This window comes from Bufo bufo, chromosome 5 (assembly GCF_905171765.1).
Source record: "Bufo bufo chromosome 5, aBufBuf1.1, whole genome shotgun sequence".
Lineage (NCBI taxonomy): Eukaryota > Metazoa > Chordata > Amphibia > Anura > Bufonidae > Bufo > Bufo bufo.
Window position 1 is genome coordinate 209688279 of NC_053393.1, and position 288358 is coordinate 209976636.

Genomic DNA, 288358 nt, shown 5'->3' on the forward strand with positions numbered 1-288358 from the left:
TTCACCAGCAGGTGGCAGCAAACATGGCAGAGCTACAAGTACATAGAATGGAGCTTTACATTCCATTCTAACTCTCCCTCTAATTAGGGGAGGGGACTAGTTAGTTAGAAGGTAGTCTAGCTTAACCCCTGCTAGGGGAAGGAAGCAAGAGCTGGGCACGTCTCTGCTGGACATGCCCAGACCAGGCAAAGCCAAGCCAGTCAGAGCACCTTCCGCTCTGCTGGAGGTCGATGCCACAGCTTAGAGCCTCAGGAGCCAGGAGGAGAATTCCCATGCATAATAAAGAGACAGACTACAAAGAGAGAAGTTGCAGCATAAAGAAGAAGCCAAGTTATACAGCCAGCCTGTCAGCACAGAAGATCCAGAGAGCAACAAATGTAGCAGAGACGAGTTTGCCTGCCAGAGTTTTAATGCCTAAGCCTGCTGGGACCAAGAAAAAGTTAAAAGATTGTGTCTGATAAAAGTTTATCAAAGTAAAGCTGCTATTCAACTTCATCACAAGGTCTGGACTCAATTATTTCTTCAAATTCCTCAACTATTCCCCCCTATTTGTCTGCTTCAGAGCCAACGCCTGGGGTCCAACTGTAGGAGCACCCTATACCACTCGGCCATTCCTACACCTGGGTAGTCTGTCCCTCTAATAGGGCCCCCGGGGGCGGCCCGCTGCAACTGGTGTCACGAACACCAGGGACCCTGCCTCCATGGCACCTTAAACCCACACCACCAAGGGCACCTCAACCACCATCTGGCGAGAGTCCCTGGACAACATAGTGTGCCTAGAAGGAACTGGTGCTGTCCTTCCATTCACTGCACGCTGACCCAGGGAGCGCTACTAACCGTAAGTCAAACTGCTACTACCTCCATCGGCCCACCATAACTGACACATATTGCCCCTGCGGCCCAGTCGCTGCATGTACACTGAAACCTTATTTTGCATAAATAATAAATGCCACAACCGATTTTCACAAGATAAGTATCATTTTAATCATCAGGGTCATCCCTACCAGGCATTAGGCTCAGTTGAACAGGGTTGATCCTGCTGACAGGCACTCTTTAATGACATTTCAGGACACCTCACTTGATTCCTGAAGTTTAACTGTTTCTGATGTGATACACAGTGCACATCGGAATAGTGAGCTCTGCACTAGCTATACATAGTATGAAATCATTTAACATTAAGGGTATGGTCACACTTTCAGGTTTTCAAAAACAGGTGTAAATTTTAAAAAAATAGAAGTAGTGATCTCTGCTTCCAACCCTGCATCAGAAAACTTGACCTTGTGGCCATACCCTTATTGGCTGTGATAATGACTCCAAATGAAACTCTTTTTGATACAGGAATGCACATATTAGATTACATAGCAGTACATGTTATCTTCATCAGCAGTAATAAATCAGAACAATGGATTTCATTAACGTTCTATCTTGCTTGTACAGTTTATAATCAAATGTAAAACTGGATCCTTACTGAATTTAGAACTTCAAACACCGCTCTGAACTAAATCCACCATCACACCAGATTCCTGTAAAGTTGAAGTGGCCAATATCAGTGTCGGGGAAAGTGTACTCATTGATGTCGTCACTCAGATTATCGGATTTTCCAGACCACTGCATGCTTTTAAGAATGCCCAGGTTAACGCGGGGCATTTCAGCACATATACAGCTTGTGTCCCTTCTCTAAGAAAGACAAGAACATTGGTTAATTCCTTCCAGGAAACCTTCTATTAGCTTTTGGATTATTTGATGTGGGATACTAGATTAGCGCAAATAGTGCAACATAAAACCAGAGTTATATTGTCACCAATAATAAAGAAAGTTCAGGCGGCACTACACCCCTATAGGTCGCTGGTCACAAGATTCAAGTATAGTCCTCTGTGTATACCGGGTAATATACTGTGCAAAATGACGGTGGTGCCTGCTTAGCCAAGTAACAATAATCGCATCCACATGTGAAGAAATAAGAAATTCAGCGGGACTCACCACTTGCAGGATATCATCATTCGATTCTTTATTGCAGTTTACAATTCGTGCATAAGAGCATCAGGGCTGGGGCGGACAAACCATTCACTTAGAACAAACAACCGCCTAAGCGGTATACGGCAGCGACGGCCGTTTCACACGATTGTGCTTCTTCCGGCTACCCGCTTAGGCGGTTGTTTGTTCTAAGTGAATGGTTTGTCCGCCCCAGCCCTGATGCTCTTATGCACGAATTGTAAACTGCAATAAAGAATCGAATGATGATATCCTGCAAGTGGTGAGTGCCGCTGATTTTCTTATTTCTTCACAGAGTTATATTGTGGCATGTGATATATGCTTCCTGGACTAAAACACTATCAAAGGGGTTATCTCAGCAAGTGGCATTTATCATGTGGAGAAAGTTAATTCAAGGCACTTACTAATGTACTGTGATTGTCCATATTGCTTCCTTTGCTGGCTTGACTAATTGTTTCATCGCATTACACACTGCTCATTTCTATGGTTACGACCACCCTGCAATCCAGCAGAAGTGGTCATCCAGCAGAAGTGGTCTGTGGTAATGTGGGGCTGTGGTAATGGAGACTGCATACAAGAGCTGCTGCTCATGAGCCACATCCCCACCTTCTCTCCATACTTCATGTCTCCTCATGAACTCCATTCCTACAGAGATTCAGCTGAAGATCTTACCATCTGTATTCAGGATCATAACCCCTGACAAGCAGGGCAGAGAGGAAGACGAGGCAGCTCTTTACCTTAGTGTTGTGAAGTAATATTGTGTGTGATAAGGACAGGTTTTATGTTTACTAATAGGCTGGCAGACATTTTATTTCTCTTGATCATTGCTTCTCAGACAAAACAAGCCATTATAACTAGAGTTGAGCGGACACCTGGATATTCGGGTTCGGCAGGTTCGGCCGAACATGAAAAAAAAGTTCGGGACCCAAACTTGACCCGAACTTGACCCCGAACCCGAACCCCATTGAAGTCAATGGGGACCCGAACTTTTGGGCACTAAAATGGCTCTAAAATAGTCCTGGAAAGGGCTGGGGGCTGCAAAAGGCATCAAAATGTGCTTAAGAGCATGACAACTGTTCTGCAAACAATCCTGTGGATAAGGAAATGACTTAAAATAACATAAAATACAGAAAAATTTAAAATAACAATCTGGATCTAGGAGTAGGAGGTTGAGGAGGCGGTGGATGGGTGGATATGGCGGTGTAGGTTGACGTGGCGGTGTAGGTGGAAGCGGCGGTGAAGGAGGAATAGGTAGCCAACACTGATTTGTGTTATTTTTTATTTTTAAATTGGGGTATCCCCCAAAATATTGGGACATATAACAAAATAAAACAAAGAATAAGTGCACTTGAGTACAAGAATGGATGGTTGAGGCTGGTATAAATGTCTATTCTGCCCAAGGTACGGACAAGTCCTGTGGGATCCATGCCTGGTTCATTTTAATAAACGAAAGCTTGTCCACATTGGCTGCGGCCTGTGATAATGCTCTCTGCCGTGCTAAACACACGTTCACACTATACACTGGCTGCAGGGCAGGTCAGCACCTCCAAGGCTGACAAAGCTTTTCCACATTTTGGCCATGCTAACCCTGCCTTCTCAGGTGCTGGTGGTGCCCCAGCTGCGTTGGCGACCTTTTCCTCCTCCTCTGCTTTCGCCTTGTGCTTCCACTGTGCCCCCGCTGTCAGGTGGAAATGCTATCATCAGCGTGCGCTTGTAGTCGCGCATCTTCCGATCAGTAACCAATGTTTTCACTAAATTTAGTTCCCTGTCAGCAATGCAGAGCAGGGGTTCATTCACGGCAAAAGGGGGTTCATGTCACCCAGCAATACAACAGAGGATTTTGAGAGATTTAGGCCCCAGTCACCCAGGCACAGCAGGGGTTCATTCACAGCAAAAGGGGGATCATTTCACCCAGCAATAGAACAAGATTTTGAGAGATTTAGGCCCCTGTCACCCAGGCACAGCAGGGGTTCATTCACGACAAAAGGGGATTCATGTCACCCAGCAATAGAACAGAGGATTTTGAGAGAATTAGGCCCCTGTCACCCAGGCACAGCAGGGGTTCATTCACGGCAAAAGGGGGCTCATGTCACCCAGCAATAGAACAGAGGATTTTGAGAGATTTAGGCCCCTGTCATCCAGGCACAGCAGGGGTTCATTCACGGCAAAAGGGGGTTCATGTCACCCAACAATAGAACAGAGGATTTTGAGAGATTTAGGCCCCTGTCAGCAATGCAGAGCAGGGGTTCATTCACGGCAAAAGGGGGTTCATGTCACCCAGCAATAGAACAGAGGATTTTGAGAGATTTAGGCGCCTGTCAGCAATGCAGAGCAGGGGTTCATTCACGGCAAAAGGGGGTTCATGTCACCCAGCAATACAACAGAGGATTTTGAGAGATTTAGGCCCCAGTCACCCAGGCACAGCAGGGGTTCATTCATGGCAAAAGGGGGATCATTTCACCCAGCAATAGAACAGAGGATTTTGAGAGATTTAGGCCCCTGTCACCCAGGCACAGAAGGGGTTCATTCACGACAAAAGGGGGTTCATGTTACCCAGCAATAGAACAGAGGATTTTGAGAGATTTAGGCCCCTGTCACCCAGGCACAGCAGGGGTTCATTCACAACAAAAGGGGGTTCATGTCACCCAGCAATAGAACAGAGGATTTTGAGATATTTAGGCCCCTGTCACCCAGGCACAGCAGGGGTTCATTCACGGCAAAAGGGGGTTCATGTCACCCAGCAATAGAACAGAGGATTTTGAGAGATTTAGGCCCATGTCACCCAGGCACAGCAGGGGTTCATTCAAGGCAAAAGGGGGTTCATGTCACCCAGCAATACAACAGAGGATTTTGAGAGATTTAGGCCCCAGTCACCCAGGCACAGAAGGGGTTCATTCACGGCAAAAGGGGGATCATTTCACCCAGCAATAGAACAGAGGATTTTGAGAGATTTAGGCCCATGTCACCCAGGCACAGCAGGGGTTCATTCAAGGCAAAAGGGGGTTCATGTCACCCAGCAATACAACAGAGGATTTTGAGAGATTTAGGCCCCTGTCACCCAGGCACAGCAGGGGTTCATTCATGGCAAAAGGGGGTTCATGTCACCCAGCAATAGAACAGAGGATTTTGAGAGATTTAGGCCCCTGTCAGCAATGCAGAGCAGGGGTTCATTCACGGCAAAAGGGGGTTCATGTCACCCAGCAATAGAACAGAGTATTTTGAGAGATTTAGGCCCCTGTCATCCAGGCACAGCAGGGGTTCATTCGCGGCAAAAGGGGGTTCATGTCACCCAACAATAGAACAGAGGATTTTGAGAGATTTAGGCCTGTGTCATCCAGGCACATCAGGGGTTCATTCGCGGCAAAAGGGGGTTCATGTCACCCGACAATAGAACAGAGGATTTTGAGAGATTTAGGCCCTTGTCACCCAGGCACAGAAGTGGTTCATTCACGGCAAAAGGGGGTTCATGTCACCCAGCAATAGAACAGAGGATTTTGAGAGATTTAGGCCCCTGTCACCCAGGCACAGCAGGGGTTCATTCACGGCAAAAGGGGGATCTTGTCACCCAGCAATAGAACAGAGGATTTTGAGAGATTTAGGCCCTTGTCACCCAGAAACAGCAGGGGTTTGTATACGCCAAAAATGGTAAAATGTCACCCCGACAATTGAAAATGAGAATTTTTTCAATTTAGGGGACTAAAATTGCCACTTTTTTAAAATTAAAATGGCTCAAAAATTGTCCTTGAAAAGGCTAGAGGGATGTAAAAGGCAGTAAAATGTGCTTAAGAGCATGGCAACTGCTCTGCAAACAAATGTGGATAGGGAATTAACTTAAAATGAAATAAAATAACTAAAAATTACAAATTATTAACCTGCAACTCAGAGAAGGAGGTGGATATGGAGTCGGAGGTTGAGGAGGCGGTGAATGTGATGTTGTAGGTGGAGGCAGCAATGGAGGAGGAACAGGTAGCCAACAATGTTTTTTTTAATTTTTTATTGGGGTAGGTAGCCCCCAAAATATTGGGACAAATAAAAATAAAATAAAACAAAGAATCATTGCACTTGACTTGAGTACAAGAATGTATGTTTGATGGTGGTATAAATGTCTATTCTGCACAAGGTACAGACAAGTCTTGTGGGATCCAAGCCTGGTTCATTTTAATGAACGTGAGCTTTTCCACGTTGGCTGTGGATAGGCGGCTGCGTCTGTCTGTAATGACGCCTCCTGCCGTGCTAAATACACGTTCAGAGAGTACACTGGCTGCAGGGCAGTCCAGCACCTACAAGGCGCAACAGGGCACACAGGTCTCGCATGGAGGCCCAGTCATTGGTGGTGAAGTGGTGCAGTTCCGCAGTGCGACTCACCCGTGTGTGCTGCAGCTGAAACTCCACTATGACCTGCTGCTGCTCGCACAGTCTCTCCAGCATGTGCAAGGTGGAGTACCGCCTGGTGGGCACATCGCATATGAGGCGGTGAGCGGGAAGGCCGAAGTTACGCTGTAGAGCAGACAGCCGAGCGGTGGCAGGATGAGAACGCCTGAAGCACGCACAGACGGCCCGCACTTTATGCAGCAGCTCAGACATGTCGTGGTAGTTGTGAATGAATTTCTGCACCACCAAATTCAGCACATGCGCCAGGCAAGGGATGTGCGTCAAACCGGCTAGTCCCAGAGCTGCAACGAGATTTCGCCCATTATCGCACACCACCAGGCCGGGCTTGAGGCTCACTGGCAGCAACCACTCGTCGGTCTGTTGTTCTATACCCCGCCACAACTCCTGCACGGTGTGGGGCCTGTCACCCAAACACATCAGTTTCAGAACAGCCGGCTGACGTTTACCCCTGGCTGTGCTGAAGTTGGTGGTGAAGGTCTGTCGCTGACTGGTGGTAGAAGAGGAGGAGGAAGCCGAGTAGGAAGAGGAGGCAAAGAATGATGCCCTGCGTCCTTGGCGGCGGAAGGACGTGCGCCAAACAGCTCTCCGCCTGGGGCCCAGCCGCCACTACATTTACCCAGTGTGCAGTTAGGGAGATATAGCCGTGCTCACTGGTCCATGTATCTGTGGTTAGGTGGACCTTGCAACAGATGGCGTTGCGCAGTGCACACTTGATTTTATCCGATACCTGGTTGTGCAGGGAGGGCACGGCTCTCCTGGAGAAGTAGTGGCGGCTGGGAATGACGTACTGTGGGACAGCAAGGGACATGAGCTGTTTGAAGCTGTCCGTCTCCACCAGCCTGAATGACAGCATTTCAAAAGCCAGCAGTTTAGAAATGCTGGCATTCAGGGCCAGGGATCGAGGGTGGCTAGGTGGGAATTTACGCTTTCTCTCTAAGGTTTGTGAGATGGAGAGCTGAATGCTTCCGTGTGACATGGTGGAGATGCTTGGTGACGGAGGTGGTGTTGTTGGTGGCACATCCTCTGTTTGCTGGGTGGCAGGTGCCAACGTTTCTCCAGAGGCGAAGGAAGAGGCCGAGGGAGCAGCAGAAGAGGTAGCAGGAGGGGCCTGAGGCCTTTTTGGGTTTTGAAGGTGCTTACTCCACTGCAGCCCGTGTTTCGCATGTAGATGCCTGGTCATGCAGGTTGTGCTAAGGTTCAGAACGTTAATGCCTCGCTTCAGGCTCTGATGGCACAGCGTGCAAACCACTCGGGTCTTGTCGTCAGCACATTGTGTGAAGAAGTGCCATGCCAGGGAACTCCTTGAAGCTGCCTTTTGTGTGCTCGGTCCCTGGTGACGGTGGCCAGTAGCAGGCAAACTGTTGTGGCAACGGCTGCTCTGCTTTTGCACCCTGCTCCCGCTTTTGCTACGCTGTTGACTCGGTCTCACCACTGCCTCTTCCTCCGAACTGTGAAAGTCAGTGGCACAACCTTCATTCCATGTGGGGTCTAGGACCTCATTGTCCCCTGCATCGTCTTCCACCCAGTCTTCCTCCCTGACCTCCTTTTTAGTCTGCACACTGCAGAAAGACGCAGCAGTTGGCACCTGTGTTTCGTCATCATCAGAGACGTGCTGAGGTGGTATTCCCATGTCCTCATCAGGAAACATAAGTGGTTGTGCGTCAGTGCATTCTATGTCTTCCACCCCTGGGGATGGGCTAGGTGGATGCCCTTGGGAAACCCTGCCAGCAGAGTCTTCAAACAGCATAAGAGACTGCTGCATGTCTTGAGGCTCAGACAGGTTCCCCGATATGCACGGGAGTGATGTGACTGATGGGCATGGGTTTCAGGCGCCACTCATGGGTGTAGGAACCCCCAAAAATCTGGGGGGGACAGCATTTTTGCTCACCGGGTATATTCTTATTCAGTAAACTGCGAGTTGTTTATATCGTTAATTTTTAAGTGTGTGTGTGAAAAATCTCACAACAAAAAAATATGCAAAAGGAAGAGTTCTTTGTTTATCAGGTCACAGAAATTAAACAAACGTTTGGCATATATTTCAGTTATTCCACTTAAAACTAGTGGTAATGATGCCTGACTGGTGATAAAGTGATCTCTTTTTGTTGACATGCTTCTGAGCTTGATGAGGATGTATTTGCTTTACTAGGCTTTGTAAAAAAAAAACTTGCGGATATCCATTCTGACTTTCTTCACTCAAACTGACTTTTAAGCATAAAGCTAAGGTTCCAGAAAATACAAAATTTAAAGAAGAATGATAATACTGAATGATAACAAAAGATTTAGATTCCTAACCTGGGGGCAGTGGCGTGCCTAGGGTATTTGGCACCCGGGTCGGGTACTTTCTCTGGCACCCCCCCGTAATTTACTTACAGTTCTGAATACTCAGGGGTGCTGGCTGCCTTGGCCAGGCAGAAGGAGTGTGGGAGACTGTGAGGCCTTTTTCTCAAAGCTGCTCCAGATCAGTGCTCTGGGCAGCTGGGCTCCAGGCTGGAAGTGGGCACAATAAGAAAAAAATATTTTTCATTACACCTCAGGTCAGACCACCAATCAGACCCCCAATGTTAATCAGACCTCAGCTAACAGCCCCAATAAGATCCCCAATGTTAATAAGACCTCAGATCATACCTCAGCTCAGACCCCAATATGAATGACCCCCAATCAGATCTCAGATAAGAGCCCCATGCCTCATAGCAGCCCCCAGTGCCTCTCCAGCAGCCCCCAGTGCCTCTCATCAGCCCCCCAGTGCCTCTCATCAGCCCCCCCAGTGCCTCTCATCAGCCAGTAATAACAGCCCCCCCAATCATGTGCCAGTAATAACAGCTCCCCCCAATCATGTGCCAGTAATAACAGCCCCCCCAATCATGTGCCAGTAATAACAGCCCCCCAATCATGTGCCAGTAATAACAGCCCCCCCAATCATGTGCCAGTAATAACAGCCCTCCCAATCATGTGCCAGTAATATCAGGGCCCCCACCCATTATGTGCCAGTAATAACAGGGCCCCCCCCAATCATGTGCCAGTAATAACAGCCCCCCCAATCATGTGCCAGTAATAACACCCCCCCAATCCTGTGCCAGTAATAACAGGGCCCCCCCCCCATTATGTGCCAGTAATAACAGGGGCCCCCCATTATGTGCCAGTAATAACAGCCCCCCCCCCCCATTATGTGCCAGTAATAACAGGGCCCCCCATTATGTAATCCCAGATGTGCAGTATATTAGAGGGTTTTTTCAGCCTAACCAAAAAGCTGTATTTCTGTCCTAAATGTGACAATCACTTATGCATGTCTTATCCCAGATGTGCAGTATATGAGAGCCTTTTTTACCCCAGTATGCCAAAGCCGTATTTATGGCCTAAATGTAACAGTCACTTATGCACATGTAATCCCAGATGTGCAGTATATTAGAGGCTTTTTTCACCCTAACCAAAAAGCTGTATTTCTGTCCTAAATGGGACAGTCACTTATGCACGTGTACTCCCAGATGTGCAGTATATTAGAGGGTTTTTTCACCCTAACCAAAAAGCTGTATTTCTGTACTAAATGTGACAATCACTTATGCATGTCTTATCCCAGATGTGCAGTATATTAGAGGCTTTTTTCACCCTAACCAAAAAGCTGTATTTCTGTCCTAAATGTGACAATCACTTATGCATGTCTTATCCCAGATGTGCAGTATATGAGAGCCTTTTTTACCCCAGTATGCCAAAGCCGTATTTATGGCCTAAATGTAACAGTCACTTATGCACATGTAATCCCAGATGTGCAGTATATTAGAGGCTTTTTTCACCCTAACCAAAAAGCTGTATTTCTGTCCTAAATGGGACAGTCACTTATGCACGTGTACTCCCAGATGTGCAGTATATTAGAGGGTTTTTTCACCCTAACCAAAAAGCTGTATTTCTGTACTAAATGTGACAGTCACTTATGCACGTGTAATCCCAGATGTGCAGTATATTAGAGGGTTTTTTACCCCAGTATGTCAAAGCTGTATTTATGGCCTAAATGTGACAGTCACTTATGCACATGTAATCCCAGATGTGCAGTATATTAGAGGCTTTTTTCACCCTAACCAAAAAGCTGTATTTCTGTCCTAAATGTGACAGTCACTTATGCACGTGTAATCCCAGATGTGCAGTATATTAGAGGGTTCTTTCACCCTAACCAAAAAGCTGTATTTCTGTCCTAAATATGACAGTCACTTATGCACGTGTAATCCCAGATGTGCAGTATATTAGAGGGTTTTTTACCCCAGTATGCCAAAGCCGTATTTATGGCCTAAATGTGACAGTCACTTATGCACGTGTAATCTTAGATGTGCAGTACATTAGAGGGTTTTTTCACCCTAACCAAAAAGCTGTATTTCTGTCCTAAATGTGACAGTCACTTATGCACGTGTAATCCCAGATGTGCAGTATATTAGAGGGTTTTTTCACCCCAGTAAGCACAAAGCCGTATTTCTGTCCTAAATGTGACAGTCACTTATGCACGTCTAATTCCAGATGTGTAGTATATGAGAGGCTTTTTTCACCCCAGTAACCAAAAAGCCGTATTTATGGCCTAAATGTGACAGTCACTTATGCTTGTCTAATACCAGATGTGCAGTATATTAGAGGGTTTTTTCACCCTAACCAAAAAGCTGTATTTCTGTCCTAAATGTGAAAGTCACTTATGCATGTGTTATCCCAGATGTGCAGTATATTAGAGGTTTTTTTCACCCTAACCAAAAAGCTGTATTTCTGTCCTAAATGTGACAGTCACTTATGCACGTGTAATCCCAGATGTGCAGTATATGAGAGGCTTTTTCCCCCCAGTATGCCAAAGCCGTATTTATGGCCTAAATGTGACAGTCACTTATGCACGTGTAATCCCAGATGTGCAGTATATGAGAGGCTTTTTCACCCCAGTATGCCAAAGCCGTATTTATGGCCTAAATGTGACAGTCACTTATGCACGTGTAATCCCAGATGTGCAGTATATTAAAGGGTTTTTTCCCCCTAACCAAAAAGCTGTATTTCTATCCTAAATGTGACAGTCACTTATGCTTGTCTAATCCCAGATGTGCAGTATATTAGAGGGTTTTTTACCTCAGTATGCCAAAGCCGTATTTATGGCCTAAATGTGACAGTCACTTATGCACGTGTAATCCCAGATGTGCAGTATATTAAAGGGTTTTTTCACCCTAACCAAAAAGCTGGATTTCTGTCCTAAATGTGACAGTCACTTATGCTTGTCTAATCCCAGATGTGCAGTATATTAGAGGGTTTTTTCACCCCAGTATGCCAAAGCTGTATTTCTGGACTTGCAGAAAGCCTATGCTGGTGCACTATCATTGCATAAAATGGCTGCCGATCATGTATTGTCATTGACTATTTGAAGAAAAAAAAGATCGTTTTCAGCAGTAGATGGCTCAGGGCAGGCTTAAAAAAATTGTGCACTGCACCCACAAAACACTTTTTCTGTAGATCGCTGAGTACAAAAAACTGTTCTTGATAAGATTTCTCCTTGATCTCTCCCTCACAGCAGCTGCAGCCTCTCCCTACACTAATCCGAGCAGAGTGACAGGCGGCGCTACGTGACTCCAGCTTAAATTGAGGCTGGGTCACATGCTGCAGTTGGCCAATCACAGCCATGCCAATAGTAGGCATGGCTGTGATGGCCTTTTGGGGCAAGTAGTATGACGCTTGTTGATTGGCTGCTTTGCAGCCTTTAAAAAAGCGCCATAGAAAATCGCAGAACACCGAACCCGAACTTTTACGTAAATGTTCGGGTTCGGGTCCGGGTGCCAAAAACCCTAAAGTTCGGTACGAACCCGAACTTTACAGTTCGGGTTCGCTCAACTCTAATTATAACTAATAAAAAGTATTTGAGAATATATGTATAATAAAGTAATATTTAAGTATTTTCATTTTTTTTATTCCCAGAGAACCCCTTTAAAGAGCCAGCTTATACACACCCTAATTTTCTCCAGCCTATGTTTAGCTGTCTCTGGGTACTTGAGACGCCTTCCCATTCACTGCCTAACCTGACCTATGCATGGTTACGCTTTGCTGCCCACCCTGACCTCTAATTAGTTTCACGGATTTGCACATACTCTGCCTGCCCTGATCTCTGCCTGTTACTGACTACAAGTATTGCCTGCCACTACTTTCTCCAAGATGTAGCAGCCTGGTGGCTCCACTGCAACGAAGGACAGATCCCTGTAGAGGGGTTAAAAGATGAATATCAGGGGATTGCCAGGATGATACCTTTAGGATTAGTCCAAAGTCATACCAGTTGGTTCACACAGTGGTCCTACATCCATTACCTGTGACAGTTATCACCTTGGCCCAAACAAAGACACATTTATCAAAATGACAGATGAATTTGATGTTAGGCATGTTATACATACTTTTTGTTTGTTTACACAAAATGGCTTTAATGGACTTGGCACATCTATCAACTTATCTTAAAAGGGATCTGTCATCAGACTCTGCTGTCCTATGTAAGAGTAGCATTATGTGGGGACAGGTATGCTCTCCTATTAGCCAAACTGGCACAAGAAAATATTGTTAAAGAATACACCGAATACATAGTTATGAGTCCAGTTTATTTATAAGGGGAGAACTCCCTCCCCCTCTCATCGGGTACTGACAGCTTGCTATTGTGTATCTCTATACACAATAGCAAGCTGGGGGGAGGGCAGGGAGATATGAAGGGAGTACTCCGCTCATGAATACAGCAAAATACATAACTATTATAACATACTACAGTATGTTTTTATGGCCCTAAATTCAGTTATTTTGTAAATTTTCCCTAATATCTGTGTCTGTGTTGTCCTCAAACAGTATCGACATCGATGGTAAAAGAGATTAGAAAAAAAGAGTCTTCTTTGCTATTCAGAAAGAGCATCACTGTTGTCCATGGGTGTGTCTGGTATTGCAGCCCAGTCACATTCACTTGCATATGGAAAAACTGCAATACCATACGCAACCTATGAAAAACAATGGCAGTGTTTTTTGAAAAAAAAACAGACCTTTTCCTGGACTACCTCTCTTTAAAGCATACCTGAGCTTTCAAAAAAGTTTGTATAATGGCTGTGCTTCTTTGTACAATCTTAACTGTGAAGCTAGTGTGAACTGTGTCTTTTTTGGGCTTCCCTAATGTCATTTTCAGCTTAAAGGGACTCTGTCACCACTTTCTAACCCCCCCTTTTAAAAGTATTGTTCTCTCCATGGCGCCCTTGTGATTACAAAGGTGTTGTTATAACATAAATTCGCCGTCTCGTTTTGATAAAAATACCTTTTATCTAACCTGTCAATCTTGTGGATAAGGTGCCCAGGGCGTTTCTGAAGGTCTGAAGCTGCCGCCCGCCGCCGCCGCCGTTGGTGCCCAGCTCCTCCCCTGATCCTTTCAGCGCCGCCTGAATGTAAAGAAATCCGCCTCCGGCTCTCGCTCAGTGCCCCCTCCTCCTTTTCAAAGATCCCGCGCGTGTGCACAGGCCTGATGCGCCCATGCGGACATTTAGAATCAGCCTCATTGAGCGAAGTGCGCATGCGCGCACTTCGCTCAACCTCCTCATAAGACGAGCACTGCAGCCAGCCACTCAGAGCCTGCGGCTCCATTCAGCGCTTGGCAGGCTCTAAGTGGCTGGCTGCAGTGCTCGTCTTAGGAGGAGGTTGAGCGAAGTGCGCGCATGCGCACTTCGCTCAATGAGGCTGATTCTAAATGTCCGCACGGGCGCATCAGGCACAGGCCTGTGCGCACGCGCGGGATCTTTGAAAAGGAGGAGGGGGCACTGAGCGAGAGCCGGAGGCGGATTTCTTTACATTCAGGCGGCGCTGAAAGGATCAGGGGAGGAGCTGGGCACCAACGGCGGCGGCGGCGGGCGGCAGCTTCAGACCTTCAGAAACGCCCTGGGCACCTTATCCACAAGATTGACAGGTTAGATAAAAGGTATTTTTATCAAAACGAGACGGCGAATTTATGTTATAACAACACCTTTGTAATCACAAGGGCGCCATGGAGAGAACAATACTTTTAAAAGGGGGGGTTAGAAAGTGGTGACAGAGTCCCTTTAATTATTTCCTGTTTCAGCTGCACTGCTAGATGCATTTCACGCAGAAGCACGAGGCATCTCCCTTCTATGGAAATTGCCAGTAGTGTACTACTGTGACCTCCTTTCCCTTGCTATTTACACCATTCTCTATTAAATGAAATGAAATTGATTGAAAGTACCCCTTTATAAAGGCATCATTTTCTGTCCTGTCAGTTCTTGTACATGCCACTTAAAAAATCAGCAGCAATATCAATTTAGATATTACCATTAGGGATTTTAGGTATTCATAACTATTGTATCTTTAATAACCAAGTGTGGTCTGACCAAATAATAATTGCTTACCAGCATTTCATAAAGCATGGCTTTTACTTCTGCTGTTATTTTATGTTTAACTGATTCTATAAAATAATATGATGTGCCATTTTATAGTAACGTGCAAATAGTAATCACTTTGCTTCATAAAATTAATGCCAGCCTGAGAGAATGGTACAGCATACAGACAAAAAGCTCAATAAATTTAATATGTAAGGAGTATTTTTATTCCATCAGATTATGTCCAGCTTCTAGAAATTTCAATGGTCAGGAGGTTTTGTGGATAAACTGTTGTTTATCTGTAAAATTGTGTGTCCATTAATTATTTGTAAATGTGGCAAGCGGCAGCCCACTGGGAAGGCCTGAGATAGAGAGGATGAGAGTGGCGATGCTTGTGTGATGATAGGGGGGTGATCGTACTCATAGTGGCGATCCTGTTCCAGCACTCCTTCGGCCATGCACACAAAGTGAAGGGAGAGGTGCACCCTTTCTTCCCCTTGGGGCACACCCTGTTTGGAGGTTTCCTGCCTGATGGTAGGTGGGGTGCCCTTTATGTCAGTGGGTTCTGGGGAAGGGGTCCCTTGGTGTACAGGGCAATGCAATACTGTGGCGGTGCAGGTGATGACACAGAGTAATGATAAGTCTGGGTTTGGTGCAAAAATTAAACAGAACTTTACTAAAGAAATGTAGCAGCTGGCACACACATGCATTTGCAAAAATAGTCATTGCATCAAATAGTGTTCCCAAAGCTGCATATAGGAGATAGACAGACAGTATAATGGTTCCCTCTGAGTCACTTTCCAGTTAAACTTTGTAATCTTTCCAATTTGCCATAATTTGGTGCAATTACTCTATTTCAGTCTGTGTTTCTACAGTACCCCCTGTGGGGTGTAGTCGTTTAACAGATAGCCCATCTGCCTCTTTTGTATGGTAGAGAATGCCGGAAATCTCTAACCCCAACCAATATGCGGTGAAGTCTACAGGCAATATACATGCGTTACCTTCACTGCCTTGTATTTTCCAGCACTCTTCCTTGTAATAGCTACTTAGCCTTTTGCTAGGACCGATACTTCTCTCCCTCAGAGGCTGGCTTCTGTCACTTCCATACAGTCTGCTGGCTGATTTTTGCTCAAAATTCTGCTGTCTCTCAGCTTGCTCCTTTCCCCCCTCCTCTCTCACCAGTTACTTATAACACACCACACACAGCCCCCAGATAAGTAGAGTGGGAACAGCTCACACCCACCGACTGAATCTAGGACTGGTAACTTAAAGGGGTTTTCTGAGATTTTTATACTGATGACCTATCCTCAGCATAAGTCATCAGTATCTGATTAGTGGGAACCCGACACCCAGGACCCTCACTGATCAGCTGTTCGAGAAGGCATCGGCACTCCTGTGAGAGCAGCGGACTTCTCTCTGCTTTTCTTAGGCTAGTGACAATACGTTCATGTGTCACTTGGCCTAAGAGCAGCTCAGCCTTATTCAAGTGAGTGGGGCTGAGCGCGATACCAAGCACAACCGCTATACAATGTATGGTGCTGTGTTTGGTAAGCTGCGAAAAGGCAGCGGCGCTCACAGGAGTGCCAGTGCCTTCTCAAACAGCTGATCGGCCAAGGTCCTAGGTGTCAGACCCCCACAGATCAGATACTGATGACCTATCATGAGGAGAAGTCATCGGTAAAAACATCTTGGAAAACCTTTTTAACCCCTGTAACGGATCTCCTGGCACCCTGACTGGGTATCTCCGTTGATGGATGCTCCTAGTGCTTCCCGAGGGTTCCAAGCATTCTGCTCGACACCGTAACCACCTTAGGAACAAGGAACAGCAACAGCTCTTACAAGAGCTAGGGATTATAGCCAGGGGAGTATACAGCGTATAGCAATCCCCACACACATGAGACGAGGCTCTATGTTGAAGGTAAAACAGGAACTCTTTTTATTGCCCACACAAGCATTGCCTTTTATACACATTTTCAAGCAAGGTTATCACCCCCGTGGACCTGGTTGGGAACTTAGGACATAACATAGCAGCCAATCATTTACAGTTTTACAGTTTAAACACAAAAACTATACATTCAACAAACACAATGGCTCATTCAGACGGCCGTATGCTGTCCGCAAAAATGCGGATCCGTTTTTTTGCGGATTAGATGATGTCCCATTTTTTTCTATGGGGCCCTTTTCTTCCATTGCACGGCTCAGCAAAAAAATTAAACATGTCCTATACTTGTCAGTGAAAATCAGGACATGGCCCTATTGAAGTCTATGGATCAGCAAAAAAAGGAATGCAATCCGTTTTTTTGCGTACATGCTGAACTGTCCGCAAAAAAACGGATCCGCAATTTAGCGGACAGCATACACTGTCTGAATGAGCCCTAAAATAATCTAATGAGTCTACTAGGTAAAAGAATCAAATGATTCTACTTAGTAGATTCATTCGATTCTTTGAGTGAACTGATTCAAATGACCCGATTCATGTAAAAGATTCGAACTTCCCATCTCTAATTTCCAGTCTACCTCGCTGCTCTCAGAGCCTCTATTCCCTGCTTGCTGGGGTTGGAGCTGAAATATGAGATACAAACCACAGCAAGCAGGGCACGGAGGATGCAACCCCGCCCCTTGCTTGCACGTGCTCGCGCCCATGGCTGTCACTGTAGTTAAATCAGCAGCATCCTCTGGGATAGCAGAGCAGATTGTGCTGTGAGAAATCAGGTACCTCCATATAGCACAGCTACAGGGCTGTAGCGCATGCCCTGTAGCTGTGCTATTAATCCTGGCAGCTTGTATAGGAGCTCGGACGAGGTGGCCGGGGTCGGGAGTGAATGCACATGAGCAAGAATTAGTGCGCGCTAGCTCCCATGAAACCCAGCCACCCCAGCAGCCGGAGAATAGTCTGGTTGTGCGCCGCTCTGAACATTACCGCGGTGGCTGTAACGCCTAGAAATGAGCATGGTATTTGGGGCTATAAAAAGAGGAATTCAAGGAGACACAGGCACATTTGCTGATAGATGTACACTCACCTAAAGAATTATTAGGAACACCTGTTCTATTTCTCATTAATGCAATTATCTAGTCAACCAATCACATGGCAGTTGCTTCAATGCATTTAGGGGTGTGGTCCTGGTCAAGACAATCTCCTGAACTCCAAACTGAATGTCAGAATGGGAAAGAAAAGTGATTTAAGCAATTTTGAGCGTGGCATGGTTGTTGGTGCCAGACAGGCCGGTCTGAGTATTTCACAATCTGCTCAGTTACTGGGATTTTCACGCACAACCATTCCTAGGGTTTACAAAGAATGGTGTGAAAAGGGAAAAACATCCAGTATGCGGCAGTCCTGTGGGCAAAAATGCCTTGTGGATGCTAGAGGTCAGAGGAGAATGGGCCGACTGATTCAAGCTGATAGAAGAGCAACGTTGACTGAAATAACCACTCGTTACAACCAAGGTATGCAGCAAAGCATTTGTGAAGCCACAACACGCACAACCTTGAGGCGGATGGGCTACAACAGCAGAAGACCCCACCGGGTACCACTCATCTCCACTACAAATAGGAAAAAGAGGCTACAATTTGCACGAGCTCACCAAAATTGGACTGTTGAAGACTGGAAAAATGTTGCCTGGTCTGATGAGTCTCGATTTCTGTTGAGACATTCAAATGGTAGAGTCCGAATTTGGCATAAACAGAATGAGAACATGTATCCATCCTCTGATGACTACTTCCAGCAGGATAATGCACCATGTCACAAAGCTCGAATCATTTCAAATTGGTTTCTTGAACATGACAATGAGTTCACTGTACTAAAATGGCCCCCACAGTCACCAGATCTCAACCCAATAGAGCATCTTTGGGATGTGGTGGAACGGGAGCTTCGTGCCCTGGATGTGCATCCCTCAAATCTCCATCAACTGCAAGATGCTATCCTATCAATATGGGCCAACATTTCTAAAGAATGCTATCAGCACCTTGTTGAATCAATGCCACATAGAATTAAGGCAGTTCTGAAGGCAAAAGGGGGTCCAACACCGTATTAGTATGGTGTTCCTAATAATTCTTTAGGTGAGTGTATATTAGAGATACCTTCATAAGACTACAAGTAAGTGATTAAAAGTTGATTAATGAGAGGAGACAACCCCTTTAAGCTCAGCAATTCCTTGACTATGATCATGTGCTTTTGACCCTCAGTCCTGGCTAGTTTGCAACTTTGTTCCTTTTGGACTGGTGTCCCTGATGCAGATCTCTTTTCTTGACCGCTCTTCTGTACTAACTTTCCATCAGCTATCTTTGATCTAGAATATTTAGAAAGCATTGCTTTTTGAATAAAGGGGTTCTTAAGAGAAAATCATTTAACCTTGACTTTAAGTTGCTGTCATTCTTTTGATGATCTAATCCCATATTCTGTTATTTAGGTTTAAGTTATTAAAATATTTTGACGAATCCGGCTTTTGTAATTTCTGTGAATGACTGTAATTACTTTTTAGAGCTAATGCTAAAAGAATGTGGATAGAAGTAAAGTAAACGAACCTACGATGACCTTGAATTCTGTGAAGGTCATGTTCAGCTAAAACTTCTGAAAAGCATGGACTACAAAAAGAAGTAATATAATTTAATAGATGCCGCAAGGAAAGTGGATATAGAAGGCACAGTAGCTGAATGTCTAGAATGGCTTGAAGGCACATGGATCGTTCTATGGGAGTGGATCTCCACACACCTGTCACCGCATTCCCCACTGAAGCTCATAATTAGTATTCTGTTCTCCCTTTAACTTTATCTTGTATAATCGTATGGGCACATTTTCCATTTTAGCCTTCTCTCTGTCTAGCTATGTAGAGTAAGAAGTGCTTCGAGGTCTGCTGAATAGAGATCAAATTAAACTCTGGTACTTAATTAGTGTAGCGCGCAGTCATCTGATTTAATTAGAAATTCTACTGGCACGGCTGGTACTGTATAGTCTTCTAGTAACAAAGCAAATGTTCCTTGTCTTTACAGACGAATAAATATAGTGTTTCAGGATTTTACAAACAGCATGTTTATTGGAGTTAATTTAATTTTATGGTAATACAGATATATACCTCTGAAACAGACATCGGTGTCTGCCAGTAACATATATGTCAGAAATGTATAATCAATTACGGACGTTGCAAACTTTAAAGACTACGTACAACTTTGGGGGCAATTTTTACGCTTGCATTTACAAGTTTTGGGCTTAAAAAAAAAACATTTTTCAATTGGTCTTTACTAAAAATATTGAGCTGTTCTGTCACAACTGTTTGTCTTGGTGTGTGAATCTTACTTTTTACTTTCACTTTGTGCTGGTCATCTAATAAACCTTATCTTTAAATTACTAAAAGGTCATAAACACTTATTTAAGCCACATTGTAATCAGTATGATAAGAATTGAGCTATAAGAGGATTTATAAGGTTAGAGATCAGAGATAAGGAAATGTCTCTTGAGCTGCCTGACAGAACAGAGTGAAGATTCAGATCCTGCTACTAGAGAAAAGAAACTCAAGGCTGAACAAAGACAGTGGTTCAACATTTGTAATAATGACCAATTGAAAATATGATTTTTAGCTTAAAATAGGTGCAATGCAGTAATAAAAAAAATGCCCTTTACTTGGCACTTAAAGGAGTTAGCCCTTGATTAATGTAAAAAATGAAAATCATACATCATATAGTACATGATAACCTCTTTCTAACAAAGCTAGACCTGTATCTCACATGGATCCAAACTCAAGATCTCCCCATTCATTGCTCTAATTACTCTGCTAGATTTATTTCAAGCTGCCAGCTCAGGGAGCATGCCTTTTCTCAAGGGTCATTTCATGTCTACTGCAGCTGATGGCAGTAAAAGGATATAATAAATGATAGAACTGAGCATGTGTGGCCATCTCAGTGAGGTGGACAGAGAAACTAGCAGGTGGCACTATACAGACAGATTTCATTAAATAAGTTGGTGGCTATACAAAATTTTTAGTTACATGCAATTACAAAAGTTTTAAGATCCAGGCGCTGGTTTGAAAGGTATAGAACATTTTTTGTGGGACAACTTCTTTAAAGGAAACCTGTCACATGCAGTCCAATCTATGGGCAGATGGTTATAGTGAAGAAGGAGCTGAGCAGATCGATATATTTTTGAGGGCAGATATTTACTATAACTATAATTTATTTATTTAAATCTCTGTTCTTTTTATGTTTAGGAGTCCAATGGGTGGTCCTACTCAGTGGTTGGCAGTTATTTCTGTATGAACACTCAAACAGGGAAGGCTGTCAATCACTGAAAGTACCACCCACTGGACTCCTAAGCATAGAAGAATCAGGAGTTTTAATGAATGAAATACAAGTCATAACAAATCCTTTGCCACAAAACTATATATAAATCTGCTCAGCCCCTTTTGCTCTATAAAATGCTGTCTGAAGATCAGATACCATGTTTAACATGACACGTTCTCTTTAACATGCTAAACCCAAAGCACCATACAAATAGTAATATTGTGCATAGTAACTATAGAAGCTCTTTATATTCAATATTCATAAACACTGTTGTAGGAACTTTCTAATAAGGATGTGCTATTGACTGTATTTTATGCATACCACTGAGTTAGTACTCTCTATTCTAGAAATGACACATGCAATTGTTTCTTTCACTGAATGCCAATAAGGCCTCTAGGTTGCTGACTGTTCATGGGTTCTTTAAAATAGCAGCATTAAATAATATGTTTGTTGAAAAGAGGAGGCAAAAATAGTAAGTGCTAAATATTGAATGAGTGGCACAACCTTTTCAGTATGGGATCTGCTTTTTAGTGAAGCCACAGTTAAAGAGGTTGTCTTACCTCATGAGTGGCATATTGGTAGGATATTTTCACGGTCCCTCCCATGAAAGAGGTGAGAAGATCGGATAGACTTGCTACACGTGAGGCTATCTGACAGGTCTCTTTGTTTTCCTCTTAGCATGTTGTTGTTTGTCAGGATCTCACCTCTCCTCAGGTTCTGCTCGTTATCAGTGATGAGGCTCTATTTAGGTCTGCCTCACACTGCTGACCATGCAGTTGATATTTCCTGTTGGAGTTGCTAGAGCTTGTTTGTTTTGGATCTCCTGCTTCTCCAGACATCCCAAAGCTAAGTGCTTGTTGCCCTTTCTGTTTGTTGTTCGCTGGTGTGTTTTGTTCTAGGCCTCAGGCATCTGAGAAAGAACCAGCTGCCTCGTCTCCTGCTACCTAGGGATCGTCAGTTTCAGCAGGGCCTAGGTATCCGGCGTATGAGCATTTCTACCATCGGGATCTGCTCATACTGGCAGGATTTAGGAAAAGGCCTAGGGATTACTAGGAGGTCACCATCCCTCTTCCTTAGCTTTTGAGGCCTAGACTGTTGTCTATTACTTTTGTGTGTATCTGGTGTTTTCCCCTTCCCCCTTACCCATGACAGATATGCAACCAATGTCAGATATTTGTGGGTCCCACCTCTGTTTCCCGCACCTATCTCTAGAATGGAGCCCCTGAAGTGAAGGGGCGGCCGCCCTCCTTTCATTTCCATGGGAGTGCCAAAAATAGCAGAGTGGCACTCTATTTCTGGAAGCTCCTTAGAAATTAATGGAATGTTGACTGCTCTTGCACGGTATGCTCTCCATTTATTTCTATGGGACTTCTGCTATTTTCAGCACTCCCATAGAAATAAATAGAGGACGGCCGCGCATGTGTAGTGCGCTCCTGTTCACTTTGGGAGCTCCGTTCTAAACATAGGTGCGGGTCTCAGAGGTGGGATCTGTACCTATCTGACTTTAGGAAGCATATACTAGCGATATGCCACCAGTGTTGGAGGTGAGACATCCCATTTAAAGGGTTTCTGTTGCCTATACCTAAATTCTGAATCAGCTAACCTGTGTAAGAGAGAAAGATTCCCCTTCTCCGTTTCCACGATCTTTGCTGTGATCACATGACTGCTGGGCTGGCTGTGGGCTCTTCTGCTAAGGTCTGGTCCCGATGTACCCCTGTGTCTTCCTGTTCAGCTGCATAATTTACATGCAGCTGAACAGGAAGAAACAGGACTGCATCTGGTCAGGACTCTACAGCCAGTTGAGTGGTCACGTTACTGGATACCATTGTTTTTCAGTATCTTAACATATTTATAGACCAGACAGAGGCTAAAAAGATACTTTCCCAGCTTACACGCTAAATGGACATCAGAAACCTCATATGAAAGTAGTTAATAGTTAATAGTGCTTGTCAAATCTCATAAATCTGTATATGGTTTGACTAGAAAAGGGTAGTGACAGAAACCCTGAAAGAAAACCTATGAGCAGGCAAATTCCAAGATCTACTGCCCCCTCTGGTAGACGTTTGGCCTTCTCTGTTGTATATTTAAAATGCCATGCAAATTTGCTCTAAACTTGAATAGTTCACCTCAAAAATGCAAAAGTTAGTTACTTTTTAATTTTCCACAAAATTAATATTTTAATAAACTGAAGAACCAACCAGTTCTACTCATGGCTGAGATGGTAGGAGGGCTAATATGAATGTGGTATTTAGGTGATTGTATACTAGCAATAAAGCCCATTGTGCCCCCTAATTACCTTTAGAATGCAGCATTCCAAAAGGGGAAATCTTCTCTGGTCATGAAGCCCCAAAACACCCTTAGCCATGAAAAGGTTAAGCTGATTGACCAGTGAAGAAACTGGCAAAAAGTAGGACTTCAAGTGTATCTATGATTTTCACTTTTCAGTACATCTTTTTTTCTAGGAAGGTTTATATTACAATACAAATATTTAGTATTTTTAGTTTGACTGTCATAAAATTCTACTGTAATTAGAAATTCAGCTAGATCCTAAATCATCGTATTACTATGACTGTATAATCAAGATATGACATATCAGAAAATTACATGCATTCCTTTTCAAACTTAGTGAGAATTGTTACGTTTACATTCAAATTTTGTTTTACAGAATTTGTACCAAAACAGGTTCCTCGGCCTGGCTGCCATGGCTTCTCCATCGAGGAACTCTCAAAACAGACGGCGGTGCAAAGAGCCGCTAAGGTACAGTTACAATCCTGACCAATTTCACAATATGGATATCAGGAACAGTCCGCATGAAGGAGTAACTTTGCCACGGTCTACAAGTGACACTGATCTGGTAACATCAGATAGTCGGTCAACTCTAATGGTCAGCAGCTCCTATTACGCCATCGGACACTCGCAGGATCTGGTTATATATTGGGATATAAAGGAGGAAGTGGATGCTGGAGATTGGATTGGCATGTATTTAATTGGTAAGTGTTTAATTTGTGAATTTGTTTAAATTATTTTGTTTTGCCACTGCTTACTACTTGTATATGGAAGGGGCTTATAACGATTGTATTTTTCATCAAACAATAATGCTTTAGCATCTTTTCCAAAAGCTCTGCATTACACTGTTCCTGTTATTTCCCCTAGATGTGTATTAAGAAATTGGCAACTAGATTTTAGCAGTTGGGGGTAGGGGGAACTCTGACCTTGTCCTATCACTGCTGACAGCGTCAACTCTTTTCACAAGGGGAATGGTAACTTCCAGCAATGTTATTTCACGTAGTTGCCAACAGTCCAAGATTTTCAGAGACTGTCCCTTATTTTCAGAAAGTCCCTACAAATTTTGACTGAGCATAGGCCATCAATAGTAAAGAAGTGAACAACCCTTTAAATTCATAAAGTATATCATGATCCAAATTTCTTGAGCTGCATGTACATTGCAGTGTCATTGTTGTGCATGTGAAATTACAACAGCAAACTCTTCATTCTACTGATCAGTAGTGGTCCATAGGGCACAGACATCCAAAATTATATGTCCTAAAATGCCTCCTTGACAGAAGATGTTTATCCCAGTAATGACTCTTAAGAATGATAAAGTTGGGGCACTTACTTGTCAAATTGAGAAAATCCTTGTTCCCGTTTCCAGCTGAGTTTTCATTTAAATCAATCTGAGTTAGAAACCTATAAGTAAGAACCCTCCATAGTACTGTCTAAAGGCCCCCATGTGCATTAGAGTATTGTTGGCCTGAACCCATCAAAAATGGTTGGTTCGGTGGAAGGTTTAAAGTGTATAGAGAACTCTCGGCTCTCACCAATGGATGATGTCAAGAGAAGGATCTGGCAAACTGAATATTTTCCCCCAATCCTTTTGCTCTCCTGGAGGATAAGTTGCTGCTAGCAGTTTCTGTAAATGGCTTTCTCGTCCCTCCCCATTAAATACACATATATGCCCGGCCGAACATGTACATGTATGAGGGTGTAGTGAGGGTGTTAGGAGAGATAGCTATGAATGTGTATGGCCTCTTTAAGATCATGACAGGACTTTTTGTAGTCAGTTTTGCTTCAAGTTTGCTTTGAGGAAGCTGCATCAAACTTATCTAAAGGCACGCATTGTTTAACAAATTTGCTGCAGCTTTAGACCTACGGTAACATTTGTGAAGTGGCGGCTGCTAGCTACCGCTAGTCTGCTTTCCTCACTCCACAGACCGGACCTGCCTCCTCCTGCCTTGCTACAGGCGGACCTGGCTGTCAGACTTACAATGTAGCCCTATTTAAAATAAATGTATAACTACCTTAAAGGGAACCTGTCACCAGTTTTATGGTGTCCTAACTAAGGGCAACATAAATAAGTGACTGATTCTCCTAGCAAAATGCTGGGTCACTTTCTTTAATTGACCCAGTCAATCTGCCAACATCTTGTATTGAAAAGCTCCAGCTGATAATGATGAGTCATGAATATTCATGAGCTCCTGACTCTCTCCGCCTACCTGCTGCTGATTGACAGTTATTTTCCATATGAATCAGCAGCAGGTGGGCAGGGGAGTGGCTATAGCTGTTAATTAAATATATGCTGGACTCAATGACGTCACGCTGGACTCAAATCAGCTCATTAGCATGCGGCATCTTTGTGTGTATATTATGAGGTAACCATCTGTCACACCAGTAAGTGAATACATCTAAGGCACTTTTTAGTAGTTAATGATTGTATATAATTAGATTATAATCAAATATCCACATGACAGGTTCCCTTTAAATACTTAAAATACTGGAAATATGGCCAGAGTAACTGCTGATTCTGTAAATTTATTTCTCATGTATTCTTTTTTTTGTATTGTACGACGCTTGAACACAAATAAGTATAATGTAGGTTAATTAATGTTGTTTTAATTATATGGCCCTTTTACGCAGAAGTTAAAATACTATCATTTGCATTACTCACAGTAATAAAGAACATTTGCTATGGGAAAATCATATGCCTACTCAGCTGTGCCACTCGGAACATATAATTGTGAACGGTTAACAGGGTTTGCTCCAACGGCTGCATTTCTAGAGGTCGTTTGATAGAGTTGAAACTAATTTCATGGCTGTGAGTTCAGCCAAGGACATAAAACACGACTTTTCACCACTGTCATCACGCAACTTTAGCCCAACATACATTAATTCAGTTTTATTATGGCTATGTGACAGGAAATCAAATGAAATGTGAAAAAAGTCAAGAGTCCCCTTCACTTATGTCCGACATGGTTCAGAATACACCAGGGGGAAAATGAAGCTACAACTGATGCCATTGTTTTCTATGGGATCGTTCACATACATCCAGCGCATCATTTCTGATGCCGAATGTCAAATGGCACCAGACAGAAAAATGTTGCATGCTACGTTTTTCTGTCCAGCACTATCAGTGTATGAATGTCAGACCTGGATACTAAGTGCGCGACATATCAGTTGTGTCCAAAGGTAAAAACTGCCTGATGTACATGTATGTACACTTAGCCTAATACTGTAAGTACTGAACAAATACGTTTCTTTGATACCATTTTTTGGTATATTGATTACTACATATAATTGTTGAGGTTTCTATAAATGCTGAAGTTAAAAAAGTGCATATATGGTGAAAATGGTTAATATATTTGATACTTACATCAATAGTACTGAACAGTACTTCAGAAGTACCGAACAGTGCAGTACTGAAATTTATGAGAATAAGTTAAATGACTCAACACTTTTTTTAAATTTAGGTGACATTGTACATGTCATCGTTCATACTCTTAAGTAGCAATAGTCTGAGGATTAGTGTAAAGACTCGATTATGACTAAGAGCCCCTGAAGAGGCTTGAAACACATAATTTGCTTGCTTCAACAAACTTTGCTTTTACAGAATATTGTGGCGCTGGAAGTTTTTTGGGACATAGTCTAATGGCTCGTCCACACATAACAGGTTTGCTGAGGGCTTTCCTCCTCGATTTGTAAATGGAAAATCTGAGAAATGTAGAAATTCTCCAGGATTTTGCTGAGCCATATAACAACATCCACATATTGCCCTGACAAGGACATAGCACAGCATTTACATTAACCATATCTGAATGATCATGAGTTCTCTGTATATTCACATCATTATATACGGTATGCTGATGATGAAAATCTTCTATATACAGATATCTGCAGATCAGGGAAATTTTATATCTTTATGATTTTTTAGACCATTTAGATGTATCAAAACTCTTTTATTTACAAGTACATTTTAAAGTAATGATCAAACAGATGCGTATTGGCATGGAGAGTTATTGACCTCAGAGGTGTACGGCATGAGGCTGTTAAGGCCTGTGACTGGCAGCGGGGATCACAGGAGTAGATCAGCATGTGATCAGTCAAAAGGGTTAAAGAACTGTCCCCATGATATCATTCAGTAACATCTTTGCATTATGCAGTCCCTCTGTTATTCCTCCTAAAAGTTTAGGTGTAAATTGACAACTAAGTATTATTATTATTTATTATTAAAGCGCCATTCATTCTATAGCGAGGTACATATGAAAAGGGGTATACATACATAATACAGTCAATCGTACTAAGTATGAACAAGACGAGTTACAAACTGGTACAGAAGGAGAGAGGGTCCTGCCCGTGATGGCTTACAATCTACATGGTATGGGAGAAGGACACAGTGTGAGCACTGATAGGACAGTCCCCAACTGGTAACACTGAGATGTCAATTCATAAATGTCAAGGAGAAATAACAGAGGAACAACAAAATGCAAAGTGCAAATTATTTCCAGAGGAATACATGTGCAGCGGGCCCTCGTGGGAGCCAGTATGAATGATGGGAGTGGTAGTGCGAATGGAAGTTGTAGTGGTCACGGTGTCCTACCTCAGGCCGTCGCTCTCTGGGGTCCATTGCAGTGAAAATGATGGAGTAATATGTAGTGTGGTGCAATATATGATGAGACCGGTTTTGATACAACAGATCCACATTACTTTACTGAAGCTGGTCAGCAGGTGACCCACACAAGCACTATTCATATGCAATGCAGGCTTTACAGTGTATATTTCCCAAAGGTTGTATATGGAGGCTAGCTTCTCTCTCTCTCAATCAGACTGGTCAATGTCTCCTTTCTCCGACCTAAGGGGATGCACTTTCTCTATTATCAGATATAGTATATGATATCCCCAGTATCCTCAGAGGAATACAGGTTCTGAACAGGGGCGCCTTCCTGTCCTTTGGTTATGGTGGACAGCTTGTAGCTTATAGCATCCCGGCCACATGCAGAGGAGGCTATAGCCAGATTGACAGCGATTACCTTCCTTGCCAAAGTAGTCCACGACCCCTTTTTGGCGGCTAAACCGTCTGTAGATTTTCTCCCTTCTAAGGACTGATACAGTACATAAACTGCTTGTAGTCTGTAGGGGAATGGACTATCCCTACAGGATCTGCTTCTTGCTGCTTTGAGGTGTTCACCCCTCAGCAGTCAGACAGAGATTCCAGAATCTTCCTCCTAGAGAGGAGCCAGCCCTGACTAGCCTCATGGGACCTCCCACTCCCTTATGGGATTTGTGGTACATGCATATAATACATGAAATACAATGATATTAACACTTTTAGTGCTTTGCAATGTATTTCAGAACACTGCACAAGTATTTATTATATAGGATGGTGACAGGTCCCTAGATATGGCTAAATGTATAGCTGATATGGACATTTATTGTGCTTTTTGACCCTGAATTAGAACAAAGTTCCTGGTTAATGCGCGTGTAAACCTACTATTGGTATGAGATTGCATAGCTCCTTATCAGCGCCCAAAACTTCAAGTTATTGATAAGGACAGCTGTCTTTAAACTGTTATTCTTTTACAGTGTATTTTTTCTCCATACTTTACATTACTCTCTGACTTTCCGTAGATGAGGTGTTGTCAGAAAACTTTCTGGATTATAAGAACCGTGGAGTAAATGGCTCTCACAGAGGACAAATAGTCTGGAAGATTGATGCCAGCTCATACTTTGTGGAACGTAAGTAGACCAGAATGTAGTGGTATTATATTACATTGGTTTGCCTTCAGAATTCTAACTGTGAGGACTATGAAAAGAATGCAGATATTTTGTAATGGTTTTTTACAAGGCTTCAATATAATATATATAATATAAAATAGGGGCGGAATGGGGACTTAAAGTGGCCCTGGAGAAAAAAAAACTTAAAATGGCCCCATGACAGAAAGTGGGGAAACACATATAGGGGGGCAAGGGGGTCAGCAATACCATAGCACAAAATACCATCCCAACAGAACGAAATACCACAGTGCAGCACAATATACTGCCTCAAAAGCTGTCCCTGTGTGGTGGCCATCAATAGCTGCCATTTTCTCTAATTAAGATATGGAGCAGGAGACTTAGGAGGTGAGATGCGGACCACAGCAGCTGAATTCAGGAGGGCATGTGCTGTCACAAGAGGCAGAGAGAAGGGTATGGGCAGCCCCCTGGGCATCGGCCCACTGGGAATTTTCCCTGTAGAGTCCCTTTCACCAGTCCACCCCATGGCGCCATTATTTAATTGTTAATTATTTAATTATTAATTGTACTGAGGTTGGATAGAGTGTTTGATAATGGAGAACCCACTGGGTATCCAAATAGTTTTTGACTTATTTTCTAAATTAGTTTGGTTAGCTACTAAAAATTAGCAATGTACATCTGATACTCTTAAAGGATCTTGCACAAATCAATGTTTGTCTTTACATCATAGTGTGGTTTTAGTACCAGACATGTGACATCTCTCAACCTATATGGGGAATATACTGTCCCTGATTAGTTTTTCTTATTTTTGTACATTAGCAGACCAAGGGTTTTTCCCATCATATAAAGGGATGAAATATGACACCCGCCAGCCTTCCTCTTCTACTCACCGGTCGGCCCAGCTGCAGGAGTAGCTCTCTATTTCTCCTACATAGGCTTTGGACTGCTCCTTGCCGGCAATGCCTTTCACTGGCTGTAGGTTGTATGCTCCCTCCAGTTCTTAAAGGGCAAGTGCACATGCACCCTAATCTTCCGCAGGCAATGGCTGACTACCTTGGGGAACTTAAAGGGGTTGTCCCACGAAAAATATTGTACAGTTTTAAAACCAGCACCTGGATCTGAATATTTTTGTAATTGCATGTAATTAAAAACTTAGCATAGCCAGTGAGCTATTCAATAAAATGTATTTGTATAGCGCCTCCTGCTGTTTGTTCTTTTTTTAATTTCTTTGACCTGCTCACTGAAAAGGCCGCACATGCTCAGTTTCATCCTTCAATGGCCTCCTGAGCTGTGATAGGGAGAGCTGAGACACGCCCCCTGAGCTCCCGCTGAAAAGACACTCCCTTTGAGCTGCCAGCTTGATATCAATCTAGCAGAGCAATGAACGGGGAGATCTCTGGATCCATGTGAGGTACAGTACAGGGCTGGTTCTAGCTTTGTTAGAAAGAGACTGTCATGTTCTATATGATGTCTGATATTCATTTTTGTACATTAGTCATGGGATAACCCCTTTAACCACCTCAGCCCCCAGTGCTTAAACACCCTGAAAGACCAGGCCACTTTTTACACTTCTGACCTACACTACTTTCACCGTTTATTGCTCGGTCATGCAACTTACCACCCAAATGAATTTTACCTCCTTTTCTTCTCACTAATAGAGCTTTCATTTGGTGGTATTTCATTGCTGCTGACATTTTTACATTTTTTGTTATTAATCGAAATTTAACGATTTTTTTGCAAAAAAATGACATTTTTCACTTTCAGTTGTAAAATTTTGCAAAAAAAACGACATCCATATATAAATTTTGCTCTAAATTTATTGTTCTACATGTCTTTGATTAAAAAAAAATGTTTGGGTAAAAAAAAATGGTTTGGGTAAAAGTTATAGCGTTTACAAACTATGGTACAAAAATGTGAATTTCCGCTTTTTGAAGCAGCTCTGACTTTCTGAGCACCTGTCATGTTTCCTGAGGTTCTACAATGGCCAGACAGTACAAACACCCCACAAATGACCCCATTTCGGAAAATACACACCCTAAGGTATTCGCTGATGGGCATAGTGAGTTCATAGAACTTTTTATTTTTTGTCACAAGTTAGCGGAAAATGATGATTTTTTTCTTTTTTTTTTTTTTTCTTACAAAGTCTCATATTCCACTAACTTGTGACAAAAAATAAAAACTTCCATGAACTCACTATGCCCATCAGCGAATACCCTGGGGTCTCTTCTTTCCAAAATGGGGTCACTTGTGGGGTAGTTATACTGCCCTGGCATTCTAGGGGCCCAAATGTGTGGTAAGGAGTTTGAAATCAAATTCTGTAAAAAATGACGAGTGAAATCCGAAAGGTGCTCTTTGGAATGTGGGCCCCTTTGCCCACCTAGGCTGCAAAAAAGTGTCACACATCTGGTATCTCCGTATTCAGTAGAAGTTGGGGAATGTGTTTTGGGGTGTCTTTTTACATATACCCATGCTGGGTGAGATAAATATCTTGGTCAAATGCCAACTTTGTATAAAAAAATGGGAAAAGTTGTCTTTTGCCAAGATATTTCTCTCACCCAGCATGGGTATATGTAAAATGACACCCCAAAACACATTCCCCACCTTCTCCTGAGTACGGAGATACCAGATGTGTGACACTTTTTTGCAGCCTAGGTGGGCAAAGGGGCCCATATGCCAAAGAGCACCTTTCGGATTTCACTCGTCATTTTTTACAGAATTTGATTTCAAACTCCTTACCACACATTTGGGCCCCTAGAATGCCAGGGCAGTATAACTACCCCACAAGTGACCCCATTTTGGAAAGAAGAGACCCCAGGGTATTCGCTGATGGGCATAGTGAGTTCATGGAAGTTTTTATTTTTTGTCACAAGTTAGTGGAATATGAGACTTTGTATGAAAAAAAAAATAAAATAAAAAAATCATCATTTTCCACTAACTTGTGACAAAAAATAAAAAATTCTAGGAACTCGCCATGCCCCTCACGGAATACCTTGGGGTGTCTTCTTTCCAAAATGGGGTCACTTGTGGGGTAGTTATACTGCCCTGGCATTTTCCAGGGGCCCTAATGTGTGGTAAGTAGGTAAATGACCAGTGAAATCCGAAAGGTGCTCTTTGGAATGTGGGCCCCTTTGCCCACCTAGGCTGCAAAAAAGTGTCACACATCTGGTATCGCCGTATTCAGGAGACGTTGGGGAATGTGTTTTGGGGTGTCTTTTTACATATACCCATGCTGGGTGAGATAAATATCTTGGTCAAATGCCAACTTTGTATAAAAAAATGGGAAAAGTTGTCTTTTGCCAAGATATTTCTCTCACCCAGCATGGGTATATGTAAAATGACACCCCAAAACACATTCCCCACCGTCTCCTGAGTACGGAGATACCAGATGTGTGACACTTTTTTGCAGCCTAGGTGGGCAAAGGGGCCCATATTCCAAAGAGCACCTTTCGGATTTCACTCGTCATTTTTTACAGAATTTGATTTCAAACTCCTTACCACACATTTGGGCCCCTAGAATGCCAGGGCAGTATAACTACCCCACAAGTGACCCCATTTTGGAAAGAAGAGACCCCAGGGTATTCGCTGATGGGCATAGTGAGTTCATGGAAGTTTTTATTTTTTGTCACAAGTTAGTGGAATATGAGACTTTGTATGAAAAAAAAATTTAAAAAAAATCATCATTTTCCACTAACTTGTGACAAAAAATAAAAAATTCTAGGAACTCGCCATGCCCCTCACGGAATACCTTGGGGTGTCTTCTTTCCAAAATGGGGTCACTTGTGGGGTAGTTATACTGCCCTGGCATTTTCCAGGGGCCCTAATGTGTGGTAAGTAGGTAAATGACCAGTGAAATCCGAAAGGTGCTCTTTGGAATGTGGGCCCCTTTGCCCACCTAGGCTGCAAAAAAGTGTCACACATCTGGTATCGCCGTATTCAGGAGACGTTGGGGAATGTGTTTTGGGGTGTCTTTTTACATATACCCATGCTGGGTGAGAGAAATATCTTGGCAAAAGACAACTTTTTCCATTTTTTTATACAAAGTTGGCATTTGACCAAGATATTTATCTCACCCAGCATGGGTATATGTAAAATGACACCCCAAAACACATTGCCCAACTTCTCCTGAGTACGGCGATACCAGATGTGTGACACTTTTTTGCAGCCTAGATGCGCAAAGGGGCCCAAATTCCTTTTAGGAGGGCATTTTTAGACATTTGGATACCAGACTTCTTCTCACGCTTTGGGGCCCCTAGAATGCCAGGGCAGTATAAATACCCCACATGTGACCCCATTTTGGAAAGAAGACACCCCAAGGTATTCAATGAGGGGCATGGCGAGTTCATAGAAAATTTTTTTTTTTGGCACAAGTTAGCGGAAATTGATATTTTTTATTTTTTTCTCACAAAGTCTCCCGTTCCGCTAACTTGGGACAAAAATTTCAATCTTTCATGGACTCAATATGCCCCTCACGGAATACCTGGGGGTGTCTTCTTTCCGAAATGGGGTCACATGTGGGGTATTTATACTGCCCTGGCATTCTAGGGGCCCTAAAGCGTGAGAAGAAGTCTGGAATATAAATGTCTAAAAAATTTTACGCATTTGGATTCCGTGAGGGGTATGGTGAGTTCATGTGAGATTTTATTTTTTGTCACAAGTTAGTGGAATATGTGACTTTGTAAGAAAAAAAAAAAAATTCCGCTAACTTGGGCCAAAAAAAAGACTGAATGCAGCCTTACAGAGGGGGGGGGGATCAATGACAGGGGGGTGATCAATGACAGGGGGGGTGATCAATGACAGGGGGGTGATCAGGGAGTCTATATGGGGTGATCACCCAACTGTCATTGATCACCCCCCTGTAAGGCTGCATTCAGACGTCCGTATGATTTTTACGGATCCGATCAGTCTATCAGTGGATCCGTAAAAATCATGCGGACATCTGAATGGAGCTTTACAGGGGGGTGATCAATGACAGAGGGGTAATCAATGACAGGGGGGTGATCAGGGAGTCTATATGGGGTGATCACCACAGTCATTGATCACTCCCCTGTAAGGCTGCATTCAGACGTCCGTATGATTTTTACGGATCCGATCAGTCTATCAGTGGATCCGTAAAAATCATGCGGACATCTGAATGGAGCTTTACAGGGGGGTGATCAATGACAGAGGGGTAATCAATGACAGGGGGGTGATCAGGGAGTCTATATGGGGTGATCACCTCCGTCATTGATCACTCCCCTGTAAGGCTGCATTCAGACGTCCGTATGATTTTTACGGATCCGATCAGTCTATCAGTGGATCCGTAAAAATCATGCGGACATCTGAATGGAGCTTTACAGGGGGGTGATCAATGACAGAGGGGTAATCAATGACAGGGGGGTGATCAGGGAGTCTATATGGGGTGATCACCACAGTCATTGATCACTCCCCTGTAAGGCTGCATTCAGACGTCCGTATGATTTTTACGGATCCGATCAGTCTATCAGTGGATCCGTAAAAATCATGCGGACATCTGAATGGAGCTTTACAGGGGGGTGATCAATGACAGGGGGGTAATCAATGACAGGGGGGTGATCAGGGAGTCTATATGGGGTGATCACCACAGTCATTGATCACTCCCCTGTAAGGCTCCATTCAGACGTCCGTATGATTTTTACGGATCCGATCAGTCTATCAGTGGATCCGTAAAAATCATGCGGACATCTGAATGGAGCTTTACAGGGGGGTGATCAATGACAGAGGGGTAATCAATGACAGGGGGGTGATCAGGGAGTCTATATGGGGTGATAACCACAGTCATTGATCACTCCCCTGTAAGGCTCCATTCAGACGTCCGTATGATTTTTACGGATCCGATCAGTCTATCAGTGGATCCGTAAAAATCATGCGGACATCTGAATGGAGCTTTACAGGGGGGTGATCAATGACAGGGGGGTAATCAATGACAGGGGGGTGATCAGGGAGTCTATATGGGGTGATCACCACAGTCATTGATCACTCCCCTGTAAGGCTGCATTCAGACGTCCGTATGATTTTTACGGATCCGATCAGTCTATCAGTGGATCCGTAAAAATCATGCGGACATCTGAATGGAGCTTTACAGGGGGGTGATCAATGACAGGGGGGTGATCAGGGAGTCTATATGGGGTGATCACCTCCGTCATTGATCACTCCCCTGTAAGGCTGCATTCAGACGTCCGTATGATTTTTACGGATCCGATCAGTCTATCAGTGGATCCGTAAAAATCATGCGGACATCTGAATGGAGCTTTACAGGGGGGTGATCAATGACAGGGGGGTAATCAATGACAGGGGGGTGATCAGGGAGTCTATATGGGGTGATCAGGGGTGATCAAGGGCTAATAAGGGGTTAATAAGTGACGGGGGGGGGGGTGTAGTGTAGTGGTGCTTGGTGCAACATATTACTGAGCTGCCTGTGTCCTCTGGTGGTCGATCCAAACAAAGGGGACCACCAGAGGACCAGGTAGCAGGTATATTAGACGCTGTTATCAAAACAGCGTCTAATATACCTGTTAGGGGTTAAAAAAATCACATCTCCAGCCTGCCAGCGAACGATCGCCGCTGGCAGGCTGGAGATCCACTCGCTTACCTTCCGATCCTGTGAACGCGCGCGCCTGTGTGCGCGCGTTCACAGGAAATCTCGCGTCTCGCGAGCGGACGCACCGGCGCGTCCACCCAGAACAACAGGACCGCCGCAAAGACGCAATCCTGCGTACGGCGGTCCTGAGGAGGTTAAGGCACCTTCCTCTGTGGGAAGGTACCTGAACAATATGTTCTCAAGTATTTTGCTTGTGTCCTGCAGAGGTAAGCTGTTTTTTCATTCATCTGCCCATATACTGACTTTTGGTTCCTTCCCAACTTTGATCCTTCACTGCCTGATCTCTATTCTGACCCAGAGCTGCCTGCTCTCTATATCGTTGTACACTAAATATACAGTTGAAACCAGAAGTTTACATAGACTATATAAAAAGACACATATGCATGTTTTTCTTAATATCTGACATGAAATCAAAATAAACCTTTCCTGTTTTTGGTCAATTAGGATTACCAAAATTATTATTATTTGCCAAATGCCAGAATAATGAGAGAGAGAGAGAGCGACAGAATGTTTTAAGGCATTTTTATTATTTTCTGCAATGTCAAAAGTTTACATACACTAAGATTACTATGCCTTTAAACAATTCTTGACTGCCAATATGATGATGTCATGTGTTTGGAAGCTTCTGGTAGGTTTGTTGACAACATATGAGTTAATTAGAGACACACCTGTGGATGTATTTAAATGCACACCTGAAACACACTGCTTCCTTGTGTAGCATCATGGGAAAGTCTAAAGAAAACAGCCAAGATATCAGGAAGAGAATTGTGAGCTTGCACAAGTCTGGCTCAACCTTGGGTGCAATTTCAACATACCTGAAGGTGCCTCGTTCATCTGTACAAACAATTATACGGAAGTACAAACAAGATGGGAATGTCCAGCCATCATACCGCTCAGGAAGGAGACGGGTTCTGTGTCCCAGAGATGAACGTGCTTTGGTCCGACATGTGCATATCAACCCAAGAACAAAAGCAAAAGACTTTGTGAAGATGATGGCAGAAGCTGCTAAGATTGTGTCAATATCCACAGTGAAACAAGTACTGTATCAACATGGGCTGAAAGGCCACACTGCCAGGAAGAAGCCATTACTCCAAAAGAAACATAAAAAAGCCAGATTAATGTTTGCAAATGCACACAGGAACAAAGACCAACATTTTTGGAGACATGTCCTGTGGACTGACAAAACTAAAATTTAACTTTTTGGCCATAATTACCATCGTTACGTTTGGAGGAAAAAGGGAGAAGCTTGGAAGCCTAAGAACACCATCCCAACTGTGAAACACGGGGGTGGCAGCATCATGTTGTGGGGTTGTTCTGCTGCAGGAGGGACTGGTGCACTTCACAAAATAGATGACATCATGAGGAAAGAAGATTATGTGGAAATACTGAAGCAACATCTCAAGACATCAGCCAGGAAGTTAAAGCTTTGGCGGAAATGGGTCTTCCAAATGGACAATCACCCGAAGCATACTGCCAAACTGGTTACAAAGTGGCTTAAGGATAACAGTCAATGTTTTGGAGTGGCCATTAGTGATGAGCGGGAGGTGCCATATTCGATTTCGCGATATTTCGCGAATATTCGCATGAATATTCGTGTTATATTCGTCGAAATCGAATATTCGAAATTATTCCAATTATTGCGAATAATATGCGATTTTTTTTTTTTCGCATATTGCGAATATTTATCTTGATAGTATAAGGCAACGTTCCTATGCTAATTGACTATGGCTAGGCTAATATGTGTATTTTACGAAATTTCGTAATATTGCTCTAACTTCGTCTTTTAGAATATTACGAATATTCTAAAAGACGAAGTTAGAGCAATATTAAGAACATTTGCAAAAGTCGAAATTGCGATGCGAGTAATATAACACGAAATAGTCGCATGAAGATTTCAACTTAGCACTGCTATACTCCATATTCTAGCCTAATATGGAATATAGCAGTGCTAACTTAGCACAGCTATATTCCATATTAGGCTAGAATATGGAATATAGCAGTGCTAAGTTGAAATCTTCATGCGACTATTTCGTGTTATATTACTCGCATCGCAATTCCGACTATTGCGAAATTTCGTAAAATACACATATAGATTAGATTGTAATTTAGCTAATATGGAATATAGCAGTAAGTTGAAAACGCCACTGACTGGAGCAGCCAGGAAGCCAAGAATCCAAAGGACAGGTAAGAACAACTTTAGGGAAGTGGGAAAGAAAAAAATATAATAATAAAAAAAAAAAGAATATTCGATTTCGCGAATATATAGAACGATATTCTAAATATTCGCGAAATCTCGAAATTGCGATATTCGAGAAAAAAAATCGCAATTCGAATATTCGCGCTCAACACTAGTGGCCATCACAAAGCCCTGATCTCAATCCTATTGAAAATGTATGGGCAAAGCTGAAAAGGCAGGTGCGAGCTAGGCAACCAACAAACATGGCTCAGTTACATCAGTTTTGTCAGGAGGAATGGGCCCAAATTCCGACCAACTATTGTGAGAAGCTTGTGGAAGGATATCCAAAATGTTTGACCCAAGTCATACAGTTTAAAGGCAATGGTACAAAATATTAATGAAATGTATGTAAACCTTTGACTTTGCAGAAAGTAATAAAAATGCCTTAAAACATTCTCTCTGTCTCTCTCATTATTCTGGCATTTGGCAAATAATAATAATTATGGTAATCCTAACTGACCAAAAATGTTTATTCTGATTTCATGTCAGATATTGAGATATAAAGATAAGGGAGTGAGCACTCACACCATCTGGACCATAGGGAATAATTAATATTTAATAAATGGTAAACAGTTTATCACATCAACATTCAAATCCAATAAAATTACATAAAATAGTGGATGGTACCAACATAAAATACACTGACGAATGGTAATTGTGCAAACCTTGCGTAATTGGTATTCAAAGCTGACACTTTGCACCGCGTAGAATTGTATGGTAACAAAACCAATCTAAATAGTGGTGATACCGCAGACCGCAGTCGGCAGCTCTAATGTCCCAGTGAGAAGTTCATATAACTCCGGATTATTACTCAAGTGTCCACGTACATAGAGATGTCTCTCAATATGGCAGTCTCTCCACAATTGATCCAATATAACCACACAGGGCTATAGATAATAGGTGCACAGTTCAGGTTCCTACCTTATCCCAAGTTGTACCAAATTGTTCCACGCTGGGCCGTCCTACCACGAGCAGCGAGTGATGCCGGCTGCTTCGGCGTCTCACGTCACAGATCTCGGGTTGCTGACGTCACGATATCGCGGGAACACAAAATTCGGCTGATATGGATGATAGATCGTTATTGGAACCTGTAGTTAACTCCTGTGTCCTAGAAATGTATTAATGGGATTCCTTATCGCATGGCCATGCAATGTATTTCATCAGAATCCAGTGGGTTAGGTGGGCGCTTCTCTTCCAGTCACCAGACGCGTTTCGGGGCGTCTACACCCCTTCGGGTGTAGACGCCCCGAAACGCGTCTGGTGACTGGAAGAGAAGCGCCCACCTAACCCTTCGGGTGTAGACGCCCCGAAACGCGTCTGGTGACTGGAAGAGAAGCGCCCACCTAACCCACTGGATTCTGATGAAATACATTGCATGGCCATGCGATAAGGAATCCCATTAATACATTTCTAGGACACAGGAGTTAACTACAGGTTCCAATAACGATCTATCATCCATATCAGCCGAATTTTGTGTTCCCGCGATATCGTGACGTCAGCAACCCGAGATCTGTGACGTGAGACGCCGAAGCAGCCGGCATCACTCGCTGCTCGTGGTAGGACGGCCCAGCGTGGAACAATTTGGTACAACTTGGGATAAGGTAGGAACCTGAACTGTGCACCTATTATCTATAGCCCTGTGTGGTTATATTGGATCAATTGTGGAGAGACTGCCATATTGAGAGACATCTCTATGTACGTGGACACTTGAGTAATAATCCGGAGTTATATGAACTTCTCACTGGGACATTAAAGCTGCCGACTGCGGTCTGCGGTATCACCACTATTTAGATTGGTTTTGTTACCATACAATTCTACGCGGTGCAAAGTGTCAGCTTTGAATACCAATTACGCAAGGTTTGCACAATTACCATTCGTCAGTGTATTTTATGTTGGTACCATCCACTATTTTATGTAATTTTATTGGATTTGAATGTTGATGTGATATACTGTTTACCATTTATTAAATATTAATTATTCCCTATGGTCCAGATGGTGTGAGTGCTCACTCCCTTATCTTTCTATTGTTCACTAATTTTTTGGGTTCGGGCACCCAAGTTGTGAGTTAGTAGCACCTGCCCATAATCACCTGAGTGTGAGCCAACCACCAATTTATTAGATATTGAGATATATCTATTGATATATCTTTTTATATACTGTATGTAAACTTCTGGTTTCAACTGTAACAATATATTATCACTACAAGTGATAATATGAATGAAGCATATTCATAGTCGCTGGTGCACATCCATAAAACTAGCATGCAGAAAGCAAACAAAAAAGGGTATCGCAGCACAACATCTTACATACAAACAATAAAACTGTTTTACTGTTTGTATGTTAGATGTTGTGCTGCCATACCCTTTTTTTGTTTGCTTTCTACAATATATTATCAATCAGATTAGAGTTGGAATAGAGCCAAGGTAACATCAATGGTGTTCAGTAAAGTGTTCCAACAAAGGAGACATCGATTAAGTGCTGTCCCCTATGGTCATTCATTAGAAGATATTAGTCTGACGTTTACTGTGCTGATGAATATTCCTAAATATATGGTAATGCACTACAAACATAAACATAATTAATAACAAACAATAAATATTAAATAGTAGACAGATAAATCAATACCTAGAACTAATGGATTATTGATAGTATGGCTAATATTTTATCATCAGTCCTTTCCAATGGGTAGTGCATTAATTTACGCTGGGCCCCTTCCACATATGTGGAATTATATACATAAACAAGTGTGAAACAACTGAAAATATGTCATATTCTAGGTTCTTCAAAGTAGCCACCTTTTGCTTTGAATACTGCTTTGCACACTCTTGGCATTCTCTTGATGAGCTTCAAGAGGTAGTCACCTGAATGGTCTTCCAACAGTCTTGAAGGAGTTCCCAGAGATGCTTAGCACTTGTTGGCCCTTTTGCCTTCACTCTGCGGTCCAGCTCACCCCAAACCATCTCGATTGGGTTCAGGTCCGGTGACTGTGGAGGCCAGGTCATCTGGCGCAGCACCCCATCATTCTCCTTCATGGTCAAATAGCCCTTACTTTCAAAGTTTTCCCAATTTTTCGGCTGACTGACTGACCTTCATTTCTTAAAGTAATGATGGCCACTCGTTTTTCTTTACTTAGCTGCTTTTTTCTTGCCATAATACAAATTCTAACAGTCTATTCAGTAGGACTATCAACTGTGTATCCACCTGACTTCTCCTCAACGCCACTGATGGTCCCAACCCCATTTATAAGGCAAGAAATCCCACTTATTAAACCTGACAGAGCACACCTGTGAAGTGAAAACCATTTCAGGGGACTACCTCTTGAAGCTCATCAAGAGAATGCCAAGAGTGTGCAAAGCAGTAATCAAAGCAAAAGGTTGCTACTTTGAAGAACCTAGAATATGACATATTTTCAGTTGTTTCACACTTGTTTGTTATGTATATAATTCCACATGTGTTAATTCATAGTTTTGATGCCTTCAGTGTGAATCTACAATTTTCATAGTCATGAAAATAAAGAAAACTCTTTGAATGAGAAGGTGTGTCCAAACTTTTGGTCTGTACTGTATATCAAGAGTAATCAAATAGTTCACAAGTTGCAGATGGATTTTTAGATCCCAAGTTGCAGGTGGATTTGTAGTATATATTTCTCATACTGCCGTGATATTAGTCTTCACATTTGTCACTATTATTATATCCAGTGCACTACTACTCCTTATGTGTATACAAATATTCCTTTTAGAGAATAAAATTAAAGAGGTGCCCTGTTGCGCCTTACTGGCCTGTTGGCCCTTGTGAAGTGGGTAGTATGGAGTCTCTGTATGGATAAGTCCTTCAGAGTTCTGTATTCCATACACGGTATAGTAGATCTTACATGCTGCGGGTCTGCAGCGTTCACTTGTGTATTGTGAGTCTCGCCAGCTGAAAGTGGAGCCGCACCGGTTTCTCGCCACGTGCGGCATCCTGTTTGCCCCCTGACATCTCAGGTCTATGTTGGTCCTCATTTACTGGTGTCTCCTTGAATCTCACAGTTTGTTGCCGAATTGTTGTGATGCCGGAAACCTTAGGTACATGGCTTCTGCATACAAGACACAAAGGTATCTTCAAAATAATATCAGTACTGGATATATTATAATGCTCCAAGGGCTTTGGCCAACCTCTTAGTGTTTAAACTCACTCATTTGCATATAAATGAAAATGCAGATATCTCTGCAGCTGTTCAACATAGAGACAAAAGAAAGGTATCATTTGAATCTGCATGATCAACCCTACCAGGAGGCAGTATACATGGTTTGATAGGATTGAGCATGCTAACAGATGCTCTTTAAACAACTGGGTTATCTGGAGGTGTGATACCCTAATTAAAGACGCCTGTGTGGGTTGCTATGTAGTGTCTATGTGCTAGTGCCAATAAATACTCTGGAGTAGAGAAACATTTTTTTATATTTGCATGCAGAGGAATTTGACTTTGTCAGAGGCTCCATTAGGGGCTTCCATTGCTGATTCCATTAAAAAAGCAGGACAAAATATGCTGTTCTATTTTGTCCGGTAAAGTTTTGGCTCTCTAATAAAAATCCAAAGGACCCCATCACAGACAGTGGAGTCTGTTGACTGCCGCAGGTTTTTTATCGAATGACAGATTTGGCACTGCAATTTTTTATTTTTTATTTTTTATTTTTTCTCGCTAGAATAGAATGAAGAGAATGGAAAAAATGATGCCAATGTGAATGTATCTTATCTTGGTCAAAAATCTATGGGGGAAATTTATTATTCCCCTTATGCCGTTTAGTGACATAAAAAATTTGCTAATCCACCACATTTGCAACTTTTCAATGGAATTGCAACTTTTCTAATTTTATACTGTCCTCACCAATTTAACAAAAATGGGTGTGACGAGGGTGGGGTGTGACGAGGGTGGGGTGTCGGCGGGGCCATCAATCCTGACTCATTCATCATTATTTAGGCCAGATGTACAGACCGCCAGACAAGGCATGTCATTTATGGCAGTGCAGGCTCCGTCAACACTGACATAGTGTTCATTTAAAGGAGTCCTACCAGAAAAATATATCAAAGGGTCTTTGAATTGAAAAATATGAAAGGGATCTGATCTCTTTATGTTACAGACTTAAAGCCTGAGACTTAACTCCTGAGAGATCCTGAAGATATTTCTGATTTAAACAGCAAATACATCAATGTCTCCAAAATTGTACATTTTCTTTTCTTTAAAAGAGGACTTTTCAGCTCTTGCAAAATGTCTGTATTTGTAACCTCTAATGTAACAATTCTGGACTGGAGTTACTTTTCTTAGGACTCTACATTGAGTGATTCTTCTGTAAATCCTTCTGGAAATGTATGAATACAGTGGCGTAGCTATAGGGGTTGCAGCGATCGCAGTTGTGACCGGGCCTCTAAGCCAGGGGGGCCCAGATGCAGAGTATCTTTTAAAGGGAATACTAGTGAGGGCGTCCATAGTGGAAGCGCTCACTAGTATGCAGGAGGAGGAGGCGGGGGGTGAAGCGCTGTGAGTGCTGTACTTACCCCTCCTCCTGCTTACTCTTCTCAGGTCCAGCGCTGCTGTGACCTGGCTGCCTGCAGCGCCAGGACGTACAGAGCACACTCTGACCTGATGCTGCAGGAGGTCAGGTGACTGTGCAGCGTGAGACCTGAGAAGAGAACCAGGATATGGAGAGTGGCGGCAGGAGACAGGACTGGTAAGTTATTATTTTACAGTCTGATCTGAGGTCTGATATGGAGGTCTTATTGGGGGTCTGGAGAGGTTTAATGGGGGGTCTGGAGGTCTTACTGGGGGTCTGAGGTGGTCTGACTGGGGGTCTGGAGAGGTCTCATAGGGGGTCTGGAGGTCTGGAGAGGTCTAATGGGGGTTCTGAAGGTCTCATTGGTGGTCTGGAGTGGTCTCACTGGGGTGGTCTGGAGTGGTCTGACTGGGAGGTCTGGAGGTCTGACTGGGGGTCTGGAAAGGTCTAATGGGGGGTCTAAAGGTCTGACTGGGGGTCTGGAGAGGTCTAATGGAGGTCTGAAGGTCTGACTGGGGGTCAGGAGAGGTCTAATGGGGGGGTCCAAAGGTCTGACTGGGGGTCTGGAGAGGTCTAATGGAGGTCTGGAGGTCTGACTGGGGGTCTGGAGAGGTCTAATGGGAGTATAGACATCTGATTGGGGGTCTGGAGAGGTCTAATGGGGGTCTGGAGGTCTGACTGGAGGTCTGGAGAGGTGTAATGTGGGTATAGACGTCTGATTGGGGGTCTGGAGAGGTCAAATGGGGGTATAGACGTCTGATGTAATGTAATGTTTTCCAAGTATGTCTTTTAGGGGTTGTCCGCTTTTTTTTTTGTATGAGCGCTGCCTTCTCTGCTCTGTTTACCTGCTCATCACTGCAAATGCTATGGCAAGCAGGTGAACAGAGCAGAGAAAGCAGCTCTCATATGAGCGCAGCCCTCTCTTCAAACAGCTGATCGGCGGGGGTGCTGGGGGACCCTGCAGATCTGATATTGATGACCTATCCTGAGGATAGGTCATCAGTAGTAAAAAGAGGACAACCCCTTAAACAGTAGGACTGGAGGAAAGTGGTTAGGTTGAGAATTTGGCATGGGGGGGGGGGCGTTTCAATTTTTGCCTCGGGCGGCAGAAAAGCTAGGTGCACCAGCGCTGAGTGAAGGGGGGGCCCAAGCTGAACTCTTGCATCAGGGCCCATGAGCCTTTAGCTACACCCCTGTATGAATACATTGACAACTGGTTCATGTCTATACGATACACCTACAGAGTCACATACTATCAGCGCAATTGTGTATATGGCCACAGCCCATTATCCAGGGGAATAGTCACACCCAATTGTCAGTTCATTGATACATTTCCATACATTTCCAGGGAGAAATAAAAGAATGGCACAATGAACAGTTCTAAGCAAAGATGTTCCAGAATTGTTATTTTTGAAGGGGTGCAAGTATTAAGTCCTGGCATGTAGCTTTTAAAGGGGTTATCCCACTTAGCAGTTTCATACTTACCTGCTGCCACCGCGCGTTCACTTCCTGGATTCTGGCTGGGGGCGGGCTTCATCTTGATTGAAGTCTTCTCCCGCCGGGCCGCGCGCTGGACTGAACGCGCACGCTGCCGCGCATGCGCAATGTGACTTTTTTCTGGCCAGTATAGTACAGAGCCGGCGTGCGCGTTCGCAGCTCTGTACTATTCTGGCCGGGAAGAAGTCACCGTCGCGCATGCGCGGCAGTGTGCGCGTTCAGGACAGCGAGTGGCCCGGCCGGGAGAAAAGAAGAAGTCTTCTGGGCAAGCGCGACCATCGGGATTTTGCGGAAGAGCGGTGGTCGTAACCAGGGGAGACCGAGTCACAACAATAAGGTAAGTGGGGATGAATTTTCTCCTAATCGGTGGGAATTTGTTAATAAAGTATATTTACAAAAATGATCACTGTCAAATCATTAACAGATTTAACAGTGATCATTATGATGGGATAACCCCTTTAAGTCACCATTGGTACAATTTTTCTTTTAAATACTTTGGCATACAATCGTGTTTCTTTCTATTTTATAATATACATATATATATATAGTTTCCAAAGATGAGGCAGCACTCCAATAGACGTAAAAAGTGGATCCTTTATTCCCCTCTGTGCAACGTTTCAACCGTCTCAATGCGGTCTTTCTCAAGCATAACAAAATGGTGTCATCAGGGGGTATATATACCCACAATACATTGCAAATAATAAATGTGACAATTATACAATCTTAAGACAATATAGCATAAACAGTACATTACATAGTGTAAAAAACCCCACATGTTGTATAGCCAAGTGATCTATATTGCATAATATTTATCATAGTACAATATAGTGTACAAACACATTTGATCATTCTGATAACAATCAGATAAGTTAATTGACCAATATCCAATTCATCAAAAAAGTGTAACATCACCTGTGCATATAAATAAGTGCATATAGTTTAAAAACAAACTCACACCGGATCGTATGGGTCGGCGCGCCAAACTTCCGCGTCCTCACCGTCAAAGTGCGCATGTCCAAAGTCACTGCCGCGTCACCAGAAAGACGCCCCAAGCCGAGGAGCCAGGCGCCATCACCATGGAAACGTGTAAACACATGACCAGAGCGATAGACCCGTGACTCCTCAGGAGGGCGCGCCGGGTAGATCCACGCCCACAAGGCCGGACCCGCGTCGCCAGGCAACAGTGAAACACTGCTCCCCCGGCACCAGCAGTCACGCAATGTGCATCGCGGTCCACCCACAGGTCACATGACAGGTACAGGCACCCGGGCACAAAAACGGCAGAAGAGGGGGAAATAACAGACGAGAGGAGAGAAAAGGGACACTGGCATCGCAAAAATGAGCTATGTGGGTAGAAGGACCAAAAAAGGTCACTGTAATTTGTATATATATATAAACCAGAGTGAACGTGGCTTGCATAAAGTATATCAGCACTGGAAAGAATAACCTGTGCCATACTTCCATAATAGGACAACAGGCCGGGGACCAAAAGGTCCCGCCGTTGTCACGGCAGAAACCCCGGTCCATGGAGGGCAAGGGATCAGAGACACGTCCATGCCACAGGTCCCAAACCCAAACACCGACCCTTCAGTCCAAGATAAGATAAACAGACCACCACTCCAGGTAGACAACATGATTATAGTAAACCCACACATTACATAGCAAAGCCAATATAGATGCGTCCAGGGATCTCTCCCATCATCATAATCCCAACATGGAGAAGCAGAAGAAGGCGCATACCGTCCGCAAAAAACCACCAGCGGAGCACCAATGATCTAAAGAAAGAAAAAGAGTAAAATATAAGCAATAAGACAGAGAACTATACATCTGTATGTAACAAATTGGTTATATATTAAATGACACCAATATAGAATTCACATACACCAGGACATGACATAAAGAGGGACAACAGGGAATAGCAAAAGGCCCCATCCTATACTACACTCCACTTAAAATCAACATTGAGACCATGAGGTCTCAGTGTGTTGAGACGATGGATCCATCTAAGCTCACGTTGTTTGAGAGCCAATGTCCTGTCTCCTCCCCTTCTAGACAGAGTAATGTGGTCCACTAACATAAATTTCAAATCCTTCTCCCTGTGATTGGCCTCGACAAAGTGTTTAGGCACGGGCAGATCTTTTCTTTTTTGTCTGATGGAAAAACGATGATTGTTCAAACGTGCCTTCATGTCACAAGTGGTCTCCCCAACATAGAGGAGGCCACAAGGACAGGAGAGCACGTAGATCACATATGAACTATTGCATGTCAAGAAATGTCCAATCCCATACTGGGTCCCCGTAATAGGATGAGTAAACTTCTCCCCCTTGGTCATATAAGCGCAATTGACGCAGCCAAGGCAGGGATAGGAACCCACCCTACGAGGGCCAATATGAGACTGTACTAAAGTCTTGGCAGGAATGTCCGCTCGGACCAGCTTGTCCCGGAAGTTGGCAGGACGTCTGTAGGAAAGCAGAGGTGGCACTGTCAAAGGCATAACATTAGAAAAATTGCTCTTAAGTATTGCCCAATGCTTACGGACAATCTGAGCAATCTGAACACTTTGTTCCGAATAGGTTGATATAAAAGGTATCCTCTCAACTTTATTTTGTGTAGCACCTAGAGATATCTGTGGATCTTTCACTTTATTAAGGTGTTTGTTGATCACCCGAGTAGGGTAACCACGTTCCCTAAACTTGTGCATCATCTGAGAGAAACGAGTCGGGAGTAAATCTGGATCCTGCACCACCCTCTTAACCCTGAGTAGTTGACTGTAGGGTACAGAATTAATGATAGATCTTGGGTGACAGCTGCCATAATGCAGCAATGTATTACAATCGGTGGGCTTCGTGAAGATGTCAGTGGATAAATGGTCACCCACTATGGTAACTGTCATGTCTAGAAATTGGACATGTGAACTCGAGTGTACAAGGGTAAACCTGATATTTGGGTCCATACGGTTCAAAAAATCATGAAAGCTCCCGAGAGAGAGAGAGTCACCAGACCAGATGAGGAAGACGTCATCTATGTATCGCCACCACCCCAGCACATGGCTGAAGTGGTGGGACACATAGATAAGGTCCTCCTCGAGGGCCGCCATGAAGACATTGGCATAAGTCGGTGCCACATTAGACCCCATGGCGGTCCCTCGTAACTGGAGATAGAAGCTATCCATGAAAAGAAAATAGTTGTTCCTCAAAATCAAATCCAATAGCTGGACAAAAAAATCCTGACAAGATAGTGAATAGTTGCTGCCAGATAGCTGTCTCCGAACCGCAGCCAACCCCCTGTCATGGTCAATGGAGGTATATAGGCTAGTGACATCAAAAGATGCCAGGAGACAACCATCTGGCAGCACAATGTCAGAGATCCTGTCCAAAAAGTCGCCAGTGTCCCTAATGTAGGACCTGGCGCTTATCGCATAGTGTCGAAGTACTCGATCTAAGAAAATTGAGATGTTAGAGAAAATGGATCCGGTGCCCGCAACAATGGGGCGACCTGGTGGGTCCAACAATGACTTGTGAATTTTGGGAAGAACATATATGACTGGTGTGCGTGGCTGAGATACAGTTAGGAAGGAATGGAGCTCACCATCAATAATGTCCCGACTCAAAGCTGTGTCAAGGACACCCTTGATGCGTCTAACTATATCAAACCTAGGATCCCCAGTTAATACCCTGTATACACTCGAATCGCCCAACTGTCTTCTAATCTCCTGAATGTATTTGGGGGTGTCCATGACAACAACCGCACCACCCTTATCCGCCGGTTTGATGGTGAGGCTGCTGTCACGGCACAAACCCTCCAAAGTGACCATCTCAGAAGTAGTCATGTTAGGATGTTTAAGGGGCACATTGGTAACCTTATCACGTAGGGCGGCTATATCAATGGAGACAGCCTTCCTAAATGTGTCCAATGCAGATGAATTATTATGAGGTGAAAAATCACTCCTATTAAAAAGCCCAAAAGCTTTAAGTCTCAATTCAGTGTCAATAGATCCTACAGTCGACTGCTCCACTGGAGGGCGACCTGCAAACCATACCTTAAGTTCGATGTTCCTGTATAGGCGCTGCAGGTCGACCTCCAAGTGGAACCAGTCAACCTTGGTAGATGGACAAAATGAAAGGCCCCTGGACAGTACATTAATTTGCACATCAGATAAAGGTACAGAAGAAATATTTACCACAGTAGAAACATTACTATTCATCATAGGGCCTGATTCCCCTTTCTGCGCAGTGCCATAGGTTTGGTCACTTTTGGAGACCTGGGATTTCCGCCATCTGTGGTGTCTTCTGCCACCCCATCTGGTTCTCTGACTGTCACAGGGCCTATCCCTAAAAAAGACTTAGTAGATACCGGATTGTTGGTGGCCACTGGCCCAGGCTGTCCCGACTGGAGGTGTTTTTTGTTATTCGGACGGTGTGGAGGAAACTGTCTCTGAGGTGTATCGTTTTGCCATGTATAGATTTTGCCTTTAGCATAATCATCGGCGTCCCGCTGCCATTTCTTCCTTTTAGTTGACTCCTGATCCTTGATGAATTTGGACAAGTGTTCCATGCAGTTATCATTATATTTAAGAAATTCATCTGGTCCCAACATCGCCTCCAAAGCGATCTTAGTCTGGTCCTGCCGTGTTCTGCTGTCAGCCAGTTCCTGTTGCAAATACTCTAAATTCAAAAGAATAATATCATATGCATATTTATTTGATATTTGAGTAAATTTCTGTGCATATGAAGAGTCACTAGGAAAGAGATTTGGTTTAAGCTGTGACCGAATCCCCCTAGGAATTCTGTGCTCCATGAAATATTGACCGAGGGTCATCATATGAACGTCAGTGGACACTATTTTCTTGGCATCTGCCTCGAAGTTTCTTTTCAGGTCAATTAAAGTGGGTGTAGACAGAAATGCAAGCTCACTCACCAAACCCTGTAGAATCCTCTCCTCATCAGCCCTGGTGTACGTGAAGACGTCAGGGGTATCCATAGCGTAAAAAGGGTGAACAAATGAATAACGGTGCAAGCTGGAAAAGTCCAATATAGACAGAAACCAAAAACAAAGCTCAGCAGCACAAGACCAAAAACAGTGGATGCAAGTCCTCTCAGCCGCAGGCTAAGACGGCTCTGAATAAGTATAGTTTCCAAAGATGAGGCAGCACTCCAATAGACGTAAAAAGTGGATCCTTTATTCCCCTCTGTGCAACGTTTCAACCGTCTCAATGCGGTCTTTCTCAAGCATAACAAAATGGTGTCATCAGGGGGTATATATACCCACAATACATTGCAAATAATAAATATGACAATTATACAATCTTAAGACAATATAGCATAAACAGTACATTACATAGTGTAAAAAACCCCACATGTTGTATAGCCAAGTGATCTATATTGCATAATATTTATCATAGTACAATATAGTGTACAAACACATTTGATCATTCTGATAACAATCAGATAAGTTAATTGACCAATATCCAATTCATCAAAAAAGTGTAACATCACCTGTGCATATAAATAAGTGCATATAGTTTAAAAACAAACTCACACCGGATCGTATGGGTCGGCGCGCCAAACTTCCGCGTCCTCACCGTCAAAGTGCGCATGTCCAAAGTCACTGCCGCGTCACCAGAAAGACGCCCCAAGCCGAGGAGCCAGGCGCCATCACCATGGAAACGTGTAAACACATGACCAGAGCGATAGACCCGTGACTCCTCAGGAGGGCGCGCCGGGTAGATCCACGCCCACAAGGCCGGACCCGCGTCGCCAGGCAACAGTGAAACACTGCTCCCCCGGCACCAGCAGTCACGCAATGTGCATCGCGGTCCACCCACAGGTCACATGACAGGTACAGGCACCCGGGCACAAAAACGGCAGAAGAGGGGGAAATAACAGACGAGAGGAGAGAAAAGGGACACTGGCATCGCAAAAATGAGCTATGTGGGTAGAAGGACCAAAAAAGGTCACTGTAATTTGTATATATATATAAACCAGAGTGAACGTGGCTTGCATAAAGTATATCAGCACTGGAAAGAATAACCTGTGCCATACTTCCATAATAGGACAACAGGCCGGGGACCAAAAGGTCCCGCCGTTGTCACGGCAGAAACCCCGGTCCATGGAGGGCAAGGGATCAGAGACACGTCCATGCCACAGGTCCCAAACCCAAACACCGACCCTTCAGTCCAAGATAAGATAAACAGACCACCACTCCAGGTAGACAACATGATTATAGTAAACCCACACATTACATAGCAAAGCCAATATAGATGCGTCCAGGGATCTCTCCCATCATCATAATCCCAACATGGAGAAGCAGAAGAAGGCGCATACCGTCCGCAAAAAACCACCAGCGGAGCACCAATGATCTAAAGAAAGAAAAAGAGTAAAATATAAGCAATAAGACAGAGAACTATACATCTGTATGTAACAAATTGGTTATATATTAAATGACACCAATATAGAATTCACATACACCAGGACATGACATAAAGAGGGACAACAGGGAATAGCAAAAGGCCCCATCCTATACTACACTCCACTTAAAATCAACATTGAGACCATGAGGTCTCAGTGTGTTGAGACGATGGATCCATCTAAGCTCACGTTGTTTGAGAGCCAATGTCCTGTCTCCTCCCCTTCTAGACAGAGTAATGTGGTCCACTAACATAAATTTCAAATCCTTCTCCCTGTGATTGGCCTCGACAAAGTGTTTAGGCACGGGCAGATCTTTTCTTTTTTGTCTGATGGAAAAACGATGATTGTTCAAACGTGCCTTCATGTCACAAGTGGTCTCCCCAACATAGAGGAGGCCACAAGGACAGGAGAGCACGTAGATCACATATGAACTATTGCATGTCAAGAAATGTCCAATCCCATACTGGGTCCCCGTAATAGGATGAGTAAACTTCTCCCCCTTGGTCATATAAGCGCAATTGACGCAGCCAAGGCAGGGATAGGAACCCACCCTACGAGGGCCAATATGAGACTGTACTAAAGTCTTGGCAGGAATGTCCGCTCGGACCAGCTTGTCCCGGAAGTTGGCAGGACGTCTGTAGGAAAGCAGAGGTGGCACTGTCAAAGGCATAACATTAGAAAAATTGCTCTTAAGTATTGCCCAATGCTTACGGACAATCTGAGCAATCTGAACACTTTGTTCCGAATAGGTTGATATAAAAGGTATCCTCTCAACTTTATTTTGTGTAGCACCTAGAGATATCTGTGGATCTTTCACTTTATTAAGGTGTTTGTTGATCACCCGAGTAGGGTAACCACGTTCCCTAAACTTGTGCATCATCTGAGAGAAACGAGTCGGGAGTAAATCTGGATCCTGCACCACCCTCTTAACCCTGAGTAGTTGACTGTAGGGTACAGAATTAATGATAGATCTTGGGTGACAGCTGCCATAATGCAGCAATGTATTACAATCGGTGGGCTTCGTGAAGATGTCAGTGGATAAATGGTCACCCACTATGGTAACTGTCATGTCTAGAAATTGGACATGTGAACTCGAGTGTACAAGGGTAAACCTGATATTTGGGTCCATACGGTTCAAAAAATCATGAAAGCTCCCGAGAGAGAGAGAGTCACCAGACCAGATGAGGAAGACGTCATCTATGTATCGCCACCACCCCAGCACATGGCTGAAGTGGTGGGACACATAGATAAGGTCCTCCTCGAGGGCCGCCATGAAGACATTGGCATAAGTCGGTGCCACATTAGACCCCATGGCGGTCCCTCGTAACTGGAGATAGAAGCTATCCATGAAAAGAAAATAGTTGTTCCTCAAAATCAAATCCAATAGCTGGACAAAAAAATCCTGACAAGATAGTGAATAGTTGCTGCCAGATAGCTGTCTCCGAACCGCAGCCAACCCCCTGTCATGGTCAATGGAGGTATATAGGCTAGTGACATCAAAAGATGCCAGGAGACAACCATCTGGCAGCACAATGTCAGAGATCCTGTCCAAAAAGTCGCCAGTGTCCCTAATGTAGGACCTGGCGCTTATCGCATAGTGTCGAAGTACTCGATCTAAGAAAATTGAGATGTTAGAGAAAATGGATCCGGTGCCCGCAACAATGGGGCGACCTGGTGGGTCCAACAATGACTTGTGAATTTTGGGAAGAACATATATGACTGGTGTGCGTGGCTGAGATACAGTTAGGAAGGAATGGAGCTCACCATCAATAATGTCCCGACTCAAAGCTGTGTCAAGGACACCCTTGATGCGTCTAACTATATCAAACCTAGGATCCCCAGTTAATACCCTGTATACACTCGAATCGCCCAACTGTCTTCTAATCTCCTGAATGTATTTGGGGGTGTCCATGACAACAACCGCACCACCCTTATCCGCCGGTTTGATGGTGAGGCTGCTGTCACGGCACAAACCCTCCAAAGTGACCATCTCAGAAGTAGTCATGTTAGGATGTTTAAGGGGCACATTGGTAACCTTATCACGTAGGGCGGCTATATCAATGGAGACAGCCTTCCTAAATGTGTCCAATGCAGATGAATTATTATGAGGTGAAAAATCACTCCTATTAAAAAGCCCAAAAGCTTTAAGTCTCAATTCAGTGTCAATAGATCCTACAGTCGACTGCTCCACTGGAGGGCGACCTGCAAACCATACCTTAAGTTCGATGTTCCTGTATAGGCGCTGCAGGTCGACCTCCAAGTGGAACCAGTCAACCTTGGTAGATGGACAAAATGAAAGGCCCCTGGACAGTACATTAATTTGCACATCAGATAAAGGTACAGAAGAAATATTTACCACAGTAGAAACATTACTATTCATCATAGGGCCTGATTCCCCTTTCTGCGCAGTGCCATAGGTTTGGTCACTTTTGGAGACCTGGGATTTCCGCCATCTGTGGTGTCTTCTGCCACCCCATCTGGTTCTCTGACTGTCACAGGGCCTATCCCTAAAAAAGACTTAGTAGATACCGGATTGTTGGTGGCCACTGGCCCAGGCTGTCCCGACTGGAGGTGTTTTTTGTTATTCGGACGGTGTGGAGGAAACTGTCTCTGAGGTGTATCGTTTTGCCATGTATAGATTTTGCCTTTAGCATAATCATCGGCGTCCCGCTGCCATTTCTTCCTTTTAGTTGACTCCTGATCCTTGATGAATTTGGACAAGTGTTCCATGCAGTTATCATTATATTTAAGAAATTCATCTGGTCCCAACATCGCCTCCAAAGCGATCTTAGTCTGGTCCTGCCGTGTTCTGCTGTCAGCCAGTTCCTGTTGCAAATACTCTAAATTCAAAAGAATAATATCATATGCATATTTATTTGATATTTGAGTAAATTTCTGTGCATATGAAGAGTCACTAGGAAAGAGATTTGGTTTAAGCTGTGACCGAATCCCCCTAGGAATTCTGTGCTCCATGAAATATTGACCGAGGGTCATCATATGAACGTCAGTGGACACTATTTTCTTGGCATCTGCCTCGAAGTTTCTTTTCAGGTCAATTAAAGTGGGTGTAGACAGAAATGCAAGCTCACTCACCAAACCCTGTAGAATCCTCTCCTCATCAGCCCTGGTGTACGTGAAGACGTCAGGGGTATCCATAGCGTAAAAAGGGTGAACAAATGAATAACGGTGCAAGCTGGAAAAGTCCAATATAGACAGAAACCAAAAACAAAGCTCAGCAGCACAAGACCAAAAACAGTGGATGCAAGTCCTCTCAGCCGCAGGCTAAGACGGCTCTGAATAAGTATAGTTTCCAAAGATGAGGCAGCACTCCAATAGACGTAAAAAGTGGATCCTTTATTCCCCTCTGTGCAACGTTTCAACCGTCTCAATGCGGTCTTTCTCAAGCATAACAAAATGGTGTCATCAGGGGGTATATATACCCACAATACATTGCAAATAATAAATATGACAATTATACAATCTTAAGACAATATAGCATAAACAGTACATTACATAGTGTAAAAAACCCCACATGTTGTATAGCCAAGTGATCTATATTGCATAATATTTATCATAGTACAATATAGTGTACAAACACATTTGATCATTCTGATAACAATCAGATAAGTTAATTGACCAATATCCAATTCATCAAAAAAGTGTAACATCACCTGTGCATATAAATAAGTGCATATAGTTTAAAAACAAACTCACACCGGATCGTATGGGTCGGCGCGCCAAACTTCCGCGTCCTCACCGTCAAAGTGCGCATGTCCAAAGTCACTGCCGCGTCACCAGAAAGACGCCCCAAGCCGAGGAGCCAGGCGCCATCACCATGGAAACGTGTAAACACATGACCAGAGCGATAGACCCGTGACTCCTCAGGAGGGCGCGCCGGGTAGATCCACGCCCACAAGGCCGGACCCGCGTCGCCAGGCAACAGTGAAACACTGCTCCCCCGGCACCAGCAGTCACGCAATGTGCATCGCGGTCCACCCACAGGTCACATGACAGGTACAGGCACCCGGGCACAAAAACGGCAGAAGAGGGGGAAATAACAGACGAGAGGAGAGAAAAGGGACACTGGCATCGCAAAAATGAGCTATGTGGGTAGAAGGACCAAAAAAGGTCACTGTAATTTGTATATATATATATAAACCAGAGTGAACGTGGCTTGCATAAAGTATATCAGCACTGGAAAGAATAACCTGTGCCATACTTCCATAATAGGACAACAGGCCGGGGACCAAAAGGTCCCGCCGTTGTCACGGCAGAAACCCCGGTCCATGGAGGGCAAGGGATCAGAGACACGTCCATGCCACAGGTCCCAAACCCAAACACCGACCCTTCAGTCCAAGATAAGATAAACAGACCACCACTCCAGGTAGACAACATGATTATAGTAAACCCACACATTACATAGCAAAGCCAATATAGATGCGTCCAGGGATCTCTCCCATCATCATAATCCCAACATGGAGAAGCAGAAGAAGGCGCATACCGTCCGCAGTAGTTGGACGGATCCAACGGATACTACAGTGGTTTGAGGTGCAACTGCTGTGACTCACCCAGTCAGTAGTAAAAGGATATAGAGGAACTATGGTAGCAGGCACTCTCTAAATTTAGAGTCACATATTAGTTGTAATAATACAACCAGATAACACTGAGTTATCAAAAATTTGATGTATTTCTATAAAATGCAGAATAATAGCAGGTAATACAAATCTTTAATAAATATTGATGCGATAAAGGTAATAAATAATGATAAGAGGAATAATAGGCGAGGTAATTGTCCCAAATAATAGTAGATAAATTATATAAAAAAATAGTAGTAAAACCAGGTGTCTAATAATCTGCAGAAAGGTGATGATGTTAAAATAAATCAGTATTGCATATATAGTCTTTCCAATGGTATAAGGCTACTTTCACACTAGCGTTCGGGTGTCCGCTCGTGCGCACCGTTTGAAGGGGCTCACGAGCGGCCCCGAACGCATCCGTCTGGCCCCAATGCATTCTCAGTGGAGGCGGATCCACTGAGAATGCATCCGCCTGCCAGCGCTCAGCCTCCGGTCCGCTCAGTGAGCGGACACCTGAACGCTGCTTGCAGCGTTCGGGTGTCCGCCTGGCCGTGCGGAGGCGAGCGGATCCGTCCAGACTTACAATGTAAGTCAATGGGGGCGGATCCGCTTGAAGATGACACCATATGGCTCAATCTTCAAGCGGATCCGTTCCCCATTGACTTTCAATGTAAAGTCTGAACGGATCCGCTCAGACAACTTTCACACTTAGAAAATTTTCTAAGTTTTAATGCAGACGCATCCGTTCTGAACGGATGCGAACGTCTGCATTATCGGAGCGGATCCGTCTGATGAAACATCAGACGGATCCGCTCCGAACGCTAGTGTGAAAGTAGCCTAAATCATATACTTTCGATTTTTGTAATATTCGGTAGCAACCTTGTATGTTTCGCTTTGTGACTGATCCGAAATAATACTGCTAGTCTCAGGTACAAGTCTTAGTAAACTGCTGGTATCAGGTAAAATCGTATTCAGTAAAAACACAGAGAACCCTCCTGTTGAATTCGTATCCTATCAGAGGGAGTCTGTCAAAGGAACTTATGTGCGGGATAGGTATTCTTCGGTAGCTGTGCCTTAACGCGGCTTCCCGCGGCTTCTTCAGTACCTAAAATCGCTTACCTCTCAGAATTTTCCCCTACGCAGCTCTTTCGATTTGGTCAAATGTAGCCTTACCCGGACAAGGCCTCGGCGTCCCACGTGGAGTCTGGTGGCGCGCTTCGCATAGGTTAGGAAGTGCGGTTGTTTGCGCTATCTCACCACGTATCCTACACACGTGACCGGGATGTAGTTGATCCGGGGAAAAAGGCAAAACCAGTGATGCGATAAAGTCTCTGATTAGATGAACAATAATATTAGAGAGCTCTGATTATTTATATTCGCTACTTATACTGTGTATAGTCCAGAATAATTCCACCATAAAATTGAGGAAATAGTAAGTCCCCAAACTTCCTCAAAAGCGTTTCGGGACATTCGGAGTGAGTGGGGGACTGTTCATACATAGTTCTTTATATATAGTATCCAATTAGGTTAGTTTCAATTGGATTCACATCACCTGAAGCGACAGTTTCCACCTGGAGTTGCATTGATATAGCAAGCAATATATCTGATTAAAAATGTCAATATTCTATCATACTAATTAGAAAAAAATTTGAAAGAGAAAATCGAAATACATCTAAAACAATTAGTAAAACATACATCGTGCAAAAATATAAATCAAAATAAAAAATGGAAATAAAACAAATTTTTTAAAAAGGTAGTAAAAATATTTCATTTTTATTGTTAAAAATCTTACATAGATAAAATATGATGAACATAAAATGGATTAATTTTCATTGTAAGGGAATTAGCATATATAAGACTTGTTCTGGAGCTGTTAGTATGTAGTATAATGCTACTTGTGCGTTTTTGCTGCGTCTGCTGCGTCACCAAAAACCGCAGCAAAAACGAGAAACTAACCTAATTGGATACTATAGATAAAGAACTATGTATGAACAGTGTTGAGGGCAGTGTTATATTTATATATACAGTACAGACCAAAAGTTTGGACACACCCTCTCATTCAAAGAGTTTTCTTTATTTTCATGACTATGAAGGCATCAAAACTATGAATTAACACATGTGGAATTATATACATAACAAACAAGTGTGAAACAACTGAAAATATGTCATATTCTAGCTTCTTCAAAGTAGCCACCTTTTGCTTTGATTACTGCTTCGCACACTCTTGGCATTCTCTTGATGAGCTTCAAGAGGTAGCCCCTGAAATGGTCTTCCAACAGTCTTCAAGGAGTTCCCAGAGATGCTTAGCACTTGTTGGCCCTTTTGCCTTCACTCTGCGGTCCAGCTCACCCCAAACCATCTCGATTGGGTTCAGGTCCGGTGACTGTGGAGGCCAGGTCATCTGGCACAGCACCCCATCACTCTCCTTCATGGTCAAATAGCCCTTACTTTCAAAGTTTTCCCAATTTTTCGGCTGACTGACTGACCTTCATTTCTTAAAGTAATGATGGCCACTCGTTTTTCTTTACTTAGCTGCTTTTTTCTTGCCATAATACAAATTCTAACAGTCTATTCATTAGGACTATCAGCTGTGTATCCACCTGACTTCTCCTCAACGCAACTGATGGTCCCAACCCCATTTATAAGGCAAGAAATCCCACTTATTAAACCTGACAGGGCACACCTGTGAAGTGAAAACCATTTCAGGGGACTACCTTTTGAAGCTCATCAAGAGAATGCCAAGAGTGTGCAAAGCAGTAATCAAAGCAAAAGGTGGCTACTTTGAAGAACCTAGAATATGACATATTTTCAGTTGTTTCACACTTGTTTGTTATGTATATAATTCCACATGTGTTAATTCATAGTTTTGATGCCTTCAGTGTGAATCTACAATTTTCATAGTCATGAAAATAAAGAAAACTCTTTGAATAAGAAGGTGTGTCCAAACTTTTGGTCTGTACTGTATATATCACCCCATCTTCTACCCCTGGTACTCCTTGATACCCCTTCACGACTGCCCTGCATACCCCAGCAGCAGCTGAGTCTGAATTAACCCCTTGTTATTCCCCGTAGGGATAGAATATTGCCGGGATTGGGTGGGCTGCTGTTAACGTGTATGTAAGTGTTAGGTATAGTTAGATTTTGGGGCGATTATTATAGTGGGATTGTGTCTAGTGTAGTTAGTACCGTATTAGTGTGTTGTTATAGTATATTGTTGTGTACTGCTATAAATATATATATATATCTATTCCATTGATATAGATATATATATAACTATAAGCAGATATCAGACTATAACGCATAGTGTTTTAATAAATACCTTTTATTTAATCATCGTGTGTGGTCTCTTATTGTAATAGGCGCCGCAGCAATAGACGTAGGCAGTTCAGAGTAGAGTAAGGTAATCAGTAGTGATTGTTTAATTGGTATAAATAGGCGGAGGCATCACTAGACGACTCACTCCTATTTATGAATATTAATTATTGTGATGTGCATAAATTGCAATAATTAATATCCCCTTTAACAAACAGTCCCCCACTCACTGATGAAGGGACCGAATGTCCCAAAACGCGTTTGGGGAATTTTATGGTGGAATTATTCTGGACTATACACAGTATAAGTAGCGAATATAAATAATCGGAGCTCTCTAATATTATTGTTCATCTAATCAGTGACTTTATCGCATCACTGGTTTTGCCTTTTTCCCCGGATCAACTACATCCCGGTCACGTGTGTAGGATACGTGGTGAGATAGCGCAAACAACCGCACTTCCTAACCTATGCGAAGCGCGCCACCAGACTCCACGTGGGACGCCAAGGCCTTTTCCGGGTAAGGCTACAATTGACCAAATCGGAAGAGCTGCGTAGGGGAAAATTCTGAGAGGTAAGCGATTTTAGGTGCCGAAGAAGACGCGGGACGCCGCGTTAAGGCACAGCTACCGAAGAATACCTACCCCGCAAGTAAGTTCCTTTGACAGACTCCCTCTGATAGGATACGAATTCAACAGGAGGGTTCTCTGTGTTTTTACTGAATACGATTTTAACCTGATACCAGCAGTTTACTAAGACTTGTATCTGAGACTAGCAGTATTATTTCGGATCAGCTACAATCCAAAACATACAAGGTTGCTACCGAATATTACAAAAATCAAAAGTATATGATTTATACCATTAGTAACATAGTAACATAGTACATAAGGCCGAAAAAAGACATCTGTCCATCCAGTTCGGCCTGTTATCCTGCAAGTTGATCCAGAGGAAGGCAAAAAAATTATGCAATACTGATTTATTTTAACATCATCACCTTTCTGCAGATTATTAGACACCTGGTTTTACTACTATTTTTTATATCATTTATCTACTATTATTTGGGACTATTACCTCGCCTATTATTCCTCTTATCATTATTTATTACCTTTATCGCATCAATGTTTATTAAAGATTTGTATTACCTGCTATTATTCAGCATTTTATAGAAATACATCAAATTTTTGATAACTCAGTGTTATCTGGTTGTATTATTACAACTAATATGTGACTCTAAATTTAGAGAGTGCCTGCTACCATAGTTCCTCTATATATATAATTATATAATTATATTATTTTGTCCTCATCTACCCTATGATGTTATGACATACTTTTCAATCAATTATAAGATTCCAGCATTTTCGGACAACAATGCAAAAAGAATAAAAAAGACAGACACATGAGAGCTGCACAGCATGAAATCAGCTTATCCTTTGGTCAGAGATAAGCATGGCTATAGAGACCCAATTTAAAGGTTTTTATTACAGCTTCTTCAGGCTCAAGTCCCGCGTTATGGAATTCCAATTAGATTATCAGTGACCTAGATTTCCAATGGCTAATACCTCAAAAGTTGAAAATGTAAAATTAAAGGGTCTGACAGTTTTGTCCGACTTATGATGCGAACCGTATTAAGGCCCTTTGTTGCCTTGGGACACAGAGCAGACCTGTCTCATTTAATGTTCTCTAGGTCCTTAAACCATCTCTGTTTAGGGAATTTGTTTCCCAATCTACAGAGAGACCTAAGTCTCAGATAATTATTAAATTGTGGTGGATATCTTAAAGGGACTATCCTTAGAATGAAAACTTGGTTATTAAATTTGCAATTTAATGAAGTTCATTTTCTTTTGCTGAACTGTGCAGGGAGATAGGTTATTCTCTGTGGATTCAGGCAGCAAAGTATTTATCCTGTCTCTCAAAATTTTCTGGCAAACATGCCTAAAGCTTTTTGGTTCCCAGAGTATGAATCTAAATTTTGCTCCTGACAAAGAAGGAAAGTGTCGGGCTAGCATCTAAAATATATTAAATTAAATGTATCACCTATTTTTTAGTACTGAGATCTATATATTTTCTGATTGAAGATTTATTCTTATTTGATATTTTGTACATGATTATGGGGGCAGCCATCTTGCCTGAGCTGCTGTCAACAGCATATTTTTTACAGTAGCCACATGGACCATAGTCACTATGGACAGAAAGTGTCAACCTATTAGAAGGCTTAGTGGCCAGTAAGGAAACTGCAGGATTTTAGGATTTGTAAAATATAAGTAATGATGTGGAAAATTGAGAAAGGGGTGTTCATAGGTTATAAATTTTTATTGCATATCCAACAGATGCATAAATGCCAGATGGGGCCAATACTATAACCCTCACCTACTTGGGAGCCTGATACCTTCCATTCTCTAATTTACATCTGCAATTTTCCCCAAATAACGTAAACCTCTCCATTGTCGATTAGCCAAAAAGGATCATGGGACCGTTAGATGAGGGTTCCAGAGGTAGGACCCTTTCCATCAAGCATTTATGTCATATGCAGAGGATATGCTGTCAATTTTTCCACCCACTTTTCAAAAGTGGCAAGACAAAATGGTGTGACCATAATTTATGGCTTTTTTTGTCATAATTCTGGCGCAAGGGAATGTTTATTGCCATAAGGGGATATTTTTACCCCTTCGCAATTGCCCACTTGACGTTACTGCAGGAGAAGGGTTAATGGCCCCCAGAGTGCCCCTGCACTAAGAGCCAACTGTTACTTACAAGATGCAGTTCTTAGCGCAAGTTCCTGCTTCACAGCCGGGATTGAAGGAAGCTCTGATCCCGGTTGTTGAATCTTTGATTGCTGCAGTCCATACCACAGCATGGTGAAAGTGAACTCCCCACCTAAGATCAGGCCACTAGGTTTAACAGGGACTCATCTGCAGGTAGCCCTGAGGACCAACAAAGGACCCCAGGGCTGTCTGTTTAGTAAGCCTTCTGTTAGAACACACTCTCTAACAGCAGCCTATTTCTGATTGACACGGAGTATACTGTATTACCATACAGGAGTATGTAAAAACATTTTAAGTTTGAAATAAAGTTATAAAATTCACTTTTATCTATATTTCTACAGGAAAAAAATCATAAAAGCTACTTCATAAATTATATGTTATCCCCAAACATTGACAAAAAAGAATACCATTTCTAATGCATAAAACAAGACCTCAGACAGCCACATCAATGAAAGAAATTCAAAAAAGTTATGGCTGCTGAAATGCAGAGAGGCAAAAAACACAGAAAAATGTTGCTGGTCATTCAGGCCTTTTCAGGCCTGCTCATTAAAAGGAATGTCACCATGATCTTGGACTATTATCTGCAGTAAGCTGCAGATAAGGTGTTCAGATCACGATTTTTTAATTTCCTACTGTCCTTTTCCCAGGCTATCAGGGCTCAGTATACATGCAGGAGTCCTCTCTATTATGTTAGAATGGCACAACAGTCCAGATTATGTATTTCAGCACAGCTTTGAGCACTGACAGTGGGGAAACATGGGGCAGTAGGAGAATAAAAAATAGCAATATGCACTCCTTATCTGCAGTACAATTCATGTAGGACTGCAGAAAATAGTCCAAGATCATCATGACAGATTCCATCTTAATAGCTAAGAGCATAGGGGAAGCTCACTGCATTCTAATTTTAGTTCAGCGGGAGCTGTATAAATGTGTATGCAGGGAACCTCCTTCGCTCATAAATACAGCTGTATTCTTTGTTAGGTGCTATTAACCAAAATCACACAATATTTCTAACCCATAACTATCCTACACCATCATGCATAATACAAATTAGTACGCTTTCTTCACCATTTACCAGGCTCCCCCATGGGGCCTCATCAACCAGTTCATGGTGCTTTACCAATGGCTGTAGTCCATGCCAAAGTAGAAAAATAGGGGGATTCTGTCACCAGTATTATACTACCCTTACTTTTAAGTCCTAAAAGATATGCCAATAAGTCCTCATATTCATGAGCTCCCTGCTCTTCCCCCACCCTCCCCCTCACCACTGATTTACAGTTTGTTTCCTAATACAATGAGTGGCAGGGAGGCAGAGAGAGATGGCAGTTGGGGGGCTCATGAAAATGAGGACTCATTGGCATGCAGTGGAGCATTGGGGCAATTACCCAAAGTGACAAGGAATCGGGGGATCTGTCACTAGTTTATGCTGTCCTTAGGACAACATAAAACTGGTGACCTCTTTCTTTTAATTTATCTTTAAAGGGGTTTTCCGAGATGTTAATACTGATAAACTATCCTATGCAATTCTGATTTAGATTGAAGAGATTACACATAACCATAGATAACCATTTGTAAAATGTATTTTTCAGATTTGTCTATATCTTATGTTTCTGTAATAGCTGCCTCCCCAGGCAATGCTGAAATAACCCTTGTATTTGAAGTAAGAAGCACTCGAATCCTGTGGCAACATTCTCACATTTCACAGTAATTCCACTTGTAGAACAGCTGCAGTGACTAAATTGTATGTTTTTGCGCGTCCGTATTTTCATCTCCTTGTTCTCACTTGTAATTCTGTATTTATTCAGCTTGGTGGGGTTAAGTGAATGGGAGTTTCTCAGAAAATAGAAAATGGTTGCAGGTTAAAGGGGGCTCTGAGAAGCACAGAAAGGTTGACTCTGCTGACAGGAAAACCGTTAGCAGATAAAATATACAGAGAAACTTGTGATATACGTTTATTGCAAATTTGGATCCTCTGTATCGGCTGAGTTGCGCTGGGTTAGTTGTGGCCTTGTGGTGTCCACAACTATGATTATGTTGCTAAGAATATGGCTATGTGACATGACATGGGGAGGAAATGAAGGAAATCAAAAGCTAAGGGGTGAAAATTACGCAATGAGAGACCTAGGATCCACCAATAGCCAGCAACAATCAGTAACACCCAGCAGGGATTCCCTACATATAACGCTCTGGCACTTGCATGTACTACATGTTGGAGAGCGTGCCTGTCAGGCTGCTCAGCCAAGATGGCATATTGTAGGCAGGATCACATCATTACTGTTTATTGTAGTAAAAAGTAGTATATATTGAGGTCCTGCCCCCTCATTTTCCATTGCAGCTCTGCAAGTGGTAGCAACCAGTCCTACTTACAGTGTAGGAAAGGCTGCTTGCAGTCATTTTAAGTCATTTCTGGAAAACCCCTTTAAGTATGGTAGAGGGATAGAACAGCAGTTTGTGACAGAGATGGATTTCAGACTATTTCACACTGCTACTAGACAATGCAGTGTTCCAGTCATTGGGGTGGATTTACTAATATTGTCTAATGTTTATCTATTGCATCCCCAAAGAACTGAATGGAGGGGCAGCATGCGCGTGTGTGCACGGCTATAGTCAAATGGTAGCCCCCATTTTTGTGATTGGACCCCAGTGCTTCCAACACCTATTCACTATCCTGTGAATAGGGGATTAAGTGTTGTAATGTGACAACTCCTTTAATTAATCATAACTTCTGTATTTGGGATAGAACTGCTCACCAAATACCACACAAATACCACAAGAACTCACCTCTGTCTGACATACAGCAATAGCCTGAAAATTAAGGGCATGCTCTGTCTGGTCATTCTAGCCTTACCAGGCCACTTCAAGGGGACCATTGACAGTACCAAAGATCATTACTCTTGTTTAACTACCAAGCCACCTCTGGAAGACATTACTGTTACTGCATTCTTCAGGCAGCCTTTTCATCATTAAATAGGCATTTTACTTTTAATAAACTTTGCATAAATGAATAGTACAAGTAAAGTACTCTGAAACATTTCTGATTAGAGAAAAAAAATGCCTCTTTCCCCACTCATCACACTCATCTTCTCTTCCCTCCCTCCTGCGCTGATCATTTACCGTAACCTTATGTCACTGCTAAAATCCATCTTGAGAAATGAAACAGATGATCACTGAGGGATCAGGTTACATGTTGGCCATGGCCATTCTATATCTCTCAAATAAAATGGCTCTTTAAAAATGGTGGATGCACATCTCATACCACCTGGGCTTCTAGTCCTTGTGAGCTTCATGTGTGGCTCAAGAAACAGATTTGTAAGCAGCACCTGCAAGTTAAATTAGTTTATTGATTTTGCTATATATGGCACACACTCTTTACCAATATTAAGTACCTCCCAAGGAAACTGCATGGTGAAAAACGTAGGAGACTGAGAAGGCAGACAGTGCTGCACTTTACTATGTTTCAATCTGGTCGGTAATGAAATATAAATTATTTCCATTAAGTCATGATTTATTTATTCAGTTACATACCAAATACTAATTAATTCTAATAATAGATATATTATATTGTTGGTCGGACATAGTAATATATGTTGCATATTTATAATAGATATTAGCGGTATACACATACTCTATATACTCAGTGTAGTGTATGATCCCTTCTTGTAATGCTTTATACTGATTTTATGGCATTGTTTTTTTTGTGTATGAATTATATTAATAAAGATATTAATTTATACCTATATTTTTGGATATATTAGATCCAAGAGAATTTATAGGCACTATACATGATGTCCAAGTCTATTAAAAGGGGAGGTTAGGGAGTTGTTTTAGGGAGTGGTACAGACACACCAAAATGCTACTGAAGGCCCTAGTACATTTTCTACAGTATCTCACCCCAGTGATGAATTCACAGATGCACTGCTCAGTACTGCGCTATAATGTTCTCCATGTGGCTGCTGCCTCTCTACAGAGGTGGATATCTTCTGACTGGGATTCCACTAGGTGGCTGGAAAACAACTAGCGCATTGGGCCAAAACTTCACCCACCGTTGCCAGTGGCTACACAAATTGGAAGAAAATACCTCTGTTTGTGTGACAGTTGGCATTGTGGTCTCCTCCTGGAAACCCAGCCAGTGTGTGTAGAAAGTCTATGAGCCTATCTCCAGTCCATCACCTGTAGCAAGGAGACACATTGCTCTGTATAACCTCTCCTTTCTTTTCGTTCTAGTGATTGGTGGGGGTCTGAGCACTCAATTCCCCAATCATCAAAACTTTGCTATGTCATTAAAAGTTTTAAAAAACTCTTAGGGACAATGAAGCAGAATGCTCAGGATGTCAATACTACCACAATATCGGTGCAGACTGTGTCAACCCTTAAGTCTGCCTGGAAGGGAAGTTAAGGGATGATTCTAGAGAAGCTTCATGGAGAAGATGTGGTGAGAGAAGTTATGACAAGTACAGTATAGCCAACAGGTTGCCCATAGAGAACGAAATACACACAAAAAAAATCAAGATTAAACTTGAATAGTGCAGTAGAGAAAGCAACAGACTGGTGAATAATTCTTGCTAGTTCAAATACTCAGGTAGAGTTAAAATAAAGACAAAATTCACACATACTTGCAGCCAGATTTTGTTGTTACTTGTTTAACATAGTATTAATTCTTGTTTTAGATACAGTTTATACAATACATTTCAGGACTAGAAATATCACTCTGAAAGGCTCTGCAATGTTGCTGTCTGTCGGATAATTCTTTTCTCTGCAGACTTCTCTCCATATGTAAATCCTCCTGCTCATGAATAGCAGGCTACTGGCATTCATATAGGGCTGGAATAGTTGAAATGTATTAAACTATATACAGTATGTAGTTTGTCTGGGTGCAAATTGTATGAGTTGTCTGCTTTAGGAATGCTGTCTTAGTTTGAAGAGTACAAGCATAAGCTGATCACAGGGTGTTCCACTGCCTGGACCCCCAGCAATCAGTTGTAATCTATGCAGGAAACCAGAAGAAAGTGTTCAATTTTTCTGCAGCACCACCACAGGAGAACTGAAGCATTACACACATTACAAAATTATAGGTCAGCCAAGTAATACGTTTTCTAGAGAGATGTTCTTTGTAGCCAATTTTTATTTTGGGTAAGGGTTCATGCACAGAATGCCGCTCATGCCGTGTAAATTGCGGTCCCCAATGCACGTGGACCGTCCATGTGGCCTGTGCTGATGGATGCAGGCCCATTCAGCTTGAATGGGATTGCAATCCGCCCGCTCTGCAAAATAGCCCTCAGTGGTGCTTCTGTGGCCTTCCGCTCTGTGCCGCCACTCTGTATCTTCCTGATTGCGGGCCCATTTGCAGGCCGTAATACGGGCACAGGCGGAGCACATTCGTGTGCATGAGCCCTAATAGGTAGGATCCTGAATAGCAAGCAATTTCAGAATATGGCAATGCAAAGGAAAACATTTTTTAAATTTTTTTTTTTGGTATTGAAATTCAAGAAATATTATACATATGTGGTATTGTTGTAATTGTAGCGAACCGGAGAATAAAAGTAACAGGTCAGGTTTACTGCATAGGGAACTGTGTAAAAAAAAAAAAACGAAAAAAAAAACCCCATAAAACTGTGGTGGAATGGTGTTTTTTATAATTCCACCCCATTTAGAATTTTTTCCAGCTTCCCACCACATTCTATGCAACCGTAAATGGTGCCATTAGTGCATTTTGTCCCACAAAAAACAAGTCCTCATATGGCTATGTCAATGAAAAAATTAAAAAAGTCATGGCTTTGGCAGGGCTGGCAATATAGAACGAAAACGAAGAATCAAAAAATCACCCAGTCTTGAAAGGGTTAAACGGGGCAATTTTATCTCCCAATGAGCGCCAGTTGCTGATATACAAATCAGTCAGCACTTATTTTTACATGGTCTGAAACAATGTCATGCAACTACAGTACAATTACACTGATGAGCAAAAGGGTAACAATGTTTTCAACTTTTGATTTTCAGGCTCCATATCTCACCTTCCACTACAGCTTTGAACATAAGACTGCCATCATATTATAGACAATCATCTTGGCTATCTCATACATAATTTGGACTTGTAACTATTTAGGATATGATTAGGTATGCAGATTCTTGTCATGTAACTACATTGTTACTGTTTTGCTCCTAAAATTCTAAAAAAAAAATTATTTTGTATACTATTTTGTAAATCCACCTTTAGCTTTCAACACTGCCTGAATCCTTCTGGGCATGCTCTCGAACAGATTCAAGCATGTCTCGACCAAAATCTGTTCCTAGGTCTCTTCTACATGTTCCCAATGTTGGTGCATACTAGTCGCCTCACCTGGGTACAAGTACAGCTTTTGCTTCAACTCTACCCACAAGTGTTCGATTGGGTTGAGGTCTGGGACTTGTGGGGGACAATCCAGCATCCAGGGGCGGACTGGGAACTTAAAGTGGCCCTGGAAAAAATACTAAAAGTAGTCTGGTCCAAATTAATTCTCGATCCGTTAGCCCCCTTTTCCTTAGTTTTTTCTAGACCCATTTGCACCCATCAGAGCCCAGTCTATTGACTTTCATCTCATCGCTCCAAATCACCCATTTCCAACATTTTACTGTCCACTGTTCATACTTTTTTGCAAACTCGAGCTGAATTGTTCCTCTAATTCCCAATCCACTCTTCATTTCTGTAAAATAGTCACCAAATTCTAGGTCTACTCTATGTACACTCTGGTATGGTAGACTTAAACACTACCCCCTGCCCTTGCATGGACCAGTCGTGAGCAGGGAAAGTGTCTGAGATGACTAAAGAACAGTGTGCACAGAGTAGTCTGAGAAGCTGGTGGAGGGGCTGTGCCATAAAAAATTAAAAAGGGGGGCATCAGGTATTTTATCTAGGCATTATGCATTTATTTAGAAATTTTTATTGTAAATTGGATGGTCACTTCAAACATTCTCTATTCTTTGGTAATATGTATTCACATTTTATTAAGTGATAGGCAGGGGTCCCACACCTCATGCACTGACAATCAGTATTTTGTCAATGGCTCTGGAAGCAGACAGCTCAATCTACTTTGTAATAGACTGAGCTTGTTACTGCAGCCTGTCAACTTGAGCAGAATTATTGCCGAACAGCAGATCGGTGGTGGTGTGGGGTGTTGAACCACCACCAATTGGCTAGTGATGGCCTATCCTGACTGTAGGCCATCACTTAATAAAAGATGGACAAACCTTTAAATGTATCTTTCACATTCATAAAAAAAATTCTAGAAAAAAATAAGAATTGACATAAATGTTATCTACATGCATTTCATTTTAATTATCAAGTGGTTGTAATTCTTTGAAATATTAAAATATATAGTGTTTTTAATAGAAAGTATTTTCCCCTCTTCAAAGAAAATTATGTGTTTCAGTTTTTAATCTTAAACATCAAAGAAGCAGAGCAGATTTGATGTGCTTTTACATGTCACGTCCTGAAGGCATTCCCTGAATTTTCCATGTCTTTAAATCCTACACATAAAATATAAAATACTGCTGAATTGCTTCAGTGAAAAAAGTGTAAAAGTCTAAAGAACTTATAGACCAGCATTTCCAAAGGTGCAGTGCAAATAATTTATAGGTTTCCAATTTCCATACATTTCCTTTTCTAAAGTATTCTGCAAAAATGGCAGACCATAACAGTTACTAAAAGAGTTACTAAGTTTTAAAAAGAGTTACTAAGATTTTAAAAAGTATGCGTCCTATGGTCACAACTTCCAAAAAATGGTTTTGTATTATTTCTGTACACATTAACCTTAAAAGTGAATGGGGGAGATTTACCAAAGGAAAACTGGCTTAGTTGCCCATAGTGTACATGTGAAAAAAGGGGGGGTTAAAAGCAAGCGAGTGTTAATCAAATCTTAAGGAATAATTTATCTGAAAGATAAGAGAAACTGGAGGTGCCAGTGGGATAGAGGTATTCGTGATCAGTTTGAAAAAGTGTTAGAAAAATGGATAGGGTGAAAAGCGGAGATCTAGGATAGATGGGAAGGCAGCTAGTGGGGTGACAACGTAGATGTCTGACTACGTGCAAGCACAATTGATAAGGAGTGAACAGAGACGTTACAAAATTAGTTCATGTACTGTACCCATTAGTTTCGCCATTTCCATTTTTGTTTAACCCCCAGAAGGAAAGCATCAAACCCTTTCACTAGAGAATAATAATATGATGTGTAGCCGATCAGGTCCAAGTGATAGGATAGTCTGTAGATATAATCAGGAGGCCGATTGTGTTACTGCAGAGTAATGTAAGTTATAATAGTTATCGACCTTCTTACGTCAAAGATAAGTTTCCCATAGCCGATAATAAAAAAAAGCATAAAAAATAGAAAAGAATGAATAAATGAATAAATAAAATTTGTAACTCACTTAACTGGGGGGTGGCCAGTAGGATAAAGTCAAGACACCTGTGGAGCCTGATACCCCCCTAGCCAAAATCGCCCGTAAGATGGTAGATATTGATGGCAGCACAATCCGTGGTGGCTTCAGATCAATTTCTTTATTTAGAGATTCTGCCCAACGCGTTTTGTGGGTTGGTTTAAGAAACCCCCTTCTTCAGGAGAAATAAAAAGAATTATAAAAACAAAGTGCAAGACAGACATAAACAGACACAGCTACGTTGTCTCTTTAAATAGTGATACTTTGCCGCCCAAGTTATAATGTATGGGCGGAAATTAGGTCTTGCGCTCCACCTTGGAACACAAGTAGCTTCTGTTAGGAGAATTTTGCAAAAAAAACTATGGGGACATTCTATAATACTAAACCAATGAATTGGTGGCAGTGGGGGAATGTCCTGGGTATTGGCATTACTATTTCGGGGGTCTAATGTAAGAAAAAGTAGGCCTCCAGGCCATGATCCGCATTCGGATCGGATGGGCGGAAGCGGAAGTACAAGGTGGAACGCAGTATTCGCTCCATGCCGCTCTTCAGATAGGTGACATGCATGTGCATTCCATCAGATCCCCTCATGCCACAAACACAGAGAGACTTTATTTTTAAATCGATTGAATTTGTCCTGCAACATAACTATTTCGCTTTTAATGACACCATCTATATACAAGAAAGTGGGACAGCAGTGGGAACTAAATTTTCCCCATCTTACGCAAATCTTTTTATGGACGTCTTTTAGGAACCAGTGTGGTTTTCTCAAACATCCAAATATCAAATTTTATAAGAGATACATTGATGATATTATTTTAATATGGGATGGAAGTATTAAGGATTTAGAGTCCTATATAAACTCTAACAACTAGAATTTAAACTTTACGCTAGAATGTCACCCCAGAGAAGCCATTTTTCTAGACCTCCACCTGAGCAGTTCCAATAACCATACTACCACTAAAACTCATTTTAAAAGCGTAGACGCTAATAGGACTTTAAGAGTTGTCACTATCACAAGTGGAAAACCAATATTCCTTTCAGCCAGATGCAGAGGATTAGAAGGAACTTCTCAGAAGATTCTGTTCTGAAAAAACAAATAGATATCTTAAGCACAAGATTCACCGAAAAAGGTTACCCCCTTCCCCACAACTGATCAAAGAATCCAAGAATAGAATCCTAAGAGGAAACCAAAAAGACAGCTTGAAAGGAAAAATCAGTCGTATTGACAACTCACCCTCTCTAAGCCTTATTACACAATATAACTCTAAACACAAAATAACACCACGCAACAAAAGAATATTTAGTCTGCTACTGGGCAAAAACCATTTGTCCTATACTAAATCAAGTGTCCGGATTACAAATGCGAAGTCAGAATTGTTGTAACACGTCACGAAATTTTGCTATGCATAAGTATGCCTAAATGAATTAAGCACTTGGTAAGCATTGAATAATTTTGAACAGAACAAGTTTTACTCCAACAATTACCTGATCTACATCAAAGTTTGCGTAGTAAACAATGTATGATGTAAAGGAATAACAAAATTTCAAAAAGTCTCTTTTTCAGTTTAAAAGTCATACTTGAGCAAGGCCCAGTACTGTTAAAAGTGCTTCAGGCATCTGCTTTTGCGTTTGTGAACGGTCATATTTTCCCGTTGTAAAAACCAGCAGTAGTCCCTCATCATGTTGGGATTCCAGCAGCCTTGATACCTGTTCTCCATTGTAGAAATATCTTTATGGAACCGCTCTGTATGTTCGTCACTTACGTGTCCCGTGGGAAAAAGTCAAGATGGGAATGTAAGAAATGCACTTTCAATGACATTCGACAGCCAAGTTTTTCCTATGCTGTAAGCATGTTGTCAACTAATTCAGCATAGTTTGCAGCTGGTCTGTTCCCAAGGAAGTTCTGCACTACTAGCACAAATGCATCCCAAGCTGTAAGGCGCACTCGCTTTGTCAGATATGTGCGCTGATCATAAATGGTGTATTTGCCACATATGTAGCAGAAATTGTCTGGATCATTACTTCTTTTGTGTTTATCCATCTTAGATTCAAAACTGTAACAGATCACTTTATCAAAATCTGTCCAGCTTGCCTTATATACTTACTGCTGACATCAGACTGAGTGCGTCCGAACAGGTCTGGACATGTCCATTGGAATATCTCCAATATAATGCATTAATATTATAACTGAACAGGCTTTGCATATATAACTTAACCCTTTAAGGACCTCCGCTGTACATGTACATACATTTTCCCTTTCAGATGCCATGGTCAAATGTGACCACAGCATCTGCGCAGTCCAGAAGCAAAAGTCGCGCACTTCCGCTCCGGTAACAGCGTTCCCAGGGCTGAGATCGGGCAACCTGTTAGATTGATCTAATAGGCTGATCCAAGCAGGCTTCGGTGCCTATTAGATGACTATACCAATACAGGCCACTATGTGGCAGCATTGTGTTGGTATAGTGCAAATGAACTGTCCAATGGTGTCTATATAGACATCAATGAACACAATAGGCAATCTAATGATTACTAGTTATTGTCACCCAAGGTGACTTAAAAAAAAGTTTAGTTAACATATCCTAAAAGGGTTAAGCTGTACAGCAAAAATCCCCAGCAGTGGTATAGACAGCATTAACCAGACCAAATTATATAACCAAGAACTAATGTCATAACAGCTGCTTTTAAGTCACTTAATTTTTTTTTCATTGCAGCCTCCGACTGTGAAGAATATTAGTCAGACCTCATATGAACAAAATTAAGCAACTGTCATGAGCAGTGTAATAAATGTGTTACAACATAGTTTGATATAGGGAGTGTTATTACAATGAGAAAACATTAAAAGCTGAGGGTCGGATTCATTGCCTTCAATGTCTGCTAATAATGTGAAAATAGGGAATTGCTTTATGATCAGGCAACATAGATAATTAAAACTATAAACCATACAAGAGGCTAGTGTAACAACATAAAATATAAACTATACAAAAGAATATTATAACAACATAAACTATGAACCGTATTCAAGAATAGTATAACGATCATAAAATATAAACCATACACAAGAATAGCATAAAAACATTAAATAATATAAACCATACAAGAGAATAGTATAACAATACATCACTGACAGCAAACACAAAGGAATAGTGAATATTATAAATACAGTGCATTCAGTATCACTGTACCAACATAGTTCATTTTTTAACCCTGGATGGATGAATATATGCTAATGGACCAAATAGCCAGTCTGCTCTGCAATTTTCTACCCTGTTTTAAAATAATTATAATACAAGCCAAGCCATGTGTATATTGGTCAATTGGAAGAGATAGTTGTCAGATAAATATGTTCGGCGGACAGCTATTCAAGGTGCATAGGCACCCTCAATGTAGTGTCACCACCTTCAAGCCCTATCAAGTACAGTACTACATGAATTCAACTGCTGGCACTAAAGGCTTTATTACACTGACCAATATTATGGCCGATAATTGCTAACGAGCATTCGCATCTTGCGGTGTAATACTGCCAAATTCTGTGTACTCCAGAGAGTCAGGGTATGCAGTTAACGAGTGTGCTTCTTTACTGGAGGAACTGAAATGCCAAACAATACAGGAAAGGAGGTGAGCTGGCTTCTCCAGTCTCATCCCTGGCAGAATAAGGTTTCAGGCTGAGGAAAGGCCTGAGCTAGCTGTCCGACTCAATCGTCCGGCTGGCTCCCTGCTCATCGTCCTCATCTCAGCATCTTCTTCTGGTCACTCATGCAGACTGGCAGAGACTCTTCTACTAAACACTGGTCCCTATCAGGAGACAACTAGAGGCTCTGATTGCTTGCCCTAAGCAGCAAGTCCACAACTGGTAGACATTCCCTGCTCTACTAAGTGCAAGACAAACATTGTCACAGATACAGGAAAACACAAAAACTTGGTCATACGGGAATAGTTCAGAACTGGGTGGACAAAACAGTACCAGATCAAAAGACAGTGGGTAGTCAGAAAAGCCAAGCCAAAGTCAGAACCAGACGTGAGTCACAGTACCAAATCACAAGGCAGAGAGTGGTCAAAGGCAAGCTGAGGTAAAAACAAATAGCAATGCAACATGCACAGACCGGAACCGGAAGCACAGCAAATGAGTAAAACCTATAACTGGCAAGGGTGAATAGCCAGCAGGGAATTTAAAAAGCAAAGAAAAAGGGGGTCAGTCAGCACATCCCAATGCGCAGGTTCTCGCTGCCATGGCTCGAAACACAAAGGAAAAAAAAACATAATGCAACAGCACACTGCAAACCAAATAACATACAATAATGTCGTAGTAATAGAAAATATTCTGGTGCTAATGCCACGCTTATTTTGTAAATTTGAGATTCTTGGCAAATACATTTTGTACAAAATTATTTGGGCCTGTCTGCCACACGTCAAGGCGATCTCTGTAAGACGGGAACCTAACACTAAATACTACCTGTTATGTGCCATAACGGCCGCCATAAAATTCAGGGAGTGCAGGTTCCACATGCATGCTGGGTCCACCCCAACTGGTTACTAATAGGCTAATAGCAATTCATTCATAACTTCTAGTAGAAATAATGAAGGAATGGCACAACATAGAGCCATAAGAATAGATGCTCCAGAATTGTTATTACATGGGGAATGCATGAAGCTATTAAAACAGACATGTCAGGAGTGGTGAAAGGTCCTCTTTAACATCAATCAGTAATGCTGCTACACAAAGTCTCAGTGTAGCCCTAGCCTTAAGCTGAGCTCCAGTATCAGACACCGATCCATGGACAAGAGCATTGCTCTGCTAGAGCTTCAGTAAAGAGGCCGTGGCACTGCTGCAAGGGGACTATCCCCTCAATAAATGTGGGGACCCTGTCAGCTGAACTCCATCCAATTGCCCATTGATGGTCTATCTTAAGAATTGGCCAGCAAGGTTAAAAGTTCCAAAACTAGGAAATAATTACAAATAGAAAATAATATGACATTTTTGCTGTATTCAGTAGCCCTTGTAATAATCTCATAAAGCAAATTTGGGGTCCTTTAAGGGTATTTTCCAGTAAACATTATTTTTAATAAGTTCCTACAGCATGGCCCCTGTAGCAGAAGATCCTACTTACCTGCTCTACGCCACTTTGGTCCTCCATGCTGTCTCAGTTCTCTCCATCTTCTGGTCCTGGCACTGTTTACATCTAGATGGCCATGGGCATGGTCATATGCACTGCTCCATTGCTGTATGTGACAAATGACTATAGCCAGCCTATTGTACTGGAATGGGGAGAGATTCAACGCAGTGTGGATCACTGGAGCAGCATAGAGCAGGTACGGTAAGTATAAATCTTACGTTTCAGGGGCCACATTGCACAAACTTGTTAAAAAATCATTTTTACCGGAAACCCCTTTAATATGTTCTTCTGACTCTACAATTATAAGGTTATTCAGATTGTTCAGTATGAATGCAATTACTTAGTCTAAAAACCTCTATATCTCTACAAATGAAATTTGACAAGATTATGACCATAAGATTATAGTGACATAGTTTTCATTTTAAAAGGCAGTTTTTCATGCTGTGCCTATGCAATTAACAGTGGGTCACAGAGTGAGATAAGAGGAAAGGGTAACGAACGAGCCGAGCTGTGGCTTTAATTAGTCTGTGAAGTTACAGTCAATTAGGATATACGGAGGAAAAAGACTTCCTTTCATCTAGTTGTTTTTATCCTTTCATTGTAACAAAGGTTGGGTTAACATGTCATTATGGTGGTCTTCTATGCTTATATACATCAATGATATACTCCTTTTCTCTCAGATGGTTACTAGTCCTGAGTGTCACCAGAGTGCATAAGGAATAAATAGGGAACAGCTTTTAAAGCACTTTACTTAAAGGTTATGTCTATCTTCACGGTCATCTTTTACTCCTACAGTGCATTGAAAATGAAAAATGAAGCATTTGTGTAAATATCCTTCATTAACAATTTATTAGCATTTTATGTCTATAGCTTCTATCCAGATCTATGCATCTCCATGGTAACAGACAACAAACAGGACCGTGTAGTCTTATCCTGCAGTCATACTCCCCTCCATCTTACTCCTGTTGCTTAGGCTACTTTGACTCTAGTGTTTTTTGCGGATTTGTCATGGATCTGCAAAAACGTTTCCGTTGCAATAATACAACCGCATGCATCCGTCATAAACGGATCCGGTTGTATTATGTCTTCTATAGCCATGACGGAGCCGTCTTGAACACCATTGAAAGTCAATGAGGGACGGATCCATTTTCTATTGTGTCAGATTGTGTCAGAGAAAACGGATCCCCATTGACTTACATTGTGTGCCAGGACGGACGTTTGGCTCCGCTTCTGCAGGCAGCATTTTGGTGTCCGCCTCCAGAGCGAATTGAGACTGATCGGAGGCAAACTGATGCATTCTGAGCGGATCCTTTTCCATTCAGAATGCATTAGGGCAAAACTGATCCCTTTTGGACTGCTTTTGAGAGCCCTGAACGGATATTACAAACGGAAAGCCAAAACGCTAGTGTGAAAGTAGCCTAACTTGGAAATATTATGAAGGGTTATGGAAGAGATTATGACTGCAGGATCTGACTACATAGAGACAAATAGGTCTGCACAGGAGCTCTAGACACAAAACTGAAGGATATTGTCAATGAAGACAATTGGCAAAGTTGCTTCATTTTTTATTTAATTTTTTGGGGTAAAGTTACAATCACAGATCAGTTTTCCCATATTATGTAATTATTCATTCTCAACATAAAGTATGGCTAGAAAAGGCTCAGGTGTTGGAACTATAATAATCCTTGAAATACGTTCCTAGAACATTGAATATATAATTGACTTAGGGCCCATGTATGCGGTATGTGGCCTTTATACGTCCTTTAGGGAAGAATACCTTCTTAATATGACATGCAATGCAAATGAAGGCATGACAGGCCGAAGTGCAAACTATAGAGCTAGCGAAAGAAAGACTGCATACAGGTACTTCTCATAAGAATGACTGATGTGCAGAACAGTTTACTATTACAAAATGTTCCACTTGTATGATCCATATTTCCAGTAACTGGCTTAATCTATTCTTTTTCTTTTAGCGGAAACTAAGATCTGTTTTAAGTACTACCATGGTGTGAGCGGAGCTCTACGTGCTACAACTCCCAGCATCACTGTGAAAAATCCATCTGCCCCAGTAAGTTGGCTTACGATGATATATGGATAAATACAGTATATTTAATGACAATTTCTCACTCAATGTCTATGTGACACATAAACCTATAAAACCAGTCTAGTAGAATGTCTCATAACTTATTTTAGCCCCATATTACCACTCAAATATATGGACTGGTTTACATAATAGGTGAATGGGCACAAATGACTCGAGAACCATATGGAAATGACCTGAGATTCCAAGAGCTATAACTTTTTATTTTTCCGTCGATGCAGACATATAAGTTTTTAAAGGGGTTCTCTGGACTTTTAATATTTATGACCTATCCTCAGGATAGGTAATCAATAACAGATTTGCGAGGGTCTGACAGCCGGCATCCCCACCAATCAACTGTATGAGTAGACAGCGTGCGCAGTGCACGCGTGCCGTCTCCCGTCTCTCTTCCTGCTGCTGCTATGTCTATGGCAAAGCAGTAAGAGAGATATGTCTCCTCATACAGCTAGGTCATCAATATTAAAAGCTCAGTAAACCCCTTTACTAGCACCATTTTGGGGTACACATAACTTACTAATTAACTTTTATTAACTACTTCTGAGGGGGGGATGTTAAAAGTTTTTACGTTATAAATTTTGTGGCATTCATTTTTCTACATAAATAACATGATAACTTTATTCTCTGGGTCAGTACGATTACAGTGATACCATTTTTTTTTTACGTATTACTACTTTGCCACAATATCTTTTTCTAAAAAAAAATATTTTTGCATCACTACATCCCAAGACCCATATTATTTTTTCTTTTTCTTTCAACAAAGTTACGTGAGGGCTTGATTTTAGTGGGACAAGCATTTTGGGGTACATAACACTTTTGATTGCTTTTTATTCCATTTTTTTGTGGAGAGTAAGCAAAAAACTGCAATTCTGCCTTTTTTTTTTTTTACAGCGTTCATCATATGGTATTAATTTCAGGTTGTTACAGACTCAGCGATACCAACTTTGTGGACAGGATTTAAATTTTTTTTTGCAATTTTTTTCTATTAAGATACATTTTTTAACTTGAAGATTTTATTTTATTTAATAAAAATTCTACTTTTATTTTTACAATTCATTATCCTCACAAGGGGACTTTGACAAACGATCTTCTAATCTCTCCTATAATACACTGTACTGCTTATGCAGCACAGTATATTTTACTGTAAGCCCTTAGCTGCTATACTAAGCTATTAGCCCCCCCCCAAAAAAAATCATTCTCAGGGGTGCCAATGCCTGAAGCAGACTTTAAACCACTTTGATGCGCTGTTGCTATTAGCTGGAGCATCTAAGGGGTTATAAGGCTAGGCCATTAGAGAAGCAGCTTGGCTGTCATGTGAGAACTGCACTCCTGCTCTGCACTGCACAGGAGACCACTCTTAGACTAGACCTCCATAAAAAGGTGGCGGCACAGCCTAAGGCCAGTTAGTGACCACTGTAAAAAGGCATATTGGTGGTCACTAACGGGTTAGAACTACATTTTCTCCAGAATAAAGCTAAGTGAAAGGTATAATTACATTCAGCTGAGCTAGCCCTACAAGACCTGGAGCCTGAATTAACAATGAATGTCGGGTGACACATTTCCTTTACATTTGTTGCTAAATTATTCTTCATTCTTATTTAGAACCGATAGTGGTCAGCAACTTGTATTCCCAGTATCTACATGGCAGTGCGGGTATTTTAGGTGTAAGAAAGGAAGGGACAGGTTCCCTTAAAAAAAAAATGCTTCAACTGAATTACAAGAGCTCAGGTAAACCGACCATCAGAATCATGAATGCTGCCCTGGAGAAATGTTTATCCTGTGACAAAGTTGATATAATTTAACCTCGTTGTCGTCAAACTTACATGCCTAACTTGAGGTTGGAGATTTAATTTTGTGGTCATTAGATTTAAGTATGGCATTTTTACATTGTACAGTGAGTATCTGTCCCTCATTCAGCTAAAAATCTGTCCAAATATCTGTTCATAGAACAACAGAAGACTAATGCTCTATGCATCCAACTTTTGTTACATTTTGTAAAATTGATTTGTCCAGTGTCATGCAAGACAAATATTATATTTGACAAGGTGCTATATACAACATGAGTAGATGTAGATGTGGTTAGCATGGATTATTCTCTAGGAAATGTACTGTAATACAGGATAATTCAGGTTATAAATATCACAATGGTCAACAACCATGAAGAAGGGCTTCACATTGTCTGGCCTATTTGCAGTATTCAGACTTTCTCATCCATTTTTTTTCCAATTATTGACTCCAAAGGATTCCAGTTAAGAACACTTAGCATAATTGTCATTACTTCATCTGCTGCAACCAATACTGAGGTCAGACCTTAGGAACGCTACACCTAGGGGAATGCTGTCTCAGCTGGTGTTGTAATGCTGAGTATCACCATGGTTCCATTATGAGGAGGTGTTACCCGGAAGTCACTCCATAGTCACTTTACGCTTCTTGTAAATAGAGTACATTGTTATAATTCCTGGTGTTCATTATTGATCAGCTATTTCTAATGTTCTTAGGATTATCTGATTTTACTGAATGCATTTAATGTAAAGATTTAGGGGGAATTTTATCATTTCTCTACATGATTTGGCATTAGAAAGTCGCTTTTCAAGCATCATTGTGACTGGATTTAGTTGCATCTGGAAATTTTACATTGCCCTCGCCAATTTCCAATAAGGAGGCATGGCAAGGGTGTGTGGAAAAAACAGAAACTAGAGGGCCTGTGCCTCTTCATAAGTTAAAGGGGTTGTCCGGGTTCAGAGGTGAACCTGGACATATCCCCTTCTTTACCCAGGCGTCCCCGCTGAGTGGAGCATTGGAGCATTTCGTGCTCCGATGCTCTCCCTTGTCCTGCACTGCATTGCACAGGGCAAGGGCTGTTTTGAATATATTTTTACACTGCTAGGCGGAGGCTTCCTCTTAGCAGTGTTCCTGATGATATCACCGGCACTAATGGGCGGGCTTTACATTAAATGCTCTGATGTTCAACTCAGAGGGGCTGCCTGGGTGCAGAAGTGTTTATGTCCGGGTTTAGCTCTGACCGTGGACAATCCTTTTAGGTGCCTGCTCCGGCAGCTCAGGCCCTATCAAAACCCACATAGTACATGCCAGTCTAAATCAGGGCCTTAGTGTATAGAAAGATGACTATCCCACAGTTGAAGAATGTTGAAGCGAAGCATAGTGTGATTTGTAAGGTTGTCACCCAACCATATTACCGTATATATCTATTTTCTGAAAAACTGTAAAATGATGCCTTTACTGGACCATACTGACCATGTGTCTTCAATTTTATTCATATGAATCCATAAGGATAAAATCACAACATACCACAATGCATGCCATATGAACATGTATCAAGGATGTATATAGTATAGTATATATAGTATAGACACATATGGACTGTTTTTGCCACCAGAAGGGTCCATGCATGTGGCATGTACAGTCGTGGCCAAAAGTTTTGAGAATGACACAAATATAAGTTTTCACAAAGTTTGCTGCTAAACTGCTTTTAGATCTTTGTTTCAGTTGTTTCTGTGATGTAGTGAAATATAATTACACGCACTTCATACATTTTAAAGAGTTTTATCGACAATTACATGACAGTCAGTATTTGCAGTGTTGGCCCTTCTTTTTCAGGACCTCTGCAATTCGACTGGGCATGCTCTCAATCAACTTCTGGGCCAATTCCTGACTGATAGCAACCCATTCTTTCATAATCACTTCTTGGAGTTTGTCAGAATTAGTGGGTTTTTGTTTGTCCACCCACCTCTTGAGGATTGACCACAAGTTCTCAATGGGATTAAGAGCTGGGGAGTTTCCAGGCCATGGACCCAAAATGTCAACATTTGGTCCCCGAGCCACTTAGTTATCACTTTTGCCTTATGGCACGGTGCTCCGTTGTGCTGGAAAATGCATTGTTCTTCACCAAACTGTTGTTGGATTGTTGGAAGAAGTTGCTGTTGGAGGGTGTTTTGGTACCATTCTTTATTCATGGCTGTGTTTTTGGGCAAAATTGTGAGTGAGCCCACTCCCTTGGATGAGAAGCAACCCCACACATGAATGGTCTCAGGATGCTTTACTGTTGGCATGACACAGGACTGATTAGCGCTCACCTTTTCTTCTCCGGACAAGCCTTTTTCCAGATGCCCCAAACAATCGGAAAGAGGCTTCCACAGAGAATATGACTTTGCCCCAGTCCTCAGCAGTCCATTCACCATACTTTCTGCAGAAGATCAATCTGTCCCTGATGTTTTTTTTGGAGAGAAGTGGCTTCTTTGCTGCCCTTCATGACACCAGGCCATCTTCCAAAAGTCTTCGCCTCCCTGTGCGTGCAGATGCGCTCACACCTGCCTGCTGCCATTCCTGAGCAAGCTCTGCACTGGTGGCTCTCCGATCCCGCAGCTGAATCCTCTTTAGGAGACGATCCTGGTTCTTGCTGGACTTTCTTGGATGCCCTGAAGCCTTCTTAACAAGAATTAAACCTCTTTCCATGAAGTTCTTGATGATCCTATAAATTGTTGATTGAGGTGCAATCTTAGTAGCCACAATATCCTTGCCTGTGAAGCCATTCTTATGCAACGCAATGATGGCTGCACGCGTTTCTTTGCAGGTCACCATGGTTAACAATGGAAGAACAATGATTTCAAGCATCACCCTCCTTTTAACATGTCAAGTCTGCCATTTTAACCCAATCCGCCTGACATAATGATCTCCAGCCTTGTGCTCGTCAACATTCTCACCTGAGTTAACAAGACGATTACTGAAATGATCTCAGCAGGTCCTTTAATGACAGCAATGAAATGCAGTGGAAAGGGTTTTTTGGGATTAAGTAAATTTTCATGGCAAAGAAGGACTATGCAATTCATCTGATCACTCTTCATAACATTCTGGAGTATATGCAAATTGCTATTATAAAAACTTAAGCAGCAACTTTTCCAATTTCCAATATTTATCTAATTCTCAAAACTTTTGGCCACGACTGTATATAGACCATAAGATTACTATGACATTGTCATTTACTTCTGTGTATTAATCACTTTATTAGAAGTATATTTTTGGTGCTTATTAAAATTGCATACCATTTAGTCATTTTTGGTATGAGTGGGTCTATCGACTATAACAGGGAGGACTTTGTTCACACCATCTGTATACAAATAGTTTATCTTTTTATAGCTTAAGTAACATTAAAGGGATGACCAAGAACATTAAAGAATCTCAGACAAGCCGTAAAATTGATTACAATAAAATGATCAGGTACGGTAGACCGCTGAGGTGAGTGATTGTATGCCCTAGAATTAGGGGATGCTAGAGGTACATCCTTAAATTTCTCAGTGATATAATGGGTACTCTGTGTACATTAGTGTAGGTTGTCCTCTTTCAGGGCAGGAAATCAGAGGTCAGACACTCAATGGCCATCCATGCTCTATTCCTGCAAATGTGGTTCGACTTATCTCCATTTTCCACTTTATATTATTAAATCATGAGCTTGTCTATCTGAAATTTCTGTCCACAGATTTCCTCTCTCTTCCCACACCCACTTTGCAATTTACGTAGGAAGTTGAGTCCCTTGTGGAGGCAAATTAGTTAACATTGCTGTGTTGAAGCAAGTTCTTTCCTAATAGGACTACTGCATGTAGATTGTATAGTTTGCTTTTACATTGTTCATATATGTCTCTTGTATAAACCCTGAATTTCTATAACATCTTAGAAAGATGGTAGCTTCACATTTGCATTTCTGTCATAATCAACGCATTCTTTGTTCACATTCTGCCAAATATTTGGTCTGTATATAAGTAATGCCTTCTACTCTAACACTTCCAAGCTCCAGGAACCCAGCTCTTAATATGTCCTAAGTAATTTTTCTGGTATGTTATATCTAAGATATTTAAATTCTTCATTGGCATTGAAGAACGTGTAATATATTCTATCCAATGTGTTCCTTTCTTTTCTTTCCCAAGTAAAGGAGGACATGAAAAATACAGAAAACGATGCTGAAAGCTAAAATACTGTACAGCTATTAATATGTAAAATAGCAATTAGTTATTGCTTTGAGAGCACAATGTTATAGCAAGCAGTACTTTTATGTGTCTGCCTATAGATTGACCTCACTATACCAAATGACTGAATAGTCTGCGATAGACCATCTCCGAGAATTGCATCTCACTTTTCTCTCTCATTTGCTTTTTCATTTACTCTGGTTTTTTCCCCTAATATGTTCCATTTCATAAGATGCTATTTGCATTATAATAAGTTTATCTATATTTTAACTATATACAGTAAAATTCCTTTGACTGGAGCTAACAGGTGACAAGTTATCACATTTTCTAAATCATGGGTCAGCAACCTCCGGCACTCCAGCTGTGGGGGTATGCTTGTGTGTTCTACTGAGCACCTGAGCACAATGGAAGACAATGGGAGAACCCCAGGCACCCCCTGCTCAGAAGAGAAGAGGGTGTCTGGTTCATAAACAAAGGTTAGAAATTGATGGTAACACCATCAAAATGGTTTGGAAACAGCATTAAGAGGATAGCTAGATGCGTCTTAGACTCCTATTATGTACCACATACAATAGACAACCACACAAAGGCTATATGCCAAAGGCCAGGTATGTGCAAGCCAACAATCTATCCATGAGACAGATAACAGCCAGCATACCTTACAATGGCAGCCTTGTGCACTATGAGATATTCCAAACCAGCTCTCATCTGACTGAGAACCAGTAAACCTCAAAGTTATTTTGCATCTGTTGGATGGCTTGGGTGGACCTGCACACCTAGATCAATATCATTAGGGCGACAAAAAGCTTTCTGATTGTCCTAACATAATATTCAATTACCTTTCTATACAGTTTTGTCATGTAAAAACTAATTTGCATAAACATGGGCATATGGGAAAGACATGCAAATGAGCAGAATCTGTTTAAGATGTTTATAGAAATATATATAAAATGTCCAAATCTGCTCAACTTCACTTCCAGTGTCATGCCATGCTATATTTTAATGTAGTTCTGCACTGGAAGCAGATGATCACACTTTCTGGGTTAACAAAGGTTAGATTAAAGGAATTTCACATCAGTACAGGGGAGCAGTAGATAAACTGGAGTCGTTTTTCTAGACAGAAGTGATAGGTTTAAGGATAAGACAAATTTATGAAACAACATGAGACATTTGATAAATGTGGTATAAAGTACACCAACACAGACTCGAGCAAAACTGACTTTAAACATTCCCCTCATGATAAATTCTCCACATAGTACTTTCAGTGCTTTCAATGTTGAAGCCAATTTTGATCCTCTTGATTAAGCTTGAGTGAATTGTGCTTTGGATCATAGATCCGAAGTCAATTCGTTTAATAGCTTCGGTTTTAATGCAGTTTCCCTACAGCATTAAGATGTATTGGCTCTGTGGAGCCAAACTTAATCTCAGCCGAAGTCACACGAGACTTTGGTCAATGACTTTGGTATTCCTATCTGTGTATTGAAAAACATTTTAAAATAGGAATCCAAAGTGGGCTTTGGTATCGAGGTACCACCAGCAGTGATGGTCAGTTCGCCATGTTCGCCCGCGAACACATGCGGGCTGCCATCTTAACTCACAAGTCCGGCGATGCACAGGTAAGTCCTTACCTGTGCCTGTGCCGGGAGCCGGTCTGAAACAAATGCGGTCACCGGGAGCAGGCAGTTCCGAGATCAGCCCGATGAAGGCCCCCGGCGGCTGTTCTCGGAACTGCTTGCTCCCGGTGACTGCATTTGTTTCAGACCGGCTCGCGCACAGACACAGGTAAGGACTTACCTGTGCATCGCCGGACTTGTGAGTTAAGATGGCAGCCCGCATGTGTTCGCGGGCGAACACGGCGCACTGGCTATCACTGACCCCCAGTACCAAAGCCCACTTCAGATTTCTATTTTAAAATGTTTTTAAATACGCAGTTAGGAATACCAAAGTCATTTACCAAAGTATCATGCCATTTTGGCCAAGCTAAAGTTTGGCTCCACGGAGCCAATACCTTTTTATGCTCAAAAGAAACAGCATTCTAACTGAAGTTTTTGAACAAATCGACTTCATATCTATGATCCGAAGCTCGATTCGTTCAAGCCTACTCTTGATTAAACTGAATTGTTATGTTCTTCATGTGATCCCTTTGAAAGGTTTTTACAGGTAAAGGGAACTCTTGCTTGCTGCTACTTTAAGATTCCTATCTATAGAGGTTCTTAATTGGCCAAAAATTGACTTTGCGTTATGCAGCCTGTGCTCTATTTATGCAGTTAATAGTCCCAGTTTCAGGCTTTTCCTAAATCTTCTCAGGCCAACGGCAGCTTTGAAACTATGAAAATGTTTATTTACTGTAGATGGTCCGCAGGCATGTTCCAGGGTCTATGTGCATTCTGCTCCTTGTGGCTATACCCCAGGATTTTCTCATAATCCTGTATCTGTTTATGGCATTCTGTCGAGAACATATTTAATTTGTATGTGCAATAATATCTGCTCCTCTGTGTAGTATCACAGTGCGTATAGATGGAAAATTGGATGCAGATCAGTAAGATACTCTATTCAATAATAAACCTGGGCCCTGAAGTATGAAGTAATAAACATGACAAATGGTAGGTGAGAGCCAATTACAGATTTTGCAGGTTTGAGACCTAGGAGTTTCAAGTTATGTCTCTGATAATACTGGTCTGTTTTTTACTTTACTTGTGTCAAGTTTTTAAATTTTAAATGTTTATTGGTAATTGGTGTTTTAACTTTTAGCTCCATTTTTATTTTATTTTGGAGCTACAGGGTACAATGTTTGCTTATATATGTCTCATTCATGTATCAACAGAACACACATTGATCACAATGTACCAGGGATGTAAACCTAATCTGAATTCATGGAGCCTCATGGTAAAGTCAAGGGGGACCCAACTACATAATTGGGAGTAAACTGAAGCAATACAAGGAGTGGCATAACTATTTCTACTTTGAAAGAAATCAAGCGATGGATAGTAGTACCATATGTCAGTTCTTCTGTAGTCACAGTGTGATCAGTTAGCCATAGTTAGGCACACTTATGCCAGTCTGCACAATAGCTTCTGTAGGAATTTTACTCTGATGATTTATGGTGAGTAGATTGGGAATATAATATAACAGTTTAAGTCTTGTTATGTAAACCAGTTCAGCATAGGAACTAGAAAAGCTCCTGTTGGCTAAGCTGAGCATAACCATAGGCTCTTGTTGTCCCAACAGAAGCCAAAACAGTGTCCTATTGGCATCTGACAGGGTGGAATGCACTGACATACCGTTTTTTATTGTATAGATAAGCACAGCTGATTGAGCTTTTCAGAACAAGACCACAAAACTTTGAAAAAAAAATAAAGATACCAGATGAGATGTGAAGGAGCTTTATTCATATCAAATTTACTTCTGTTACTTTCTCTGTTTCTTTTTCTTCTGTTATATTTAAACCAATGCCTCAGAGGTATGAGATTTTCTGATATTGTATTACTTCTAGACTTTATCTGGTTATACAGTGAAAATGTCACATGTGTCCCGGTTTATAGCTTTCAATGAAAAGATATATCATGAAGATATGATAGAAAGTCTCTGTGGGTTCATATTATGAGAATATTGCTATAATACAGCATCCAAGAGAAAAAACTGCATGCCTCAGTTTGAACTTAGAGGCAGATAGAGGTAAAAGTTGGGTCCCTTAGACTTCTAGCAGTTTGCCAGGACATTTGCGTTATAGCATGCGTGCAGCTAGGACTATACCTACCACACAAACTAAGGCAATCAGGTATGGTCTACCAATATCTGCTACATTCCCTCAGTCAGTTAGTACCTACCGTACCGGTCTACCAATAACTGCTACACTCCATCACCCAATCAGTTATAGTCTAGCAATAACTGCTACCCTCCCTCAGCCTATCAGATTGTCATGGAACCATGAACCAGACGTACAACAAGAGATAAGTGAAAATAAGAAGGCTTTATTGAAAATAAAGCTGTAAAGCAAAAGTCCAAACGGATGGTGAAACCGAGCAGAGTCTTTGCGAAGCCAGAGGTCAGGAACCAGAAGGGTAGTCAGACGAAGCCAGGATCAGGAACCAGCAGGGTAGTCAGACGAAGCCAGGATCAGGAACCAGCAGGGTAGTCAGACGAAGCCAGGATCAGGAACCAGAAGCAGCAGCAGTCTTAGAAGCATGTGAACACAAGAGGACCAAGCAAGGAACTGAAGCCACAGACCTCCTATATATATGAGCTAGGCATCCAGCTCCTCCCAGTGGGAAGGAGGAGCCGCAGGGTGGAAGGCTACAAGAAACCCAGAAACCAAGATGGCCACCAGCACATGTCAAACGAAGGAGAACAGCAAGAAGGTAAGACCATGACAGTACCTCCCCCTCAAGGGCCCCTCCTCCGCGGAGCACAAAACGGTTTCTGAGGGAAGCGTGCGTGGAAGGCTCGGAGCAAGGCAGGAGCATGGACATCTGCGGAGGGAACCCAGGAACGCTCCTCTGGACCATAACCACGCCAATGGACCAAAAACTGCAACCGCCCGCGGACCAGGCGTGAGTCCAGGATATTGCTCACCTCATATTCCTCACGATTGCCCACTTGGACCGGACGAGGCCGAGGAACCGAGGAAGTGAAACGATTACACACCAGTGGCTTCAACAGGGAGACATGAAACACGTTGGAGATCCGCATGCCAGGAGGAAGCGCAAGGGCATAGGCTACCGGGTTTACCCTGCGAAGCACTCGGAAGGGACCAACAAAGCGAGGCGCCAGCTTGGGAGTGGGCACTCGAAGGTTGAGGTTGCGGGTGGACAACCATACACGGTCTCCGACCTGGTAGGAAGGAGCAGGCGCTCGTCTGCGATCAGCCTGGAGTCTCTGGCGCTGCGCAGAGACCTCAAGGGACTTCTGGATCTGTACCCAAGAAGCACGTAGGACGGAAAGGTGATCCTCCACAGCCGGAATATCCTGGGGAGAGAATACCTCCGGTAACACGGCAGGTTGGAACCCATAATTGGCCATGAAGGGAGACGTCCCAGAGGAAGAGTTCACCGCCGTGTTCCTGGCAAACTCAGCCCAAGGCAGGAGGTCAACCCAATTGTCTTGGTGATCGGAGACATAGCAACGAAGGAATTGCTCCAAGGCCTGATTGGATCGTTCTGCGGCCCTATTGGACTGCGGGTGGTAGGCCGAGGAGAAGGAGAGATGAATCCCCAACTGGGAGCAAAAGGCGCGCCAGAACCTGGACACAAACTGACTCCCCCAATCCGACACAATCTCCTTGGGAAAACCGTGCAACCGGAAGACCTCCCTGGCAAAAATCGTGGCCAACTCTTGTGCAGAGGGTAACTTCTTGAGAGGAACACAGTGGCACATTTTGGAAAACCGATCCACAATCATGAGAATGACCGTATGGCCTCGGGATGCAGGGAGGTCCACAATAAAATCCATCCCCAGGTGTGACCATGGGCGCTCCCCGGTGGCTATGGGTTGCAGAAGGCCCAACGGAAGGTGCCGAGGGGACTTACTCTGGGCACAAACGGAGCATGCCGCTACATATGCGGCGATGTCGGAACGTAGGGAAGGCCACCAGAACAGACGTGAAACAGCCCAGGACAGCTGATTCTTTCCAGGATGCCCCGCGGTCTTGGAGTTATGGTAGGTTCGCAACAACCGAGTGCGCAACTCCTCAGGCACAAAACATCTGCCGTTGGGTCTCCCAGAGGGAGCACCAGATTGAGCCGCCAAAATCTGCTCACCCAGGGGAGAGGTCAGGCTGGTGCGAATGGCGGCCAGGATCTGATTCGGAGGTATGACCGAAGTCGGAATCGACTCCTCCCTGGACAGCTCGGAGTACTGCCGTGATAAGGCATCCGCCCTGATGTTCTTGGAACCGGGTAGGTAGGAGACCACGTAATTAAAACGTGACAAGAACAGAGCCCATCTGGCCTGACGTGGTGTCAATCTCTTGGCCTCAGAAAGGTAGGTCAGATTCTTGTGGTCCGTCAGGATGAGAACCGGAACCACCGAACCCTCGAGCAAGTGCCTCCATTCTTTAAGGGCCTGCACGATGGCCAATAACTCCCTGTCACCAATCTGATAGTTGCACTCCGCGGAAGACAGTTTCCGGGAGTAAAACCCACAAGGAAGCAGAGGACCCTCTGGTGTTCTACGCTGAGACAGAAGGGCGCCTACTCCCGTCTCAGACGCGTCCACCTCGAGGACAAAGGGCAACCCAGGGTTGGGATGCGACAGAATCGGAGCCGACACAAAGGCGGACTTTAGGGCCTCAAAAGCTCGGATGGCCTCGAGCGGCCAGACCTGGGAATTACTGCCCTTCCTGGTCAGATCCGTGAGAGGCTTGGCCAGCATGGAAAAGTCCCTGATGAACTTCCGATAATAATTGGCGAAGCCCAAAAAGCGCTGCAGGGAACGAAGACCACTGGGCTGGGGCCACTGTAAGACAGCCGAAACCTTCTCAGGATCCATGGAGAACCCCTCAGCGGAAATGATGTAACCTAAGAAGGTTACCTGGGATCGGTGAAATTCGCATTTCTCAAGCTTACCGAACAGCTTGTTCTCTCGTAACCGTTGCAACACTCGTCTGACATCCAGAATGTGGGCCTCCATGGATTCAGAATATACCAAGATGTCATCCAAATAGACCACCACACACTGCTGCAACAGGTCACGGAAAACATCGTTGATGAATTCCTGAAAGACTGCGGGCGCATTGCACAACCCAAAGGGCATAACCAAGGATTCGTAATGACCGGTCCTGGTGTTAAACGCGGTCTTCCACTCATCGCCCGCCTTGATCCTTACCAGGTTATATGCCGCCCTCAGGTCGAGTTTGGTAAAGACCGTGGCCCCTTTAAGGCGATCGAACAGCTCGGAAATCAAGGGTATCGGGTAAGCGTTCTTGATCGTGATGCGATTGAGACCCCTGTAATCGATGCAAGGCCTCAACTCACCGCCCTTCTTTTTCACAAAGAAAAATCCAGCCCCTGCCGGGGATGAAGATTTGCGAATGTGTCCGCGTGAAAGCGCCTCCCTCACGTACTCCTCCATGGCCTCATTCTCCGCTACCGACAGTGGATAGACTTTGCCACGAGGAGGAACGGCACCAGATTGTAACTCTATGGCACAATCGTATGGGCGGTGCGGAGGTAGGGCAACCGCGCGCACCTTATCGAATACATCCCGGTACTCCTCGTATTCAGGAGGCAACAGAGAGTCCGAGGAAGTACACAGCAACTTGACAGACCCATGGATGCAACTAGCCCCACACTGCGGTGACCACGAGAGGATCTCGACCGATCTCCAATCGAAAGTCGGATTATGCTTCTGGAGCCAGGGGTACCCCAAGACCACCGAGTAGTGTGGAGACGAAATAACCTGGAGGCAGACCGACTCTCTGTGAACGGCACCAATGGCTATCCCCACTGGAAGGGTCTCATGAGTCACGTGTGGCGGCAGAAGGGGTCTGCCGTCTATCGCCTCAAGAGCCAGTGGGGAACCTCGAGCCTGCAGAGGAATGGAATTGGCGGCAGCGAACACACTATCAATGAACAAACCACCAGCACCAGAGTCCACCAACGCCTGGGTCGTCACCGAGCCCCCGACCCAGGAGAGGACAACAGTGATCAGTGGTTTGTCAACACGGGAAACCGGGGACGAGGAGACTCCACCCAAGATCTGCCCCCGACAGGATCTCAGGTACGAGCGTTTTCCCGGACGGTTCGGACATGCCAACCAAAAATGCCCACCGAGACCACAGTACATGCATCGGCCCTCGCGTCTCCGGAGTGCCCTCTCCCCCTCGGACAGGCGAGCAAACCCCAGCTGCATGGGTTCACCCCCAGACAAGTCATCCCCAGGAGGCGTGGGAGGAGAGGGAGGCACGGGTGGGACAGCAAACGTAGGCACCAATCTGTTAGAAGACCTCCGCAGGTTCTCCTTAAAGGAAGGTCTCTCCCTGAGTCTGGTGTCAATCAAAATCAGGAAAGAAATAAGAGACTCGAGCTCAACTGGTAGGTCCTTAGCTGCAACCTCATCCTTCAAGGCATCCGAGAGACCATGAGAGAAAGCAGCGACCAGAGCCTCATTATTCCAGCCCACCTCTGCTGCCAGGGTACGAAACTCAATAGCGTATTCAGCTACGGATCGTGAACCCTGTCTGATGGACATAAGGAGCTTCGCAGCAGAGGCGGCACGAGCCGGCACATCGAATACCTTCCGAAGAGAAGCAACAAAACCGGAAAACTCGGCAACCACCGGATTGTTGTTCTCCCATAAAGGGCTGGCCCAGGCCAAGGCCTTGTCCGAGAGCAGCGAGATCAAGAAGCCCACCTTTGATCTCTCAGTGGGAAAGGCATGTGGCAGCAACTCGAAATAAATGCCCACCTGGTTAAGGAAACCTCGGCACTGAGTTGGCTCTCCCCCAAAGCGCTGTGGAAGAGGGGCAGAACCGGTCATACCCCGAAACACCGCAGGCGCAACAACAGGTGTCGGGGTAGACTCTGGCGCAACAACCGGAGCGGCAGTAGGAGCGAGCCCAGGAGCGACAACCGACCCATCGGCAACGGGAGCGAAATGAGCCGTGCGTTCAAGCAGGGTTTGCAACGCCACAGCGAACCGACCCAACAGGTGATCCTGCTGATCAAGTCTGGCAACCAGCGTGGGTAGCGAGGATGGCCCTGTACCGTCAGAATTCATGGCTTGGTCCTAATGTCACGGAACCATGAACCAGACGTACAACAAGAGATAAGTGAAAATAAGAAGGCTTTATTGAAAATAAAGCTGTAAAGCAAAAGTCCAAACGGATGGTGAAACCGAGCAGAGTCTTTGCGAAGCCAGAGGTCAGGAACCAGAAGGGTAGTCAGACGAAGCCAGGATCAGGAACCAGCAGGGTAGTCAGACGAAGCCAGGATCAGGAACCAGCAGGGTAGTCAGACGAAGCCAGGATCAGCAGCAGTCTTAGAAGCATGTGAACACAAGAGGACCAAGCAAGGAACTGAAGCCACAGACCTCCTATATATATGAGCTAGGCATCCAGCTCCTCCCAGTGGGAAGGAGGAGCCGCAGGGTGGAAGGCTACAAGAAACCCAGAAACCAAGATGGCCGCCAGCACATGTCAAACGAAGGAGAACAGCAAGAAGGTAAGACCATGACACAGATATGGTCTACCAATAGCTGCTACATTTTCTCAGTCAGTTAGGTACGGTCTACCAATAACTGCTACACTCCCTCAGCCAATCAGGTATGGTCTGCCAATAGATGCTACATTCCCTCAGTCAGTTAGGTACGGTCTACCAATAACTGCCTCCATGGTTTCTGTTGTTTTTTACATTTCTAATAAATAAACTTTCATCTACTCATCATTTTTATATGTGTACATTGAGGGTGGCTCTGGACAGTAATGATAGACTACACCTGATTGGCTGAGGGAATGTAGCAGTTATTGGTAGACTGCATCTGATTGACTGAAGGTGCGTAGCAGTTCTTGGTAGATTGCAATTGATTGGCTGAGGGAGTGTAGCAGTTTTTTGTAGATTGAACTTGATTGGCTGAGGCAGTGTAGCAGTTATTGGTAGATTGAACTTGATTGGCTGAGGGCGTGTAGCAGTTATTGGTAGACTGCATCTGATTGACTGAAGGTGCGTAGCAGTTCTTGGTAGATTGCAATTGATTGGCTGAGGGAGTGTAGCAGTTTTTTGTAGATTGAACTTGATTGGCTGAGGCAGTGTAGCAGTTCTTGGAAGATTGCACTTGATTGGCTGAGGGAGTGTAGCAGTTTTTTGTAGATTGAACTTGATTGGCTGAGGGAGTGTAGCAGTTAATGTTCTGGTAGACTGCATGGTATAGTAGGACCATTTTGTTCATGAGCCTTTAAGGTAAACTATAAAGTCAATCAAAACCAGTACCATAATTAAATAATAAAGTGTATAACATGTTCAGATGTGGTTTTATCACAGATTTTTTTTTATCTACAAGAGCTAAAACACATTGGTGCTTTATAAAGTCTATGAAGTATGTATCCAATGTGACTAGGACATAACATATGCAAATGGAAAGCCACCTGTCTGATATACTGCTAATCCCATAAAATCCCCATGATAATCATTTTAAAAATGTTAATCCATTTGCTTCCTGGATCCTTTCCTAAAAATCTACTAATCCAAATACACGTTTTGATCTTCAGAGTAATGTAGGATTTTCTATGAACGTGCAGTGCTCAAATAATCACATCAGTTTCAAGTAGGGAGAAAAGTCATTCGGATGATAATTTCAAATCACGACTTAACAATAAGAGATTCTTCATACAGTTAACTGGTCTGTAATTAGGATTCTCTGTTCTGGTTTCAAAGAGTAAAGGAGACACTGGAAATAAAATATTTCACACATCAGGCGTGGTGGGCGGTTTAGAATATGACGAGCCTGGCTACTGACATGGCTGTGCTTTAGGAATGATAGTGGACCATCTAGTCTTCACTACTCTGTGCCGTCAGTGCAGTGACGGAGGGGCACCTTGTGTTCCCTCGGGTTGCTCCCTGCCTGATGGTACTTTGCCCATGATGTTAATGCCATGTCGGTGCTAGGCAGGGCTTGGTGATGGAAATGCAGTGGACAGCTTGTCGTGTTACTGTATGCAGGAGAGGCCTGGGCCAGAATTGTTAACTCTAGCCTTGCCTGGAACAACTGCATGCATGTAATAGCATTAACATTACAAACATTACATTACAAACCAAAACGTTGCAGATACGTATCCCCAATACTGAAGATATCATGTTACCAGCCTCGTGTGCAATATTATCATTATAATTATGTCCTTTTTGCATATTTTGCTCACTTGTAAAGGTTTATTCACGTTAATAAATCAAGACGTGTTATCCGTATTTTCCACAGACATTATACATTGATTTCAGTGTGTTTATTCACACATCCCCATTTTTCCACTAACTGTGGGCAACTGAGAAAACAAAGGAAACATGCACTACTGTGGTCCATGCTGCAGACCAAACACACCCATTAAAGTCCAAGGTTGGTGACAACCACTGACAAAACACAGAAGGCATCCTCTGAAAATCCCATTTTCGGCCTAGCAGTTTACAAGGAACACAAATGGCCCACAGAGAGCCAGAAATGGGCAAACGGACCAACAATGGAATCTTAATGGACACTGTCACAAATAATGGACACTGTCACAAATAAAGCACTGACATTTTTTCACTGATATAAAATGGTCCCAGACACGTGAATAAGGCCTTAGTTTGGGGGCATGCACCAGATAACTTCAGAATTAGGCCGCTTTCACACAGTTAGGCTACATGCACATGACCGTATGTGTTTTGCGGTCCGCAAATTGCGGATCCGCCAAAAAAATAACTGATGACATCCATATGCCATCCATATTTATTTATTTTTTGCGGATCCATTGTAATAATGCCTAAAACGGACAAGAATAGGACATGTTATATTTCTTTTTGCGGGGCATACTGATGCGAATAACACACAGTGTGCTGTCCGCGTTTTTTGCGGACCCATAGAAATGAATAGATCTGCATCCTATCCGCAAAAAAAAACAACGGACGTGGAAACAAAATACGTTTGTGTGCATGAGGCCTTAAGCCTCATTCACACATTAGTGTTTCATCAATGATTTCCATCAGTGACTGTGAGCCAAAGCCAGGATTGGAGCCTCCACAGAGGTAAGGTATAAGGGAAAGATCTGCGCCTGTTCTGTGTATTTGACCCAAATTTGGTTTTGGCTCACAATCACTGATGGAAATCACTGACCTAACACTGACTGTGTGAAAGCAGCCCTATATGCAAAATGAGTATGGTCAAACATATAGAACTTGTTTCCAAATGTCATATAGCAGGGGTGGCCAACCTTACAGACACGAAGAGCCAAAAAAAAATATATATATATGACTACCAGGAGCCACAAGCTATACATTTACACACAAGTCACCCTATTTTTTGCCCTAAGATCAGACCTCAGATCAGACTCCTAAATCAGATCCCCAAACCTCATCTGACCTAAAATAAGAACCCCAATGCTCGGATCAGACAACACAGATCAGACTCCCAGTGTCAGATCCTCAGTGCTCAGATCCCCCCCCCATCCTCAGATCTCCTCCCATGCTCAGATCTCCCCCCTTCTCAGATCTGACCCCCCATGCTCAGATCAGACCCCATTGCCCAGACCAGGACTCTCCCCATTGCCCAGATCTGACCCCCATGCTCAGATCAGGATCCCCCCCCCCATGCTCAGATCAGACCAGGACCCTCCCATGCTCAGAACCTCCCATGCTTAGATCAGACCCCCATGCTCAGTTCTATAATTTAAGAAAATCTCTTCCCTCTCCTGATCAGGCACTGGGCTCCTGCTCGGGCACCTGCTACTCTGCAGGTCTGACAGACTCTCCACTGTGTCTCCACATACTACAGGGAGTGCAGAATTATTAGGCAAGTTGTATTTTTGAGGATTAATTTTATTATTGAACAACAACCATGTTCTCAATGAACCCAAAAAACTCATTAATATCAAAGCTGAATATTTTTGGAAGTAGTTTTTAGTTTGTTTTTAGTTTTAGCTATTTTAGGGGGATATCTGTGTGTGCAGGTGACTATTACTGTGCATAATTATTAGGCAACTTAACAAAAAACAAATATATACCCATTTCAATTATTTATTTTTACCAGTGAAACCAATATAACATCTCAACATTCACAAATATACATTTCTGACATTCAAAAACAAAACAAAAACTAATCAGTGACCAATATAGCCACCTTTCTTTGCAAGGACACTCAAAAGCCTGCCATCCATGGATTCTGTCAGTGTTTTGATCTGTTCACCATCAACATTGCGTGCAGCAGCAACCACAGCCTCCCAGACACTGTTCAGAGAGGTGTACTGTTTTCCCTCCTTGTAAATCTCACATTTGATGATGGACCACAGGTTCTCAATGGGGTTCAGATCAGGTGAACAAGGAGGCCATGTCATTAGATTTTCTTCTTTTATACCCTTTCTTGCCAGCCACGCTGTGGAGTACTTGGACGCGTGTGATGGAGCATTGTCCTGCATGAAAATCATGTTTTTCTTGAAGGATGCAGACTTCTTCCTGTACCACTGCTTGAAGAAGGTGTCTTCCAGAAACTGGCAGTAGGACTGGGAGTTGAGCTTGACTCCATCCTCAACCCGAAAAGGCCCCACCAGCTCATCTTTGAGGATACCAGCCCAAACCAGTACTCCACCTCCACCTTGCTGGCGTCTGAGTCGGACTGGAGCTCTCTGCCCTTTACCAATCCAGCCACGGGCCCATCCATCTGGCCCATCAAGACTCCCTCTTATTTCATCAGTCCATAAAACCTTAGAAAAATCAGTCTTGAGATATTTCTTGGCCCAGTCTTGACGTTTCAGCTTGTGTGTCTTGTTCAGTGGTGGTCATCTTTCAGCCTTTCTTACCTTGGCCATGTCTCTGAGTATTGCACACCTTGTGCTTTTGGGCACTCCAGTGATGTTGCAGCTCTGAAATATGGCCAAACTGGTGGCAAGTGGCATCTTGGCAGCTGCACGCTTGACTTTTCTCAGTTCATGGGCAGTTATTTTGCGCCTTGGTTTTTCCACACGCTTCTTGCGACCCTGTTGACTATTTTGAATGAAACGCTTGATTGTTCGATGATCACGTTTCAGAAGCTTTGCAATTTTAAGAGTGCTGCATCCCTCTGCAAGATATCTCACTATTTTTGACTTTTCTGAGCCTGTCAAGTCCTTCTTTTGACCCATTTTGCCAAAGGAAAGGAAGTTGCCTAATAATTATGCACACCTGATATAGGGTGTTGATGTCATTAGACCACACCCCTTCTCATTACAGAGATGCACATCACCTAATATGCTTAATTGGTAGTAGGCTTTCGAGCCTATACAGCTTGGAGTAAGACAACATGCATAAAGAGGATGATGTGGTCAAAATACTCATTTGCCTAATAATTCTGCACACAGTGTATGTCCTTACACTGTATGCATCAGGACGTAGTGGAGAGTGAGCTGGAGCTGCAAAGTAGATCTGACCCTGGGGTGGAAAGTGAGCGGCCTGACTGTTTCCCGGCTCCACAGCTAGAGCCGCACTGGAAGAAGCAAAGAGCCGCATGAGGCTCAAGAGCCACGGGTTGGCCACCCCTGTCATATAGCATATGTTATGCCCAAATGCACATTTGAAAATTGCATAATTTGTCATCACAAAATGGTTAACCAGTTCAAGAATTGGCCATTTTCCGTGTGTGACTTGGAAAGTCGTTGGGCTATGTAAATAATTTAGCAAATTTTTTTGGGACTTTTGCACAATACATAGGACTTTATTTTTATTTTATTTTTGTATTTTTTTGTTTTTATTTTTTATACCTGGGAAAATGTTAAAAGAATAGTCTTTTTCTCACTTTTTTTCATTTACTAGGGCAACGTGCAACTAAAATGCACTTTTAAATTATGTCCCATTTCCATGACAGTCATTTTGATGTAGGAAATAAGTTATTGTGTATGGTCGGGAGAGATGGGACTAGAAACCATAGTGTAGCTTGTGGTAGCATTTTTTCTTATTATTGTTTGTCTATTGTTTTTTTTTTTTTTAAGTGCATCTGTCAGCAGATTTGCACATATGAAACTGGCTGACCAGTTACATGTGCACTTGGCAGCTGAAGGCATCTGTATTGGTCCCATGTTCACATGTGCCCGCATTGCTGAGAAAATTCATGTTTTAATATATGCAAATGAGCCTTTTAGGTGCAACAGGGGCGTTGCCTTTACACCTAGAGGCTCCACTTTCTCTGCAACTGCCATGTCCTCTTCACTTTGAGTGACAGGGACAGGTGAATAACGTTTACACTACCTGGCCTGTCAATCAAAGTGGAGAGGGCACAGCAGTTGCAGAGAAAGTGGTGTAATGGTAACGCCCCCGTTGCGCCTAGAGGCTCATTTGCATATAATAAGGCATTTTGTCTCAGAAATGCAGCATATATGAACATGGGACCAAGTGCACATGTAACAGGTCAGCCAGTTTCATAAGTACAAATCTGCTGACAGATGCCCTTTAAAAGGCTTATTCAGATGACACACTTTTTTAGGGCACGATTACAAAAACGCTATATAGTCTATAACGGTTGGACAGTAAAGGGGTACAAATCTGCTGACAGATGCACTTAAGTTCATTTTACACATTGTGCCCTCCATAAGGTCAAATTCTTAAAGTGTTTCTACCACCAGATTTTGACCTATTTAGCTGTCTGACACCAGCGATCTTCTAGTGTCTGCTGTACCTAACCATGTTAATGTATTACCTTTGTCTGCTGCGGTTAAGCTTAAAAACATAGTTTTATTGATATGAAAATGAGCCTCTAGGTGCTATGGGAGCGTCTTTTCAGCACCTAGAGGCTCCGTCCACTCACTATTTCTGCCGCCCAGCGCGTCCCTCCAGCCCGCCCCTCTCCTCTAGATTGACAGCCTACTTCTCCCCATCTCGGCCGAATTCTTGCGCCTGCGCCGTGTGCTTCTGTATTCGGCGCAGGCGCAGTGACTGTCGGACCGCTCCCTGTGCCGGCATCTTCACTGCGCCTGCGGCAATTACGGCGCAGGGAGCGGTCCGACAGTCACTGTGCCTGCGCCGAATACAGAAGCACACGGCGCAGGCGCGAGAATACGGCCAAGATGGGGAGAAGTAGGCTGTCAATCTAGAGGAGAGGGGCGGGCTGGACAAGCTGGGCGGCAGAAATAGTGAGTGGACGGAGCCTCTAGGTGCTGAAAAGACGCCCCCATAGCACCTAGAGGCTCATTTGCATATCAATAAAACAAAGTTTTTAAGCTTAACCGCTCCAGACAAAGGTAATACATTAACATGGTTAGGTACAGCAGACACTAGCAGATCGCTGGTGTCAGACAGCTAAATAGGTGAAAATCTGGTGGTAGAAAACCTTTAAAAATGAATTTTTTTTATTGCTGATTTCTCTTGTACCTGGGGCTGATATATTAGCCCCAGTTAAGCATAGACCTCCCCCCGACATTTAAAGTCTATGGGCGGTCCGGAAGCAGTTAAAGGGTAGTCCATGGTTAGAAAAACATGGCTGATTTCTTCTGAAGTAACATTGCACCTGTCTGCCAGTTGTGTGGTATTGCAGCTCAGTCCCATTCACTTCATTGAAGCTCAGTTGCAATACCAGACACAATCCATGGACAGGTGTGGCGCTGTTTGGGTTAAAAACGCAGCAATAATTTTGTCGCTTTAAATTCTGTACATAAGGCCTTCAGTTCCACTGAATACCATGGTTTGTGCTATACTTGCCAGCGCACAGTACATGTTTTCACGCCGTGAAGTCTGCTTCTGGCAGTCAAATAGATAGTTCTGCTGGTGTTCATATAGATATGACTGAATTGGAATAATCCTGTTTTGTGGAAATCATATTGGTACATTCACTGTCTATCTTGGATGAGCTCGGGGTATACAAATCGTCAGTCTGGCACCGAGGTCTTTGGATATTCTAGGCAGCTGTCAGAATAATTATGAGAGACTTTGAGCTTCGCCATCATATTTACAGGGCACTTGCTATCCATCTCAGATATAGTGACATTTGCTTCCACTCCATTTGTGCTGACGTCTGATCCTGAGGATGCAGCCCGCCGTGTAAACATGCATAGTGCCACAACCTGTTATCAAACATGGTAATGAAGTATTCATTCCCTCAGCACTCATTTCCATTATGATGCTCTGATTATCAGAATATAATATTAATAGACCTCATGGAGTGATCGGACATAAAATGAATAATTGTTTTAGTAGTTACTGCATGTCTTGTATTCATAAGATGTGATCAGAAGTGCTTCTGCATTTCAAAGTTTACCTCTCCAAATTCTATGTAGGTCTTCCCCTTCTAGGCTCCTCTCTGCAATGCATACCACGGGGGAGGGACCTCCCCCACAGCAGTGGAGACCTAATGATAGGTTCTGCCCATTGTTTGACCAGTGTCCTCAACCCTTCAGCGTTGGATCTTCAAGTCCTTCTACAGTCATCAACCTCAGGGGCAGTGTTGGGTTCCTAGGGCCCAACAGTAAAGTTGATTCTGGGGGGCCAATGTAAATACTAATCCTAACACAGCGTCAGGCAATGGCAAGATGTTCAATATTATTGATTATGAGGGTCACGCAGTAAAATTAAGAAGGTAGGTTCCTTGGGGAAATAGGATTGTGGCTGGTGTCCCTCTGTGCCTAGAAGTCTTCTCTACAACCTGATGCATCTACAATAATAAAAAGTTTTTTTTTATATGCATGTATAGGCTGGTTGAGATGCTGAAAGCTGCCTATTCGTATGCAGTGGAGTCAATCTACTGCATCATGTGCCACTTGTGCAAGGTGTGGGGGACTGAGGGCCCACCCTTGCTCAGGGGCCCATGAGGGGATTCACCTGTTCCAGTGCTGGCCAGTCCAAACCTGCTCAGAGGGCAGCGATACAGTGGCACTACATACCATACCTTCCAACTTTGGAATAGACACAGCAAGGAGATTCAGAATAGAAAATGTCTATCTTACAGACTTTAAATCACTTTTGGTATATACAACCCCTTGTTTATACTCTAAAATACACACAAATACCCTAAACTAATAAAGACAAGACCCCAAACCCCTAAAATAAATATAGGTCCCAGCTAACAGCTGTATGTAGGTTCTATTAAGAGACAATTACCCTAAGGATCGAATCATATTAGAGTTATATCTTATTACAGTTACTATATCAAGTTCTTCCCTTGACGACTATTTTGAACACCAGAGCCTTTATATTCAATACATTGTTATACATGTATAATAAGTATTTAATACATATATAAGGAAGCCTCTGTGTATATATATATATATATATATATATATATATATATACATATCCCGTATGAGGTGTGCACAACCAACCTATATTTTATATTTATTCCCAGCTAACAGCTGTATGTGCTGCCTGACTGCTATATCATGAATTTATCTTACCAGTGTTTTCGCTACTTTTATGTATATTATATGACAGTTGAGATTTTGAAGATGTGACCTCTTTATTGTGAGGGGTTGGCAGGGGCTACATTTGTTTGGCACACTTCGTGCTCTGTTGTAACACTCCCAGGGACATAGGTGCCTGGAGCTAAGGGAATGCTTGAGCTGAAATAAAAAAGGGATGGCCTATAAGCCTCTTCATCCCGATTAAGGCACTTTCCGTAAGGAGAGATAGTATCCCCCAAATCCTGACCTAGGCCTCTCACCCAGTTAGGCCAGTACTGCTTGCTCTGCACTGATGAGGGGCAATCACCCTGGAACACCTGTCTGCTAATGAGGCATTAACATGCCCAGAGGGGTGTTATTTTAATTCAAAGGAGCCCAGGAACGCTCCCATCAAGTGCGGAGCCCAAGCACGCCTCTCCTCCGTTCATGCACTATGCCCCCGTCAGCGCCATTGGTGCCCCTCCCCCCACTACATATCTAGCAGCCAATAACCCTGCCCACCCTTTCCCTTCAGCATTGCAGACAAATCTTGCGCTCTTCCAATCCAACTGAGGGCATCAGTCTGAACTGTTTCAACTGTTCAACTAGGCATGCACTGAAATCATCACTGGGCCCAACGACACTGGGCCCGGCGCATACTTTTGGTGTAATAGAGATTAGCCAGGTGACATATTCCCCGACTCTCCGCCAACAGAGTGAGGGAAACTTCAGGTAAAATGAATATTTTTCAACTCATCCTTTTTTACCCCGGAGATAAGCCACTGCCAATCCTCTCCCCGATTGTTTGGCCAACAGCTGTTGTGTGTGTATGGCTGCCTTAAGGGTACACTCACACGTGACGGAATTTTCAAAGTTGCAGTTTTTATTGCGGATTATGTCATGGATTTTGTTGTAGGGTGGGTATTTTGTTTGTGAATAATGTTGTGGATTTCTGTGCGGATTACATCTCCATTGAAATGAATGGAAACACATTTGGACATGTCAAAAAAGGTAGTGTTAAAAAAATATATTATTAAGATTAAAAAATAGCAGGGAGTAATATATGAGTTACAGAGCTCCAGATAGAGAATCCCCGTCTCATGTTCCTCCCGCACAGTTTATGAGTTGTGCACAAACTATTCCTTAAAGACTTGTCAGAGATAAATAAATGCTGGGGCAGCAGCAGTAAATGTAATAAAAAAAACTATAAAAAGTCACTCATCCCGTCACTTGCAGCATTGCATTCTGGTCCTGCAACACTGACATCATCTTTCTGTCTGAAGTGGTGATGTTCCACTCTCCTCAGTTCCACCTCACTCGCCTCAGATGTATACAGTGTGTTACTACGGAGGTCAGTTATTGGCTGCAGCGTGATATGGTGTGTGTACGGGACTACACAGCTGCAGCCAGGAAAACAAACCATGGCGGGAGGATCGGAGTGTGACACTACACAGCTGCAGCCAGGAAAACAAACCATGGCGGGAGGACCAGAGTGTGAAACTACACAGCTGCAGCCAGGGAAAAAAAACATAGTGGGAGGAACGGAGTGTGACACTATACAGCTGCAGCCCGGAAAACAAACCATGGCGGGAGGACCAGAGTTTGACACTACACAGCTGCAGCCAGGAAAACAAACCATGGCGGGAGGACCAGAGTGTGAAACTACACAGCTGCAGCCAGGGAAAAAAAACATAGTGGGAGGAACGGAGTGTGACACTATACAGCTGCAGCCAGGAAAACAAACCATGGAGGCAGGACCAGAGTGTGACACTATACAGCTGCAGCCAGGAAAACAAACCATGGAGGGAGGACCAGAGTGTGACACTACACAGCTGCAGCCAGGAAAACAAACCATTGAGTGAGGACCAGAGTGTGACACTACACAGCTGCAGCCAGGAAAACAAACCATGGAGGGAGGACCAGAGTGTGACACTACACAGCTGCAGCCAGGAAAACAAACCATAGAGGGAGGACCAGAGTGTGACACTATACAGCTGCAGCCAGGAAAACAAACCATGGAGGGAGGACCAGAGTGTGACACTACACAGCTGCAGCCAGGAAAACAAACCATGGCGGGAGGATCGGAGTGTGACACTACATAGCTGCAGCCAGGAAAACAAACCATGGCGGGAGGATCGGAGTGTGACACTACACAGCTGCAGCCAGGAAAACAAACCGTGGAGGGAGGACCAGAGTGTGATACTACACAGCTGCAGCCAGGGAAAAAAAACATAGTGGGAGGAATGGAGTGTGACACTATACAGCTGCAACCCGGAAAACAAACCATGGCGGGAGGACCAGAGTGTGACACTACAAAGCTGCAGCCAGGAAAACAAACCATGGAGGCAGGACCAGAGTGTGACACTATACAGCTGCAGCCAGGAAAACAAACCATGGAGGGAGGACCAGAGTGTGACACTACACAGCTGCAGCCAGGAAAACAAACCATTGAGTGAGGACCAGAGTGTGACACTACACAGCTGCAGCCAGGAAAACAAACCATGGAGGGAGGACCAGAGTGTGACACTACACAGCTGCAGCCAGGAAAACAAACCATAGAGGGAGGACCAGAGTGTGACACTATACATCTGCAGCCAGGAAAACAAACCATGGAGGGAGGACCAGAGTGTAACACTACACAGCTGCAGCCAGGAAAACAAACCGTGGAGGGAGGACCAAAGTGTGACACTACACAGCTGCAGCCAGGAAAACAAACCATGGCGGGAGGACCAGAGTGTGACACTACACAGCTGCAGCCAGGAAAACAAACCATAGAGGGAGGACCAGAGTGTGACACTATACAGCTGCAGCCAGGAAAACAAACCATGGAGGGAGGACCAGAGTGTGACACTACACAGCTGCAGCCAGGAAAACAAACCATGGCGGGAGGATCGGAGTGTGACACTACATAGCTGCAGCCAGGAAAACAAACCATGGCGGGAGGATCGGAGTGTGACACTACACAGCTGCAGCCAGGAAAACAAACCGTGGAGGGAGGACCAGAGTGTGATACTACACAGCTGCAGCCAGGGAAAAAAAACATAGTGGGAGGAATGGAGTGTGACACTATACAGCTGCAACCCGGAAAACAAACCATGGCGGGAGGACCAGAGTGTGACACTACAAAGCTGCAGCCAGGAAAACAAACCATGGAGGCAGGACCAGAGTGTGACACTATACAGCTGCAGCCAGGAAAACAAACCATGGAGGGAGGACCAGAGTGTGACACTACACAGCTGCAGCCAGGAAAACAAACCATTGAGTGAGGACCAGAGTGTGACACTACACAGCTGCAGCCAGGAAAACAAACCATGGAGGGAGGACCAGAGTGTGACACTACACAGCTGCAGCCAGGAAAACAAACCATAGAGGGAGGACCCGAGTGTGACACTATACATCTGCAGCCAGGAAAACAAACCATGGAGGGAGGACCAGAGTGTAACACTACACAGCTGCAGCCAGGAAAACAAACCGTGGAGGGAGGACCAGAGTGTGACACTACACAGCTGCAGCCAGAAAAAAAAAACCTGGCGGGAGGACCGGAGTGTGACACTACACAGCTGCAGCCAGGAAAACAAACCGTGGAGGGAGGACCAGAGTGTGACACTACACAGCTGCAGCCAGGAAAACAAACCATGGCGGGAGGACCAGAGTGTGACACTACACAGCTGCAGCCAGGAAAAAAAAACATGGCGGGAGGACCGGAGTGTAACACTACACAGCTGCAGCCAAGAAAACAAACTGTGGAGGGAGGACCAGAGTGTGACACTACACAGCTGCAGCCAGGAAAACAAACCATGGAGGGAGGTCCAGAGTGTGACACTACACAACTGCAGCCAGGAAAACAAACCATGGTGGGAGGACCAGAGTGTGACACTACAAAGCTGCAGCCAGGAAAACAAACCATGGAGGCAGGACCAGAGTGTGACACTATACAGCTGCAGCCAGGAAAACAAACCATGGAGGGAGGACCAGAGTGTGACACTACACAGCTGCAGCCAGGAAAACAAACCATTGAGTGAGGACCAGAGTGTTACACTACACAGCTGCAGCCAGGAAAACAAACCATGGAGGGAGGACCAGAGTGTGACACTACACAGCTGCAGCCAGGAAAACAAACCATAGAGGGAGGACCAGAGTGTGACACTATACAGCTGCAGCCAGGAAAACAAACCATGGAGGGAGGACCAGAGTGTGACACTACACAGCTGCAGCCAGGAAAACAAACCATGGAGGGAGGACCAGAGTGTGACACTACACAGCTGCAGCTAGAAAGAAAAAACCTGGCGGGAGGACCGGAGTGTGACACTACACAGCTGCAGCCAGGAAAACAAACCGTGGAGGGAGGACCAGAGTGTGACACTACACAGCTGCAGCCAGGAAAACAAACCATGGCGGGAGGACCAGAGTGTGACACTACACAGCTGCAGCCAGGAAAAAAAAACATGGCGGGAGGACCGGAGTGTAACACTACACAGCTGCAGCCAAGAAAACAAACTGTGGAGGGAGGACCAGAGTGTGACACTACACAGCTGCAGCCAGGAAAACAAACCATGGAGGGAGGTCCAGAGTGTGACACTACACAGCTGCAGCCAGGAAAACAAACCATGGAGGGATGACCAGAGTATGACACTACACAGCTGCAGCCAGGAAAACAAACCATGGAGGGAGGACCAGAGTGTGACACTACACAGCTGCAGCCAGGAAAACAAACCATAGAGGGAGGACCAGAGTGTGACACTACAAAGCTGCAGCCAGGAAAACAAACCGTGGAGGGAGGACCAGAGTGTGACACTACACAGCTGCAGCCAGAAAAACAAACCATTGAGGGAGGACCAGAGTGTGACACTATACAGCTGCAGCCAGGAAAACAAACCATGGAGGGAGGACCAGAGTGTGACACTATACAGCTGCAGCCAGGAAAACAAACCATGGTGGGAGGACCAGAGTGTGACACTACACAGCTGCAGCCAGGAAAACAAACCGTGGAGGGAGGACCAGAGTGTGACACTATACAGCTGCAGCCAGGAAAACAAACCATGGCGGGAGGACCAGAGTGTGACACTACACAGCTGCAGCCAGGAAAACAAACCGTGGAGGGAGGACCAGAGTGTGACACTATACAGCTGCAGCCAGGAAAACAAACCATGGCGGGAGGACCAGAGTGTGACACTACACAGCTGCAGCCAGGATAACAAACCATTGAGGGAGGACCAGAGTGTGACACTACACAGCTGCAGCCAGGAAAACAAACTATGGCGGGAGGACCGGAGTGTGACACTACACAGCTGCAGCCAGGAAAACAAACCATGGCGGGAGGACCGGAGTGTGACACTGGAAGTGGCAGGGGAGAAAAGGGGTGAGTGAGCATGATGTTTTTGTTATTTTATAACATTTACTGCTGCTCCCCCAGTTTATATTCATCTTGGACAATTCCTTTGTGAAAATTACAGTTCCATGTGCTGAACTGTATGTGTGTGTGGTTTTTTTTATTTTTTTGTTTCAAACTCATTTATAACGTTAAAGGGGTTTTCAGAAATTCTGATATTGATGACCTATCCTCAGAATAGATCATTAATATCAAATCGGCCAGGGTCTGACATGCAGGACGCCTGCTCCCCCTGCCCCTGCTTGCACAACACCGATAGAGGCTGTGCTTGGTATCACAGCACCCATCCATTTGAATGGGACTAAACTCCACCTAGGCCATGTGACTGATTAACGTGATGTCACTGACCTAGGAAGAGGCCTCATTGCTCACTGGAGTGCCACAACCTCCTCCAACAGCTGATTTAAGGGGTCCCAGAGATCAGATCCCCAACAATCTTTTTGAAGACTTTTCCTGAGGATAGGTCATCAACATCAGAATCTTGGAGATCCCTTTAATGAATTACTTCAGGCTTTGTTTAGATTGCTTTCGAGCCTTCTCTTGGAAGTATGTCGGGCAGATTTCCTGAAGTATACCTCCATCATAAAGATTAGTGATTTAATGCATTTTTAAAGGGACACAGTAATGCTCCTAAAGCCCCCATACAAATTCATGTATTGCTGGTCGAACCCACCAAGAATGGCAAGTCCCAGGTGTCGGATCCCCCTTAGGGTTGCCACCTTTCCCAGCAAAAAATATCGGGCAAGTTAAGCCGCACCCCAAAGGGGGGGTGGTTGTGGGGGCGTGGCTTAACACAGGGTTTGAAGTCGCTGTCATACTGTGGCTCCCTAGGAATATTAAAGCCCCCATTAGCGCCCCCAGTAATAGTAATGCACCCAGTAATAGTAATGCCCCATTAGCGCCCCCAGTAATAGTAATGCACCCAGTAATAGTAATGCCCCCTCAGTAAGAGTAATGCCCCCATTAGTGTGCCCCAGTAAGAGTAATGGCCCTATTAGTGCGTCCCCAGTAAGAATAATGCCCCCAGTAAGAGTAATGCCCCCATTAGTGCCCACAGTAAGAATAATGCCCCCAGTAAGAGTAATGCCCCCATTAGTGCCCCCCAGTAAGAATAATGCCCCCAGTAAGAATAATGCCCCCATTAGTGACCCCCAGTTAGAGTAATGTGGCCCTCAACCCCCGGGAACGGTCACTCGGGGCCGGCACACTAACTGTAGAGTGTTGTGGTAGAGTCTGGCAGCTTTCCTGGGCCCGGTAGCGGAGACCGGGGGAGAGGGGAGGTTATAGGAAAGGGGCGCAGAAGAAGAGCCGAGGACTGGAGGAGCACAGGCCTGCGGCTCGTCTTATTGTTATCCGGCCTGATCTGGGAGTGAGAGCGGCTCAGTCCTGGCATGGCCGCCATGCTGTGGGGCGAAGGTTTGCTGCTCTCCTTCAGCAGCGTCTTCGTGCTTCTGCTCCTGACCACCCGCAGCCCCCAGCTCTCCGGCTTCCAATCCATCCTGACCGGCGGCCTCGTCCTCTTCAGGTTCGAGCCGGTCCTGGAGTGCCGGCCACTCACAGCTCGCCGCCGCTCACTCACCGCCAGCTGTCAGGACCGTGAGCGAGCAAGTCAGACAGTCTGCACTGCAGTTTGAAATTAATCCTGTGCCCGGGTCTGAGAAAGGCTTGTGCCCGGTGTGGCAATGTGAACATTGAGGTGTTGTTTCCCCAGGTTCCAGTCCGGGACTTAGGGCATGCTCATGTCCAGGGATCCTATTTAATCCTGCTAATGGATCCTGGGTGTGTCTCACTCTGGAGTGTCTTGTGAAGGAGAGTCCTGGTGAGGCTCTGTGTGAGTGGTCTCAGCCGGGTGGGCTGAGGGGCCACGAGGCTAGGCGATAGGCTGAACTTTGGGGGACGCGGTGACGCCTGTGAAACAAGGACCACGAGGCCAGAGTCGGGAGGACTATGGGCCACAATCTCCCAAAAGGTATTGAAGTGTCACAGCCTGGAGGTTGCTGGACTGAATGGCTGAGGAAAGCCGCATTTGTGTTCCATGTGTGAACAGGGCTCTCTAGGTGAATCAGGGTTACGCTTATGTGTTTAGTTAGAGCCTGGCCGGGCAAGGGTTTGTTATTTTGTGTGGATGTCACACGTGATAAGTTGAAGCTGCGACTTCTTAACCTGTGCTTTGCTAAAGTGTCTGAAATAAAGCAAGAGTTTGGACATTATGTCTGCAAAGATATCTGTGAGTGTGACCCCCCCTTACACCGGGCACAGGATTACAAACCTGTCCAGTTCATTCCCGTACGGGTTGCAACCCTAATCCCATACATACATCACCTGTAGGCTTCCATAGGTATACTTATTGTGCAGAAAGATGCGTGGCTGAATTAATGCGTTTTTCTAAGGGACATAGTAATGCTTCTTAAGGCCCCCATACACATTAGTAGATTGTCGGTCAAACCTACCAAGACAACAGTATAATTTGTATGAGGACTAAGTTCCACCTATTCCATGTGACTGACGAAGGTGACGTCACTGTCCTAAGAAGAGGCCGCAGCACTCACTGGAGCGCTGCAGCCTCCTCGAACAGCAGATCGGCAGGGATCCCAGGTGTCAGATCTCCACCGATCTGATATTGGTCACCTATCCTGTGCTGAATGTGTTTACATAATGAGATGTGAACAGAGCCTTACATGCTGCATGTCAGTTTGGAGATTTTGTGCGCCGATATATAAATATGTGCTACTATCACTTTAGTCATTTCCTTGCCAATATGCGGCTTTAGGCCCACATCATTTCTGTGAAATACAAAAACCATTCTGCCTCCAGGTATTTCAGAGGCAGTATTGTTCATCTGTAATCGTAGGCTGCAGAAAAGTGCTATTGTTCCTCATGCCCTGCGCCTGGTAGGGAATACTCTTAGCAATATCCTAGCCAGGACTAAGATTAACTACGGAAAGACAGAAATAGCATCTGTGGCCAGTGAATCAGTGTTCTGCGCGACCTTGTTTTACATCTGCTCATGTCTCGTGCGTACACTATCCATGCTCGCTCTGCTTAAGCCCTTCAAGGCATGCTAATGTATGAAATGCAAACCTGGCAGTCAACTGAAATCAAGATAGAAGACAATCATGTCAGTGCTATGGATATAAGATTTAAACCATCTCAAATTATACTGGAGCTGCATATTGCAATATGGGCTAGGTCAAGCAATATTTTAGTTACCATTGTTAGAAAATCTATCACGTGATGGACACAGAGGTGCTCGGCTTAAACAACTGACTTCCATAATCAGTAATTACTACAATATTTAGAGACAGTGCTGCATTGGCATTGCTTTGGCTCGGCACAGGAAATAATGGACCCATGTCCCTTTCTATATTTTACAAAAAATCCTTAATTCCTGCACTTTTAACACTGACCACTGAGCCTAATAGGCTGAAATTTCCTGAACACTTTTCAGCAGTCCTCTTATTATCATCACGGGCAGGATTGCAGTGACAGATAACACATCTGTATAGATAACATAGGACCCACTATTTACAATAAGCAATGGTGGCATCTTATTTGCTCCCTCCCTATCCAGTAACCTTTGCACAGGTCACACTGTCTAGAAAACTCTCCCATACAAGTCAATGAGTAATTTCCTTTCCATTGTGCCTATGCCCTACGTGGCTGCTGTAAAACATATCTCTAAATACAGTAGCTCAGGCAAGATGGCTGCCTCCATAATCATGCAATAAAAAATAGAAAGAAAATCTACAACCAGAAAATAAAAATAAATGAGAAAATAATTAACATTTCTCACTGTCTTGTTTTAATTAGTAAAATATATAGGTGATAGATTCCCTTTAAACTTTGTTGTTATAATTGCACGCATGTCTTGAAGGGGTTTTCCACCTTTTAAGATTGACGACCTATCCTCTAGCTAGGTCTTCAATATCAGATTGGTGGGGGTTCCCACCAATCCACTGTTTGTAGCAGCCACCAGTGCCAGAAACATAACAGTGGACAGAATTGGAAGCAGGAGGTCATGATGGCGTACTGCAGCTCAGTTCTTATTCAAGTTAGTGGGAGCTGAGCTGCAGTACACCAGCATGGCCACTACTCAATGGATGGAGCCTTCCACTGTTTAGTCCCCAGGACCAGTGGTTGCTGCGAACAGCTAATTGGTGGGTGTCGGACCTCACCAATCTGATATTGGTGACCGATCCAGTTGATCGGTCATCAATATCTAATAAGTGGAAACCTTCTTTAAGGTCTAATAGGTTTTTTTGTGAATTAGCATATAAGAAATAGACCCTAGTAATTGGCCCCAAAGTCAGTTCCAAATAGGAATTTCTGCTGTTGGATTTCTTCAGCATTAAGACATCAGCAACTATTGTCATTATCAGGCATATTGATTTTTATCAGGTGTCGGAATCTATTGGCAATGAGCTGAGGAGCAAGACTAGTCCTACTAATAATGAAACTGGTAAGGGTACTTTCACACTAGCGTTTTTGTTTTCCAGTATTGATCTCCGCCCTAGGGGCTCAATACCGGAAAAAAACTGATCAGTTTTATCCTAATGCATTCTGAATGGAGAGCATTCCGTTCAGGATGCATCAGTTCAGTCCCTTTTATGTTTTTAGGATGGAGAAAATACCGCAGCATGCTGCAGTTTTATCTCCGGGCAAAAATACTGAACACTTGCCGGAATGCCGGATCCGGCATTAATTTACATTGAAGTGTATTAGTGCCGGATCCGACATTAAGTGTTCCAAAACGGATCCGGCATGCGCAGACCTTTAAAAATGCAAAACAAAAATATCAAACCAGATCAGTTTTTCAGGATGACACCGGAGAGACGGATCCGTCTGACAGATGCCATCAGTTTGCATCCGGATTGCCGGATCGGCGACAGAACTGCCTGCTGGAATCTTCTGCCGCAAGTGTGAAAGTACCCTAATTAATAAACTATGATTCACAGCCATGGTGATGAACATAGAGGAACATGGTCACCTTCTGAGCACATTTCTAATAGGATCTTGTATAACTTCAACAGGTGTGTGATTTCATTTAAGGAATTATGCCATGAGTGATGCAAAAAATAAAAATCAGACATCAGATAGTACAGTGGTGGCCAAAAGTTTTGAGAATTACATAAATATTGGGAATTGGAAAAGTTGCTGCTTAAGTTTTTATAATAGCAATTTGCATATACTCCAGAATGTTATGAAGAGTGATCAGATGAATTGCATAGTCCTTCTTTGCCATGAAAATTAACTTAATCCCAAAAAAAACTTTCCACTGCATTTCATTGCTGTCATTAAAGGACCTACTGAGATCATTTCAGTAATCGTCTTGTTAACTCAGGTGAGAATGTTGACGAGCACAAGGCTGGAGATCATTATGTCAGGCTGATTGGGTTAAAATGGCAGACTTGACATGTTAAAAGGAGGGTGATGCTTGAAATCATTGTTCTTCCATTGTTAACCATGGTGACCTGCAAAGAAACGCGTGCAGCCATCATTGCGTTGCATAAAAATGGCTTCACAGGCAAGGATATTGTGGCTACTAAGATTGCACCTCAATCAACAATTTATAGGATCATCAAGAACTTCAAGGAAAGAGGTTCAATTCTTGTTAAGAAGGCTTCAGAGCGTCCAAGAAAGTCCAGCAAGCGCCAGGATCGTCTCCTAAAGAGGATTCAGCTGCGGGATCGGAGTGCCACCAGTGCAGAGCTTGCTCAGGAATGGCAGCAGGCAGGTGTGAGCGCATCTGCACGCACAGTGAGGCGAAGACTTTTGGAAGATGGCCTGGTGTCAAGAAGGGCAGCAAAGAAGCCACTTCTCTCCAAAAAAAACATCAGGGACAGATTGATCTTCTGCAGAAAGTATGGTGAATGGACTGCTGAGGACTGGGGCAAAGTCATATTCTCCGATGAAGCCTCTTTCCGATTGTTTGGGGCATCTGGAAAAAGGCTTGTCCGGAGAAGAAAAGGTGAGCGCTACCATCAATCCTGTGTCATGCCAACAGTAAAGCATCCTGAGACCATTCATGTGTGGGGTTGCTTCTCATCCAAGGGAGTGGGCTCACAATTTTGCCCAAAAACACAGCCATGAATAAAGAATGGTACCAAAACACCCTCCAACATCAACTTCTTCCAACAATCCAACAACAGTTTGCTATAAGGCAAAAGTGATAACTAAGTGTCTCGGGGACCAAAACGTTGACATTTTGGGTCCATGGCCTGGAAACTCCCCAGATCTTAATCCCATTGAGAACTTGCGGTCAATCCTCAAGAGGCGGATGGACAAACAAAAACCCACTAATTCTGACAAACTCCAAGAAGTGATTATGAAAGAATGGGTTGCTATCAGTCAGGAATTGGCCCAGAAGTTGATTGAGAGCATGCCCAGTCGAATTGCAGAGGTCCTGAAAAAGAAGAAAGAAGGGCCAACACTGCAAATACTGACTCTTTGCATAAATGTCATGTAATTGTCGATAAAAGCCTTTGAAACGTATGAAGTGCGTGTAATTATATTTCACTACATCACAGAAACAACTGAAACAAAGATCTAAAAGCAGTTTAGCAGCAAACTTTGTGAAAACTAATATTTGTGTCATTCTCAAAACTTTTGGCCACGACTGTACATGACAATCTCTTTCTAACAAAGCTAGAACCAGCCCTGAGCCTCACATGGATCCTGAGACCTCCCTGTTAATTGCTTCAAAAGTTAGCAGCTCAGGGGGGAAGGTCCTCTCTGCTGTAGCTCTTTCCTAGTAACTGCCATAGCTTCTAAGGGCACTTTCACACTAGCGGCAGAGGACTCCGGCAGGCTGTTCCAGCGGATGAACAGCCTGTCGGATCCGTCCTGCCGCTAGTTCACGTGTGTCCCCGGACTGCCGATCCGTCCCCATTGACTATAATGGTGATGGGGGGGGGGGAGTTCCGGTGGCAGCACGGCAGCGCACGCTGAGAGGCAGCCGGACTAAAAGTACTGCATGCAGTACTTTTAGTCCGGCTGCCTCTCGGCATGCGCTGCCGTACTGCCAATGGAACTCCGCCCCCACCCCCTATATAGTCAATGGGGACGGAGCGGCACACGGGGGCACACGTGAACTAGCAGCAGCACGGATCCGACAGGCTGTTCATCCGCTGGAACAGCCTGCCGGAGTCCTCTGCCGCTGTTAGTGTGAAACTAGCCTAACAGAAGCTGGAGACAGTTGAAGATTTAAACTGAGCGCGTGCAACCATCTCAGTGAGGTGGACAGGGAAATAAGGAAAAGAACAAACAGCAGGTGGCACTATACAGATCCTTTTCTTTTTTTTTATAGTTTAGTGGCTATACTAACTTTTTAATTGGATGCTGTTATGAAAGTATTAACATCCAGGTGCTGATATGAAAAATGTAGAATATTTTTCATGGGACAACCCCTATAAACATAGCCTCCGGTAAATCTTAATCTGAATTATTTTCTTGTGTGAATACAGGTAATGTTTTGTCAGTTTTAGAAGTAGATAAATTAAAAAGAAATCCCAGTTATCTCGACAGAGTGTGGAAGCATTAGAGCATCCAGGCCTTGTGTCTACTAATGGCAGGCTATGCTACAGTGCTATTGATCCATATTGATTGAGTCTAGAGGGATAGCACCAACGGAAACTAATATGTAATTGACACCAATCTCACGCTATCTTTATAGATCTTCAAAAGCATTAACAGCGAAGAAGCATCACATGGGCAAGGCAGTCGCAGGCTCATCAGTTTTACCTTATCCGGTAAATATGAGAGATTTATTTTTGTCATATTGTCTGTAGATTGGGTTATATGAATGTATGTGTTATGTGTTTGTTTATATGTCTATGAAAATGAGTAAATTGTGTGCTGGTTATTGGTAGGCCAGTCATACATATTAGGACTTGTTTTGGCTGGCCATTGTATCCAGTATATCCCATCATCATTCAAGGTTGACAAGGCCATATATACAGGGTAGCCCACAAAAAAGTAGCCTGCCTCCAATGTCTCCAAATCAAACTGCCTAATAGTAAATCTGTCTAGTTGCCCATAGCAACCAATCAGAGCTCAGCTTTCATGTTTTCAGACCCCCGTAGGAAATGAAAGTTGAGCTCTGATTGGCTGCTATGGGCAGCAGACTTACTAATAGGCCATTTGATTTGGAGGTATTGGGCCACCGTGCATGTTTGTTTTTATGAAGAAAGGAAAGGTGAGTGTCAAGTAGACGTGAGATGCCTCGAATCAAGGGGATTAGAATCATGTGTATCTAGAAAAAAGCAATACTCATTAAATCATCAGTGTATCTCATAATAATGGTAGAATCTGTTAACCTTATATCAAAAAGAATAACTGTCCAATAAAAATATGAAAAGGATTACAAGATTTTAAAGCTTCCTAAATTCACAACACATATCAATGTTTAAAATAGGTTAAGGAGCAAATTAAAAATCTCAGACAACCCCTACAATTACTTTAAGGGGTTATCCACCTTTTATTAAATGAGGGCCAATCCCCAGGATAGTCCATCACTCGCTAATCAGTTGGTGCCTATCAGCTCTTCAGCAATAGTTTCAGAACTGGGAACAGACAACTCGGTCTACTTTGTAGTAGACTGAGTTTGTTTCTGCCGGGCTGATCCCGTTGAGTTCACCACAAAGTAGACGAAGCTGTCTACTTCCAACACCGGACCTATTGCTACCCCACACCACTACAGATCAGCTAGACATGGCCTACTGTGAGGAAAGGCCATCACACCTTTGAAATAAAAATTTGATATACTCTCCCTACTTCCAAGGCGTTCTCCTCTGCGTTGGTCTATCACTCCTTCCGCAGCGGGCTTAAACACTGATGGCCTATCCATAGGCCATACATTTTTCATCTGTGGGTGTGACTTCCGGGACCTGCCAATAAGCACAGTGAAGGGATTGCAAATTCCTGTGAGCTCCGTGTCCTCTACATTGTCCACAGAAGCACAGTGGCATTGTCCGTATGTGTGGCTGTGCCTGGTACTGAAGCGCACCCTAGTTACTTGTATGGATCTGAATGAGATGAGCTGCACTATCAGGCACAGCTACACAAATGGATAATGCCCCTGTGCCTTTTTAAACAATTAAGAGGATACATCATTCTCAGGATTGATACAACCCCTTCACTGTGTTGATCATAAGGATAGGCTATCAGTATTTAAGTCTGGGAGAGCCCCCTTTATTATTCAGCATTGCCAGACATATACAATGCATTCGGAAAGTCTTCAGACCCTTTTACTTTTTTCACATTTTGTTACGGCCTTGTGCTAAAATTAAAAAAAAGTCCTAATCAATCTTCACTCAGTACCCTAAAAGTGAGAAAGTGAAAACAGAATTTTAGAAATTTCTGCTAATTTATTAAAAATAAAAAACTTAAATTTAGCATCAATATAAATATTCAGACCCTTTTCTATGATACTTGATATTTAGCTCTGGGGGCTTCCCTTTTCTCTTGATAATCTTTTAGGTGTTTCTGCACCTTGGTTGGAGTCAATCTCTGGTAAATTAAGTTGATTAGACATGATTTGGAAAGACACATAACACTGTATATATATATAAGGTTTCAAACAATTTCTGCTGCACTGAAAGTTCCCAAATTGGCCTCCATAATTCTTTAATGAAATAAGTTTTTAACAACCAGGGTTCATCCTAAAGCTGGCTGCCCCACCAAACTAAGTAATCAGGGTAGAAGGGTAAGGTTAAGAGAGGTGACCAAGAACCCAATGGTCACTCTGGCTGAGCTCCAAAGATCATGTGTTCAGATAAGGAAGAACCCCAGAAGGTCAACAATTACTGCAGCGCTCCACCAATTTGGGCTTTACGGCAGAGTGATCAGAAAAAAGCGCCTCTACTCAGTTAAAGACACATTAAAGTTTGCAAAATAGCATCTAAATTACTCTCAGACTGTGAGAAACATTATTCTCTGGTCTAATGAAACAAAGATTGAACTTTTTGCCCTAAATTCTAATAATCATGTCTGGAGGAAACCAGTCCCTGCTCATCACCTGCCCAATATCATCCCTACAATGAAACATGGTGATGGTGTCATGGTCTTACCTGCTTGCTGCTCTCCTTCGTTTGACATGTGCTGGCGGCCATCTTGGGTCCTGGGTTTCTTGTAGCCTTCCACCCTGCGGCTCCTCCTTCCCCTGGGAGGAGCTGGATGCCTAGCTCATATATATAGGAGGTCTGTGGCTTCAGTTCCTTGCTTGGTCCTCTTGTGTTCACATGCTTCTAAGACTGCTGCTGCTTCTGGTTCCTGATCCTGGCTTCGTCTGACTACCCTTCTGGTTCCTGATCCTGGCTTCGTCTGACTACCCTGCTGGTTCCTGATCCTGGCTTCGTCTGACTACCCTGCTGGTTCCTGATCCTGGCTTCGTCTGACTACCCTTCTGGTTCCTGACCTCTGGCTTCGCAAAGACTCTGCTCGGTTTCACCATCCGTTTGGACTTTTGCTTTACAGCTTTATTTTCAATAAAGCCTTCTTATTTTCACTTATCTCTTGTTGTACGTCTGGTTCATGGTTCCGTGACATTAGGACCAAGCCATGAATTCTGACGGTACAGGGCCATCCTCACTACCCACGCTGGTTGCCAGACTTGATCAGCAGGATCACCTGTTGGGTCGGTTCGCTGTGGCGTTGCAAACCCTGCTTGAACGCACGGCTCATTTCGCTCCCGTTGCCAATGGGTCGGTTGTCGCTCCTGGGCTCGCTCCTACTGCCGCTCCGGTTGTTGCGCCAGAGTCTACCCCGACACCTGTTGTTGCGCCTGCGGTGTTTCGGGGTATGACCGGTTCTGCCCCTCTTCCACAGCGCTTTGGGGGAGAGCCAACTCAGTGCCGAGGTTTCCTTAACCAGGTGGGCATTTATTTCGAGTTGCTGCCACATGCCTTTCCTACTGAGAGATCAAAGGTGGGCTTCTTGATCTCGCTGCTCTCGGACAAGGCCTTGGCCTGGGCCAGCCCTTTATGGGAGAACAACAATCCGGTGGTTGCCGAGTTTTCCGGTTTTGTTGCTTCTCTTCGGAAGGTATTCGATGTGCCGGCTCGTGCTGCCTCTGCTGCGAAGCTCCTTATGTCCATCAGACAGGGTTCACGATCCGTAGCTGAATACGCCATTGAGTTTCGTACCCTGGCAGCAGAGGTGGGCTGGAATAATGAGGCTCTGGTCGCTGCTTTCTCTCATGGTCTCTCGGATGCCTTGAAGGATGAGGTTGCAGCTAAGGACCTACCAGTTGAGCTCGAGTCGCTTATTTCTTTCCTGATTTTGATTGACACCAGACTCAGGGAGAGACCTTCCTTTAAGGAGAACCTGCGGAGGTCTTCTAACAGATTGGTGCCTACGTTTGCTGTCCCACCCGTGCCTCCCTCTCCTCCCACGCCTCCTGGGGATGACTTGTCTGGGGGTGAACCCATGCAGCTGGGGTTTGCTCGCCTGTCCGAGGGGGAGAGGGCACTCCGGAGACGCGAGGGCCGATGCATGTACTGTGGTCTCGGTGGGCATTTTCGGTTGGCATGTCCGAACCGTCCGGGAAACGCTCGTACCCTGAGATCCTGTCGGGGGCAGATCTTGGGTGGAGTCTCCTCGTCCCCGGTTTCCCGTGTTGACAAACCACTGATCACTGTTGTCCTCTCCTGGGTCGGGGGCTCGGTGACGACCCAGGCGTTGGTGGACTCTGGTGCTGGTGGTTTGTTCATTGATAGTGTGTTCGCTGCCGCCAATTCCATTCCTCTGCAGGCTCGAGGTTCCCCACTGGCTCTTGAGGCGATAGACGGCAGACCCCTTCTGCCGCCACACGTGACTCATGAGACCCTTCCAGTGGGGATAGCCATTGGTGCCGTTCACAGAGAGTCGGTCTGCCTCCAGGTTATTTCGTCTCCACACTACTCGGTGGTCTTGGGGTACCCCTGGCTCCAGAAGCATAATCCGACTTTCGATTGGAGATCGGTCAAGATCCTCTCGTGGTCACCGCAGTGTGGGGCTAGTTGCATCCATGGGTCTGTCAAGTTGCTGTGTACTTCCTCGGACTCTCTGTTGCCTCCTGAATACGAGGAGTACCGGGATGTATTCGATAAGGTGCGCGCGGTTGCCCTACCTCCGCACCGCCCATACGATTGTGCCATAGAGTTACAATCTGGTGCCGTTCCTCCTCGTGGCAAAGTCTATCCACTGTCGGTAGCGGAGAATGAGGCCATGGAGGAGTACGTGAGGGAGGCGCTTTCACGCGGACACATTCGCAAATCTTCGTCCCCGGCAGGGGCTGGATTTTTCTTTGTGAAAAAGAAGGGCGGTGAGTTGAGGCCTTGCATCGATTACAGGGGTCTCAATCGCATCACGATCAAGAACGCTTACCCGGTACCCTTGATTTCCGAGCTGTTCGATCGCCTTAAAGGGGCCACGGTCTTTACCAAACTCGACCTGAGGGCGGCATATAACCTGGTAAGGATCAAGGCGGGCGATGAGTGGAAGACCGCGTTTAACACCAGGACCGGTCATTACGAATCCTTGGTTATGCCCTTTGGGTTGTGCAATGCGCCCGCAGTCTTTCAGGAATTCATCAACGATGTTTTCCGTGACCTGTTGCAGCAGTGTGTGGTAGTCTATTTGGATGACATCTTGGTATATTCTGAATCCATGGAGGCCCACATTCTGGATGTCAGACGAGTGTTGCAACGGTTACGAGAGAACAAGCTGTTCGGTAAGCTTGAGAAATGCGAATTTCACCGATCCCAGGTAACCTTCTTAGGTTACATCATTTCCGCTGAGGGGTTCTCCATGGATCCTGAGAAGGTTTCGGCTGTCTTACAGTGGCCCCAGCCCAGTGGTCTTCGTTCCCTGCAGCGCTTTTTGGGCTTCGCCAATTATTATCGGAAGTTCATCAGGGACTTTTCCATGCTGGCCAAGCCTCTCACGGATCTGACCAGGAAGGGCAGTAATTCCCAGGTCTGGCCGCTCGAGGCCATCCGAGCTTTTGAGGCCCTAAAGTCCGCCTTTGTGTCGGCTCCGATTCTGTCGCATCCCAACCCTGGGTTGCCCTTTGTCCTCGAGGTGGACGCGTCTGAGACGGGAGTAGGCGCCCTTCTGTCTCAGCGTAGAACACCAGAGGGTCCTCTGCTTCCTTGTGGGTTTTACTCCCGGAAACTGTCTTCCGCGGAGTGCAACTATCAGATTGGTGACAGGGAGTTATTGGCCATCGTGCAGGCCCTTAAAGAATGGAGGCACTTGCTCGAGGGTTCGGTGGTTCCGGTTCTCATCCTGACGGACCACAAGAATCTGACCTACCTTTCTGAGGCCAAGAGATTGACACCACGTCAGGCCAGATGGGCTCTGTTCTTGTCACGTTTTAATTACGTGGTCTCCTACCTACCCGGTTCCAAGAACATCAGGGCGGATGCCTTATCACGGCAGTACTCCGAGCTGTCCAGGGAGGAGTCGATTCCGTCTTCGGTCATACCTCCGAATCAGATCCTGGCCGCCATTCGCACCAGCCTGACCTCTCCCCTGGGTGAGCAGATTTTGGCGGCTCAATCTGGTGCTCCCTCTGGGAGACCCAACGGCAGATGTTTTGTGCCTGAGGAGTTGCGCACTCGGTTGTTGCGAACCTACCATAACTCCAAGACCGCGGGGCATCCTGGAAAGAATCAGCTGTCCTGGGCTGTTTCACGTCTGTTCTGGTGGCCTTCCCTACGTTCCGACATGGCCGCATATGTAGCGGCATGCTCCGTTTGTGCCCAGAGTAAGTCCCCTCGGCACCTTCCGTTGGGCCTTCTGCAACCCATAGCCACCGGGGAGCGCCCATGGTCACACCTGGGGATGGATTTTATTGTGGACCTCCCTGCATCCCGAGGCCATACGGTCATTCTCATGATTGTGGATCGGTTTTCCAAAATGTGCCACTGTGTTCCTCTCAAGAAGTTACCCTCTGCACAAGAGTTGGCCACGATTTTTGCCAGGGAGGTCTTCCGGTTGCACGGTTTGCCTAAGGAGATTGTGTCGGATCGGGGGAGTCAGTTTGTGTCCAGGTTCTGGCGCGCCTTTTGCTCCCAGTTGGGGATTCATCTCTCCTTCTCCTCGGCCTACCACCCTCAGTCCAATGGGGCCGCAGAACGATCCAATCAGGCCTTGGAGCAATTCCTTCGTTGCTATGTCTCCGATCACCAAGACAATTGGGTTGACCTCCTGCCTTGGGCTGAGTTTGCCAGGAACACGGCGGTGAACTCTTCCTCTGGGACGTCTCCCTTCATGGCCAATTATGGGTTCCAACCTGCCGTGTTACCGGAGGTATTCTCTCCCCAGGATATTCCGGCTGTGGAGGATCACCTTTCCGTCCTACGTGCTTCTTGGGTACAGATCCAGAAGTCCCTTGAGGTCTCTGCGCAGCGCCAGAGATTCCAGGCTGATCGCAGACGAGCGCCTGCTCCTTCCTACCAGGTCGGAGACCGTGTATGGTTGTCCACCCGCAACCTCAACCTTCGAGTGCCCACTCCCAAGCTGGCGCCTCGCTTTGTTGGTCCCTTCCGAGTGCTTCGCAGGGTAAACCCGGTAGCCTATGCCCTTGCGCTTCCTCCTGGCATGCGGATCTCCAACGTGTTTCATGTCTCCCTGTTGAAGCCACTGGTGTGTAATCGTTTCACTTCCTCGGTTCCTCGGCCTCGTCCGGTCCAAGTGGGCAATCGTGAGGAATATGAGGTGAGCAATATCCTGGACTCACGCCTGGTCCGCGGTCGGTTGCAGTTTTTGGTCCATTGGCGTGGTTATGGTCCAGAGGAGCGTTCCTGGGTTCCCTCCGCAGATGTCCATGCTCCTGCCTTGCTCCGAGCCTTCCACGCACGCTTCCCTCAGAAACCGTTTTGTGCTCCGCGGAGGAGGGGCCCTTGAGGGGGAGGTACTGTCATGGTCTTACCTGCTTGCTGCTCTCCTTCGTTTGACATGTGCTGGCGGCCATCTTGGGTCCTGGGTTTCTTGTAGCCTTCCACCCTGCGGCTCCTCCTTCCCCTGGGAGGAGCTGGATGCCTAGCTCATATATATAGGAGGTCTGTGGCTTCAGTTCCTTGCTTGGTCCTCTTGTGTTCACATGCTTCTAAGACTGCTGCTGCTTCTGGTTCCTGATCCTGGCTTCGTCTGACTACCCTTCTGGTTCCTGATCCTGGCTTCGTCTGACTACCCTGCTGGTTCCTGATCCTGGCTTCGTCTGACTACCCTGCTGGTTCCTGATCCTGGCTTCGTCTGACTACCCTTCTGGTTCCTGACCTCTGGCTTCGCAAAGACTCTGCTCGGTTTCACCATCCGTTTGGACTTTTGCTTTACAGCTTTATTTTCAATAAAGCCTTCTTATTTTCACTTATCTCTTGTTGTACGTCTGGTTCATGGTTCCGTGACAGATGGCAGCATCATGCTATGGGCTGTTTTTCAGCGGCTGGTACAAAGAGTCTAGTCAGGATTGAGGGAAAGCTGAATGGAGCAATGTACAGAAATATCCTTGATAAAAACCTGATCCAGAATGCTCTGGAATTCAGACTGGGCCGAAGATTTACCTTATAGCAAGACAATGACTCTAAGCACAGAGCCAAAACAACACAGAATTTAGGGACAACTCTGTCAATGTCCCTAAGTGGCCCTATCAGAGGCCTGACTTTTACTCAATCAAACATCTCTGAAGAGCCCTGAAAATGCCTATCCACTGATGGTCCAATCCAACGTGACAAGAATGGCAGAAAATCCCCAAATCCAGATGTGCAAACCATGTGCAGAAGACTGGATGCTGTAATCTCTGCCAAAGCTTTCAACTAAGTAGTGAGTAAAGGGTCTGAACACTTATGTCAATGCCACATTTTTGTTTTTCCTTTTAAATAATTTAGCAAAGACTTTTGACATTCTGTTTTCACTTTGTCATTACGAGTTATTGAGTGAAAAATTATGGAAAAAATTAGATTTATTTTTATTTTAGTTCACCGCTGCAACATAAGAAAATGCGAAAAAACTTAAAGGGTCTGACGACTTTCCATATGCACTGTTAATTTATGTAAATAAAGTATATTAGATTATCAAATGGACTAATAAGTAAAAGAATTAATGGGTAAATGATAACTGTCTTACACTTATATAAAATTATAATATAATGCATTACAAGAGACCGTGCTTTTCCAACACTTTTTGGGAGTAGATCAAGTTACCAATGGGAATTTTTGCCACTGATTTCTTAGAACTTACCAACTCTCACTGCAGCTATAGCCATAGTAGTAATAGCACTTGCTATGGGGCCCAGAGGTTGAGGGGGGCCCAGTCAGATGCAAGAACATTTTTGTGGGGAATAACAATAGGATGGCTTTTTGATATAATGTGGGTTTTCTGATATATGGTACTATTATACATACATTTTATTATTTCTACTTATGCTACTGTTTTAATTTTCTTACAATAGGTGGTGGGGGCGCCTTCTTATTTTGCTATGAATTATAGTTACGCCCCTGCTGCACACTATATACTTCCTATGCCAGATTCCATTAGTTCTTGTTCCCAAGACCATTTACTTTATTATCAGAACAGAGCTACTGGGATGTAATACAGGATATACAGTGTATAGTAAAATCCAATTAGCACTTAATGATAGAATATACAATAGGGAATATAATACAGCATCTTTGCCCAAGGCAGTACTATGCATGATAGGTTTAGATACACTGGCTTAGCAGCAGAGTTTCACTGGGAATTACTGTATAATTGTGGTAGCTATCATTTAGTGAATACCCACATAATGCATAAAATTTCCACCTTAAGACATACTGTCACATATGCTGAATGTAGCCACAGGCCGTACTTTTGCCCTCCATACTGGTGGTATGCCTCAGCATATATTTATTACCTGTATTGGAAAATACAATAGACTGTGCTTTTCCTACATCTTTTTAAAAAAAAAGTGTAACATATGTCCAGTGTGTCACCTTTTATATCTAAAAATACTGGCCAGTTTAATGTGAGAAATGCATTAATGTTTGTAAGCAATTTTTCAGACACATTGATGGGAAGGTTTGGGCTCACTGGTCATATCACCTCTTACTACAGTTGTTAATTCTACTGTTACTTCTATATCCGGGGCAGACCGCCATGATTCCTTCTCCTAGCCCTGTCTCAATAGTTCCCCTAAATGCAATAGTGCTAATTAGCTAGTGACATGAACATATCTCCCAACTGTTAAAGAATGTCTCTGTCCATACACTCGCAGTTCTGCTCAGTACCCTTCTTGCCCGACAACTAGTAATTAAGAGCCTCATCAGTGTAATGATGCTCCCTTAGTGCCCTCTCACAGTAAAGATTACCCCTAAGTCCCCACACAATAAAGGTGCCTGCTTAAAAGATTCCCCCCACACAGGCATGGTGCTCCTAGTGATGCCCCCTTAGAGCTCCCACACAGTACAATGCCCCTTTTGTGTCTCTCAAACAGTATATTTCCGTTTGTCCCCCTCACACAGTATAACATTCCCTTATGTGCCCCTCACACTGTTTAATGTGTCATTATGTACCCCTCACACCATATAATGCCCCTTGTGTGGGACTTGCTGGTGTGAAAAGGGCCTAAGAGGTTAAATATTAAAATATTTTCAGGTGTGATCTATAGTGTCATACATCATTCCACATTTATCATATATCTATATGTCTTCAAAAAATCACCCTTATTAGGGGCTTGTTTTGTGTGCTGTACTAGGAGCAGGCTACAGAACAAGTACTCTAAGTACTGTCTTACATTTTAATTCAGTCTCTAGGCTCTGATATAATAGATTAGTTTATTTACTTACATTACATCCATACAGGTGCTCTGTGAACACATTGCATATACAGAACAATATGTATACACCACTAAAAAGTGGAAAAAAGCCACACATCTTCCTAGTAGCTTGCACAAAAAGAAGGCTTTTGTACCCCAACAAACTGGTGTAAGCAGGAAAACATCAATGTCTTAATTTTCTTGACGTAAGACAACAAAGATTGTGCTGTGCCGATTGTGCTTCCCAATAATATACAGCAGAAACAGTCTCCGTGAAAATGCTAGTACCACACAGATAGTGCCCCCTTCAATAAAAAATATACTGCGTCCAGCAATGAGTGTCCCTGACACTAATAGTGCCGTAAACATAATGTCCCCCAAAAATAATTGTGCTAAGCTGATACTGTGCAGGCTGCCCCCCACAGTAATAGTGCTGCGCAAAGTCCCACCAATAATAATAATTATCTGCCAGAGTGCACTTAGTGTTAACAGTGTCCCCAATAGTAATAATGCCTCCATTGTGCCTATACTAGTAATCATGTTCCCCATAGTCATGTATTGTGTGCCAGTACAAAAATACCCCCTTATAACGTGTTCCAGTACAAAAATACCCCCTTGTAATGTGTCAATACAAAAAATACCCCTTTTTAATGTGTGCCAGTACAAAAAATACCCCCTTATAATTTGCACCAGTACAAAAACTCCCCCTTATAATGTGTGAGTGCAAAATAATGTCCCCTAACAATGCATGCCAGTGTAAAAAAAATACCCTCTTATAATGGGTGCCAGTGCTAAAAATGCCCACCCTTAAAATGTGTGCCAGTACTAGAACGTGCCCCCTTATGTGTGCCAGTACAAAATGCCCTTATTTAGTGCCCCCAGTGCTCCTCACCCCTCCCCATAGTGGCCCAACAGCATGGGGCCAAATTAAAAACAATAAACTCATATACTTATCTCCATGCAGCTGATAGTGATGCGGTGCAGGCTTCTTCCAGCCTGTGTCCGGAGCTGTATGCTGCCTGGTAGGGATCGACCGATATTGATTTTTTAGGGCCGATACCGATACCGATAATTTGTGAACTTTCAGGCCGATAGCCGATAATTTATACCGATATTCTGGGAATTTTCATTTTTGAGAAAAAAAAAATTCCTACACAAATCTGCTGAAAATTAATATGTTTATTGTTAATGTGTATTTTTTTGGTTTATTGTTAATGTGTATTTTTTTTTATAAATCTTTTTCATTTATACTTAATATTTTTTATTTATTTTTTTTACTAACTTTTAACCCCCTTAGGGACTAGAACCTTTGTCCTATTCACCCTGATAGATCTCTATCAGGGTGAATAGGATCTCACACAGTCCCTGCTGCTCTGTGCATAGTGCACACAGCAGCATGGAGCTGAACATGGCAGCCAGGGCTTCAATAGCGTCCTGGCTGCCATGGTAACCGATCGGAGCCCCAGGCTTACACAGCTGGGGCTCCGATCGGAGGAGCAGGGGAGAGGGGATCCTGTGGCCACTGCCACCAATGATTAATACTGGGTGGGGGTGGGGGCGCACTGCGCCACCAATGTTTTTAGTATTGGCCGGGATTGGGATGGGGGTGGGGGGCGCACTGCGCCACCAATGATTAATACTGGGGGGCTTGGGGGGGGCGCACTGCGCCACCAATGAAGATAAGTCTATCGATCATTCATATACAGGAGGCGGGAGCTGGCTGCAGAATCACATAGCCGGCTCCCGACCTCTATCAGCGGTAGCTGCGATCCGCGGCACCTGAGGAGTTAACTACCCCGGACCGCAGCTATTGCTCATAGAGGTCGGGAGCCGGCTATGTGATTCTGCAGCCAGCTCCCGCCTCCTGTATATATGAATGAATGAAAGGCTTATCTTCATTGGTGGCGCAGCGGCCACAGCCCCTCCCCTCCTCTTATGTTCTATCCCCTCATTGGCGGCAGCGGCAGCAGCAGCACAGGGGGAGGAGACACTGCTTCCTTCTCCCCTGTGCTGCGGAGGGAACACAGAGAGCGCTGTCAGCAGCGCGTTCTGTGTTCCCAAAACGTTATCGGTATATCGGCAAAATAGATGCCGATACCGATAACGTTCAAAATCCTCAATATCGGCCGATAATATCGGCCAAACCGATAATCGGTCGATCCCTACTGCCTGGCTCAGGAAGCACCAGGGGAGCACCCAGGAATTTTGTCTAGGGGGGGTCTGAAAAGAAAAAAAGAGGTGCGCGTAGCAAGCCGTGCAAAAATTGTGGCCCCACCGAGTTTTCTAAGCCCATCCTAAAAATAAAAATGTGGGGTGTGTAGTGAGCAACGCAAAAAAATTGGCCCCTCCTGTTGTTATAAGTCCCTCCTACATATAATAGGCCACTCCCAACAAACACTGTACAGCTGAAATTATATTGTTGAGGATGAAGGTAAGAGTCTCACCCTCATCCTCCATAGATGCACTGTACTCAATACTCAAAGTCCAGACATAAAGCTCACACTGCCCCCCACGTAGCTCCGTGACAGGAGCTGTTGCAGTTTCACTTCCTCCTTCCTAGTCCTGAAGGCGCCAAAATAGAAGTAGATGAGGAGCTGTGCGATATTGAAGATGTGTAGGTCCGGGTGGGGCCCCGGCTCTACACATCATACAGAGAGGGGAACTGACCGGGGCAAAAACCCTGAAAAAGCTGTCTGAGGATGGTTCTCTTTCCCCTCTCCTCTCAATAGTCCCTCTTTTGGAAGGACAATTCCTCTTTTTGACCTAAGTCCCTCTTTGTTGTGAATGCTGCTCAGCCAATCACTGGCTGCAGCCATGACCTTCCTCAGACAGTAATTGGATCTTTCGCACAGTGAGGCATAAGTGTCCCTCGTTGGCTGTCCAAAAAGTTGGGTGGTATGTCTTTTCCTTGAGATAATTCTGATTTGGCTTATATCCTTAGTCAATTTATTGGAAGATATTATCTGAAGGGTGATCATCATGATGATAGTATGTGTAGAATTGGGATAACAGCATGTATGGCAGCTTTATTGTTATCTTGATAGATCTAGATAAAGATGTCCACAGAACAGCATTCCACCTATCAGTGTAATGTTTGATGCTGTATTTGAGTCGCTCATCTACCTTCCACCTCTGGCTGGAGTGAATGGTCTGATTGAGAAAGTCAAGCGAGGCTGTTTGCCACACAAAATCCAAAGAAAGGAGGAAGGAAAAAGTCAGTAGAATAGAACAGAAAAAGAATTCTTGCAGTAACTTAAAAATAAAACAAAAAAACAACCTGATATATGTACCTTTAAAGAGTAGGTACAGGTTCCAACTTAAAACGGAACGGAAGACATCCTGACGCATCCTGATCTCATTCCATTCAGAATGCATGAGGACTAAACAGAAACGTTTTATTCCGGTATTGAAATCCTCTGCCGGATCTCAATACCGGAAAACAACAACGCAAGTGTGAAACAGGCCTAACTCAACCGAATGTAATGAAATATTGTGATACATTGCTTTAGGCTACAATTTTTGCGGAACGGGTGCAGACCCATTCATTTCTATGGGGCCGCAAAAGATGTGGACAGCACACCGAATCCGCAAAACACCACGTTCATGTGAATGTAGCCTTATCCTGGAAAAAAGTACTTTTAAAGGACATTTGTCAGCAGTAGGAGCAAAGGGGGGGGGGTTGTCTTTACTCCTAGAGGCTCTGCTCTCTACAACAGCCGTGCCCGCTGCACTTTGAGTGACAGGCTAGACAGTGAAAACATCATCACGCCCGGCCCTGTCAATCAAACTGGGGGCGCAGCAGTTGCGAAGAGAGAGGAGTCTCTAGGTGTAATAGTAACGCCCCTGTTGCTCCTAGAGGCTCATTTGCATATATTAAAACTTCATTTTTCTCAGCAATGTAGGCAGATATGTACATGGGACCAACACAGATGCCTTCAGCTGCCAAGTGCACATGTTACAGGTCAGCCAGTTTCATATGTGCAAATCTGCTGACAGATGCCCTTTAATCCATATGCAAATGAGAAGTTAAGTGCACCAAGGTCAGTAACAAAGTCAATCTGTGCACCCTTTTTCTTCCAATTTCCTCTGCATCCCCCTCCCCCTATGTCTTGATTGACATGGCCTGATTCCTGTATAGTGATCTCTCCTGGCCCTGTCAATCAAAAAGGAGTGAGTGGATGACAGAGGAAACAGGAGGAGCAAGGGGGCACAGAGTGCATTGGGTCTGCCCTGTGTGCACTTAACTGCCCATTTGCTTATGGACTAAAAGTACTTTTTCTCAAGAATGAAGACACAGATCACTAAGTGAAAGGTATCATTGCTAGCCCTAAAAGACATTGTACCTGGTTTATTAGTGAATTTCCTAGTGACAGATTCAGATGAATATTTATGAGATATATTCTATACATTTTGTAAAGTTTTATTTTATTTCTATACCTGTGGTTGATAACTTACACATTATTGTCATATTGTTGTATTTTAAGACTTCCAAGCTCTGGGGTTAAAGAAAGGGATGTTCTTCAATCCAGACCCATATCTAAAAATCTCCATTCAGCCTGGAAAACACAGTATCTTCCCCGCACTCCCTCACCATGGCCAAGAGAAAAGATCGAAAATTATCTGCAACACAGTCAATCCTGTGTGGAAAAGAGAGGTATGTCACTGGGGTGTGTGAAAGGGGAAATCCAGCAAAAATGATTTTGTCAAAATCGGCTCTTGTAATAGATTGTCGCCAGAGAATGATTGTTTAAATAACGTTTTTATGTTAAAGGGGTTTTCCTGGTGTTTAAAGGGTTTCTCCAGGTTTCTTCTAATATTGATGACCTATACTCATCATAGATCATCAGTATCAGATCACTCCAGATCCAACACCTGGGACCCTCGCCGATCAGCTGTTTGCGGAGGACACAACAGTCTGGTGAGTGCTGCAGCTTACCAAGCAGAGCACTGTCCATGGATAGCATCTGTGCTTGGTATTGCAGCTCATCCCCATCAGTTTCTGGCTGCGCCAGATACGGCAATTCCGGTATTTTGCCCCTCTGCAGGAACAGATTACTGGAATGCCTGCTGCACACGAGGACGTAGCGTAACATAGAAACTTTCAACAATAGGTCGTTTTTTATTGGCACATTCCCTTTAAAGGTAACCTGCCAGTAAGTCCTCTACCTGATTTCATGTAGTTTGTACACAGGATATGATGTTTTCTCCCAGATAGGCGCTGCTTTCCCTGCAGAAACACATAAAGAAGTGACCAGCTAAGGCCTCTTGCACACGAACGTTGTGCATATGTTCCGTGCATTGGGGACATCAATTTGCGGACCCATTCAAGTGGCTGTTTTCCACTGTAACCAAGGATCCTTTGGATTCCCCAATTACAAGAGAAATAATGGAAAATACAAAACAAAAGGCTCACTGTCCCCAGAGGTCTGTTAATGATCTCCTGGGGGACATATATGTGGCATAAATATATTTTTAAAAAAATGACATGTACAAATAAAAGAAAAAAAAACACCATTCAAAACCATTGCCATTCACGTAAAGCTACCGTATTTTTGCCCTATAAGACGCACCGGCCCATAAGACGCACCTAGGTTTTAGAGAAGAACAATAAGAAAAAATTTCCATTACACCTCAGGTCAGACCAGCAATCAGACCCCCAATGTTAATCAGACCTCAGCTTACAGCCCCAATCAGACCCCCAATGTCAATCAGACCTCGGATCAGACCCCCAATGCCTCAGATCAACCACCCAACCGTCAGCCATCTATCAGCCCCCATATGCCAGCCATCTATTAATCTATTAGCCCCCATATATTCAGCCATCAGCCCGCATATATCAGCCCCCATATGTCAGCCATCAGCCCCAGTGCAAATAAAAAATAAAAAATTCACTTACCTCTCCTGCTCCTGGACGCCACCGCTCCTCACCATCGCGATCTTCTGCATCCTGCTGTCGGCTGTGTATCGCGGCGCACAGTGTGAGGTCACAGAGTGCCCTCATGCTGTGCGCAGCCCTGCACAGCCGATAGCCGAGCCAAGGACCAGGAAGAGGTGAGTACAGAGCCTTCACCGCTTCCCGGTCCTCTGGTACTAATGAAGCGCTTCCATAATAGAAGCGTTTCATTAGTATTCACCCCATAAGACGCAGGGGCATTTTTTCCCCACTTATTCCCCCAAATTATTTTGGTTTAAGTTTGCTTATTTAAAAAAATAAAAAGCTATAGTTTGAAAGTTTTTTATTTTTCTGCAAAAAAAAACCTATAAGAACTAAAATTCTCGAAAAACATTATTGTTATTATTCATTATTAAAGCGCCATTCCATGGGGCTGTACATATGAAAAGGGGTCTACATGCATAATACAAGACAATTACAATAAGTAATAAGTTACAAACTGGTAAGGTGAGAGGATCCTGCCCGCGTGGGCTTAAAATCTACAAGGTGTGGGAGAAGGACACAGTAGGTGAGGGTAATGCTGGTCATTGGGGTATAGAGGCAGCAGGGTTACTGTCGGTTGTAGGCTTGTCTGAAGAGGTGGGTTTTCAGGTTTCTTTTGAAGGTTTCCGCTGTAGGTGAGAGTATGATATGTTGGGGTAGAGAGTTCCAGAGTATAGGGGATGCAGGGGATACATTTTGGAGGAGATTGTGGAAAGAGGAGAGTAGAGAAGGAGGAGATCAGATATGTGAGGATGTATCGGGAAAGTAACTCAGAGATGTATGGAGGAGACAGGTTGTAGACAGCCTTATATGTATTTGTTAGTATTTTAAACTGAATTCACTGGGCAATGGGGAGCCAATGAAGGGATTGGCAAAGGGGAGAGGCAGAGGATTAATGGGGGGAGAGATAGAATAGTTGGGCAGCAGAGTTGAGGATAGATTGGAAGGGTGCAAGCGTGCTAAATGGAAGGCCACAGCGGAGGATGTTACAGTAGTCTAGGTGGGAGATAATGGAGGCATATACAAGCATGTAGACTCCTGACTGAGGAATGCACGGACTCAAGAAATATATTTGAGTTGGAGGCGGAAAGGGCTTGGATATGCAGAATGAAGGACAGGGCAGAATCCAAGGTTACTCCAAGGCAGCGGACTTGGTTGACCGGGGAGAGTGTGCGGCCATTGACCGTAATAAATAGGTCAGTTGGTGGGCTTTAGTGAGATGGGGGGAAGGATGATAAATTCTGTTTTATCCATGTTAAGTTTTAGAAAGTGAGAGGAGAAGGAGGATATAGAAGATGGGCATTTTGGGATTCTGGATAGTATTGTGGTGATATCTGGACCAGAGAGGAAAATTTGCATGTCATCAGCATGAAAGTGATACTGAAATTCATGAGACTCTATGAACCGTCCCAGGCCAAAAGTGTACATTGAAAAGAGCAGGGGTCCTAAGACAGAGCCTTGAGGACAATAATAGAGAGGGGATGAGACGAGGAAGTGGTGTGCGTGTGGAAGACACTAAATTTCTGGTCTGTGAGGTATGATGTGATCCAGGAGAGGACCAAGTCCATGATGCCAAGTGATGAGAGTTTGTAACAGAAGGGAGTGGTCGATGGCAGGGCCGTCTTTAGTATTGATAGCACCCTGAGCAAGAATTTACTTGGGCCCTCTGGATCCCACCTTCCCACACCGTAGCATGCATTGCGCTGAGGCACGAAACGGCCTGCGCTATGCCAAGTCCGCTCCATGTCTGCAACAATAATGTTTGATGTCTGCAATAATGATGTCTGAATAAAGAAGCTACATTTTTGGCGAGTGCCGCCCACATTTGTTTTCTCCTTTGTGACATAAGTTTTGGATGCAGAGCACCATCTGTAGTGAGGAAAACCCGGCATCGGAGGTTTTTTGTGTCTTGGTAGAAAGTTTTGGGCAGTGCCACCCTGTTGTGCTCTTTAGAAAATTTGACTTTCTGAATTCGGGAATTAGTGCCGGCCGCACCACAGATCATCCAACGCCACCCCCCAACTCTCCCTCCTCCCCAGGTATGAAGCCGGTGTATGCATTATCCATTCTTTCTTTCTGAATTCAGAGTTACTGCCGGCCGCACCACAGATCCCCCAATCATCGCCTCCTTCCCCCTCGAGGTGAAGCCGGTGTGTGCATATATTGACAAAAAAAAAAAGACTTAACTACCGCTAACTACTTCTTCCGCTGCCTAGGCGTGAGTTTGTTGCGCAATACCGTCGGCGCGTGCTCCCGCGAGACCCACCGCGGGAGTTTACAGGTCTCACGGGGTTGTGCAACGAACTCACGCCTGGGCAGCCCACAAGTACTGAGTGTAAGAAGTAGTTAGAGGTAGTTAAGTAGGTTTGCTGACATTGAGCGCAGCGCAGCCGCACTTAACGTATAGAAAGGGCCCGCCGCCGCTCTTAAAAAAAAAAAAAGCACTTGCGGGGCTGCAGGCCCTCCCCCACCGCCGATCGCGCAGTGGCCAGCGGGGCTCAAGAGGCAGCTGCCTTGGGCCCCCCAGGAGCAACTGGGCCCGGGGCAGCTGCCCCTTTTGCCCCACATTAAAGATGGCCCTGGTCGATGATGTCAAAGGCAGAGGACAGGTCAAGGAGCAGATGCAGGACAGAGTAATGTTGTTTAGCTTTGGCAGTGAGCAGGTTGTTGGTAACTTTGATAAGGGCAGTTAGTCGAGTGGTGAGGTCAAAATCCAGATTGTTACCAGTCAAAGGGGAGCAGGAAAAGAGTTGAGGACAGTTCAAGGTGGACATATTGTTCAAGTAGCTTTGAGAGTGAGAAGTGATATCTAGCCAAAGAAGATGGGTCAAAGGAAGGTTTTTTGAGGATGGGTGTAATGGTAGTGCATTTAGGTTAAAGAGATGAGTTAGGGCAGGGATAAATACTGTGGTGAGGTTGGGGATGAGGTTGGATGGGATCGGGTCAAGTGCACAGGTGGTGAGATGTAATCTGGAGAGTAGGGTGGAAAGGAATCAGAAATGTATAAAATAGAAAGGCCTAGGTGTCACTTAAAAAAAAGTTACTTTGGTAATCCAACAAATAAAAATTTTTGTCCCATTAGACCACCACATGTAATAGTCAGTAAGCCCTTTTTAAGACTGGTCATCAATACTAGTACTAATACTCCAAGCAAATGTTGAAAATCAAATCTTGACATAGAATGAAGCAAAGATCCATGAAGTTTCTCTTGCGGACTGTATCTGCAAGGGGTGAGGTAGGTGCCTCCACTCTTAGTAAAAGCTGGATTTTCATTTTTTGTCAAGAGTGTCACTTAAAATATTTTACTTAATTTAACAGCCCTAATAAAAAATAACAGCATAAAATGCATTATTTAAAGTGGCATTAAAGAAAATTTATAAATAATTTAAAGCCTCATAAAATGTCAGGTGTCCATTTCTGCAGAGATGGCTGTAGCATCAAGTTCCTCTTCTATGTTAGGAAGCTTCGAGAAGGCCAATATTTCCTTCCAGGTGCCGTCAGAGTTTAGAGCAGGCAGCACCCGGACTGAACACTATAGGTATCTAATAGGTATCTTCATATTAGCAATTTTCCGCACAAACTATCAGACCATGCTGAGAAAATCGCAAAACGTTCTAATTTTGTCAGCTTTTTCCACAAGTCTCAATCTGCAGGAAAAAGTAACCACATGCAGACACCGTCAGGATGAGTTTTGCTATTATCAATCTGAAAGATACCTTAAAGGGGTTCTCTCCCTTCACCAAATGACATTTATCATGTAGAGAAAGTTAATACAAGACACTTACTAATGTATTGTTGTTGTCCATATTGCCTCCTTTGCTGGCTGGATTCATTTTTCCATCGCATTATACACTGCTTGTTGCCAGCACAGATAGAAGGTGGCGGGAATGGGAGCTGCTGCGCATGCGTGCCTCTGCGCATTCTCACGGTCCCAGCCACCAGAGAAGCTGATGCTTTTTCCTATAGTGTGCAGGCATGACCACCACTGCTGCAATCCAGGAAAAAGTTTCAGCTTCTCTGGTGGCCGAGACTGTGGGAACAAGCATAGGCACGCATGCGCAGCAGCTCCCGTCCCCGCCACCTCATATCTGCTCTGGCAACAATAATGCGATTGAAAAATGAATCAAGCCAGTGAAGAAGGCAATATGGACAATCACAATACATTCGTTAAGTGTCTTGTATTAACTTTCTCTACATGATAGATGCCACTTACTGAAGTGAGACAACTCTTTTAGAAAGGAAGTGGCAGTGATTTGTGTCACTTCCGGTAATGTTATAGCATTCCCAATTTTATTTCTGAACAATTGCACCTGCAGCTGCCGACAGCTAGGGGGCCACAAAGCTGATGAATGAGCTCTGAAGCCATGAAACAGGAGCAGACCCTCTACAGCAGGCATCCTCAAACTGCGGCCCTCCAGCTGTTGCAAAACTACAACTCCCAGCATGCCTGAACAACCTACAGGTATCAGTCTACAGCAGGGCATTGTGGGAGTTGTAGTTTTACAACAGCTGGAGGGCCGCAGTTTGAGGATGCCTGCTCTACAGCATACAAAGTGTTAGCAAGTGCCCAGCAGTGAACTGAGAATGTAGGGATTTACCAAACACAGATGTCACGTTCAATAATTTCATTGAAATCACAAGTAATAATTTTCTTAAAATGTCTTTCAGCGAGTGCACATTAATTGGTGTGTGGGACTATTTTCTGTCCCCTGGCATACAAAGCTACATGCTTTTACAGGATTATTAAAAGAGCATCTAATAAATATTTCACATTGTTGCCAGCAGAGATGGTAATTGCAATAGACAACATTAAGATTGAAATTATGATGTGCCCGGTTTGCACCCATTGCTTTGTAAGTACCAGCAAGCTGACATGACTAATCTGCCATAGCCGTTTTGTGGGTAGCAATGCTTTTTTATAATCCAAGTGGGAGCGTGAACTCCCATACAGAGCTCTGCTCGCTTGACCCGATCGTATGCAGATTCGGACTGAGGGTTCCTTGGGCCCATCAGAGGAAATTATTCTCGGGGACAATAATGTCTAACAGGTTTAGAATAAAATAAATAGACCTTTGTGACAAGTAATCGGCTCTAAATGTAGCCAAATGGATTTCTTTGTCCTGGACCTTTGGAGCTCATTATATTAGAGCCTGGACCCACCGGAGGATCCTCTGATGATGTGGTAGGCCATTTTGACCCTATGATTTATGATCCTGTGTGTCTCTGCCCAACCTACATTTTTATGATTTGTACTGATGGCATTGTGTGAGTACAAATCATTACAGCTGATGTACATGCAGAGACACACAGGATTATAAATCATTATAATGCAGTGCAGTCCAGTCAAATAAGTTCTCTACGGAAATTCATGCTCCCACTGGCCTTACAGTTGAGAAACCTAATCCTTTACCTGCAGACTGACATCATTGACAAAAGGTATTTCAGTTACCTTTTCATACTGGTGATAATTTATATTGGCAGCAAAAAATATATTAGCCAGTTATAACTAGCAAAAGATCTGTACAAATGATAAAGGAAAGTGTGGCAGTAGTCTGTATAAAATTGAGACCTATGCAGCCTGGCTTATGATAGCCCTAAAAGGAGCTTCAAGGGATTTTCTGGGAGTCAAATATTAATGGTCTATCATTAAAACGGTTATCCGACAGCATAAATAATATGGGCAAGAGAGACAACGTGATAAAATAACAACAAAAAAACAATATCTATATGTTAGATATCCTTCCACATCAGTGTCGCCATCCAGTAGTCCCCTTCGGTCTTTGTTTATTTGGCTGAGGCAATGATGTGCCATCTACACACATCACGAAGTCCAGAGATACTAAATGCGCGCCTACGGAGCTGTATCCAAAGACTCCTCCATAAAATCCAGTATAGAAGAAGAGGCAGCTTCCAACACTTTGTAGAAAATTGGTGCTTTAATCCAAGAAAAGCAGTACAAGCAACCCAGAAGTGTGTACCTTAGCCTTTCTCAAGCATCACGACAGCATCAACAAAGCATCAATGCCTTAGCGGTTTCAAACTGTATATCATTGAGGCCAGTGATTGTCTGTGGTAGTCGTGTGTAATGGGCATGTCCTCACTGAAACCAAGTAAATATAGGACAGTAGGAAGTGCAACGGGCGCCTCCCCCCAGGGCCCTCAATATCACCTCCCAGATTTGGTAGGAATGCCGAGTGGTGTAGTGTGGCCTAAATGTCTCTTTACGTATGTCACGGTGCTCCTACCTGGAAACGGCTGGACCCCAGGCTTTGGCTCCGAAGCAATAAATAAGGGGAATAATTGAGCGATTTAAAGAAATAACTTGAGTCCAGACCTTGAGGTGAAGTTCATTGGCGGCTTTACTTGAATAAACATTTCTCCAAACAGTTTCAGGCTTTGTTTGTTCCAGCAGGCTTTAGCATTAAACTGGCAGGCAAACTCAACTCTGCTATATCTTTCTCTCACTCTGCTGTACTGACAAGCTAACTTGGTGTCTTTGTTTTGTCTTTATGCTGCACTTCACTCTTGTAGTCAGACTTATGTTTAGCCAAATAATAGGTTAGAATCCTGGCAGCTCCAACATGGAGTCTCGACCAGAACAAACCAGAATTGCCCCACCTCCTTCTGGTAGCAAGCAGGAGTGTCCCACTTCTGACCAAAGGGGGGGGGGGGGGGGAATTCTGTGTTTGCTGAAAATAGGAATCTATTTCATAGCTCTGCCGTGTTTGCTGCCGCCAGGGACATTACATGAACGTATCAGTTGCAAACAGATTAGAAATGCAAATTGTGGAAAAAATACATAGATGGCATTGGTGTTAGTCCAATAAAGACAGTAGCAGGGTGCAGGAGTGGTAACACAACTCTGAGGTGTTACAGAAGCACCAAAGCAGCAGGGGATCTTACAGGTGTATATTAGTTATTTTGCTGTTTTGTAACATTGCTTGTCTTCTCCCAGATTTTTTAGGATCTTGGATAACTTGTCACTGTGATTGGCGAAGGTCCAACCCATCAGCAGAATGTGAGGCCATCATTATTGAAGCCATACACCTGACTAATAATCTCTTGTTTTTCCAGCTATTCAGCTTTGTCTCTCTTCCGACTGATGTCTTAGAAATTGAAGTAAAGGATAAATTTGCAAAGAGTCGGCCAATCATCAAACGATTTTTGGGAAAGCTGTCTATGCCCGTGCAGAGGCTCTTAGAAAGACATGCCATTGGGTGAGCATTATTTATTACCCTCTCGGCAGTGGTCACACTTGTGTGACATCATCGTTCCTGGATAATTGAGGCAGTATATCTGACATGTCCTTGTTTAACCATGTAATACTCTAATAATCTATGACTCCTCTCACTTTATTCCCAGAGATCGTGTTGTCAGCTATACCCTGGGTCGTCGGTTGCCTACAGATCATGTCAGTGGACAACTACAATTCCGATTTGAAATAACATCATCTATTCACCACGGTACAGTATCCCTGCACACATTTTCACATCTGTCTAAAACACATTGGGGGGAATTTATCAAAACTACCGTAAAGGAAAATTGACTTTGTTGCCCATAGCAACCAATCAGATTCTGCCTTTCATTTTTCAGAGCTCCTTTGGAAAACAAAACATTGTATCTGATTGGTTGCTATGGGCAACTAAGCCAGTTTTTCTTTACTCCATTAAATGTGGTGCCAGGGTTGTGCGCCAGTTTCTTGGTGCAGATTGGGCCACAGTTTTGGCTCATTCTGTTCAGTAAGTATCCTATGAGCTAGGGCGTTGCTAGGGTCTCAAAAGATCCGGGGCCCAAGCCCCAATTAATATGGCCCGATTCTCTAAGTCGATCCCCCTGCATACTGTATTTTCTATACAGCAGCACATACCTCTCACATCCAGGGCTTCCCAGGTGACGTCTCCTCTGAGGTAGATCTCCTCATCATCTTCTCCATTTGGTCCGTACAACTTCTTTCAGCCGCGCCTCGTCTCTGCAGAGTGTGACACACAGAAATCCTAGGTTCCTCACTTTTCTATCATCTTCCCCCAACCTGGAGTCCCCACAGTGTTATCCTGCTGCTTGCTGTGCTCCCCGATACCCCCAAATATTATCCTGGAGAAATATTTGCCCCCCTTCCCCTATAGTAATAGTGCTCCTCAAAGTCCCACCAATAGTAGTTCCCTTCTATAATGCTCTCATTAGTAATACTGCCCCCTACAGTGCCCCCAACAGTAATAATGCTCTCCAAGAGTGCCCCCATTAGTAGAAGAGCCCTCCAGTATTAACCCCTTAGTGACCAAGCCTGTTTGGGCCTTAATGACCAAGCCAGATTTTGGAAATCTGACATGTGTCACTTTAGCAGAGAATACCTTCGTAAAGGTTTTGCACATCAAAGTAATTCTGACATTGTTTTCTCGTCACATATTGTACTTTACTTAGGTGGCAAAATTTTACCGATTAAAATACGTGTAACTTTATAAAAAAAACTTGAAAATCTATGAAAATTTTGCATATTTTCCTATTTTCAACTGCAATATTTCACATACATACATAAATACTATTCAATATTTTTTAACAGAAATCTATTTCTACATATTTACTTTATTTTTCCTGAACTTTTACTTGGATACTAATTTAGGAGACTCCCCATTGTGGCCCTAATCTTATGTCTTGACACACAGCAGGGCCCAAACATAAAGGAGCACCCTGTGGTTTTCAGAACACAAAATTTGCTTGAAAATGTTTTAGGCCCCATTGCACACTTGTAATGTTGTTGAGCTGCCCAAAAAATAGAAAACCCCCATCAATGACCCCATTTTGAAAACTATACCCCCTAAGGTATTCATCTAGGGGTGTAGTGAGCTTTTAGACCCCCTAGTTTTTTGTATAAATTAATGCTAAGCATTACACAAGTGTCAATTTAAAGAGGTTTTTTTTTTTCTACAAAGCACATGAAAATGAAGAACACCCCATTTCTCCTGTCTTCAAAAATATCCCCATTGTGGCCCTAATCCTATGTCTTGACACACGGCAGGGCCCAAACATAAAGGAGCACCTGGGACGCTGAGCTGCAAAATGATAAAAAAAAACAACAACTTATAAATGACCCCATTTTAATAACTAGATCCCTTAAAGCATGCATCTAGTGGTGTAGTGAGCATGCTGAGTGCAAAATTATTATAGGATGAAATAATGAGTATATATGGTGTTATTCAATAATACATTTTTTTACAGGAAATTGGAGTTTTTTTTTTTCTCCAATCGTATAGTGTATTACTGTAGTGCAGCGGCGACATAAAGCACACAGTGTCATAGCAACCAATGACGACGTGTGCTTCTGCTCTGAACAGGAATCCAGCCCGGCATACCACGTACCGCTCTCGGCCGCGGAACACGTCCGTGTGCATTCGGCCTTACTGTCTTAGAAATCCAGCACATTCTTATCTTTGTGGTGCGTACAGATGAGAAGTGAAGCTGTGCATTTATGAGGGAGGCAGATTTCTAAAAAGTCATTTGCCTGTACATATGACTATGTCTCGCCAACAAAGCAGTTGTCCCGCATTTCTGTCATTCTGCTGTTGTGAGCAGCGTTCTGGTCTGACATATAATTATTTATTGCAGAAAAAAAAAACTGAACTGTAGTGAAAAGCAACATGTCCAAGAAAATGGAGCAAAATGTCTCAAACTATGTTGCAAATTCCAGTTTGTTCACAAGATACAAGAACACCGATAGGCAGTGTCGTACCGCCAATGGCGGCAGACCACGCGATCGCTATGGGGCCCGTGGGGGGCCCAGCAGGGCTGAATGGCCCCGCCCCCTTACTTTCTAGTCTTACGGCTTACAAGCCGGTTTACACAGATGGCTCGCACAGCAGAGCCTGCAAGTCAATACTGTGCCGCAGAACAATTCTGTAAGCCTGCCAAGCATGCAAGTCCTAACTAACTAAATAATTAATTGCAGGCCTAGACTTAGTCTCTGATGGAAGCGCTTCTTGCTCGAGCGCTGGGAGCTGCGGTCCTGTCACTCCCCATTCAGCTCCCAGCTCTCCTCCCTTCCTTCAGGCCAGCCGCGCTCTGAATGGTGAAGCAGGAAGACTTCTCCCCTCTTCACCATTCAGCCTGCAGGCATAGATCGCGCTGCCAGCCTGTGTGGGTGGAGCCTGCAGGCCAGAAATCTGCATAAGCTCTGCCCACACACAGTGCTGCAGGGCGATCTGTGCCTGCAGGGAAGAGAGGTATGTGAGCTTCAGGAACGGGACAAAGTGAGTAGTTATTGTGTTATTTTTTTTGTTTTTTAATACAGAGTCACCATTTAGCCAGAGACTTCTTCATTAGTCCTGCCCACCTCAGATGTACCACTCTATGCTTCGCTTATCACTACCTATGCGAATTTTATGTATCATATGCTATTTTATGCTATTGTAGATATTAGTGTCTTTATTGATTTATTGGTGTCCATTAAATATTATTTACATATCCACAGTTGTCCAGGGCTCCGTGATATTTGAGTGCCCCTCTTTTTCTTCCATTAGCATTACTACTATGGAGGAGGCACAGAGGGCATTACTAATGTGGAGGGGGCACAATGGGCATTTCTACTAGGGATGAGCGGCAGGGGCAATATTCGAATTCACGATATTTCGCAAATATTTGGGCGAATATTTGTCATATATTCCCGAATTCGAGAATTTGTAAGACCATGAACCGGGGAGGAACCCCCAGGATACAGCGAAGTCACAGATGAGGAAAACAACAACACACAGCTTTGTGAAAAAACAGAAACTTTACTAAAACAGCAATATAAACACAACAATGTGAAGGTGCACCAAAGATCTTATACCCCGGGCCCACAGTCACTGTCCCTGTCCGGTTGGACAGACCTATCATGATGGCGTGCACAGCAGAGCCTGCAAGACGATGCTGTGCCGCAAAAGAGAACAAACCTAGCTGATGGCTTACACAACAGAGCCTGCAAGTCAATAGTGTGCCGCAGAACAATTCTGTAAAGCCTGCCAAGCATGCAAGTCCTAACTAACTAAATAATTGCAGGCCTAGACTTAGTCTCTGATGCTTCAGGTGCCACTAATATACTGCGATGAGTAAACAGATTTACTGACCTGCGTCCATTCTGTGTCAAGAGAATTCCTTTTAACCGATGTTGGCCACCAGTCCCTTATTGCAGTGTTTCCCAACCAGTGTGCCTCCAGCTGTTGCAAAACTACAACTCCCAGCATGCACGGACATGCGTATGGCTGTTCGGGCATGCTGGGAGTCGGAGTTTTGCAACAGCTGGAGGCACACTGGTTGGGAAACACTGCCTTATCGCACATGCGGTCTTACTTGATAGATAGACTTCTGTCCAAACACTGTAGCAGTCCTCCTGAAACGATCCCTCTTCCTAAGGGCCGGATCTAGGTGAGGGACAATGACTAGTCCCCCTCCACTGCGTCCCCAATCACTGGAACCGTATACAGTCTCACACAAAAAATCCTTCCAGCATGTCAGCTCTCTCTCACACTTCCTGGTTCTTCTTCAAGCAGCAGCAGCATGAGTCATCCTCTACTTTGCATATTTAAATCCAGCAGTCACTTAGCTGTAACAGAGAACCAGCGGCCTCCTGTGACCGAAATGCAAAATGACAATGCAAAATCTGATGGGCAGCAATATATAACTAAGCTAAGCAAGTTTTATGCAAATTTTTTATATATTTCCTCATTTCTCCGGTTCTTTTCTGGCCCTTTGGTTACATGCAATAAAAACAATCTCTGCCCCTCCCCCTGCTCTGCTAAGGGAGCAAATACAAGTGCTGCCCTAAATTACATGTCTGCCTGCTGGGAGACTCAGCAGCATGTTGTATGTGTAGGACTACAAGTCCCAGCTGTATAATGACACTGCTAAGGGAGTGGATACAAGAGTTGCCCTGAGTGCTGGGAGAATCAACAGCAACTTGTAAGTGTAGAACTTCAAGTCCCAGCTGTATAATGACACTGCTAATACACACAGGATCTTCCCCCTACCTTCTGCAATGCTCTCTCTAGTCTGTCAGCTCCTGTGCCCAGAATTGTCACTGCTGCAGCTACCCAGTCTGTGCAGCTGAAGGGGTTAAGAATCCTAGGATAGCGCAGACAGCCGGCAGTGAAGGGGGGCATGGCCAGCACAGTGACATCTCGTTTACAGGCTTGTAAACGACCTTTATCAGAGCAGGGAGAGAAGCTGACATCACAGGTCATGTGACCCTCAGTGAAATCTGAGAAACCAGGCACTGCAGATAAAGTGAGTTAATTGGAAAGCTGTTACATTTGCCCAGTTAGGAACATAGAAAGAACAAAAAAATAACTCGGACAACCCCTTTAACCATGCACCAGCATTATACAGTAAGAGAATTCTGTAAGATGAGAATTCAGAGGTGGAAGTGGAGGAGGAAAAGGGGTGGTTGTTGCCACTAATGTAGGCGGTGGCGGAAATCCTGTTGGAAATAGGGCCCGCAATCCTTGGCATCGGTAGCACCTGTGCCATCCTAGGGTACGACTCTCTCCCAGCCTCCACAACGTTCACCCAGTGTGCCGTCAGGGAAATGTAGCATCCCTGGCCACAAGCACTTGTCCATGTGTCAGTCGTTAAGTGGACCTTCCCAATAACTGCGTTGGTCAGGGCACACCGTGAAAAATTGTGGAGGCCGGGGACTGAGTAATAAGGGACGGTCACCGCCATCAGGCTGCGGAAAGCCTCAGTGTCCACAAGCCTAAATGGCAACATTTCCAGGGCCAGCAATTTGGAAAGGTGCGCATTTAGTGCTATGGCCTGTGGGTGGGTGGCTGGGTATTTAAGCTTTCGTTCAAAGGCCTGGGGTATGGACATCTGTACGCTGCGCTGGGACACATAAGTGCGTCTTGGACAGGGGATTAGCCAGCACGTAACACAGGGGAAGAGAAGGCAGTGGTGTGACCCGCAGATACTTAATGTGGACCCAGGCGTTCGGCCCACCTATTAGGGTGCTTTGATGCAATGTGGCGGATCATGCTGGTGGTGGTGAGGTTGCTAGTGTTCACGCCCCTGCTCATTTTGGTACGGCACAGGTTGCAAATGGCAATTCTTTTATCGTCCACACTTTCCTCAAAAAAGTGCCAGACTGTGGAACATCTACCCCTTGGCAAGGGATGTTGCCGCAAGGGGGTACTCCGGGGAACAGTTGCAGGCCTGTTTGGTGTCTTTTCCAGCCTTCCAGCCCGTTGCGGTGCTGAGGATCCCTCCACCTCTGTACTGCTGTCCTTGCTCGGCTTGCCACCTTCCCAGGTTGGGTCAGTGATTTCATCATCCACCACCTCCTCTTAGACTGAATGTCACTGATATTTAGGATGCGTAAACGTTATACAGGAGATGTAGCGCAGGTTATGTCGCTGCTGTCACCAGCGGCTAATAAAAACTTACAGGGAATGTCACAGCTATTTGGGATGTGCAAACGTTATACAGGAGATGTAGCGCAGGTAATGTAACTGTCCGCAGCAGACACCGTCTACGGAAAAAGTACACTGGATGTCACAGATATTTTTAGTATGCGCACACGTTAAATATTAGATGTAGCGCAGGTAATGTCATTGCTGTCACTAGCAGCTAATAAAAAATTACAGGGAATGTCACAGCTATTTGGGATGCGCAAACGTTATACAGGAGATGTAGCGCAGGTAATGTCGCTGTCACCAGCGGCGAAAAAATTAAACTGAATGTCATTGATATTTATGATGCGCAAACGTTATACAGGAGATGTAGCACAGGTAATGTCGCTGCTGTCACCAGCGGCTAATAAAAACTTACAGGGAATGTCGCAGCTATTTGGGATGCGCAAACGTTATACAGTAGATGTAGCGCAGGTAATGTAACTGTCCGCAGCGGACACCGTCTACGGAAAAAGTACACAGATATTATTACAGTAGTATGCGCACACGTTAAACAGGACAGGTAGCGCAGATAATATCGCTATCCGCAGCATCTACGGGAAAAGTACACTGGATGTACTGTATTTTTAGGCTGCGCACACGTTACACAGGAGATGTAAGCGCAGATAATGTGGCTGTCTGCAATGGCCAAACAAGGCGCAGCACTATGAAGTGCCTTTTGCGATGTGGCATTAGAAGAATTCTGATATTTCTGACTTTTTAGTCTAACCAGACTGTCTATTACTCTGTAATTCCTCTAGCGCCGTTCTATGGAAACAGTAGGTTTGAAGAGCACACCAAATGCTTGAAATAACTTCTTTATTAACTTCAACTTTTCTTCATATAAAACACTGCCGCCTCCGCAGCAGATAGTCCGTGTACATAACACGTGTTGAAAAGATATCACAAAATGGCGGTATGCATAAGATGGTGGTTCAACTGTTCAATCTTGTCATTTAACATAAAATGGTGGATGTATTTCTCTCTTGAGTATCTGTACTCCCACTTTAAGTTATTTAAGCACTTTATGATCTCTCTGAGAGGTATATCTGAGGTTAACCAATAGTTCACTTGCTCTACTTGGTTTGCAGTTTGCGCTATACAATTGCTTATGATCTGGTATGAGCAGTTCGCATTTGTATACAATTAGTTTGCATTGTATGATTGTAATTTGTATGGTGGAACTGTAAGTAAACAGTTCTAATCACTTATATTAACAGTAGGAACATTATAACTGTTTTACATACCTATTTTGGCCTCTCTGCTTCCATAAAACACAGCTCTTAGTGGAGTGTGTGTCTGTTCAGCTCCTCTCTCTGGTAAATAATGATTCCAGCAGCTCATGCTATGGGAATTTCCCACACAGGCTGTGTGTGAGGCTGGCTGTGATTGGTGAAAACTCTTGCTGTGTGTGAGGCTGGCTGTGATTGGTCAAAACTCCTGCCCAGCAACAACAGTTTAACTCTATGCTTTCTGTTGTTTCTGCTGTGTCATTGAGCTTACCTTACATTATATAATAAATCTTAAAGGCATCTTTTTTGCTTTTGTGAACACAAAATATATAACAGTTTTATAACATCCAAACATAAAGTCACTGTAAACAACTTTGCTTTTGTCTTTAACACACAAACATAGGAACTGTATTAAGGTTATTGGCAGGTCTAGCTGCATAAACACACAAGCTATATTAGCAACCTAGGACAGGTCTTAGCTGGCCAGCTACACAGGTTGCGCTAAAAATATATATTGCTGCCAGGCACAACAATAGTCCTTAAAAGGACTTTTGGGTCTCTAACACCAACCCTGCCTAACATAAAAATAAAATAAAATTCCCTACACTATCTGTCCCTTCTACAGCACAGCTCTCTCTGACTAAGCCGAAACAGCTTTATAGCACCCGATGACTCGTTCCGGCCAGCCAATCACTGTAATGCCAGTAACCAACATGGCTACCGCATTACAGTGAGTGGCAGTACTTACCTGCACATTTATTGGCTGTGTAGCAGCCAAAAAACGTGCTGGGAGAAGACTCGAGCATCGCGCTCGAGCACACACGGTATTCAGCCGAACACCGCCATGTGCCGAGCATCGCGATGCTCGAGCCGAACTGGTGTTCGGCCGAGCATGCTCGATCAACACTAGTCATCACATGTCCTTCAGCTTTTCCAGTGCATTAGATTCAATTGTATTGCTGTCCTCAGGACGGCAATACAGTTGTATCTAGTTGGCATGCAGTACATTCGGGGCCTGGGACAAAACATCATTTTCATCATTTTGACAGGAAGAATAGCTCCACATGCTGAAATATTCTTCCCATGAAATATGACGGAATCTCTATACACCGAACAGAAATGTGTACAGAGCCTAAGTCTGCTACTACAGTCTCACAATGGACTATTTGTGACTATAAAGATCACTGGATTGTGTAATAACACATGTACAGTAATATTGTTGTTTTTGCTTTCTTTTTATAGTTTCCGCACTGAATGTATCCTTTATTTTTTCAGATGACGAGGAGATCTCATTCTCTACAGATCCTGATCCAGTACTTAATGAAAGTCCATTACGCCACCCAGTGGAAGTCCTCTCTAATGAACCCCAGAGGAGAACTTCAGTAGCCACTGAAATCCCAACATCAGAATTACCAAATGGATGCATTTCTAGAGCTGCGCACGATAAACACCCAGCAATAGACAGTAGATCAATTAGTCAAAACTGTTTACATAAGACAACAATAGTAAGTACAGGTCATGTGTCTCTTTTGGCCAATGCACCAGAACACCTGGAAAGTAGTACAGCTGATGAACATTTACAAGTAACAGCTCCAGATACCGAGCAGGAAATAACTGTTCCTTCTGAAGATGAAACCAAAGTAGAGACTAATGAAGATCCTAGTGCCACTACTGAAGGAGTTAGCCCAGACATTATTATTGCCGAGGAGGCAAGTTTGCCAGTGGAAGAAGGCAAGGAGCAAGATAAAAATGTTGACGAACCAGAAGAATTGAATCAACAAGAGAATAATGAACCTAAACTTAGAAACACCATAAAGAGAAAGACTAGGCCTTGCTCTTTACCGGTGTCTGAGTTAGAAACAGTTATAGCCTCTGCTTGTGGCGACCCTGAAACACCTCGCACACACTACATTAGGATTCACAATTTACTGCACAGTTTGCCATCCGCTCAGATGGATGGAGATGGAGAAGAGGAAGAAGAGCAGAACAGTGCAGATATTGATGAAGAATCCACAGTGAAAGAAATGTCTGAGAAGGACATTGTGAGTGAAACTGAAACCATGGCGGCTGATCCTTCTTTTGAAAATGTAGCTGATGCAGTCGATGACCTAGAAAACATTAGAAATGCTTTGCCCCATGATAGTTCCAGTGACCACCCACCTGTTTGTAACCATCTCTGTGTGGATGGAGAGCACCCTAGGACTGAAAGTGAGAGTGACTCTAGTGCCAGGGTTCATGGGGATCATGACTGCGACACATGTGACACCTCATGCTATAGCACTTCCTGTTATAGCACCTCATGCTACAGTACCTCTTGTTATAGTCCTTCTTGTTATGATAGCCACAATCGATTTTCCAGCCACACTCGTTTCTCTTCTGTGGACAGTGCCAGAATGTCAGAAAGTACTGTCTTCTCCTCTCAAGATGACGAGGAGGAGGAAAACAGCGCATTTGAATCCATGCCTGATTCTAATCAAAGCCCAGAGCCAGACAGGGACAATGGTGATGGGTCTATCCAATGGTCTGATGATATCTCTAGTCAAAGTATTATTTCAGAAAGGACTCCTGGTGTCCCAGAATCTCCAGTTGCAGGGCCAAGCAGCAGGAGAGAAGGTTAGATTGAAGCCTTTTTAATGGATGCTTCATGACACATTGTATTTCATGTCCATATTTTTCAGTTTTTAATTTTAAAAAAGTCTGCTCAAAAGGTTTGCAGTAATACCCTGTCTAGTGTGTGAGAAGCCAATATTCACAATGAGAAGTAAAAAATGCCAGTGCTTCTTTTGGATCAGTTGTGTTCCAGCTTTATTGTGAACTCCAAAAAGCAATTACAACATCCCCAACAAAATCGGCTTATGCATTTCGCTCAAGATACATAAGTAGATTTTATCGGGAATGTTGTAGTCACTTTTTGGATTTCACAATAAAGCTGGAAAACTGTATAAAATTGATCCAAAAAGAGTCCTCCCTATCCAACTGTTTGCATAGACACAAAGCTGTGGTTCACATGATTAATACCCTGTTTTTCTTTTGTTGAGGTTTTGAGTTTTTCTTAATATGTGTTATTAAAAGCTCCACTCCTTTCTGTGGCCAGCCCCTCACTCACTGCTTTAATTGACAGGGCTAAACAGTGGTAAAGCAGCCAGGGAGGGTCTGGAATCAGAAATAAGTAGAGCTTGGGTGAAACAAGAGCAATGGTGACACCCGCATTGTACCAAAGGCCTAATTTGCATATGAAATTTATATTAAAAGTATCATAACTTGGGAATGGAGTGTTTGATCAACAAAATAAAAACAGGGTTGTAATCGGGAGAACCACAGCTATGTGTCTATGCAAAAAGATGAATAGGAAGGTCGCTGGTGACAGATTCACTTTAATGTCATCATGTGCTACATATGCAGATGTGGAAAAAAAATGCTGCAAAGTAAGAATGCTTTCAAAGATACAAGTGTCAATAGTTTATTTTTACAAATTAACAAAATTAATGAAAAAGTGAGATCTAACTAAAATCAATATTTGTTGTCACCGCCCTTTGCCTTCACACAACATCAATTCTTCTAGGTAAGCTTGCACACAGTTTTTGAAGGAACTCAGCAGGGAGGTTGTTCCAACCATCTTGGAGAACTAACCTCAGGTCTTCTGTGGATGTAGGCTTGCTCAAATCCTTCTGTCTTTGTAATCTCAGACAGATGAAATGATGTTGAGATCAGGGCTCTGTGGGGGCCAAATCATCACTTCCAGGACTCCTTGTTCTTCTTTATGCTGAAGATAGTTCTCAATAACATTGGCTTTATTTTTGAGGTCATTGTCCTGCTGTAGAATAAATTTGGAGCCAAACAGATGCCTCCATGATGGTATTGCATTATGGATAAGTGTCTGCCTGTATTTCTCAGCATTGAGGACACCATTAATCCTTAGACTACATTCACATCTGTGTCATGGTATTTCAGTAGTCTGTTCTGGTAGAAGAGCAGAATACCAGAATTACTGTATCCGGCATAGCCGGACACTGCCGATGTCCATTACCAGCAAGAATGCTGACTTTAGGCCAGAAAAATACCACTGGATACGGTAATTCCAGTTTTCGGCTCCTCTTCCGGAACATACTACTGGAATACTGTAACACAGGTGTGGACATAGCCCTAAACATAAGTTTGTTGGAGTAAAATGTGTACGACTCGTAATGTTTGGTGCATTTTGGTCTATTGTAAAGACAGAAAATGAGCTCTCATAGATCTGCACTAAAATTCGCAAAATTTTCTGGCTTTAGAATTAATGTCTTCAAAAGATACAAAGTTTGCCATAATTTATAACTTGTTTACACCAAAAACAATGTAAAAACGATAAAACAAAAAGCAAAGGGAGCAAAAGCATGAGGAACCAAATGACAGTGTTTGTAGAGTGTTTTACAGGTTCCTGTTGGTCAGCATGTAAATTCTGGACACCACATTTTTTGCTCCAAAACACTAAGGCCTCTTTCACACTTGCGTTGTTGGGATCCGGCATGCACTTCCGTTGCCGGAGGTGCCTGCCGGATCCGTAACAACGCAAGTGTACTGAAAGCATTTGAAGACGGAACCGTCTTCCAAATGCTTTCAGTGTTACTATGGCACCCAGGACGCTATTAAAGTCCTGGTTGCCATAGTAGGAGCGGGGAGCGGGGGAGCGGTATACTTACAGTCCGTGCGGCTCCCCGGGCGCTCCAGAATGACGTCAGAGCGCCCCATGCGCATGGATGACGTGATCCATGTGATCACGTGATCCATGCGCTTGGGGCGCCCTGACGTCACTCTGGAGCGCCCGGGGAGCCGCACTGACGGTAAGTATGCTGCTCCCCTGCTCCCCGCTACACTTACCATGGCTGTCAGGACTTTAGCGTCCCGGTAGCCATGGTAACTATTCAGAAAAAGCTAAACGTCGGGTCCGGCAATGCGCCGAAACGACGTTTAGCTTAAGGCCGGATCCGGATCAATGCCTTTCAATGGGCATTGATCCCGGATCCGGCCTTGCGGCAAGTCTTCAGGATTTTTGGCCGGAGCAAAAAGCGCAGCATGCTGCGGTATTTTCTCCGGCCAAAAAACGTTCCGTACCGGAACTGAAGACATCCTGATGCATCCTGAACGGATTACTCTCCATTCAGAATGCATTAGGATAATCCTGATCAGTATTCTTCCGGCATAGAGTCCCGACGACGGAACTCTATGCCGGAAGACAATAACGCAAGTGTGAAAGAGCCCTAACAAAAAAAGTCATTTTTTAAATAAGTGAGAAACATCTTTCAGCCACTTGTACACGTTGCATATTAAATGCGGAATTGATGCTTAGATTTGTATGCAGCAAATCTGCAGTGTAATACAGTGCCAACTACGTAGACGAGAAGTAAAATGTGTGACTGAAAAATGTACCTCAAAAATATACTTGTATAAAATGCATGACTGTCACCTGTATTTTACATGCCAAGAAAACAGCCACAAAATAATAGTAATTGTGGACGCTACTAGTTATACTAATTTGTATTATGTCAGTCCAATGATGAGAAATATTTTGATGGGTAAGTAGCCCATAAAGAAACATTTTTCAATGTAATATCTTAATTTTCTATCAATATGCTTAATAATGGCCTGTATAATGTATGCAGCAAACCCAGGAGGGGAAAGGAGGTGGAAAAGAGTGACAGTGGCAGCAATGACAGGAGTAGTAGTACTAATGGTAGCAGTCCTCGCTCTGACACTCTCTGGGCCATGCAGTGATGGGAGAGCCACCCTGGGGAGACCTCCTGCCTGATGGTGGTTTGGGGTGCCCTTGTTCTAGATGGGTGCAAGCCAGTAATCCTGAGAGGTGGCAGATAATACAATACGGCAGCAATGCAGATGTTCATGCATGCAATGAGGAGGCCAGCTTGGTGAAACAAACAGTTCTTTACTGGAGGTAATGGTGGCAAAGTGTACATGTATTCACAGCAGTTGTCACAGTTAAGACTATGCATGGATTGGCAGATGTTAAATGTCTCAAGTTCTTACAGGTCTTCCAGTATCTGTGCTTTCTCTCTTATCCAGTCAAATAGTCAAAAAGGGGTGTAATATATCTCTTTCTCTCTCTGTTATCTTCAAATTACAGTACAAGGAATACCCAGCAGTGGCGTGTAGTTACTTAGCAGATAGATACTCTGTCTCCCAAGTATGCCAGCTTTCCTATTCTCCGGAGCAGAGTGCTATGGAGTCCAAAAGCTACAATATATGCACCTTAGCTCCAAAGGCTTTTTAACATGTAACTCTTCCTCAGAGGCTGGTGGCTTGGCTGTTTCCTTCTATCCCTTCTGTTAGCGGCTCTCACCAATCCCAGTGCTGCTCTGCTGGCTTCCTTCTCTCTCACTGCCCAGTCTCACACTACTATTAACAGAGGCAGCCACCACCTTACTATTGTTATGATGGCCCGCTAGTTTATTCACTGTCCTCGGTGCAGTGCCCCAGAAAATAAGTTAGTGCAAAAAGTTAATTACTGTATTATATTGTTAAGTTAAATGTTCTGATTTGTTATATTTGTGTACCTGATAGCATTGTATGGACAGCTAAGGGTTAGCACTTTGGCAGATCCTGTTAGGTTGCCAGTAGATGGGTCTACCCCCTGGTCAGTCAGTGGGAGTTCTAGCTGTGCTACAGTGAAGAGCTACATGTGCAAGCTGGACAGAGCTAGGCCAGAGCTCAGAAAACCTTCCTATGTGAGACTTCTACTGCCAAGGAAGCTACTTTACCATTAAAGTCCTCCAGAGAGAAGGTCATTACAAGGTCTAGGATCCACCAGGACATGCATTGGAGTCAGACAGCAAGGTATTGTGCACGTTTATGGCAGGGAGACCTTACTGCTGTGAGAGGGAAGTGCAGAAGCTTATCAAGAACCTTATTGCACACCCAAGGTTCTGCAGAGAGACATTACAGAGACAGGGAGGAGTACTACAACCTTCATCATTGCAGCTGTCCATACGCTGCTATCGGCAGAGTATTGAACTGTGTTATACTGTACTGTATGTCTTAGAACTGTGCCTTGTTATTGTCATATGTACTATTACTCCTTTTCTGAACTTTGGTAAACAGAGACTTATTTATTGATACCAACTGGCCTGGTTATTGACTCCACCATTTACTGGACATTGCACCAGTCCTCCCACCTTGCACCCAGACCAACACCTAACATCAAGAGCACCCCAACTATAACCAGGCAGGAGCCCCAACACCAGGGTGTGCCCTGAGGAAATAAAGGGTGTGCCCTTCTGTCACTGCACAGACCCAGGGAGTACATATTGCCATGGTGAATTGTGAGTACTACTACTGCCCTCAGGGTTACAACTATTACTGCCATCCTCCTCGCCTCCACTCCGGGCCGCTGCATCAGGGCAAAATTTAATACACAGAATAAATCCACAATTTAACACATTAACCCCTTATGCAGTGGGCTGGGTACATAATGTGGCATTATTTTTCTCCTAGGCTTATCATTGTGTTGGTTAAAAAAAAAATAGGGGTGATTGATGGTTATATGTGGTCTTCTTGCTGTGTCTTTGGTCCATTTAAATATCCTCAACATTTGCATTTGTTATAGAAGCGTATATATATTTGTGTCTTTGTGCCACATTTCTGCTTCCTAACTTCTTTCTTTTTTCTAGGGGACTGTCCTTTACCACACAGCACCCCAACTGTTAGTCAGCTGCCTTCTCTGAGATCAGACCACCATCATTACCCTACCATTGACGAGCCCCTTCCTCCAAGTAAAGGCATTTTTGTCATTTTTAGTTCCTTCTGTAGAGCACTGTTCATACTGGCATCAATGTGATGGATCCATTATCTTCCATTATGATCCCTCATGGCCTATTTTCTTATAACGGGATAGTCAATTTTGCATTTCTTTTACTGGATAAAATAGAACAACATGTTACACTATTCTATCAGCTGAAACCTGATGGAAAAATATAATGCAAGAGTGAAGAGAGCCTTAAGAGGGTTGTCTCACTTCAGCAAATGGCCCGTATTTCTGGCTCCGTATCCATCCCGCAATTTTGCGAAACGGGTGCGGACCCATTCATTTCAATGGGGCCGCAAAAGATGCGGACAGCACATGTCCGCATCTAATCTATAGTTCCATTCCATGGCCCCGTGAAAAAGATAAAAATGCCTATTCTTGTCCACGATTGCGGACAAGAATAGGACATGCTCTATCATAGGGCTGGCCATTTACAGCCCACAAAATGAATAACGCACAGGGACGGTATCCGTGTTTTGCGAACTTGCAAATTGCGCACCACAAAACACTTACGGATGTCTGAATGGACCCTAACTTCAGTCTGTTCCTCTGCTGAAGATGTGAATATAGCCTTATCTCTATAGACTGTACAGAGATGTTTCCATGCCAAGGCACATATTTACCTTTGACCACCATTTTACAGATTATATATAATATAATTTAAAAGAATGAGTAACTATGTATAGAAGTATTAAGGGGTTGTCCAAGTTATTTTTATTGATGACCTATCCTCAGTATAGGTCATCAATATCAGATCAGCGGGGGTCCGACTGCCGATCAGCTGTATGAAGAGAAGGCGTTCATGCCGTCGCATCTGCAGTGGTGAGCAGGTGTAATTACACATAAGCCGTCCTATTCATTTCAATGGGACGGCTTATACCTATACACTTGTATAGGAGCGATCGGTCCCATTGAAATAAATAGGACGGCCTGGGTGTAATTACACCTGCTCACCACTGCAGATGCAACGGCAAGCAGGTAAACAATGAAGAAGAGGCAGCGCTGGCACGGCGCGCACCTTCTCTTCAAACAGTTGATCGGCGGGGGTGCTGGGTGTTGGACCTCGCCAATCTGATATTGATGACCTATCCTGAGGATAGGTCATCAATATGAACAGCCCGGACAACCCCTTTAAATTGTCATATAAATTCTACCTGAGCTTTTACACTGCAGTAGGTCAGTAAGGATAAGGGAATTGATTGTAGAGAGATTGGAGAGCTAGACAGAGAGAAATACTTTTTCCAGGCATTTAAAGTGAATCTGTCAGCTCCAAACCACCCTGCAAACTAGAGTGAGCGGTATATAGTGTAAGTGACGCAGAGTCCGGTTATGTCACTTTTATCTTCATATTCACTTGCATGCTGACGCTGTTCTCCCAGAAAGCGGCAGTAAAATGCACTGAGAGGACTCCTGAGCTCCTGCACGTACTACAGAGGACTCAGAGTAGTCCTCTCAGTGCATTTTACTGCTGGTTTGTGGGAAGACAGTGTCGTAATGCCAATTAGTAAGAAGATAAAAATGACATAATCAGGCTCAGCACCACTTACACTTAGGAGGTTTGGAGCTGACAGGTTCCTTTTAAAGCACTTTAAATTTTGGTAAAATCGATTTGCTCCCAAAGTTAATTTTAGGAAACTCACTCATCTCCAGTACTGATCCTGGTGAGAAGTGCACAAGCATTTAGCCAAAATAGAATGCTGGGAAATTTCAGCTCTGAAGCCTTCAAAATTGTGAATGCAGCTCATGACTATAATGCAGGCTGAGGACTCATACATGGTGTGATTTTATGTATTTACTGATCTTTTCACTTAGATGTTTTCTATAAATAGCAGTAAAATGGTATTTAAGGGTGAACATATGGCTTACACAAAAACACACCATTGTTTTTACTTTGTCGTTCTCTAAAATTATTTAAATTTTACTGAGCGACAGAAATGGAATCTGTAGAATCAGTTTGGCTATACTGACTTAACTTACTGCTTAAGTTGTTAAAACAATGATATGATATACATGAGATACTGTACAATAATGTAAGTTTTGGTAATGCTTTATGTCATTGTTTTCATCTCTCGCAAGACCACTTTTGATACAAGTAAATCAATAAAAATGCAGGTGAAATTCACATATACAGTAAACTGTATGGAATTTTTTAGAACTTTTCTTCTAATACGTTTCTATGTAACCTAGACTGGGAGGCTCGGATTGATAGCCATGGCAGGGTCTTTTACGTGGATCACGTGAACCGCACTACAACATGGCAGAGACCTACAACAGCTGCAACACCAGATGGAATAAGTAGGTCTGGTTCCATCCAGCAGATGGAGCAATTAAACCGCAGGTTGGTATGAGACTAGGTATATCTGGAAAGGAAATATGTAGCATTGTGTACAGCATTAAAAAATACTGTCTGTTCCATGAGCCTTAAAGGGGTGATGGACAATGAATACCTGCCCCTGGGTACATTTTTTTGGAAATACTGGAACTGAATTGCTGCCTCTTGGAGGCCACTTCAAAAGTGTTAGAAACAATATGAAATTCTACATGATGCCTATATTTTCACCCATGTGGAATGATTCATGAGGCATTGGGGAGATGATGAATTTACAGGAAAAAAATTGGAAAAGTTCAAGGGGTATGAATACTTTTTCAAGACACTGTAAACATGAATTCTGCCTTTCCCTTTGTACTTATTGTAAATGTTTTATGCATTGAAACATGAAGGTATCAAAATATCCAGAGAACCATTGCAACAGAAAGGCCAGAAGAAGAAGACGCTGGTGGCCGAAGTGATAGACTCCCTGTGGTTGAGGATTCAGAGACTGATCTGTCACAACCAAATTCAGGTACTACTATATTATAATCAGTGACCAGGGGCGTAACGACCATAGCGGCAGGCCATGCGACTGCTATGGGGCCCAGGGCAAGAGGGGGCCCAGTCTTAGTTGCCATTATCTCCTTTTCTACTGAAAACTTGGTCAGGACTTTACCCTCTAAAGGAACAACTTTTAGCAAATGAGGCAGTGGAAAAATGGCCCAAGGGTCATTGGAAAGGGTTTAGGCAGAAACACCTCTGTCCTCTGTGGGGGCCCTGGTTTGATCTTTGCTATGGGGCCTTTACGTCATCATGTACGCCACTGTCAGTGACATTTAAAAAACATAGTAAATCAGTTTTATAAAAGTAGTATAGAATAATATACCTGCATCTGGATGAATTGGCAGTATATTGGCACTATTAGATCGGTGGGGGTCCTACTAATGGGATCCCCACTGATCATGAGAACAGGGACTCCGCACCCAAAATAAAGGAGTGGAGTGCTCTGGAACTCCCATAGAAATTAATAGAGCGCCCATATCAGAATCTCGTAAAAACCCCTTTAAATACTGTGATTGCTTAGGAAATATTTCAGGAGGCTAAAAACTAAAGCTGCATTCTGTAAATCTGCATTTCTGACTCAGTATGAAGACTTCAGTGAAATCATTGTAAATGGAAGAAAGTAAAATACTTTATAGTACTGTAATGGCCTCATGATCAAAACAGCCTTGTTGTCGCTAGCAACCAATCAGAGTACAGCTTCTATTTTCTAAACTGCACCATTCAAATAAGAGCTGAATTGTAATTGGTTCTATCAGTAGCAATTCTCTGTACTATAGGAGGCTTATTATGTGCGGACATCCCTGAAGCTCTATCAGCAGCTGTCTCCTTTTTCTATTTCATAGAGCTGAGAAGAGACGCGACGTTAACACCAATAAACTCTCAGAAAATAACCCTGTTATTACAGTCTCCAGCTGTCAAGTTTATAACCAACCCAGAGTTCTTTACTGTGCTGCATGCAAACTATGTGAGTATTCAGGAGCAAATGATGAAAGTATTGTTATGGTCATTTGGCATCATTTATGAGCCTTGTTGTCTGTGGCGACCAGTTGAACTGCAGCTTTCATTTTCTGAAGAGCAGTTGGCATAGCTCTGTTTGATTGAAAATGATAAAAAATTCTGTTAATCACCGTTGTCAGTGGTGTAACTATAGGGGTCGCAGCAGTCGCAGTCACAAAGAGGTCTCAGGGGGCCCAAAGGCCTGTGCCACATGCAAACCTTTAGGGTCAGCCACCCAAGACACACAAATTGGAGAAAGGGATCCTCAGGAAGGGCATGGGACATTGTGTAACATTCACTGTACATGCCGTATTTGCATGGAGTATGGAGGGCACTCAGGAGCTGAGTTCTCTACATACACAGTAGGTACCAGCTGTTTCTTACAGCTGACACACACTGGCAGTGGCCAGGATTGGAGAGAACTCCAATCTCCGTCACCTAACCTATCGATGAAATCTGCAACAAAATGCACATCTAAAACATGCAGATTTTGCCACGGATTTGGCTGGGAACTGAGGGCAAGCATATCTTTTGCACCAGGTCTGAAGAGAGTTTAGTTACGTTTTTGATAACAGCTTAAGAGCTCATTCACAATGCAAAGTCTTGTGCACAGAGCCTGTATGGCTGCCTTAGTATGGAATTGTACCGCCACTGTGTTTTGCGGTACAGGCTCAGTCAGAGTTTGTACCGCAATTTATTTTCATTAAAGGATAACTGTCATATTTTCACTCAAAATTAAATTTTCTGTTGTTGCTGCTGTGGTGATATTCCATAATCACGAATTATTGTGTTCACATACCACTTGTTTAATAAGATTCCGTCCATAGCAACCGCTCCTCACAAAACTTCTTTCTGACTATCTTCTCAAGATGGCCGCCGATGCCCTTATCCTGAGGCTAAGACCTCCCTCCCTAACTACCCAGAATTAATTTGGCTCATCTAGGGAACGCGCAGCCTCACTCCAACCAATCGGCTTTCTTGAGACTTAAACATGCCGTCTTCCTCCTGAGTAGTTGATCGCAAATTTTTATCACAAATTTTTATCACAAGTATCGCCACTACCCCGGTCCGACGGGAGCGCACACGCATTACTACGTCCTCTGTCTTCTGTATATAGAAGATAGGAGACGGAGGACACCTAGCAACGCCACACCACTGAAATGCCTGGGGGAGGAAAGAACATGCTGCAATTATTAGGTAATTCAATACCTATACAAAAGTATTAACTAGGGAACTAAGGTAAACTTAGTCAGAACAATGCAATTACATAAAAAATGTATATATATATATATTTGCCCTTTAAAATCTGGAAAATAATCCAATATCCTTTGTGAAAGAGAGGGTTGGAACCTTGGTTTGCTGATATTTTGGGAGAAAGAGCCCTTTACAGGATTACAAGTTCATTTCATAAATTGATGCTGAAAAACATAGAGGGAGATTTTTACTTCGTTCACATCTCCAGATCTGGGAGGCTGTCCCGGCACAGAGCAGCCTGCCAGATCTTGCCGGATCCTCTCTTTCACCACCGGATTGACTACAATTGAGCACCGGTTTGACCTCATTGACTGCAATGAGATCCAGCAACGATCCGAAGATTTCCGGCATAAATGCTGGGTTTCGGCCAGCCATAAAACGTTTCATGCAACATTTTGTTTTGTCTGGCTGACATTGAGCATTTGCATGGGATCTCCAAAACAGAGATGTGAAAGCAGCCTTATCAAACTGGTGTAAAGGAAAACTGTTAGTTGCCCATAGCATTCAAGTTCCAAAGGAGCTATGAAAGATGTAATCTGATTGGTTGCAATGGGCAACTAAGCCAGTTTTACGAAGTTTGATAAAGCTACCCCATAATTTTCATAATTTGTCAATAATAATTATTAATCCAGTTGTCTTACACCTAGCTGCATTTCAACATCCATGAAGCCTTTCTCGGGCCTTTCTCAGACATGGATGTAACATACAAAAAACAAAAACTAATAAAACAATAAAGCTTATATTACGTCACTGGGCTATTAAATGAGGTCTCTAAAATGAAGGGCTCATGCTCTTGACCATAGCTTCTTTTGTGGTCCGAAATTGGGGATCCGCAAAACACGGATACCGGCTGTGTGCGTTCCGCATTTTGCGGAATGGAACATCTGGCCCATAGAACTGCCTTATCCTTGTCTGTAATACGGGCAAGAATAAAACATGTTATATTTTTTTGCGGGGGCCGCAGAACAGACATACAGATGAGGACAGCACACGGAGTGCTGTCCGCATCTTTTGCAGCCCTATTGAAGTGAATGGGTCCGCATCTGACCCGCAAAAAAATGCAATCAGATGCAGACTAATACAACGGTTGTGTGCATAAGCCCTAAAGGGGTTTCCAGGGTTGGAAAAATATGTGTGCTATCTTCTAGAAACAGCACCACACCTTTCTATAGGTTGTGAGTGCAGTTGCAGCTCATCCAGTGGACAGATGTGGCACTGCTCTGGAAGAAAGCAGCCATGTTTTTCCAATTTCAGAAACCACCTTTAAATAGCTCGGTGCTGGTTGTGGATATGCACATGCTTACTCCCTAAAGTCTCTATTAATTTGTGGTTTCATTGCATTTCATAATCATAAATATATTTTCTCATCATCTTTGTGGTAATTCCATTAAACGGTTGTCCCATCTCATACATTGATGGCATAATCAATTTCAGATAGTTGCAGGTCCCACTCTGGGACCTGCACCTATCTTTAAACAGGGATCCCCAAAGTGAACAAGGGGACACCCCATAAGACATAAGAGCGGCCATCCTCTATTTACTTGTGGATGATGAAAATAATCAAGTGCTGGCTTGGCTATTTCGAGAACTCCCATAGAAGTGAATAGAGAGGGGCTGCACTAGTGTGGTGTGCTTTCTATTCACTTCTATGGGAGTTCTGGAAATAGCTGAGCGCACTCGCACAACTTTTTCAGAACTGCCATAGAAGTGAATAGAGAGTACGACACGCAGGAGCAGTGCATTCTTCTTCACTTTAGGGCCCCGTTCTAGAGATGTCTAGATCCTTGGGAAATGCCATCAATGTGTGAGATGTGCAAACCCCTTTAAGTATAAAACCCGATCTATAATTTCTGCCACATCTGAATACATTCTCAATTTGCTGGATACATTTTACTATGGAAGCAATTGAACTGTATAATAATATACAAGACATATAAGACTTGGTTTTGAGCAGTGTCTCCGTTCAGTGCAGGACAGGCATACATTTATGTGCTCATACGCCAGTTTTCATTAGTGCACCTGAATTCTATAAAGCACATGTGTGTTTTCCAACTTTAAAACATGTTTCCTTGAAGGAAAAATATCACTCAGGCTTTGAGATGGTGTCAGTACCTCAAGAAGCAACAATTTTCAGTTAGATTTTCCTACAATAAATCCCTCATATCTCACACATGATTAAGAGCTTTATGACCACTTAATGTCACAAAGCAGGTCTACAGGTGACATAAATAGAACAAATATGGAGAGTAATTTATCATGAGGGTAATATTTGAAGTTAGTTTTGCAGGATTTTGTGTTGGTGTACTTTGAACCAAATTAATCAGATGTTGCCCATTGTTTGTTAAATTTGATGCATTTTTAAAGGCTATCTACACCTATGATTGCATTTTACTCATTTTTGGCAAAACATTTATTTTTCAGTTGGCCTTTATTAAAAATATTGAGCCTTTCTGTCACAAAGGGTTAACTGTTTTTGTGTGACTGGTACTTTCACTTTCACTGTGAGCCAGTCATCTAATAATCCTTATCTCTAAACTACTAAAAGGTCATAAACACTTATTTAATCCACATTCTTATCAAGAAGATAATAACTGAGCTATAATGAGTGTCTATAATGTCAGAGATCAGAGGTAAGGAGTCTGTCACCCCCAGGTCTGACAGAAAAAAAGGGTGCTACTAGAGCATGTCGGCTCTGTACAGAAAAAGGATGCCATATTTTTAATAAAGCTCAGAATGAGTACAATAGAATAATAAAATAAATTGCCCCCAAAGGTGTACATAGCCATTAAACCTAACACTTTTGCCAAAAATAGTTACTCCAGTTTTCTACACCCCCTATCCACATACTAGAGAGTTTGCAACTTTTGCAGAAAGTCTATGAGACCGTCTTCACTATCGCGCTCAGCAGTGAGGAAAACCAGCGCTCACCTGAGTGCTTGTAATCATTCTAGAGAGATTAGTGGGGGTCTCATCCCTGAGACCCCCGCCAATCAACAAATTTGATATGTCCCTATGAAAAGTGGAGTTTCTCTTTAAAGTAAAAAATAAACATATTAGCAGTACGGTTTGGGCTTCCTTCTAGTTTGCCATAAATACAATATGAAAGCGTTGGGCTGCAATTAATCTCTAAATCTATGTCTTCCCCCATTTCAGAGTGCCTACAGAGTGTTCACTAACAGCACCTGTTTGAAGCACATGATTCTGAAAATCCGAAGGGACGCCAGGAATTTTGAACGGTATCAGCACAACAGAGACTTGGTGAACTTCATCAACATGTTTGCTGACACTAGGCTGGAGTTGCCCCGTGGCTGGGAAATTAAAACTGACCAACAAGGAAAGGTACAATCTGAAAAAAAAAAGCATGAAATGAAACAACTTTACTAATTGTCTTGATTAAAAATACTGATCATTTTGTGTTTACAGCTCCTATGCAGATCTCTGTGTCTCCATGATTAGACTTTTTCTCGCGCCAGTTGCAGTACCTCAGTGGGCTACTGCAAAAGGTTAATTTGCTACTTAATAGGTTAATGTCCATTGTTAATGTACTTTTTCTGTGTGATGTTTGCAATCCAAAAGCTGAAATGGGAACACCATTTGACTATATACACAGGAACAAAGTTAATATATTTAAAAAAAAACTACAAAAAAAATGGTCTGTGACAGCCTTTTAAGTAACTGCCGTCGCACGGCCATTTTCAGCATCAATGAAAGTCTATGGGGCTATTCACATGGCCATTGTTTTTAATGGCCAGTGAATAGCGGCCGTCAAAAAACAGGACATGTCCTATCTTTTCACTGCCAGACGGAGCCCATTGATATCAATGGGACCGGTTTTAACAGCCGCTTAGACAGGAGTGCACCTGTCTAACGCCCATTAAAAAAGGGGCTAAAAAAATCACTCACTTCATCCACTTGCACATGTAGAGGCAATCGCTCCATTCTTCATTGTGAAGAACCTGCGCATAGCATGACAATGTCACCACACGAAGCTGGGAGCGCGCAGTGATGTCATCACGCTTAGCGCAGGTCCTTCAAAGTCAAGATAGGAACGACTGCCCCTGCGCATGGAAGTGGATGAGGTGAGTGATTTTTGTTGTTGTTAATAAATAGGGATATTCACATGGGCATATCATTTGCGCCTGTATTTGAAATCCGCAGCATGTCATAGTTTTTTGTGTGTATTTGCTTCCAAATACGCACATTATAGTCTATGGGAATGCATCAAGAATGCAGGAAGGAAGTAATACGCATGTAAATCTATATGAATTACTGAAGCAATAGTGATAACCATCTGGAGGGCATATCATCCGGAATCCATGGGTATTCCGGACAATTTCTATACACTCGTGTGGAAAAGGCCTAATAGGGAGGAAGTATCTACATCTATGCAGAAGTGAGACCTGCTGCAAAGAATCCTCATCCTCGCATCCCAACAAACTACCACCATCCTCTGAGAGAGAAAGGCATACATAGTATACATACTGTTGAGGACCAATTTATAGGACTGGTGCAAGTGCAATCACTCCTCTATAGCATCTGGCCTTACTGCTAGTGGAAAGGATTTATTGCTGCAGTGCCCACCACGCTTTTATCACTGATTAGCTACCCATTCGAGGATCGACACCCCACTGTGGCAACTTTAGTACATATTATGAATGTGCCGCCCTTTAGTTGACTTGGAAAGTGGTTTGGAGAGAGACTCAATGAGCCATCTAACTGCCGATAATCCTATGTTCAGCTTTGGAAGTATTGTGCATGTACTCCTGAGAGACAGAACTGAATGCTGCCAGTCTAACTCTACAGGTGAAACTCCAAAAATTAGAATATTGTGCAAAAGTCCATTTATTTCAGTAATGCTAATTAAAAGGAATTGCATTAATGCAGCTTCAAATTAGAATTTTGTGAAAAGGTTCAATATTCTAGGCTCAAAGTGTCACCCTCTAGTCAGCTAATTAATCCATACACCCTGGGCAAAGGGGACCTCAAAATTGTGACTTTGGGGTTTCATAAGCTGTAAGCCATAATCATCTAAATTATACCAAATAAAGGCTTGAAATATCTTGCTTTGCATGTAATGAGTTTCTCATATGTTAGTTTCACCTTTTAAGTAGCATTACTGAAATATATGAACTTTGCACGATATTCAAATTTTTTGAGTTTCACCTGTATGTGATCTGATTCAGCAGTCATACACTCTTTCACCTGTCTTCCACTTCTTGCTACTTTTCTGTCTTTTACTAGCAAGCAGTCGGGGACAGATGAAAGAGTATGACAGTAGGATCAGACTACACAGGTTTTGTTTATTAGCTATACCAAGGATACACAGTTCATCGGAGCTTTAGACTACTTTCAAAGTTGCTTCTTGCATGATTTTATATGTGCCTTTAGAAATCTTGAGATGGTCCTGCTCTATCCCTTCCCACACAGGGCTGGCCTTAGGTGTGAGCTAATCTTGAATGTCCTAAATTTAGTACACCAACATTTGCGCCAAATAAAGCATAGATAAACAAAATACCAAATAACATAGGGCTGCACTAGATACCACCTAGCGATCAACTGAATAATACATAAAACCCTGTACTGCAGGTATAGATCAACCCCTTCATCAATCCTCAGGCTGCACCCCTTCATCAACCCTTTGCACCCCTTAATCAGACCCCTGCTTCCCTTAATCATACCCTGTCACCCATACCCAGTCCCCTGCCCCCCTTAATCGTACCCAGTGTCATCCAGAGCCAGTCCCCTGCCCCCTTCATCATACCCTGTCACCCTTGCCCAGTCCCCTGCCCTTCTTAATTATACCCAGTGTCACCCTTACCCAGTCCCCTGCCCCCTCAATTAGACCCTGCCCCCCTTAATCATACCCAGTGTCACCCATAGCCAGTCCCCTGCCCCCCTTAATCATACCCTGTCACCTTTACCCAGTCCCCTGGCCCCCTTAATCATACCCAGTGTCAACCAAAGCCAGTCCCCTGCCCCTTAAGCATACCCAGTGTCACCCTTATCCAGTCCCCTGCCCCCCTTAACCACTTCCCATCTGGGCCATTTGCCCCCTTCCTGACCAGGCCTAATTTTGCAAAACTGACATATCTCACTTTATGTGGTAATAACTTTGGAACGCCTTTACTTATCCAAGTCATTCAGAGATTGTTTTCTCGTGACACATTGTACTTCATGATAGTCATAAATTTGAGTCAATATATTTCACCTTTATTTATTTATGAAAAAATCCCAAATTTACCAAACATTTTGAAAAATTCACAATTTTCTAAATTACAATTTCTCTGCTTTTAAAACAGAAAGTGATACCTCATAAAATATGTATTACTTAACATTCCCCATATGTCTACTTTATGTTGGCATCGTTTTGGAAATGTCATTTTATTTTTTTAAGAAAATTGCCAAATCCCACTTTTTAAGGACCAGTTCAGGTCTGAAGTCACTTTGTGGGGCCTACATAGTGGATACCCCCATAAATGACCCCATTGTAGTAACTACACCCCTCAAGTTACTTAAAACCGATTTTACAAACTTTGTTAACCCTTTAGGCGTTCCACAAGAATTAAAGGAAAATGGAGATCAAATTTTTAAATTTCACTTTTTTGGCAGATTTTCCATTTTAATCCAATTTTTTCTTTAACACATCGATGGTTAACAGCCAAACAAGACTCAATATTTATTACCCAGATTCTGCGGTTTACAGAAACACCCCACATGTGGTCATAAACTGCTGTATGGGCACACGGCAGGGCGCAGAAGAAAAGGAACTCCACATGGTTTTTAGATGCCATGTCCCATTTGAAGCCCCCCTGATGCACCCTTACAGTAGAAACTCCCAAGAAGTGATCCCATTTTGGAAACTAGGGGATAAGGTGCCAGTTTTATTGGTTCTATTTTTGGGTACATATGATTTTTTGATCATTCATTATAACACTTTATGGGGCAAGGTGACCAAAAAATTGGTTGTTTTAGGACAGTTTTAATTTATTTATTTTTACAGCGTTCATCTGAGGGGTTCAGTCAAATGACATTTTTATAGAGCAGATTGTTACGGACGTGGCAATACCTAATATGTATACTTTTTCTTATTTATTAAAGTTTGACACAATAATAGCATTTTTGAAACAAAAAAATTATGTTTTAATGTGTCCATGTTCTGAGAGCTATAGTTTTTTTTATTTTTTTAGAGATTTTCTTATGTAGGGGCTCATTTTTTGCGGGATGAGGTGACTGTTTTATTGGTACCATTTTGTGGGACATACGCGTTTTTGATCACTTGGTGTTGCACTTTTTGTGATGTAAGGTGACAAAAATTGCTTGTTTTGACACCGTTTTTTTTTTTTTTTTACGGTGTTCACCTGAGGGGTTAGGTCATGTGATATTTTTATAGAGCTGGTTTTTACGGACGCTGCAATACCTAATATGTATACTTTTTTTTATTTATTTCACTTTAACACAATAATAGCATTTTTGAAACCAAAAAAATTATGTTTTAGTGTCTCCATGTTCTAAGAGCTATAATTTTTTGAGAGATTTTCTTATGTAGGGGCTCATTTTTTGCGGGATGAGGTGACTGTTTTATTGGTACCATTTTTTGGGACATACGCCTTTTTGATCACTTGGTGTTGCACTTTTTGTGATGTAAGGTAACAAAAATGGCTTTTTTTGACAGTTATATATATTTTTTTATGGTGTTTATTGGACTGGGTCGATTATGTGATATATTTATATAGATGACTGTCACGGACGCGGCAATACCAAATATGTCTATTTTATTTTATTTTTTCTATTTTTAACTTTTTTTTTATTCCTTACTTGGAGATTTTTTTTTTTACATGTGAAACCTTTTTTTTATTTTATTTTTTTAACACTTTATTTATTTATTTATTTATTTACACTTTTCATCCCCCATAAGGTCATACAAGACCTCTGGGGGACATTTACTTCACTTTTTCTTTTTTTTTTTTCACTGTTGATTTCTCCTGTAACTGGGGCTGACATAGCAGCCCCAGGTTACAGGAGAAATGCCCCCCCCCCCCCCCCCCCCATAGCGCTTCCTGCTCTGCATACACAGCGCTCGGTGAGCGCTGTGTATGCAGCGATCCAGAAGGCAGGGACACCTGGGCACTGTCCCTGCCTTCTCTCTGGGTTGCCCTGCTGTCACTGACAGCGGGCAACCCGATCAGCAGCTGCACGATTGACGTGCAGCTGCAGTTTCTGAACGGACGTTCTGGAACGTCCATTCAGAAATAGAGAACCACCTCCCGGACGTTTATATCCTATGGGCGGACGGGAGGTGGTTAATTAGACCCTGTCTCTATTTAATGAAAGATATTTGGTAAAAAAAACAATAAGAACAGGTACTCACTATTTGAAGTCTTCTGCTCGCTCCCTGTCTGCAGAGCACCGGCCGCCGCCCTCACACATTGAGCGGATCCTTCCGCGGCTCTCTGTGAAGGCACAGCACTTGGACACTGCACCTGCGCCCCTAAGCTCCTCCTCCACACTCCGGAACCTGACCTGGCAGCTGCAGCGGCTCAGCTCGCCAGGCTCGCCTCACACAATCTCAGGCCAGCTGCTGTAAGAGACCGACTGCGAGCTGTTTCGGCTGCCAGGCGCCCCTGTTGCCATGGCGCCCTGTGCGGCCGCACAGCTCGCACACCCCAAAGGCCGGCCCTGTTCCCACATCTATATCTCCTCCATTTTTCCCACCTTCCTCTATATCTAATTTGTTTTTCCCTCTGTCTCTGTCCCTTCTGTCATTTCCCTCTTGCTCTCCTAACTCCTCGCCTTTGTCTTACTCTCTCAACAGCATTCTCTCTTTCTTGATCCCTCTCTTTTTTCCTTTACTTCTTCCTTCTTTCTCCTCTTTCTCCCACTACTGCATCTGTTAACATGCTTATTTCTTTTTTCCAGTCTTTCTTTGTGGATCATAACAGTCGAGCAACAACATTTATTGATCCACGAATACCTCTTCAAAATGGCCGACTTCCAAATCATTTGACTCATAGGCAGCATCTTCAGAGGCTTAGGAGTTACAGTGCAGGAGAGGTAATTCCTTCAGAACTTTCCATAATGCAAATAACATTGTTGGATAGTGTTTAGCATTGTTCTCTAGCTGTGATGAGACACCGGGCATCATTTTAATATAATGCTAATGCTTTGGTATCTCACTAGAATGTTTTTAACGTATGCCAAGGATTATTAGGCAACCATAAATGGATATATAGGCAGTTCCCGCTGTTTCCAAAAAAACACTACCCACAGGTCAAAAATTACAAGCTCCTGCACCTCCAGTTCTGCTGCAGGCTGTTGTATATTTGTATTTTATTGCAAACTCTTGCATTTTTTAATTTGCATCTATGTATTCTGCTAGGCATCAGAGGTTTCCAGAAACAGAGGGGCATCACTGTTAGCAAGACCAGGCAACAGTTTGGTGTCTGCAATAAGAAGTCAGCATCAGCAGGAAACTGTACCCTTAGGTAAGTCGAAATATGCATATACTAAAAATTTCAGCTGACAAAACGGGTAGACTTTAGACCATTTTATGCTGTAGAAATCTGTGGTAAAGTCAATTTAACATCCCGCTTTTTTGAGGGTGCACTTGTTGGAAATACTTGGAAAATCAGCAATGCCAAACAACAGATGTGCACCCCATCAATGGAAGCCTAAATCATAGAACAAGGGAGAAATTGATCTGCCAAGCGTCACCAACGGCAGCCTTTACAGTCCAAATGTGAAAAAACAGATTATTCAGAAAGCATCTGCCTTAAAGGGTAACCAAACCTTTGTAGAACTTCTGCTAAACGAGGTGGCAGACTTGCTCATAGCAACAAAGTATTGATCTAGCATCAAGATAAAAGCAACTCCTTTTATTGAAAAATCACATAAAAAAATGTCCTGTACTGCACTGCCAGGTACCTCCAATGCGTTTTGATCCTAGAGTTGATCTTACTTATGGTTGATCATATGGTAAGATCAACTGTATGATTGAAATGCATTGGTAGTACCAGGCAGTGTGGTACAAGTTTTTGATGTGATTATACAATAAAAAGAAGTCGTTTTTATCCTGGTGTTGGATCAATACATTATTGCTTGGATTTATCACATCATTGGAGCCAGATCCATACCCCAAGATTTGCCACCCAGATTCAGCCAGCTGGTTTTTCTGTATTTCCAGGCAGAAGTGCTCCAACACAGAGGTGTAGCTTGCTGCAGAAGACAAACTGGAGACGGCCTCATAGACTTTCTGTTGAACCTGCCTTCATCAGGTGTACAGTATACAGATCCATATACAGTATATGGAGTTTGTACACTACAAGCTCTTCCCTTACAGGAGAGACAAGCAGAGTCAATGAAAGCCAAAGATGAGAACACTAAGATGAGAACGTCTGCCCCTCCATTTTATTGATTGTGGGGGCTTTAGCACTCAGACCTCAAAACCTCTGATGTGTCACTACAACATATATGAAAGTTTAGTTACACCTAACTCTGACCCTAATTACCTACTCCTCCATGTCATACCTACCGTACAAGGGTCGAAACAACTGAGATATGGATTGTTGTTTGGTTGGTTCTCTAATTGGGGGGCTCTTTGTACCTTATGAATATGATTTTGAAGTGTGACAATGATGGGAAATGAATTCACCCTTGATTTTCAGTTTTTAGTATCATTAATGTGATAACTAGAGATGAGCAAATTTCTCAAAAATTCAATTCGGTCGGTTCACCGAATTTTCTCAAAAGATTTGATTCTGTCCGAATTTATTTGTGGCGAATCGCGTTAAAAAAAACCTGCTATTTCCTGGCTGCAGAGAGCCTGTATAGTGGTGACGAACACTGTGCCTTTCAGTAACACGCATAGGGAGTCTGCTGTGGTAGTGAAACAATACTGTGAGTCAGGCGACGCTCTTAGAATCACTGCACACTTCACTTATTTGGGCAGTTACGGGGCCAAAACTGACCACTAACTCAAATGTGAACACGTCAAGAAGAAGCACACTTCTTTTACACTGTTGTCAGCTGATTCCACATAGATATCTACAGAACCTGTTCTATTCAATGCTTATACAAGTAGAGACCCCCAACAGAGTGGAGAGGGTGTCAACAGTAAGTTTGTGTTGACGTCACTGATTATTTTGTCCTTTCTCTGATCCGTCAGAACAATAACCCCCAAAAAACGGATCCTGTCTGTTGAGCATCCGCCTTCACTCGGTCAGCATTTGGTCAGTAATCAATCAGTATTGCTAATGCCAAAAAAACAGGAGTGGATCCAAAACAGAGATGACACGTGAATGGAATATTTGCATGTCTTCTGTGTTCTGTACCCAAGCCAATTCTGATGGGACCATGTCATACAGGCCTTACAGCTGCTACATAGACAGGATCCGTTGTGCGTCTCAAATTTCCTTACTTCTGACAGATGAAAGGTCAAATAAATGATGATGTCAACCAGGCCAAAAAGGCAAAATAGTGGCCCAGTCATGAAGTGAGGAGGGTGGGAACAGCATGAGAAGTCCACAGAGTGGCCCAATGACATAGTGGTGAGGTGGGAGCAGCATAAGGAGACCACAGAGTGGCCCAGTGACATAGTATTGAGGTAGCAGCAGCATGAGGAGACCGCAGAGAAGTGATGTTGTAGCAGCATGAGGAGACCACAGAATGGCCCAGTGACATAGTGTTGAGGTGGCAGCAGCATGAGGAGACCACAGAGTAATGATGTGGCGGCAGCAGCATGAGGAGACCACAGAGTAGTGAAGTGGCAGCAGCATGAGGAGACCACAGAATGGCCCAGTGACATAGTTTTGAGGTGGCAGCAGCATGAGGAGACCACAGAGTAGTGATGTGGCAGCAGCATGAGGAGACCACAGAGTGGCCCATTGACGTAGTTTTGAGGTAGCAGCTGTATGAGGAGACCACAGAGTGGTGAGGTGGCAGCAGCATGAGGAGACCACAGAGTAACCCAGAGACAAAGTATTTATGAAGCAGCAGCATGAGGAGACCACAGAATGGCCCAGTAACATAGTGTTGAGGTGGCAGCCACATGAGGAGACCACATAATAGTGAGGTGGCAGCAGCATGAGGATACCATGGAGTAGTGAAGTGGCAGCAGCATGAGGAGACCACAGATTGGCCCAGTGACATAGTGGTTGAGGTAGCAGCAGCATGAGAAGACCACAGAGTAGTGAGGTGGCAGCAGCATGAGGAAACCACAAAGTAGTGAGGTGGCAGCAGGATGAGGAGACCACAGAGTGGCCCAATGACATAGTGTTGAGGTGGCAACAGCATGAGGAGACCACAGAGTGGTGATGTAGCAGTAGCATGAGGAGACCACAGAGTGGCCCAGTGACAGAGTAGGGAGTTGGCAGAAGCATGAGGAGACCACAGAGTGGCCCAGTGACATAGTGTTGAGATAGCAGCAGCATCGATTGCTTGATAAAGACTTGGTTAAGTTGAAACGTCGCATTGTATGCTGCTGATGAAATACAAAAAAACTGAATTCTTGCATAAATTGAAAAGTGCTGCGGACATTTCTACTATTTTAGTATCTGAAGGCCTGGATCTCCTTCCACGGGCACCACTGTTTGGACCTGAATATGGGGTACCTGGATTGCTGGTATGATTTACCCCACAGTGGGACTTGTAGTGCTGTTTACTAGGGATCGACCGATATTGATTTTTTAGGGCCGATACCGATACCGATAATCTGTAAACTTTCCGGACGATAGCCGATAATTTATACCGTTATTCTGTGAATTTTCATTTTTGAAAAAAAAAATAAAAATTCCTACTCAAATCTGCTTAAAATGAATGTTTATTGTTAACGTGTAGTTATTTTTTTGTAAATCTTTATTTTTCATTTATAACTAATATTTTGGTGTGTGTTTTTTTTTTTTTTTTTTGTACTTTTTTTTTTTTTTTTACTAACTATTAGCCCCCTTAGGGACTAGAACCCTTGTCCTATTCACCCTGATAGATCTCTATCAGGGTAAATAGGACCTCACACTGTCCCTGCTGCTCTGTGCTTTGTGCACACAGCAGCATGGAGCTTACCATGGCAGCCAGGGCTTCAGTAGCGTCCTGGCTGCTATGGTACCGATCTGAGCCCCAGGCTTACACTGCTGGGGCTCCGATCGGAACTGCCACTGCCACCAATGCAATGAGAAGGAGTGGAGGGTACCACTGCCACCAATGATAATAATACTTGGGGGGGTGGCACTGCACCACCAATGAAGATAAGTCTCTCATTAATTCATATACAGGAGGCGGGAGCTGGCTGCAGAATCACATAGCCGGCCCCCGACCTCTATGAGCGGTAGCTGCGATCTGCCGCACCTGAGGGGTTAACTACCGCGGATCGCAGCTACCGCTCATAGTGGTCGGGAGCCGTCTGTGTGATTCTGCAGCCAGCTCCTGCCTCCTGTATATGAACTAATGAGAGAGGTATCTTCATTGGTGGCGCAGTGGCCACAGCCCCTCCCCTCCTCTTGTCCTCCCTCCTTTCATTGGTGGCAGCAGTACAGGGGGAGGGAGACACTGCTTCCTTCTCCCCGTGCTGCTGAGGGAACACGGAGAGCACTGACAGCAGCGCGATCCTTGTTCCCAATACGTTATCGGTATATCGGCAAAATAGATGCCGATACCGATAACGTTCAAAATCCTAAATATCGGACAATAATATCGGTAAAACCGATAATCGGTCGAACCCTACTGTTTACTATTTTTTACTACCAGCAGCATGAGGAGACCACAGAGTGGGGATGTGGCAGCAGCATGAGGAGACCACAGAGTGGCCCAGTGACACAGTGTTGAGGTAGCAGCAGCATGAGGAGACCACAGAGTAGTGATGTGGCAGCAGCATGAGGATACCACAGATTGGCCCAGTGACAGAGTGGGGAGGTGGCAGCAGCATGAGGAGACCACAGAGTGGCCCAGTGACATAGTGTTGAGGTAGCAGAAGCATGAGGAGACCACAGAGAGGCCCGGTGACATAGTGTTGAGGTAGCAGCAACATGAGGAGACCACAAAGTAGTGAGGTGGCAGCAGCATGAGGAGACCACAGAGTAGTGAGGTGGCAGCAGCATGAGGAGACCACAGAATAGTGAAGTGGCAACAGCATGAGGAGACCACAGAGTGGTCCAGTAACATAGTGTTGAGGTAGCAGCAGCATGAGGAGACCACAGAGAGGCCCGGTGACATAGTGTTGAGGTAGCAGCAACATGAGGAGACCACAAAGTAGTGAGGTGGCAGCAGCATGAGGAGACCACAGAGTAGTGAGGTACCAGCAGCATGAGGAGACCACAGAGTAGTGAAGTGGCAGAAGCATGAGGAGACCACAGAGTTGTGAGGTGGCAGCAGCACGAGGAGACCACAGAGTGGTGATGTGGCAGCAGCATGAGGATACCACAGAGTGGCCCAGTGACATAGTGTTGAGGCAGCAGGAGCATTAGGAGACCACAAAGTGGCCCAGTGACATAGTGTTGAGGTGACAGCAGCATGAGGAGACCACAGAGTGTCCCAGTGACATAGTGTTGAGGTAGCAGAAGCATGAGGAGACCACAGAGTCGTGAGGTGGCAGCAGCATGAGGAGAACACAGAGAAGTGAGGTGGCAGCAGCATGAGGAGACCACAAAGAACAAAGGTCAGTTTCTCCACATTTTGGGTGGACAAGCGAATTCTCCTTGGGGTAACTATTGTTCCTGCCACACTTAACACCTCCTCTGATGCCACAATGCTGGCCGGGCAGGAAAGCTTGTCCAGGGCAAACTCGGCCAGTTGCGGCCACAAATCGAGTTTGGCTGCCCAGTAGTCCAGGGGATCTTCGATGTGGGGTGGCAGGGTGCACTCCAAGTATGCCACAACCTGCTGGTTCAGGTTCTGATCTATGTCTACCTGCTGCTGCTGGTGAGTAGTTTCTTCAGTAGGCAGGTGAAGAAAACTGCTCATCAGCGACTCTAGACTTAAGTTGCTGCTGATGGAGCTGGTACTGCTCCTGCCCCTTCCCCCAGCAGCCATGACAGTGGAACGTGAGCGCAGAGGGCCCCCCCAGGCAGACCTGCGTGAAGATGGGCGATGGTGCACATAGGCAGCGGCCAACTGACTACATAGGAGGGTCTAACATGGTGGAGAGCCAGTAGTCATCCCTCTGGTGAATGGTGACAATCCGGCTGTCACTACGCAAGCAAATGAGCATGCATCGGGCCATTTGCGCAAGTGACTCAGAGGGACTCCCTGCCTCCATCTCCACTGCATACTGCCACGGTGTCTCTGTGTCTTCTGCCTCCTCTTTCTCATCGCCTTGTAGCTCCTCTGGCTGCTCCTCCTCTCCTATTCCCTGTGTAGAAAAAGCACCCATTTCTCTACACATTGCTTGTGCTCGAATGTCCTCCTCCTCCTCTAGTTCAGCCCCCACGGGGCACATGTGGCCGTGACATGTAGTCGCCACGTCTCCTGTACCCTGGCCAGACAGATTTAGTAGCATCTGTTCCAGGACATGAATCAGTGGAATTACATTGTTCATCCCGTAGTCCTGGCGACTGACAAATAAAGTGGCCTCCTCAAAGGGCCCAAGCAAACGGATACAGGGGAGTACCTCTGTCCGCCTGTATCATCAAGAAATCGTTATTGGCCTTTCTCTGTTCATACAATCGGTCCAACATATAGAGGGTAGAATTCCAACAGGTGGAAACGTTGCATATAAGCCTATGTTGGGGGATGCCGTTCTGCCTCTGCAGCTCAAGGAGGGTATGCTTTGCGGTGTACGAGTGGCTGAAGTGCATGCAAAGTTTCCTGGCCATTTTCAGGATGTCTTGCAGATGGGCGGAAGACTTCCGGAACTGCTTTACAACCATATTGAACACATGCGCCATGCAGGGCGCATGGCTCAGCCCTCCTTGACACAGGGACGACACCATGTTCTTCTCGTTGTCGGTTACCATGGTTCCGATTTTGAGTTGTCGAGGAGAAAGACAGGATTCAATTTCTTGATGAAGGACGCGGAGCAGTTCCTCCCCTGTGTGACTCCGTTCGCCCAGGCAAACTAGGTGCAGAACAGTGTGACACCGCCGTGCCCTGCACATGTGGTATTCTGGTGGGGCACTGTGAATTGTCCCTGCAGTGGAGGCTGAAGACACAGTGTAAGATGAGGAGGCAGAGGCGGACATTGTCGCAGGACCAATGATGTGACAACGTGGAGGTGGAAGCAGCGTCACCAGGCCAATGTGCTGGTGTGGCTGGGCAGGAACCATATTTACCCAGTGGGCCGTAAAGGACATATATTGTCCTGGACCGTAGTTACACCTCCACACATCTGCACTGCCGTGTACTTTGGCAGACACCGACAGGCTCAAGGACTGGCCCACCTTCTGTTCTACATGTGTGTGCAGGTCTGGTACTGCCTTTTCGGGGGAAAAAATGATGGCTTGGGACTCTCCACCTCAGCTCGGCACAAGCCATCAGTTCTCTGAAAGATGCAGAGTCCACCACTTGGAAAGGGAGGGACTGCAGCACCAGCAACTTGGCCAAGAGCATGTCCAGCTTCTGCGCTGTTGGATGACTGCATGTATACTGCAGTCTCTTGGCAATCGCTTTGGTGATCGATTGCTGACGGAATAACTGACGAGGAGTAGGAGGAGCAGGAGCATCAGGAGCAGCAGATGATGGGAAGGACAGACAGCTCCCTTCGGCTGAGGTGGTAAAGCCTTGACTGCCTGAAACCGGGTGCGTGCCACTGGGTGATGCAGTGGTTGCTGCGGTAGGCTGGACCACCACATCGGAGCCACGGTTCTCTCAAGCCACCTTATGCTGATGCTGCATGTGTTGACGCAGTGCGGTGGTGCCAACATTGGCACCCTGCCCACAAGTTCGGCAAATGGCCATGTTCACCTTTTCCGACGGCCTAACAAAAAATTGCCTGCTACTACTGCCTCCGTGAACCCCTGCACCGCTACTTCCTGGGCAGGTAGTCTCCTGCAAAGCGGGCGGTCTACCGCGGGTACGTTTGGCTCCCGACCTCCCACTGCTGCCATCCTGCTGACTCCCGGTCACGCTACCACCTTACTGGCTCAGCCGCTGCCTCACGCGCACGGTGCCACCCTTTTCTCCTGATGATGATGAAGCCCCTTCTTCACCCGGCTCCCAAGTGCGATCAGCTTCATCATCATCCACAACTGTCTGCACGTCACTGGTCAATGGTCTCAGGGCCAGGAGCCTGATAGCTCGCAACATCAGCTCCCACAAGACTCTCATCATCTCTCCTCCAGTGTCTGATGTCACTTGCGACAAACTCGAAGACCGAGTCAACCATTCAAGCACCTCTGGGTTGCTGGTCAAGACACGACTGCTAGATGACACCAGGAGCTCAGGCCTCTCGCTGCGACTCCTGCTGCCCCCCCCCCCCTTTCTTCTGCTGCCTGCAACAGAAACATTTTGCCCTGTCACTTATCTGTCTTACATACTGTTAGATAAAATAATTAAATTAAAAGGAAATTAATACACTCCCAAAAAATGCTGTAGAACAATGTAACTTGACCACAGAGGGGCAAATAAAACGTACTTGTTTTTTACACTTATACACCCCCAAAAAAGGCTGTAGTACAAAGTAACTGCACCCCAGAACGGCAAATAAGACATACTTTTTAGACTATTAAAACACCCTAAAAAAAGTGTGTCATACAATGTAACTGCACCACAAAACGGCAAATAAGATGTCCTTTTTTTACACTAATACACCCCAAAAGAAACTGTAGAACAATTTAAATGCACCGCAGAACGGTTAATATGATGTATGTATATTTCCTATAAATACACCCTGCAACACAGCACTTGCACCCCAATAACAAACAAGGTTTGCTGGAATTACAGAGGTATTATCTAGTGCAAATCTAATAGCAGCAGTATAATAGCAATTTTGATCCCCAATAAGTGCAGCAAGGTGTAATAGAATCACTCCTATTACCCAGGCTGTACACTCTCCTATTGCACCCTGTTCTCCTTTTATAGCATGGATGATGCCTCCCTATACTTTCCCTACACCTTAAATAATCATTCCCTGAACTTGTAAATCATTTTCTTTCAGCACAATAAAGTCTCTCCTAGCACTGTCCCTAGCGCCTGCTGACATCTCTCCCTGCACTAAGTACACTGGAAAATGGCTGAATCCAAGATGGCTGAGGGTATTTATAGGGCTGTGACATCACAGGGGCTGGCTGGCTGCTGATCGGCTGCATGCATGGCACTGTGGGTGATCCCTCGATCCCAGAGTTCTGTGCTCCATGTCCTAACATGTGCAGCAGCCATTTTATTACTTTTATTACCATGAAGCGTGAGGAAATTTGGATAGAATTTTTCCTGAAATTGAATTCCACTTCGTCAACTTTGATTCGCTCATCTCTAGTGATAACATTAAAAGACAAATATCAACCAATATCCTGCTGTTCTTGCTGTGTCATTTAGGGTTACCCTCAAGATTTGAAGTTACTGTAAAAGATTTTAGAAGACAGCAGCCATTGCAATACTTGTATCTGGCTAATAGAACGTTATCTTTAAAGGGGTTATCAACATTATATTAGACCTCACATAGTGGCTGACCTGCAGTGGTGATCATACTTACCTGATGCACACCCTCAAGTTCAATCTCCTCCTCTCCCCTGATATGAGCAACCTGTTGACGCGGGGGGGGGGGGGATACAGGCAATGACCTGCTTCTCTTGCATCACATGAACAACTCCCTTCCCCCATCATCTGGATGTTGATATCAGCACACCATGGAGAAGAAAAGCCATCCGGGGAGCGAAACAGATCGAACCCAGGGACCAGGTAAGTATGATCACCACCGCGGGTGGACCGCTCTGTGAGGTCTGATATTGTATAGGATAACCAAGTTCAGATTTTTGTGCAGCATTCATTTTAAAGAGAAAACATTTTCTTTTTTTCAGCGTATAATGACAAGATTGTTGCTTTTCTGAGACAGCCAAATATTTTTGAGATGCTTCAAGAACGTCAGACAAGTTTAGCAAGAAATCATGCACTCAGGTACTTGTCCCATTATGTAAAACACACTGGCCCAGATTTACTAATCCTAATAATGGAGTCTAGACCTGCACCAGATGTATCACAGGGCCTCAGGCTGGATGAATAATGTGGGGTGGGGGACAGACACTTTCTCTGAATCTATACCAACTACTGGTTGGCTTACTTTGATAGTGCTGACATTTTGGTGCTAAGTGGAGCATCTTAAGCCTTGCCCCCTTCCCGCAAAGCTCTGCTCACTTTCTGCTAAGTCTCGCCCCCTTGTTGAGCAGTTCGGGAACAAAAGTGTAGGGGACTTAGATGCGCCAAATTGTGTCATATTTTTGGAGCAGACACATTAGTAAATCTGGGCCACTATCCTCAGGATTCATTGGTATGCAGTGTGACTGTGAATGGCATGATATGCACATTGGGGGAGTTTTATCAAAACTGGTGTAAAGGAAAACTGGCATACTTGCCCATAGCAACCAATCAGATTGCTCCTTTCAGTTTCCAAAGAAGAACTCAAAACTTAAAGGTGGAGTCTGATAGGTTTCTATGGGCAGTTTTCCTTTACACCACTTTTGATAAATCTCCCCCAATATGTAGAGCCTATTAGAGGGAGCGATTATCATTTGAATTTGAAATGATCATTACATGTAATGGCAATAAATTGTTTGTTCTACATGGATCGGACAAATCTGCCTGACCGAAAGATTATTCTTAGTTCCCGTCGTCACATGTCCTCATCTAATCAGAAACCTGCCAGTTATTGGCAGTGTAAATGCTCTAGGGGGCGAACGAGCAATGATCGCAATAACGAGGAAACAGCGATCTGGAAAGTGTGGCGTCCATTTGTATTCAGCCCCCCTGAGCCAATACTTTGTAGGACCACCTTTCACTGCAATTACAGTTGCAAGTCTTTTGCGGTATGTCTCTACCATCTTTGCACATATCAAGGCTGACATTTTTGCCCATTCTTCTTTGCAAAATAGCTCCAGCTCAGTCAGGTTGGATGGAGAGCATCTGGGAACAGCGATTTTCAATATCCCTAAGTCTTCAGATTTCCAATTTTCCCAGTGTTTTAATATTTATGATTTTATCCTCTCATGTTACAGGGAGAAGATTCATTACATTCGAACAGAGGGCACTCATGGTCTTGAGAAACTGTCTTGTGATGCTGATTTAGTTATCCTTCTAAGGTACGGCAAGTCAAGAAATGCCAGATCTACCTGAAAATCTATGTCTCTCTTAGAACATTTTACAGTTATAGTCAATCTTAAAGGGGTATTCCCATCTGAGACAATGGGGGCATATCTCTAGGCACGGATCCTACCTGTATCGAGAACAGAGCAAGGAAGGTGGTGGCTGGAGGACCCTGGGTTTCACCGGTACCAGTCACCACCCAGCACTCTCCCCATAGAAGTGAATGGGAGCCAGCGCTCGGCAATTTTTGGCGGCCCCATAGAAATTAATGGAGGGTGGATGTGCATGCGCAGTGCACCCTCCACAACTTTCAGGGATCCGTTCTTGTTGTAGGTGCAGGTCCCAGAGGTGGGACCTGCACCTATCAGACAATGGGGGCATATCCTAGCGATATGCCCCCATTGTCTGAGATGGGAAAACCCCTTTAAACAGCATCTGTCAGCATGATCAACCCTATTAAATCAGGCATACAGCCTGATTGAGTTGATCATGCTGATAATAAATGATACCCTTATTATGACTCTCTGTGGCCCCATTACTGAGAAAACATTTTTATTTATATACAGATGACCTAACTGGAGCAATAAAGGGCTGGCCAGAGCCCTTGGAGCACCAGTTTCTTAACTCCTTTCAGCTTCACTTCCTCCCCCCTTCCCCTGGATTGACAGGACTAGTTTTCTGGTGCCTGCTGCTCTCCTAGCGCAAAGACCGCCAAGACCTGTATTCTTCTGCCTGTGCTGTATCTTCTGGTCTCTGCATTGGCTCAGTGTTTCTCCTGCTGTACTCCAAGCAGCGCAGATTCAAACTGAGCAAGCACGGAGGCCTGTCATCTCATGCCTGCGCTGTGTCTCCTGAGACTGGAAGTTACAGTGCAGGCAAGAGATGACAGGAGGTCTCAACAATTGCTCAGTTTGAATCTTCACTCTTTGGAGCACAGCAGGAGAAATAGTGAGAAAATGCTGAGCTCTGAAGATACAGCGCAGGCACAAGATGGCAGGCCTCAGTGCTTGCTCAGTTTGAATTCGCACTGCTTTTGAGTGCAACAGGAGAAACGCTGAGCAAACGCCGAGATGAGAAGAAACAGCACAGTTAGGATAATACAGGTCTTGGCCGTCTCAGAGCTAGGAAAGCAGCAGACAATAGAAAAATAGCCCTGTCAATCCAGGGGAAGGTGGTGTAACAAACTGGTGCTTCAAGGGCTCTGGCCAGCCCCTCGGTCCAACAGTTAGGTCATTTGCATATACATTAAAAGGCAGTTTTCTCAGTAATGGGGCCACTAAGGGTATCATTTTTATCGGCATGATCAAACCTACCAGGCTATTTTTATTTACCAAAATGCTGGAAGCCTAGTAAAGTAATAAAAACACTAACCTTACCTTTCTACACCCACTCCGATCCTGCACTGCAACTCTGTCCTCATCCTTGGGCTGCAGCATATTGTTTTGGCTGCAGCGGAGATGTTGTGTATACCACTGCAGCCAATGACTAGCCTCAGTGGTCTCATGCCATACAAATCCAAGGTCAGTGATTCGCTGCAGTGGTACACAGAACGAAAATGATTGGCTGCACTCACATCAAAATGCTATCAGCTGCAGCCCGAGGACAGAGTGTTGCCACTGGATTAAAGTAGAGGGGCACAGGAAGGTAACGTTCATTATTTTACCAGGCTAACGGCACTTCAGCAAGAAAAATAAATAAATATGAAAAACCCCTTTAATAGACCTGGGGCCACATTTGCACATTAATTGTACTGGCAAATTTGTTACTACCATGTAATATTCTAACTTGCATCTCATTGAGACACAAGACTGGTTACAAGTTGGCAAACGCACTGCATTCTCAACATAATTTTAGATCCATGCCGTGGCCATGCTTGTATTCTATTGGGAAAAGCCTATTTCTTATAGCATGCAAGCATAGCCACCACTGCTGGATTCCATGGAAACGAGCTGTGTATAATGCAATAATCAAATATGAATCAAACCAGCAAAGGCGGCAACATGGACAATAACAATACATTAGTAAGTGCCTTGTATTAACTTTGTCTACACGATAAATAGCATTGCTGAAGTGAGACAACCCCTTTAAGTATAAATAACCACCATAACAGTGCCTGTCAAAGTGCCCCTATAATAATGACATCCACATTGCCTTCATAAATGTGCCAGCCATAGTGTCAACATAGATGTGCCAGCCTCCGGACAACTATATTTATGCCCACTCCAACTTTGCAAGTCACAAAACCTACAGTTTTCACAAGAGAATATGCAGTTGCTCAATATATTACAAAGGCAAAGTCTCCATCTCCTCCCTGCCTGGTAGCTTTCAGGTTTATCATGCTGCTCTTTCTACAAGGGCCAGTACTACTTGCAGCGCTGCTTTTGCAGTGTTGAGCTCCCCCTGCTGGCCACATCTATTATTGATTTCAGAGGCAGAAATGCAGCTGCTTTTTTCATTTGTCTTCAGATATATTCAGATATTAAGGTAAATTCACCTATATACAATATGAGGACATATGGTGTAATGAACTATTTCAGGGATTTTTTAATATATTTTTTACAGAATTTTTATGGATTGCAGAGTTAGGCCTCCTGCACACGACCGTATGGCTTTGGCCTCTTTCACATGACCGTTTGTTTGTTTTTCCGTTTACAGGCCGTTTTTTGAAAAACGGAAATACGGAACAATTAATTTCAAATGGTTCCGCAAAAGAAAACTGAATGTACTCCGTATCCATTCCGTATTTCCGTTTTTCCGTTCCGTTGAAAGATAGAACATGTCCTATTATTGCCCGCAAATCAAGTTCCGTGGCTCCATTCAAGTCAATGGGTCCACAAAGAAAACGGAACACATACGGAAATGCATCCGTATGTCTTCCATATCTGTTCTGTTTTTGTGGAACCATCTATTGAAAATGTTATGCCCACCCCAATTTTTTCTATGTAATTACTGTATACTGTATATGCCATACGGAAAAACGGAACGGAAAAACAGAACAGAAACGGAAACACAACGGACACAAAAAAGGAACAATAGATCCGTGAAAAACGGACTGCAAAACACTGAAAAGGCCATATGGTCGTGTGAAAGAGGCCTTTTTCAGTGTTTTGCAGTCAGTTTTTTACGGATCCGTTGTTCCGTTTTTTTGTTTCCGTTGTGTTTCCGTTCCGTTTTTCCGTATGGCATATACAGTCGTGGCCAAAAGTTTTGAGAATGACACAAATATTAGTTTTCACAAAGTTTGCTGCTAAACTGCTTTTAGATCTTTGTTTCAGTTGTTTCTGTGATGTAGTGAAATATAATTACACGCACTTCATAAGTTTCAAAGGCTTTTATCGACAATTACATGACATTTATGCAAAGAGTCAGTATTTGCAGTGTTGGCCCTTCTTTTTCAGGACCTCTGCAATTCGACTGGGCATGCTCTCAATCAACTTCTGGGCCAATTCCTGACTGATAGCAACCCATTCTTTCATAATCACTTCTTGGAGTTTGTCAGAAATAGTGGGTTTTTGTTTGTCCACCCGCCTCTTGAGGATTGACCACAAGTTCTCAATGGGATTAAGATCTGGGGAGTTTCCAGGCCATGGACCCAAAATGTCAACGTTTTGGTCCCCGAGCCACTTAGTTATCACTTTTGCCTTATGGCACGGTGCTCCATCGTGCTGGAAAATGCATTGTTCTTCACCAAACTGTTGTTGGATTCTTGGAAGAAGTTGCTGTTGGAGGGTGTTTTGGTACTATTCTTTATTCATGGCTGTGTTTTTGGGCAAAATTGTGAGTGAGCCCACTCCCTTGGATGATAAGCAACCCCACACATGAATGGTCTCAGGATGCTTTACTGTTGGCATGACACAGGACTGATGGTAGCGCTCACCTTTTCTTCTCTGGACAAGCGTTTTTCCAGATTCCCCAAACAATCGGAAAGAGGCTTCATCGGAGAATATGACTTTGCCCCAGTCCTCAGCAGTCCATTCACCAAACTTTCTGCAGAAGATCAATCTGTCCCTGATGTTTTTTTTGGAGAGAAGTGGATTCTTTGCTGCCCTTCTTGACACCAGGCCATCTTCCAAAATTCTTCGCCTCACTGTGCGTGCAGATGCGCTCACACCTGCCTGCTGCCCTTCCTGAGCAAGCTCTGCACTGGTGGTACTCCGATCCCGCAGCTGAATCCTCTTTAGGAGACGATCCTGGCGCTCGCTAGACTTTCTTGGACGCCCTGAAGCCTTCTTAACAAGAATTGAACCTCTTTCCTTGAAGTTCTTGATGATCCTATAAATTGTTGATTGAGCTGCAATCTTAGTAGCCACAATATCCTTGCCTGTGAAGCCATTTTTATGCAACGCAATGATGGCTGTATGCGTTTCTTTGCAGGTCACCATGGTTAACAATGGAAGAACAATGATTTCAAGCATCACCCTCCTTTTAACATGTCAAGTCTGCCATTTTAACCCAGTCAGCCTGACATAATGATCTCTAGCCTTGTGCTCGTCAATACTGTATTCTCACCTGAGTTAACAAGACGATTACTGAAATGATCTCAGCAGGTCCTTTAATGACAGCAATGAAATGCAGTGGAAAGTTTTTTGGGGGATTAAGTTAATTTTCATGGCAAAGAAGGACTATGCAATTCATCTGATCACTCTTCATAACATTCTGGAGTATATGCAAATTGCTATTATAAAAACTTAAGCAGCAACTTTTCCAATTCCCAATATTTATGTCATTCTCAAAACTTTTGGCCGCGACTGTACAGTAATTACATAGAAGAAATTGGGCTGGGCATAGCATTTTGAATAGACGGTTCTGCAAAAACAGAACGGATAAGGAAGACATACGGAGTACATTCCGTATGTTTTCCGTTTTTTTTTTGTGGGCCCATTGACTTGAATCGAGCCATGGAATGTGATTTGCGGGCAATAATAGGACATGTTCTATTTTTCAACTGAACGGAAATACGGAAACGGAATGCATACGGAGTACATTCCGTTTTTTTGCAGAACCATTGAAATGAATAGTTCCGTATACGGAATGCAAAAAACGGCCCGTAAACGAAAAAAAAATAACGTTTGTGTGCAGGAGGCCTTATGAAGATTATTTAAAGGGAGTCTGTCACCAGATTTTGACCTTATAGACCGCTTACATAGCGCTCTAGCATAGCAGTCTATAATTCGAATGGTACCTTTGATGTTTTCTTGTGAAGTTCCCCCAAGGCAAAAACGGACTTTTATTCATATGTAAATTAGGGCTCGCAAGTGCCCAGGGGTGGCGTTCACCTCGTTGGTGCCCAGGCTGTTCTGCCTCTTTTCGTCATATCCCCGCCCCAGCCTCTTCCTCTGCCCGCCCCGCTCTTCCTTTGCGTCCTCCTTCTCTGCAGCTATATCCGGGGCATGCGCACTGCGATGCCCATTGTGGGTGTCTCTGGTCCGCCTCTTTGCCGTCGACCGGCGCATGCGCAGTAGCTACTGCGATGCCGTGCCCACAATGGGCATCGCAGTGCGCATGCCCCGGCCAAGCAATGGATAGTGCAGGCGCGGGATCTCGCTGCAGAGAAGGAGGACGCAAAGGAAGAGCGGGGCGGGCAGAGGAAGAGGCTGGGGCGGGGATATGACGAAAAGAGGCAGAACAGCCTGGGCACCAACGAGGTGAACGCCGCCCCTGGGCACTTGCGAGCCCTAATTTACATATGAATAAAAGTCAGTTTTTGCCTTGGGGGAACTTCACAAGAAAACATCAAAGGTACCTCCCTGCACAGGATCTTTTCAAGATCGCTCTACTTTTGCGTTCTCATTCACAATGTGTGAAAATGTCTAACATTATGTCATGGATCATGTAACACTGTACAGGTGTGCGTGACATCATTTCAGTTTAATTAGGGGATCAAGGTGAAGGTTATGGCGCTCTTTCTTTCGGGAATCCTATTTAATCAGGAAATATACCATTTTGAGCTGTGCAAAAGTGTTATCTAGGTCTTACTAAGGGCTTTGATGTTAACATTCACTTGGAATGAACAGAGGTTGGGTTGTTTAAATAGGCGGCCATGCAAACATTGATATCATTATCTACAGCATTTCCAGGCCATGAGTCGTTCATTGGCATGGTCACACTCTCGTTAAGCCCTATGACACAACCTTAGTGAGTGAAAAGAGTGGAGGATTTTCAACATTTATGAAATCCAAATTAGCACTCATATAACAAACTGTTCTGTATTATTTTGATGTGCTTTCCCTTTAAATTTGAATACTTTTTTAAAACTTTTTTTGGCATATGTGAGAAAATTACATCGAGGTAGACTGATCAGAATGGTCAGACTTCCCCCTGGGTGCCCCTAGAATCTAGTTTTTGAACAGATTACCAAAGATATAATTTAGTTATAATGTAGAGCCATTGAAATCAGAAGATTATGGGTCTGGTTTATATAGTTTAGGAAAAAACGTATTAATCGCCACATACCAAACTCGCAGAAAGATGCCAACTAAAAGAGAATCTATGCTAAGTCAAATTGTATGTTTTGTTCTTGCAGTCTTTTTGAAGAAGACATCATGTCATACATCCCACTCCAAGCAGCCTTCCATCCTGGATACAGCTTTTCGCCACGCTGTTCCCCAGGTTCCTCCCCGCAGAATTCCCCAGGTAGGCTGCTAACGTGCGACTTATGTCTTTGTGATTATATGTTCTTTGTTTTGTAAGGTATTTTAAATGTTTTTTTTAAATAAATGTTTCCTCCAAATTAACCATCTAAAAGACTCACTCTTGGTGACACATTGCTTTAAACCATGTTGACCTTTGAACACTCTTTTTCAGTTTATACAGTATATAAATATAGTCTCTATAAAAAGTTGAGCAACTTTGCAAATACTTTGCTTTACTTAACTTGAGGTATTTTTTCCAGGATTTCATTATTGTATAGTTACTGGTATAAAAATGACACTTCTCAGAATGCAAATCACTTAGTGCAATGTGGTCTATATAGAAGTTGAGCAACTCTGCAAATACTTTGCTTTACTTAACTTATTTTTTGCAGGATTTGATTATTGTATAGTTACTGGTATAAAAATGATACTTCCCAAATGCAAATCACTAGTTCAAGCTTTGAGCAACAGAGCCAGCTGAGAATGCTGAGAGATTTCATCTGAGAAGCCATGCAGAACTGTTAGGCCCCTTGCAGACGAGCGTGTCCGGATTAGGTCCAGATGCGTTGCATCTGCGATCAGGGAAAATCGTGCGAGTAGGTACGCAACTGCAGTCAGTTTTGACTGCGATTGCGTTCCGATGTTCAGTTTTTATTGCGCGGGTGCAATGCGTTTTGCACGCGTGTGATAAAAAACTGAATGTGGTACAAAGACCCGAACCCGGCCTTCTTCACTGAAGTTCAGGTTTGGGTTAGGTGTTGTGTAGATTTTATTATTTTCCCTTATAACATTGTTATAAGGGAAAATAATAGCATTCTTAATACAGAATGCTTACTAAAATGTGGCTTTAGGGGTTAAATAATTAAAAAAAATGAACTCCCCTCATCCTGTTGTTCGCGCAGCCGGCATTGTCCTCTTCTTTCAGGACCTGCCAAAGGACCTTTGATGACGTAAGGATCTTCTATCTTCACTCAGCAGGACCTGCGCTGACCTCACCGCGCTCACCACGTGGTGAGCGCGATTACGTCATCAAAGGTCCTTTGACAGGTCCTGAAAGAAGAAGCAAGAAGACGATGCCGGCTGCAGGATGAGGCGAGTTAATTATTATTTATTTTTTAACCCCTAAAGCCACATTTTACTAAGCATTCTGTATTAAGAATGCTATTATTTTCCCTTATAACCATGTTATAAGGGAAAATAATACAGTAAATTGACTTTTATCAATTTACTTACATCATCACCTAGCAACCATGCGTAAAAATCGCACCGCATCCACACTTGCTTGCGATTTTCACGCATCCCCTTTAATTTCTATGGGGCCTGCCTTGCGTGAACAACGCAGAGTATAGAACATGCTGCGATTTTCACGCAACGCTCAAGTGATGCGTGAAAATCACCGCTCATCTGAACAGCCCCATTGAAGTGAATGGGTCGGTATTCAGTGCGGGTGCAATGCGTTCACCTCACGCATCGCATCCGCGCGGAATACTCGCCCGTGTGAAAGGGGCCTTAATAGACTGTAATACGGGTTATAACTCCACAGAAAAGTAGCTCAGCCAGTGTTCAAAGTGAATCTAGGCTTTAAACACGACTGATCGCTTCTGAGTAGTTATAACTGAGTTAAAAATAAAATCTTCAAGCTCTTCTTTTTAGGGCTATGTGCAGCAAGTTAGCTAATAGTCTTTTGTGTTAAAGAGTTGCTTTTGGTTCATAATCATGCTATGTTTGTAATAATGGGCTCTATATGCACCAACGTTTTGGGTAGTAGATGTGGCTTTTCACCTAAGCCGATTAAGCAGAGCTGCAGTGTAAATCATGGAGGAAAGAGAAGGTAGCTGCCTTAGTGTCTCATAAGTAGGTGTACCGGTAGGTAAATTTCAGACTACCCAAACTCTCTTTATGTAATACAGCTAAAGAACAGGCACAGATAACAGCACTGCCTTAAAGGGGTTGTGCATGAATGTTGGGGGTTGGCCCTCCCACGCCCCCCACACAAACACACTTGGCCGCACCTGTAAAGGTAAGCGTACTTGCCTGCTTCCCAGCCCTGGCTCCCCGCTCCTTCTCTGAGCATCGCAGGTCAGGAGGAGAAGGAGTGGGGAGCCAGCACTGGAAAGCAGTTAAGTAAGCTTCCTGTCAACCAATCCCTAATTTTTGCACAACCCATTAATGAAACCAAAAGAGCCAAAGAGGCTGTCATGAAGGAGTATACAGTATATTAGATAATAACAGATATGATATCCAGAACACATAATCAGATACCTTTCTGTTCTAAGGTTTGCAACGTGCTAGTGCAAGGGCTCCATCCCCATACAGAAGAGATTTTGAAGCCAAGTTAAGAAACTTTTACAGGAAACTTGAAGCAAAAGGATATGGACAAGGCCCGGGAAAAATTAAGTAAGTGTATGTCTTTATCTTATCTAAAGTGAGTATTTTAAAGGGACACTTCCCTATCAAATAAACTACATGTGACTAATACTATTCTAATGGATGAATGGCTGTCTGTAAATGGCTGTGTAAATAGGGTTCTACTGCCGACAAACAATGAATCTCTATGGGGATGAATAAAATGATCATTTATCCACACACAGAGGGGATGATTTCTGCTTCTAAATGCAGGTCTCCCCTCTTTTTAGTGATCAGGCAGTGATTGGAACAAAGAGTTTGTTCCTGATAGTAGCCTATCAATCTGCATGTTTAAAAGGGGTTGTCCCATAGAAATACTCTACAGTTTTTAAACCAGCACCTGGATCTGAGTAATTTTATAATTGCATGTAATTTAAAATTTAATATAGCTCTGAGTTACTCAATACAATGTATCTGTATGGCGCCACCTGCTGTTTGTTCTTCTTCTCATTTCTTTGTCCTGCTCACTGAGATGGCCGCACATGCTCAGTTTCATCCTTCATCTGCCTCCTGAGCTGTGATAGGGAGAGCATGGACACACCCCCTGAGCTGCAGCAGAAACTAGTCTGCAGGAGGAGGGGGAGTGAAGCGATGTGAGTGCTGTACAGTACTTACCCCTCCTCCCTTCTTGCTGTTCTTAGGTCCCGCGCTGCTGTGTCCTGGCTGCCTGCAGCGTCAGGACATACAGAGCGCACTCTGACCTGACGCTGCAGGAGGGTAGGTGACTGCAGCGCGGGCCCTGAGAAGAGAAGACAGCCAGGACAGGGAGAGTGGCAACATGAGAGGTAAGTGACTTTATATTTTACAGTCTGATCTGAGGTCTGATATGGAGGTTTAATGGGGGGTCTAGAGAGGTCTAATGGGGGTCTGGAGCGGTCTATGGGGGTCTGACTGGGGGGAGTCAGGAGCTCTGACTGGAGGGGTCAGGAGGTCTGACTGGGGGGGTCAGGAGGTCTGACTGGAGGGGTCAGGAGGTCTGACTGGAGGGGTCAGGAGGTCTGACTTGGGGGGTCTGGAGGTCTGACTGGTGGGTCTGAAGTGCTCTAATGGGGGGTCTGGAGGTCTGATTGGGGGTCTGGAGGTCTAATGGGGGTCTGATTGGGGGTCTGGAGGTCTGCCTGGGGGGGTCTGATTGGGGGTCTGAAGGTCTGACTGGGGGGTCTGATTGGGGGTCTGGAGGTCTAATGGGGGTCTGGAGGTCATAGAGGTCTAAAGGGGGTTTGGTCTGAGATTGAGGGATCTCATTTTGGGTTTTATATGGGGGTCTGATCTGAAAGGAAGGTGTTTTTTTTTTATTACTAGCGCACAATATAAAGGGGTGTTTTTGTACTGACGCACTATCTGTGTGGTACCAGTATTTTCAGGGGGACTGTTTCTGCTGGAAAGTATTAGGGAGCACAGTGGACACAGTATTGGGGGTGGCAGGATGGGGGTATGAGAAGGTGGGAGGATGATGGAAAAGTAGGAAAGTAAGATGTCTGTTTGTTAAACTCTGCAGAGACGAGACGCGGCTGAAAGAAGTCACCATGGCGTCTGGTCTGACAGGAGAATAAGAGGAAAGAGAATATCTACATCAGAGAAGTCACTGGATGAAATAGGTATGTGGGGCTGTATTACCCTGCATGTTCTGTAGCGCTTTATGTAATGTTTTCCAAGTATGTCTTTAAAGGGGATGTCCGCTTTTTCTTTTGTATAAGCGCTGCCTTCTCTGCTCTGTTTACCTGCTCATCACTGCAAATGCTACGGTGAGCAGGTGAACAGAGCAGAGAAAGCAGCTCTCATAGGAGTGCTGCCATCTCTCCAAACAGCTGGGGGCTGGGGGCACAGAGGGCATTACTACTATGGAGGGGGCACAGAGGGCATTACTAATGTGAAGGGGGCACAATGGGTATTAGTACTGTGAAGGGGGCACAATGGGGATTTCTACTATGGAGGGGGCACAGAGCCAGAGGGCATTACTACAATGAAGGAGGCACAGTTGGCATTATTACTGTAAAGGGGGCACAGTGGGCATTACTGTGAAGAGGGTACAATGGGCATTATTACTGTGAAGGGGGCACAATGGGGATTTCTACTATGGAGGGGGCACAGAGGGCATTACTAGCACAGTGGGCATTTACTGTGAAGGGGGCACAATGGGCATTATTAATGTGAAGAGGAACAATGGGCATTACTACTGTGATGGGGGCACAATGGGCATTATTACTGTGAAGGGGCACAGTGGGCATTATTACTGTGAAGGGGGCACAATGGGCATTATAACTGTGAAGGGGGTACAGTGGGCATTATTACTGTGAAGGGGGAAATGTGGGCATTATTACTATAACGGGGCACAATGGGGATTATTACTATGAAGGGGACATAATGTGGACTATTACTGTGAAGAGGGCACAATGGGGATTATTACTGTGAAAGGGGCACAGAGAGGGCATAACTACTGTGAGGGGTGCACAATGTGGGCATAACTACTGTGAGAGGGCACAATGTGGGCATAACTACTGTGAGGGGGCACTCATCTGTACAAAACTACTGTGAAGGTTGTACAATGAGGGCAATACTACTGTGAGGGGGTACAATTATTTTAAAGTATTTGGGGGGAAGGGGGTGCCAGAGAAAGGACCCGCCCCGGTGCCAAACACCCTAGGCATGCCACTGTCTGTCTCTTATGCGTGGTGGAAGATTAACCATTAGACACTAATCATAAAATAGCAGTTGGTCGATTATTATGTAATGCCTGTAAACTCATAGCGTATCACTAGATTCAAGTAAATTGCCCTAGTACAAGGGAATCCATAGATAAAGTAAATACCTTTTTTAACCCTTTCAAGGCACTGACATGTTTTATTTTTTTTATTTTATTTTTTCATTTTTTACTTCCTGCCTTCCCAAAGCCATAACTTTTTATTTTTCCATTCCCATAGATGTATGAGGGCTTGTTTTTTGTGGGAAAAGTACCACTTTCTGACGTCACCATTTAATATTGTATATGATGTAATGGAAAGCTGAATTTTCTTTTTTTAAGTGGGGTGAAATTGGAAAAAAATAAAGCGTAACTTAATTTTTATGGCGATCCCTATGTGATAAAACTGACCTGTTCTCTTCATTCTCCGAGTCAGTACGATTACAGCTATATTACATTTATATCATTTTTCTTTGAAAAAAAAAGATTTTTGCTTTGCATCGCCATATTTTAACCCCTTTCCTTTTTATATTTATGTCTACAAAGTGATATGGTAAGTCATTTTTTGCCAGGTTATCTGTAGCTTTCAGGGATACTACTTTGGAGTGCATATGTATTTTGATCACTTTTTATAAAAAAATTTGGGGAGAGGTAAAATGCTAAAAAAAAAACAGCAAAGCGGGCGTTTTGATTTTTTTTTCTGTTACGGCATTCACCTACAGGATAAATACATTTATATTTTAATAGTTCAGGAGTTTTGAGATGCAGAGGTCCATATGATCTTTATTTTTTATGGGGAAAGGGGGTATTTAGAATTTTTACAGATATTACAGATATTTGAACTTTTTACAGATATTTCAAAATATGCTTCACTTTAGGAATTTTGCATAAAATAAAACAGAAGAATAGCTCTCCAATACAGCAAATGTGGGAGTATGCCACCTCTGCATGCCTTTGTATAATTCAGAGCCAAATGGAGTCTATGGGCCCAGATTACTGATGGCATACAATAAGAATCAATAATACGTCTATATGTACATTGGCCGTTGAACTGTTTTTCTTTTAGTTTTGACTGACATTGCTATTTGATATGTCAGGATAAAAGACGATGGTCAATCTTTCTGCATTCTGTCAGCTGGCTATATGTTATTTGTCATAGAATTGACATTCGCCAGGTTAAACCTCCTGCCTTTGGCTGAAAAACTGTCCTTGATATTGTGCATGCCAGCCATGAACTGGTCTAGTTTTAAGAGAAGGATTTGTTCTCCTGCTGGCCTTTGGCAACCCTGAATCTTTTAAATCAGACCACTGAGGTTAAAATAATATTCACTGAGCTATCATCAAGTTGCTTTCACTACTGTAATTCTCCGAGAAACTATAAAAATGAGTCCCTAAAGCACAATCATTTTTATGACTAAGTCAGAGTATTTTGACTGAACACATCCTCAGGAGACCTCGCAAGTTATAAATATTCCGACCTTGGTTTTGCGAAGCAGCTTGTAAAGATTCATGTACTGTATGAAGACTATGCTGGACACAATAGGGTCTTTGTGTGCCTGTACTGCTATGCATTATAATTGTAAATGATATTTAGGTGAAGTGTGTGTCTCACCTTGCTGTAAATGAAGGTAAATGTTTAGTCACACAAGAGAGGCTCTTGTACGTTTTGTGGACTTCATTTATATGGTGAGGTTGCCTTTTAATCATGAAATGCATGAATGTTATTATGATACTCTCTTTTTCTGGATCTGGATCCAATTTACAAGCCTGATCCCTCACAATACACTGATCACAAGATGTCCTATGATGAGATCCCCACCAATTAGCTGGAGTCTGTGGAGAAGTCCAACAGTGCCACCACAGAGGAAAAAAGGCATTGTATTGCTGCTATCAAAATCCATGGTCTGTCCCTGTAACATTAGATGTCATTGTCCATCCCTTTGGAGCCTCTGCCTTTGTAGATCAGAATTTAGCCGAAAAAAATGACGATCTTGTTACTACAATGATTCTGTAGATATCTGTATACGTCAGTAAGAGCTTTTACTTATTTCACTACTTGGTTTCTGATTTCCTTCAACTGCAAGTACTGGTTCTCCACATTGCTCATGATAGCAGGGACTAAGGAGACACAATGATTTTATTTAAAATTCCCTGCACTTGGCCTTCACACATTTAACACCTTGGTGCTGCGGGCATTTTTCTTCTTTTCTTGGCTTTTTCCTCTTCGCCTTCCAAGAGCCATAACTTTTTTTGCTTTTACATTCACATTTTATATGATTGCACTGAAAAAGGGAAAAAAAATACTTTCACTATGATTTAAAATTGATATTACCTTTATTGTACCGGTCATTACAATTGCACTCTACCCATAATTTGGAAAGGTTGTTTGATCGATTATAACACTTTGTGATGCCTTCCTATTAAGCCCTGCCACAGGTAGGTTACAAAGGCAGGCCTGGGACTCAAAACAGACTGTCACAGGGGCGGACTGAAAACTTAAAGTGGCCCTGGAAAAAAAATAATTTCCTCATGTTGTAGGCGGGTCCAAATAGACAGAAGGTGGGACAACAGAAGTAGGCGTTGCCAGCAATACCATAATACAGAACATAATACCACCCCAGAAGATCCAAATACCACAGTGCAGTACAAAATACTGCCCCAGCAGAACCAGATACTATAGTGCAGAACAAAATACTGCCACCTGCACCACAGTAGGAAACTGTATCATCGTCCTGGGTATGGCAATACAGTTGCATTCAGGAGGGGACTTTCAGCCGCTGGCTAAGTGCATAAGTGCCTGGTGCACCTACATTAATTAATGCTGAGAGCATCAGATCTTTATTTACCTGGCTGGCAGCCAAGAGGTGGGCTCGGGTAGGCATTGGCCCCTCAGAAATTTTTCCCTGTAGGGTCTATGACCAGTCTGCCCATGGACTGCCTTGACAACCAAATGGCACCACTCTTTGGGGGGGAAAGAGAGAGCCTCCACCCTTCAACTCAGATGCCACAGTCACTATTAAGTCCAGCCTTGGAGGGGTTAAATGACCAGAATATGCATTATTCTCTCATCCCAGTTATTGTGGACAACTGTCAATTGTATAACACAGCTGGCACTCACTGTATATGGACCGGGCTCAACAAGAAACATCAAATGTCGAAATAAACACTAAACCTAGAACTGAATGATACAAGTAAAGGATACAGTTACTGCAACGTGCCGCCCCCCAGTGCCAATTGTATTCCAGTTTTTTTAGGAATGCCAAGTGGTGTGGTGCAGCCTTAATGATTTCTGTGTGTGTCACGGTGCTCCTACCTGAATACCATCGATCCCCAGGGTTAGACTCCAGAGAAATAAAGGGGATGAGATGTAGGAGGTGAAGAATAAGTTGAGTCCAGACTTAGTAAAAGTTCAATCACTGTACTTGAATAAACTTGCATCCAGACAATATTCTGACTTTCTTTTGGTTCCAGAAGGTTATGGCATAAGCTGGCAGCCACACTTGAATACTCTGCTTTATCTCTCTGCTGTGCTAACTCTGCTTCTGTCTGATTACTGGACTCTGTTGCAGTTCTGGTACCTTTTGGAGTGGGGTGCCTTTGACTGTTAACCCCATCACAATACTCTGTCTCTTTATCTGTAAGGAGTCACGGTGCTCTATGAGCTGCTTCCCTGGGAGACTCCTGCTGCAGGAGGGGGCCCTTCCCCTCACTGCTACATCTTGACTCATCTTCTCCCAACACTAGACTAGAACTAACTAGAGCTTCCTGCAACCCCTCTCTGGTAGGAAGTGAACTAGCCCACTTCTGCCCAAAAAGAGGAGAATGGAATGGTAAGTTCCATGCACAACTTTTGTCTCCATTTCAAAAATCATTATAGCTAGGGATGAGCGAATCGACTTCAGATGAAACATCCAAAGTCGATTCGTATTAAACTTCGTTCCAATATTTAACGGAGCAGGAGCTCTGTACAGTATTAGAATGTATTGGCTCCGATGAGCCGAAGTTAGTGCTTCGCGAAGTCTCGTGGGAAAACCATTTCCTGAACAATACATTCTAATACTGTACGGAGCTCCTGCTCCATACAGTATTGGAACAAAGTTTTATGCGAATCGACTTTGGATGTTTCATCTGAAATCGATTCGCTCATCCCTAATTATAGCCTATGGGGTCCGTAGTCTCCATTCGGATGAGTTATGTGCCGAATCCATCCTGAACAATACATTCTAATACTGTACAGAGCTCCTGCTCCATACAGTATTGGAACAAAGTTTTATGCGAATCGACTTTGGTTGTTTCATCCGAAGTCGATTCGCTCATCCCTAATTATAGCCTATGGGGTCCGTAGTCTCCATTTGGATGAGTTATGTGCCGAATCCATCCTTTTCCGTTCTTCTTCTCCTATAATGGAGCAGAAGAACGGAAATGGTGAACGCTGATGTGAACTCAGCCTTAGAAATGTAAATCCTCTGAGGCACTCTATCAACCTGCTCCAATGTCCATCAAAGCTACCATTTGAAGCAGATTGGGACATTTTTCTCTGTCATCAATGCAGAATTGATTTTTCTGAATTAACCAGTCTGAAGACTGTATGTATCTCCAAACCACATTCTGGGGTTATATAGACCCATGCTTCCTATCCATGTAAATTACTGCATGCTAATTAGTTAATTAGCCCTTTTACATGGACAATTATTGGGGATGAGTGTTCATGTGAACGCTTGTTCATTATGTGATCACATCTTTTATGAGGCACATGAAGCAGGGATGTGCTGCTGACAAACTAGGAGACTGTATGGAGACAAACGATTGTAGTAGCAATTGTTCAGCCCCATTCAGCCCAATCATTGCTGCATGTAAATGCAGATAACAAGCAGGCAATAATCAGGGAACTAATGTTCATTAATTCACTCATTCTCAATCATTGTCCACACTCTTGGCTCATGTGAAAGGGCTGCATTTTTGTTATCATTTGGACAAGAAAAAGACAAATAAAAGAGTGAAATGGGTTTGTGTTTTGATGTTTATGTGGATTGCACATATTAGAGTAGATTTATCAAAACTGGTGCTAAGGAAGCTTGGCTTAGTTGCCCGTACCAACCATTCAGATTCCACCTTTCATTTTTAGAGCTTTTTTGGAAAATGAAAGGATCAATCTGGTTCCTATGGGCAACTAAGTCAGTTTTCCTTTGCACTAGTTTTGATAAATCTCCCACATGGTGTTTATTGTTGGTCTTATTATTTTGTAGAGTCTATTCCATGGTTAGCTTGCTAGTCAAAGCAAAAGGTCAATGAAGTAAAAGTAGTGGGTGATTGTGGTAATGGTAAATGTGGCAACTGGGAATCTGGTGATTGACATAATACACCAATCACAGAGTGATATATTGTTCTCAATAATGGTGAGCCCACATGATCAGGTTTCTGGATGCAGTTAAGCCAAAATCTGGAGTGCATTGTAAAACAAAAGAAAATATAAAGAATAGATACGACTTCTCTTATTTTTAAAATTCACTTTTGGTTTTGCCTTTTAAAACTGCTTCAGGCCGTACCCTAACGTGATCTTTGTTGCCTTTAAAAAAAAATTAAAAGTGTGAACAGCAGTCACAAAGGAATATGCAGGCTTTCTGTGTGGTTAGGGATAAGGAATGGGTTACTACTCAAGCAAGCACTGGGGTTGAGAAGGGAACATTACAAAAAAAGCAAAGGTTTAAGAGTGCATTGTGTGGTGTAGTATTAACTACTCTGGGGACAATATGCTTTTATCATTTTTCCAGATCTGGTGTTTCGTCTGTTCTCTAGTAAATTCAGGTAATCCAGGTAATCCTGTTTAGCAGTGTGTTATTGTCTCTTTCCGTACACACTACTGGATTATTCTTTTCTATGACATGGGCATAGACTCAAGATAATGACAGTGAACAGATGTGGTATGAATATTTCATTTAATATCAACTTTTCATGAAGACCATTTCCTGTCTTCAGGGCTAACCAAGCTGAGAGTGTAACGGTGATACTGTGCTATATTCTATATATATTTTTAATGGGAAGTAGTTTACTAGCAGATCTCATTTTTAAAAGGAAGCAACTGGAGTAAGTACTTGCCATGTGCCACAAGAGAAGCTGTTAAATAAATAAAAAAAAGTATGGACAATGCTTATTTATGAAGCTGTGAATTTCACATTACTATTTGGTAGATTATTAATAGACTGAGGCAGTATGTTTCACTGCATATATCTTTCATTTAGGTTAAAGGCACACTACCATAAATATTTTTAAGCTCGTTTTAAAAGCTTATATGTGAATATTTTATGTGCCTTATTTTTCGGACTATGAGGCACACTTTGTCTCCTCAATCTAACAGTCCAAATGCCAGCAGTAGAAGCAGGTGACTCTGTCCTCTGTTCCTGAGGTCCTGGCAGTGCAGTTATGTGGACACAGCATGTACTGTGCGCTGTGTACATAATCCGTGTATTATCTGCTCACTGAGCTGTTACATCTTACACACGTATTTCTATAAAGTGTGACGGTTCAGTGTGCATATAACACACATTGGTACACACAGCAGAGTAAATGTGTGCAGTCTCAGCCCTGCCAGGACCTTTGTAGTCATGCCCTCTTCAGATCCATAGCAGTAACTCCAGTCTCCACCTACTGCATCCGACTGGATAAGCTTAGACTGCAAGACTCTCCCAGACAGTGATGAGGCACTGTGGCTGGCATAGTCAATCACAGTGGCAATCCTCACACATCATTTGGACAAGAAAAAGACAAATAAAAGAGTGAAATGGGTTTGTGTTTTGATGTTTATGTGGATTGCACATATTAGAGTAGATTTATCAAAACTGGTGCTAAGGAAGCTTGGCTTAGTTGCCCATACCAACCATTCAGATTCCACCTTTCATTTTTAGAGCATTTTTGGAAAATGAAAGGATCAATCTGGTTCCTATGGGCAACTAAGTCAGTTTTCCTTTGCACTAGTTTTGATAAATCTCCCACATAGATTCTTCCTAGGGCCAGAGCAGTGACAGGAGGGCACCCGCTGATGTTGGGTCTTCTGCGTGGTGGTTACTGGGGTGCCCTTAAAAATAATTTTGTCAGGGTATAAGGCACGTGGTGTAATTGCAATGGCCGATAGTGCTGGAGCCAGTAACCAGGTCAGTTAGTTGTAACAAACAAAGTCTTTCTTTGCTAAGTGAAAGTGGGGGTTGTAGTACAACGTAGTAGTACAACGTTTCAGTACAGCGAATACATTACTAGCATGCATGGCCTTGTGATTCTGGATAGTCTATGAATGTTTCCTACAGCTTTCACTCAGAGATTCGCTCCTGGTGCATTTGCCGTTCTCTTTTCTTGCTGTCAGCTTCAGTAAGGCTACAGCTAAATAGGTGTTCAACCAGTCTCTGAGGCTGCTGCGTCTCACAAGCAGACCCAGACTGGAATGGCTGAACCAACTGAACCAACATCTGCACTTAACAGCAGGTAGAGCTATGGGTACTTTCATAATAACATTAAAACTCAACAGGAACAGCCTGCCGGAGTTCATTGTCAGTCATAGCCGCATAAGGCCGGAGCACCGCCAAACCCTATTGACTATAATTAGTGGGGATGTGGCCTTTTACCAGCATGAGTACAAGGATTCAGCTTGACAAAATATGGTTTAAACACTAGTGTGAAACTAGCCTGAGCTAAAACTTTTCTTTCTTATAACTTTTTGAAATGGCATCTGTCAGCAGTTTTGTACCTATGAAACAGGTTGACCTGATAGGGTGAGTTCGCATCACAGTTATGGATTTTGTTATTGTTTTCTGTTCTAACATGGTTATAACGGAAAATAATGGAATCCATAAGACGGAAGCCAAAATGGAAGCCTTTAACCCCTTCCCGACACATGATGTACTATTACGTCATGGAAGTCAGTGTTTTCCCGCATCTTGACATAATAGTCCCTGATAGCCGGGCCCCTGCTGTAAAAGCCGATGCCTGTGGATTAAACCCTTCTATGCCGCGGTAAGCGCTGACCGCGACATAGAAGGGGTTTGCGGTGATTGAGGGAGCCTACGCTACTGGGGCGGGGACCCGATGGGTATCAAGGCAGTCCGATGTCGTTCAGAGGCTGCCCAATGCCTTGCACTGCATCGGGACCTGCTTTCTATGGGGGCTGAGGAGATCCAGCCTCAGGATTGGTCTCCTAGGCAACCTGTTAATGTATTACTCTGTGTAATACTATAACAGGCAATGCATTACAATACAGATGTATTGCAATGCATTGCAGAAAGGGATCAGAAAGTGTTTTTAATAAAAATAAATAAAGTTTCAAGGAAAAAAAGGGAAAAAAAAGCCCCTTTACCCTGATTTTATAATTTAAAAAAAAATCTGAAAAAACACACATTTGGTATCACCGCGTCCGTAGCATCGGGCTCTATAAATATATCCTCCGGTAAGTAGAAAATGAACAGCGGCACTCACCAATGTGCGTTCACAGACAGCAGCTTTATTGCATGAGACTAAGGCAAGGGGCAGACAGTTCAAGCACGCAACTAACAGCGGCGGCCGTTTCGCGCTAACTGCGCTTCGTCAGGCTGTGCGTCACTGCGTGCTTGCCTCAATGCTCCTTTTAAACCCAGGTGCTATGAACACGTCATCTACAAAGCGTAGATACGTTTTCAATTTAGACACATACGGGTTCATAGTGGAATAGATAAATCTATCCTCAAACCTAGCGAGGTACATGTTAGCGAACGTACAGGAGACGGGGGTCCCCATGGCCGTACCCAGTTTTTGCCTGTACCAATCAGACCCAAACTGGAACACGTTGTTGGTTAGGATAAACTCCAGTGCTTCACCGATGAACCCACAGTATATCTGACTCTTGCCCAAATTGGCCACGATGTCGAGGACCGCCTCTACACCCGCATCATGTGGGATGCGGGTGTAGAGGCTTTCCACATCCAGGGATACCAATTGGTAACCATCCTGCCAATGCAGACACCGCCTCCTCCTGCAGAGGGAAGCTAGGTGGGTCTTGCGCACACAAGCGCTAGGGGAACTTGGGCTGAATGACAGAAATGACCTCAGCCCATTTCTTTAAGCAAGCTTCCAAAGTTTGTTTTTTATTAAGTTCGTCTAAACAAGTGTGCATGGTATGCTTATATACATGTCCCTGTTGTATTGCTTGTTCATCGTTTGTTTGTATCTGATGTAATGCAGTTTTTTTCCTGCTCAGGTGCGATTTTGATTTGTCTGATATCATGACAGAAACCCAGCACCTGGGTTTAAAAGGAGCATTGAGGCAAGCACGCAGTGACGCACAGCCTGACGAAGCGCAGTTAGCGCGAAACGGCCGCCGCTGTTAGTTGCGTGCTTGAACTGTCTGCCCCTTGCCTTAGTCTCATGGAATAAAGCTGCTGTCTGTGAACGCACATTGGTGAGTGCCGCTGTTCATTTTCTACTTACCGGAGTTTGTTACTTTGTATCTACTGCCTCAGCCGCGCACCGCCGAGTGCTTATCTCCTCACCAGCCTTGTTACTTGTACTGACCGCTCCACATCGATTCTGTGCGTGTTTGATTGTGCCGCCCTCCACTTCACTTGTCTATAAATATATCACATGATCCACCCCGTCCGATAAACACCATAAAAACTGTGTCACAAAAAGCCATTTTTGTCACCTTACATCACAAAAAGTGCAACATCAAGCAATCAAAAAGGTGTATGTCCCACAAAATGGTACCAATAATACCCTAACCTCATCCCGCAAAAAATGAGCCCCTATATAAAAAAATCACAAAAAAAACAAAAAAACTATAGCTCTCAGAACATGGAGACACTAAAACATAATTTTTTTGTTTCAAATATGCTATTGTGTTAAAGTGAAATAAATAAATAAATGTATACATATTAGGTATTGCTGTGTCCGTAACAACCAGCTCTATAAAAATGTCACATGACCTAACCCCTCAGCTGAACACCGTAAAAAAAATAAAAACAGTGCCAAAAAAGCCATTTTTGTGACCTAACATCACATAAAGTGCAGAACCAAGAGATTAAAAAGGCATATGCCACCCAAATTAGTGCCAATCAAACCATCACCTCATCCTGCAAAAAATTAGACCTACCTAAGATAATCTGTAAAAAAATAAAAAAGCTATGGTTCTCAGACTATGGAGATACTAAAAGATCTTTTTTTGGTTTAAAAAATGCTATTATTGTGTAAAACTTAAATAAATAAGAAAAAGTATACAAGAATACACATGACCTAACCCCTCAGGTGAACGCTGTAAAAATAAATAAATAAAAACTCTGCCAAAATTACACATTTTTTGGTCACCTTGCCCCATAAAGTGTAATAATGAATGATCAAAAAATCATATGTACCCAAAAATGGTACCAATAAAAATGTCAACTCTTCCTGCAAAAAACGAGCCCCTGCACAAGACGATCAGCAGAAAAATAAAAAAAATTAAGGCGTTCAGAAAATGGAGACACAAAAACATAATTTTTTTTTCAAAAATGCTTTATTATGTAAAACTGAAACAAACAAACAAACAAAGTAGACATTTTTGATATCATTGCGTGTATAACAACCTGCTCTTTTAAAAATAACACATGATCTACCCTGTCAGATGAATGTTGTAAAAAAATAAAAATAAAAACTGTACCACAACAGCCTCACAAAAAACTTAATATAGAGCAATTAAAAATCATATATACCCCAAAATAGTACCAATAAAACTGCCACCTTATCCCCTAGTTTACAAAATGGGGTGAGTTTTTGGGAGTTTCTACTGTAAGGGTACATCAGGGGTGCTTCAAATGGGACATGGCATCTAAAAACCAGTCCAGCAAAATCTGCCTTCCAAAAACCATATGGTGCTCCTTTTCTTCTGCGCCGTGCCGTGTGCCCTTACATCAGTTTACGACCACATGTGGGGTGTTTCTGTAAATGGCAGAATCAGCGTAATAAATAAAGGGTTAACAAAGTTTGTAAAATCGGTTTTGAGTAACTTGAGCGGTGTAGTTTCTACAATGGGGTCATTTATGGGGGGTTTTTAAGGTTGCTACACTTGTGGGTGGATGTCCTGTCTATTTTGTCTACTGCCTGAATAAAAGACGAAGATTTTAGCTACCAAAAATCGTGAGTGCTGGAACTTCATTGTGTTTTCATATCATGGGGGGTTTCCACTATGTAAGCCCCACAAAGTGACTTCAGACCTGAACTGGTCCTTAAAAGGTGGGTTTTGGAAATTTTCTTAAAAATTCTAAGAATTGCTTCTAAAATTCTAAGCCTTCTAACGTCCCTAAAAAATGACATTTGCAAAATAATGCCAACATAAATTAGACATATGGGGGTTGTTAAGTAATAAATATTTTATGAGGTATCACTTTCTGTTTTAAAAGCAGAGAAATAAAAATTTTGAAAATTGAGAATTTTTTAAATTTTTTGGTAAATTCTTTTTTTTTCATAGATAACGGTGAAATATATTGACTCAAATTTATGACATACAATGTGTCACGAGAAAACAATCTCAGAATGGCTTGGATAAATAAAAGTGTTACAAAGATATTACCATATAAAGTGACACATGTCAGATTTTAAAAAAATGGCCTGGGCAGAAGGGGTTAAGAGACATTTCGTTTTGATCCTTCATAATACAAGTCTATGGGCAGCATAACGGATCCGTCCTGGTTCCCATAATGCAGGAGTCCAGTCCTGCATAAAGTAAACCAAGACGGATCCGTTATGCTGCCCATAGACTTCTATTATGACAGAATGCAAAACGGAAGCCTTTAAAAGGCATTTCGTTTTGCTTTCCATCATATTAGAAGTCTATGGGCAAGCATAACGGATCCGTCTGGTTTCCATTATGCCGAATGGAAAAAAGTGCTCTTGTCCGCAATACACGGGCACCGACACGTGTGCACTCCGCATCACAGATGCAGAACCATTTACTTGAATGTGTCTGCCATCACGGAGAAGCGGAACGGAAGCACGGATCGGAACCCCACGGAAGCACTACGGAGTGCTTCTGTGGTGTTTCTATCCGTGCCTCCGCACCGCAAAAAATATAACTTTAGATTTTTTGCGGTGCGGACGGATCACGGACCCATTCATGTTGAATGGGTCTCGATCTGTCCCGGCTGCCGCACGGACGTTGCCTGTGCATTCGGGACCGCAAATTGCGGTCCCCAATGCACGGAACGGATGCACAACGTTCGTGCGCAAGAGGCCTAAAGCAAAGATTTCCCTTTTAAATTCAGTGAGGTGCAGTCAGTGGGAAAATTTTATGCAGACTTATTTGCAGATTACTTGCTACAATCCATGTAAAAATTGTACTGTGCAAACATGTACTTAGAGCAACCTCCAAAATCTAATACAGCACTGGATTATAATATGGACTGTATCTCAGACTCTATACAAGATAATGTGTTAATTAATTTTTTGTGTAGATTATGGTTTTATCTATATTTCATATATAACAAATCAGAAAACGGCTCACTTTTGATCACCCTGGTAAGGTGCTCTTGTCTATAGAATCACCCTTTCCAAATTGTACGTAATTGTGTTAAAAAGACAGGCAAATAGGGCTCACATGGAAATATCATTTTTGTGTAACTTCTATAATATTTATTGTAATAGAAAATGGAGATAAAATAAAAAACACATATAAAAAATCACCTAAGATTCGCATAAATCTTAAAATATCAACTATAAAATATAAGAATGAGAGTATCCCAATAGATATTCCCTATGGATAGTCTGCTCTTTTTTGTCAGCAGTGATTTGTCTGACAAATGGTAATATAATATCGATGGTTTCCATAAGGGTATATTGTTCGCAGGTTTAGTAGGGTTAGTCTCTTGTGTCGGGGTGTCTGTCTTCAATTAATGAGAATAGTTTTGTGTCTTAAGGTTCTTGTTTATGATTAGAAGGATTAGAAAAATGTAATATTCATCTCCCAAAAAGACGTAGTAGTAGAGACTGATCATTCTTCCCAAGCTGGGGATAGACCTGGTACTATGGCAAAGATACATAGACGACATTATATTTATCTGGCAAAAAGGAGAAAATGAGCTAAAAATATTCATAGAGGAAATTAACAATAATCAATGCAATTTATCTTTTACATCTAACATAAACAAAAAAGAGAGCCTTTTTGGATCTACAAATTACCATAAAGGACAATAAATATATTTGCAATACTTACCAAAAACCTACTGCAAAAAATAGCTTAATTTTGTTTTCAAATTGCCATCTGCCAAGATGGATCTTGAATATTCCCTATGGCCAGTTCCGTCGAATTAAGAGAAACTGCACTCAAAAAGACAAATTTGAAGATGAGTACCCTAAAAAAAATCATAGAGAATACACTAAACAAAGTAAGGGATATGGTAAGAAAATCATTTTTTTTCACCAGAAATCAAACAAACGAGGTTCAAAAAGAAACAGATTTACGGCTAATTTTGCCATACAATGTACAGTCTAAACAAATAGAACACATTATTAAACTACATTGGCATTATATCCTAAAGCAGTGTTTACCAACCAGTGTGCCTCCAGCTGTTGCAAAACTACAACTCCCAGCATGCCCGGACAGCCTTTGGCTGTGTGGGCATGCTGGGAGTTGTAGTTTCGCAACAGCTGGAGGCACACTGGTTGGGAAACACTGTCCTAAAGGATAAAGTAATAGGACCCCTGATTCCCACCTCACCACGCATCATGTTTACCAAAGAACCAAATATGGGTCTAAAAGTGGCCCCTTCTGTAAAATATAAAAACAAAAGAGTACCTTCAACACATAACTGGTTAAATATGAATGGATTTTTTAAATGTGGAAAATGTATTGGATGTAGAAGTACCACTTTCCCAAAAAGAACTAATAAAATCTCCTCCACACAAAACTCCTTCACTCTAGAAATAAAACACTTTCTGACATGCAACTCCAGCGTCATCTATCTAATCCAATGCCCGTGTCAAAAACAGTACATTGGGAGGACAAAAAGACCCTTAAAAGTCAGAATATCAGAACACTTAACTAACATAAAAAATGGATATGAGAATCACTCATTATCCAAACATTTTAAAGATTTCCACAACAACGACCATAAGGGCCTCATTTTTGTAGCGCTGGAAGGGATAGACAAGCACTGGAGGGGAGGCAATCATATTGAAAAAATGTTGAGGGCAGAATCTAGACGCATCTACGACTTTGGAAGCCTTTTGTCAGCTGGACTGAACGCTGAAATAGAAATATTTGGATTTTTATGAATTGGGGATGGACGCCCCCCGCTGACGGGAGATCGCATGTCCGGCTGTCTATCAGCACTGCGATGTCTCTGCCCCCCCCTTTTGCCACACTTATCAAACACGATACACGTTAACTTCCTTAGAGTAAATGGATGTCTCCGAGATAGATGTATGGGACAATACTTTTTATGTATGGGAATATTTCGCATGTAGGAATCTTTTTGTGAATAAAGGATTTTTTATATATAGTAATTTTTGTATATGGGAACATTTTGTTATTTCAAAGAACCAATCACCTGTATTATTAACGCAGACCGGATATATCAAAAGACTGTCTATGATGAACTCTTAGAATATATATATATATATATATATATATATATATATACACACACTTACTCTATTTTCACAGAGATAAGGCTATACCACTAAAGCAAAATTTAGAAAGATTATTAGGCCTTTCTTCATGTTTGTCGTCTTTTTTTTTTTATACCTTTTTATTCGTAATTTTTCATATTTTTTCATATTTTTATATATTTTATGCATTTCTATAGGTTTGATGAGTTATTTATTTATAGGATAGGATCATATAACTATCCAGCAACTATATGCAAAAAAAGCATATATACAAAAAAACGCATCCATGCATTAAAAAAATGCATGGAAACCACAAGGACGCCTTTATGGAAACAAAAACAAGAAATGGATCCGAAAATGTCACCCCTGTTTTTCACATACACCAGCTTAGGATATAAATGGCCGGAAATGTAAAGAGTGAAATTAGCTACTGAGGAAGGGGAAAGGATACCCCGAAACGCGCCTAGCAGGCAACTTTCATTCATAAATACCTGGCCAACGATGGACTTTTAACCATCCGACAGTTTTGAAAATTCTGAAGCGCTTCAGAAATACCAAGGATTAAAGACAATCGTATACTGAATACTAAAGGTCAAGTCTCGCGAGACTTGGAACGGAGTACACGAGACATGAACATACAGCGCATCAAGACGGAGCGGTGAACACAAGACACTAACACACAGCACATCGAGACCGACGCTGACACATAGCGCATCAAGACCTATGGTCGGACCCGCTTGATTGCATCTCGCTGAAAAAATACTCACAGTAAACCAGGAGAGTCCCTCCACGTGGGACGCCACGGGAGGATCGTCAAACAGTGAGTAACGCGATAATATACACTACTCTATTGTCTTGATGCCACATTACTCCATCAGCGATACACGAAGGGGAAACAAGAAAAGTGCATTGCATGAATTCTACTTATAAAACTTCATTTTAACTACACATGTACGCATGTAATATATAAGACTCTACCTTAATAGTGTATGTGTCATATGCAAACGCTGAACACACAGTGACATTTGAAGGGGAAAGACAAGAAAAGTCCATTGCATGAATTTGACCTATAAAACCCTACCTCAACTACATATTTATGTATATAATACATAAGACTCTATCTCAAAAGTGTATGTATCATATGCAAATCTTGAACACACAGTGCTGCGGTGTCTGGGAAGAATGGTCAGCTCTACTACTACGTCTTTTTTTGGGGATGAATGATGAATTTTTCTAATCCTTCTAATCATAAACAAGAACCCTAAGATGCAAAACTATTCTCATTAATTGAAGACAGACACCCCGACACAAGAGACTAACCCTACTTATCCTGCGAACAATATACCCTTATGGAAACCATCGATATTAGATGACCATTTGTCAGACAAATCACTGCTGACAAAAAAGAGCAGACTATCCATAGGGAATATCTATTGGGATACTCTCATTTTTATATTTTATAGTTGATATTTTAAGATTTATGTGATTCTTAGGTGATTTTTATATGTGTTTTTTATTTTATCTCCATTTTCTATTACAATAAATATTATAGAAGTTACACAAAAATTCTCTTTTCCATGTGAGACCTATTTGTTAGAGTGCCTGTCTTTTTAACACAATTAGATCTATATTTCATCTGTAAAATTATGACTGAACGTGTATGAATTAAGACTGACTGGTTACTTGTGTGATCAGGGCTATGGTCATAAGTGGTCATGGACATAGGTGTAATAAGGGTGTATTTTAAACAGGTGCACTTATGCTGAAGTAACTTGCTGCACGACTACATTTTTTACATTTCAGAACATTCATACATGGGTTCCGGGAAATGGATGTTCCCTTAGGTCTATGAACAGAGTTACCATTTCTATTCTTCCTGTTCTCTTATTAGTATTATTTTTCATCTAATATTCATGAGCTTTTGTAGGTTGTTTGTATTGTTTTTCATATTAATACCCATGGGTTCTTGCAGGCCTTTGTTGTGCTCTACAATTCTCACAAAGTGATTGAAAGTTTTTCTTTTCATTTTTTTATAGGCTTATTATACGCCGTGATCATCTTTTGGAAGGCACATTTAACCAAGTTATGGCATACTCACGCAAAGAGCTTCAAAGAAACAAACTATACATCACCTTTGTAGGGGAAGAAGGGTAAGTGCAGAGCACATTTAAGGAGACTGTAAGTCAGAAAGTGCAAAACTTATTAATGTGAACTGTTTATATGTAGATTATATGAAATATGTTTTATATAGTGTTTGAATTCCTTATTAGCTGCTCTGATAAAAATATATTTGGATGAGTATTAGGAATGAAATCAGGACCAAACTTTTTAAGTGTTTCAGACACTTTTTCCAGCTCTTCCGAAAAGGGAGTGTGGCTTAGCAGGAAACGGGTATGATTTTTTGGAAAAGGTCATAGTTTAAAATGCCAAATTTTGGAGCAAAATTCTGGTGCAAAGTAAGGCCCCTTTACACTGCTCAATTTAGCAGACGATTGTTGGGGAAGGAAGCGTTCCTTTCCGTCAATCACCTGCTCGTCAGTGGAGGAGACGGCTGCATTTACATGCAGAAAGATCTGCTTCCGGCAAACAATGATTTAGGTGACGGCACAAACAATTCTATTTCCCTGATGAACACCTGTAATTTATTGCTAACAAGCGTTTGTATGAAAGCTTTTTAGAGATATGTCCGAACATCGGGCAATGTAAAGGGGCCTTAAGTTTACACTGTCTAACTAGATAGAAGTAGTAAACCTGCACCATTGATTGTCAGATTCCTGCACATCTCATTCAGCCATGGCCAGAATAAGGGAGGTGTATAGGCACATACAAATAGAAGGCTCACTTATATGATATATATGTGGTCTGGGGGTGAGAATCATAACTTTTCCAAAAAGTAGGCAGGGCATGGGAGGTGGGTTGCTTGCAGGGCCAACTTGATCTGACTCATTTAACATGTGCGCTAGAAAGAGACCTTGGGCCTATTTCACACAATTATTTCAGTGATGACATGACAGATATCAATGAAGGATCTGTGGATGGTCTGCATGTCATCCGTATTCCTTATGTACTGCTAGCCTGAAAAATGTTTTTTCCGGAGCATCTCTTACCAATGGTCAGTGAAAACCATTGACAGGACAGAGATGCCATCCGAGTTCTGTCAGTAGTTTTCACAGATCCATAGATTGCAATGGGAGTGTTTAGTCCGCATCTCAGACCAAAGTAGAGCACGTTTCCTTTGTTTTTCCAAGGACTCACGGCCAGTGGAAACCAGTGATGTGTGAATAAACGCAATTAAAGTCAATGGATACTTGTGCTGTCTATGCAGAACATGGACTCTATGTACAGCCCAACAATCCCAAAGATATTACTCCACTAGATCTAAAAGAGGACCAGCCACCTCCCCTAACATGTTTCTTTCAGTCACTACTTGCATTCCCCATGTAACAGTTCTCGAGCATTTATACTTTATGTTGTGCCATTCCTCTATTGTTACTGATAGCATTTTAGGAATGAATTGCAGTCTACGAGAAATGTCCATCTGGGCGTTACTAGTTGGGGGGTGTCCCTGCTGAGTCTGCCATTGACAACATTGACTGGATAGTGTCAGACTGTGCAGGAACACTCCCTCCCCCCCCCCCCCCCCCTTCCTTGTCCAACTGGTTACCTGGTTACTCCCAGATGGACCTTTATTACAGAGTGCTGGCAGTTAGTTCATGCATAAACCTGTAGTAGCAATATCAGAGGAATGGCACAACACAGTTATGTGAAAAGATGCTCTAGAATTGGTAAAGGGGGGTTAGTCACTGAAGATAAGGAAAAGGCAGAGTTACTTAATGGTTTTTTTAGCTCTGTATATACACAAGATGAGAAAGGAGCTGATATCTGTGGTGCTGGAGCTGTAAGTACATCCAGTGATATACTCAATTGGATAACTGTAGATATGGTCCAAGACAAGTTAAATAAGGTAAATGTGAACAAGGCTCCGGGTCCAGATGGATTACACCCAAGAGTTCTTAAAGAGATCAGTTCATTCATTGATGTGCCCCTGTTTATAATTTTTAAAGATTCTCTAGGAACTGGTCAGTGGCGATTCTAGGAACAATATATAGGGGGGCACATAAGATACCACAGTCAAAAATGGGGGGGCACTAATAATTTTCACCACTTAATCATACTACTTAAAAAAAAAAAAGTATATATATAAATAAAATTACAAAATACGAGAGTATTGCGGTATGCAGGGAAACCTTTTTATTGTACTAACCTAATACTTAAAAGACAAGCTTTCAAGAGTTTTCCTTTCTTCCTCAGTATTGCTTCAGACCTGAGAAAGAGAGAAACACTCTCGAAAACTTTTCTTTATAGTTTTAAGCAACGATGTTTCCTGATGTTAAATCCCCAAGCCGCATTGCTTTCTGCCTCTGCAGGCCCTGCTAGGCTGAAATACACAGGCAGCTAATGGCAGTGCTGCCCTCTCCCTCCAAGCCAATAGCAGCCCCCCTGGATCCCGTCTTCCCACACCCTAGCATGCTATCACGCCCTCCACCACAACACACACACACAAAACAAAATCCACACACCTCGTAGAGTAGTAAACTTTAATAATGATGAGTGGCCACTTGTCACGATCAGTGTGGGAAAACAACTCCACACTAAACACACGAGGGAAGGGGAACAGTAACTGGGCCTGGAAACTAGGGAAGAAACAGGTCACTTCCTAAACATCCCTAATCCGGGCCTTGGCTACCTATCAATATGAATAGACCTTGGAGGTAGGAATATTCATATGCTGTATACCTAGGCCCTTATATCCCTATAATGCCCTGGAATGAGGTTAGGACCAGAGACAACCCATTCCTCCCCAGATGGACGAATGGAAGTCTCTGTCTTAGGCCCAGATACAAACAACAGGGAATATAAAAAACACAAAACAATAAGAACACACAAGACTTATCTGAAAGTAGAAAACTGGCAACTCCAGAAGCACCACAGAGTAAAACCGACCAGCTAGTAAGAAGGCAGGAATAAAATCTATAAACCGCACCTCCAAGAGTGAGAAGCGTCTACTTATGGGAAAGGTAGTTTACCAACAAGAAACACCTGAAGCAAGGGGTGTGGCATTCATTAAAACACAGACAGCATGCAGAGACATGCTATAGACAGCAGAACTACTACGTTTAGCTAGTATAACCCCCCTGATAATAGTAGTACCATGCAGATAGTGCCCCTCAATAATTATTGGCACACAGCGCCCTAAAATAACTGCGCCCAGAAAATAGTGCACCTGACACTAATAGTGTAAACATAACTTTGCCTAAAAATAATTGTGGTAAGCTGATACTGTGCCAAGGTGCCACCACAGTAATAGTGCTCCCAAAAGTCCCACCAATAGGAATTATTCTCTGCTAGAGCACACATGGTAGTAATAGTGCTCCTACAGTGCCCCCAACATGTCCCCACTGTGCCCCAGAAGTAATAATGCTCCCATAAAGCCCATGCTAGAAATCATGTTCCCCATAGACCCCCAGTAGTAATAAAACCCATCATAATGCCCCCCAGTAGTAATAATTCTCCTAATAATGTGCCAGTGCAAAAAATACCCCCTTTTAATGCCCCCAGTTGAGCTAATGTCCCCATAGTGCCCCCATAATGTGCCAGTATAAAATACCCCTATATAGTGCCCCTAGTAAATGCCCCATAGTGCTCCTCCCCCCTTCTTCCTAGTGCCCCCATAATGTGCCAGTATAAAATATCCCTATATAGTGCCCCCAGTAAATGCCCCCATAGTGCTCCTCTCCCCCTTCTTCCTAGTGCCCCCATAATGTACCAGTATAAAATGCCCCATATATAGTGCCCCAGTAGATGCCCTCAGTGTCCCATAATTTTCAAGTATAAAATACTCCTTCTCAGTGCCCCCCATATTGGAACCCATAGTACTCCTCTTTCCCCTTCCCCATAGTACCCACCATAATGTGCCCCATGCAGAGCCCCCCATATAAAATACCCCTTCTTTGTGGCCTCAGTAGAAGCCCCCATAGTGTTCCTCTCAGCCCTTCCACCATATAAAATACCCCTTATTTGTGGCCTCAGTAGATGCCCCCATAGTGCCCCCAATATAGTGCCGGTAAGAAGTGCCCCCATAGATGCCCCCATAGTGCCACCCAATAATGTGCCAGTAAAAAGTGCCACCAATAATATGCCAGTAAGTGTCCCATAGATGCCCCCACAGTGCCCCCCAATCCAATCATGTGCCAGTAACAACTGCCCCATAGATGCCTCCCAATCATGTGCCAGTAACAATTGCCCCCGTAGATGCCCCCCAATCATGTTCCAGTAACAGTTTCCCCCATAGATGCCCTCCAATCATGTGCCAATAGCAAGTGCCTCAATACATGCCCCCCAATCATGTGCCAGTAACAAGTGCCCCCATAGATGCCCCCCAATCATGTGCCAGTAACAGGTGCACCAATAGATGCCCCCAATCATGTTTCAGTAACAGGTTCCCCCAAAGATGCCCCCAAATCATGTGCCAGTAACAGGTGCCCCCATAGATGCTCCCCAATGATGTGCCAGTAGTAGTACCATATACAAAACACTTACCTCTATCAGGCTGGCAGCGATGCTGTGTCCCGCGCTGTACAGCTCAGGCGGCGCGATGACTTCATTGTGCCACCTGCACCGGCCTCTGATAGGCTGCAGGCACTAGGCCTACAGCCTATCAGAGGAACAGGGAAGGGAGACGCCTCTCGCTCCCCTGCCCTGCAGCAACACTTCCATCTGTATCGCTGTCCTGAGGACGGCGATACAGATGACTATGGAGATGAGCGCTTCCACAATGGAAGAGCTCATCTCCCTGTGCCCTGCCTCCGCCCCCACATCACGAGTGGCCAGCGGGGCTCAAGAGGCAGCAGCCTTGGGCCCCCCAGGAGCAACTGGGCCCGGGGCAGCTGCCCCTTTTGCCCTGCGTTAAAGATGGCCCTGGTTGCACTAGCGGCGGCGTACCTGCGTTTTAAAGGGGAATCAGCGGGGGGGGGGGGGGGGGCAAGGAATAATCCCCCTGTAGCGACTTCTATGGAACTGGTACAGTGCCAAGTGTTTGGCGCAAGGCAAATGTGGTGCTCATATTCAAAAAATTATCTAGGTCCTCCACAGGTAATTATAGACCAGTTACTTTAACTTCTGTTGTGGGAAAAATGTTTGAAGGACTCTTAAGGGACTATATACAGGAGTATGTGACTGTAAATAATATTATAAATGATAACCAACATGGGTTTACCAAGGACAGAAGTTGTCAGACTTACCTGATTTGTTTTTATGAGGAGGTGAGTAGAAGCCTGGATAGAGGGGCGGCTGTGGATGTAGTGTTTCTGGATTTTGCAAAGGCTTTTGATACTGTCCCTTGTAACAGCAGCTACTGTACGCCACTGTTCCCCTGCTTACCGCCGCGGTCCCGGGCGCCATGTTCAGCGGTGATCTGCCGCCAGTGTTTCCTTTCAGCCCTGGCCACAGCATGCTTGCTGCTTGTTTCCTGCAGCATTTCCTTAAAGGGGTTATCCGAGTTAAATACATTTATGCTAATAACTCTTATAGTATTATATTAAACTATTTTGGAAATCACTTACATTAGCTATTTTGCTCTGTTTAGCCAGTTCACATTTGGGTCATGTGACCCCCGACGTCATCAACCCTGCTCAGGCACTGACGTCTCGTTTACAAGCTTCTCCCTGCTTGAGGGAGTGGCCCGGCTCTGTAAACGAGACGTCAGAGCCTTTGGTGCCCGCCCCTCTCTCCCTCTCCTCACACAGCCTCGGTGATGGTAAGCGATCGCTCATGTGCGATACTTACCAGAGCCGAGGTGATAGATTTTCTCCAGCAGCAGCACCAGCAGCAGGGTATGTGTCTGGCTCCTTCCCTCACTTGGGCCAGTTTACACGTTCCCCTCCCGCGTCTAGGGATTGTTATTACAGCCCTGGCCCCCCAATTATACTGTTAATACCACCCCTGGGGAAAAAAAGGAAATAATTGTCCATCACATAGCTTAGATATAGCTATAGCTATATCTATATCTGCATCCAAGATATATCTTTATCTAATCTATAGCTTAGATACAGCATTAGCTTAGATACAGCTGTAGCTTAGATACAGCTGTAGCTTAGATACAGCGATAGCTTAGATACAGCTGTAGCTTAGATACAGCGATAGCTTAGATACAGCTGTAGCTTAGATATAGCGATAGCTTAGAATCAGCTGTAGCTTAGAATCAGCGGTAGCTTAGATACAGCAATAGCTTAGATGCAGGGGTAGCTTAGATACAGCGATAGCTTAGATACAGCAATAGCTTAGAATCAGTGATAGCTTAGATACAGCAATAGCTTAGATACAGCTATATGTCCATCTTATAGATAGAGCCGTAGCTGCATCCGAGCCGTAGCTGCATCTGCAATGTGACAGGAAGATCTGCCTGTGTGAGCTAGGAGATGATCATGTGACTGTTTTTTTTAATGCAAACTTAGGTTGTGCAGAGCAGGGTGAGGGGAAGGTCAGATTGTTCACGCCCACAAATATTCATGAGGGAGAGCTCAGGCATTGTTCTTATATGCCCCCTCAGCATTGTACTTCAGCATGTAAACAAAGCAATGACAGAACCATGAAAAGGTGTAGGTATGGGTTTCTCTCTTAAGAAATCAAGCTTAACCAATGTATATGTATGTCCTGATGAATTTTATGAGGTTTTAATTTTTTTTCCCATAACTCGGATAACCCCTTTAAGGGATGCGCGCGTCACTTCCTGTGTTTTATGGGTTGGATCATGTGACCTCGCCAACCAACCCTAGCCCTCCTGCACATATATAAGTGGCTCAGCCCTCTTCCCAGATGCCTCAGTGTCAAGGTTCTTGTGTCCTGCTAAGGTTCCTGATATCTGCTTGTGTTCTTGGACTCTGCTACCTGTTTGATCCCTGCCTGCTTGACTTGACTCTCCTGTTGCCGATCTAGATTGCCTGACCTGTATCTGTCCCGCCTGCCCTGACTTATTGCCTGTCTGACTTTGCCTCTGCCTCATGCTTCAGTCCTGCACTGTTGCTCCTGGTAATGACTCAGCCTGCTGACAACGCCTGTACCTCTGGTACCTTTCTCAGGTACCTCCTGGTCCGCCTGGACCAGCTGCCTTGTGTGCCTATCCTCTTCAAAAGGTAGCGACCTGGTGTTCCCCTCGGGAAAGTCTATCCCCACCATCAGGGGTACTGTGAAGATCGAGGGGTTCACTTGGACAACGCCCTTAGAGGAGGTAGGGCAGACTTTTAATGGGTAAAATAAGGTCTATAGGCTTGGAAAGTATAGTTTGTAATTGGATTGAAAACTTCCTGAAGGACCGTTACCAAAGAGTTGTGGTTAATGACTCCTATTAAGAATGGTCCCGGGTTATAAGTGGTGTACCCCAAGGTCCAGTGCTAGGTCCTCTATTATTTAATTTATTTATTAATTATATCAAGAACGGGATTAATAGCACCATTTCTATTTTTGCAGATGACACTAAGCATTGTAGTACTGTGCAGTCTATGGAAGATGTGTATTAAATACAAACTGACTTGATTGGGCATCAACTTGGCAAATGAGGTTCAATGTGGATAAATGTAAAGTTCTGTATCTTGGTAGTAATAATCTCTGTGCATCATATGTCCTAGGTGATGTAACACTGGGAGAGTCACTTATAGAGAATGATTTGGGTGTCCTTGTAGATGGTAGATAAATAACAGCATACAATGTCAATCAGCTGCTTCTAAGGCCACCAGGATACTGTCATGCATTAAACGAGGCATGGACTTGCAGGGCAGGGATGTAATATTACGACTTTACAAAGCGTTGGTGTGACTTCATCTGGAATATGCAGTTCAGTTCTGGGCACCAGTCTATAGAAAGGACGCTCTGCAGCTGGAAAAAGTACAGAGGAGAGCGACTAAACTGATTAGGGGAATGGAGGGTCTTCGTTATGAAAAAAGATTAAAAGAATTACATTTATTTAGTCTTGAGAAGAGATGTCTAAGAAGGGAAATGATTAACCTATACAAATATATAAATGGGCCATACAAAAAAATACAGTGGAAAACTGTTCCATGTCAAATGCCCTCAAAAGACAAGGGGGCACTGCCTCCAACTTGAGAAGTAAAAGTTCAGTCTCCAGAAGTGTCATAGCTTCTTTACTGTAAGAACGGTGAAGTTGTGGAATAGACTTCCTCTGGACGTGGTCACAGTAGGAACAGTGGACAGTTTTAAAAAGGGTTTAGATGAATTCTTAAAAGTAAATGACATTAATGCTTATGAAAATGTGTAGAAATCAGAGTCTCACTTCCTTCTGGGATTCGCGTCCCCACCTATCCCTTGGTTGAACTTGTGTCTTTTTTCAACCGTATTAACTATGTAATTATGTAACTAGGTAATTGTTATTCCACGGGGAATGCAAGTAGTTACTAAAACAGACATGTCAGGTGTGATGACAGGTCCTACATAGGGAGTTTTTTTTATTTCAAATAAAATAAAAACTTCTTCTCCTACCTGCTGGATCTGCCTCTGGCTGTGGCTCAAATAGTGCATCAGAAGCTGCCACAAAAAGCTGAGTGTGACTCCACCCTAATAAAGCACTTTAGTTAGTAGATTCATAACAGCTTTCATGTAACAATTGGCCAAATGAAATCATTGTTACATGGTCTTGTTATTTATTGTTTTTGTGAACAGAACATTATATTTATGCATTGCATTTATATCATATGTTTTAGTGTGCTTTTAATTAGCTATGGTTACTGTCCACCAACTTCAAATCACCTTTGTTATCTGTGTCACTCTAGTTCTTCAAAGTACTGTATACCATCAACAACAGCAACAGTTCCCTCTCCAACACAAAACCAGTAGAAGGAAGAGTATGCCAATCCTAAACCATTTGTTTCCCTCTCTGTGCCCTTTGCATACTCACAAGTGTGACCAGTACAGTAACTGGTTTCACATATGGCATTGCGAACCCCTCCAAGATATTCATTGTCTACTGTATACGCTTGTGAAATAATGTAGCAAAAGTGAGCAGGTCACTTAGAAAGGTACCATCTCAATGGCATTCTGTACCAGAAAGCATTGAATTCAAGTTATGGGTTCTTTTAAGAGGATTTCTTTTATTCCAGGCTGGACTACAGTGGACCTTCAAGAGAGTTTTTCTTCCTTCTTTCCCAAGAGCTCTTCAATCCATATTACGGCCTATTTGAATATTCAGCAAATGACACATACACGGTGCAGATCAGCCCAATGTCTGCATTTGTGGAAAACCATCTTGAATGGTAAGTGATTTTTTTACAGCCTCTATCAGCCTTTATCCTTATTTCTGATAGCAAAAGGTACTAGAAAACGATACCAAACTTTACTTCTGTCAGAAAGGGGCATACTCAGTATTCATAGAAAACTACTTTATAAAGACTTTTTGGGCTTTTTCTTTTTTTCTTTTGTCAGTACTGGCCATCGCTAATTAAATATAGTCCTTCTTCTTTAGCAGTCAGCCCAGTGGGATAAATCATATATATATATATATATATATATATATATATATATATATATAAAACCCATTGTAAGTTTACTGCTGCTGCAAGGAAAAGCTTTTATCTTGTAGTAAAATAGTATAGTAGTAGAATTATGATGACAAAATGACTGCCCTATTGCTCTCTTGATAAGCCTAGAATAGATCACGAAGCTCACAGAGAATTGCACTTACCAGTGTAAAGTGTGACAATTCAGCCACTCATCCCACTTATCTGTCTGGTCACAGTGGATGGTCTGACTGAGAAAGTCAAGCGAGGCTGTTTGTCATGCTAAAAGTCCAGACGAATGAGGAAGTTAAGAACCAGGACAGGAAGTAGAATACATGGAGTAATTTCAAAATATTATATCCAGAAAATCATCCACTTGTTTTTTTGTAAAATAATACATAGAATATACACTTATAAGCTGTTACTATGTGAAGGTAGTGTCCCTTTAAAGAAGTTTTAATTAAAGGGAGTCTGTCGTCAGATAATTCTCTGTTAAATCAGGCACAATGTATTGTAGGGCTAGCTCAGCTGAATGTTATGAGACCTTTCACAATCTGCTGCTTAATTCTGTAGAAATATATTTTTAATCCATATGTAATTCAGCAGTTAAGTGCACGGAGGGCACGCCCAAGCCACTCTGTGAACCCTTGCTCTTTCTGCTTCCATTGCCAGCCCCTCTCTCTCCTTCTTGACAGTACCAGGTTCCTGCATAGTCATCTCGTCTGGCACGGCAAATCAAGAGGGAGAGGCTGGCAGAGGAAGCAGGAGGAGCAGGGGTGCACTTAACTGCTTATTTGCATATGGAATAATGCCTCATTCACACGTCGGTGATTTCCATCAGTGATTTTGAGCCCAAACCAGGTGCGACTCTAATCACAGAACAGGTGCAGATCTTTCCCTTCTACCTTATGTCGGTGGAGGCTCCACTCCTGGTTTTGGCTCACAATCACTGATGGAAATCACTGACCTAAATACTGACGTGTGAATGAAGCTTAAAAGTATCTTTACTTCACAATGAAGCAAATAAGCAGCATAGGTAAAAATCGATCCTTTTCAGGACATATCTTAATTACCGTTTTAGTCACTTTTCATACCTGGAGGACAAAGATTTCGAGATTTAGATGCCTCTACAGCTTCTGCACTGAATTGCTGGAAGGCTCCTGCTAAAAAAGAGAACGACTGAAGAAGGTTCTTTCACACGTATGGTTTTGATGCAGTTTTGATGCATTAAAAACTGGATCAAAAAGGCAAGTGTGAAAGCAACCTTATAGTTTTTAAATATAATGTTATGATCATATTTTACTGTGCACATACTGTATATCTGGAGCCATACAATATCAGCATTTGTATGTTATTTTATGCTTGTAGCACATTACTTTTCTCTGCCAGGACACGAGACTTTATTTTCCAAACCCTGCACACTAAGAAACAGCTGTGAGACAAACACAATCCTGCTAGTGTTCCCTGAGACGGCCACGCACCATAGACCTTCTGTTCCCAGTATTGCTCTGTCCACCTGACATTCTTATGTCCAATAATTGAACCAGTGTGTCCATTTGTGATCATTTGTCAAAGCAAACATATGAGTATTATTGCGCCAAAGCTAATATGTCATCATTACCTGGTATGGCGGGATCTACAGTGTGCAGTTTATATGCTGGAGGTCAGGAAAACTGCTTGACAGTTAGCACGCTGACCTTAAAGTCATTAATCTTATTTTTTGAACATATGGAAAGCCAGATTGGCCTATTAATTCACAAAAGCACATAATTAGCACTTTATGTTCCTTCTAAGATTTTCCAGAAATGTTGGCTGCTGTATTATTAAAATAAGGGTCCATTTTATAGTATTTTTTACGTAGTTTGCTTTATACATCACGCTGCTGTTGAAGCACATTTTAACTATTCATGTTGATTATGAACCCATCATATATATTTCAAGTTATGTTGTCAAACCCTACTGTGATAAAAATGCTACATATCCATATTTATTGCATAGAGCAGTGATCTCCAACCTGTGGCTCTCCAGCTGTTGTACAACTTGAACTCCCATCATCCCAGGGTTCCATTTAAACTGCTCATTCTCACCCACAAAGCCCTCCACAGTCCTGCACACCCCTACATCTCCTCCTCATCTCTGTCTACCACCCTACCCGTGCTCTACTCTCTGCAAATGATTTATGGCTAACATCCTCCATAATCCGAACCTCTTAGGCCCATCTTCAAGACTTCTCCCCAGCTGCTCTGGAATGCCCAGGGGGGAACTTAAAGTGACCCTGGAAAAAAAATTAAAAGTGTTCCCATGTAGCAGGTGGGTCCAAATTGACAAAAGGCAGGGCCAACACAAGTAGGTGGGGCTGGCAATACCATATTGCGGCACAAAATACTTCTCCAGCAGAGCAAAATACCACTGTGTGTCACGAAATAATGCCCCAGCAGCACAAAATACCACCCAAAAATCTGTCCCCTGTGGTGGCCAGTGCCAGCTTCCATGTTCCATCTTCCTACTCCAGTTGCCTGCGGATAGTAATACAGTTGAATTCAGGAGTTGGGAGGGAAACTTCAGCATCTGGCCAAGTACATAAGTGCTTGACGCCCCAAGCATTAATTAACTGTGGGAACTTTAGAACAGTACTTCTCCAGCTGGTGGCCATGAGGAGGGCTCAAGTGGCCCCCTGGGCATCAGCCCACCAGGAAGTTTCCCTGTAGGTTCTATGGCCAGTCCACTCCTGGGAACACCCTACCGCAAGCAGTTAAGTTAATTCCCAACTTACACAGTTTTAGGCACTCCCTAAAAACACATCTTTTTAGGGTAGTCTATCACAACCATCCACCCTCCCCCATCAGAGAAGAGATAATCACCACAAAGAGTTTCTCACTGTGGTGGACCCAGCATGTCCATTTCACAGACAGCACCTTGATTTCAACAAGCATCATGTAATACATCATTCCTCCAGTAGTGGTGCTACAGGAGAATCAGATTCCAGCTGTTTGCTAGAAGACACAGCAAAATGCAAGACACCCTATGACCAGCTTTTATTTTCTAGGGGCCTTTCTAACTGAAAGGGTGGAAGGCGGGCAACTCTTTACTACACTGTATTCAAATCTGTATATGCAATATATTTGTAGCATTTGACACAGTTTATTACAAAAAGTTTACAGTAACCATGTCAAGTACTGCATAAGGAATTTAATGTATTTAGTGTTAGGTTCCCGTCTTACTGAGATCGCCTTGAGGTTTGGCAAAGGGCCCAAATAATTTTGTACAAAATATATTTGCCAAGCATCTCAAATTTATAAGCGTAGCATTAGCACCAGAATACTTTCTATTACTTTGGCATTATTGTACTTTCTTTGGTTTGCAGAGCGCTGTTGCATTGTATATTTTTTTGCTTTTGTGCTTTCAGCCATGGCAACACGCACCTGCGCACTGGATGAGCTGACTAACCCCCAATTTTTCTTTGCAATAAGTAAAATCTGTACTATGGGTTTATCCCAGAGAACCTGCCCATAGGTATTAGTGACGCATTTCACTGAGGGACAACCAACATACATACAGAACTGTATGTATATTGTTGTGTTATATGCAATATACGCCTTTAGCACCAAATGATGCAGCTGCCATCCTGATTTTTGAGCCATGTGTGGCCACCCTAACTGGCTTACTGTAGTTGACTTCAATCTGGCTTGGTGAACAGGAAGCCTACTGTGTGTATTGAATAAACTTCCCCATCCCAACTATATCTTCAACTTCCTGGATCCTATATTTTTTTTACTCTTTTTCTTGTTCCTTTATTATAATTCTGTTGTATTAATAAGGCACGTGAATATCCATTTACAAAGAGATTTGCTTTTGTCCAGGTTCCGGTTCAGTGGTCGTATCCTTGGCCTTGCCCTCATCCACCAGTATCTTCTGGATGCCTTTTTCACACGGCCATTCTATAAGGCGCTTTTAAGACTGTAAGTATAGACCTGCACTATATGCAATGTAGAAATACCGTAGAGTTTTGTGTATTTTATTTCATTACCAGGGAATTGCTCATTATGGTATTCCTAGAATGTCTCTATAGGCACAATTCGCAAATTACTTTGCCTGTAGGTTAGATTTTGATGCTCATGTAGTGCAGTATAATTTCTTGACGATAACAGATTTACCCCACATTATTACAAGTCATAGCCCATTGTTGACTTTTACCAATGTCATTCTAGCCCCTGTGATCTCAGTGATCTCGAATACTTGGATGAAGAATTCCACCAAAGTTTGCAATGGATGAAGGACAATGACATCACAGACATCTTGGATCTAACATTCACAGTAAATGAAGAAGTGTTTGGTCAGGTAAGTTTAAGTTACAAATAAAGCTATAATAGAAATTATGAAACAAATTCCTTTTTTGCTAATTTAGACATGTTATTCACACAGCGGAGAAGACTGGTGTCTCCAATGCTAGTCTAAGGGTACGGCCACGTGGTCAGGTTTCCTGATGCAGTTTGGGAAGACAAAATCAGGACTGGATCATAAAAGAAGAAAAAGTATTAAGAACATATATGACTTCTCCCTTTTTTTGAATTCACTCTTGGTTTTGGCTTCCAAAAGTGCATCAGGAAAGTCTAAAGTCCGCTGGAATGAAATGTGCCTGGCGTACATTAAAGGGATTGTGCAGCCGTTAATATTGATAATCCATCATCAGGATAGATCATCAATATCTGATTGTTGGGGGTCCAACAACCGGCATCCCCACCAATCAGCTGTTTGAAGAGGAGGAGGCGCTCCATGCAAGCGAGCACCGCTTCCTCATCATTACACTACGCCTTGTCGCCAGTGGAGCGGTGGCATAGTGTAATTACAAGTACTTGCTCCATTCACTTGAATATTACACTACACTTTCGAGACGAAGTGCAGAATAATGAAGAGCGTCGCCTTCTCTTCAAACAGCTGATCGGTGGAGGTGCCGGGTGTCGGACCCCCGCCGATCAGATATTGATGATCTATCCTGAAGATAGGTCATCAATATTAACAGCTGCACAATCCCTTTAAGCTGGGGTGAGACATGTGCCACAAACATCTTTTTGTTCACGCAACTTTTCTGAGACTTGCAGAAGAAACCTCTCTGCATCCCAGTATAAAATTGCAGGCACCTGGAGGTGCAATGTGGGCCCATAGGATTTATAGCTACTGTATTACAGATTTGCTTACTACAATGATCCTTTAATATGGTTGTGTGCATGATGCCTTAATGCAGATATCATGGCTCTCTTGAAATGTCTGTTTTAGTAAATTTTCAAATTTCCCATCAAATATTTTTGGGCATCTTTTCTATTCCTTTGGGGAATATATATATTGTTAATTTGTTATTACTTATTGTCAGTATATTGTGACCCTGCATATTTTGAAACTGTCCACACTGATTGAAAATGCCAGGCATATTATTGGTGGGAAATGTGTATGTGATTTCAGGATGTACTCACACATGATGGTTTTGACAATTGTGAATGAAATTCTGTGGTTTTACAGTTGTACAGAACTGCATCATTTTTGGTTCTGCATGGCCATTACACTATTATATATGAGAATTAATAGGTGGGGGATATGTTACAAATTTTGCTCAGGCATCCAGGATATACAAGTTACACTTTTGCTCATTACATCCACTTTTTTTTCTTTCTTTTTTCATTGTTTAAGGATAATGCAAAGTTAGTGAGTGTTGCAGTATTCACTGTACTTATTTGTTTAAGCCATATACAGGAAAGTTTAAAGTGGTTTTCCAAGACTTAACTATCTGATTGTTAGGGGGTCTAACACCCAGGACCCTCACCGATCAGCTGATTGAGAAGGCACCGGCTTCTCTAGCTTTCCCTAGACCAAGTGGCGACACATTCATCGGTCACATGACCTAGACACAGCTCAGCCCCATAGAAGTTAATGGGCATCACAGGACCACTAGCGCCTTCTCAAACAGTTGATCGGTGGGGGTCTTATATGTCGGACCACCACCAATCAGATACTCATGACTTATCCAGAGGATAGGTCCTCAGTATTTAAGTCTTGGAAAACACTTTTAATAATTTGTTCGTTTTTTTTCATCTTTATTTATATCAAAATATATATACACATTTTTGGTATCATCTTTACATTGTCTTTTCTCTTGTAAGCAATAAGCACATTTGTCCAAGCGTCTCAGTTGTATACAAATCAAAATGCAATCAAAGTACATAACAACTAAGCCTCTTACCTTCCAAAAAACAAACACAAAATAATAAAAATAAATAAATAATAATGAAAAATAAATAAATTCCCCCTCACCCACACCCAGGGTCTCCAAATTCTCCCATATTAATCTTAGATTTTCAGTATTGATTGTTCCTCTTATTTCATATTAATATCCAACCATGGCTTCCATAACTAGACATATCATCTTTTTCTCTTTACTAATTATGGATAAACCTTCTCAAAATAGTTTGTGTATTTTACCCATTCATTCAAGGATGGTGCTTCCCTTTTTTGATAATGGATTTTCTCACATAAAATAATAACTTCATTTTAGCACTCAAGTGCTTTTGAATTAACCCTTTACTAAGGCCGAGTATTATTGTTTCTGTAGTTAGATATTCATTTCAAAGCATTTGTGTATCTGATCAGCAACCAATACCCAGCAGTTCTGGTTGGCCGGACAAATCGACAATTGATGGATATCGGTTAAGGTTTCAATTGTGCCATTGTACTGAACAATCAGGTGCCGGCTTCTTGTGGGTTTGAATTTTTGCCGTTGTGTTCAATAATGGTTTATGTTGCCACTATTCCATGCATCCTGGCCTTGATTACCTGTGGTTCGGAATTAGTGCCAATGTGCTTTGTATCTCTCCCTAGTTCAGTATTGCATGAGTTAATGTTCCCTAGTCCCCTGCAGTGAAGTCCAGATCCCTGTATAGGAGTTAAAGGGGTTTTCTCATCATAGACAATGGGGGCATATCGCTAGGATATGCCCCCATTGTCTTATAGGTGCGGGTCCCACCGCTGGGACCCGCACCTATATCGGGAACAGAGCCCTGCACCACCAAACCGGCTCCCCATAGAAGTGAATGGGAGCGTACTGCGCATGACCGTCCCCCGCTCCCATTCACTTCTATGGGCTTGACGGAAATAGCCGAGCCAGCGTTCAGCTATTTTCTACGGCCCCACAGAAAATGAATGGCGGCCGGCTGCGCATGCACAGTACGCCCTCCTTCACTTTCGGGATCTGTTCTCTATATAGGTGAGGGTCCCAGCGCTGGGACCCGCACCTATAAGACAATGGGGGCAAATTCGAGCGATATGCCTCCATTGTCTATTATGAGACAACCCCTTTAAAGGGTGAAAACCATGGGACAGCCAGTACAACACCCTCAGGTCTAGCCCACCATCAAACCAGTTAGGCTACGTTCACATCTCCGCTTATCGTTTCCTGCAGGATGTTCCATCAGAGAACTGCTTACTGGTGTTCACCGGATCCGGTATTGCTGGATTCAGCAGATCACTGCCGGATCCCTATTGGCTATAAAAGGATCTGTCATCTTTCCACCATAAATACCTGGTTTTGGACTGACAAATAACGCTGCATGCAGTGGTTTTTGTCCGTCCGACAGCCAGTATTTATGCCAGATCAGGCTGCCGGATCATCTCTAATGGAGATGTGAACGCAGCCTTAGTTGACACAGTGGTTCCACAACCATTGTCCATAACAATATCATCTGCAGCTTCCATTCCACATTTCCTACAATTATCACTTCTTTCTCTATAACATCTAGCCAATTTTTCTGGTAAATAACATAACCTACAGTATTTAAAACAGAAAATTGGGGTTCAGGGATATACGAGAGATATGAATTTTAATCATTTTCCAAGACTGATTGTGTAATGGTTCTATGTTCTTTTCCCAGGGCCTCTGTGTTCTTAAGAGGTATTTTGTTATTTTCAATTGAAGTAATTTCTTATACCAGGTAGAGATTATTCCTTTAGTGGTATAAGTTGCTTTATTAAAGGGAACCAGTCACCTTGAAAATGCTATGTAATCTGCAGAAAGCATGCTGTAGAGCAGGATGAGCTGAGCAGATTGATGTATAGTTTTATGGGAAACGATTTATCATAACTTGTAATTTATTCATTTAAATTCCTGCTCGATCTTAGGACCACTTCCTTGACTTCAAAGCCAAGAATGAGCAGGAATTTAAATGAATAAATTACAAGTTTTTCCCACAAAACTATGGTATATATCAGTCTGCTCAGTTCCTTCTGCTGTACAACATGCTGCCTGCAGCTCAGACACCGTGTTCAATGTGACAGGTTCCCTTTAAATCAGGTTTTGCATTTAGTACAAGGTAATCCAAATTCTTACACATATATATATATATATATATATATATATATGTGTGTGTGTTTCAATTGGTAATAATAAGTTATATGATTATCAACAAAATTTTAATTTTATTATATTTTTCATTCCGTAAGCCCTTTACTGGTGAACATTTGGTCCATATATCTAATCACTTAATTCTTCTAAAACCTATAATCTATTTTGTTAAGTTCTTTTAAGTTACTGTTACCCCATAACGGAGTAAACACAAAGCCTCCCTTCACTTTTAATAAGCCCCTGATTTACCACCAAATTTTATTAAGCAAAATTAAAGTAGAAAATCCTTCATAATGTTTTTGTAGGAAAAATCCTGATTCTAGAATCTTAAATATGTTATAGTCTTTAAATTCCCTATCACATTGAACTGCCAAGACCCTGTTTAATGTAGTCATATCTAAATTTAAGCAAAATTTAAATACTGTAATTTCATCCAGGGCTGATGACCGCTCCATACCAGTTCTCTAAATAAATTTTGAAAAGGCTTACCTAGTTTAACAGTATATACACTAGTGAGTTTCACAAAACATAAAAAATCATGGGCAACAAACATATTTTGGTAATGCTATTCTCCCAGACATCGATATGGGTAGCTTTTTCCAAAGCCTTATTTTCGCCATCACTCTGTCGATGGCGAATAGTAGATAGATGTTCAACTTGAAATGTTCAACTTAGATGTCCATAGTAGATAGATGTTCAACTTAATAAAGTCACATTAATGCCCAAATATTTTTCAGATTGCCCTATATTTAAAACTATTACCGTTCTAGGTTTAAAAGTTCCCAGTTCATCACATTCTACATCCATATTCTGAAAAACTCTCAATCACTCTATCGAATTATGAATTCACAAAAAATAAAAGGTCATCTGTATATAAGGATATTTCACATCTCCGTAACAAAAGCAAATAACTTTTTCATCTTTCCTAATTAATACCGCCAGGAGCTCCAGGGGCAGTTGCAAAAAGAAGTGCAGAACTAAGACAACCCTGTCTTGTTCTCCTTTCTACTCCAAACACCCTAGACCAGGGATCAGCAACCTTCAGCACTCCAGGTGCTGTGAAACTACAACCCCCAGCATGCAAACATGCTCGGCTGTTCTTCTAACTCCCACAGAAGTGAATGAAGCATTCTGGGAGTTGTAGTTTCTGAACAGCTGGAGTGCTGGAGGTTGCTGATCCCTGCCCTAGACACATGCCCATTTAAAAAAATAAAAGGCTCCATTTAGATGAATTCACCTAAAGAATATGAATTATAGTAGTAAATAATTTAGATTCTTTAAGTGAATTCTTCTAAAACCCTTTTTAATGAAATCCCAACAAACTGTTGTTACAAACTGTTACGGCACGGCAGTGTTTGAGAGAAAACGTGATATAAAGACAAACTGAGAATGGGAGAGAAGAGTCATAGGGTGGCTTCTCTCTGGGTTTTCTCTGCCAGGGTCAACTTAGGCTACTTTCACATTAGCGGCAGCCTTCTCCGGCAGGCTGTTCTGGCGGGTGAACAGCCTGCCGGATCCGTGCTGCCACTAGTGCACGCGTACCACTGGAGGTCCGCTTTGGCCCCATTGAAATTAGTCAATGGGGCCGGAGTGGACCTCCGGTGGCACCTGTGCTGCACTAGCGGCAGCACAGATCCGTCACGCTGTTCACCCGCCGGATCAGCCTGCCAGAGAAGACTGCCGCTAATGTGAAAGTAGCCTTAATTGACAGAGCTATATATTTTGGTATATAGACCTGTCAATCAAGGCGAGCCAAGCACGGAGAAGACCTCATGACTCTTCTCCCCATTTCTGTCTCATTTTGAAACTTTTTTTCTCTCAAAAAATTGCTGTTTGTAATGAGAGCGCCTATGAGGATTTCATGCTGCCTTTGCTTCAGACAGATTGATTCTCCGAACAGGTTCTTTTAAAAGTTTTGTCCAAGGAAGAAATATATATGTAAAGTGTCTCAGCATGGTGAAAATAATTTAAAGAAGATGTACAGTCAAATCTCCCACCATTCCTGTTCTGAGGATGCCCAATGACTTGCCATTTTGTACTTCCTGCTACAGCAATGGTATCATGAACACGTGACTGGTTCAGCCAATCACTGGACACAGCAGTGCTACACTTTCCCACTGGGGAAAAAAAGGACCTCAAAATTATTATATACATGTAACCCACAGATCAAATTTAGAAAAGCTATAGCTAATAGAGTTTTGAAAATACCCACATTATTTGTTGCAAATATATTGGAGATGAAATTTATGACACATACGCCTTGAAAACATCAAACCACTCTTTCCACAACCACCTCTTTCAACTTCACATTCTTATTGAAGAAACATCTGCCTGATATTCCTCACACTGTTATAAGGCCCATCAACTCCATGGTATTCTTGAGAAACCTTTCCCGGAAAGATTTTTTATTTTTTTACTCTCTTAGTGAAACCAATAAAACATGGTTTTAACAAACAAAACCTAGTTTAAGATCAATGTTCTTCCTCGAAGAAATCCCATGTCAAATGTTAAAGTATGGAAAATTCTTAATGATGAACATATGACGATGAGAAGTTTTAGGACTGTGACAGGGGTCACAGGAAAAAAAAATCACATTACTGGGGCCTCATTCCCATTTGCAAAACCAAGGTTAGAATTGAGAACAACAACCAATTATACAATGATTTAACATTTATATAATACCAAACGCAATTCATAGCTTACTTGTTCTCATAAAATTGTTTATTTTATTAAATACAATCAAAAATACCAATAAAATATACTGTGATAGGATAAATCGAGAATTCCTACCCCCAGACATTCGATGAATTGCAGCCTCTCGATAACCTAGATCTGCGGCATGTAATAACTAACAGTATAGCACTATCTATATACAGGTAAAAATCAAGATCCAAAAATAAACATCAACATTGGTACCTACTCAATTCCTAAACACTACAGCACTGTAGTACTGTAGCGCAATGTTACTTGCCAGCTGTAACACTGCACCATGCATGCCACCAGGATGTCCGGGTTCCTCTATGCGCGTTTCGTCTGAGCTTCATCAGGAAGATTGGTTATTGAGAGGCTGCAATTTATCGGATGTCTGGGGTTAGGAATTCTCGATTTTTCCTATCACAGTATATTTTACTGGTATTTTTGATTGTATTTAATAAAATAAAAATTTTATGAGAACAAATAAGCTATGGACTGTGTTTGGTATTATATAACAGTTTAGGGTAACGGTTCTCTGTTACAACATGTTGAAGATTGGGAATAGCGGTTGTTTTGATCTAATGATTTAACATTGCCAAAGCTCCCACTTGTGAGCTCCATAGCTTGCAAATATATTCTTCATGTGAGACATATACGGTAAACCTGCAAAATATTTAGTTAGTATGACAATTATTTTAGCATTATTCTGTCTTCCCATGACAATGAGAATATAGGAAATGTAAATTTCACTCCAGGGCCCTTGCCATGAGTCTAGTGAGTCATGGTGAAATTAGTATCTGCTATTGTAAGAGATTTTTTTTTTTTAAGTGTAATTGTTATTTCAGTTTATTTTTAATATAGTGTAGTGACAGGAATGGTAATCATTTTTGTAATATACTTTATTAGAGAAAGATGCTTCTTTGTACTAGAAAACGGCGTGTAAAAATTCTTCTTAGCAAAGCTCTAACTGTGTATGGCTATGGAGAATCTGTCTTCAGTCTTAAGTTCTACTGAGTGCTGAAGATGCTTCCAGTCTTCCTCTTGCCACTACCCCAGTCCCCGAGTACCGGCATGTGCCCTAACTATCACAGTCCATCACCCTACCTGACTTGTTACACATAGGGGTCTTCAGTGCTCAGTAGAATGCTAAAGACTGAAGACAGACTCTACGTAGCAATGGTCAGTTAGAGCTTTGCTAAGAAGACCCTTTATACCCTGTTTACTAGTACAAAGACAAACCATTCCCATATAAAGTAAATAACATAAATGTTTAACATCACTGTCCCTACACTATATTTTTTTTAAAACTTAAACGACAGTTACACTTTAAGTCCTATACTAGGGAAAAGATGAGCAACTGATTGTGAATAACCCTACTTGTATTCTACATGTGTCAGGTCACAGAGAGAGAGCTGAAGTCAGGAGGTGCAAATGTGCAAGTTACAGAGAAAAACAAGAAAGAATATATTGAGAAAATGGTGAAGTGGCGAGTGGAGCGGGGAGTGGTCCAACAGACTGAAGCCCTTGTACGGGGCTTTTATGAGGTAAGGAATTTGCCATAAAACTAGAAATGCATGACTGGGCTCCACACTGACATTCCCTCATCCATTATTCTCAGATTGTTTCACTCAAGTCATTATTTCATGATCAAGGCAATTCCGCCAGTTACATTCTTACTTATAGCCAGACAAACATGTCCATGGTTTAACCACAAGATGGAGCTACAAATATTTGTATCTGAACATTTTTAGGATACATGCGACTAGTATGCAGCACTTATAAAGCATTTATATCTAATACTTTCCTACATCCTGCCAAAAATATCAAATTAATATTTACAGTCTGTAGAATAAAGCAATATTTTACTTTGTGTGTATTGAAACATTTACATTTCTTTCAATAATGCAGCCATCTTACATACATGCAGGCTTCTAAATACTGTTTCTCAAAGTTACATAAAAGATTGTAATCAACAGAAGTAATGATAGGAGTGGCATTCTGAAATATTACAAAAAAAAAAAAAGAGTTGAGTTGCCACTCATTCTGAAAACTCTCATGCTAAATTATAGAAAATATTACAGGAAATTATATTTTGTTGGAAATCGGTTAACTTATTTTTAGCTTAACATGGAACAGTTCCATGCCAGTGCAACCGCCAAGGAATTTACCTGGCAATCCACAATCAAATACTGGACGAGGCAACTATCATCTTCTCCGACTGTGTAGAAGGTCAAATAATTTGCACCACCAGAAACTGTTCTCCACTTAAGTGACACCACTGGATCTTCACACAAGCCCCTAGATCCAGTGTATTCACCCATGAACCTCAGCTTAGCAAACAGCATGGCCCAAAAGGTACCAAAATGTATTCGATCCTGCATGCCACACAAAAATATTCTTTGGTTATAAAAGAGAGCACCACACTAATGTATGTCGTTACTTATGGCATATACCTGTGATGGCTAACCTCTGGCACTCCAGCTGTGGTAAAACTACAACTCCCAAGATGCACACTTGCTTGGCTGTTCTCAGAACTCCACAGAAATGAATGGAGCATGCTGGGGGTCGTAGTTTCACCACAGCTGGAGTGTCGGAGGTTAGCCATCGCTGGATATACTCAGTTCTTCTGTGGCTCATGTAAAATGAGCTGTGTGAGTATCATCAATGGCAGGATGTAAATTTACTCTTGGAAAAAGTGCTAAAACTGCAAGATCTGAAAGTGAATCTACGGTAATAATATATTGTGCTTATATTTCAGGTCGTAGACTCCAGACTTGTTTCTGTTTTTGATGCTAGAGAGTTGGAGCTAGTCATCGCGGGTACAGCAGAAATTGACTTAATTGATTGGCGTAATAACACAGAATACAGAGGAGGTAATATACACCTATTTTATACATCTAATCATTTATTCTAGTGGAGAATATCTCTGCGGCGATGACACCCAACAGAGTCTGTAGAAAAGCACACAGAGGCAATGTAGCTCTATATTACAGCAAAATGCCACAGATTTCTACACAATCCACTATGTACACTGGACAGACAATGATTCAAATGCATCTAAGGCTCTGTTCACATCAGCGTTATGGCTTCCATTTATAGCAAAATTCTAAACACTGTGCCAGATCCATCATATGATGGACACAAATATATATCAACAGTAATAAACATCAAGCATATGTGATCACAACAAACAATCATAGAAAGTCAAGTGGCTAGTCCCATATATTAACCTTTCAACATCCAACAACTGGGTCAGATGCTGCATTTCACCTATTAGCCACCTATTGTTCATCATAAAATGCATCACTAAATGTATTGTGAAAACAAAATCAGCATAGGCAAGTTCACACAGGGAAGTTTTTAATGCCAAAACAAGGATTAGATCTAAAAAAGTTTTACCATTATGTTTTTTCTGTCATTAAAGGGACACTGACAGGCCCAAAAAGCATATTGAGGTATATATATGACAGTACAGGTCTTATAAAGTGTATTAGAATCATCTAAGCATCCCCCCTGTCCACCTTATAAATACAGTAAACTGAAGTTTTATAACCTGCTTGAATCGTGTTCAATCTGCCCAAGGGGCGGCGTTTCATCTCCACTTGCGCCCAGCCAGCCTCGCCCCAACTGCCGTTTGAAACGCCGCCCAGCTCATCAATATTCACTTCGCTGGGCGGCTACTAGTGTCCTCGACACTAGTACAATACTATGGGCATCGGCCTCCGGCTCATCTTCAGCGCATGCGCCCGGCACCCTCACTGGCCGGGATCGCATCGCGCCTGCGCACAGTCTGATTCTCAGAGGCCGATGCAGCCTCTGCTTTATGCGCATGCGCCGGGCACAGTTCATAGCAGCGCTTCAGAGCGCTGCTCTGTTACATCTCAAAAGGGGTTAATTAGTGCGCAGGCACGATATGATTAGTGCGCCGCCCAGCAAAGTGAATATTGATGAGCTGGGCGGCGCTTCAAACGGCAGTTGGGGCGAGGCTGGCTGGGCGCAAGTGGAGATGAAACGCCGCCCCTTGGGCAGATTGAACCTGATTCAGGCAGGTTATAAAACTTCATTTTACTGTATTTATAAGGTGGACAGGGGGGATACTTAGATGATTCTAATACACTTTATAAGACCTGTACTGTCATATATATACCTAAATATGCTTTTTGGGCCTGTCAGTGTCCCTTTAAAGTTGTTTTCTGTTCCTTTTATATTCATGACCTACAGGGGTACACCTAACCTTTCTGTTGTCTGAGGTGAAAAATTGATATGGCACCCCCTACCCCTCTACTCCAGCCCTACTGTTTGTTATAGACATATGTGGATGGACTTTACATACAGCACTACAAAACATAAGGAGTAATACAGCACTACATACCTCTTACTGTACATCCAGTGATGTCTCCTTTGTAGATGTTCCCTTTCCTCTTCTTCTCCATTTGCACCAGACCTCCTTGACAACTTCTTTCAGCCTTGTCTTATCCCTGCAGAGTTCAACCTCATCCTGGTGCCCCAATATTGTTACCCGACTGCTACTCCTGCACCTGTGCAGAAGTAAAACTGTGTCTGCTGTGCTCCCCAATGCCCCCCTAATACTATACTGCTGAAATGCCAGTGCCATACAGAAAGCACTGCCCTCCCAGCCCCCCGGTGCCCCAAGACTTCCCTCAATAGTAAAATGTGCCCCTACAGGACCCCCAATAGCAAGAATACTCCCCAAGAATTCCCCTATTATACTCTCCCTATAGTGGTAGTATATACACTCACCTAAAGAATTATTAGGAACACCTGTTCTATTTCTCATTAATGCAATTATCTAGTCACCCAATCACATGGCAGTTGCTTCAATGCATTTAGGGGGGTGGTCCTGGTCAAGACAATCTCGTGAACTCCAAACTGAATGTCAGAATGGGAAAGAAAGGTGATTTAAGCAATTTTGAGCGTGGCATGGTTGTTGGTGCCAGACGGGCCGGTCTGAGTATTTCACAATCTGCTCAGTTACTGGGATTTTCACGCACAACCATTTCTAGGGTTTACAAAGAATGGTGTGAAAAGGGAAAAACATCCAGTATGCGGCAGTCCTGTGGGCAAAAATGCCTTGTGGATGTTAGAGGTCAGAGGAGAATGGGCCGACTGATTCAAGCTGATAGAAGAGCAACGTTGACTGAAATAACCACTCGTTACAACCGAGGTATGCAGCAAAGCATTTGTGAAGCCACAACATGCACAACCTTGAGGCGGATGGGCTACAACAGCAGAAGACCCCACCGGGTACCACTCATCTCCACTACAAATAGGAAAAAGAGGCTACAATTTGCACGAGCTTGCCAAAATTGGACTGTTGAAGACTGGAAAAATGTTGCCTGGTCTGATGAGTCTCGATTTCTGTTGAGACATTCAAATGGTAGAGTCCGAATAAGGCGTAAACAGAATGAGAACATGTATCCATCCTCTGATGGCTACTTCCAGCAGGATAATGTACCATGTCACAAAGCTCGAATCATTTTAAATTGGTTTCTTGAACATGACAATGAGTTCACTGTACTAAAATGGCCCCCACAGTCACCAGATCTCAACCCAATAGAGCATCTTTGGGATGTGGTGGAACGGGAGCTTCGTGCCCTGGATGTGCATCCCTCAAATGTCCTTCAACTGCAAGATGCTATCCTATCAATATGGGCCAACATTTCTAAAGAATGCTATCAGCACCTTGATGAATCAATGCCACGTGGAATTAAGGCAGTTCTGAAGGCAAAAGGGGGTCCAACACCGTATTAGTATGGTGTTCCTAATATTTCTTTAGGTGAGTGTATAATACCCCTGTAGTAGGCCCAGCATTTAGAAAACCTTGCTGCAGTGCACCCGTAGTGCCCACTCTATTATAATATCCCTGTAGTGCCAGGAAATATAATGCGTCCCCTGTAGTGCCTGTTTGTTTAATGTCCCCCTGTAGTGCCCCCTCGTAGTATAATTCCCCCTTTTAGTGATAGTATATATAATGCTCTCATCCCCCTGTAGTAGTAAAATATGTAATGATCTCCTTTCCTGTAGTATAATGCCCTTCTGTAGTGGTAGTATATATAATGTTCTTACCCCCTTCTAGTTATAGCATATATAATACTCTCCTTCCCCTGTAGTATAATGCCCCCCCTGTAGTGATAGCATATAATATGCCCCCTGCCCCATAGTATAACGCCCACTGTAGTGGTCTAATATATAACACTCTACCCCCCCCCCCCCCCCGTATTGGTAGTATATATAATGCTTTTCCTTTCTAGTAGTATATATAACTCTCTTACCCCCTCCCCCATAGTCCCCCTGTAGTAGTACAACGCCTCCTTTTAGTGATAGTATCCCCACCCCCCAAATAGTCTCCCTGTAGTGGTAGTATATATAATGCTCACACACCCTGCCCCCATAGTGCCTCCCAATACAGCCAACATATATATATATATTTTAGAAAAAAACGTACCCATGTCTCTTCCGATCTGCAGCCTGATTTGCCACATTCCAACACAGCGGGACGCAGGCATTCATGACCACATCATTCTGACACCTGGCACAGAAGGTTGCGATTATGCCATTGCAACCTTTTGCTCCGTTCTACTGCCTCATAGATTTCAGGCCTGGGGACCTGCGGCCTATGAGGCTGAACAGCGTGGATGAGAACCATAGGCTCCCATGCCCCACCGTAAATTGCTACCCCCTCAGAGGCAGGCCAGCCGCCTCCTGAGAGATGCGGCTCTGATTGCCTGTCCTCAGGACAGGACATTAAATATCTGAATGGATGTGTCAAACCCCCTCTGATCTGCTATTTGACGGCCTCTCCGGAGGATAGGCCATCAATATAAAAGGAATCAGAAAGGCCCTTTAAGATCCACTTCTGGTTTGGCTACAAAATATATGACACAAATTGAAATGTCAGTACAATTGACGTGCCGGACTCTCCATGGGTAAACTAGACAGAGGCCAGCAGTATTCCCGGGATTTATGTTTTTACAGGCTAGGGCAGCCCGCCCATTAGTGCCGGTGACATCACCAGACGCCTCTGCCTAGCTTACCCTTGGAGAGTCCGGTACGTCACTGGATCTCCAGAAAAAGCCCTTGCCCTTTATAATTTAACGCAGGGCAAGGGAGAGCATTGGCGCATGAAATGCTCTGATGCTCATGTCAGAGGGGCTTAGTAGGGGAAGAAGGGAACCCCTTTAAAATGAAGTAAACCACATATACCAATGTCTGTTTTTACAGTCTGCTCTTCCATTCCTGCTTTTCTAGGATATCACGATGGGCACATTGTCATCCGGTGGTTTTGGGCAGCTGTGGAAAGATTTAACAATGAGCAGAGATTACGACTTTTACAGTTTGTGACTGGGACATCTAGCGTGCCGTACGAGGGGTTTGCAGCCCTGCGAGGAAGCAATGGACTTAGGCGCTTTTGTATAGAAAAATGGGGAAAGATAACATCTCTTCCAAGGTAATAGACTTGATTATAATATTACATATAGTTATCAAAAATATCTTGTCACATTATGAACTCAAAGGCTGTAAAGCAATTTTATAAAAAGAACAAAAAGAATCTGGCAGCAGATTGTACAGTCCAAAGCAAGTAACCACTTCCCCGTGCGGAGAGTAAAGGCCAATTTTGCAGGCGATTGTTGGTAAGGAAGCGTTCCTTCCTGCAAAGCGCCTGTCTTCAGTGAAGGAGACCACTGCTATTACATGCAGCAATCTCCTTCTCAATGGTATGGGGAGGAACGATCGGTAATGCCATCACTCATCCCTATACTGACTAGTTGTTTTCTGGCAGCAGAGGCTGTTTACATAGTATGACGATTAATGTGACCGCATGAATGAAGCGATTACCCGATGAACGAGTGTTTCGCTTGTTCATCAGGTAATTGGCAGCACCTTTACACCATCAGATAATCGCTAACGAGCGATCCTATGAACGATTGTTAGCGATCATACGGCTGAGAATCGGCCCATGTAAAGGACCCTTAACCAAGGCCTCCAGGGATGCCAAACACTTGACCAATCTTTGAGAGCTTATCACTAGTAAGCTTGATCCTGGACATATGTTACCCTGCTGCAGATAAAAAGTGCCCCCAAAGAAAACATGTATGGAACTTGAGGTCTAACAATAGGAGGTGCAGAGATTGCAGCTTAAAAAGAGCCCATATCCTCTCCTGACATGTCTGTAACTACTTGCATTCCTCATGTAATAACCATTCTGGAGCATCTATTCTTATGACTGTGATGGCTAACCTCCGGCACTCCAGCTTTGGTAAAACTACAACTCCCAAGATGCATATTTCTGTTCTAAGAACTCCATACAAATGAATGGAGCATGCTGGGAGTCATAGTTTCACCGCAGCTGGAGTGCCAGAGGTTAGCCATCACTGCTGTCTATGTTGTACTATTTGCATATTATTCCTTGTAGAAGTTTATGAATGAATTGCTAGCAGTATATAGTGGAGGTCCAGCTGCACAGTCTGACACTGGCAACACTGATTGGATAGGGTAATACTGTGCAGGGACACCCCCCACCCAACTGGTAACACCCAGATGGACCTTCATTGCTTACTGTTAGTAATTTATTTATAACCTCTAGAATGAATAATAAACACATGGTACGACACAGAGTCATACGAATAGATGCTTCAGAATTGTTATTACAAGGGACATGCAAGTAGTAGCTAAAACAGACAGAGGTTACAAGTCCTCTTTAACCTAAGTGCCTAAAAGGTTCTACTGTCCTGCATGAGAAGACTATTATTGTAAATGGTACATGGCATGTGAGGGCCTTTGTAGTTAGGGCTCGGAAGCTTCATGTTCCACATTCACAATGCACTGTATGGAAAAAAGAAAAAACATAGTACATTGTAAATCTGATGACCATTCCATTCAACAATTATGTATAAATTTTTAAGCAATGAAGATTCCTAAGCAGGTTTACAGAAAGCTTTTGTAATGGTAGAAATAAGACATTTCACGTAATATGTAATTGTAACTGGTACAAAGGATGTGTAAGGATTGTCTATAACAGTGCTTTTTTTACTCAGGCATGACCAGCCAAACCATGTCAGGGCCAGTCAGCAATCAAGTATTTCTGCATAGTGCCCATATTACCTCTGTAGCAATACCAAGGAAATACCACTGTGCCGTGCCCTTATTACCCCCTATTAGAACCAATACCACTGTGTAGCACAACTAGCTTCCCAGAACAGCCAAAGAAATATCACAGTGCAGTACAAAATTCCTGTCTAGTAGCGCTAAACAAGTAACAGTGCTGCACCACTGGCAGCAGCATTGTCCCCCTTCCCATGCCTTTCTGATCAATATCAGTATTGCCCCCCTTCCTACCTCTCCCACCCTTGCAGCATCATGTTATGCTAGAGGTAGGACAGAGAGCGACCTTTACTGCAAAGAGGCTGGCATCCCCGCATTATCTGTGCAGACTGCTGATGTTATTTCTATGTGCTGCTGCCAGGAACCTGCACCTCACTGGTCAGTGAGCTGTAACTCACTGTTGAAATGCGCCTCCTCACATTTTGAGAAGTGCTGGTCTCTAGTAACTTTAGGGTAATCTGCAGCTTACTTTTGAAGTAAGTCTGTTGTCAAGCAGTGGGGATTTGAAGTCTTTTGGCCTTGGCTAGTGAAATGATTCTGCTAATGACGGGAAAATTTAGAAAACAATTATATTAACTTGTCTATTTTAAAAAATGTAAATGAACCATCTCTTCATTTTCTGCAGGGCGCACACCTGCTTCAACCGCCTGGACCTTCCACCGTACCCATCTTACTCCATGTTACATGAAAAGTTGTTGATAGCAGTTGAGGAGACAAGCACTTTTGGACTTGAATGAGCAGATGCAAGAACTTCTCCTATTTCCTGACTTCACCTTCCTATTCCACAGGCACGGGTTGTCGTTGTGGTCTTGTTTTCACATTGCATTTTTATTTAATTATTTATTTTATTTTATTTCCTTTGGCGTTCTGGTTACAAAAGGAGCTACTTATAAACGTGCATGGGGAACTGGTTCCCTTCAAGATCTTATCTTTGTGCTTTCCTTCTCAGATTTCAGCAATCTACAAAGCCGTATGCAATATAAAACAAAAAATATAAAGACAACTGGACTCAAGGCTCTGTATATCTGTGCATACCTTCAAAATAAAGTTAAAACACAGCTGCATATAGCAATTCTGCGAACTGATATTTGGTTGCGTCTCTGCTCAAGATGAGTTCTGCACTTTATGGTCATGTAATTCCAGATCTTTCCACACATACAGATTTTAAATTCTCTCTAAGCTATGGCCAATGTAAGAAGGTGATAAGAGAAATATACCGTATATCCATTCGACTGCCAAGGCATTTGTAAAGTAAGTGTAGCTTTCATTTAGCTGAACATGAAATTTAGATTCTCACATCTACATTCTACAGTTTAAGGAAGTGAAATTATTCTGGTCACACAAATTGTTAAAATCTAAAACATGGAGCAATCATCTGTACTGTATGTGACCGAATGATCATTAGTAGAGTTGTTAAGGCGCGTACCGTTCTTTTTTTTGTCAGCAGTAGATCCCTGTTTACACGAGGCAATGATCTTCTTACCCACATAAAAGATGTGATCAATGCCAAACAAACGTTTGCTTATTTGTTGGCTGTTCACTGGATAACTTTGCTTGGGGCAATGATCAAGCGTTCTATCTTTCACCCAATGATCACCCCCTGTAACTGGAGCTTGCCCGAGTTTAAAAAGAAAATTCTAAAAGGCAGGGAAGCTGTTAAAATAATAATAGAAGTTATACTCAGTTCAAACCCCCTCTGCTCCAGCGCTAATGCTCCCTGCCGCCATGACATCATGCCCTTGGCTGCAGCAATGAAGACCTGTATACTGCATGTAACCACTCCAATCACAGGCCTCAGCCGTATACAATATGAAGAAATGGAGGGGGTTTGAACCTGTGACTATAACTTATTTTGTGCATTATTTTAACATTTCCTTGCCTTTAAGTTTTTTTTTTTTTTTTTTAACTTGAACAACTCCTGTAAGTGACGATTAACCCTTTCATGACTGGGCCCAAAAAAGGCTATACTGTATTATTTAAAGGGGTTTTCCAGTTATGAAGATTTTTAGGCAAGTGCCTGTAGCCTGCCCCCCTAAAATAAGATTTATACTTAGGGTACTTTCGCATCTGTGGCATGCCTGAGCTGGCACGAATGCCAGTTCTTGGATGGACAAAAACCATTGCATACAATATTTTTTGTCAGGCTAAAACCTGGCATTTATGCCGGAAAACGGCCGCATCACTGGCTGACTCCATTATAATTAATGGGAATCTGGCGGTAAACTGTAGATTGACGGTGACTAGATTTAGCAGTGATGTGCTGCTTGTGGTCACATCACTGCTGAATCTAGTCATTGGCTGGAGCGGTGCATCTCTGGAAGATGGTGCAGCGGAGGCCTAAAGTGGCATTGAACAGGTAAGTATGAATTTTCTGTTTTCAGGGGGCAGACTGCTTAAAAATCTTAATTACCGGAAAACCCTTGTAAGGTGAATCCAGCCTAAAGGTTCTCTGCTTTGGACAATCCATATTTGGTAGAACAGTCTATTCACAATAAACTGACCACAATGTGTGTCCTCTAGCTGGCTCCCCCAGAAAATCAGCTGTAATCTGTGGGGAAATCTGTCAGCGAGGTCTTGGCCTTAGGTTTTTATGCAGTTTTTGAAGCCAAAACCTGGTCGGATTCAAAAAGAGGAGAAGCAGTATATGTCCTTAATAGTTTCTCCTCTTTTATGATACACAACTTATTTTGACTTCAAAAAAAATTGCAGATTTGTTGTCGAGATTTCTGTGACTAAAAAATCTGTTTTAGTCATCTGGATTTTTGAATTTCTGCACCAAATCTGCTATGTGTGAATTCCCCCAGTGCCTATTTAAATCAATGGTTTGTCTGTGTAATACAGGTCAGGACAGGTTCTAATATTCAAAAGTCCTCGTCATTTGCTTCTATTGCAGTTGCTTCATGACTAGCTTTTGTCAGCAATGTTTGGGCTCAAAAGCATGTGACTCATATAAACTAAAGAACAACTACATCATATTATTAAATGATGGGGAACAATGAGCTGTCAGTACTTTGTGTCATGTACTGGAAAGGTGGTGGACACTAAGCAGCTGCCTGTCCTGAATCTGCGAACTTTCGAAACCCACTTTGTCTTTTGTTTCAAGATGCAACTTCACGAATGACTAGAAGGATATTTTTGAAAGTCAAAAGTCTAAATTTGTTCAGTTCATTAAAAAGCAAGACTAATAGCAATATGTGGAAATATACTGTATTGTCATTTTATATTGAGAAACTATAAAAAGACGAGATATGGCCCAATGGAGTAGGTGGCCGCATGGATCCAAGTGACACCCACCAGCAGCCAATGGAGTGTGATTTTACCACAAAATCATATGGCCATTGGCTGATGCTGATTGACATTGCTTGGCCAAATGCGATCAGCCGCACCACCGTGCCGTACCCCTTTCCCATTAAGTACATTTATGAACTATCTACAGATTAGGTGATAAATGTATGTTTACCGGGGATCCAACCACTGAAACCACCAGTGATCCCGGGAATGGTGGCTCCCATGTCTCCTGTGTGAACAAACCAGTAATGCATATGCCTGAATACCATTATTATGGAACTAACAGTGATAGCCAAGTGCTGTACTCTGTCAATCCTATAGAAGTGAACAGAGCAGTGGTCACACACCCTCTGGATAGGTGACCAATGTACTTATGGAAAAAAGCCCTGATATGGCAACAGGTGACTGACCACTACACGTGTGCTGTCTGCATCATTTTGCAATCTTATTGAAATGAATGGGTCTGCATCCCATCCACATATTTTTTTTGGCTTGAAAATAAGGTCATGTGCATTTGGCTTCACACATATTATTTTATTTCATGACAACTCCTTTTATTTTCTCAAGACAAAGAATAAGATGTTCTATTTCACTGCTGCACCACCTTGACCAAAAACTGGAGATGACCAAACATGATCTGCCGAGTCTAGTTACACAGATCTGATTCTACAATAAAGTTAGTTTAAAGCTTCTTAAATTTACAGTTCACTTAAAACTCAGCAAAATTACTTTGAGCCCTAAGAACTTAATGTGTGTTCCAGATCATTTCACATATAGGTGGTATAACTAGCTAAGGACTTAAGTTTCACCTCAAGTTTTATAGGGCACTTGAAAAGACTTATTGGGTAAGAGAACACCATCCTGGATTATATTTCATAGGACATACTAAAGAGTACCAGACCTACCCTGGTATATCTGATGCATTCTGTATGGTATGTTAACATAGTATGAATAGGGACTAGCTTTGAAATCTACTCAGGGAGAGAGATAACTTCAAGAGTTTGAAATGTAATTATCAGGGCTGGCTTTGACATTGGGCAAACTTGGGCACATGCCACTAAATAATCTGGTTAAACATACTTTGTTTGTCAAGTCAAGGGCTTTGATAGGCAGTGGGACAGTTGTAAGTCAAGGGTCCAAAAACACCTGAAGACATTTCTGATTCTAGGAATTGTGGCAGTGGAGCTGCCAGAGGGCCATATGAGGGCCAGTAAAATGGTGTATTTAACAGAGAGGAAGCTGGGTGAGAACAAGAAAGTCTGGGAAAATAGTGTTTTTCCGCTGTGTGTATCAGCCAGGCTGGTAATGAGAGGTAGTTAGCAGCCAGCTGAGGAGCTCAGGTAAAGATGGGGTGAGCTCAATCAATGCTCTTAGTCTGGGGAAGTTTGCAGGCTGCGCCAAGGCCTGTGGGAGCCAGGACCCTCTAACCCTTTGTGGGGTAAGCACTGAGTTGTGTTTTGGGGAGCTGGGTGGTAGACCCAGACCCCGATAGAGAGGGAAAACGACTGTGTAGTTAGTGGACAGACAGCTGAGAATTTATGTTTATGAGTTACGTTTTGATGCCCGTAAAAGTGACAGTGAAGCTGGTTGAGGCCAGTTTGCACCCAAATCTGCAATGTTGGAACAGCTTCTTGAGGTGTGCCAACAATCTAAGCTGAGAAGACGGCGATCCTGGAGAGCTAAGTGAACCTGAGTTGTCACAGAATATACTTTATAATGCCAAGATTATAGCCTGCATGACCATGACCACATTCTGTGTGTGCATACAGTGGAACATAGCAATTCGAAGACCAAAAGGTGCACTTGTGATGACAAACTAAAGGCATCAATTATAAGAATATGTGGGAAACCAGAACGTCTTTCTCAGATACCATATACAGGAAGCAAATGTTGGTTCCTGTTTTGGTTTTACAAAACACAAGTGCAGAGGTGTAATAAATGGTATTTCAGTTTACTGTATATTGTATTAATAAAAACAAGACATGGGGCCTAGTTCCTATAGAACAGATAACATAAATTACAACTCTTTGGTTCTGCTTTTGTTATTATTATTTTTTGCTGCCAGAAATCTAATTTTAGTAATCTTCCTGAAAATTGGCTCACGAAAGAAAAAAACCCTTAAAATATAACTTTTAATCATGAATAATAAAATATGATATAGATGACCCCCACATAAATTTTGTTCTTCAATAAAAATATATGCCCACAAAAAACTAGTGTGACTAGATATACTGTAGCAGATACATAGGCACAACAAGGTCAAGTTATATACAGACAATACCATATAAACACACATAAGTGTGGGTCAGTTGATGAGGTTACTCACGGTTCATGTTATTTAGCAGTAGCGCCACTTGCTGATATTACTCACAGCTCCTGTGATTTGAGACCAGCGCCCACCAGGGTATGATGTCACTGGAGAAAGTGTTGTCGGGAGATGACCTGTCCCTGGGTGTCCTTTAGGCTATCCCTGACTAAAAGCGGAGCACCTGCCCCGAAAGGGGAGACCCCACTTCTCGGTGGCTAAACCCTTAAAGATGCCCTAGAAAGCCCTGAATAGGTTTGTCAAGCTGAGTCCCGACACATTTACCCATTAGCGATGGCAATGGTTCATCAGGGGACAAAGACACTATCAGATAAAGTCACAGATACTGGCTACCAAAGTAAAACCCGTCGAAACACTAGTAAAGGTGGTAGACTTAAGGATCATGGGGCAGCAGATGCAATCATTTCCGCATCTAAAGGTGCCGAGCGGTTTTCGATCTAGACAAGTGCCCCTTCCATGAGGTTTTGTGTAATGACTATGTACCAATCTGTCTTTAATTGACCTACCTCTTATATAAGTGACTAGCGGTTGTATGGGGATGAGATCACTTATATCAGGGTCGGACAAAAGGATCCCCCAATACCTCCTTAAAATACCCAAGACCCCTGAATTTTGTTCATCAAATGTGCCAATTATCCTCATGGTCTTGTCTTCCTTTCTAGGACAAGGGCTAGAGGCAAGGAGGGAGTGTCTGTCTTTTTGTAAGGAGTGTGTAAATGCATATTTTAAGATCTCAGGAGGATAGCCTCTTTGGGAGAGACGTTCTCGTAAATCCCTTGCTCGTGTTCTAAATGATTCGAATGTAGAATATTTCCTTCTAATATGCAGGTATTGTCCCTTAGGGATGCAATTTTTTAGGCCAGAGGGATGATAGCTGTACCACCTCAGGAGACTATTGGTCAATGTCTGCTTCCGATACATCTCGGTACATAGTTCCCCATTTTTCTTAGTTATATAGATGTCAAGGAAGGCGGTACATTGATTATGGATCTTGTGTGTGAATCTGAGGCCTATATCATTAGAATTGAGTTGCTGCACAAAGGCCTTAAAAAGGTCAATAGACCCTTCCCACAAGATCAGAATGTCGTCAATGTACCGCCCCCAGAAGATGAAATGGGGGGTCCATTGTTCGTAACATTCACTAAACACTATAGTATCTTCCCACCAGCCCAGGAGGAGATCAGCATAATTGGGTGCACATGGGCTCCCCATTGCGGTCCCCCTGAGCTGGTGGAAAAATTGGCCATCAAACAAGAAATAGTTATGTAAGAGAATAAACTCCAAAATTTCCAATACATAACGGTTATGAGCCTTATACACTGCGTGCAGAATTATTAGGCAAATGAGTATTTTGACCACATCATCCTCTTTATGCATGTTGTCTTACTCCAAGCTGTATAGGCTCGAAAGCCTACTGCCAATTAAGCATATTAGGTGATGTGCATCTCTGTAATGAGAAGGGGTGTGGTCTAATGACATCAACACCCTATATTAGGTGTGCATAATTATTAGGCAACTTCCTTTCCTTTGGCAAAATGGGTCAAAAGAAGGACTTGACAGGCTCAGAAAAGTCAAAAATAGTGAGATATTTTGCAGAGGGATGCAGCACTCTTAAAATTGCAAAGCTTCTGAAGCGTGATCATCGAACAATCAAGCGTTTCATTCAAAATAGTCAACAGGGTCGCAAGAAGCGTGTGGAAAAACCAAGGCGCAAAATAACTGCCCATGAACTGAGAAAAGTCAAGCGTGCAGCTGCCAAGATGCCACTTGCCACCAGTTTGGCCATATTTCAGAGCTGCAACATCACTGGAGTGCCCAAAAGCACAAGGTGTGCAATACTCAGAGACATGGCCAAGGTAAGAAAGGCTGAAAGACGACCACCACTGAACAAGACACACAAGCTGAAACGTCAAGACTGGGCCAAGAAATATCTCAAGACTGATTTTTCTAAGGTTTTATGGACTGATGAAATGAGAGTGAGTCTTGATGGGCCAGATGGATGGGCCCGTGGCTGGATTGGTAAAGGGCAGAGAGCTCCAGTCTGACTCAGACGCCAGCAAGGTGGAGGTGGAGTACTGGTTTGGGCTGGTATCATCAAAGATGAGCTTGTGGGGCCTTTTCGGGTTGAGGATGGAGTCAAGCTCAACTCCCAGTCCTACTGCCAGTTTCTGGAAGACACCTTCTTCAAGCAGTGGTACAGGAAGAAGTCTGCATCCTTCAAGAAAAACATGAAATTCATGCAGGACAATGCTCCATCACACGCGTCCAAGTACTCCACAGCGTGGCTGGCAAGAAAGGGTATAAAAGAAGAAAATCTAATGACATGGCCTCCTTGTTCACCTGATCTGAACCCCATTAAGAACCTGTGGTCCATCATCAAATGTGAGATTTACAAGGAGGGAAAACAGTACACCTCTCTGAACAGTGTCTGGGAGGCTGTGGTTGCTGCTGCACGCAATGTTGATGGTGAACAGATCAAAACACTGACAGAATCCATGGATGGCAGGCTTTTGAGTGTCCTTGCAAAGAAAGGTGGCTATATTGGTCACTGATTTGTTTTTGTTTTGTTTTTGAATGTCAGAAATGTATATTTGTGAATGTTGAGATGTTATATTGGTTTCACTGGTAAAAATAAATAATTGAAATGGGTATATATTTGTTTTTTGTTAAGTTGCCTAATAATTATGCACAGTAATAGTCACCTGCACACACAGATATCCCCCTAAAATATTTAAAACTAAAAACTACTTCAAAAAATATTCAGCTTTGATATTAATGAGTTTTTTGGGTTCATTGAGAACATGGTTGTTGTTCAATAATAAAATTAATCCTCAAAAATACAACTTGCCTAATAATTCTGCACTCCCTGTATTGTATGCCCCTGGTTTTCAGAAAATATTCAGTTGCCTCTAGGTCACACCGGTGTGGTATACTGGTGTACAATGCCTCCACATCTATTGAGGCAAAGTATATGTTGTCATCCACTGTGATATTTTCTATTTTTATCATAACATTTGTAGTATCACGTATATAACATGCTAAAGATGATACAAAGTTGCTAAGAATTTCATCTATATATATGCTACTATTTTGTGCCCTGAAACTTAAAAATTAAGAAGGCAGTCAGTAAGTGAATGCATAAGTTCTTTTTTTTAGTTTAACCAGTTTCTGTCAAATTAAAGACTAGCTTTTAAACTATTGTGTGATCTTCTAAGTTCAGAAGTACCACTTGTAGGGGGCACTGGCATCACTACACTCTTTGTGTCATCTTGCCAGCATCTAATAAGTCCCTACCTCTGGTACACACATAGAACCCATTAGTCTTTAAAGGGAACCTGTCACCATGAAAATGCAATTCCATCTGTAGGCAGGATGTTATAGTACAGAAGGAGATGAGCAGATTAATATATAGTTTACCGGGAAAATAGTCAGTAAAACTTGTAATTTATTCATATAAACCTCTGATCTTTTTAATCCTTGGAGTCATGTGGGTGGTGCTACTCAATAATGGACAGCTAACTCTGCATGGCTAAGCATACAGGAAATACTATCAATCACGGAGTAGGACCGCCCCCATGACACCTAAACATAAAAAGGGCAGAGATTTAAATGTACAAATTACGTTTTGCTGAATCTTTTTCCACAAAACTGTATATCAGTCTGCTTAGCCCCTCTTGCGCTATAACATGTCTGCAGATTTCATTGCGACATGCTCTCTTTAATATGGTGGCTGTGGGTTCTCCTCTGTGGACAGCCCTCTTCAAAACACACTGCGTTTTCAATTTGGTTTACATTTGGAGAGAGCCAATGCAGAACTTTGATTTTGTGTTCTCACAATGATTTGTATGTATGTTTGGGGGTCATTATTATTCAGTCTTCTAGAAGAGGAGGGCAGGTTTTGGGCTTAAAGGGGTTGTCTCATCTGAGACAATGGGGCATATCGCTAGGATATGCCCCCATTATCTGATAGGTGTGGGTCCCACCACTGGGACCCACACCTACCTCCTAAACAAAGCCCTAAAAGTGGTGAAGGGCTCACTGCGCATGCACAGCCACCCTCCATTTATTTCTATGGGCCCGCCAGAAATAGCCGAGCGCTGACCAGACCCGTTTTCTTACAATAAATGGAGTTTCTCTTTACTGAATAGATGATGCGAGTGATAGTACATAGTGCAAAAGGCGCAGCTCTGAGGTATATTACAAAGTAGGCTTTTCCCAATAGCTGTGTAGTGGTAGCAGCAATGAGGGTAGTAATCCAACCTGAGTCTCACTCTAAGTACACTTTTAAATCTTCCCAAATAACCGCAGGCATCCAATTCCATTCTCATTAACTCTTTCTGCAATTCCCAGGCTGAAGGATCCAGATCTGAGATTCAGATGGCTAGTCCACCTCAAAGTGTTGTGGGTGCTGAAGCAATGTACCTTCTCTACAAGCAGTAAAGTCTTTTTGCCATAAATGTGCGGTATCTTACTGTCTGAATCTAACACAGCCTTGAAAATGTAGTTCTCAAACATCTAAGATGTCCAATCTCTTTCCCTCAGTTGTAGTCCTTTAGTTCAGTTGCATCCTGGCAGCTTTCAAAATCAGAAATGGTATTTTCCTCTATTGGGCTTCTCCTTGGACCTACTTGTAGTTGGTAGGAGCTAACACATGCACATCTTGCCTCCTGCATTGCTCAGCTAAGATGCCACTAACCAGGGGGTGGCACCAGCCCATCACCCTGGAAACTAGGCTAAGGCTGCCAAAGTTAACTATTTATAGTCCATACATAACCATTAGGTATACATAGTACATAAGAAAATAAGCGCTTTAACAACAAACCACAAAATTGAACTCTTGGAAAGCAACGTTTAGCACTGATTTGCTGCGTCACTTTTTTTTCTCCAAATGTAACGATGTGCTGAAAAGTCTGTTATTTTTGTAGTTCTTATGACATTTTCTAAAAACAGTTTTGGTTATATAAAGGCAATATTTCCTGTAATTTTTGAGGGATATATTAATTGTTGCATGTTTATTTTATATGATTGTATTTGTCCAGTTTCTGAGCTAGACAAGAGCAGGATGGCGACACAGGATGCAATGTTATCATCTAGCAACACATATTCGGAAATAACAAAAGCTTGGCATCATAAGTAGTGATGAGCGGCAGGGGCAATATTCGAATTCGCAATATTTCACGAATATTTGGGCGAATATTCGTCATAATTTAGCGAATTTGAGAATTCGCCATTATTTTCTTGATTACAAAAATCGGCAATCTAATATTAGCGTAATGCATGTGCAATACAGGCTTGGGTCACTTTTGCTACATTTTTCAAACTGCTAGAAGTTTCCTGAGACTGGAGAAAATGGTTGGCACGGCAGAACATTACAATAGCTTTATATGCAGATAGAGTGCTCCAATATATTAGCGATTGCGCAAATCGGCAATTAACCCTTTCATGACCAAGGGTCATTGATGCCCTAGTGTCCAGGTCAAAATTTACAAATCTGACATGCGTCACTTTATGTGGTAATAGCTTTGGAACACTTTTACTTATCCAAGCCATTCTGAGATTGTTTTCTCGTGACACATTGTACTTCATGATTTCCAAAACCCACTTTTTAAGGACCAGTTCAGGTCTGAAGTCACTTTGTGGGGCCTATATAGTAGATACCCCCATAAATGACCCCATTGTAGAAACTACACCCCTCAAGTTACTCAAAACTGATTTTACAAACTTTGTTAACCCATTAGGTGTTCCACAAGAATTAAAGGAAAATGGAGATGAAATTTCTAAATTTCACTTTTTTGGCAGATTTTCCATTTTATTACATTTTTTTCTTTAACACATTGAGGGTTAACAGCCAAACAAAACTCAATATTTATTACCCTGATTCCGCGGTTTACAGAAACACCCCACATGTGGTCGTAAACTGGTGTAAGGGCGCACGGCAGGGCGCAGAAGGAAAGGAATGCCATACAGTTTTTGGAAGGCAGATTTTGCTGGATTGGTTTTCTGAACGCCATATGTTTTTTATTTTTCTGCCGATTGTCTTGTGCAGGGGCTTGTTTTTTGCAGAAACTGTTGAGGTTTTTATTGGTACCATTTTTGGGTACATAGGATTTATTGATCATTCATTATTACACTTTATGGGGCAAGGTGACCCAAAAATTGGCTGTTTTGGAACAGTTTTCATTTATTTATTTTTACAGTGTTCATCTGAGGAGTTAGGTCATGTGATAGTTTTATAGAGCAGATCATTACAGATGTGGAAATACCTAATATGTATACTTTTTCTTATTTATTTAAGTTTTACACAATAATAGCATTTCTGAAACCCAAAAAATGATGTTTTAGTGTCTCCATAGTCTGAGAGCCATAGCTTTTTTATTTTTTGGGCGATTGTCTTAAATAGGGTATCATTTTTTGCGGGATGAGGTGACGGTTTGATTGGTACTATTTTGGGGGTCATAATTTTGATCGCTCGCTGTTGCACTTTTTGTGATGTAAGGTGACAAAAATAGCTTTTTTGGCTTTTTTTTTATTATGGTGTTTATCGGACGGGGTCTATCATGTGATATATTTATAGAGACGGTCGTTATGGACGCGGTGACACCTAATATGTGTATTTTATTTATTTTTTATTTTATTTTTTATAGGAAAAGGCAATTTCTTTTTTTCATTTACATTTTTATTTATATTTCTATTTTTCATTTTTATTATTTTCACTTTCTTTTTTTATCAAGTCCCTCTTGGATCATGAAGATCCAGTGGGGCTGATGGCTGTACTATACTTTGCAATGCTCTTGCATTGCAAAGTATAATACTATTAGATGCCCTGTAGGTGGCAACAACGGACACTTTTGCAAAGCATCCGGTTGCATGGCAACCATCGGGTGCTGCAATCGCAGCGCAGCAGCCCCGATGGTTGAAAGAGGGAGATCCCTCCCTCTATTAACCCCATGGATGCCGCAACCGCGGCATCTATGGGGTTACAGCAGAGTGTCAGCATAGAGCTGACACTCTGCTGATGGCGGCAGCTCAGGAATGGAGCCGCCGCCATCACACACAGCAGGGGGACTGGGAGGCCGATCTGGCAGAACACCGGCAACATTGAGGGAGGCTGGGGCAGGAGGGGCGGGGAGAATGAATGGGGTGGGGGCGGAGGACCGCATCAGGAGATGAGCACAGGCGAGCAGGAGATGAGCGGCAGGTAGACACAAGGGGGGCACAGATCGGGGGGCACAGATAGAGGGGGGGCACGAGGACACTATCTGATTTCAGGCTCTGATCTGCAGAGCGCAGATCAGAGCCTGAAACCGGCATTTTAACACTGCTGCGATCCGATTGGTTAGTCTGCACAGACTAACCAATCGGATCGATTGCCGGCAATGGGCCACTCTGATTGGTCCCTTGCCGGCATTAATGCACTGTATGCTGTCCGTGACAGCAGCAGTGCAGGGGCAGAAGCTTTAATCCAAGCGCTTTGCAGCGCTTGGATTAAAGAGCTGGTTTGACGTTTATAGACGTGATAGCTGCACGGGGCATGTGCAAATATCACGTATATAAACGTATTGCAGTCGTGAAGGGGTTAATGATGCACATATTTTGGCGCAATACGTGCAACTTCACATTTTAGCAGGTCTGATTACATATTACTGATTGGTGCACTAAGTATTGTTGTGAACTTGTGACATCACAGCACTATGTATGTATGTATGGATCAGCTACACTATATCGCTATCTAACCTACACTGACTATCTCCCACTAACTATCTGTAATATATATATATATATATATATATATATACAGTACAGACCAAAAGTTTGGACACACCTTCTCATTCAAAGAGTTTTCTTTATTTTCATGACTATGAAGGCATCAAAACTATGAATTAACACATGTGGAATTATATACATAACAAACAAGTGTGAAACAACTGAAAATATGTCATATTCTAGGGTCTTCAAAGTAGCCACCTTTTGCTTTGATTACTGCTTTGCACACTCTTGGCATTCTCTTGATGACCTTCAAGAGGTAGTCCCCTGAAATGGTCTTCCAACAGTCTTGAAGGAGTTCCCAGAGATGCTTAGCACTTGTTGGCCCTTTTGCCTTCACTCTGCAGTCCAGCTCATCCCAAACCATCTCGATTGGGTTCAGGTCCGGTGACTGTGGAGGCCAGGTGATCTGGCGCAGCACCCCATCACTCTCCTTCATGGTCAAATAGCCCTTACTTTCAAAGTTTTCCCAATTTTTCGGCTGACTGACTGACCTTCCTTTCTTAAAGTAATGATGGCCACTCGTTTTTCTTTACTTAGCTGCTTTTTTCTTGCCATAATACAAATTCTAACAGTCTATTCAGTAGGACTATCAGCTGTGTATCCACCTGACTTCTCCTCAACGCAACTGATGGTCCCAACCCCATTTATAAGGCAAGAAATCCCACTTATTAAACCTGACAGGGCACACCTGTGAAGTGAAAACCATTTCAGGGGACTACCTCTTGAAGCTCATCAAGAGAATGCCAAGAGTGTGCAAAGCAGTAATCAAAGCAAAAGGTGGCTACTTTGAAGAACCTAGAATATGACATATTTTCAGTTGTTTCACACTTGTTTGTTATGTACATAATTCCACATGTGTTAATTCATAGTTTTGATGCCTTCAGTGTGAATCTACAATTTTCATAGTCATGAAAATAAAGAAAACTCTTTGAATGAGAAGAAGGTGTGTCCAATTAAACAGTAAAGCACAGATCATAGCAATGACACTGCTGTCTCTCTCAGAACTCCATAAAACTGATGGCTGCTGAGGAGGTTCTTATATAGTAAGGGGTAGGCAACTTTCCTATTGGTTGCTAGGGAAGTTGCTAAGCTCAGACAAAGACATTGCAGCCTTCTCATTGGCCCACAAGCAAGAAGCAGGGAGGTATCATGGGTTTAGATGAAAAAAAATGTAGAATATTTGCGAATACAAATATATAGCACTATATTCTAAATCTTTGCAAATTCTCGAAGTGGCGATATTCGCCATTAAAATTCGCTATTTGAATATTCGTGCCCAACACTAATCATAAGCATGTGCAAATAGATGAGATGTAATGTGAGCATGTTGCAACATGAAAGGTCAGTATATTCGTGATTCATAGCCTCATCATATTATAGGAAGTACAAGTGAAAACAACCAGCAGGCTGCCCTACTGCTGCAATGCCGCCAGTACCACTTTTCTAAAAAGTGTCATTTTGCACAGTTCCAGGCACACAATCAAGGCTGGGTCGAGACTGGTGGTGACCTGTGGGCAAAATATGTATGGGGGAGGAGGAAAATAATACTTCCCGAATGATTGTGCTGTACTTTGCTTAAATACCATAATTCAATGCCAAAAAGCAGGCATGGGATTCAGCCGGTTCCCTCCGGTTCTCCAGATCCGGTTGTTAAAATTACAGTCGAATCGGAGAACTGTGTTGCTGGCTGAATCCCGATCCAGAGCTCGGCGGCAGCTGCAGCCGAGCAAGGGAGAGGCGTTTCCCTTTCCTGCTCCTCTGATAGGCTGCAGGCACTAGGTTTGCAGCCTATCAGAGGCTGGCGCAGGCGGAGTGATGACATAATTCCATCCGCCTGAGCCGAAATTTGTACTGCGCAGGACACAGGCCGATAGAGGCCTGCATCGCTGCGAGCATGGAGGTAAGTATTAGTGGTTTTTTTTTCTTTTATGTGGCGCGCTATGGGGGCATTACTTGCACATGATGGGGAACACTATGGGGGCATTACTAGCACATGATGGGGGATACTATGGGACAATTACTGGCACATGATGGGAGACTCTATGGGGCATTACTGATACATGATGAGGGACACTATGGGGGCATTACTGGCAAATCATGGGGGAAACTATGGGGGCATTACTGGCACATCATGGGGGACGCTATGGGGGCATCTACTGGCACATCCTGGTGGACACTATGGGAGCATTACTGGCACATCATGGGGGAACCCATGGGGGCATCTACTGGGGGCATTACTGGCACATCATGGGGGACACTATGGGGGCATCTACTGGCACATCATGGGGGACACTATAGGGGCATTACTGGCACATCATGGGGGACACTATAGGGGCATCTACTGGGGGCATTTACACTGGCACATCATGGGGGACACTATGGAGCATTTATACTGGCATATCAAGGGGGCACTATGGGGGCAATTATACTGGCACATAATTGGGGACTATGGGGGCATCTAATAGGGGCATTTACACTGGCGCATCATGGGGAACACTATGGGGCATATATACTGGCACATCAAGGGGGCAATTATACTGGCACATAATGGGGGACTATGGGGGCATCTACTGGGGGCAATTACACTGGCACATCATGGGGGTATCTACTGGGGACATTTATACTGGCACATCCGGGGTATCTACTCGGGGGCATTTATACTGGCACATTATGGGGGACTATGGGGGCACCTACTGGGGGCATTTACACTAGGACATCATGGGGGACACTTGCTTCAATGCATTTAGGGGGGTGGTCCTGGTCAAGACAATCTCCTGAACTCTAAACTGAATGTCAGAATGGGAAAGAAAGGTGATTTAAGCAATTTTGAGCGTGGCATGGTTGTTGGTGCCAGACAGGCCGGTCTGAGTATTTCACAATCTGCTCAGTTACTGGGATTTTCACGCACAACCATTTCTAGGGTTTACAAAGAATGGTGTGAAAAGGGAAAAACATCCAGTATGCGGCAGTCCTGTGGGCGAAAATGCCTTGTGGATGCTAGAGGTCAGAGGAGAATGGGCCGGCTGATTCAAGCTAATAGAAGAGCAACGTTGACTGAAATAACCACTCGTTACAACCGAGGTATGCAGCAAAGCATTTGTGAAGCCACAACACGCACAACCTTGAGGCGGATGGCCTACAACAGCAGAAGACCCCACCGGGTACCATTCATCTCCACTATAAATAGGAAAAAGAGGCTACAATTTGTACAAGCTCACCAAAATTGGACTGTTGAAGACTGGAAAAATGTTGCCTGGTCTGATGAGTCTCGATTTCTGTTGAGACATTCAAATGGTAGAGTCCAAATTTGGTGTAAACAGGATGAGAACATGTATCCATCATGCCTTGTTACCACTGTGCAGGCTGGTGGTGGTGGTGTAATGGTGTGGGGGATGTTTTCTGGGCACACTTTAGGCCCCTTAGTGCCAATTGGGCATAGTTTAAATGCCACAGGCTACCTGAGCATTTTTTCTGACCATGTCCATCCCTTCATGACCACCATGTACCCATCCTCTGATGGCTACTTCCAGCAGGATAATGCACCATGTCACAAAGCTCGAATCATTTCAAATTGGTTTCTTGAACATGACAATGAGTTCACTGTACTAAAATGGCCCCCACAGTCACTAGATCTCAACCCAATAGAGCATCTTTGGGATGTGGTGGAACGGGAGCTTCGTCCCCTGGATGTGCATCCCTCAAATCTCCATCAACTGCAAGATGCTATCCTATCAATATGGGCCAACATTTCTAAAGAATGCTATCAGCACCTTGTGGAATCAATGCCACGTAGAATTAAGGCAGTTCTGAAGGCAAAAGGGGGTCCAACACCGTATTAGTATGGTGTTCCTAATAATTCTTTAGGTGAGTGTATGTCTTTAGTGCAAGGTACAAATGTGTATGAAATGTATATCGAGTAGGTAAATGTACTGTAAGTGCACCCTATATGGGTGTATATTGTATATGTGAATATGTGAGTGTAGTGTCTATGTAGTTTGTTTAGATATGCATACCTTCCAACAATCCCAGATCTGGCATAACTACTGTGTGGGGGGCACAATGGAGACTAGGCAGATAGACATTATGTGGAGTTAGAGGTGTGGGCCAGCGCTTTAAAAAACTTGTTGTGACGAGCTTTGCACGCCTCTGATAGTTTAGCTCCTTGGGCTTTTTGAAAGTTGGGTGGTATGTGTGTGTAGTGTATATATGGTGTATTTATGTCTGTGTACCATTTATATGGTTTATTTATGTGTATGTGTGTTGCAAATATATTGTGTATGTATATATAAACATGTTGTGACGCCCCATGCCTGCCGTTGAGTAGGGAACCTGTTGTAAAGAATTTGAATCCCACCCCTGCCAAAAAGAGTGCAACAAACATAGTCCCCACATAATAGCGCCATAGTACTCAAACAACAGTGTTGAAATGGAGATAGAACAGTAGAGATCCATTGCATTTGCTCCTTTTACCCATGCGATAATCCAACTCTGGGCATATGTGAATTTGGTATTTAGAACACCTTTGGGTGACTGGTTCCACCTGGTGTAGGTCTTTTTTAACATAGAACATTTTCAATAAATTACACCACCCCTAAAGTGAAAACTATAGAAAATTAAAGGGGTTGTCCAGCCTTTTGTAAGTAATGGCGCTGCTTCAACTGGAGTCAATGATAGAAGTGCAGCAATTACAGCACTGTCCACAACAATGCTTACGTTGCAGTCCAGTGCCAATTTCCAGTGAGCTACACTACTGAGGCTAGACTATCACCAGGGGCAGACTGGCTATAGACCTTACAGGGAAATTTCCCAGTTGGCCAATGCCCATGGGGCCACCCAAGTCCTCCTCTCTACCACTGGCCAGGTACATAATGAGCAATTAGTGGTAATTAACACTGCGAGAACCACACAAGGCCTCCTGAATACAGTTCTGATGGGACGGTATTTTGCACTATGGTATTGCTGACCCTGCCTATTTGTGTTGCCCCTTCTTCTGTCGATACAACATGGGGCCACTTTTAAGATTTTTTTTCCAGGGCCACATTAGGTTCCCAGTCCACCCCCGGCCATCACTTACAGGCTAGACAATCCCTTTAAGAAAACAGTTACACAATGTGTATATAATGGAGAATAGGAACATAGGAGAATCCTAAGCACATTAAATTCCTTTCTTTACCCATCACAACAAAGTCTGCTTAGAAAAGCCTGCAGAATGATAGACAAATGTAAAATTGTAAGTGAAATGCTGCAATTGTACTTGAGAAAGCATATCAGTGTGTCAATATCCTGTGCACTTCCACTTAACCATGTTTAGAATAGGCTCTTTGATAGCTCAGGTCACATTGTGCAGCAACATGGCTTGTTCTGTAATGATAAATGACGTCAATGTAAGATCTTTCATAATCCTTGATATAAAACACGGAAATGTCATGAATCTTCTCCATTGTGACATATTTTTAGGTCTAATTTCATTTGGTTCATGTTATACCATACATTAGCATCTTCCAATTGGAAAAGAATTATAGTTATGTACAATACACTGACATAGATAACTGCAAAATAATTATGTAAAAGATTATCCATTGTATATACAGTACATTAGGGATTAAAAAATAAACAAATTTATCAAAAAATTACACCTCAGCCTTAAAGGGGTTCCCTGAGCTTTTAATATTGATGATTTATCCTCAGGATTGGTCAGCAATATCAGATTGGCGGGGGTCCGACACCCGTCACCCCCGCCGATCAGCTGTTTGAGGAGACGGCATGCAGTGCACATGTGTTGTCTCCCTTCTCTCTTCCTGCTGCCGCTGTATGTCTATAGGACAGCAGCGCTGAACAGGAAGAGAGTCAGAAGACGGCACGTGCGCACTGTGCGTGCTGTCTCCTCATACAGCTGATCGGCAGGGTGCCGGGTGTCGGACCCCCGCCAATCTGATATTGATGACCTATCCTGAGTCCAAAAAAAGAGCGATGGCAGCATCTCCAATCCAACAAGGTTTATTCACAAGTGGTGCATGAGACAGTACAAAAGGTCGAAAAATGCAACGTTTTGGCTACATGGTAACCTTTTTCAAGCTACTTATGAAGTGCAAAACAGGAGTATATAAAACACATTCAATCCTTTCTCCAGTACCACTATGCCAATAGAATAGTTAATTACACCATATTAACACCTATGTTAATTAGATCCTCTAATGGCTAGTGTTTGTGCCTTAATAGTCATCACTGGCCAGCAATCAGTAAAAGCCCCATTACCTTCGGAAGGATGGCTGCAGCTGGACACCACACATCGCGTACATATGTGTCATTTTGGCTTTCTCCTATTCACAATGCGCACGCTCGATGATGTTCTGAATCGCCCACCTCCTAAGCTGTGACGCATCCCTGTCATGTGCTTCAATACAGAGCACATGATCGCATAGCTCCAGTCCACGTGACCAGGGCTGGCCTTAGGTGTTCATGCGCCCTGTGCGAGCTAATCTTGTGGCGCCCCCCCACCCCGGTTCACCTAAAAGATACACAAAGAGGAAAACAATCTTTGTAACAAACAGTTTTTTTTATTACAGATAATATAAGTGCAAGTGCAAACAAGTACAATCATACCCAGTGTCACCCATAGCAAGTCTCCTCCCCCCATTAATCATACCCTGTCACCTTTACCCAATCCCCTGCCCCCTCAATTAGACCCTGCCCCCCTTAAATTAAGGGTGACAGACACTGGGTATGATTAAGGGGGCAGGAGACTGGATAAGGGTGACACTGGGTATGATTAAGGGGGGGCAGGGGACTTGGTAAAGGTGACAGGGTATGATTAAGGGGGGCAGGGGACTGGCTCTGGGTGACACTGGGTATGATTAAGGGGGGCAGGACAAAGGTGAGAGGGTATGATTAAGGGGGGCAGGAGACTGGCTATAGGTGACACTGATGATTAAGGGCCTTATAATGTGCCAGTAAAAAGGGACCCCCAGAATGCTCCCCAATAATGTGCCAGTAAGTGTCCCCATAGATGCCCCCCATCAAGTGCCAGTATCAAGTGCCTCTCTCCTCCCCCCATGTCCCAGTATCCTAGTGCCATCTCGCCCCCCCCAAAGTGCCAGTATCAAGTTCCATCTCCTCCCAATTTGCCTCTCTCCTTCCCACCCCCCATGTGCCATTATCATAGTGCCAAACCCCCCCATGTGCCAGTATCAAGCGCCAAACCCCCCCATGTGCCAGTATCAAGTGCCTCCCCCCCCATGTCCCACTATCATAGTGGCATCTCGCCTCCCCAAAAGTGCCAGTATCAAGTGCCTCTCTCCTTCCCACCCCCCATGTGCCAGTATCATAGTGCCAACCCCCGCCCCCATGTGCCAGTATCAAGTGCCAACCCCCCCATGTGCCAGTATCAAGTGCCTCTCTCCTCCCCCCCATGTCCCAGTATCATAGTGCCATCTCCCCCCCCCAAAAGTGCCAGTATCAAGTGCCTCTCTCCCCCCCATGTACCAGTATCATAGTGCCATCTCCCCCCCAAAAGTGCCAGTATCAAGTGCCTCTCTCCTTTCCCCCCCATGTGCCAGTATCATAGTGCCATCCCCCCCAATGTGCCAGTATTAAGTGCCTCTCTCCTTCCCACCCCCCATATGTGCCAGTATCATAGTGCCATCTCCCCCCTCCCAATGTGCCAGTATCAAGTGCCTCTCTCCTTCCCACCCACCCTCCCATGTGCCAGTATCATAGTGCCAACCCCAACCCATGTGCCAGTATCACAGAGCCAACCCCCCCATGTGCCAGTATCAGGTGCCAACCCCCCTCCCCCCCATGTGCCAGTATCAAGTGCCTCCCACTCCCCCCATGTGGCAGTAACAGTCTGGTATTTAAAAAAACAAAAAAAACACTTATAAATAACTTACCTCCATGTCAGCGATGCGATGCAGGCCTCTTCCGGCCTGTGTCCCGCACGTATGTCCATATATGGAGTCAGTGCTTTTGTATTCTAATTTAGCCTGTATTTCAGAAAAGTTTCTGCTGGGACTCGAAGCCACGATCTTCTGTATCAGAGGCAAGGCACTTAACCACACAGCAATAAGAGCTGCATAGCCATTGACTGAAAAAATATGAGACTTCTACTGTAGACTCGTTTATAGCTTTGATAGCTAGTGTACATCCATACACATGACAGCTGCCCCAGCGCACTAAGCTCTGATATATCTCTATATATGATAGCTGCCCCAGCACACCCAGCTCTGCTACATCTATACACATGACAGCTGCCCCAGCACACCCAGCTCTGCTAAATCTATACACATGACAGCTGCCCCAGCACACCCAGCTCTGCTACATCTATACACATGAAAGCTGCCCCAGCACACTCAGCTCTGCTATATCTCTATATATCTATCTACTGTATAGTAATACTTAGAGATATATAGATATAGCAGAGCTGAGTGTGCAGGGGCAGCTGTCATGTGTATAGATGTAGCAGAGTTGGGTGTGCTGGGGCAGCTGTTATATATAGAGATATAGTAGAGCGGAGTGTGCTGGGGCAGCTGTCATGTGTATTAGATGTAGCAGAGCTGCGTGTGCTGGGGCAGCTATCATATATAGAGATATAACAGAGTTGAGTGTGCTGGGGCAGCTGTCATATAGAGATATAGCAGTGCTGGGTGTGTTGGGGTAGTTGTCATGTGTATAGATGTACACTGGCTATAACAGCTATAAAAGAGTCTACAGTAGAAGTCTCATATTTTTTCAGTCAGTGGCTATGCAGCTCTTATAGCTGTGTTGGTAAGTGTCCCAGCAGACACATCTCTCCCTCTCCTGAGGACGGCAATACAGATGACTATGACTATACCTGGGATTCGTTGGATTCGAATCTCGTAAATGAGAAGTGTGCAAGTTGTGACACAGGCAGAGCGTCTATAAAGTAGTAAGGGCGCTGCCGGGAGGTGAGAGAAGGCTGCCGCCGTCCTGCATGTCGTTACAGTGTGTGGTGTTTGTGGCAGTCGCTACACTGGCCAAGGAGCCTCCTCGCTGTCGGCACAGTCCGGCCCTGGCCGCCGGGCGCCCGTCGCACACCCCAAAGGCCAGCCCTGCACGTGACCTCACCAGGAACCTCCTAATATTAGAGGCATCTCCATCACCATAGAGACCAGCCTCTTCGTGCAATATATCCACCAATTCACCCAAACAGTAGATCTAGCTGGTGTCCTGGCATATTGATCATTACAGGACGGCTATGTAATCTAATGGAGATGTGAAACAAACCCTTAACTAGTGTTTCTTCATAATCACTAAATTCATATTGTGCTTGATGGGGGATCCAGATGCAATCCAGCCTTCACCTATAAAATTAGAAAAAGACATATTTAAAAACAACTTCTAAGATAAGACCTTCATTATACACTGTTATGACTGATAAGTTTAATCCATATGGTTGCAACACTTTGAAAGTAAATATCCACTTAAGTTCCTGAGTATTGCTCCTCTATCTCTACCTCTCCTTATTTTCCTACAGAGTCAATCACACAAAATCTAAGTTGATTAATTGAATGTCCACTCTCCACAAAATGTTTGGATCTTTTTCCTGATGGTACTTTTGTGTTTATTTATTCTCTCCCTGATCTCCATAGTGGTCTCGCCAACGTAAATTAGATTACAGAGGCACTGAATCGTGTAGTTCACATTCCGTGATCTGCATGTATAGTAGCCATTGATCTTAAATATTTGCCCAGTGTATGGATGTCCAAAGGTATTTCCTTTAATCATATTGCCACAATTACAGCAACCTAAGCATGGAAAATTGCCTAACTTGCATGGGGCTAAATCTGTGTTTCCCAACCAGTGTGCCCCCAGCTGTTGCAAAACTACACCTTCCAGCATGCCCGCACAGCCAAAGGCTGTCCGGGCATGCTGGGAGTTGTAGTTTTGCAACAGCTGAAGGCACACTGGTTGGGAAACACTGGAAATATCGTTGCCTATCCACCTGTGCACTACCCACATCCGATTTAACCAATCTATCTTGCAAGTTAGATTGTCTTTTATATGCCATCAGAGGTTGTATTTCAAATTGCTATTTGGCCACTAGGGGACCATAAGTAGAAAGAAATGGAATCTTCTGAGTTTCACTAACTTTAGGGTTCACTTGTAGGATCATTTCCCTCGCTGTTTTAATCACCCTGTCTCAGGATCTATGTAGTAATTTATGTAGATAACCCCTATTCTTAAATTTATTGCACATTTCATCTAGTGTCCACACCAAATCAAAAAAATATCATCGATGTAGCGCCACCAGCACAGGATCCTCTCCTTATTTGATGACTGGTACACTAGCCTGTCCTCCACCTCAGCCATATAGAGGTTTGCATAAGTTGGGGCCACATTAGACCCAATGGCCTTCCCCCGCTTCTGTTGATAATAGGTATCCCCAAAGAGGAAATAATTCCTCCTGAGGACCACCTCGAGGAGCTGGAGGACCAACCGTGCACCAGTCGGAGAGAACCCTGCACTGGACAGCGCCACATCGACCACTCTCAGACCATGATCATGTTGAATTGATGTATATAGTGAGACCATATCAAAACTCACAAAATAAAAAACATTCCAGTAACATAATGTCTCTTAATTTCAGGAGAAAGGAGGATAGGTCATCAATAGAAAAAGCCAGGACAACCCCTTTAACCATTTCCCTACCACCCTCTGACTATATAGGTCAAAATGGTCATTAAAGCTGGCAGCAGACACCCAGGGCTAATGTCTGCAATTGGTGATAACGGCGATTACAGGATTTACCCCCCCCCTCCCCCAGATGCCATCCTCAAATGTGGCCATGGCATCTAAAATGTCAAAAAAACAGAAGCACGGCATCCCAGGCAGGAATGCATTTTTCTCTTTGAGATTAGCAGTAATAGAGCCTGTGCAACGCTTCTAGACCTTTTACTGGTATATTATAATGCAGTCCTGCTGTCACAACGGGGAGTGGGGGAAACCCCCCACCGTGCGGTGTCAAAGGAAAAAAGGGGATCAGCCTGGCCAAAAGGAGTAATAAGGGAGCAGGTCACCTCCTACTGAGTCCCTAATCCTCTCCCTGACTCCTCACTGTATGAGCGGACCCCGATGGTAGGACGACTCATACTCAGGATTCCTAGAAACCCTAAGTCGTATACTGTGGGATACCAGCTCACTATATCTGCGGTAGAAATGTATCCGCGTGCTCGGTGTCCTGGTTTTTCAACCTCCTTGTTCAGGTACATAGAAAATGAGTAAAATTAGACTCCAGCACTCACTTTTTTTCGAAGTATCAAGTTCTCCATTTATTCAAGTTACACACGGACAGTACAGGGCTCAAGAATTCTCTTGGTACAGGCTGTTTTTGACGCGTTTCGAAACGTCTTATTCGTAAAAGTGAATAAGACTTTTCGAAACGCGTCAAAAACAGCCTGTACCAAGAGAATTCTTGAGCCCTGTACTGTCCGTGTGTAACTTGAATAAATGGAGAACTTGATACTTCGAAAAAAAGTGAGTGCTGGAGTCTAATTTTACTCAAACCCTAAGTCGCCCTGGTAATCCCTCTCTTAGGAGCAGGGGAGAGACAACCTGTTCATCCCAGTAATGGAGGAACAGGCGTCTCTATCTGAGGCCAGGCTGCAAGGAGAGGGGAACACATACAGCTATAAGGAGATGGCAGGTAAGTGAAACCAGTAACACACTTACCTGCCACAGACACACTGACTGGAACCCGTGCACAAGTGCTAGTGTCCACACAAACATTAAGGACACAGCACACACCACAAACCACACAGGAACCTAGGACATCCATAGCTGCAATAAACATAAGACACCATAAAAACATCTTCTATGACCACAAGGGTGGCCCTCACTGGACAGATGGAATATGCCAGGAAGATAGCTCCAGCACACACCAAGGCTGGAGTACCCCTCAGCTTTAGGCATCCAGCAGAGGCTAAATAGCCCAAGCAGCCGCACCCACACACACATAAACCCAGTGTTAAAACACTAGGAAGGGAGTTAATCCTTCCAACACCAGACAAGGGGAGGAAGCCACTTAAAGGGGAAGTGCACACACAAACATGGAAAGCTACACGTTGCCGCAGGCAACAACATGCGTGGCAACCATGTCACAGCAATCACCCAGAAGGCCGAGACACTGCCACCGCATGCACACACAGCAACACGTTGCCGCGGGCAACAGCAAGTGTAGCAACAGTGTCACAGCGCACACCATAGGCCGTGACACCTGCAGGTGGCAGCACTGCATTGGAATATACTGAATTTTGTATTCAGAAAAGGATAAAAATTTTATTGCTGAATAGAAATGGCAATTTAATGATTGTATGTTGGGGTTCCCTTGGGGGCCTTAAAAAAAAAAGTTTAAAAAAAAAGGTTTTAAAAATATAAAAATATATATAAAAAATCAAATCACCCCCTTTCCCCCAAATTAAATAAATAATCAAAAAATTAACATCATAGACATCACCTTGTCCAATATTATGAAAATATGAAAATATTTATCCCATACGATCAGAGGCGTGATGGAAAAAAATAAAAATGGGCAATTCAGCATTTTTTTCATTGCTTCGTCTCCCCTCAAAAATTCTGCCCGACACAGCTCTGTACACATACCTATAAAAAGTTATAGGAGTCTTAATTTGGCAATGAAAAAAATATATACATTTTTTCAAAAGTTTTTTTTTCAGTATTAAAACACAAGGAAAACTATAAAAATGTAATATAATTGTAATCGTACTGATCCAGAACAGAAAATGAAAGGCATGGGTCAGTTCTGCTCCATAGTGAATGCCATAAAAATAAAACTGTGGTGGAATTGCAGTCTTTATTCCTTTCAGTCTTTACTTACAAATGGCAAGCATGTGACCATTGCAGTCAATCAGTGGCTTTAGTGGCATCCCCAGTGCTCATAGTGTGTCCACTGAAGTGAAGTGAGTGCTAGTTGTCTCTCTTTGTTTTATAACATTTGCAGCTGTTCTTTTTTTTTTTTTTTTTTACTTTTTTTTTAACCCCTTCCCGACCAGCTCCCACCCGATCAGCTGACCGCGGCATGTTCGGGGTGTGTGGAGGGAGGTAGCTTCCTCCCCTTCCCAATCGGGCCCCCTTGCTGCTGTGAAAGGGACCCAATGGCAAGGAAGGCAGCCTGATGCCTTCAACAGGCATCGGGGCTGCCTTCCATGTAAGACGGAGATCCAGCCCCCTGGATCTCACAGGCAGGAAGGCTGTAAGTGTATTACAGTGTGTAATACACTTACAGCTAATGCATTACAATACATTAGTATTGTAATGCATTGTAAAGGGGATCAGACCCCCAAAAGTTGTGGGGGGGGGGGAGTAAAAAAAAGTTAAAATAAAGTTTAGCATAATAAAAAAAGTTTCAAGTTTCAAGTTAAAAAAAAAGCTTTCTTTTCCCATAATTAAGTACGGTAATAATTATTTATTTTTAAATAGGAAAAAAAAGAAAAGTATACATATTAGGTATTGCCGTGTCCTGGCTGGCTCTATAAAAATATCACATTATAACAGGTTTTTTTCTCCCAGGCTGTGAGCTGTGCGCTGCGATTGGCCAGCACTGCAGCCTAGGAGAAGGAGACGCCCACAGGACAAGGGAAGACCCGCCTACTATAACTTAAAGAGCAAAGGTACCGGAGGGCATAACGGGAGAACGGAGCGGTGCCCGGGGATGATAGTAAGTGCAGTGAGATCCCTGGGCGCCGCTGTGCATGTCATGATACTTAGTTCATATTGTTTTTACAAGTGAAAGGTCCTCTTTAAGTAAAAGCCTTCCAAAGTTATACCACATAAAGTGACACATGTCGGATTTGCAAAAAATGACCTTGGCAGGAAGGTGAAAACTGGCCTGGGGTAGAAAGGGTTAAATGTTGGCTGCTCTTGGAATCCAGGAACACAGATCTTTTAAAAAAAAAAAAAAAAGTGGTTTTCTGTGAAAAGTAGTAAAATAAAAAACAAAACAATTGATGTATAATTTTAGAGATAAGCATACCAGTTGAGATTCTTTATTGTCTAGTTTGCCAAATGTGATGGTTAGAAAGTGGTATCAGTGGCATGATGCAGGCCGCAGCAGCAGTACCCAATGAGATGCTTAGAAAGTGGTATTAGCGGCATGATGCAGGCCGCAGCAGCCGTACACAATGTGATGGCTAGAAAGTGGTATTAGAGGCATGATGCAGGCCGCAGCAGCTGTACACAATGTGATGGTTAGAAATTGGTATTAGCGGCATGATGCAGGCCGCAGCAGCAGTCGTACAGAACGTGATGGTTTAGAAAGTGGTATTAGCTGCATGATGCAGGCCGTAGCAGCAGTACCCAATGTGATGGTTAGAAAGTGGTATTAGCGGCATGATGCAGGCCGCAGCAGCCGTACACAATGTGATGGTTAGAAAGTGGTATTAGTGGCATGATGCAGGCTGCAGCAGCCGTACACAATGTGATGGTTAGAAAGTGGTATTAGTGGCATGATGCAGGCTGCAGCAGCCATACACAATGTGATGGTTAGAAAGTGGTATTAGCGTCATGATGCAGGCTGCAGCAGCTGTACACAATGTGATGGTTAGAAAGTGGTATTAGCGGCATGATGCAGGCCGCAGCAGCAGTACCCAATGTGATGGTTAGAAAGTGGTATTAGCGGCATGATGCAGGCCGCAGCAGCAGTCGTACAGAACGTGATGGTTAGAAAGTGATATTAGTGGCATGATGCAGGCCGCAGCAGCAGTCATACAGAACGTGATGGTTAGAATGTGGTATTAGCGGCATGATGCAGGCCGCAGCAGCAGTCATACAGAACGTGATGGTTAGAAAGTGGTATTAGCGGCATGATGCAGGCCGCAGCAGCCGTACACAATGTGATGGTTAGAAAGTGGTATTAGCGGCATGATGCAGGCCGCAGCAGCAGTACCCAATGTGATGGTTAGAAAGTGCTGTTAGCGGCATGATGCAGGCCGCAGCAGCAGTCGTACAGAACGTGATGGTTAGAAAGCGGTATTAGCGGCATGATGCAGGCCGCAGCAGCAGTCATACAGAACGTGATGGTTAGAAAGTAGTATTAGTGGCATGATGCAGGCCGCAGAAGCCGTACACAATGTGATGGTTAGAAAGTGGTATTAGCGGCATGATACAGGCCGCAGCAGCCGTACACAATGTGATGGTTAGAAAGTGGTATTAGCGACATGATGCAACATTAAAGGAGCTGCAGGAATATCTGGCAAGTACTGGCTGTGTGGTACATGTGACAACAATCTCCTGTATTGTTCATATGTCTGGGCTATGGGGTAGAGTGGCAAGACGAAAGCCTTTTCTTACAGGCTACATTTTGCAAAAACACATCTGAAGTCTCCCAAAAGCATGTGGGAAAAGGTGTTATGGTCTGATGAAACCAAAGTTGAACTTTTTGGCCATAATTCCAAAAGATATGTTTGGCCCAAAAACAACACTGCACATCACCAAAAGTACACCATACCCACAGTGAAGCATGGTGGTGGCAGCATCATGCCAAGGGGCTGTTTTATTTCAGCTGGAACTGGGGCCTTAGTTAAGCTAGAGGGAATTATGAACAGTTCCAAATACCAGTCAATATTGGCACAAAACCTTCAGGCTTCTGCTAGAAAGCAGAACATGAAGAGGAACTTCATCTTTCAGCATGACAACGACCCAAAGCATACATCCAAATCAACAAAGGAATGGCTTCACCAGAAGAAGATGAAAGTTTTCGAATGGCCCAGCCAGAGCCCATAACGGAATCCTGTGCACAGGAGATGCCCTTGCAATCTGACAGATTTGGAGTGTTTTTGCAAAGAAGAGTGGGCAAATCTTGCCAAGTCAAAATGTGCCATGCTTATAGACTCATACCCCAAAAGACTGAGTGCTGTAATAAAATCAAAGGTGCTTCAACAAAGTATTGCGCACTTATGCAACCATATTATTTCATTTTTATATTTTTTCTTCCCTCTACCTAAAAGATTTCAGTTTGTTTTTCAATTGAGTTGTACAGTTTATAGGTCACATTAAAGGTGGAAAAAGTTCTGAAATTATTTCTTTGTCTCATTTCTTTACATCACAGAAACCTGACATTTTAGCAGGGGTGTGTAGACTTTTTATATCTACTGTATATACATCAGTAGTTTTCTCAGCAAACAGAGACTGTAAAACACACTGCCTGCTTGGAGTAATTGTGCCCAGTCGGCCACCTCTACAGGAATTCTTCATTGTTTCCAGTGGCTTTCATTGTAATTTATGGAGTCAAGAGTCTTAAAAGCAGGTTTTGTAACCCTTTGCATACTGCCATAAATCAATCATATTTTTTTAAACTTTCTGGAATTTCCTTTGATTGTGGCATAGTATTCTAGAAACATATTGGTGACTACTTCCTTCTCATGAGAACATACAGATTTAGATTCTTTAGGCTTATTTGATACACAGCCCAGAGTATTTTGGGGTTGTTGCCTCCAAAGAAGTATAAGAAATTAGGTGATATGCATGTTAGGCTCTGTGCAGATTGCTTCAGAGCACTGCATTTAAAGGGCATCTGTCCGCCGATTTGTACCTATGAAACTGGCTGACCTGTTGCATGTGCGCTTGGCAGCTGAAGGCATCTGTGTTGGTCCCATGTTCATTTGTGCCCGCATTGCTGAGAAAAGAGAAGTTTTAATAATATGCAAATGAGCCTCTAAGAGCAACGGGGGCGCTACCATTACACGTAGAGGCTCTGCTTTCTCTGCAACTGCCACGCCCCCTGCACTTTGATTGACAGGGTCATGCAGTGAAAACATCATAATGCCTGGTCCTGTCAATCAAAGTTGCAGTTGAAGAGAGAGAAGAGCCTTGAGGAGTAACTGCAACGCCCCCGTTGCTCCTAGAAGCTTATTCGCATATTATTAAAACATCATATTTCTCAGCAATGCGGGCACATATGAACATGGGACCAACACAGATGCCTTTTGCTGCCAAGTGCAGATATAACAGGTCAGCCAGTTTCATAGGTACAAATCTGCTGACAGATGCCTTTTAACATCTATAACTGGAAACACTACCGCCACATACGTAAAAAAAATACATCTTGCTTTCTGCCTGTCCTCATTTCTAAAGATCTTTACACCTCAAACCTGTAGGGCAGCCTGTGAGAATAAAAGGGAACATGGGCTGTCTGTGAGAGAATAGCAATGAGAGACATGGAAGAAATCTGAGAGTAGAGCACAGGGTATATAGTCTGTGAAGACGAGGGATTCATGGGGATCGTCTGTGAGCCAGAGTGGGGTATAGGGGGCAATGCAAGAAGTGATCATGGGGGACCGCTCAGTGAAGTGCATTAGGGGATGAGGGCAATCTGGGGGTCGAGGGGGTAAGTAAGAAATGTTGGGGATGAGTACTAATCAACTTGCTTTAATTTTTGCATCACATTTATGAACCTTCTTGCATTGGACTTTGGTTTTTGTATGATGTAATAATAGAAGAACTTGAAGATTACAATGACATAGCAGAAAATCACTTTATTGCATTTTCACTTTTAAACTTGGCATAATCAAGTTTACATATAATGTGTAATCTACGTGCATTCAGTCATGTAGTGCTAGCAGTGTAGGTTATAGGGAAACCCGGCCACAATACTGAATTTATCTGCAGCGTTCTAGTCTTTACCACCTAAACTCTGACTACGTTCAGGTGACAACATTGCACCTTTGGCCCATTGTCGTGGGAAGGCTTTATTATTTATTGTATACAAGGGATACTATAAATCAAGATTCACAATAAAAATCCTATGGCATCAGCATAGGCGTCTCTACAGGGTGGGGGCAATTGCGTGCCCCCCCCCGCTTATTCCCCTTTAAAACGCTGGCCACCGCCGCTAGTACAGTACAGTGGCGATCTGTGCTGCCCACCCGCTTCACTACGGGCTTCTCGGCAGTCGGCAGCCAAGTGAATCTTCCCCCGCCCACCTCAGCTGCTATTGGCTGGGAGGGAGAGGGCAGCACTGCCATTGGCTGTCTGTGTATTTCAGCCTAGCAGGGCCTGCAGATGCAGAAAAGAATGCGGCTTGGGGATTTAACATCAGGAAACATCGTTGCGCACCCCTACCCCTGCCACCACGCCTAGAAAAGGTAGTAGGCACGAGGACAGAGCAGAACTGTAAGTATCTTTTCTATCTGCAATGCACCCCTGACCAGAGCCCCCTGCGTTACATGCAACCTTGACCAGCGCCCCCTGCGTTACATGCACCCTTGACCAGCTCCCCCTGCGTTACATGCACCCCTGACCAGCGCCCCCTGCGTTACATGCACCCTTGACCAGCTCCCCCTGCGTTACATGCACCCCTGACCAGCGCCCCCTGCGTTACATGCACCCCTGACCAGTGCCCCCTGCTTTTCATGCACCCCTGACCAGCGCACCCTGCGTTACATGCACCCCTGACCAGCGCCCCCTGTGTTAAAAGCACCCCTGACCAGAGCCCCCTGCGTTACATGCAACCTTGACCAGCACCCCCTGCGTTACATGCACCCTTGACCAGCTCCCCCTGCGTTACATGCACCCCTGACCAGTGTCCCCTGCTTTTCATGCACCCCTCACCAGCGTACCCTGCTCGACATGCACCCCTGACCAGTGCCCCCTGCATTTTTTTATGCACCCCTGACCAGCGCACCCTGCGTTACATGCACCCCTGACCAGCGCACTCTGCGTTACATGCAGCCCTGAATAGCGCACCTTGTGTTACAAGCACCCCTGACCAGCGCACCCTGAGTTACACGCACCCCTGACCGCCGCACTCTGCTTTACCTACACCCCTGACCGCCGCATTCTGCGTTACAAGCAGAATAAGTAGTATTAGTTGCACACACCAACAACACCCACAGGGTTATTTCACAAAAGGGTGAAGAGTTTGGAGAAGTCAAGAGAAGTGTACAATATAGGACAACATAGCTGGTTTGAAAGAAATTCTACAATTCAGCTCACTTTCCTATTCAGTTATGTTGTCCTAGATTGTTCCCTTCTCCAAACTCTTTACCCTTTTGTGAATAAGCCTGTGAGCGTCTGTTCATTGGTCTTCTTTAGTGACATGTTTAACATATGGGATTATGTACACAGCCCTGCTGTTTGCTGAAACTGCTTTAAACTATAAAGAAAAGTTTTCAAGTGCTTCTCTCTTTCTCAGGTCTGAAGCAATACCGAGGAAGAAAGGAAAAGTCTTGAAAGCTTGTCTTTTAAGTATTAGGTTAGTACAATAAAAAGGCATCCCTGCATACCGCAATACTTGTATTTTGTAATCTTATTTATACACTGCTCAAAAAAATAAAGGGAACACAAAAATAACACATCCTAGATCTGAATTAATTAAATATTCTTCTGAAATACTTTGTTCTTTACATAGTTGAATGTGCTGACAACAAAATCACCCAAAAAAAAATATATGGAAATCAAATTTTTCAACCCATGGAGGTCTGGATTTGGAGTCACACTCAAAATTAAAGTGGAAAAACACACTACAGGCTGATCCAACTTTGATGTAATGTCCTTAAAACAAGTCAAAATGAGGCTCAGTAGTGTGTGTGGCCTCCACGTGCCTGTATGACCTCCCTACAACGCCTGTGCATGCTCCTGATGAGGTGGCAGACGGTCTCCTGAGGGATCTCCTCCCAGACCTGGACTAAAGCATCTGCCAACTCCTGGACAGTCTGTTGGTGGATAGAGCGAGACATGATGTCCCAGATGTGCTCAATTGAATTCAGGTCTGGGGAACGGGCGGGCCAGTCCATAGCATCAATGCCTTCGTCTTGCAGGAACTGCTGACACACTCCAGCCACATGAGGTCTAGCATTGTCTTGCATTAGGAGGAACCCAGGGCCAACCGCACCAGCATATGGTCTCACAAGGGGTCTGAGGATCTCATCTCGGTACCTAATGGCAGTCAGGCTACCTCTGGTGAGCACATGGAGGGCTGTGCGGCCCTCCAAAGAAATGCCACCCCAAACCATTACTGACCCAATGCCAAACCGGTCATGGGATGTTGCAGGCAGCAGAACATTCTCCACGGCGTCTCAAGACTCTGTCACGTCTGTCACATGTGCTCAGTGTGAACCTGCTTTCATCTGTGAAGAGCACAGGGCGCCAGTGGCGAATTTGCCAATCTTGGTGTTCTCTGGCAAATGCCAAACGTCCTGCACGGTGTTGGGCTGTAAGCACAACCCCCACCTGTGGACGTCGGGCCCTCATGGTGTCTGTTTCTGACCGTTTGAGCAGACACATGCACATTTGTGGCCTGCTGGAGGTCATTTTGCAGGGCTCTGGCAGTGCTCCTCCTGTTCCTCCTTGCACAAAGGCGGAGGTAGCGGTCCTGCTGCTGGGTTGTTGCCCTCCTACGGCCTCCTCCACGTCTCCTGATGTACTGGCCTGTCTCCTAGTAGCGCCTCCATGCTCTGGACACTACGCTGACAGACACAGCAAACCTTCTTGCCACAGCTCGCATTGATGTGCCATCCTGGATAAGCTGCACTACCTGAGCCACTTGTGTGGGTTGTAGACTCCGTCTCATGCTACCACTAGAGTGAAAGCACCGCCAGCATTCAAAAGTGACCAAAACATCAGCCAGGAAGCATAGGAACTGAGAAGGGATCTGTGGTCACCACCTGAAGAACCACTCCTTTAATGGGGGTGTCTTGCTAATTGCCTATAATTTCCACCTGTTGTCTATCCCATTTGCACAACAGCATGTGAAATTGATTGTCACTCAGTGTTGCTTCCTAAGGCTACTTTCACACTAGCGTTCGGAGCGGATCCGTCTGATGTTTCATCAGACGGATCCGCTCCGATAATGCAGACGTTTGCATCCGTTCATAACGGATCCGTCTGCATTATTACTTAGAAAATTTTCTAAGTCTGAAAGTAGCCTGAGCGGATCCGTTCAGACTTTACATTGAAAGTCAATGGGGAACGGATCCGCTTGAAGATTGAGCCATATAGTGTCATCTTCAAGCGGATCCGTCCCCATTGACTTACATTGTAAGTGTGGACGGATCCGCTCGCCTCCGCACGGCCAGGCGGACACCCGAACGCTGCAAGCAGCGTTCAGGTGTCCGCTCACTGAGCGGAGCGGAGGCTGAGCGCTGGCAGGCGGATGCATTCTCAGTGGATCCGCCTCCACTGAGAATGCATTAGGGCCAGACGGATGCGTTCGGGGCCGCTCGTGAGCCCCTTCAAATGGAGCGCACGAGTGGACACCCGAACGCTAGTGTGAAAGTAGCCTAAGTGGACAGTTTGATTTCACAGAAGTGTGATTGACTTGGAGCTACATTGTGTTGTTTAAGTGTTCCCTTTATTTTTTTGAACAGTGTATATACTTATTTCGTTTTTTTCAGTAGTATGATTAAGTGGTGAAAATTATTAATGCCCCCCCCATTTTTGACTGTGGTATCTTATCTGGCCCCCATATATATTGGTCCTTGAGTCGCCACTGGGCATCAGACATTTAAAGGGAACCCGTCACCATAGAATTACAAAATAATCTTTAGGCAGGTTGTTATAGAGAAAAAGAAGCTGTGTTGACTTAGGGGCGCACCTTTAACGAGGCATGGTGAGGCGGCTGCCTCAGGCGGTACCATCTAGAGGAAGCCGGGGGGCGGTGATCTGAAACAGCACAGTGACATTGCAGTACTCTAGGCGCTGGTGGAAGACCTGCTTCGCCTTCAGGACGTGCCGCACACACAGGCACTGTTCTAATGACTGGAGATGCACGTCCTCCTGACAGACAGCTGCTGCTCGCACTATATGTCCACCGCTCTTGTCCAGTTCACAGCAAACTCAGTACTGATAGGATGTCAATCACTGGTAGGACTACCTCCTTGACCTCAAAGCCCAGAATGAGAGGAAATCATGGGCGTAGCTAAAGGCTCATTGGTCCTGGTGCCAGAGTTCAGCTTAGAAAACAGACATACTTGGAAGATATTACATACCGCTTTACAGAACATACAGGGTAATACAGCCCCACATACCTCCTACATCCAGTGACATCTCCTTCTGTAGATATTCTCTTTCCTCATCTTCTCCTTTTATACCAGACCGCCGTGGTGACTTCTTTCAGCCTTGTCTTGTCTCTGTAGAGTTTAACAAGCAGACATCTTAGTTTCCTACTTTTCAATCATCGTCCCACCGTCAGAACACCCCATCCTGCCACCCCCAATACTATGTCCGCTGTGCCCCCATGTATCAGACCTTAAATCAGAACCCCATTTGACCTTCTCTGGGCCCCCCTGGTTTAGGGGACTGGTCGCAACGACTGCTGAAACCCCTATAGCTACGCCAGTGGCAGACTATAAATAAATACTTTACAAGTTTTACTGAATCCTTTCCCATTAAAATGAAATACCAATCTGCTCTGCTCCTCCTGCTCTATAACATGATGCCTACAGCTCAGACAGCTAGGTTCCCTTTAAAAGTGATTTATTAGGGATTTAGTCTGGTTTTATTTGCTGATGGTAGATTTTTAGATTTTTATCTTTAGCAGATTAATAACAGGTGGTCGCACCATTCCACCAAATCTGAAAGCAAAAATATTAAAAATCATGACTATACTTTCGCTTAGTGTACAATTTTTCAAATTGGCAAAAATTTGGTTGTTTCTCAGTTAAACGATTAAGAATATAGGGTAGTAGGACGCACAGGGCTACTAGTCACCAACCAGGGTGCTCACAGTCAAGTAGTATCACCCCACTATTAAATAAAGGCTAAAAATATATGTAAAAAGACTGGACACACCTGAGGAAATTTGGTCAAATTTCCTCAGGTGTGCCCAGTCTTTATACATATATGTTTCTCAGTTAAACCTGGTTCTGGCAGAGCCCCAATGTAGAGAGATCCTCAGTGTACGCAGATCAGCAATAACAGGGGATATCCCACCATAAGAACTTATACCTATCCACTGCATTTGTCTTTTCTGCGCCCTATAGAGTTGAGTGGAGCGTCAATGAAGACACGTATCTGCCGCTGTATTTACTCAGGGGACTCCAGCACTTTCATGTAAACGGTGTGGATAGGGGATACATTCTTATGGTGGGACAACTTCTTTAAATCCAACACATGAATTCTGACTTGTCTTCTTCCCATAGTACTGACGTGGTCCTGATGCAGCAGAAAACCGCGCTAGCACGCAGTCACTGCAGTTCTCAAATTCATAGTTCAGTGGCTTTATGATTTTCCCATGAAACAGGTGTTTTTGGATGGATCGCTGAAAAGTCTTTGATGGCCCATGTGGCTGTACCCTAAGGGTAGTGTCCCATGCAGTGGTCAAAAATAACATGGACATGCATTTCTTTGCAGTTTTCCATTAATTATTGATTGCTGAATGACAATAGCAGTTTTGAGGATACCATTTGTCCCTTGTCAGCCAGCAAACAACAAGTATTTAAATTGTCACTTGGAAAATAGACATGCGTGTTTGTGTGATTTTCGGCTGCTATGTGGATTCCTACACTAAGGCTAGTTGCAAAATAGCGTTAAAATCTTCCGGTGCTTTGTTTCGGCAGAGGAACAGCCTGCCGGAGTTTATTGTATCTGGCATATACACCCTGCAGGAGCCCATTCACTATAATGAACCCGGTGGGGATCCGGCCTGTTTTCTGGCAAATTCCTGGCACTAATGCCAGAAACAGGCCAGCTCCTCACTGGGTCCCATTATAGTCAATGAGGCCTGCCAGTGATCCAGCCCTTTCGGCTATGATGGATATGATGAACTCCATCAGGCTGTTCTCCTGCCGGAAGATTTTAACGCTAGTGTGCAACTAGACTAAGGAGTATGTACTCTTCAAAGGTACAGCTACATGTTTAAGTTTCCGGATGGAGTTTTGGTAGCCGAAAATAAAAGGGAATAAAAAAATTAAAAAAAGGAGAGAGAAGTGGTGTCAGCCCACTCCTGATTTTGTCTTAGAAAACTCCATCAGGAAACCTGATCTTGTGGCTGTACCCTCAAAATTCTGATTATTTAATTTCCTGTTAGTGGTTGTAAGATAGGCAACTTAGGTTGTGAGCCTTAATGGGGAAGCATTTTCTGTACAGAGTATTATGCCGCCACTATAAGCAATGAGAAGTAATACATAAATCAAGCTCTGCTGATCTAAACATGGCAAAAGGAATACACCCAAAATTTGAAATTATTCTGACTCCGTCTACTGTAAAAGAATTTAAGTTATTAACATAACAGAGTTCTTATCAAGAAGGCATTTGTGCTAAATCTGCCACTGCAAATGTCAGAAACCTGTTGGACTTGTGATAAGTCACTGAAAGTTTATGGCATGCATTATTGTTGGAAGGTCATTATTATTTGCATGATAACACAGGGCTTTATGTTTCTATGGAGCTCACAAAGACAAAATATTTGTAATACCAGTGTAATGTGTCCCTGACTGACACGGAACAGTGATGCAATGCTGGAGCCTCAGTGTGAAAGTCAATGCTGACACATGTTAAAGGGAATGTCCACCATTGAACGCTATCTCATAGTTAGATCTGACATGGTCTGTGCCGATTAATTCATAATATTTCTTTGGTGGCTGGATTTCTATTTGCCTGATACATACTCTATGCAGTGAACCGCAGGTGGACATCCGGGAGGAGAATGGAAGAAGTAGCGGTGGCACTGATAGGAGTTGTAGTGGTTCATGTTGGCTGTCCTCACTACAGTGCTCCTTGGGGTCATGCAATGAATGGAGGGTGCACCCTTTGTTCCCTTGGGGCACACTTTATGGGGCTCCTGCCTGGTGTTTGGTAGCAAATATGTTGCCACAGAATGAGAGAGGCGCTCATAGGGTAAATAAGTAAAGGTGGAACAGCATCCTTCAAATTGAGGTGAATATGTGATGCTCACCTGTTCAGGTTGCACCGAATTGGGTGCAACCGTGATGAAGGTCCGCTGGATGAACTGGGTATCAGGTTGGAGCTGCCGTGTCCAGAAGAACCTAGGGCGAGGGCCAAGTCGCCACTTGGTTGAGTACTGGAAATAGTAACGGTGCCCGTCACGATTATGGTGATCTGGCGAGCTGGTGGACGTGAGGCGCAAGTCACAACCGGATTTGGAATGTACAAGTTTATTACAGAGACAACGAGTTTCGGGGTACGCATTACCCCTTTATCAAGTCTACAGGAAACATAAACCATAACAAAAAAGTATGTACATGTACAGTTTGTACGTAGGCCTCTTTCACACTTGCGTTGTCCGGATCCGGCATGTACTCCACTTGCCGGAATTACACTCCGGATCCGAAAAAACGCAAGTGTACTGAAAGCATTTGAAGACGGAACCGTCTTCAAAATGCTTTCAGTGTTACTATGGCACCCAGGACGCTATTAAAGTCCTGGTTGCCATAGTAGGAGCGGGGAGCTGGGGAGCGGTATACTTACAGTCCGTACGGCTCCCGGGGCGCTCCAGAATGACGTCAGAGCGCCCCATGCGCATGGATGACGTGTCCAATGTGATCACGTGATCCATGCGCTTGGGGCGCCCTGACGTCACTCTGGAGTGCCTGGGGAGCCGCACGGACGGTAAGTATGCTGCTCTCCCGCTCCCCGCTCCACTTTACCATGGCTGCCAGGACTTTAGCGTCCCGGCAGCCATGGTAACCATTCAGAAAAAGCTAAATGTCGGCTCCGGCAATGCGCCGAAACGACGTTTAGCTTAAGGCCAGATCCGGATCAATGCCTTTCAATGGGCATTAATTCCGGATCCGGCATTGCGGCAAGTGTTCCGGATTTTTGGCCGGAGCAAAAAGCGCAGCATGCTGCGGTATTTTCTCCGGCCAAAAAACGTTCCGTTCCGGAACTGAAGACATCCTGATGCATCCTGAACGGATTTCACTCCATTCAGAATGCATTAGGATAATCCTGATCAGGATTCTTCCGGCATAGAGCCCCGACGACGGAACTCTATGCCGGAAGACAAGAACGCAGGTGTGAAAGAGCCCTTAGAGGGGGGGGGAAATTCTTTGGTATAAAAAGTGAGGGTTTGATAAAACTCACAATAATAGTAGTAATTAGAGTGGATGTGTCATCCAATTAAAACAGTAGAATGGAATAAAAAGTGCTATGTTCAGAAGGCAGAATGTAGAAGAGAATAATAGTATAATAAAATAAAATCATATAATGGCTTTCTGGATGGATAAAATCATAGAACAAATACTCGATAGAGGAAAAAGGGCATCAAAGAAATAAGCATCAAAGAAATAAATACGTAGGCGTATAGCTAATACAATAGTTCGCAAAAACACAACAAATTGATAAAAAGAGTCAGTTTTCATAGGTCATCATATAAAATTATGTGTGTACAACTGAATTCATAAATAATTAGATAAATGGATAAATAGATAAAAATCGGTCAATTCATATGTATTCTCATGTTAAATTCTATGGGTCAGAGAGGGTGTGAGTATCAATTGGTAGGTAGACAAATAAGTACATAAAAAATAAATAACATTTTTATTAATTGATTGATAGCATTAGTTGATGGAGCCATGGACTGTGACTGGTTCCTGCGAATGAGCTTTAATGGTGGATTTGTAATGGATTGTGACGTCATATGTTGATGTGAGTGCATTGTTTCGGTGGTTGGAAGAAATAGCAATGGATGGATGTGGTTCTGGGTACGGATGTTACCTGGTGTGCTGCAGCTGCTGGTGCAGCTGGATTTTTGCTGTTGGGTTACTGCTGCCCGGTCGCTGTTAATGGCACTGTAGTACAACGCTGTGTGGCAGCAGTAGTTTTGGAGTTATTGCAGAGTGAAGGGTGAGTGATAAGGGAGTAATGATAGTGTTGAGAAATGGTTAATATTATTGTTACCTTTGCCAGAGGTGAGTCAGGTGTGGCTGGAGCGCTGTGGCTTGGCTATTGTACTTGGTGCGAGCAGTCAGGCAAAGCTGTGTGATAAAATCCAGTTTAGGGTTATTAAAAGGCAGTGGGTAAATTATAAGAATGCTATGGTCTTATTGCAGAATTGTTATTCTGGTTACCTTTAACAGTGGTGAGACTGATGTAGCTGGAGTGCTGTGGCCCGGCTTCTGCATGTGGTGCGTGCGGTCAGGACGCGCAGGGAGCAGTGAAAGTGCGCGCTGGAGGAGGGGAGGCTAGGTGATGGTGCTGATCTGGGATGCTATCACAGATGGGGGAGATGTGAAATGGCCCGGGGGGGGTGGGGGAGAAATTGTGAGAAAACAACAATGAAGAAAAAAATAAAATGTCTAAAGTATAGGTAGAATGGTAGTTTGAAAAGGATTAAAGGTTGGAAGAGAAATGTGTTTTATATATGGGTGGCCACTTGCATGTGGACTAGTAGAAGGGACAGGTGGCTGTCAACAAAAATGGTATTGGGCTCAAAAAACATTTGTTCTCTAAGCTTTCATTGAGCCCGTGTGGTTCCAATGTCTGTAATTTGAAAATCCAGAACATCTCCCTTCTCTGGAGTGTTCTGTATCTATCCGAGCAGTTTTCTTCGATTTGTTCGATAAGAGTGATGGTCAGCCTTTTGGGATCTTTATCGTGGGCGGTAAGGAAGTGTCGGGAAACACTATGTTTGATATAGCCTTTTTGCGATATTTGACCGGTGCTTGTTCAAACATAGTGTTTCCCGACACTTCCTTACCGCCCACGATAAAGATCCCAAAAGTGTGATCCCAAATAAACTTGTACATTCCAAATCCGGTTGTGACTTGCGCCTCACGTCCACCAGCTCGCCAGACCAGGTGTTTGGTAGGGCGCTCTGAATGTTAGGTAGATAGGTGCAAAGCAGGACTCTCTGGTGGTGATTGATTTGTAGTTGTTGGGTCCAAGGCCAGTGTAAGGTAACAAGTCCAACAAGCTTTACTGAGGTAATCTTGCCAAATCTCTCCAGGGTACACACACAATCTTTCCAAGACTGAATATGGGAAAGCAGGCTGTATGGTCTCTTTCTATTAAATGCTGACAACTTCTGAAATTGACCAAAGTCGTGCAATCTTCTTCTCATTAACTCTCTGCAGTTCCTGAACTGACATTTGGGTCATTTGGGGAGGTTCAGGTGGCCTGTTGGACATTGGCCTACTGCCTCCCTGGTGCCCTAGGCTAAATGCCTTCAGTAAATACGGCCCTGACTGTATTTAAACCAATATCCCAATACCACGAGCAGTATGAAAGGCTTCCTCATTGCAAACAACTACATTTTACTATGAAAAATGAAGCAGAAATAACATTGTTTTAGACAGATCCGGGTACAGGAAGAGGTGTTCACTATGGCCAGGGCCGGCTCCAGGTTCATGTGGGCCCTTGGGCGATAAATCTCTGTGGCATTTGTCAAAGGTCACCACGGCATCTGGGAGTGTTAAAAAACATCCTGCTCAGAAGCGCCTTCCCCCAGCGGATATCGGGGAAAGCACCCTGTTCTAAAAATGAGCCGCAGCCTGTACTAGGCTTCCAGGCTCATTATTAGGATATACCAGTTCAGGCCACTAGGTGGCAGCACTAAACTTTGATATAGTGGTTTCTATACAGAATAATGGAGCAATTTCCATTATTCTGTATAAGTTGCAATCTGATGAAGTAATAAAAAAAAAGTTAAAAAAAATGTTTGAAAATATAAAAAAAAGTTTAAAAGTAAAATCACCACACTTCCCCCAAAATAAAAATAAACAAAAAAAGAATAACATTATGGGTATCGTCGCATGCGAAAACACCCATACTATTAAAATATTTTAAAAAAGTTAGCCCATATGGTGAAGGATGTAAATGAATATTTAAAAAAAAAAAAGCTGAATTTCTATTTTTTCATCACTTTATCTCACAAGAAAATTGAATAAAAAGTGATCAAGTCATACACACCCCAAAATGATATCGTCAAAAAAGACAGATTTCCCTCAAATGAGCTCCTACACATCTCCGTAGACAAAACTATAAAAAAAAGTTATGGGGGTCACCGGGGAGCAGGGGTTCTGTTAGGGTTGCCACCTTTCCCAACAAAAAATAATAGTTACACAAATTAAAAAGGTTGGTGTGTCTGTTTAAGTTTTATTTAGCCTCTATTTTTTTAAATGATTCTGCTGGGATTTGAACTCACAACCATATACATTAAAGTCAAGAACCTTAACCACTGAGCTATAGAACTTCATGTTAACCTGCTGTTACTATATTATGGCTAAACACTTCAGTAGTAGTTTCCCACATATTATGCATTCATATATTTCAGAGGTATGGTTTTATATATTTTTTTTTTAGTAATTACACATTTATTTTGTGCCATACATGTTTTTACAATTACAAAAAAAATAAAAAAAGATACTTCTGCTATATAGGAATACCTAATACATGAGAAACTACTATGAGGTTTAGCATTGAGCTCAATAGCTCATTGGTTTCGATTCTTGCCTTTAGTGTAGAAGGTTGTGAGTTCAAATCCCAGCAGAAATGTTTTAGGGAGGGTAAGTAGCCTTAAATACACAGGGTGTCCCTAAGCATACTGAAAATTCTTGGGAACACCCCCTTCATGGTCACAGCACTGATTCCATATATGGACTTATCCATATATCGTGTCAGAGAAGGGACTCCTAAGCCAGGAAGAGTCCTGACACTTCAGGATTCCCCACTGATCTGTGATTAGACCTGAGTGGGCACCAGCACTAACTATGGCCTCTCCCTGCCTCAGCTCAAATTCCTTGACAGGTCTCTCCTTATTCATATATCGGGAAAGTCCCATCAATCTAGCCAAGACAGAGGTAGGCCACCCAATGGACAGTTCTCCATGTGTTCAGCTCTGTTTGACAAGCTGTTTTAATATTACTTCTGTTTCAGAAAATGGTTATGGGTGATAGGTTCCTATTAAATGATAGAAGTATGTAACCATGACTATAAAGGTCTTAGAAGCTTACTATATACTGTGACACAGTGAAAGGTTTCATCTGGGAAAACAGGTATTTTTCTCCCAGCATGTGCTGCTGGGCTGATTTACAGACAGATGAGGTCAAATACCGGACCGGATTATAAGTGCCAGTCCGGGTTTTGGCAGCACTTGGCTGTCCTTAAATAGTCAGCTGGGCTCATAAGCCATGTCTCTGTGTTGGGATCTGGGAGCCTTGTGTCTGGATGAAGGCTTGCTACCTGTTTGGCTTTAAAACAGGTTGGTGCTGCTATCAGCAAGGACTCTTTGAGGCAGAATTGCAGCATGGTGTGAATTACCACCAACACTGCAAGGTGACTTTTTGTTTGTATATGACTGCTTGTTTTGTCACTTGCCTAAAGTGTGAATAAAACACTGAACTGTTTGATCCAAAGAACTTGTTGTTGCCTCTATACTGCGTTTGCTAATCTTGTCTACCAGAGCGAGTCCCCACAATACACAATGATACAACATTTTTATAGTATATAGTAGACTCCAAAGCTAACCCAAGTGGAAGCTGCAGAGAGCATTTTATAATTTCAAGAGGACCTTTCACCGCTCCTGACATGCCTGTTTTAATAGCTTCATGCATTCCCCATGTAATAACAATTCTGGAACATCTATTCCTATGGCTCCATGTTGTGCCATTCCTTTATCATTTATGAAGTTATAAATTAATTTCTAGAAGTCTGCAGTAAGGGTACAGAGGAGTGGTAACTAGTGATGAGCGGCATAGGCAATATTAGAATTCGCTATATTTTGTGAATTTTTGGCCGAATATTCGCCATAAATTCGCAAATTTGAGAATTTGTGATCTCCAGTCATTATTTACTTGATTGCAAAAATCGGCAATGTAATATATTTGCGATAAAAATTCACGATTAGAATATTTGCGATCAACACTAAGGGGTAGGCAACTTTCCTATTAGTTGCTAAGGATGTTGCTAAGTGCTGATATTCACGATCAACACTATTCGCGAATACGAATATATAGCACTATATTCTAAATATTCGCGAATTCTCAAAGTGGCGATATTGACGATTAAAATTCGCAATTCGAATATTCGCGCTCAACACGAGTGGTAACCAGTTGGAGATGTGTACCTGCACAGACTCACTCTATCCAATCAGTGCTGCCATTTTCAGTCTGTGCAGGTACACACCCTCAACTAATTACCACCCCTCTGTACCCTTACTGCAGACTGCTAGCAATTCATTAATAACTTCTAGTAGAAATAATAAAGGAATGGCACAACAATAGAGTCATAAGAATACATGCTCCAAAATTGTTATTATATGGGGAATGCATGTATCTATGAAAACAGGCATGTTAGGAGTGGTGAAAGGTCCTCTTTAACTCTAACCGATATTAACAAACGCTCCCCCATAAGCCAGGCCCCTCACACTGATTCTACTTACCTTTCTCCCCGCTCCCCGTGCCTCTCTTGGTCATATCACGGCTGCTACTGCTTCTCCCTGTGTGCAGATAAAAACATACGGTGTCAGGGGGAGAGCAGCTAATGGCAGGCAGTGACAGGGGGGAGCATCCCTAGTATCGCGGGTGACATTAGGGAGGCTTGTTCCCATCACCGCCTGCCATTGGCTGTCCCCCCCCCCCTCCCCCCCGACACCGGATGTTTTTATCAGCGCACGGGGAGAAGCAGCAGCGGCGGTGTGGGACCAGGAGCGGCACGGAGAGCCACGTAAGTAGAATCAGTGTGAGGGGCCTGGCATATGGGAGAGCATTTGTTAGTGTCGGATAGCCCCTTTAAGCCAGTAGAGTGAACTGGATATTTATCGCATGGTGAAGTAGGTAAAGAGAGGTCGGACTGGGGCGGTAGCTTAGGGGAGGCTGACATCATTGGTTTTGGGCAGAGGGTCCGGCCATTAAGGGGTTAATTTTAGTTGTGGTGGGTTGTGCACATAAGGGGTGGAGTTTTGTGCTTTATAAGGGGGTGTAATGAGGGGACCGTGCACCATTTTAGTTAATAAATTTGAGGCAGCTAGCGCCCACCCTCCCTCCCCTGTTGAGTATGGTTAGCATGGGAAATGTGGAAAGGGATATTGTTCCGTCAGGTTGGTTTGGTTGTCTTTCGAATTTGTTTGTGTGTTTATGATTGTCGCGGCAGTAGTGGTGGTTGGAGGTCCTCGAAGCTGGTGGTATCGCTGGTACTGGAGAATGGGAGGGCTTCAATAGTGGGGCTGGACTCTCATGGCTGGGCAATTGGTTGGCAGTGGGAGGCGTCCATCAGTTGGTGCTTCCGAGCTGGTCTTCTACGGCTTGAGGCAAGATGGAAGTGCCAGGTTTGGTTTTGGGGATATTAAGCTATTGGGCTTCTAGGACCTCCCTCGTCAGGGTAAATTTATATGTTATTTATGGTTTTGTATTTCTTTTATTAATAAGACGGCTGCCGTGGCCTATTTGAATTCAACTTGGTCTCTATGTGTTATTTCTTTGGGATTGGCGAGCAGAGAGGGGGTTACTTAGGTTATAGAGAACCCGAAGAAATTGACCAATAACCTAATCATGTGCTGTTAACATGACGTTATTTTGCAGGTACTGTGGCTTTAAAATGTTAATGCTGTGTTTGCATTGTGGGAACAGTGGTGTGGTCTATGGTCATGTGTGCAGAGGCAGGGGCATTTTGTTCATTGGGTTCCATGATAAGGTGAAGCCGGACTGCATAATGAGCTGCTTGGTGACCATCATGGTTCTTAGCAATAGTGTCTGAATTGTAAAGTACAGAGAGACCTGACAAGAGTGAGAGGAGTACACACAGGACCGGCACTGCAGTCCGAACAGTCACTCAGAAAACAACTATGCATGAGACTAGTGTAGCAAGATATTTCTCAGAAATGAGACAGCGTTTCTGAATTAAGATGAAGAATATTGGAGGAAGTGGAAGGAGTAGATGAACAGCAAATTAAAGCTTCAAAGAGAGTATTTTGGATACCTTCTTTGGACAGTCTGACCCCAAAAGGATTACATGAAGCTTTGAATTGGAAGGTCTTTTTATAAGTATTGGTGTTTGTTTTTTTGTAATTGGTTTTATTGTGGATTTTTGAGATTGGTGCTCTGACTATTTAAACATACAGGAACAATACAGCTCATGCCTGAGGAAGGGGGCGTGACCTCCCCAAAACATTGCAGACTGCCTGTGTGAATACACTGCCTCTCCACTTGAACTGAACTGGCTCCTTGAATGGATAAGTACTAATGGAGTGTCTTGGACTGTATTCAAATGCTGCTTTTTTTCAATTGTTATGGATAATGCATATGAATTTGTGCTGTGAAACTGTGGTGATACAGCAGTGGTGGCCATGCTTGCACACTATAGGAAAAAGCTCTGGCCTCTCTGGTGGCCTGGACCGTGGGAGTGTGCATAGTCTGGCACTTTTACCTATAGTGTGCAAGCATGGCCACCGCTACTGGATTGCAGGGTGGTCGTAGCCATGGAAAGAAGAAATGTATAATGAAATGGAAAAATGAATCAAGCCAGTAACAAAAGCAATAAAGGCCATTTTCTCTTTAGCAGCCTCCGTTAAGGGTACCCTTTGTTGAGGTCCAGTACCCTTTGGGGAGGTCCAAAACAGAAAAATACCGGTCTTGTCCTAACCTCTCAATCAGCTCATCTACCCAGGGCATGGGATACGCGTCAAACTTAGATACCTCATTTAATTTCGAAAATCATTACAAAACCGCAACGTCCCATCCGGTTTGGGTATCAGTACTATAGGGCTGGCCCACTCACTTCTAGACTCTTGGATGACGTCTAGTTGCAGCATTAGTTGTACTTCCTCAGAGATGGCCTGTCGCCGAGCCTCGGGTACCTGGTATGGTTTCAACCAGTTTTTGGCCTGAGGCTCAGTGACAATGTCATGCTGGATTATGGAAGTGCATCCAGGGAGGTCTGAGAACACATCCATGTTCCTGCTGATGAACTCCCTGGCCTCCTGAGTCTGTTTAGAGGAGAGCCTGTCAGCAATCTTCACTGTGGCAGCCGCTTCTCTTACATCAGACTTAGGGGCCGGAACCTCTTCCCCTAGAAAACTCGGCCGCAGGCTATTGTCAGTACTGGTCTCCCTATCCTTCCACGGTTTGAGTAAATTCTCATGGTACACCTGCTCTGGCTTCCGCCGCTCTGGCTGGTGTACCTTATAGTTTACTTCTCCAACCTTTTCGAGTAGGGTCCCTGCCACCTAGCCAGTAACTTACTGTCCACTGTCGGTACCAGAACCAAAACCTGATCTCCCAGGTTAAAGATCCGGACCCGAGCCTGACGATTATACACCTGACTTTGAGCTCGCTGAGCTGCCTCCATATGTTCCTTTACCAGCGGTAACACGGTTTCCATACGTTCCTGCATCTGGGTGACGTATTCAACAACACTTTTATATGGTGTGGGTTATTGCTCCCACGCCTCTTTGGCTATGTCCAACAGACCACGTGGATGTCTACCATATAGTCGTTCGAAGGGCAAGAACCCTGTAGAGGCTGGGGAACTTCTCGCACTGTGAACATAAGATAGGGCAGAAGGAGGTCCCAATCCTTTCCATGCTTAGCTACTACTCGTTTTAACATAGTTTTTAACGTTTGATTAAACCTTTCTACTAGGCCGTCAGATTGCGGGTGATAGATGGATGTCCATATCTGTTTGATATTCAGCAACTTACAGAGCTCCCGCATGACCTTGGACATAAAAGGAGTCCCCTGGTCAGTCAGAACCTCTTTTGGTATCCCCACTCGGGAAAACATCTCAATTAACTCTTTTGCTATGAGTTTGGCCGATGTATGTCGCGGTGGCACCACCTCCGGGTACCGATTGGCGTAGTACAGGATGACCAAGATGTTTTGTTGCCCCCTAGCGGACTTCGGTACTGGGCCTACGAGATCCATAGCGATTCTCTCAAATGGTACCTCGATAATCGAGAGGGGCACTAAGGGAATGCGGAACAGGTGCTGGGGGCTAGTGGTTTGGCAGGTCGAGTAAGACTTACAAAAGTCATCCACCTCTCTAAAGACACTGGGCCAGTAAAGCTGTTATAGTATCCGGTCCTGTGTCTTCTGCAGTCCCAGATGACCCCCTAGAACATGTTGGTGGGCTAACTCTAACACAAGTTTTTGATAGGCCCCGGGCACTACCAACTGTTCAACAGGTTCACCCCGCAGCTGGTTTACCCAATTTAGCATATTCTGGTGGACCACAAAATGGGGAAACATCGAATCGGCCCAAGGTTGTTGGGGTACACCATCAAGTATTACCACATTCGCCTAGGCAACCAGACGCGATGACGTTACTTATTGCGTGGAGTAGCGCAGTGAGATCAGTGGCCAGACGAGGCGCAAACTAGCGCGAAACGGCCGTCGCCGCGAACCTTTCCGTATACCCTGACACCGAATGCTCCTGCCCGAATACTGAGTTGGATGAATAAAGGATCTTTTTTATCAGCACTGGTGAGTGCCGCCTCTTCTATTATTCATTTTGAATTGTTACTGTCTATGAAGCTTGGGGCTGTGCACCACCATATGTGTCTTTAAGGGACAGGTGTTTGAGGTAGTTTGTGGTAGTTTTTCTTCTTTTAAATATGCTCTCCTCCTTTACCGAGTTGATTCCCTTTATGTATTTAAAAGTTTCTATCATATCCCCTCTGTCTCTTCTTTCTTCCAAGCTATACATATTAAGGTCCTTTAACCTTTCCTGGTAAGTTTTATCCTGCAATCCATGTACTAGTTTAGTAGCTCTTCTCTGAACTCTCTCTAGAGTATCTATATCCTTCTGGAGATATGGCCTCCAGTACTGCGCACAATACTCCAAGTGAGGTCTCACCAGTGTTCTGTACAGCGGCATTAGCACTTCACTCTTTCGACTGCTTATACCTCTCCCTATACATCCAAGCATTCTGCTGGCATTTCGTGCTGCTCTATTACATTGTCTTCCCACCTTTAAGTCTTCTGAAATAATTACTCCTAAATCCCTTTCCTCAGATACTGAGGTCAGGACTGTGTCAAATATTCTATATTCTGCCCTTGGGTTTTTACGCCCCAGGTGCATTATCTTGCACTTATCCACATTAAATTTCAGTTGCCAGAGTTCTGACCATTCTTCTAGTTTTCCTAAATCCTTTTCCATTTGGCGTTTCCCTCCAGGAACATCAACCCTGTTACATATCTTTGTGTCATCAGCAAAAAGACAAACCTTACCATCGAGGCCTTTTGCAATATCACTTATGAAGATATTAAACAAAATTGGTCCCAGTACAGATCCCTGTGGAACCCCACTGGTAACATGACCTTGTTTTGAATGTTCTCCATTGACTACAACCCTCTGTTGTCTGTCACTCAGCCACTGCCTAATCCACTCAACAATATGGGAGTCCATGCTCAATGACTGCAGTTTATTGATAAGTCTTCTATGTGGGACAGTGTCAAAAGCCTTACTAAAATCTAGATATGCGATGTCTACTGCACCTCCACCGTCTATTATTTTAGTCACCCAGTCAAAAAAATCTATAAGATTTGTTTGACATGATCTCCCTGAAGTAAACCCATGTTGTTTTTCATCTTGCAATCCATGGGATTTTAGATGTTCCACAATCCTATCCTTTAATAGGGTTTCCATTAATTTGCCTACTATTGATGTCAGACTCACTGGTCTATAGTTGCTCGATTCCTCCCTACTACCTTTCTTGTGAATGGGCACGACATTTGCCAATTTCCAGGTGCTTTCTTCTTCTGTCAGAAGATATGTGTTGATCTTCACTTGTTGAGATTGATGTTTACTTGCTATCTGCCTCCTTGTCATGTGTCATTTGTTGACATACAGGCTCTGAAGTTGTGGAGCATATCAGTATATAAAAAACTACATGTCCTGGCATACGCTGCAGTGTTCTGTGCTGGCTATCGCTCTCTACCTTCTTCTCACTCTGCTATATTTATTGTAGAAGAGGACAAGCACTCTTGTATTCTCTATACATGTCTGGATCCAGCTTCTGTATGCTGGGTCGGCTCATGTGCCTTGCACACAGCACAGAGCACCAACCCAAAATGGGAAATCATGGGTGATGTGCTGTCAATAGGACATAGATTAGGAGCCTGGAAGATGTGTGACCAGTGGACAAGACATCAACACCATAGGTTGATGCGCAGTGCCGTCCAATTGTTTGTTTCATCAACACCATAGGATCTCAACAGTGCTTCCAGGGTCAGGTGACCACCATTGGGCGATTGGAACAGGGGCCAATTTTGTAATGATAGTTAATTACAAAGTTACTAGCTTGGTCATTGGGATTCTCCAGCTGTCACCTACATACAATGAAATGCTCTGAGACTAAAATCATGCATTCAATTGGAAAGTCCAGTCGGATGACTTATGTCATTGCACTATGGTGCAGTAATCTTAAAAAAAAAAAAAAACAATGTCTGCTCAGAGAGCTATACAGTATCATCCCTATGCTGAAATCTCTAAGAGATATCAACTGGAAGAGTATTAATTCCTCAGTCATAGAATTGGCACCAGAGTGGCCTATGAGGGGGGCAGTCCCTTCAAATTCCAATATTAAACCTCCAGGCGCCTTCATCACTTATAGGACACATAGTAAATTGGAGGCCTCAGATGTTCATACCTCCTTAAAACAAGATTTCACATTCCAGACACTAATTTTCCAGTACTTTTTCTCTCCTTCTTGGTCTTGCAGGTCACAGGATGTTCCTCATCTTCCTACAGCTTTCAGCTCAGCGAGTTTCTCACTATAGAACTGGCGGTTGGCATTGATCTGCATCATCTTGGAGCTCATAATTCTGATATGATAAGCATGTGCACCAAGCAACCAATGGGAGGTGGAGCCAGCACACCTATATGTACCACCTAATCAAGGCGCTCTATTGGATAGGAAGGGCAAAAGTGCAGAGGAATGCTACTCCCAAGATAAAATAGGTGCGCATTCACACTTGAAGGTGCCACTCCCTCAAGCAAATACTACATAGACAAAAAAAAAAAATCACAGAAAAAACTAAGATAAAAACATCCTGCACGGTATGATATACAAATGTGCGGATGTCCCTGGCCATATTATTGAAGAAAACCACAGAAATAAGATAATAATGCACTCAGTAAAGTAGATGCAAGCACTATATATGGACAAAGTCCTCACTCTGATATAATAATATCTGAGATACTTAGTCAATATATTTTGATCAAAACACATCTAAGCCCGCCTACCAAGTGCCAAGGTGGTCTCAGGTCAGGCGGGTCCTACGCTAAACCTACATAAGCCATTGGGCTTCTATGTTCAGGAGCGCAGACGCCGCACATATGGTGTGCTGCTCCTAGTCACCTCCATGTGAACCCACCAGGAATGGTGTTACTGGGTACTCATTCTCATTGCCATTGTAGCAGTGGGTGATGAAGTAGCAGGTAAGAAAGGACACTTGAAGCTGTTGTATGGTGTCTGCCTCTGGGGAGATGAGGTCTTGGCACAGCATATAGAGGAAGACGACACTGCCAGAGCTCAGAAAACTTACAGGTTGGTAGCCCATAATAAGAAGATAATTGTCAATATTTCTTAGCCATCTTACAGGATCT

The 288358-nt window shown here is 43.4% G+C and overlaps 1 protein-coding gene across 1 annotated transcript; it reads left to right on the forward strand.

Moving 5' to 3' along the window:
- The first annotated feature begins 23664 nt into the window (after positions 1 to 23664).
- On the forward strand, positions 23665 to 237242 carry HECW1 (HECT, C2 and WW domain containing E3 ubiquitin protein ligase 1). Its single transcript, XM_040432459.1, has 27 exons — positions 23665 to 23992; positions 28902 to 29009; positions 77435 to 77529; positions 114612 to 114687; positions 129197 to 129366; positions 137722 to 137864; positions 138010 to 138110; positions 146567 to 147904; positions 152953 to 153054; positions 155274 to 155424; positions 155808 to 155929; positions 156804 to 156925; positions 161365 to 161550; positions 167128 to 167262; positions 167588 to 167693; positions 177147 to 177243; positions 178338 to 178421; positions 184949 to 185058; positions 187334 to 187454; positions 206775 to 206888; positions 215907 to 216059; positions 220163 to 220261; positions 220511 to 220640; positions 228780 to 228926; positions 230141 to 230255; positions 234652 to 234850; positions 237131 to 237242. The coding sequence occupies exons 1-27, from the start codon at positions 23704 to 23706 to the stop codon at positions 237240 to 237242; spliced, it is 4725 nt and encodes a 1574-aa protein (XP_040288393.1). The 5' UTR covers positions 23665 to 23703.
- The last annotated feature ends 51116 nt before the right edge of the window (positions 237243 to 288358 follow it).

Bases quoted from the DNA above. Each gene is read 5' to 3' on its own strand.
- HECW1 (XM_040432459.1), top strand. From the start codon at position 23,704: ATGGCTTCTCCATCGAGGAACTCTCAAAACAGACGGCGGTGCAAAGAG. The intron at 155,930-156,803 runs GTACTACTATAT...TCTATTTCATAG, and splicing joins TCTGTCACAACCAAATTCAG to AGCTGAGAAGAGACGCGACG. The intron at 220,262-220,510 runs GTAAGTATAGAC...ATGTCATTCTAG, and splicing joins TATAAGGCGCTTTTAAGACT to CCCCTGTGATCTCAGTGATC.